The following is a 249,987-nucleotide window of genomic DNA, read 5'->3' as shown; positions in this document are numbered from 1 at the left end:
CAGTGTCATGAGATGGCCACAGAAAACAGCAGCAGCTGTTCTGGAGTGGAGCTACCTACAGCCTAGAAGACAAGCTGTGTGTGAAGCAGAGAGTGAGGCCAGAGGACTCATCCAAGGCCCTTGGAGGAACCCAGAAGATCATGAGTGGATCCCAGACATTGGACACTGCATTACTTACACTGTTGGGTTTTAGTTTTGCTTTTATCTGATTGTGACTGTGCCCTGGTCTTCCTCTTGAAGTAAGAAAGCATTTAACTTAATTTTGAATTTCCACAGGAGCCTACAGTTGAGTGATTCTAAACTTTTAAAAAAACGTTTTGGATTTTTAAAGAGACTTGATATTTTTAAAGGACTGAAGTTTAATGTGTTTGGATTTGTAAATACTGTTGGGCTTTTAAAGTAAAATTTGTTTTTAATGTGATCTTGGGGATGAACAAGAAAGGAATGGTTGTGGTTTAACAGTGATCTGTTTGTGTGTCAAGTTGACAAAGGGTCAATTGTGATGGTTAGTTGTATGTCAGCCTGACACAAGCTACAGTCATCTGAGAGGAGGAACCATCAATTAAGAAAATGCCTCCAGGGCTGGAAAGATGGCTCGGAGGTTAACAGCAGTGTCTGCTCTTCCAGAAGTCCTAAGTTCAATTCCCAGCAACCACATGATGGCTCATAAGCATCTATAATGAGGTTTGGTGCCCTCTTCTGGCCTGCAGGCTTACATGCAGGAAGAATACTGTATACATAATAAATAAATAAATAAATAAATAAATAAATAAATAAAATCTTTTTAAAGAAAGGAAAGAAAGAAAGAAGAAAGGAAGGAAAGAAAGGGAAGAAAGAAAATAAAGGCCTCCAAAAGATCTGGCTGTACACAGACCATAGAGAGTTTTCTTAATTGGTGATTGATGGAGAAGGGCCCAGCCCACTGTGGGTGGAGCCATCCCTGGACTGGTCCTGGGTTCTATAAGAAGGCAGGTTGAGCAAGGCAGTAAGCAGCACTCCTCCATGGCCTCTGCATCAGCTCCTGCCTCCAGGCTCCTGCCATGCTTCAGGTCCTGTCCTGACTTCCTTCAATGACGAACAGCAATATGGAAGTGTAAGCCAAATGAACTTACGCAACGTGTGTGTGTGTGTGTGTGTGTGTGTGTGTGTGTGTGTACAGATACAATTCTTTATAAAAAAAAAAATTTCTTGCAGTTCTTGTTTGAATTTGTTGATACAAAAACTACAGGTATGGGATGGTAACATAAAGCTCACGCTCCAGCTGAAGAAGAAACAGGGGAAATGAGCTCATGGGAGACTTGTCTCTTTTTTTCACATTGAGCCATTGGGAACCAAGAGCAGGTGGTACACTTAGGTGAGGCAGGAGTTGTGGAGAGGGATTATGGGTAGGTAATCTATGGCCATCCATAAGCAACGACTGAGTTAGCCATTGCCCTTGTGGATATTACTGAAGGACTGCTGTAGCTTCAAGAGAGCCTCCAGTCTCCGAGAAGACAGAACGTGGAGCCATGTCATGTTGGAAAGAAAGGCTGAGTGCCCACCTAATCCAGAAGGCCCTGCATAGCATATGTTCTTCTACTTACAAGACCGACTGAGGTTTTGATTCAGAGAAAGGAAGATTTTATTATTTTCATGTTGTTTCATTTCTTTGTTGTTGGGGGCCGACTTTTAGCAGAAAGCGGCTATCAGCTTTGCAGCCATCTTGAGCCATATACCCTGATATGAGACTTGGATTACAATAGCCTACAACAGCTGAGCACATTCCGATAATCTTGGTTTAGATACCTTGAGATTAAAGGTGTGTGAGATTAAAGGTGTGTGACTTAAGAGTATAACTTAGAAGTATAGAGATCAGAGTTAGAGACAAGACCTAAGGGCATGATTAAAGGTGTAACTTAGAGGCGTGGCTTAGAAGTAAGACATATAAAAGGCAGAGGTAGATAGTAGACACAGCAGACATTAGGGAGACACAGAAGAGAGAAGAAGACACTTCAGAGAGTACAACTTGGAGTACAACTTGGAGTAGGAATTAGGCATTAGGTAGCAGGCACTTGGGAGAGAACTCGGAAGAACTAGGTAGTAGGCATTAGGCACTTAGCACTTGGAACTTGGAGGCACTAGGGACTAGGAACTAGGGACTTGGAGAGAAGAAGCAAGACTGAAGAATAAACGGGATTGAAATGCACTCTGTCTGGTCTCCATTCTTCACATTTGTCCTCACTCTCTCTCTCTCTCTCTCTCTCTTGCTGAACCCCGACCTGAGGACCGGAGCGGCAGCTCGGGCCACGACATTTTAGGCCACCCAAAGTGGGGCAGCCTAGGCCCCAACACTTTGTGGGGGTGGGGGCTGATGTGAACCATAGCATGCCTGTGGAGGTCAAAGGACAGCAATGGCAGTTGTTTCTCTCCTTCCACCATGTGGGTCCTGTGGATCCAACTCAGGACGTCAGGCTTGTCTGTAAGCACTGTTACCCACAGAGCCATCTCAGCAGGTCCTGTTTTATTTTGGGACAAGGTTTTATTATATATCTCAGCCAGCCTGGAACTCATTATGGAGTCCAGGTTGACCTCAAGTTTTTAGCAAGCCTCCCACCTCAGCCTCCCAAATGCTACAGTTCCACACCTGACTGAACTAGAACCCATTGTTTTAGAGGGTCAGACTGTCCATTTCACCTTCAAGATGCACAGTGATGGTGGCACGGCTGGAAGGTGGAAAGCTGACAGGAAGCAACTTTCCTTTGTAAATAGCAAAGATGTATGTAAATGACATACATGGAAGAGATCATGGGGCATCAAGTGTCCCGTGGGTTGGCCACTTGGGCCTCTACCCTCTGTGGGCCCCAGGAGGCTGTCCTGGAGGCAAGATACATGTCAGGCTTGCTCAGATGTTTGAACATTTGGTCTCCAGCTAGTGATGCTGTTTTGAGAATTTGTGGGACTTTCAGAAAATCTCATGTCTATGCTCTTTGTTTCCTGGTTGTCTGGTAGATATAACCAGGTGTCAATGCTCTTATGCCACACACTACTCAGAAGCTACATGGCTGCCATTTTTTCCCCACCACAGTGAACTGGAAATTGAACTCAGCATCAAAGCACCTGCCCAGAATCCTCCAGTGAGGGACTGGGGGTGTGGCTAAGGGTTAGAGCCCCTGCCTAGAATCCCCCAGTGAGGGGCTGGGGGCGTGGCTCAGTGGTAGAGCCCCTGCCTAGAATCCCCCAGTGAGGGGCTGGGGGCGTGGCTCAGTGACAGAGCATTCATCCAGTATGTTCAAGGCTCAAGATTTAGTCTCCAATACTGAATAATAAAAGAAGACCCTGCCTCAACCCTGAGGATACCTTGAACTTGGACTTTGGCCTTCAGGAGATGAGTTAGTACTTCTGTTACTGACTCCACCCAATCAGTGAGAGTTTGCTGCAGTAGTTTTGACAGAGCTATTATAGGATCAACCCAGAGATCACTCAGAGTTCACATACATCTCTTCACTATTCCACGAGCACTTATATCCATCTTTTGCCTTGTAGGGGTGCAGGCTTACATTTTTCAAGGCTTATTTTAATAAGGGCTCTTTAATGCTATCCCACCACCCTCCAGAGGTGGTGGAGAAGAAAGGTTAATAGAAAACGGGGGTTGTGGGCCTGTTTAGAAATAGTTCTTTGGGGCTATTCCAGTCTTCGTTTTCAGCAGTCTAGTCTTCTGGCAAAATACCAACATGAACCAGCATCGGCAGTTCAATCCAGAAGAACTGTGAGGTTCCACCAATCGGCCTAAGTCAACAGAAGTAGCAAGAAGCCACCTGAATATCATGCAAGTTACTTTGCAAAGCCATGACACGTGAAGATCAGCAACTCGATGCAAAGTGAAACAATGGCAGAGCCTCCTCCCACTCTCCATGGGGTCATATTTTTATTCTTTCTAAACATTACACCTTCTCTCACATGTTTACCCCAGCAAAACATCATATGACATAACCAAGTTTCCAAAGAAACCAGAAATTTCCACTTCAGGGGGCTCTTATATTTTACTAAAACATGTAGACAAATACATAGGAAAAATCATGAAATCCAGGAGTGGCAAAGCACACTTTTTATTCCAACACTTGAGAGGTAGAGGCAGGTGGATCCCCATAAACTCCAAGACCAACCTGGACTACACAACAAGTTTCACACCAGGGTTACACAGTGAGACCCTGTCTCAAAAAGAGAAGAAAAAGTTGTGAGAGGAAACAGCGAAGGCAGCAACCTGCAAGGACAGAGGCTGCAGAGGAAACTAAACCTGCCCACACCTTGACCTTGACCTTGACCTTGACCTTGACCTAGGACCTTACCTCTAGAACTATGAGAAGAAATATTGCTAGTTTCTGAGCCATCATGCGTGTTGGCATTTGGTTATGGTGGCATGAGTAGACACTATCCCTTGGCACGTATCTCATTCTGCTACTGGAAATAGCATCAGTGGCTCCCACTTACTGTGAGCAAACCCCAAACTCTTTCTCTTTTGGTTTGGTTTGGTTTGGTTTCTGTGTTTTGAGACAGGATCCCTCCAACTTGCTGTGTAGCCAAGGATAACCCAGAGCTCCTGAGCTTTCCATCTCCACCCCCATAGCGCTGGACTCAGGCATGAGCCACCATGCCCAACGTAGAGGTCTAATTTTCTTACCATACCACTGACTATCTCTAACCCCAATACTCAAAGTATCCCCCAAACTGAAGCTTTTTAAGTTCCAACAGAAAGCCTCTAGTGAGCAATTCCACATCTGACTACATATTATCTGTCATGTTAAAAAATGGATGTAAGTAAAATACTGCATAGGGTCCTCATGCTATCTATAGATACATAAGGAGCATACGAAGTTTGGTAGTTAGAGTTGAGTCTCGTCTCCCAAACACCTCAACATATATGTGCAAATTTTCTGAAATCCAGATAAACAGTTGCCTGTATGTTGTTACTTCAGGTAAAATTAAGTGCTATGAGAGCAAGAGAGCCAAGGAAGAGGGCAAAGAGGAGGTCTGGGTTTCAGCCAGGCATGGAGCTGACATTCGAACAATAGCCAGATGCACCAAAGTTATAAGATGAAATAAAAGGGGCCTGGATACCATAGGTGACCCATCAGTGTTTCCTGCCATCAGCTAAACTCTTATCCCGGAAATCAAAGGTGGAGACACAGTGGGACCTAGTTTTTGCTTTTATGGTGGTTTGTTTTGTTTTCTTATTGATGTCATTTTATTTTTCTACCTGTTTTTATTCTTCTCTCATATATTACATTCTAACTGCAGTCTCCTCTTTCCCGTCTCCCTCCTCTACCTCCCTCTCCCTTAGATCCATCCCCTCCTCTGCCTCCCTCCTCAGAAAAGGCTTGTTAAGCTTCCCAGAGATATCAACCAAACACAACTTCAATAAGATCAGACACATACCAACCCTGAACAAGCAGTAGGAGGAATAAGGTCCCACAAGTAGACAAAAGGGTCTAAGACACCCCCACCCCCACTACTAGACTCTCCCACAAGAACATCAAGCTACTCAGCCATGACATATATGCAGAGGACCTAGGTCAGACCCTACAGGCTCCCTGATCTCTTTGAGTCCCCATAGGTTTCAATCAATTGAATCTGTGGTCCAGCTTCTCAGAGGTTTCTGACTCCTCTAAGACAGAGCTTTGGGAACCACAGAGATGGCTCAGCAGTTGAGACTGGTATTGCTCTTACAGTGGATCCAAGTTTGGATCCCAGCATCCACATCAGGCAGGTTTCAGCTCCAGCCTCTGGGGAATATGGTGTTTCTAGCCTCTGTGGGCACTTGTACATGAGCATGTACACACACACACACACTTAAAGATAATAAAAACATAGATTATATAACAATAATTTTTTTTAAATTGGAAGGAGGAGAGACATGGGAAGAGCTTGAGGGGGAGAGAATGGCAGGTGATGTAGATGCAATACTCACATATGAAATGCTAAGACATTTTTTAATAGTCTGAAGCCAGGTATGGTGGGGCACTCAGGAGGCATAGACAGAGGCAGACAGATCTATATGGGTTTGAGGCCAGACTATTCTACAAAGTGAGTTCCAAGCCAGCCAAGGCTACAAAGCAAGACCTTGTCTCAATAAACAAAAGTTAACCAATAGGGGATAGATAAATAGCTCAGAGGTTAACTGCACTTAACTATTCACGCATAGGAGCCAGGTTTGATCCCTAACTGCAACACCCAAACCACCTGCCATTCTGGTTCCAGGGGATCTGATGCCCTCTTCTGGCCTCCACAGGCACTGCATGAATAAGTAATGATTTTTTTTTTTCTTTCTTTTTTCCTTTCCTTTTCTTTCTTTCTTTCTTTCTTTCTTTTTTTTTTTTTTTTAAGGCAGGCCTTCACAATGTAGCTTACTTAGGCCAGCTCTCAACTCAGTTGTCCTATCTTAGCCTTCTGAGTACTGGAATTAAAGCCTTATGTCACCACCATGCCAAGCGCTGTGGTGTTTGTGGCAGTCAGGCTGTAGAAACAAAGTCTTGAAAATGGGGTAGCTTCAACAACAAAAGTCATTGTCTCTTGATTCAGGAGAACAGAGGCCCTGAGGTCAAAATATTGACAGGAAGGTCTGAGGAGACATCTCAGTCAGCAGCATTCTTATATATCTTGATATATAAGCATGGAGATCTGAGTTTGATCCCCAGCACCCATGCAACAAACCAAGTGTGGTAGGACCCACTTGTAATTCTGGCACAGAGAAGACAGAGATGGGCAGATCCTTTGGGCTTACCAACTCAGGCTAGCCTAACTGCTGAGCCTCGAGTGCCAGCGACAGACTGTCTCAAAAGCCAAGAGGGTAGCTCCTAAGGATCCATGACCAAAATTGTCCTCTGGTTTTTTCATGTGTGCACACACACACACATACACAGAGGCACACACACACAGGTGCACACAGAGAGGTACACACATACAAAGAGGCACATACACACAGAGAGGCACACACACAGGTGCTTACACGAGTACATGCTCACAGAGGGGCACACACACATGCATACACCCACATACACACAGAAGGCTGACTGACAGGTGTTGCACTCTTGTCAGCTGTGCCTGGAGAATACACTAAGACTCAGAGCAGTCCCATCACAGACTTGAGTCTTGCAAGCTTCCAGAAGATTGTCTTGTTATCGTGTTTTGTGTTTCCGAACAAGGTCTTACTCTGTAGCTTAGGCTAGCCTTTAACTCACTGTTTAACCCAGAAAATTCTCCTGCCTCAGCCTTCTGAGTACAGGGATTATACAGGTGTGTGCCATCATGTTCATTTTTAAAATTTAGGACTGTGATGACTAATTTTAATTATCAACCTGGCAGGATGTGGAATCACACAGTAGTTCTCAACATGTGGGTGAGACCTCCACAGGGATCACATATCAAATATCTTTTATATCATATATATGATGGTTTGTATATGCTTGGCCCAGGGAATAGCACTATTAGGTGTGGAGTAGGTATATCTCTGTGGGTGTGGGTTAGAAGACCCTCATCCTAGCTGCCTGGAAGTCAGTATTCTGCAAGCAACCTCCAGATGAAGATGTAGAACTCTCAGCTCCTCCTGCACCATGCCGTCCTGAATGAATGCCATGTTCCTGCCTTAATGATAATGGACTGAACCTCTGAACCTGTAAGCCAGCCCCAATTAAATGTTGTTCTGATAAGAGTTGCCTTGGTCATGGAGTCTGTTCACAGCAGTAAAACCCTAACTAAGACAATATATTCATAACAGTAGCAAAATTACAGTAATGAAATATCAACAAAATACTTATGGTTGGGGCTCACCACAACATGAGGAACTATATTGAAGGGTTGCAGCACTAGGAAAGTTGAGAAGCACTGACAGAGAAGACATGACACGGAAACATAGGAGACATGTTCGTGGGCATTCCTGTGAGGGATTTTGCAGATTATGTTAATTAGGTTAGAAGTCCTCCCCCTTAAATATAAGCATCACCATCCCATGAGCTGAAGTCCTACACTACATTAAAAGAGAAGTGTTAGGGTCCATGATTCCCTAAAGAAAGACACCCCAGATTCAAATAGTATGTAAATGCAAAGAGTGGTTTATTCTGCAGAAGTGCAGCATAGTGGGGTCTTCCATTACAAAAATAGACCCCCGAAGTAAACTTGCAGGCCCAATTTAAAGCACATTAGGGGAGTTCCGGAGTAGGTGGGCTTTGTCTTACTCTGGCTCTAGTCATTTTGGAACCATTACCAGGGAGTGGGGGCTGGAAACTTGCTAAGGAATCCCAGGGTAGGTGTGCTTTGTGTTACCCTGTCTCTAATCAAGTGCAGTAGTGACAAAGAGGGAACTCGTAGAACAGGAGTTCCATCTGTAACTGACTGAATAATCAATTGAGAGAACTCACTACTTTTGGACCAGCCGTCTCATCCCTCTCAGGAGAAAATTGGGGCTATAGAGATGGCATAGCAATTAAAGCATTTACCAGTGGTGGTGGTTTGAATGAGAAATGTCCCCCACAGGTTCACATATTTGAACACTTGGTTCCAGGCTGTTTGGATCTTTAGAAGGTGGAGCCTTGCTGAGGAAGTACATCACTGGGGGTGGGCTTTGAGGGTTTGTATCCTTCCCAGCATTCCCCCTTTCACCCTCTCCCTTTCCCCTCTCCCTCCTCCTCCCCCTCTTCTCTGCCTGTGGTTGAAGATGTAGTCTCAGCTTTACCACTCCAGATACCTACTGCCAGCCCTCTGCTGCCACCATAAACTCTCCCTCTAGAACCTTACAACAAAATAAACTCTTTCTTTTCTACATCACTACCAGCCATGATGTTTTATCACAGCCACAGAAAAGTAGTTCATACTTTGAGCACATGTTAAAAGCACACAGTTCAGATCCTCAGCACCTACATAAAATACCAGGTAGGAGGTGGGCTGGTCCACTTGTAACCCAGCCTCAGAAAGCAAAGCTAGAAGATCCCTGAACAAGCAGACTAAAAAAGTTGTTTATATCAGCAAGCTCTGGGTTTGATTGAGAGACTCTGCCTCAATGTTTCCTGTCTTGGAATAACCAGTGACCTCAAGCTCCAGCTGCCGTCTCCACCCTGACTCTGTGGTGGACTATGCCATTGAACTGTGAACCAAAATAAACCTTCAGTTGTTTGTATTGAGTAATTTTTTATCCCAGCAATGAGACAAGTAACTAAAACACCACCCAATTCTAAAGTGCTAATTTTTGTTTTGTTTTGTTTTGAGAGCAGGTTCTCATGTAGCCCGGGCTTGCCTTGAACACAGTATGTACCCAAGAATGACTTTGAACACCTGATTCCCCTCCTTCTATATCCCAGGAGCTGTAATTACAGGCGTGAGCCATGACACCAATTCTATGCAGTGTTTCGGCCCGAACCCAGAACTTCTTGCATGCTAAACAAACACTCTATCATGTCATCTACATTCACAATCTCAGTTTTTTCTTTGATAGAGTCCTGCAACTTTACCCAGGATATCTCTGTACTCCTGAACTCAAGAAATCCTCATGCCTCCATCTCCCAGTCAACTGGGAATGCAGGTACGCTCCACCGTGCACACAGCTCAGTAAGGACACCCCAACCCACTTTGGGGGGTTTGAAACAGAGTCTCACTATGTAGCTCTGGCTTGCCTGGAACTCATTATGTAGACCAAGCTAATCTCAAATCTATGGCCTCCAAAATGCTGAGATTTCAAGGATAAACCACAGCACACCTGTCACAAGCTTTGAAATTTTTAACCACAGTCATACCAAAAATGGCCTCGCTAAGGCATAATGAGTCGTTGTTGCCTAGAGGTTTGCCAAGGCATTGTGTAAACCAACTCTCATTTCATGAAGAAATGCTAGGGCAATTGTAAAAGGTCCCAGCAAGCGAAGGTCAGAAGTGAAGCTGTTTCAAGTCCACACAGGAATGGTAGACAGGACACCGCCCTTACTCTGATACTCTAGGGAACTCTTAGGAACCACAGGAAGAGAAGGACCTTGCTCCTGTAAGACCCCTAGGCAAGCTGTCACTGACTGAAACACGACAGCAATGCAGAGAAGAGAGCAGTCCTGGCTTGCAGCCGGTTAGCATTCTGCTCTGCTTTGCTTTCGAAGCCTCCTTTGGCTGAAAGTGCCTAAGGAATTCTGAAACTGTGAAAATATCTACCTCCTCCAGCCGATGTGCTTCAGGATCAGGAGGCTGCAGCTGATAGGCCACAGATTACCACCCCCACCCATCCACCCCATTCCATCCCATCCTCTCATTCCCTCTCAGGACCTTGCCTCTGTATCTAACTCCTGTCCCACAGGCCAATAACCCCCCATCCATCCTCACACAGTAACCCTTATTAAATGCAGTGGGTCACACATAAAACAAAAAGATAAGAAAGGTGGGCAGACTTGGGAGGAAGAAGGAATTCAGTGGGACAGAGATAAAGCTAAGAAATAAAGAAAATTATATTGTATATTATATACATACATATGAAACTTTTTAAATAATGAAATAAATAACTTTTGCAACTTGATAGTGTTGCCTTGGAGTGTGAACCTTGCACAGAACAGCATTATTTTGCAGTATCAGAGGGCTGGACTTGAGACTGGAAAAATGGCTCAGTGGGTGCTTGCTGCCAACCTGACGACCTGAGTTTGATCCCCAAGGCCTATATAGTAAAAAAAGAGAACTGATTCCCACAAATTATCCTCTAAGTTCAACACATGCTCCCCAATTAATAAGTAAAATGTAATTTTAAAGTTGTGTTTATTCTTTTTATTTTATGTGTATGAGTTTTTGCCTACATGTATGTATACCACAGGAGTGTCTGGTGACCTCAGAGAACAGAAAGGGTTACCAGATCCCTGGAAATTGCAATTAAAGACAATTGTGAGCCACCACATGGGTACTGAGACCTAAACCTGGATCCTCTGAAGCAGCGGTTCTCAACCTTCCGAATGTTGCAACCCTTTAACACAGTTCCTCATGTTGTAGTGGACCCCCCCCCAACTGCAAAATTATTTCATTGCTACTTCATAACTATAATTTTGCTACTGTTATGAATCATAATGTAAATATGTCTGCATTTTGATGGTCTTAGGGGAGCCCTGTGAAAAGGGCTCCATTTCAAACCCAGGACAAGCAGCTGAGGTGCCTATTTAACACATCAAAGCAGACTTGATCTCCATGTTCTCCCAGCATTCTTCAGTCCCTACCTGTAACAAGGTGTGGCTAGCATATCTCAGCCTCTGCCCTGAACTTTCCAGCCCAGCGGCTGGGCGTCCTTTCCTCACAAGGCTCTTCCCTAGATAATCCAGGCATTTTTGTGTCATCATCACCTCCCAGCCCCTGCATTTCTCTCTTCCCCAAGGAACAGCCTGGGGATAACCACAAAAACGGGAAAATATCTATTTCAGAATGGGTCATCTGTGCTGGGCAGCCCTATCTCATCCTATGGTTAAACATTCATGGCATAAGAATGCAGACCACTAGGTAGGAGCACATTCTCATAGAAGTGAGAGGAGGGGGGCTAGGATAGGACGTTCCTGGGTGGGGGGCGGGGAATGGGATAAGGGGATAACATCTGAAATGTAAATAAAATATCCAATAAAAAATAAAATTAAAAAAAAAGAATGCAGACCACTGACCACCTGTGACCCCCCTAGCACCCACCAATGAAATTTTAGATTAGCTAATCCTTCTAGAACATTTGCCCAATTCCCTATAAGAAGGCTTTCGTGCCTTTGTCTGGGGTCACCATTTTGGAGAATGGTTGACCCTCACATGTTGGATGTTTCTGCAGAATAAGCACTCTTTGTCTTTGCATACTATCTGAGTCTGGGGTCTTCCTTCAGTGATTTTCGGATCCTTACACTGTGACTCCCCCAACACCATCTGCATGTCAATTTTTATGGCATCATTCCTTGGGACTGGTAACCCCACCCAATAACTGCCCTCCAAAAAAAAAAAAACAATTTTTTTACTTGTTTTATGTGCATTGTTGTTTTGCCTGCATGTATGTCTGGGTAAGGATATCAGATCTTAGAGTTACAGGCAGTTGTGAGCTGCCATATGGGTGCTGGGAATTGAGCCCAGGTCTTCTAGAATAGCATTCAGTGCTCTTAACCACTGAGCCATCTCTCCAACCTCATGAGCCATCTTTCCAGCACCCTCTTTTTTACTTTTAATTGAGCTTGAATTGGTTTATTTAATTGGTTTGACCCCACCCCAAAGGGGCCTCAACCTACAGGCTAGACCACCTGTTGATGACTTGTGTGAGCTTGGACAAGCATCCTAAACTCTCTGCTCCTGTTTCCTTGTGTATAACTTAGGAGTGATAACAGCACTCTGTTCCTCAAGGATTTTTGTTGTCTGTTGTTTTATAGTGAGGGACTTTCCATGCTTTCCTCTGTCTCTGGCTCTAAATGGAAAGATGGAGGCTGGGCTAGAGATGGCTCAGTGGCTAAGAGAACCTGTTCCATGGACCTGGGTTGGGCTCCCAGCCCCCCACACAGAGCTTAGAACCAGTTGTAACTTCAATCTTGGGGGACCTAACACCCTCTTCTGACCTTTGCAGGCACAGGTATGCAGGTGGTGCACATAGATTCAGGCAAATACACTGATTCAAACAGATACAACAAAAACAAATGAATATTTAAAGAGCAGAATGAAATACAGGGAGTCCTGGTGAGACGCGGCTCAAGGAAGGCACCAGGTGGGACCAAGAGCCTCAAGATAGCCTCTTCTTGGCACAGTCATTTACCTTGAGAGTTCAGGAACTGCAATGTGGGAATGGGCTGGTGGCACATATCTCTGATCCCATCACTTAGAAGGCAGAAGCAAACAGATCGCAAACTCTGTGAGTTCCAGGTCAGCCTAACTCCCAGGCTAGTCAAGGCTCCATAATGAGACCCTGTTTAAAAAAAAAAAAAAAAAAAAAAAAAAGGCTCATCGGGGAAATTTTGGGAATTTAACCCAAAGAAGTTCCTAGAAAAAATCTCTGAGGACTAGGAATGCACTTAACCAATAGAGCCTTTGTCTAGAATCCCTCAGCGAGGGGCTGGGGGCGTGGCTCAATGGTAGAGCCCCTGCCTAGAAGGACTGTGGTGCAGTCCAGATTTAGACCACTTGCTTAGAATATGTAATATCAGAGGTTTCATCTCCATCTTTGCACAAAAGATCCCAAGACCACGTGTTGTTGCTGTACCGAAATAACTCTACTCAAATTGTCCTGATGGTGGCAGCAGCAGTGCTCTTTGCTACCTGCCTCAATGTTCTGGGTTCCCAACACACACACACACAGACACACACACACAGCCTTTATATTTCAATGTGCTTTAACAGCTCAATGGCTGGGCTACTTCCAAACCTTCGAATGGCTAACATTCTCTCCTCTGATATTTCTGACTTATTACTCACTAAAATAATTTTTAAATAAAATTAATAATAATAAAATAATAATAACTCAGTTTATAAAAAGGTATCAAATATAAAGTGATGTCTTAGGGGTTACTATTGTTATGGTGAGACATCAGGACCAAAGCAACTTGGGAAGGAAAAGGTTTATTTGGTTTAGACTTCCACATCACTCTTCATCATCAAAGGAAGTCAGGACAGGAACTCACATAGAGCAGGAACTGGAGGCAGGAGCTGATGCAGAGGCCATGGAAAAATGTTGCTTACTGGCTTGCTCCCCATGGCTTGCTCGGCCTGCTTTGTTTTTTGTTGTTGTTGTTGTTGTTTGTTTTGTTTTGTTTTTTTTGGGGGGGGGTTGTTTTGTTTTTATTTTTGTTTTTTGAGGTTGTTTTTTTGTTTGTTTGTTTTTGTTTTGGTTGGTTGGTTGGTTGGTTGGTTGGTTTTTCGAGACAGGGTTTCTCTGTGTAGCCCTGGCTGTCCTGGAACTCACTCTGTAGACCAGGCTGGCCTCGAACTCAGAAATCTGCCTGCCTCTGCCTCCCAAGTGCTGATCGGCCTGCTTTCTTATAGAATCCAGGACCACCAGGCTAGAGATGGCCTCACCCACAATAGGCTGGGCCCTCCCCATCAGTCACTAATTTAGGAAGTACCCCACATCTGGATCTTATGAGAGCATTTTCCCAATTGAGGTCCCCTTCCTCCGGATGACTCTTGCCTGTGTCAAGTTGACAGAACTATCCAGCACAAATGGTGTAGCCACTTAGCCAGAGTCCTACAAATTGTACTTGCTGGAATTGGCTTCTTGTATTCTCCAAGCTCCCGGGGTGACTACGCCCTCTAGTGGCTGGTCTGGGAATGGCAGGGCCAGGCTAGAGCGGCCACCACACACAAACACACCCCCGTCACCGGAAGTACTGTGGGGGCGGAAGTGATGTTCTAACGGCTCTGCCGCCATTACGCCGGGGCTCCGTGAGGTGAATCAAGTCACGGTTAGAGCACCGGAGGAGGAGGAAGAGAGGTTTTTGGCCCCGAGTGGCGAGCAGCAGAGGTAAGTACCAAACAAGTATTGATTTCCTTCCACTGTTAGTGGGCTTTGCAGTGGTCCTAGCGGCTTTTCTGTTTTGTCCTTTCTAGGACTTGGCAGCCATCTTACGAGCCCGGAGCCGTAAACGCTCGGGAGACCATCGGGACAGTTCCTACTCTTCCTTAGTTTGGGGAGAGGAAAAAAAAAAAAATGGCCGAACCAAACCGCCCAGAAAAGCTCATCATTGGTGAGCTTAATAAAGAACTCAAACAGAAAACCCTTACAGCCATATTTATGAAGTACGGGCAAATAATGGATCTCATTTTGAAGAACAATCGTGAGACCCACAAATTGCGAAAAAGATGCAATAATGGTGCGGCCTTTGAAGCCTCCTCAGGTGTTAAGGGTGCGGCGGGAGGCGTGCATGAAAAGCTCTCTGACGGAAAAGTCACAGTGGAGCAAGGGAAGGCCAGCAGAGTGGAACATGTCACCAGTGCAGCATTCGGGGGTGGTAGACTTGGACCACCTCCTCCTCCCAGATGCACTGGCCCTCCCAGAGGTGGAAGAAGAGGAAGAGATGGTAATAGAGGAAGTAGGAGGCTTCCCACACACATGGCTGATGGCAGTTCCTCCATAAAATACTAAGATTTCTTCCAGGGGGCAGTTTCCAGTAAAAAGAGCCACCACCCTGAGGTTGTGGTCGTCCTTCTAAGAGATCAGTGCCCTCTGTATCACATTGGAAGAGATAGTTATGGAAGCACAACACCAAGTAACCCACTGTCTTACAGACACTTTTGTTTGTTGCCAGTTGACTGTAGTCTACCAAAGACTTCTAGTCAGTGATCATCCAAGTTCTAGTGATACAAGCGATTATACATTACCGCCATAAGATTATACTGTCATTCTTCATCATCTGCCCATCAAGAGGTTATAGTGATAGATATGGACATGTTTGCAGCGGTGACTATTTAGGTCATCTCGGGTTGAGTTTACTACAGAAGTTCTATGAGACCAGTGCTCCACTTGCACAAAGGGCCCCACTCTCAAGTTCCAATGGAAGCAGTCACTGTGGTAATAATTGCATTTCGTGTGATAGATAGGAAGCACAAGCATCTTAAGTTGTCACAATTGCCTTGGAATGCAAGAACTCGAGCTCCCCCTTGTTCGGAAAGGAGATGCTCTCCATGTGATCCCTGCAACAGTGCAAACCACAGAGCACAGAGATGGAGGAGTCTAATCTGATAGATGGGGAGGCAGAAGCACATCCTAGAATTCCATAAAACTTTGGACCAAAATCACCAAATGTACAAGATAGAAATGATTCATAACTACCTAAGGATTAGGGGGAGAAGTTCCATTGACTTTTTGAGTTTTCCGGTTAGGATCTCTGTAGCTTTTATGTTTTGTGAGGGGGGAAAGTAAGCCATTTTAATTTTGGTAGTAGAATTGTTTTAGCAGGAAATGTTAAGTGTGTTTAGTGCTGACTTGGACCAATATAAGTTTCCAAATAAAAGCATTCCTAAAAACTGTTTCCTGTCTGACTTTTTTTCCCAGTAAAGAAGTCAATTCTACTATCTTCCATGTGCATCCCTCCCTCCATCTAGAAGCCCATTGGTCTCTATTGAGAAATGAATTGTCCTGCTCTTCAAACAAGCTAGCTATTAGAGGATAGCTAGAATAGACCACATTTAGGACTTAAGGTTTCAGAAAGCAAAACTCTGTTCTTGGGTTCCAATAAATAGGAAATTGCCATTTGCCCAGTAAACCCATATTCCCCACTCCTCTTGTCATTTCCTTGAAAATCTGAAGAAAAAAAAAAAAAAAAAAAAAAAATCCCTTACCCTTTTCACCATAAGACCATTAAAAAATTAAAAATATTTTAAAACAACAGAATGCTAATTAAAGTATTTTGTCAAAGCAAACAAGCAAAAAAAAAAAAAAGTAGTCCACTTGCACCACAATATACAATGCAAAATCTTGGTCTGAGTTAATGGCTCAGTGGCCACCCTTCCAGAGAACCAGGGTTTGATTCCAGAACACACATGGCCATTCAAAATAGTCTGTAATTCCAGTTCTAAGAGATACAGTGCCCTTTTCTGGCCTCCAAAGTAGTCAGGTACATTAAGTGCTACATAAATTTACATGCAGGCAAAGTGTTAGTACATATAAAATAATTAAATACAAAAGACAAGTTGGTGCTTAAAATAATGTACACTCCTGTAACACATAATAATTATTCTGAATTTCACAATCTTCTGAGAAGGTAAGACTCTCCATGGGAAAGACAGTGAACACAGACCAGATCCATCACTGGAAACAGGTTTTTACAAAGGTATTTTAGTTCAATAACACATTAAGGGCTCTAGACTGTCCTGATACTAAGAAGCTGATGCTATAATAGGCCTTACCCCTTTCTAGGCCTCCCTCACTGCAGGCCCTCTTGTTTTTATTGTTCTAGTTTGGTTTGATTTGGCTTTTAGATAGGATCTTGCAGTGTAGGCCAGGCAGGGCTCATACTCACTGAAGCTGTGCCTCGGGCTCCCAAGTGCTGGGATTGCAGATAGTGCCAGCACACTGCGTTCACTGATGCTGGGATCTAAGTCAGCATTTGTGCATGTCAGCCAAGCACTACCAGCTGAGCAACATCCCAAGCTCCTCTTGCCCATTTTTGGTTTATGTCATTAATGGAATCGGGTTTAGCTGGTACCCCAAGAGACAGTGGTGACAGTGAAGTGGCCTACAGACTGATGGATGAAGAGACAGCAGAGCCACAAAGCAACTAGCAGCGTTGACAGCTGCAGAAGAGTAGAAGCCATGGTACTGGCAACAGAACAAGGGCAGCAGAGGGGTGGTGGACAGAGAGCAGAGACAGTGGCAAAAGAAACAGCAAAGGCAGAGTTGTTCAGCTGAGCAGCTAAACAGCTGAGGGGAGAGCAGGACAGTAACAAGAAGCATGAGAAGGCAGCTCAGTGGGTAAAGACATGCCACCAAGCCTGATGACCTCAGTCTGTCCCCAGGACCTAGTACATGGTAGGTGAGAACTGATTCCTGCAAGGTATCTTCTGACCCCCACTTCTGTGTGTGGCATACACAGACTCTCTAACCTGTCCCCCAACACACACACACACACACACACACACACACACACACACACACACACGTAAAGTGAGGCCAGAAAGCTGAGGCTTAAAGGATAGAATACTGTAAAGAATTGGACAAGAGAAATTGAAGGTCCTGGTTGCAAACTTCCAGCAAAATATCAAGACTTAAGGGCCAAGAGTCTCAGGCACCCTAGGCCTGAGTACTTCCTGAGCCTGAGTGAAAGCCAGATACTAGAGGGCTGCTGCTAGCTGTTGTCCACCCAAGATAGATACAGTTAGAACCAGGTTCAGTATTGGAAGGGTATCTCCACTTATCTGTGATTTACATTGTAGAACAAAGGGACCCTGGTTAGCTGTTTGATGATGGTAACTTCACTGTTATTCCAGATAATAGCCCATCTTTTCTCCTCCCCCTCCTCTTCCTCCTCCTCCTCCTCTTCCTCCTCCTCCTCCTCTTCTCTCTCCCCCCTCCCTCCCTCTCCCTCCCTCTCTCTCAGCTTTTCCCCCTACATTTATATGAGAGAACTGGCGATCCTGGTGTACCCATGTGTGTTGTGTTTTTGTAGTGTACTCAGTACGTGTCCTTACCTACTCTACTGTTCAAAGTCAGTTTACCACCACCACTACCCCCCCCCTTTTTTTTTTTCTTTTTTTTTTCTTTTTGGTTTTTCTAGACAAGGTCTTTCTGTGAGGACCTGGCTAGCCTGGAACTCACTCTGTAGACCAGGCTGGCCTGGAACTCACAGCAATCCGCCTTCCCCTGCCTCCGGAGTACTCGAACTAAAGGCGTGTGCCACCAGCACCTAGTCAGTTTCTTGAATCAATCTGCCAATTGGTCCACATTGTACTGTACCTGAGCTTCGCGTTAATTTACGCAGCTGCATTGGCTGCCTGGGCCTCGGTTTACCTGGAAAGGGAGATTCTCAAGCACATTCTCCTTGGGACTTCTTTTAAAAGATACATTTTATTTTTAATTATTTGTATGCGTGGGGGATTGTGCAAGCGAGTGTGGGTGCCCGCGGAGCCAGGAAGGCAGCGGGTCCCTTGGAGGGGAAGTTACACACGGTTGTGAGTACCCTGGTGTGGGTGATTGGAACCAAACTCAGTCCTCTGCAAAAGCAGTATGCATTCTTAACGCCTGATCCATCGCTCCGGCCCCTCCTTGGGACTTTTGAGAACCGTGTGGGAACTATGGTTCTCTCAATCGTCCGAATTTTAGTCTCTCCCAGTGATCTACGAGCTGACAGCGCCACCTGGTGGTGTGGAGGTTAGCTCTCATCTTTGGCAGGGAAAACAAAACTAGAGGAAAGGCACAAACTTTTGAGAAGTTTGAGAAGGTTCACTGGAAGAAAGAGACCTGAGGAATATTTAGTCTTGTCTGTGGGCGTCATGGATAAAAAAACGTGGTTCTGTCTGAGCACGCTATATGTGCAAAGCCAGGGAAGGTCTGGAGTTACTAGACTCTAGCCTGAAGTCATAAAGAATACTAAGATTCTCTCCAACAGTATCAAGGATTGGTCTGGCCCCCACTTGGGTACCTGTGTATTTGGGATGATGCCTATGAATGTGAATGGGTGGAAATATTAGGCTTGACTGCTTTACAGACAAGAGCCTAAAGTAGTCTAGGTTTTTTTTGTTTGGTTGGCTTGGTTTGGGGTTGTTTGTTTGTTTTGTTTTTTATTTTTTGTTTTGGTTTGGGGGAGTTGTTTTCTTTTTGTTTTGTGGTTTTGTTTTTGTTTTTGTTTTTGTTTTTGTTTTTTGAGACATGGTCTTTCTGTGTAGCCATGCCTGTTTTGGAACTTGCTCTGTAGATCAGGGTGGCCTCAAACTCACAGATCCACCTACCTCTGCCTCTCACGCACTGGTATTAAGGGCATAAGCCACCTCTACCCAGCTTTTGAGTCTAGCTTTTTTTTTTAAAAAGTTCTCAGTAAATATATAGTAATAACATTAATGTTATTCTGAATACTATATATAAGTGTAAGATGAGCACCTATTAGCATAGATACAGATAGTTACAAATACAAGCAAATTATATAGATGATATCTGTAACATAAGGATACTGAGTATTCTCATTAGGTATATATGAGAGATAAGAGATTGTAAAGACATAAATGGCATATAGATTATTCTGATAGACAGATAGCAGGCTGGCAGAGTGGCCAAGTGCTCACCTAGCATACACTAACTGGGTTTAATTCCCAGCACCACACAACTGAACATTGACTGAGCATGGTGGCACACACCAGACTTGGCTTCTTTTTACTTATGAATATTCAAAACAACATTCATATCCTGTCCTGATTAAGTTTCTGTTACTGTGTTAAACATGATAACCAAAAGCAACCTGGGAAGAAGGGTTTATTTCCGCTTCTAGTTTACAGCCTATCACTGAAGAAAGCCAGAGCAGGAACTCAAGGCAGGAACTGGAGGCAAGTCCTGAAGAAGAATCAGGGAACACTTCTTACTGACCCACTTTCCAAGGCCTCTCAGCTTGCTTTCGGTACAACCCTACACCATTTGCCTAAGGGTGGCTACACCCACAGTGGGCTGCTCAATCCCAGGTGAATATTAATCAAGAAAATGACCCCACAGACTTACCTATAGTCCAGTTAAGGTCCCTCTTCCCAAATGACTCTTTTGTGTCAAGCCAACAAGAACTAACCACTACATGCTATGTAATGCCAACACTTGGGAGGTGGAGGCTGGAGGATCAGGAGTTCAAGGTCATCCCCAGATTCATAGCAAGTTGAAGGTTTGCTTGTTCCAGGAGACGGTGACACTGAGGAGGCAGAGGTGAGTGGGCGTGACTTAGAAGCCATTGTAATTTATGTAGTTTCAGTACAGCCAGGACAACATCTCAAAAAAAAAAAAAAAAAAAAAAAAAAAAAAAAAAAAAAAAAAAAAAAAAAAGTAGGCTCCTTAACACCTAATAAAAAGGATTCGTTGAGTTCTTTTGAGTGTCATTGACAGGCTTGGCCACAGAGTTTTACCACTGTCAGAATCTAAGAATGAGACATTAACAAGTGCTTCAAATGTTAAACAAATGAAAACCACAGAAGTTGTCAACGTAAAGAAAAATATGCCTTGGAAGAAATGAAATGTAATCGCTGGTAACCATGGCCCAGGCGAGGACTCTCTTAAATAAACGTAATATGTAAACACTCAATATTGGTTTCGTTAGAAACAGAGATAAGCCAAGCTGAGGGACTGTGGGTAGGGAATAGAGGAGGACTCTCTTCCAGGCCTGGCAGGGTTTGGTTTCTGAAGGAATCCCATGGGAGGCTGAGACTCTAAGCCCCCTGTCCTGGTAAGTGAGACTGTAAGCCTGCTCCCTGTACCCATTGCCTTTCACATTGCTGGGACAGAAACAGCCAGCAAAAGCAATGTGAGGAAAAAAGGCCTCTTGCTCGCACGCAGTTCAGAGTACATACAGTTTATCCGCAGTTCAGGGTACAGGCCATTGTGATGGACAAGCTGTGGTGCCAGGAGTATAAGGTGGCTGGTCACTCTGTGTCCACAGTTAGAAGTATAAGGTGGCTGGTCACTCTGTGTCCACAGTTAGAAGTATAAGGTGGCTGATCACACTGTGTCCACAGTTAGGAAGCACAAAGGAAGCTAGATGCTGGTGTTTGACTCATTTCCTTGTTTTAGTTAGTCCAGGACCTCAGCCCATGGGGAAATGCTTCTTACATTCAGTCATGCCTCCTACTTCTCTGAAAACGCCCTCACATACACGCAGGAACTTGTCTCTGGTTAGTCCTAAATCCAGTAAAGTTGATAAGATTAACCCAAAGAACCACCACCCTCACTGCTGCCTGGAATTTGAGCATTTACAGAGGTGAGATGGGGCGGTTCTCCTAGAGCAGTGGTTCTCAACCTTCCAAACACTGCAACCCTTTAATTCAGTGTCTCATGTTGTGGTGACCTTCAACCACAAAATTACTTTCATTGCTACTTCATAATTTGCTACTGTTATGAATTGTGATGTAAATATGTTTTCTCAGGCAATCCCTGTGAAAGAGTCATTGAACAACATATGCGCATGCGCACAGACACACTCGTACATGCACACGCACACACAAGGACTGAGGGGGTCTCTCCCCAACAGATTGAGAACCACTGTCGTAGACTTTTCCTGGTACCCAAATCTGATCACCAGGTTCTAATACCAGGGAGGCAACAAACAGAAACTGATGTGATTTTTATCCAGGAGCCAACAGCAGGAAATCAGCATCCTTCAGAAGTCTGTAGCGGCAAGGAGACCAGCCACTCCAGTCTCCAGGAGAAATCAACCCTGCTGAGACACCATTCAGCCTTCTGTGATTCAGATCATCCTAGCCTCCAGATCCATAAGAGAACAAACTAGTGTTGACATATGCTTCAGAAGTAGGAGCCATTAGTTATAGTGGCGAGAGGGGGGACATACACTGGCACAGAGCCTCCAAAGTGGAAGGAGAGGCATGCTGTATGAATTTCCCTGAGGTGGGGAGGTCACAAAAGAAACAGCTGCCTCTGACAGCAAGGACAGCTCAATAGACTATTCATGAAAGTCTGGCTATTCAGGCCTGGTGAGATAGCTCAGTGATTAAAAGCACTCACTGGCTGATATTCCAGAGGACCTGGTTCCATTATGAGGGCCCATATTGCAGTTCACATCAACTCCGGTCCCAGGGGATCAGATGCTCTCTTCTGGCATCCTTGGGACCAGGCACTCATGTATACAGACTTACATGCAAGCAAAGCACCCATACACTCAGTTTTTGTATATATTTTTAATTTTGTTATTTATTTACTTATCCCAATGGAAGCTTCCCCTCCCTCCTCCTAATACCTCCCTCCCACTTCTCCTTCTCCCTCCATCCTCCCTTCCTCCCTTTCTCCTCAGAAAAGGAGAGGCCTCTCCTGGATATCAACCCACCTCGCCATATCAAGTTGCTGAAGGATGAGGTATATCTTCTATTGTGGCTAGGCAAGGCAGCCCAGTTAGGAGAAAGGGAGCCAGAGGCAGGCAACAGAGTCAGAGATAGCCCGATACTGCTGTTAGGATTTCCACAGGAAGACGGAGCTACATACCTATTATATATGTGCAGAGGACCTACGTCCATCCCATGCATGCTCTGTTTCTGTGGGCCCCAATGGGCCCATGTCAGTTGATTCTGTAGGTTTTCTTGTGGCTTCTACAATCCTTCCTCCCCCTCTTTCATAGGCTCCCCCAAGCTCTGCCTAATGTATGGCTGTGGGTCTCTACACCTGTTTCGATCAGTTGCTGGGTAAAACCTCTTGGATGACTGCCAAGGTCCAGCCTAGGTTTGGAGAAGGGTTCTGAGGAAGGGGAGTCTGGGGAGCGGAGAAACAAACAACTTGAAGTCAAATTGTGGGTCGAAGCTGACAACCTATGTTCTGTTCAAGACAGCTTTCCAGATTGCTTTCTCTCTCTGATCTGCTTTCTTTGGAGATCTCCAGAAGGCTCACTCTCTGTTTCTCTGTCTCTGTTTCTCTGTCTCTGTGTCTCTGTGTCTCTGTGTCTCTGTCTCTGTCTCTGTCTCTGTCTGTCTCTCTCTCTCTCTCTCTCTCTCTCTCTCTCTCTCTGTGTGTGTGTGTGTGTGTGTGTGTGTGTATTCTCCTCAAGACAGTTCTCCAAGCAGGTCTTTCATTATTCCAGTCATTTACTCCAGGTTTCCTTTTGATTATCCTGAGTCAGCATCCCGTGACCCCAGCCCCTTAATTCTTAGGAGACAACAAGCACACATTTTCTTTTAACATTGTAAAAGAATTCAAGCCAATCTTGAACTCAGGTCTGCCTTTGTAAGAGAAAAAAAAAAAAAAAACCACTTAGCTGGGTGGGATGTCCTTCAGTCACCACTCCCTAAATCCCTTTATCTGCTTCCGATAAGTTGGTTTATAGTGCAGCTGCCTCTGTTCCTTTAGATTCATGAAGCCCCTTATACAATTCATATTGCATCCTTATATTTTTGCATAGTAGAGAAATGATATATTTTTAAACCCGTGTTTTTAGAGTTCTTTTTTACAACCTTAAGGGCTGTTCTGAGGATCCCAGTGTTTACCATTTGGCTGAGACATTAGCCACACCTTTGCCTCCTACACTCCTACAGTCTCTGATTATCATGGAGTCATTAATATTAACAGGGAGGACATTCTTTAGAGGAGAAACATAGAATATGTACAGTATTATACAAACAAACCCTACGCCCACAGCTGCCGACAGCAGCCCACAGCAGCCCTGACACTCATGGAGGCCCACGCCAGTTGGCCCTGTTCCAGGGGCAGGAACTATATCATTCTGCCCCCATCAAGGCCATGCCAGGCCAGCAGATGACAGCTATGTGAGGCTCCTGTCTGCAAGTACAGCAGAATATCATTAATAGTGTCAGGGTGGGCTCTCTCTCATGGCAGGGGTCTCAAGCTGGGCCAGTTACTGGCTGGCCATTCCCCCTGTTTCTGCTCCATTTTTACCCCTGAATATCTTACAGGCAGGACAAATTGTGGGTCTAATGGTTTTGTGTCTGGGTTGGTGTTCCAGTCCCTTCATTGAAAATTTTTTCTGGTTATAGGAGATGGATGGTTCAGGCTCTATACCCCTCATTGCTGGGAGTCTTATCTAGGGCCACCCTCATAGATTCGTAGGTGTTTCCATTGTCCTGGGTTTCTAACTCATCCCAGGGATTGTCCCCCCCCCTCAGATTTCAATTTTCTCTCCCATACACACAAAATTTTTAATTTTCTTAAAATTTTATCTTTAAAAAAAAAAGCTTGCCAAGTAATTAAATTTTATTGGAATCAATTACAGAATCGAGCATAACTCTCAGGCAGCTGCTCCAAAACTGTGTGATAGTTTGAATAGGAATCACCCCATAGGCTCATAGATTTGAATGCTTGGTCATTAGAGAGTTGCACTACTTGACAGGGATCAGGAGGCGTGGCCTTGGAGGAAGTATGTCACTGGGTGGGCTTTGAGGTTTCCAATGCTCAAGTCAGGCCCAGTGTCTCTCTCTCTCTCCCTGCTGTCTGCCGATCCAGACATGGAGCTCTCTGCTACCTCTTCAGCACCATGGCTGCCTACATGCTACCATGCTTCCCGCCATGACGATAATGCACTAAGCCTCTGAACTGTAAGCCAGTCACAATTAAATGTTTTCCTTTAAGAGGGTGGTTATGTCATGGTCTTTCTTCACAGCAGTAGATTGCCAACTAAGAAAATCCTCCATTCTTTGACTATGTTTGCATTTGTTGCTTTTTGTTTGAGACAGATTTTTGACATGTAGCCCAGGCTGACTTCAAAGCCAACATCCTCAGAATCTTAGTTTGCCTTATAATGCTGAGATGAAATACAAACCAAGCCAACTCGGGGGAGAAAAGGGTTTATTGGGTTACAGGTTATTGAAGTGGGAGTTTCTGGTTTCGTCATGTGATTCAGAGTCACGTGATGTTTTGCTGAGGCAAGACCTATGGGAGGACACGTGGTGTTTAGAGAGAGGATAATTGGCTCAGTGATGGGACGCTGGCATAGCTAGCTGTGCAACTCTTTGTTGGTCTCATGTCTTGGTTGATCTTCGCTTTGTTGAACAAGGCATGGCAGAGAACTCCTAGCACTCTGGCTGGTCCTGGTCACTCCCACTGACTCATGCCAATTTGGTGGAGGCCTGGCCGTTTCTGCTGGATCGTGCCAACACTGCTGACTCATGTTTGGTACCCTGACACTACTGAACTGGACTGCTGGCATCCTGACCATGGGGATTGGAATTGCCCCACGGCACTACTTCTAAACAGGTGCATATCACCTTGTGCTATTCACCATTTTTTCTCCCCTTCCTTTGTTTGATGGTGGACTAGAAAGGGGTGGGGGCCAAAGCATTTGAGAACCATTATTAAAGTAGGTTTTGAAAAATCTAAGCCTACAGGTTACAGTCTATTATCAAAGGAAATCGGGGCAGAAAGTAAAATAGAAACCACAGTGGAAGCACAGTGCTGCTCACTGGCTTGCTCTCCATGGCTAGCTCATCTTGCTTTCTTCTACACCCAGGAACACCAGCCCCGCCTACATGTAGGCCAGTATGATGGAGGAGTTTTCTGTGACTCTAGCTTGTATCAAGTTGACAAAACACTAACCAGCACAGACCACTGGGGATGTAGCCCAGTTGATAGAATCCTGAAGTGCCATGCAGGAAGCCCTGGGTTCTGTCCCTAGCTCAGCATAAACCAGGCGACATGACGAGGCCTGTCTATAATCACAGCACTTGGGTAGTGGAGGCAGGAAATCAATAGTTTTAAACTATATAGCAGGTTCAAGGCTTTCTTGGGCCACATGCACCCCTACCCCCTCAAAACATAGATCCTCCTGCCTCTGTTCCTTGAATGCTAGGGCATGGCTCTGACTTCCTATGTTGGTGTCCTGAGCAGGGGAGAGGTAGTAAGAAAGCAGAGAAGAAAAATGATGAGCAGTCACTTCTCTTGACAAAGGCAGTTTATAGTGACCGTGCCTCTGTTCCCAGGGGATGTGAACAGCCTCAGTATTTAGTATCCCACTGCAGTCACTATCCCACTGCAGTCACTATCCCACTGCAGTCTCTATCCCACTGCAGTCTCTATCCCACTGCAGTCTCTATCCCAATGCAGTCACTACCCCACTGCAGTCTCTATCCCACTGCAGTCACTACCCCACTGCAGTCTCTATCCCACTGCAGTCACTATCCCACTGCAGTCACTATCCCACTGCAGTCTCTATCCCACTGCAGTCTCTATCCCACTGCAGTCTCTATCCCACTGCAGTCTCTATCCCACTGCAGTCTCTATCCCACTGCAGTCACTATCCCACTGCAGTCTCTATCCCACTGCAGTCTCTATCCCACTGCAGTCTCTATCCCACTGCAGTCACTACCCCACTGCAGTCTCTATCCCACTGCAGTCTCTATCCCACTGCAGTCACTATCCCACTGCAGTCACTATCCCACTGCAGTCTCTATCCCACTGCAGTCTCTATCCCACTGCAGTCACTATCCCACTGCAGTCTCTATCCCACTGCAGTCTCTATCCCACTGCAGTCTCTATCCCACTGCAGTCTCTATCCCACTGCAGTCTCTATCCCACTGCAGTCTCTATCCCACTGCAGTCTCTATCCCACTGCAGTCTCTATCCCACTGCAGTCTCTACCCCACTGCAGTCACTATCCCACTGCAGTCTCTATCCCACTGCAGTCTCTATCCCACTGCAGTCACTACCCCACTGCAGTCTCTATCCCACTGCAGTCTCTATCCCACTGCAGTCACTATCCCACTGCAGTCACTATCCCACTGCAGTCTCTATCCCACTGCAGTCTCTATCCCACTGCAGTCACTATCCCACTGCAGTCACTATCCCACTGCAGTCTCTATCCCACTGCAGTCTCTATCCCACTGCAGTCTCTATCCCACTGCAGTCTCTATCCCACTGCAGTCACTATCCCACTGCAGTCTCTATCCCACTGCAGTCTCTATCCCACTGCAGTCTCTATCCCACTGCAGTCTCTATCCCACTGCAGTCTCTATCCCACTGCAGTCTCTATCCCACTGCAGTCTCTATCCCACTGCAGTCTCTATCCCACTGCAGTCTCTATCCCACTGCAGTCTCTATCCCACTGCAGTCTCTACCCCACTGCAGTCTCTATCCCACTGCAGTCTCTATCCCACTGCAGTCTCTATCCCACTGCAGTCTCTATCCCACTGCAGTCACTATCCCACTGCAGTCTCTATCCCACTGCAGTCTCTATCCCACTGCAGTCTCTATCCCACTGCAGTCACTATCCCACTGCAGTCACTATCCCACTGCAGTCTCTATCCCACTGCAGTCTCTATCCCACTGCAGTCTCTATCCCACTGCAGTCTCTACCCCACTGCAGTCTCTATCCCACTGCAGTCTCTATCCCACTGCAGTCTCTATCCCACTGCAGTCTCTATCCCACTGCAGTCACTATCCCACTGCAGTCTCTATCCCACTGCAGTCTCTATCCCACTGCAGTCTCTATCCCACTGCAGTCACTATCCCACTGCAGTCACTATCCCACTGCAGTCTCTATCCCACTGCAGTCTCTATCCCACTGCAGTCACTACCCCACTGCAGTCTCTATCCCACTGCAGTCTCTACCCCACTGCAGTCACTATCCCACTGCAGTCTCTATCCCACTGCAGTCTCTATCCCACTGCAGTCACTACCCCACTGCAGTCTCTATCCCACTGCAGTCTCTATCCCACTGCAGTCACTATCCCACTGCAGTCACTATCCCACTGCAGTCTCTATCCCACTGCAGTCTCTATCCCACTGCAGTCTCTATCCCACTGCAGTCTCTATCCCACTGCAGTCACTATCCCACTGCAGTCTCTATCCCACTGCAGTCTCTACCCCACTGCAGTCACTATCCCACTGCAGTCTCTATCCCACTGCAGTCTCTATCCCACTGCAGTCACTACCCCACTGCAGTCTCTATCCCACTGCAGTCTCTATCCCACTGCAGTCACTATCCCACTGCAGTCACTATCCCACTGCAGTCTCTATCCCACTGCAGTCTCTATCCCACTGCAGTCACTATCCCACTGCAGTCTCTATCCCACTGCAGTCACTATCCCACTGCAGTCTCTATCCCACTGCAGTCTCTATCCCACTGCAGTCTCTATCCCACTGCAGTCTCTATCCCACTGCAGTCACTATCCCACTGCAGTCTCTATCCCACTGCAGTCTCTATCCCACTGCAGTCTCTATCCCACTGCAGTCTCTATCCCACTGCAGTCTCTATCCCACTGCAGTCTCTATCCCACTGCAGTCTCTATCCCACTGCAGTCACTATCCCACTGCAGTCTCTATCCCACTGCAGTCTCTATCCCACTGCAGTCTCTATCCCACTGCAGTCTCTATCCCACTGCAGTCACTACCCCACTGCAGTCTCTATCCCACTGCAGTCTCTACCCCACTGCAGTCTCTATCCCACTGCAGTCTCTATCCCACTGCAGTCTCTATCCCACTGCAGTCACTATCCCACTGCAGTCTCTATCCCACTGCAGTCTCTATCCCACTGCAGTCACTATCCCACTGCAGTCTCTATCCCACTGCAGTCTCTATCCCACTGCAGTCTCTATCCCACTGCAGTCACTACCCCACTGCAGTCTCTATCCCACTGCAGTCACTATCCCACTGCACTCTCTATCCCACTGCAGTCTCTATCCCACTGCAGTCACTATCCCACTGCAGTCTCTATCCCACTGCAGTCTCTATCCCACTGCAGTCTCTATCCCACTGCAGTCTCTATCCCACTGCAGTCACTATCCCACTGCAGTCTCTATCCCACTGCAGTCTCTATCCCACTGCAGTCTCTATCCCACTGCAGTCACTATCCCACTGCACTCTCTATCCCACTGCAGTCTCTATCCCACTGCAGTCTCTATCCCACTGCACTCTCTATCCCACTGCAGTCTCTATCCCACTGCAGTCTCTATCCCACTGCAGTCTCTATCCCACTGCAGTCTCTATCCCACTGCAGTCTCTATCCCACTGCAGTCTCTATCCCACTGCAGTCACTATCCCACTGCAGTCTCTACCCCACTGCAGTCTCTACCCCAATGCAGTCACTATCCCACTGCAGTCACTATCCCACTGCAGTCTCTATCCCATTGCAGTCTCTATCCCACTGCAGTCTCTATCCCACTGCAGTCACTATCCCACTGCAGTCTCTACCCCACTGCAGTCTCTATCCCACTGCAGTCTCTATCCCACTGCAGTCACTATCCCACTGCAGTCTCTATCCCACTGCAGTCTCTATCCCACTGCAGTCTCTATCCCACTGCAGTCTCTATCCCACTGCAGTCACTATCCCACTGCAGTCTCTATCCCACTGCAGTCACTATCCCACTGCAGTCTCTATCCCACTGCAGTCACTATCCCACTGCAGTCTCTATCCCACTGCAGTCACTATCCCACTGCAGTCACTATCCCACTGCAGTCTCTATCCCATTGCAGTTGTTATCCAAATAGTGTGGAATTGCTTTCTCTATCTTCTTGCCTGGGCTATGGATATGAGGTCTCCATTAATTTTCCTCAAAATAAAGATGGTTGTGTCAAATCCAGAGGACCAATGCTCCCACAAGACCCAATGCTTGAATGTCCCCCTCCTCCTGTCTTTACACCCCTTTGGTGCTTTTTCTCCTAGTGACAAAAAGCTGGGAAGTATCTGTAGCTAAAACTCCCAGCCCTCGCATCTCAACACCTATTCTCTCCTCCTTGGTCACTGCAGGAGCTTGCGCCTCTCTCCTGTGGCTGGCTGTAGAGCTTGGTACGGTCAAAAGTTAGGACTGAGCTGTCAAGATGAATCAGCAGATATGGGCCTGGGTGAGCAGTCAATCTGTACCCAGGAGCAAGATTTTTTTTTTAACCTGGTTCTTATTTCCCCACCCCCTGCTTGTTTCTCCCCTGCAAGATCTGACTTTCTAGCCCAGGTTTGCCTCAAATTCATGACCCCTAGCTTCAGCCACCCGATTCCTGTGGTTATAAGCAGGAGCTGCCATGCTAATTTTTACCCTTTTGGATTATCTACCAGTGTTGTAAGATTGCCCAACCTGACTCAACAAAGCCATGGCAGAGGATTCATGTGCTTCCCCAAGGTAACCTCAGTGAGTCTCTGTCTTCTAGGAAAATCTTCAGTGGACGTGAATGGGTGGGGGAGAGGGGATGGTAGATTATGACTCTCATCCTAGCTACTTGGGAGGCTGAGGCAGGAAGAGGTAAAGTTCAGGGCCAGCATAAGCTACAAAGTTGAAGGCCACCCTGCTCAGCTTAGTGCGGCACTCTCTCCAGATAAGAACTTGTAACCAGCGAGAGGGTTCAGTAAGTAAAGGTGATTGCTGCCAAACCTGAATTTGATCTCCAGATGGTGGAAAGAGGGGGCTGATTCCCCCAGGCAGTCTCCTGACTTACACACATGCAACACGGTATATGCACACCAACATGTATATGGTATATGCACACATACATGTAGACAAAATTAGTAATAATAATTTAAAATGTAAAATATTTACTAAGTAAAAAAATCAAAAATAAAGAAGAAAGGCTAGAAGCCGAGCTCAGTGGTGGAGTGCTTTGCCAGGCACACGTGAAGCCAAAGGGAGTCATGGGGGAGCTCAGAAACACATTCAGCTTGTTGCCCTGAGTATTTATTTACTTCAAACAAACTTGTGACCAACTCCCATGTATCAGAGTTCTCACCCACAATTCCAGCCTCTCCTGTACACATTATACCTATTATAACTGAAGTAGATGATCTTACACAAGTCACTTCCTGACTCAGGCCAAACATTTTTTTTTTTTTTTTTCAAAAACATGATAAGTGGATAGAGTCTCTGGATTATGATTCTGCAGTTTTGTGGGGGTAGTAGTGGAGCACTCCTTTAGTTCCAAGACTGGGGAGGCAGAGGCAGGTAGATCTCTGTGAATTTGAGGCCAGCCTGGTCTACAGAGTGAGTTCCAGACAACCAAGGCTACACAGAGAAGCCTTGACTCAAAACAAACAAACAAGATTCTGCTGCAGTTCTGAGAGTCTCTAGTCTCCAAGTAGTGTGGTATGTGTCTGTATTTGAATGAACCTGGATTCAAGCTCTAACTTGAGAGTTATTCATTGAAAAACCTCCATTTCCTAATCTGTAAAGTAGGAACAATGTTTCTCATGTGCTCAGCACAGTGTCTGGTGACACAAGCCATTGCTGTTGAATCATAATGGTTATGAATCATTAAGTAAGTCTGTGCTGACAATGAACATTAGAATTAAGCATCTGATAGGACATAAACCTACACACACACACACACACAAGGAAGTGCGATAATTACTATGAATATGTAACTGGATTGTTACAGAACAGAGAGTGAAAATAAGAAACCATGACCCCTCAAGGTCATGACTAGACATTAGTCTGACATACATTTACCAGAGATCTGTGAAGACTTTCCTGGAGATAGACAGATACAGAAATAAACTAAGGGGATAAAAACCCAGAATCTCATTTGCAAATAGACAATTCCAAATGAGGTGTTACGGTGCCCCTACTATTCCGGAGACTGAGGCAGAGGACCATAAATTCATGGCTAGACCACCCTCTCAATAATTATAATGATTATAACAGTAACAATACACAACAACATGAACTGAGAATTTTCTGGAAAAAACTAATTGAGAGTAGCTTGCTCATTCTCTGCAGGGTGTGTGTGTGTGTGTGTGTGTGTGTGTGTGTGTGTGTGTGTGTGATTAAATCCAGAGCTCTGAAAATGCTATATCCTATCTGTTTATGATTTACTTTGGGGGGAAATAAAGCTAGAGATATATCAAATTCTAGCCTTACTTCCCTGCTATCCTCAATGTATGCTATCATTGAAGAATACTGGTAAACAAAGAAATGGTTAGAACATCAATATTGCCCACAGCTGGTCAAGGGGTTGAGGGCCTTGCTACCAAACCTGATGACCTGAGTTTGATTCCCCAGACCCATATAGTAGAAGTAGAGACCTTACTCCTACAAGGTGTCCTCTAGCTTTCACAAATAGCTGCACATGGGTACACAAAATAAATAATGGATGTCTGAAGTGGCAAGTGTCTTCAGCATACTAAATTAATGGCTGGTGGCTGATGCCTCTAGATAGCTTTGAGATGAGGCTTGCCGCCAATTCTCTGGCCAGTCGTGTGGACAGAGAGGTGAAGGCCCATGATGTAATTTATTCAAGCAGGCTTAAATGAACAAGGCTCCATCAAAATGAAAGAAGACAAGGCTGAGGACACAGTTCTATTGGTAGAGAGCTTGCCTAGCACACACAAGGTCCTGGCTCCATCCTCAGCAGCCATTTAAACCAAACATAGCAGTGCATGCCTGTAACCCCAGCAGGAAACAGGAGGATCAGCTCAAGATTTTCCTTGGCTATATAGTGGTTTCCAGAACAGCCTGGGCCACATGAGAAAGCAGAAAGTAAAATAACATGATCAAAGAACTTTTAGATAGCCGGATACAATACCAAATATGTTGGGAGTGGTAGGTAAATCATTCCTGTGGTCCCACCACACCCTCTAGGTCAATGATGCCTGTGTGCTCCCTGCACTTGGTACACACAGCTCGAAGCGAAGAGCCTTTCCTCCCACCCTTTAACACATCTCTTCCAGCTGGCCTTTATAACAAATCAGGAAACATAAATACTGCTTCCTTAAATTCTACTCTGGCAAATTAGTTGAGCCCCAGGAGGGGGGGTCATGAGAACCTGACTCATAACCAATAGATCAGAAGCACAGAGTAGACAATCAGAGGCTTGTAGCTATATGTTCTGCCTGGACAGGAATTTGGGGAGGGGGAGCGGGAGCGGGTAGCCTTATGGGAGAGAGGTTCAACTTGTGTGATCTGGCATGTCTCCAAGTAGATGTTGGGACTACATGGACTTGGAGGAGACCAAGCTGCTGCCTGATGCAGAATGGCTCTGAGTGTGGATAAAATAATCTGTGTTAGATTCTCCCAAAGTCACCTGTGTGTGAGAACACAAAATAAGGGGCCCCACAATATGGCTAAGCTAGTCAAGGCACTTGTGGCCAAGCACGGCAACCTGAGTTCAATTCTCAGGACCCACACAGTGCTAGGAGAGATCTGCATCCTGAAAGTTGCCCTCTGACCAGCACACACTCCCACTCATACACAGTACATAAAAATATAACTTTTTTAAAAAGAATACAAGATATGCTGCTGGATGTGTCTTATCTCAAAAATAATTAATTACTAATTTAAAAGACAGGAAAAACATATTTTAGGTTTTCCTGTGTCTCACATGATTTTCTTGCCAATCTTTGCTTTTTAATTTTTTTCTTAAAAAAAAAAAAAAACAGAAATGGTGTTGCAAGCCTTTAATCGGCAGAGGAAAGTAGAGGCAGGCAGATCTCTGTAAGTTTGAGCCCAGCCTACTCTATACATACACCAAGCTACCCAGAGCTACATAGTAAAATCTCTAGAAATAAATTCATAAAACAATTTTTGGAGGGGGCAGTGGTTATAGAACATAGTGGGTTCAAGACAAGCCTGAGCTATATAGAGACTTACCTAAAGAACATCCCCCCAAAAAAGGTGTGAAGGGACATTACTATATCAATATGCTTTGTCTCCCTGTTATGTGAATGCTATTTCTCCGTGCTTGCAGCAGCAGAAATAAAAGGATTAAAAATCTTAAATTTTGGTATGTTTGTGTATATGTGTGTGCCTGCATGAATTTATGTGCACAAGTCTGTGTGGGTATCCTCAGAGACCAGAAGAGATCAGATTCCCTGGAACTGGATTACTGGTTGTTGTGAGCCACCCAGCATGGATGCTGAGAACTGAGCCTAGTTCCTCTAAAAGAGACAATAAGTGGTTTGGTTTGGTTTGGTTTGGTTTGGTTTGGTTTGGTTTGGTTTGGTTTGAGACAGGGTCTCTCTGTGTAGCCCTGGCCATCCTGGAACTTGCTCTGTAGACCAGGCTGGCTTCGAACTCAAAGAGATCTCCCTGCCTCTGCCTCCCGAGTGCTGGGACTAAAGGTGTGTGCTACCACCACCTGGCATATAATTGTTCTTAACTATTGAACCATCTCTCCAGCCCCAGGGATGAAAATTGTTCAAACTTGGGGCTAGAGCGACAGCTCCGTGATTAAGGAACATACTGCTCTTCCACAGAATCCAAGTTCAGCTTCCAGTGACCAGTCAGGTGGCTCACAGCTTCTGTAACTCCAGCACAAGGGGATCCAATGCCCTTTGCCTCCTTGGACATGCGCACACACACGCTCAGAGAGAGGGGGGCTGGAGAGATGGTTCAGTGGTTAATCATGTCCTTGCAGAGGACCAGGATTCAATTCCCAGCATCCACAAGGTGACTCACAGCCATGCACAACTCCGGTTCAGCACTCAAAACGAGGAGGCAAGAGACTCAGAAGTCCAAAGTCCTCCTCAGTTGCAATGTGAGTTTGAAACCAATCTGAGCTTCATGAGACCCTGTCAGAACAAGAGAAACAGAGAAGCATGAAGACATGAGCTCTGAAAAGAAAAGCCAAGGATTGCTGGGCTCACTGGCCAGACAGCCTAGGTTAACTGGTAAGCCCTGTATCAGTGAGAGATCCTGCCAATAAATAAACAAATTTTATATATATATATATATATATATATATATATATATATATATATATATATGATGTCAACTGAGGAAAAGCACCTAAAATTGTCCTCTGACCTCTACATGCACCTTCCTGCACACACACACACACACACACACACACACACACACACACACAGAGGCACTTGCCCACCATCCAAAACTGAAGTCTGTAACTATTAAATGTCTTCCCCTAACATTTCTGGCAACTCTGTAATGGAGAAAAATAATGTTACCATTATACAAATTCTCATGGGATGAGGAAGTCACAATACTGTTTTTCTTTGATACATTTCAAATTGGTTACCTAGAGAAACTATGCACTGATCTGTGTCCCCTGGCTATGCTAGACTGTGAAGGCTTGAGTCAGGACTGTCTGTTTCCAAGTCCCCAGAACCCCCAGAGTGTGGCCTGGGCATGGAGCTGACTCCCAAGACTGAGGTGGGGCTTCTTTAGATCTTGGTTACCAGGCACCTCTGGAGGCATCTGCTACATCTTGACTTCTGGATCTGTTCCAGCCATTCCTTATTCTGGAAGCCCAGGAATTTTTTTTTTTTTTTTTTTTTTTTTTGAGAGAGAGAGAGATGAGATTTACTTTCTCTTTGGAGACGTGAGTGTGTTAGGAGAACCATGACTCCCAGAAAGGAAATCTCAGGACCTGTAACCTTCTCCTACTCTGTAAGGGTGATATTTCCTTCTGGAAGGGCAGAACACTCAAGCCCAGGCTGGATCAGGCAAAGAAAGTTAAATATTAGTAACTGCAAGAGTTGCCTGACTGAAAATGGGGTGTGGCTGCGACAGCCAGTAGCCTAGGAGGGAGTATGCAGAGAAAAAAAAATTCTTTTCACATGGTCTTTTGAAATTAGTAACAAACCTGTTTACACAAGTTACTACTGTTAGAGGAATAGAACTTCTGTGAAAAGTTATAATGGAGAATATAATGATAGCTACTCTTGGGTAATTGTAAGACTTGAGGTCCACCCCAGGCACAAAACAAGCACCCTGAGCTTTTGTTGCCACACATTGACTGATTGAACCAGAATTTGCCAAAATGCAATACAGGCATTAATCCTAGAACTTTATAATCCTCGGGGAGAGGTACTGATGCATTGCCTGGACTTGCTTGGTGAGATCACTGGGGAAAGGCTCCTACCTTCAGCCACGCACAAGGCTAGTGTGGGGTTTGAACCTAGCAAAGGAGCAAGAAGGGAGGAAGGGAAAGATTATAGTGTCCCTCTCTGACTCCCTCCTACCTACTCTTCCTTCCCAGCGTTTTTTGGTCCCTCTAGGTATTCCACCTGGCCAGGTTTAGCCCTCCAACTGCAAAGCGATCTAAAAACAGTAGCTCAATGGCTGGAGCATGCTCTGGTAGACACTGTGTGAGTGAGATAGCAAGAAGCAGGTCCGCTCATGAGGAAGAGTGCATCTGGGCAGAGGGTACCAGAAGGATGCAAATAGAGGGGAAGTCAGAGTAGAACACAGTTACTTGCTTCATCTCTGGCCAAGGGGACCACTGGAGAAGGGTGTACTGGACCATGGGAAGCAGATCAAAAGAGTCAAAGTGGGATCCTTGAAACCCAGACACTGGGAAAATAATCTACTGTCCTTCAGCCCCCAAGTTCCTCAATACAAGACAGAAAGGACAATAGTACCTAATTTAAAGACAATAATACCTAATTTAAAGAACCTAATGGGAAGGGCAGGAAAGATGGCTCAGTGGTTAAGAGTACTGGCTGCTCTTCCAGAGGACCCAGGTTCAATCCCCAGCACCTACATGGTGTAACTTCCGTTCCAGGGCATATGATGCCCTCTTCTGTCCTCTGTGGAGACTTCACATGTGACACACAGACATACATGCAGGCAAACTACTCATGCACATAAAAATAAATCTCAAAAAAAAAAAACCTATAAAAAACAGTTCATGGAAAATAGTTGCAGATATGAGTAGTGGTTACAGAGAAGGAAAACTGAGAGTTGAACAGCCTAGTCAAAGCCACACAAAAAGGCTGTGGCTGTGGCTGTGGCTGTGGCTGTGGCTGTGGCTGTGGCTGTGGCTGTGGCTGTGGCTGTGGCTGTGGCTGTGGCTGTGGCTGTGGCTGTGGCTGTGGCTGTGGCTGTGGCTGTGGCTGTGGCTGTGGCTGTGGCTGTGGCTGTGGCTGTGGCTGTGGCTGTGGCTGTGGCTGTGGCAGGGCAAACTAAATTCAGGGATCACCCCTTGCTAAAAATTTCCTTTAAAAACAAAAAAGCAAAGTCCCACACAACCTTCATCATCCCTCTCATCCGCTAGGCCTCGTCTGATCCTTTCGGAAGAAAATTCATTCCCCTCCTGGCTCCTTCCACTTAACGCCAAGATAGCTCTCCCTTCTGAGAATTGCCACTATTGTTTTGTTTATGGTTTTGGGGGGGTGCCCTTTGATAAGTTTGTTGTTGGTATTATTTTGGGGTTTAGAGACAGGGTCTCACCATGTATCCCACGCTGGTCTGAAACTTGCAATCCTACTCTGCCAGCCTCCCAAAGATAGGTGATTGCTGATGTGAGCCACAAAGGCCCAGAAACCAGTTGTTGAGACTTGTAGGGTACCCAAGGGTGACACAGATGGGACCTGTGTCTCCTTTCTGGTCTAAGCAGAGAAATCAGAGCTCAACAAATAACCCAGCACATCTGGCTGGGAATAGAGGGGCTTCAGGAGAGGCCTGGAAGCCAACTCAGGAGGGAACTGGACCCATGGAGAAGAGCTCAGAGGGCAGATCAAAGAGAGGAGGATGCAGAAGGAAACAGACTTCCTTTGACTCGGGCATCTGAAATTCAATTCTCAACCCAGAAAAAGATGCAGAACCGATTTTAAAAGGAAAGGCCTGGAAACAATCAGAGCTCAGCTATGTCTCTGGGGGCAACAGAGGGAGACATATGTCAAAGTCATTTTGTGAAACACCTCCCAGAAGTTAAAAACAAGTGAGGCAGAACCACCCTCGTGGATAAAGACAAATGCAAAAACCAAAGTTGCAAAAGAATTAGGTGTGGGAGCTGGGGGAGACACTTCATGTGGTAAAACCCTTGCCTTGCAAGTGTAAGGTCAGGGGTCAAAACCACAGAACCCACATAGAGCTGTGAAGTGCATCCCAATCTGGCACTAGGACAAGACAGGGGGAGACAGAAAGGACATCTGGAAGCAGGACAAGATCAACAGAGACCCAGTCTTAAATGCTGTGGAAGGCAAGGACCAATATCTGAGCTTGATCCTACACACATTTCACCATGACAGGCATATCACACACACACACACACACACACACACACACACGACATATACATACACATGCACATACAGATATAGACACACACAAACACACAGAGACATACACATGCACACACAGATACACACACACATGGATACATACATGCACATGCATGCACACTTATACCTGCACACACACACACTTGAGCGTGTGCATGCACACACACACACACACACATGCACACACACACACATGCACACAAGAATAGGTTCCAAATGTGTGCCGAGCTACTGAGCCTGCAAAGGAAGATTTCTGTAAATGTTGTAGCCTAGGCTGTCCTGTGTAGGCGTGTTTCTGTGAACTATGTAAAGGTTATTTTGGTGTTATTCAAATGTTGAATTCTCTGCCCTCATATCTTGTTTCAATCCAGACATGACATTGTAATGTTTAGGTCAAGAATCTCCTGTCTCAAGTTTGTATAAACTTAAAAAAAATAACAAAATTTAAATAAGAAAATAAAGTCTGTATAAAAAGACTTAGACAAAAAAGAAATTCCAGTTAAGACAGGAAACACTATAAAAGAGGGCATTTTGACCCCATTTGTTTTGACTGTCAGCATACAAATAATATGTTCAGTAATAACTGTAGTTCTATATATCCTTTTTAAGAAGGATCAACCTATAACAGGCTTAGAGAAAAGAGACAGAGAAATTAGATACTAGGTGAGAGGTCAGAAAGCAAGATCAGAGGACTCTTTAGTCCTTTTGTCAGCTTCCCAGATGCCTAGACCAGCACCCCAGGGTTGTTTTGTTTGTTTGGTTTGGTTTTTTGAGACAGGGTTTCTCTGTGTGGTTCTGGTGGTCCTGGAACTCACTCTGTAGACCAGGCTGGCCTCGAACACAGAAATCCGCCTGCTTCTGCCTCCCAAGTGCTGGGATTAAAGGGTGTGCCACCACCGCCCAGCCAAAGTAAATTTTTTAAAAAAGAAAAGAAAAAACCCTAGGGTGCTGGGCAGTGGTGGCACACGCCTTTAATCCCAGCACTTGAAAGGCAGAGGCAGGCGGATTTCTGAGGCCAGCCTGGTCTACAGAGAGTTCCAGGACAGCCAGGGCTACACAGAGAAACCCTGTCTCGAAAAACCAAAAAAAAAAAAAAAAAAAAAAAAAAAAAAAAAAAAAGGCTGAAAAATAAACAGACAGACAAACAGACCATTGTGAGCTTCCATGTAGGTACAGGGACTTGAACTTGTTTCCTCTCCAAGAGCAGCAAGTGCTCTTCACCAGTGAGCCACTTCTCCAGCCTCCCTGGCTGTTTTCTTTCCCTTTCCCTTGCAGTATTTATAAGAAATACAACCCAAGGATTTTATCTGTTCAGCAAGCACTTTATCACTGACATACACTTTCAGCCTCACATCTAAAAATCTTAATTAAAAGCCAGACACATTGGCTTACACCTTTAATATCAGCATTTGGGGGACAGAAGCAGGCAGAAGACCTCTGTGAGTTTGAGGTCAGCCTGGGTCTACATAGCAAATTTAAGGCCAGCCAGGGCTCTCCAGTGAGAGATCCTGTCTCAATAAATAAATAAATACATACATACATACATACATACATACATACACACACACATACAAATAAATAAATACACAAATAAATAAACATGCACATATATATGCATGATTATTTATTATTTATAGATATATATATATATGAAACCTTTATAGGTAACTCTAGAAATACACACCATTTCATTAAACCAAAACAGTCTATGTGTACCAGTGAACTAACTCTGAGTTCTTGCTGTCTGTCATCCTGGGAACTGAGCTCAGGTCCTTGAACATGTTAGGCAAGCTCTCTTCTGCCACACTACATCCCAGCCTTCTTTTTACTGTTACACTGAGACATGTTCTCGTTAACTTGTTCAGCCTGACCATGAACTCACTGTGTAGCCCAGGCTGGCCTTAACATAAGATCTCCCCACCTCAGGCTTACCCCACAATTAGCATTGCACCGAGCCCTGCTCAAAACCCCTTTCTCTCTAAGATGGGAATTGGGAGATAGAATAGGAAAGTAACTAGCTAACATCAGAATACCTATTCGTGTTAGAATTAAGGCCGAAGGGCTGGAGAGGCAGCTCAGAGGTTAGGAGAACAGACTGCTCTTTGCAGAGGACCCTGCTTTAATTCCTAACACTCACAAGGAGGCTCACAACTCTCGGTTAATACAGTCCCAGTGGATCCAACCTCTACTGGGTTCCTTGGGCATCGGGTATGCATACAATAAAGACATACGTGCAGACAAAACACCCAAACATATAAAATAAATAAAAATTAAAAATAAATAAATGAATAAGAGCTGAATGATATTCCATTATCCACCTGTGTCCCCTGATGGGCATTTGGGGCAGTTGAAAACAAAAACCAAAAAAGCAGGAAAAAGCATGACTGCAGCACCTGACACTGGTTATCTAAGGTTGGCTTGGTACCTGGAAGGTCACATGACGGCTCAAGTTTCAATTTGGCTACTCGGAACTTAGCAGGAGTGACTCCGTTTTGATTTGCAGTTTGGTCTGTCAGGATACAGCACAGGAAGCTAGTACAAAGTAATATCCGCTGTAGTTTTTATTTAATGTGTGTTCTTGTCTCTAAGTTTCCTTTTACTGTGTGTGTCTGCCTGCGTGTATGTGTGTAAATGTGTGTGAAGAGCACAGCATCACATGTCTTCCTCCATCACCCACCTGATCTTTTGAGACAGAGTCTCCCATTAACACTGGAGCCCTGAGTTTCAGCTACCCTGGCCATGAAACTCCATGATCCACTGGTCTCTGCTCCCAGACTCCCCCACCCAGCTCTGGGGTTACAAAAGCACCACCAAGCTCTCACACGCTGGCAGGTCCCAGGCTTTCACCTCAAGCACTTTACCCACTGAGCCATCTCTCGGACTGTTATCATATTTAAGGTAACATTTTAAAAAATAATTATTACTTAGGCTAGCCTGTAACAGGTAGGGAGTGAGGAATGCTGGGAGAACCTGGAGGTCAGGTCTACTTTGATATGTTAAGTAGGCACCTCAGTGGCTTGTCCCGGGTTTGAAATTTTTTAATTTATTTATTTATTTTATGTATGTGAGTACACTGTTGCTCTCTTCATGCATATCAGAAGAGGGCATCAGATCCATTACAGATGGTTGTGAGCCACCAACCATCTGTAATGGATGGGAATTGAACTCAGGAAGAGCAGTCAGTGTTCTTAACCACTGAGCCATCTCTTTAGTCCCCCGGGTTTGAAATTTAACTTGATGTAAATCCTACCAGGTGAGACTAAGACCACAACCACAACTCTGAGCTCAAATTTGAACAAGCTTTATTAAATATTGACCAGAACGATGAATACTGGACAGCTCCGTACCTGAATTCCCAGAATATGGTAGCAAATTACATTAGTCAAAGGCTCTTAAAGGCAAAACCCACAAGACTATGTATTTCCTGCTTTTGTTCGATGAGGGAAAGCATACATCCTGATATACTTCCTGCCTATGTACCTACTTCCTCCCTACATGTGATCAAGCACATCCTGTGCAATTAGGGCAACCAAACTTGGTTACAGAGGTGAAAACACATGGTTTACTATTGTGCATGAACAGCAGCCTCCAGCATTCCAGGAAGTCATTTGCCTTTGGGGCTCATATGTTAGAGGCATTTTTTTATATATAAATCACTTAATCACAGTGATTTATACTTAAAACATAACTTTAGCTATCACCATGGGAAGAGGGATGGATGAAGCTGTATATTGGACTCAGCACCACACCCTACATTTTGGCATACTGACTGGGAACAACCAGGGAATGTCAAATGCAAGCAGAGGTTTTCCCCAAGGCCCACTTATCTCTGTAAAGATGGGTCTGGTCTTAGCACTTTGACACCTACGCCTCTAATCTGAGCATTCCAGAGGCTGAGACAGGAAGAGCTCATGGTCAGTCTCTGTCACATAGTAAGTTCCAAGCCAGCCTGGGCCACATAAGGAATCCCATTCTCAAGAAGCAAGGAAAGGGGGCTGGAGAGATGGGTCAGCAGTTAAGAACATTGACTGCTTTTCCGAAGTCCTGAGTTCAATTCCCAGCAACCACACGGTGGTTCACAACCATCTATAGTGGGATCTGATGCCCTCTTCTGATGTGTCTGAAGACAGTGACAGTGAGCTCATATACATAAAATAAATAAGTAAATCAAGAAGGAGGAGGAGGAAGAGGAGGAAGAGGAAGGGGGGAAGAAGGGGAAGAAAAAAAAGCAGCAAGGAAGGGAGGTGAGGGAGGGAGATGAAGCCAGAGAGAAAGAGAAAGAGGGAGGGGAGAGAGGGAGTGCTAGATTTGCTGGAACAGGACTAGAAATCAAGCTACTCCCGAGGTTGGGGCAGGAGGATCATAGCCTGGGCTACAGAGTTCAAGCCAGCCTGACAAATTTGGTGAATCTCTGTGTCAAAGTAAAAGGAGGGTTATGAGTAGAGCCAATGGAAGAATACTCACCTCACGTGTGCAGTCCCCATCACAGCTGCACACAGACAGAATTAACAAGAGAAATCCACTTTCACTATATGTATGTGCATATAGAGACACACAAAATAACACACACACACACTCCTGGAGATTATTTTACCATCCAGCTGTCACAGGAAGAAATAGAAGCTTTGGGGAGGGACAGAGGAAGAAGTGAGGAGGAGGGGCAGAGGGAAAGAGAGTGAGGGAAGGGAGAAAAACAGGGACTCTAGACTAGAACTGACTCACAGAGAAACATGGACTTTGTCTGGGCCCGCCCACTACTCTTTTTAACTTGCAACCTTTGTTCCCCGGGTGGCTCATTTCCTCCCTCACCTTTTGCTAACTTGTGTTTTCTCTTCCCACTCCACCCCAACCCCCCCCCCAAATACAGAAAGTTCATCTGGCCCTCTCTGCTTACATACTAATACATATGGGTGTTTTGTCTACTGGTATACACACCAGAAGAGGGCGCTGGATCCCGTAGGACTACAATTATAGATGGTTGCCAGCCTCATGTTGGTGCTGGGAATTGAACTCAGGACCTCTGGAAAAGCATCCAATGTTCTTAACCACTGACCCATCTCTCCAGCCCCATCAGCATCTTCTTAGGGTCTTTTATTTTGTGTGGCTCAAATGCCTATGTACAGCTCAAGCTGGCCTTGAACTCACAACCCTGTGTCTCTCCCAGGCCCTGCCTCAAGCTCTGTCTTATTTTAAATTTCACTTTTATTTAATAGGGAGGATGGGGCACATGCCATAGCATCCATGTGGGGGTCAGAGGACAATTTGTAAGAGTTACTTCTCTTCTTCTACCATGTGGGTTCCAGGGTTCAACCTCAGGTCCTTGAGCTTGGCAGCAAGCCCCTTTTATGCTCTGTTGTGGTTTGAATGAGATGTTCAGCCCATAAGTCTTGGGTATTTGAATTCTTGGAGTCCAGGTAGTAGCACTGTCGGGCCAGACTTAGGAAGTGTGATCTTGCTGGAGAGAGTGTGTCACTGGGGGGTCTTCGAGGTATCAAAATCCATGCATATTTCTACTCTGCTCTCCCTGTTTCATGTATCCAATTCCAGATGTGAGTGTTCAGCTGCTGCTCCAGCCTCCATGTCTGCCACTCTGACCACCACAATGGTCACCAACTCTTACTTCTGGAACACAAGCCCAAAATAAACCCCTCCTTCCATGTTACCGTGGTCATAGTACTTTGCCACCAAAATAGAAAAGTGACTGGCACACCCACTGAGTCATCTCACTGTCCCCTCTCTGGCTCTTTGAGACAAGGTCTCATATAGCCCAGGCTAGCCTGGAACCTAATCATGTGACCCTGAACTCATAATGTGCCTGCCTTCACCCCCCACGTGCCGGGATTTCAAATGTGTACTATCAGGCCCAACACATCTATGAAGACCTCAAGGTGCTTTTTCTCTTTAGCAAGCAAAAGCATCCCTCTCCCTAGCTTCCTGAAGCCAATAATTAATTCATATAATTAATATGATTAATTGATATGTCAGAAAACTCTGGTTCATAGGTCAATAACATGACCTGGAATTCTTTAGCAAATCCCAAAGGTTCCTTGAATGGATCAGGAAATCCTATAATCAAAGTCATTTTTAAAAAATTTTATTTGTGTTATTTGTGTGTGTGTTTATGAGTGTGGTGTGTGTATGTGTGTGAATGTGTATGTGTGTGTGGTGTATTGTGTGTATGTGAGTATGCAGGAAATCCCACAATCAAAGTTTCCAGGTCATTCTTTAAAAAATTGTTTTATTTGTGTTATTTGTGTGTGTGTATGTACGCGTGTGTATGAATGTGTATTGTGTGTTTCTGCAGGAAATGCATAAATTTTCCAGGTCATTTAAAAAATGTTTTAATTTGTATTATTCTTGTGTGTGTATGTGTGTATGTGTATATGTGTATATGTGTGTATATGTGTGTGTACATGTGTGTATGTGTGTATGATATATTGTGTCTATGTGTGCATTGTGTGTGTATGTGTATGTGTATATGTGTGCATGTGTGTGTATGTGTGTATGATATATTGTGTCTATGTGTGCGTTGTGTGTGTATGTGTATATGTGTGCATGTGCGTGTGTATCTGTGTATGTGTGTATATGTGTATGGCATGGATATGTATGTGCATGCATATGGAGTGTGTATGTGTATAAGGAGTATGTGGGGTATGTGTGTATATGTGTATGTGTGTGTTTATGTGTGTATCTGTGTGCTGGGGGAGACTTTGGGGACCAGGTTCACTACATTCACCCTGAGTTAAAAGGATCAAACCCAGGTGCCCAGGCCTATGTGACAAGGGCTTTTTCACCTGCTCAGCCATCCCACCAGTTTCCAGCTAAATCTTTGGCCCAGGGAGTATAGGTAGAGGTCATAACAAGGTCTTCTTTTGATACAGAATATTGTTCCTGGGTGTGATGGTATGTACCTTTAATCCCAGCACTTGGGAGACAGAGAGAGGATCTCTCATGAGTTCAAGAGCTCCATATTGAGCTCCACAGAGAGATCCTGTCTCAAAAAAATTAAAAAAAAAAAAAAAAAAAAAAAAAACCAAAAAAAAACAAAAAAAAAAAAAAACATAGGAGGAGGAAAAGGAAGGAGAAGAGAAAGAGGAGAAGAAAGAAGCAGAGCATGATAGAGGAGGAGCCTGACAGAGAAGGGTGGGTGGGAATGGAGACATGGCCATTAGCTTCCTCAGAATTCAGCTTTAGGTCTGATATAAACTCTGAAGTTTTTGCCTTTTTAAAGATTTTTATCATTTCTAATTATAAAATCAGTGTGTGTATCTGCATATAGACACGTACATATGAGGGTAGGTGCCCTTGGAGGCCATAGAGGTGGAATCTCTCAGAGCTACAGTTATAAATGGTGGGAGCCACCTGATATGAGTGTTGGGAATTGAACCCAGGTCCTCTGGCAGAGCAGCAAGTGCTCTTAACTACTGAGCCAATCTCTCCAAGCACTGAAATTTTCTTACCAATTTCATGTCCTTCAATATCTTTCATGTCTCATGATGTTGGAATATCAGGGTATCTTAGAGAGTGATGGAGCCCTTCTCTTCTTAGGGAGCCAGAATCCAGGAAACTCAACAGCCAGACACTAAGGTGCCCTTGAGCCAGGCTTTATGGTTCTCATCTCTCAGATTCAGAGATTGAAATTCATGGACCAAAGAACGTGGGTTTTAGAAGTTTGTTATAGATTTGTAGGTGGAAGCTTAAGAGGGAGAGATGGAGAGAGGGAGGCAGAGAAGGAGGGAGGGAGAGAGGGAGGGAACTAGAGCTGAGCTCCTGTAAGCACTCATAATCCCAAGAAATAGAGTGACATCCAAACTCTTTCTCTGGGCCTTTTTAAAGGACTTATGCAGGAAGACATGGTGGCACACACCGTTAATCATGAAATTTCTTCTCTCTCCACCTAGCCATTGGCAGTTGGTTCTTGATTGATTGATCAAAACCCAGTTGGGGTCAAGGATCTTCAGCCTTTGGACTCGCAGATTCCTGATTAATTCAAGTGAGACAAAGGTAGGAAGATCTCTGAGTTCAAGGTCTGCCTGATCTTTACATAGTGAGTTCTAGGACAGCAAGGACTACATAGACAGACTCTGTCTCAATAGATAGATAGATAGATAGATAGATAGATAGATAGATAGATAGATAGATACATACATACATACATACATACATAGGATAAAGTACTTATGCCAGAAACAGGTGTGTAGTGTGGGGAGAGGAATGAGTTGGTCAATCCAGTTCTCCCAAGCCTTCAGCCCTGGGTGCTCATTTGGGAAATAACAAAGAGGGGCTAGGGTTATCATCAGTTTTTCCTGTCATCAGGGGCAGTGATGAATGGCTGCCTTGGGGATCCCAAGCCTGTCTGACCAGTTTCTTCTGCCTGGTCGAACCATTTCCCACTTCTGAAGAAGTAATCCTAAAATCTTTAGGAACCATATCAGGGACCAGAGCATCAAACACTTTTAGCCAGGACAGGACCAAGGGCAATTCTGGCTGATGGATGAGGATATGAATGGCAGGAGACCCCTGCCCTATCTGACTAGCTTCTATCTCCTGAACTCCTTCATTAATTTCCTGTACATTGGCAATTTTACCATTTCTCTTCTTAGCTGCTCCCAAATTCCAAATGAAGTAGACCCCCAATGCACCATCTCTCTTTTTACTCTGGCTTAGCCACAGGGATATCAACTATTCCCCCATCAAGGAAAAACACAAAGCCCCATTATCGTTAGTTCAGTCTCCACATTTTCCCAAATATTTGCAAGTTATCCTACCTGTCAAACAAAGCGATCTGGTAGATCAGATGGCAGTTTTTCTTGAATGCTTTCTCCTTCCTAACAATTCTTGTTTTGTTCAGTTTGGGCTTTTGAAACAGGGTCTCAAGTAGCCACCCAGACTGGCCCTCCACACTCTATTCAGGAACATCCTTGAACTCTGGTCTTCTTGCCTCCCAAGTACTGCATTGCAGACAGACATGTCATCCTGGAACGTATGTGTTTCGTCGTAATGGCCTTTGCTCCTGAAAATCTCTGTGTACTGAAGGCTTATGCTTCGGACTTGGGGACTCATGGGAGTTGTTCACTCAGGTTTCACCCAGGGTCAGTTCCTCCCACTGGGTCTAATGTTCACACTACATATTTATAGGAATGTGAAGGCACTTCAGGCACTGAGTAGTCATCCCTTATATGTGCCTTTCTAAGTGAACCAAGAAAGGAATTCCTGACCCAAGAACAAGGTATTTTGGTTCAGGTGGTTTTTGTTTGTTTGTTTGCTTGCTTGCTTGCTTTTTACATTTATTTGTATTGGGGGATGGGACATACACATGCCACACCATTTGTGTGGAGGTCAGAGCATAAATTGCAGGAGTCAGTTTTCTCTTCCACCTTGTGCATCCCCAGGATTGAACTCAGGTCAGGCTTGGCAGCAAGCACCTTTACCTACTGAGCTGTTTTGCCAGCCCAAAGTTTCAGTAGGAGGTCATCATCACATGTCAGAGTTCCTTCTGATACCCCTACCTGCTGGGTTAGAAGGAACTCAGGGCCTCTTATCTCCAGCACCTTTGCAACCAGCCCTCTGAATTTCTAAACCAAACAGCGCCAAGTCTTGATGAAGATGAGCAAGAGACAGGAAAGTAAAGTTAGATGTTGAAGGAGTGGCAAGAGAAGAAAAGTTGAGTGCTAGCAACAGATTTTTAGAAAGAATGTATTGAAACAGTAATAGGATGTCCGACATAACAACCGGCTTAGAATAAGCCAACAAGCCATCAACCAAAACAGAAGGCGGGAGGTTCAGGCTCTTAGAAGGACCCACCATTATCCACTCTGAGATGTAACACGGATAGAGATGCCTGGTGCTGGCACCTGGTGCCAATCCCGATGACTCCTCAGGTGATCATCTCTGAGGTCCTGCATCACAGTCCAAAGGGAATGAAAGCCACTTCTTCTGGGCCAACTCAGAGTACCCATGGCTGGGAGCAGGGATTTGGGCTGTCCCTAATGTCATATTCCACTATGGAGGGGATGACTTGAACAGTTTCTAGTCACAAAACAAAAGAAGCCATGAATCACTACATTTACCAAATATATCAGTGGGGGCAGGACGAAGGCAGAGCTTTGGGGTCAGTTGGCGATAGTGGTCTAGCAAGTTCAGCAATGCGTTCCAAAAGTTGTACCTAAGACTCACAGAGATATGAACACAGACAGAACTAGTAGACAACTGCTAAAGGGAACTAAAGATAGCCCCATGTAACTCTGACTCACGGAGTGCAACACTCAGATGTCTCTTCACAAACTAAAGCTGCAGTTCAGCCATCAGCAACCCAGATATGGCTTCTTTGAGGAACATGGGTTCATACTGCTTCCCTAGAATGGAAAAAAAAAAAACAGTATTTTTTTTTCTGAAATGTGAAGAGTCCTGTCCTACAAGAGCCACCCCCATGTCCCTAGAGTACTCTCACATGTCCTACCTTCAACTCAATCATTGATGCGACAGATCAAGATGGCAGGGCATCTTGATAGGGATACTGCAATGAGCCAAACCATCGCCTCCGTCTATCTTCTGAAGCTGCCTTATCCCTCTCAGGCCTTTGTATTTCTGATTCCCTGACCCCACCCTTATTTGCATGTGGCTATGAAGAACCCAGAACTCCTCTAGATTGCTCACAGCCGCATCCTCAGAAAAAAGAAAAAAAAAAGAAAAAAGAAAGAAGTCTTATTTATAGTATTTATACTGAGCGCTCTCTAACAGAGAAGGGCTGGGGTGATTAGCTCAGAGATAGAGCTTGCACATAGCTGTAACAAATCAAATGATCCCTAACACTGCAAAAACTTGGTACCTGTTAAATACTCTGTTTCAGATTGTATGCAGATATATAGCTGCTAACTCCTGGCGGAGGCCTTACTGTGGGTAAAACAAAGGGCTCTGAATTCAAGGAGTCTGGTGGCCACTGATAAGCATGCAAGACACCTCTACATATGGGTCACAACCCCCCTGGGGTCTCATATCAGTTGTTTACATTACAATTCGTAAAGTATCAAAGTTACAGTTATGAAGCAGCACCGAAATAACTTTATGGTTAGGGAGAGGGTATCACCACAGCATGAGGAACTGTATTAAAGGGTCGCATCGTTAGGAAGGTTGAGAATCGATCAAAGAATGGAGCTGGGTTGTTGCGATAGCTTAGAAGAGCACTGGCTGCTCTTCCAGAGGTCCTGAGTTCAATTCCCAGCAACCACATGGTGGCTCACAGCCATCTGTAATGGGATCTGGTGTCCTCTTCTGCATAATAAATAAATCTTTTTAAAGACGGAGCTAGGAAAGAAGGGGTTCATCAGGCCCCCAAGTCTGAGAGAGAGAGAGAGAGAGAGAGATTCTTTTCAGTGGTGTGGCCTCAGAATAAGGAGTTCGTGCTCCCGTGAACAGTCTCTCAACTGAGACTCTGTAAGCGACCCTAATGAAGCTCATCTGGTCATCAAAATTCATTAATTCACTAATTAAGCAGAAAGATTGAAGGCCTCAGAGATAGGAAAACGAAACTGGTCGAATATGTTATGAATATGAATATGAAAAATACATTGTGTGTGCATGAAAATGCCAGAATGAAACTCATTATATGTATAATTAACATATCCTAATAAAAAATAAATTAGGGCTGGGAGACGGCCCAATGGATAAGCATGTCCCTATGATGATTGAAATTTATAGCCCCAGAATTCTTGTAAGGAAGACAGGAGGCCCCTGAGGCAAACCCATCAGCTAGAGGAGGGATTCCAAATAGAACCTGCCTAGATAAATACGGAGGAATGCAGGACGTCAACTCTACCTGCCTGCCCACGCACAGGTAGGAGCACCCGCATACACATGTGAACCCACGCGCAGAGTAACATGAATGTACAGATATACACTCAAAACCTTTTTGATTTTACTTTAAAGAACAAGTTCTTTAATCCCACCAGTGAGCAGTGGACGCAGGAGGATTAAGAAATTCAAGGTCATCCTTAAGATACCCAGAGAGTTCCAGGCCAGCCCAGGCTACCTGCGACCCCGTTTCAAAACAAAACAAAAGAATGATTCAACCACTACTGACTGACCTAAGTCGGATAGCAATGTCACGGAGCCTTGTAATCTAGGGACAACAGAATGTCATCCCCCTCCTAGTTGGTGGAGGTAGGATGCGGGAGGAAAGTGCCTCCAAGACGCCGCACATGCACGCGCACACGCACACCAAGATAAGCAGAGGGAGGCAAGAGCTGGGGAGAGCCAGGCAGGGTCACCGCCCCGCGAGGTGTGGCTGCCAGCCAAGGTCTCCCGCTCCCAGGCTTCTCTTGTTTGCTTACTATGCCCCACCTGGGGCCCAAGGTACTGTCTCCGCCCTCTGAACCCTAGGAAAACCTAGGTGACCTGGGAGATCCATTCGTGCGGTGGTGTGGGACTTCTGGCGACTGCGGGCAGGAGACGGAGAAATTGGGGTGCGGGGAGCTACGCCTTGTAGGAGGCTGCCCCGCCCCACTCCTCTTGATTTCCTTGAGGAGGGAGCCGCCCCGTTCCCGCCCCTAACTAGTCCGACTGCAAGGAGCTTCTAGGAGGTGCCGACCCAGCCGACCTGCAGAGATGGAGGCAGCCAGCACCTGGGCGCTGCTGCTGGCTCTGCTGCTGCTGCTGCTGCTGGCTCTGACGTTGCCCAGGACCCCAGCCCGAGGCCACCTCCCCCCGGGGCCCACGCCGCTGCCGTTGCTGGGGAACCTCCTGCAGCTGCGTCCTGGGGCGCTGTACTCGGGACTCTTGCGGGTGAGGGGACGCAAGGACATCCTAACCAGGGGATCTGCGCGGGGGTGAGGAGTGCTAGAGCAGTTGAGTCTTGGGCTATCTTAGAAAGGAGGCAGAAGCAGGGATTCTGAGGGCAGAGACTATGAATTCTAGGGACGCGAACAAGTTGACCTGGCTAGGGAAGAGAAAGAGGGTATCCAGGTTGGGATGGGCAGAGCTCAGCCAGTCTTGGAAGTGGGATCCAGGGCTAAGAAAGAAAGGGAGTGCCCTGAAAAGGGGACTAGAGCTGGGAGGGACACAGCTCACAGAGGTCTAGGAAGAAATGAGAACAAGTCTCAGAGAGGTAGGGGTCCCAGGTCGCAGGGACCCACACAATGCTGAAAGTTAGTGGGCTGGTACCAAAGCTGCAAAGCAAACATTCTCTAAACAAGAGGGGGGGCGAACTTGCCGTCCCCACCCCACCGTTGGAAGGGAAGCATCTGGAAGCTGGAGGGGGCTGAGCAGAGAGCATCCTGGGCTGAAGGAATCTGCCTCAGAGACTCCCAGAGTGGGAGGATGGGTGTAGCTCTGCTAAGGAGGGAGCTAGGAGTTCCTGCCACCGGGTGGGAGGATGGGGAAGCAGTCCCAACTTGCTGGGGGTAGTGGGGAATGAAGTTCTCCATTCAAAAATATTCTGAGGGACTTTTAAGGACAGAAAAGAGGAGTGGGCGTCTAAGGGAGAGACGGGACACATGCTTCGTGGTACTTGCTGTGGAATTTAAGTGTTTAGTAGAGGTTGAAATGGGTAGCCAGATATTGGGAAGAGGGGAATTAGGGGAAACCAAAGCGGGTTGTAGATGGTCCCAAGATTAGAGGTTAGAGCCTAGAAAGAAGTGAGAGGGAAGGCAAAGGGATGTGTTTAAGAAGCCCCCACTTAGCAGGGCGGTGGTGGTGCACACCTTTAATCCCAGCACTCCAAAGGCAGAGGATCTCTGTGAGTTCGAGGCCAGCCTGGTCTACATATTTCCAGGACAGCCAGAGCTACACACCTTGTCTCAAGGAAAAAAGGGTGGGGGCGGGGGTGGGGGCGGGTAGGCTGGGGCTCCACGCTCCCGTGCAAAAAGAGAGCAGCTTCCCAAAGGGACACTTTTGCTTGGGGTGGGGATAGGACCAATTCCTGATATGGGAGCAAAAGCTACACCACATGGTTTGGAACTAATCCAGACTACCTGACAGAGGCAGCTCCCTGGGACCCTCTTCTCCCTCTCTGCCTCCAGCTAAGTAAGAAGTATGGGCCTGTGTTCACGGTATATCTGGGCCCCTGGCGCCGCGTGGTGGTCCTGGTTGGACATGATGCTGTACGAGAAGCCTTGGGAGGTCAGGCTGAGGAATTCAGCGGGCGTGGAACGTTGGCAACGCTGGACAAGACCTTTGATGGTCACGGTGAGTCAGGAGTCATGAGGGCAAACGGAGGCTCCTGGGTCCTGCCTCTACTTCAGGTCTGGAGGATTTTGTACAGGTGCCTATCTTTCTAGGAAATGGGATGACAACAGTGCCTGTCACTTAAGGTTGTACTAAGGATTAAAGTAGAAATTGGGCTTGTGTCAAGTAGGTGCTTACTCACTAACTGCCGACCACACTGATCATAATTACTACTCCCTGATCTAGATATTGATAGACAAGTGCTCACAGCACAGAAGCTTGACATATGTAGTTCATCCCCAACAGTTGGTAGGCTCAGGCTGGAGGAACTTAACATGCACTATACAGTGAGTTCAAGGTCAGCTTGGGCTACATATGACAAGGCAGTGTGACCCTGTCTTGAAAAATGACAGAAGTAGGATTAGTGGTAGGGCATGCGAAGAATTCACCAGTGATGGTTGCAGGCCTTGTTCAGTGGAAAGTGCTTACCTAGAATCCCCCAGTGAGGGGCTGGGGGCGTGGCTCAGTGGTAGAGCCCCTGCCTAGAATCCCCAGTGAGGGGCTGGGGGCGTGGCTCAGTGGTAGAGCCCCTGCCTAGAATCCCCCAGTGAGGAGCTGGGGGCGTGGCTCAATAGAGTATTTTTTTAGAATTCACCAATGATGGACCAAGGGGCATGTCCTCTACCTAGCTTATGTAATGCCATGGATTCCATGCCCCAGTCAGAAGAGAGAGAAAAGGGTCCCAAAACACAGAAATAATTCTATATGTTAAGATGGAAAGCATGCCTAGCCATGTGTAGAGTCCTGGCTTCAATCTCCAGTACCACAGAAAAGTCTGGCAGCGTAGTGGTGACTAAGATAGCGCTGCCTACTTCCCCTAGAGAACCCAGACAGTCCTGTCATCGGACAGTAACCGCTCAGAGGAATGGCTCAGGATGGGAGGGGCAAGCTAGCATGGGGGCGGGGGGGGGGGGAAATCCAGGATTCTAAGAATCCACAGGCAATGCCAGACATAGCCTATGCTCTGAGAGATATACTCAGGAAGCCGTCAGGAAAAAAAAAAAAAAAAAGAGGATGTCCAGGCTGCGATTCTTGGGCTAGAAGGGAAGTTGTATCCAGGCAGAAAGACTAGCATGTGCACATGTATAGAGAAGGGAGAAGAATGAATTCCTTCAGTCCATGGGTTCTCTGTGCCTGGCCCTGTCCTAGGTACTGAGGACACACAGATTTCCAAGGCACATGCAGTGTCTTCTCGCTGTGAGAGACTATGTCGAAACTACAGAGCGAGAAGATAGAATTCTAAACAGAGGAGCACAGCTCTGAGAGTGGGAACACAGAGTTGGGGGAGAGGTGCTGAACTGGAGTAGGGTGGGCAGGGACACAGGCTTCTCAGAGGAGGTGACTCTGGGCTGCCACACAACAGGTGAATGGAGTTCATTGAGGCTGGGGAAGGAGGTAAGAGTGGTGGCTCAGGCCTTTGGCCAAGTACTTGACAGACTGAGTCAGGAGAGTTGCTAGGAGTTCAAGCCAGCCTGAGAACGTCTGCTGTTCTTACAGAACCTGTGCCTTGTCCCAGCACTCACATCGGGCAGCTCACAATAGCTTGTACTCCAGCCTCAGGGGATCTGACATCCTATTCTGGCCTCTCCAGGCACTTGTACACGTGTGAGCATACACAAGCACACATAGAAATTAAAAAATAAAGTAAGTCTGTTAAAATACGTAAAGCAATGGGCTGCATCTAGGGATGTACTTAAGTGGTAGAGTCCTCACAGAATCCCCCAGTGAGGGGCTGTGGGTGTGGCTCAGTGGTAGAGCCCCTGCTTAGGATCCTCCAGTGAGGGGCTGGGGGTGTGGCTCAGTGGTAGAGCCCCTGCTTAGGATCCCCCAGTGAGGGGCTGGGGGCGTGGCTCAGTGGTAGAGCCCCTGCCTAGAATCCCCCAGTGAGGGGCTGGGGGCGTGGCTCAGTGGTAGAGCCCCTGCTTAGGATCCTCCAGTGAGGGGCTGGGGGCGTGGCTCAGTGGTAGAGCCCCTGCCTAGAATCCCCAGTGAGGGGCTGGGGCTAGGGAAAGGCATGACTCATTGGTAGAGAGCTTAACATGGGCAAAGCCCTATGTTCATGTCCATCAACCCCTAAAAGAATGGAGATGTGCAAGCATGATAAAACAACAAGGGTCCTTGTAGGGACGGGGGATCGTGAAGCCTTTGAGGAAACAAGAGAAGTTGTAGTAAAGGATTAATAAAGCTAGAAGTCACCATGGCTCTGGTCACCTAGCAGGCCTGTGAGTCACAGCAGAGCAGCTGAGCTCTGGTTTCCTGAGATCTATGCATTTCCACAGGGAAAGGCTGTGGAGTGAGTAGAACTGATGGCTAAAAGCCCAGAGAAGGGACGAGCTGGACCATGACAAGGGCTAAGGATAGAGAGAAATGGTGTTGGTCAGAGAGAAGAGCCTGAGAGGGCCAGGGTTCTGATGAATAGCCAAGGGGTGGATGGTGGGACTGAAGTAGGGAGAGGAAAGAGCTAGAAGCTAGTTTCAGACATGAGAGGAGCCAAGGACAGCTTCCAGCTGCCACTACAAGCCAGTCTTCACCCCATAGCACTGAGCTCAGAAGAGAAGGTCTGTGCAGAGGCACGTGTCTTGGATAACAGAAAAGGTGATATGATTTTAACATTCTTGCTTTCTGTTCATATTCTCATCTTGGCTCATCAGGGCCCATGGCGCTCCTTCACACATGCTGGGATGGGCAGATGAAACAACAAGGGATAAGAAGGTGATGGAGGGTTAGTCACACATTCAGGAGACTATCTCCGCTGACTTTAGCTCAAAGGATAAAGAGTTAATTCAACAATGTACTCATAGAGTGCCCACTGAGTCATTATTATACACACACACACTCACACACACGCACACATGCTCACACTCACATATGCACACACCATCTGCCAGGCTGATTCAGATTCAGGACAGGGCCCTGGGGCATCTCACTGAGGGGAAGGGACCAGTCCCCTTCTTGAATCTGGCTTTCTACGCAGGAGTTTTCTTTGCCAATGGGGAGCGGTGGAAACAGCTGAGAAAATTCACCTTACTTGCTCTACGGGACCTGGGCATGGGCAAGCGAGAAGGCGAGGAGCTGATCCAGGCAGAGGTGCAGAATCTGGTGGAGGCGTTCCAGAAGACAGAAGGTCAGCAGGGTGGAGCCAACAAATGCTTCCAGCCAAGAGGAAGAGAAACTGCTCTCTTTGTTCCAGGGTGGTGGTGAATCTGCTAAGGGGGTGAGGGGTGCTCAGGGGTGGATGCCGTTGCTCACCTCCTCATGGACTCTGTCCATCATCCCTGGAGGTACCACAACAGCTGTCTCTGTCCCTGGGACATTGGTACCCTTGAGCAGGCTCTCTTTCTCCCTCTCTCCCTTCCTTCCTCTTTAACCCCTACCTACTTTGTCTTGTTTTGTCTGAGGCAGAATTTTACTAGTTAGGCCAGTCTGGCCTGGAACTGGTAATTAATCCTCCTGCCTCAGTCTCCAAGTGATTACAGATGTGAGCTACCACGCCCCCTCCCTGTGTGTGTGTGTGTGTGTGTGTGTGTGTGTGCGCGTGCGCGCGCATGTGTGCATGTGCCTGTGTATGTTAAATACTGTTTATCTGATATCATAAATAAACCACAGTAAGTGCCTTTCAATGGTAGAAAAAAAACCCAGCATCCTTGGCATAGGGAATTCTAATTAAATCAGCATCGTCAAAAACAGACAGTTGTTTCCTGAGGTTTAGCCACTGCCCGTAACAGGCCAGTGAACACAAACTGAAACACAGGTGGTGTTTTGACTTCTGAAACAGTGATAGAATGTTTCCCGTGTTCAAGCCTGTTCATACGCCCAGCTATATAAACCCAAGAACAAAACCATTCAGTAGGTTTGAGGTGATACCGCATCTTTGTGGAACATAGAACATCACTAATTAAGTCCAATCTTAAGAAAAGGGGAGAGAGCAGCATTAGCATGCAGCTGGAACTGTTATTTTAAAAAGATCACTTCCGCTTTACTACAAGACAGTTTTATTTAAATCAGGACTGTCCAACAAAAACATTGCTCTCTATTCGTGTTCTGAATTAAATCACGGTACACATTAAAAGCCATGAGACATTTGTTTTGTATAAATAAAGCAGTATCCTTGTTTTGTAACTCAGTGTTTCTCTGTGTCACCCTGGCTGTCCTGGAACTCACTCTGTAGACCAGGCTAGCCTCAAACTCAGAGATCTACCTGCCTCTGCCTCCCAAGTGCTGACACTAAAGGCATGTGCCACCACTGCCCAGTTTCTCTCATAGCCTTTTTAAGATAAGCTGTTCAGTCTGGCCTTTCTCCTTTCTTAATGCAGCAAACATTATTTTTGTCCCAGATATGTATTTTTTGAACTCTCCAAATACTCCATCAGAATGTGTCTCCCAGGTGAGACTTTGTTCCTGTTGGCATCTGTGTAAGACAATCCACTGCAGGCTTGTCGGCACCTGTGTAAGAGAACCCACTGCCTGGCCTGTCTTCTGCCCAAACAGACCCTAGAGATGTGGTCCAGTCTTATGCTTGCCTCCCTTTTCCACAGTGTGGCAGTGGGCACACCTCTGAACAAAAGTCTTCTGGCCTTTCTCAACATCATCCATTCTTAATTTCAACACCACAAATGCTACAGCCCAAAACCAGATGCCCCATTCTCTCTTTGTCATTTGTTGCATGTGTGTGTGTGTGTGTGTACATGTGTGTATGTATGTGTTGTTTTGTTTTTGTTTTTTGAGACATGGTCTCACTCTGTAACCCTGGCTGTCCTTGAACTCCCAGCAATCCTTCTGTCTCAGCTTCTCAAGGGCCAGGAATACAGGTATGAGCTACCACACCTAGCTCTAATTCTCTTTCTGCCTCTTTTTATCTAATTCTGTTCTCTCTCTCTCTCTCTCTCTCTCTCTCTCTCTCTCTCTCTCTCTCCCTTGCCTTCTTCTATGCCTCCCAGGACATCCATTCAACCCTTCCATGCTGCTGGCCCAGGCCACCTCTAATGTCGTCTGTTCCCTCATCTTTGGCATCCGTTTGCCTTATGAAGATAAAGAGTTCCAGGCTGTGGTCCAGGCAGCAAGTGGTACCTTGTTGGGGATCAGCTCTCCGTGGGGCCAGGTAAGTGATGGAAGCCTTCTCCAGCCTTGAAGCTTCCTGTCAAATGCCCTGGAAACGAGCTGTCTTCCTGCACCCACAGGCCTACGAGATGTTCTCCTGGCTACTGCAGCCCCTGCCAGGTCCACACACACAGCTCCAGCATCATTTGAGAACCCTGGCTGCCTTCACTATCCAGCAGGTACAGAAACACCAGGGACGCTTCCACACCTCAGGTCCTGCATGTGACATCGTTGACGCCTTCCTACTAAAGATGGCACAGGTGTGGAAACCTGGGAGAGGAAATGTCCCTCTTGAAATGACTGACTACTAGCCTGGCTGACAGTCCACTTACTTAGCATATGCTGAGTCCTCATCCCTGAGATGAACTCGGCATGGGACTCTGGGGAAGAGGACATCCCTTCTTGATCCTAGTCTGCTCTGCAGAGCTTTCTTCGGGGACTGGATAGCAGACTCTCTTTCCTTTTCTTTACTTTTAGTGAGATATGGTCTTATTCTGTAACCTAGGCTGTCCTGGAACTCACCCTGAGGCCTAAGCTGGCCTGAAACTCACCCTGAGGCCTAGCCTGGCCTGGAACTTGCAGATATTCCCCTGTTCCTGTCTCCTAAGGACTAAACCAAACCCCCAGGCCTGGCTTCAGGTCTCTTTCTCTGTTTCCATGTCTCTGTGTACAAGTTGGTAGAGCAGTCTAGCAAGCAGGAAACCCTGGGTACCACCGCTAGTACCGCATGAACTGGGAATGGTAGCTCACACTTGTCATCCCAGCACCTAGGAGGTAGAGGCAGGAGGTCATCTTCATCTATATAGCAAATTTAAAGCCAGCCTGGGCTACATGAGACCCTGTTTCAAAAACAGAAATAATGACCAATGACTTGTCTCAGTGGGTAAAGGGATTTGGCATCAAGTCTGACTATCTGTGTTTGATTACCCGGGACCAACACAGTAGACAGGTCGAGCCAGCTTCTGCAAGTTGTCCTCTGACCTCCACATGCATGCCAGGGCACACACATGCCCACACATACAGTTTAAAAAGATCTTTTTTAAAATCTTGAATCTCACCTGGCATGCCTTTAATCCCAGCACTCAGGAAGCAGAGTCAGGTAAATCTCTGTGACTTCAAGGCCAGCCTGGTCTACAGAGTGAGTTCTAAGACAGCCAGGGCTACACAGAGAAACCCTGTCTGGAAAATAATAATAATGGTAATAATAATAAATAAATAAACTTGAATCTAAATCTCATTTAAATAACAGTCCCTCATTTCTCAACTTGTCCCAAACATTTATTTCAATCCTCAGGAGAAACAAGACCCAGGTACAGAATTCACTGAGAAGAACTTGCTGATGACGGTCACATACCTGCTGTTTGCTGGGACGATGACCATCGGTGCCACCATCCGCTATGCCCTCCTGCTCCTACTGAGATACCCTCAAGTCCAACGTAAGAAACTGTTCCTGCCAGGCAGGCCCCAGGAACCAGAGCAATGGTTCCAGAGGACAGAATGTGCAAGGAGATGAAAGGAACATGGTTTAGGGTTCCCTGAGCGGTGAGGGCTTTTTCTAACTCAGCGTCCTGCTCGGCTTCCCAAGTGCTGAGTGTACTAAATTACCACACCTAGTTTACAGCTGCATTTTAGAAAATCTTTGAGCTTCCATGACGAAATGAACTGCAGGAGACTGGAACTCTGTGGCAGAGCTCTTGACTGGAGTCTTCAGGACAGTGAGCGGGGAGCTCGAGAGCCCTTGCTTGGGATCCACTGGTGAGAGGTGGGGACATGGCTCAATGGTGGAGTGATTGCCTAGCAAGCATGAGGCTCTGGGTAATATTCCCAGTTAGCACCCCACAACACACGCACATACACATATGCATGCACGCACATGCACACCTGCACACACATGAACACATGTACACAAATGCACACACAGGTACATGCATACACGCACGCGCGCGCGCACACACACACACATACACACACCTGTGCACAGTGGGTTGTAAATGATGACAGGATACCCAAGAGCTCAGGAAGGTGGGCAGAAACCTGAGAAATAAGACAGGGCTAGGCCAGGCTATAGGGACATGAGGGATAGAAGCAGAATAGACAGGTTGTGGAGAACAAGGAAGGAAGGACTTGTCCAGGGCCAGACTTGAGTTTCTAGCTGGGAAACTTTGGACGGTGGAGTCACCCTGAGCTAGAGACAGGAAGGATGAGGGGCGGTGTTGCTTTTAAAGGGGAAAAGGGATGCTGAACAAGGACTGTGGGTCTTGCCTGTAATCCCAGCCCTCAGGAGGCCTGAAGCAAAATGATCATGATCGCCACAAGTTCAAGGCCAGCCTTTTCTACATAGTGAATGACAGCCTTGGCTACATACCAAGGGCCTGTCATAAGAAAAAAGGGGAAAAATGTGGGTGGGGAATATATTAAAGTCACCTTGGGCCTAGGCCTACAAAAGGAGAAGAATCCAAACTTCACAAGACATTGGATCAGCCCTGGAATTTAAAAATTATAATCAGCTCTAGGGGTAAGAGCACTTGTTGCCTAAGCATGGGGACCTGAGTTCAAATCTCCACCATCCATGTAAAAAGCTTGGCATGTCTGCACCTGTAACTCCAGCACTAAGGGAGGAGGGGCTGGGACTGGAAAATCACTGCTAGCTGCCAGCCTAGCTCCAGGTTCAGTGATGGGTACTGGAAGTAAGGTAGCAGTAATGAAGCAGGACACGGATACCCTCCTCTGGCGAGTGTGCACATGTGCGCATGCCCCCACCCCACACACTGGAGTTACCATCCAGGTAGTGTACTCCTGTAATTCCAGCATTTAGTAAGCTGGGAGTTTGAGGCCTAGCCTGGGTTATAAGCAAAATAGAAAACAGTGAAAGAGAGGTGACAGTCATGATCAGAGCTGAGGCTAGCCCTGAACCTGCAGTAGTATAGGAAGGCAGATGGATAAAGACCAGGCTGGAAATGAACCATCCCCCTCCCCCAACCCCACTCCTACCTCCAGGGAACTCAGTGTTTCCAACTAAATGCCTGAAGGCTAGTGGAATAGCCTGACCTGATAGACAGCACTTAGAGGCCCAGGGTCATTACTAGTCTCAGCTATGACTTTGAATGATTGAGGCTCAGTCTAAACAATGGTGATCAATAACAGTGTCCACCATGCCCATACCTTTTATGCCAGCACTCTGTGAGTTCAAGACCAGGCTGGTCTACACAGTGATTTCCAGGACAGCCAGTCTCAACACCATTTTTTGTTAGGAGAGTTAAGACAAAATAGATATAATAGCCAACACAGGCTGACAAGACCCCAGGCCTACGCTGCTCCTCACGTGCTGCTAGCTTTACCCCAAACCACTGCTGCACAAGATGAGGCTTCTGGGAGAAAGATCCCAGGGTCCATCCCACCCTTGACCTGCAACCCTCCTCTTGCATTCAGAGCGTGTTCGGGAGGAGCTGATCCAGGAGCTGGGTCCAGGCAGGGCTCCGAGTCTCAGTGATCGAGTTCGCCTGCCTTACACAGATGCTGTTTTACATGAAGCACAGCGGCTCTTGGCACTGGTACCCATGGGAATGCCCCACACCATCACGAGGACCACTTGCTTCCGAGGATATACTCTGCCCAAGGTAGGTTATGGCACGGCCAGAGCAGTTATCTCTGCCCTGAGATTTACATTTTGATACCTCTGCCTCTGTCTGGATCCTCACTCCAACCACCATCCACCTCTTTCTCTCCCACTTCTATTGAAAAACAGTTCAGAATAGAACCACCAGGGGGCGATATATTCCCAATCCTGCGATAACAGCAGCAGTGGCTCCTGGAATCAAATCCTTATGTTAGCCCTGTTTTCTTAACTGGAACTTGAACAAATTGCTTCATTCACTGAGTCTCAATATGTCTCCCTCTTCTAAATTATATATAATAATAGTCATTCGGACTTGTAAGATAATGCTTGTAAAACATCTACCCAACTCTTGATGGTGGGTGGGTGCCCTATGTACCTACAGAGGACAGCCACAACGTCATAATGAACACCTCACATTGTGTCAGCTATTGTTCTGGATACTTTCTGTTAGCATTATTTTCTTTCATCTCCAAAACAATCCTATGTAATTATCACACCCATTTTACAGATGGAAGAACTAAGAGGTATGTACCCAGCCAGAGAGTAGGAAGACAAGATTTGAACCCAGAACCTAAGCTTTAATCACTTGAACCTGCCTTTCTATTCCTTGATAACAGTCCCATGATGTTTTTCCAGGAGCTCACACCCCATGAGCCAGACTCCCTAGCAAGTCGTGTTTGCGCCTCTGCTCTGGTTCCTCCGCCTGCCTTCACCCTCTACCATAACAGCCCCAAGAATACACAAGCTCTATCTGGTCTGACAGACTGCAACCCTCCCTGCCTGTCCCTTCTTGGACATCCCTCCCACACACGCTCTTGTCTTTTGCCTCCCTGGGACATTCCCCAGAGAGGTGGCTTCACACAGCCACAACTTAATCTCGGGATCACAACAGACTCCCAGAATCTCAAAACAGTATAAAAATAACACACTTTGCCAGCCTCCCCCAGGGGTTTCTTTGGCTACTGCTTAAGTTCTCTGGGCTTCAGTTTCTCCATCTTTTTTATATCAACCATCACCTCCATAAGGAACTAGGGGTGGAACCCAGGGCCTCTTACACATTAAGCAAGTGTTCTATCACTGACTTACATCCCTAGACACACACTCTTGTGGGGGTGGGTGGGTTGGTTGGTTGGTTGGTTGGTTGGTTGGTTGGTTGGTTTAGTTTGTTTTCTTTTGATATAAGACCTTGTTAAGTAGCATGGGCTGGAACTTGCAATCTTGCCTCCTTCCTGCCTCAGCCTCCTGGCTCGTGCCACTACACCCAGACTCTCCGTCTTTAAGTTGGGCAAACTATTATCTTCTTCCTGAGCTTTATTCCAGAGATTCAAGGTGTGAGGACAGGACTGAGGCCACTGTGTGAACCTGTTTTATACGAGGCAGTGAGTGTGAATACTGAAAGAAAACACTTGGCTATCCCAGCACGGTGGTAGACCCCTGCTATGCCAGCACTGGGAAACTGAGGCAGGAGAATTGCTGCAAGTTCAAGGCTAGCCTGGGCTACATAATGAGATCTGGTCTAGAAAGAAAATAGGAGCGAATGGGAAAAGAGAGAGAGTGAGAGGCACAGATGTGTTTACTTAAAGAGTCCATAGTGCTGTTAGCTGCAGACCCAAGTTTCCTTCTCAGCATCCATGTTGGGCGGCTCACAGCTGCCTGTAACTCCAGCTCCAGGGGGACCTGATGCTTCTGCATCCACAAGAATCTATCTGCACACACACACACACCGAGACATATACATATACATAATTTAAAATACTAAAATAAAAATCTAAATACAAATAAATCTTTTTTAAAAAAAAGCCTTAATTTCTAATCAAGTTATCTTAAAAGTATCAATGTAGAACACCCATCTGTGTGAGCTTTTACCTGTCTCCTCAGGGCACTGAGGTCTTTCCTCTGATTGGCTCCGTACTGCATGACCCTGCGGTTTTCCAGAACCCAGGAGAGTTCCATCCAGACCGCTTCCTGGACGTCGATGGTCGGTTGAGAAAACATGAAGCCTTCCTGCCCTACTCCTTAGGTATCTACCGGGCTTTAGGGTTGATCAGAGGGTGCTGACTGGCCAGTGGTGTCAGCTCCAGCTGGGGGGGCATTTTCCTGCACCCCAGGGTCTCTGTGGGCTCCCTGTGTTTGTAGGCCCAGATGTGACCACAGCTGACTCAGTCCTTCCCTGCCAGGTAAGCGAGTCTGCCTGGGAGAAGGCCTGGCTCGGGCGGAACTGTGGCTCTTCTTCACTGCCATTGTGCAAGCCTTCTCCCTGGACACCCCCTGCCCACCGGGTGACCTGAGTCTGAAGCCAACCATCAGTGGACTTTTCAACATCCCCCCAGACTTCCAGCTGCAAGTCAGGCCCACTGGCGACCAGTCCAGATGAAGGAAGGAATTTGGAAGGTGGGAGCCATCTGGGACGAAACAGCCTCAAGGGTGTGTGTGAAGCAGGTGTCTCAGAAGCTAGGACACACCACACACCACGTGGAGACCAGGGACCACACCCCTACTACACAACTGCACAGCATCTGATGCATATGCTTTTTTTTTTTTTTTTTTTTTTTTTTTTTTGAGAGGGCTATCTGTAACAGGATCTTGCCATGGGGTGACACAAGCTGATCTCAAACTTGTGATCCTCCTGCCTCAGCATCCTGTGCGCTGGAATTACAGATATGTACCACCATGAGGTGCATAGGCTTTCAGCTTTCATAAATGTAATATAGGCCATTTGGAATTCCAAGCATATAGCTAGATACCCCACTGTCCACCACACAACTCTGTATGCTCACAACCCTCATCCAGCTACTGCCTACACAGACAACCCAACCGCGTTCAGGACTCTTACTCTCCGTATCTAACCACTGTTGCTGGGTCCCCGCCATAGAAAACAGCATGCCCCAGCTGGGGTCATGTCACAGCCAGAAAGATGTTCCTGTCTACTCCCATGGATGACCTCACCACCATCCAGGCACATGAGTGGCTCCATCTATGGCCACCAGCCAGTAATCCACATAGCCAAACCATACATGACAATATCTTGGCCCTTCCAAACTTCTGCCCACTGAGACACACCGTGACAGCAAACTGTTACTCCCCAGACACCTCCACACCCTTGCCTCTCAAACATGTTCCTCCCAACTAATTTTCCCAAATATACATGTTTCCTGGCCTGGAATTGTGCACGTAGACCTTGTACAAATGAGGACCACCGACCCAAGGAAAAAACTTTCCCAGTCATGTCTTATATAATCATGTTATCAGGGGCCTGCTCTCAAATACACTCTGATCTCAGGCTGCCTATAAGGCCTCCCTCATCAGAGTGCTGGAAATGTATCCTTCCCCTGGAAGGACTAACTGGCCAAACAGAGATGGTGCAGGGGAGTGCTCCTGGCTGTTTCCAGTCCTCCTTATCAGGACAGAAGCCATAGCTGACCTCTTTGTGACTTGAAGGTCCCCACTTTGAAATAAAAGTTTGTTTCTGGCCTGTGAACTGGACTCCCTCTGCTTGTGTGAGTAAGGGGTGGGGAGGAGGGAGTCCGCCCCTCTCCTGAGGCTGGGAGGGAGCAGAAAAACATGGTTACCGCCCACCTCGCTGCTGTTGACGTCAGTGCCAGATGTGAAGCTGAGGGGGAGGGAAGGGAACGGACTAACCCGGCTGGGGCTGTCTGCTGTCCCGCTTCGGGATCACTGGAAAGACTGAGCCAAGAACAGATTTGGCCTCTGGAAGGGCTCCAAATCTGAAAGCCGATACAGACACACAGGCTCTAAGGACGCAGGCCAGCACAGCTTCCACTACCATGCTTTCCCTCCTCTTTTTTTCCCATCGCTCCATTTTTGTAAACAACCATCAACTCAATCAACTCTGCCTGGCAGTGTAGCTCAATGGTAGCTGCCTGCTTAACATGTATAGGGCCCAGAGTTCCATCTGCATTACTGACAGAAATAAAAAAATAAAGTGACCACTAACTTTCTGCTGGGTCTATTTCACTTATCACTCTTTGTTAAGGTTACCTTAAGAAAAATATTAGAAAATATTTGAACATGGGTGTCTTTTAATTTCTTTTGAGGCAAGGCTTTAGACACGTGGTGGTGCAGACCTTTAATCCTAGCACTTGGGAGGCAGAAGCAGGTGGATCTGTGTGAGTTTGAGGCCAGCCTGGTCTACAGATCAAGTTCTAGGACAGCCAGGGCTACACAGAGAAACCACGTCGTTTGAAAAATCTTCTTTTAAAAAATGAGGAGGAAGAAGAGGAGGGGGTTCTTATAAGGCCCAGGCTGACTTTTCTGTAAAGTCAAGGCTAGCCTTGAACTTCTGATCCTCCTGCCTCTATGTTCCAAGTGCTAGGATCACAGGTGTATTCCACCATATCTGTTTAGTTTTCTTTTTTGAGACAGGGTTTTTCTGTGTAGCCCTGACCATCCTGGAAGTTGCTCTTTAGACCAGGCTGGCCTTGAACTCAGAGATCCACCTGCTTCTGCTTCTCAAGTGCTGAGATTAAAGGTGTGAGCCACCGACTTGGCTCACCATGTCTGGTTTTATATGGTGCTGGTGATGGAATTCGAGGCCTCTTCACGTGGTAGGTGAGCACTACCGACTGAGCGACCTATAGACCTATACCTAGCTCAGACCTAAATCATCTTCTTAAAAGCTTTCCAAGGGGATGGAGAGATGGCTCAGCAGTTAAAAGCCCCGACTGTTCTTCCAGAGGTTTCAAATCCAATCCCAAGCACCCATATGGCAACTCAAAACTCTCTTATTACTCCAACTCCAGGAGATCTGACATCCTCTGAGGACACCACACACATATGTGGCACACAGATACACATGCAGACAAAACGCCTGTGCCCATAAAATTATACGTATACATATATAATTTACCAAAAAGTCTTCTAGCCGGGGAGATGGCTCATACATCAAGTGCTTGTCACACAGCGTGAGGACCTGAGCTGGGAGCCCCAGGACCTACATAGAACAAGAGGCAATAAGATGCCTCTATAGTCTCAGGGCTTCTGAAGTGAGATGGGAGACAAAGATCGGAGAAACCATGAGGCTCACACATCAGCTAATTTCACACATTCAATGGTGAATCACAGACTCATCTCAAACTAGGTAGAAGGTGAGGACCTATGCCCAACATTGTCTTCTGACACAGCCATGGTACTTAGATCCATCCAACGAGAACATGTGCATGTGTACGCACAAAGTTTTATTTTATTTTTTTTATTTTTTCCATGAGATCACCTTATTGGTTTAAATTCTATAGAAGGGCATAAGAATGGAATTAGATCCCACAGGCATTTCCTACTGGTTACACCTTGCCTGAGGGAGGATTTACTATTTTAGACAGTTAATAAGTTTCAAATAAATAAATGTATAGGCTGATACATAATTCAGTGGTAGAGCCCCTGCCTAGAATCCCCCAGTGAGGGGCTGGGGGTGTGGCTCAGTGGTAGAGCCCCTGCCTAGAATCCTCCAGTGAGGGGTTGGGGGTGTGGCTCAGTGGTAGAGCCCCTGCCTAGAATCCCTCAGTGAGGGGCTGGGGGTGTGGCTCAGTGGTAGAGCCCCTGCCTAGAATCCCCCAGTGAGGGGCTGGGGGCGTGGCTCAGTGGTAGAGCCCCTGCCTAGAATCCCCCAGTGAGAGGCTGGGGCGTGGCTCAGTGGTAGAGCCCCTGCCTAGGATCCCCCAGTGAGGGGCTGGGGGTGTGGCTCAGTGGTAGAGCCCCTGCCTAGGATCCCCCAGTGAGGGGCTGGGGGTGTGGCTCAGTGGTAGAGCCCCTGCCTAGAATCCCCCAGTGAGGGGCTGGGGGTGTGGCTCAGTGGTAGACTACTTGCTTAGCATGCAAGAAGCCTTGAATCTCATACAAAACAAAAGAAATGAAAAATTCTGGAATTCAGAATTAAATGAGTATAAATTATTGAGTTTCATATTGTTTTTATTGTTGTTGTTGCTGTTGCTATTGTTTGAGACAGGTCATCTCAATTATATAGCCCTGAATGTCCTGGAATTCAGTATGTGACCAGACTGGCTTAAAACTGAGAGCTCCACCTGCCTCTGACTCCCAAGTGCTAAGATAATAAGCATGTGCCACCACCACCTGGCTACCCTTTAAAAAAAAAACAAAACATTGGGCTGGAGAGATGGCTCAGTGGTTAAGAGCACTGACTACTCTTCCAGAGGTCCTGAGTTCAATTCCCAGCAACCACATGGTGGCTCACAACCATGTATAATAGGATCCAATCCCTCTTCTAGTGTGTCTGAAGACAGTGACAGTGTACTCATATACATAAAATAAATACTTTTTTATTTAATATGTCAATGACTTGTGCTTGCTTTGCACTCAAAATTTACATTCAAGAAAATTTATTTAAGGAGTCATGGAACTAAATGTGGTAGTGCATGCCTCTAATTCAAGCACCCAAGAAGCTCAGGCAGGTCAATTACCAAGAGTTTGAGGCTAGCATGGAGTACACAGTGAGTCTGAAGTGGCCTAAGCTATATCTAAAGGCTGTTTCAAAGATAAGTAGGTAAATAATAACCCTGGACCTTGTACTGTCAACATTAAAGTTGACATTATGATGATTTCAGTAGGGAAAAAAAGACAAACACATTCATGGCTTCATCCACAGACAAGAGTTATTGGACATCCAGGTGAAACCTATGCAATTAGTGACTGTGATCAGGGAGCAGTGACTTGGAGACGCAGTTTCTGGGTAGAATGTTTGCCTCATAAACACGATAGAAATGCCAATACAGGGCTGGAGAGATGGCTCAGCGGTTAAGAGCACTGACTGTTCTTCCAGAGGCCCTGAGTTCAATTCCCAGCAACCACATGGTGGCTCACAACCATCTGTAATGGGATCCGATACCTTTTTCTGGTGTGTCTGAAGAAAGCAATGGTGTACTCACATACATAAAGTAAATAAATAAATAAATATTTTTTTTTAAAATGCCAATACAGCTCAGTTGGTCTAGCCTTTGCCTTGCAAGCGTGAGGTCCTGAGGTCACAGCCCAGCATGCACACTCATATACACACACTCACTCATACATACACATACACACTCAGGCACACACTCACACTATACAGTCTCTTCTTTTATCATGTGAGTTTCAGATATCAAGACCTATCAATTTGGGGGCTGGAGAAATGGCTCAGTGGTTAAGAACACTGACTGCTCTTCCAGAGGTCCTGAGTTCAATTCCCAGCAACCACGTGGTGGCTCACAACCATCTGTAATTGGGTCTGATGCCCTCTTCTGGTGTGTCTGAAGGCAGTGAGTGTACTCCCATATATAAAATGAATAAATCTTTTTTTTTAAACCCTATCAACGCTTTAGTCCAAGTATATAACTTGATGGGATTAAATAGATTCATATCCACTGTTATTACTACTGTTATTGTATGTGTGTCTGTGTATGTGTGCATGTGTGCAGGTACCTGCAGCAGCCAGAAGAGGGCATCAGATCCCTTGGGGCTGGTGTTACTGGGGCTTGTGAGTCTTCCAACTTGGGTTCATGGAACTGAACTTCAGTGTTCTGCAAGAGCAGCAAGCGCTGTTAACCCCTGAGCTATCTCTCCAGCCCCTCATTTTTGTTTGTTCTGAGACAGGTCTCAGTCTACAGCCCAGGCTAACCTGGAACTCACTATGTAGTCCAGAGTCCTACATCAGACTCCTGAATGTCGAATTACAAGCATAAGCCACCACGCCCAACTAAGGTTTACTTTTGAAAAGTCAAAAACTGCATGACTCACTTTAACATGCGTCACGACAAACAGATCGGTGTTTACATTTCCCTGGTGGCCTCATAAAAGGCTTTTGTTGTCACTCTTACGTTTATTTGTTTAACTATTTATCTATCTACTTATTTTGTGTTGGAAGGAGGTGTGGGTATGTATGTGCCATGGTACCAGCGTGGAGGTCAGGGGACAACTTGCAAAAGTATGTTCTCTCTTTCCACAGTGTGGGCTGCAAGGATCAAACCCAAGCTGTCGGTCCTAGAAGGAGCACCTTTACCCAGTGAGCCATCACTGGCCTTACAAGTGTATTTTATACTATATTTATTTTTATGATTGTTTGCTTGTTGTCCTGTGTGTGTGGTAAAGATTTAAAAGTTTTTATGTGTATGTATCTACCTACGTGTACGTGTGCCATATGTGTGTGTGGTGCTTGTGGAGTCCAAACGAGGGTACTAGATCCCCTGAAACTAGAGATAAAAGTGGTGGGAGCTGGGAAGTCAATCTGAGTCTTCTGCAAGAGCAGCAAGTGCTCTTAACCACCAAGGGATCTCTTGAGCCCAGCCTGCACATCAGAACTCATTGAGGGGTAGAATGACCCTTTCACACGGGGTCCCATATCAAATATCCTTCATATCAAATATTTTCATTATGATGCATAATAGTGGCAAAATAGCAGTCATGGAGTAGCAATGAAATAATTTTATAGTTGAGGATCATAAGATGAGTCTCTGTATTAAACGGTTGCAGCATTAGAAAGGTTGAGAACCACTGGTCTACCTCTACTCCGTGTTGAGACAAAACCTCAGGTAGCTCAGACTGGCCTCAAACTTACCATGTAACTGGAGCTGGCCTTGAACTCCTGATCTTCCCGCTTCCACATCCCAAGTGCTGAGATTATAGGCAAGTGCGACCAGGCTTCACTTAGACTTGTTGAAATTAAAACCCGGTGGCTGGAGAGACAGCTCAGCAGTTATGTGCACTGGCTGCTCTTCCAGAGGACTCAGGTTCAATTCCCAGCACCCAGCTCACAACCTCTATAGTAGTCTCTTCTGGCTTCTGTATGCACTGCATAGACATGGTACACAGACATATGTGCAGGCAAAACACCCATACACATAAATATAGAAGTAAATTTTTTTAAAAATAAAATCTTGATTTCACTAGATATGTGTCTTAGGTTTTTGAAATCTGTTCTCCATTCTTTTGCTTATTTTATCTCACTTCATTTAGTTTATTCTTTATTTTTATTACATTTATTTATTTTCATATGTGGGGGTAGGAGTTGGTACTCTCCTTCCATCCACCTAGGGTTTGGACTCAGGCTTCCAGGCATAGAGTGGTCTTTACACCCTGACCCATCTCCCTGGCCCTAGTTTTTCCATTTTATATTTGACAGAGTATTGCTCTGAATTCCAAACTCCACATCTTCACCTCAGCTGCCTGAGTGTTGGGACAGTAGGCAGTGCCACCACATGTCGTGTGTCATTTATATTTTAAATAATCTGGGCCATTTGTCTTGTGTAAGTGTTTATATTCTGGTTCTGGCAGACAGCTTCTTCGTGGTGTCATTCAATGTCCTTTTCTTCCCAGAATCTCCTATGAACTGGAAGCTGGAGTGGATGCAGGCTCATTCTGGCCAAGGGCTCCTGGGTGGAGCTGCCTGTGGCAGCCCCCTAGACCTTAGACAGCTCACTCCACTATGGAAGTACCATCCGGCCATAAAATTCAACACATAGTCTGCACCACCTGCCCAAAGGAAAGCATAGACCTAATCCATGAAGGCCATGGCTCTGGGAAAGTCTCTAAATCTACTAACCTTTCCTTTTGGCTTCTGTAGTTCTGCTTCTGACTAACTGTTCTTGTTAACTGAAGTATGTCAACCCAGGACATGGGTTTTGTGCTTAAAAGCTCATCCTGAAAGCCGGGCGGTGGTGGCGCACGCCTTTAATCCCAGCACTTGGGATGCAGAGGCAGTCTGATTTCTAAGTTCGAAGCCAGCCTGGTCTACAGAGTGAGTTCCAGGACAGCCAGAGCTATACAGAGAAACCCTGTCTCAAAAAACAAACAAACAAACAAACAAAAAACAAAAACAAACAAACAAACAAAAAACCCTCAGCCTAAGAAAGCAGTGGTGGCACATGTCTTTAATCCCAACACTCAAGAGGCAGAGGCAGGCGGATCTCGCTGAGAGTTCAAGATCAACCTGGTCTACAAAGGTAGTTCTAGAAGGGGGGGGGGAGTTCGGGGAGGGAGGAAGAAAGAGGCAGGGAGGAGGAGGAGTGGAGGAAGAAGAGGAAGAAGAGGAGGGAGAGAAGAAGGGATGGAGAGAGGGAGGGAGGGAGGGAGACTGACTGACTCAGGGAATCCTGAGTGCCCAGTTTTGTATTGGCTTAAGCTGTGTTTGAGTGGTTTTCTCTGGTAGGTACCCAACATTCCCTCTCTTGTTGCATCATGTCACAAAAACACACCTATGTGTCCCAACAGTTAAGACTGGTGTGTCTGGGTCCTGTTGTCTACTAGGAAATCTCACACCAACTTTTCACTTAACAGCCTTAGCTGATGGATCCTTTAGAACGCAGTGGAGGATCAGAGAGACAGATCACTGGGTAAAAGGGCCTATCGACCAAGCCTAAAAACCTGAGTTTTTCAATCTCAGGGATCCACGGAAGGAGAGAAATGACTCCTACAAATTGTTTCTGACTTCTACACATAAGTGCAGTGATGTGCCCCAGACACATCTAATAAATAAATAAAAATAAATCACAAAAAAACTAAAAATAATCTAAATAAAACCCAGTGGAGGTCACTGATAGGGCACTTGTGTGGGATGTGTGAGGCCCTTCGTTCTAGTTCTTTATTAATAAATTCTTTATTGATAAATGTATCAGCTAGGCATGGCGTTCCACCCCTGTGATCTCATCACCCCTGAACAGAAAGAGCTATAAAATGAAATACTGTCTCAGAAAACCCAGGGTTTAGAATGTAGCTCAGTGATAGAACACCTTCATAGAATCCCCCAGTGAGGGGCTGTGGGCGTGGCTCAGTGGTAGAGCCCCTGCCTAGAATCCCCCAGTGAGGGGCTGTGGGCGTGGCTCAGTGGTAGAGCCCCTGCCTAGAATTTACTAGTGAGAGCCTAGGGCTGTGACTCATTTACCCTGTTCTTGCCTAATACAAACTCACTAGCATGATCTCATAAGGCCCCAGGTTCTGTTCCCCACACCAAAGAAATAATCAATAAACAAAACCAGATCAAATCCTATCTTTCCAGCTCAAAGCCCACTATGGCCTTCAGAATAACGATCAATGCCTTCCACTGGGCAGAAACTACTCCTGATCCTGCCTGGGCCTGCCCAGGTCTACACTCATTCCAGTCACAAATGTGTCCCCAAAGTTACCCGTGCCTGCCTCTGAGTCCCTGTGCTGGCTGCTTCCCCTGCCTGGAACGCTGTCGACACGTGGCGCACTGCCTACTTCCTTAGCTCTCTAGATTAACCCCAGAGAGACCTTCCTCAACACAGGTTCTGAATGCAACACTTCCATGCCTTTCCATGCCTTCCATGTTTCCTCAAGATCCAGCCTACTCCCTCATAAGTACTTTCATCATTGTTTTTATGTCTCTTACAAATGGTAGATCCAGAGTTGGAGAGGTAGCTCCATGCTAAGGGCATGCACGTGCTGATCTTGCAGAGGACCTGGGTTTGATTCTCAGCACTTACTTAGGAGCTCACACCATCTGTAACTCCAGTTCCAGGGGACCTGATGCCCTCTTCCAAACTCTGCAGGCTCCTGCACTCACATGTGACACAGAAATACTGAAGTCGGGCATACACACACACACACACACAATTAAATGAATACATATTTTTAATAAAAGTAAGAATGGGGCCCTGAGTGCTAGTGGCACATGCCTTTAATCTCAGCACTGGAGCCTGAAGCAGGAGGATCTCTGTGAGTTTGAGGCCAGCCTGGTCTATGAAGGGAGATCCAGGACAGCCAGAGCTACACAGAGAAACCCTGTAGCAAAAAAACAAAAAACAAACAAACAAAAAACAAACAAACAAAAAAACCCAAAACAAACAAACAAACAAACTGTGTTCTCAATTTCCAGTGTGAAGGGCATTATTTCTGTCTTCAATTTTTAAAGTTTTTAAAAATAAATTTATTTTGTTATTTCATGTATATGAATGTTTTACTTGCATATCTGTAAGTATATGGCTGGTGCCCTTTGGGGGTCAAAAGAAAATATCAGATCCCTGGGACTAGGGTTATAGACAGTTGTGAGCTACCATGTAGGTGCTGGGAACTGGATCTGAGTCCTCTATCAGAGCAATAAGTGATCTTAATCGCTGGACCAACTCTCCAGCGTTGTCTTCGTTTTCTGAAATGCAATTCAAGGTAACTCAAAGTAGATTAAAGACGCACAGTACGTGCAAACATTTTTCTGTTGCTTATTGTTAAAATAGATTCGAACAAAGCCCAGGCTGGCTCCAAACTTGCTATGTATCTGAGGATAACCTTGAACTCATGACCCTGCCTCTACCTCCCAGCTGTTGGAACTGTAGGTATACATACGTGGCCAGTGGTCTTGGGTTTCGTTTGCTTTTGTGAGGTGGTCTCACAAAAGCCCAGGCTAGCCTAGAATTTGCTAGCTTCTTTTCCTGCCATAACCCCTCAGCTATTTGACTGATGGCTTCACAGGTTTAAATTTGACATGAATCCCCTTGAGTTCACTGTAGTGAATCCATACAAGGGTGCGATATTTTTTAAAAATGTGTGAGGTGTATATGTGATATGTACGTATGCATGTATATGTGTGCGTGCCTCCACATACACAGATGTATGTCCCCCTGCATGTGTGTGAGGAGGCCAAAGGAGGAAGTCAAATGTCTTCCTCTGTCTGCTTTTTTTTCCCCCTAAGGGCTGTTTTTTTTTTTTTATGTGTCTAGGTGTTTTGTCTGCTTGTATGTTTGTTTGCACACTTGTGCATGCCTGGTACCTGCAGAGGCCAGACGAGGGCATCAAATCCTCTGGAACAGAGCTAGTTGTGATCTGCCAAGTGTGTGTTGGGATTGAAGCCACAAGTCCCCCTGCCTGGAACAGCAGCTAGTGTTCTTACGCAGAGCCACCTCCTAAGCCCCTCCACTTATTCTTTGAGACAGGGTCTCTCACTGAACCTGAGGCTCACAGTTTTGGTTAGACTAGCTCACCAGTAAGCCCCAGGGATCCACTCATATCCACCTCCTCTAGAGTTACAGGCGCTGACAGCCACACCTGGCTTTAACTTGGGTAAAGCGCTTGATACACCCAAGTCAGATCCCAGTCCTGGGATGGACCTCTGTACCCCTGTATAACTTTTTTTTTTTTTTCAAATCCTATTTTTTGTTTGTTTGTTTGTTTTTTTGTTTTGTTTTTGTTTTTTTTTGGTTTTTCGAGACAGGGTTTCTCTGTGTAGTCCTGGCTGTCCTGGAACTCACTCTGTAGACCAGGCTGGCCTCGAACTCAGAAATCCGCCTGCCTCTGCCTCCCAAGTGCTGGGATTAAAGGCGTGCGCCACCACCGCCCGGCTTAAATCCTATTTTTAATGATGATTCTTAAATGCTTTAACCTCCACCTTCCAGAGGTAGTAAAAAAGAAAGGATGGGGAAGTGGACCTGTTTAGAAAGGTTCTTTGGAGCAACTTCCATCTGTGTTGTCTGGAAATCAACAGTTCAGTTTACAGGTTAGCAGGCAGCAGCGGCAGCTCGATCCACTCAGAAACACCTCGTGGATAACCAGCAGTTCAGTTTGGTAGAGTCAGGCTAGCAAACACAAATCAGCAGTGGTGACACAACCTAACAGAGACAGCCAGGCCTCAGCCTCAGAAGGAGGGACCAGGGCCAATAGGAACACTAGGAGAAGTTCTCTGCTGTGTCTCTCTCAGGTAACCAAAGATCAGCGAAGACGTGAGACCCACAGGCGCTGCACAGCTAGCTGTACCAGCAAGCCACACTCTGTCTCTGTCACTTTGTGGAATCCCTATTTATACCATGAGGTTGAGCTTGAGCTACACCTTTGAGCTTCCAGCCACTCGCCCAGGGAATCTTTGGATCTGCAAATCAAAGACATACTCATTTGTTTATTTTTGAAATGCCTTGGCTACCTCAAAGGCTAGGCACTCCTAAACCTTCTCCTGCTAACCTTTCCCTCCTGTACTCTTGGTTCAATACCTTCTAAGTCTACTTTTAACTTTGTTGCCCTGTTACCTTTTGTGGGGCCCATTGGTCTTTGATGCTCAAAACTCTTCTGGCCAGCTCTTCCCGGGATGCTTTCCCTTTACTCTTACATTCAGATGATCTTCCCTCTGCAGTGCTAAGTCTGATCTGTGTGTCTCTCTCCCCTAAACTCCCAAAGTCATGGTGATTCTGTGTCTCCTCCTCTCTCCTGTGTCTCCTCCTCTCTTCTGTGTCTCCTCCTCTCTCCTGTGTTTCCTCCTCTCTCCTGTGTCTCCTCCTCTCTCCTGTGTCCTAGCCCACTAACTCGAAGATCCTACCCTGTCTTCCTTTGCCAGCCATTAGCCGCTGGTATCTTTATTGATCAATCGAAAACTAATTGGGGACAAGAACCTTTAGGGTTTGGAAACCCAAATTCCCTGTTGAATCGAAGCATTAGAACCAATCTCCAACACCCTCCAAATATCACGTGTCCTCCACGTGCCTCCACTTAGCCCAAGTCTGTGGAGTCCTGACAAAAGCAGCTCAACTATGCATAAGGCAGATCGATACCTGTGCGTCGTTAACAAAGAGTCCTTCATCACATGACCTTTCCCATGCTTGCTTTAGCAGAACATCCTCTCTCCTGTGTCTGCTTCAGCGAAATGTTTCTTCATGAGCCTGCCTTAGCCTTTCACACCTATGTCCACTTTAATGAAATGTTCCTTCACGTGTTTACGTCAACAAAATACTACCCAACTGACTTTCCAAAGAACCCTTAAGTTTCCACCCCAGAGATGCCATTTTTTTTAATCAACAGTCTACCGTGTGGCAAGCCTTTTCTATGGGTTGCAGCAATATCTGAGATATCCCCAGGCTGTCCTCCCAGAGCCCACCCACCAGAGAGGAGAGACGGGCAGGAAACAGAATTGTGCAATGACTCCATAATGACAATAAATGGGGCTTGCCGCCAACAAAATGTACTGGGTAAACTGGGTGTGGTGGTGCTTGCTTGTCACCCAGTGCTCTGGAGGGTGAAGCAAGTAGAACTGGGAGTTCAAGACCAGCCTTGGTGATATAGTGAGACCATCTCAGAAAAGGAAAGGGAGGTGCTGAGAGGGAGTAGAGCTACGTTAGGCTGGAAGGGGCTAGAATCGATGCAAAAGAGAAGGGAGGAAAGAGATGGGGCTGAAGAAGGTGTAGGAGCTTGGGACAAAGTGGTACAGGAGGATGCTCTAAGGCCTGTGAGGGAGGTTTTTTTTGGGGGGGGGTGAGAAAAGGAGAGCTGCCCAGTGAGGTGAGGACACGGTCAGGTGGCTATGGTGGGGGGGGGGGTACTTCTTTTGTAAGAAGCCTGTGCCTTTATCTTAAGGTTAAGGCAGAAGATGGGGATACAGCTGATGGCAGGGGGAAAGGGAAGGAGAGAGCGGGGAAGGAAGGGGTCAGAAGAGATGTGGGATTAAGAAACACCCTGAGGCTGCTAAAAGGGAAACATGTTGGAAGAACCAATAAACTCAGGCCACTGAAGGAGCAAATTACAGCTGAGGTCCAGGTGGCAAAGGGTAAGGCTAGACCAGGGTAAGATTGTAGAGAGGCAGCTAAGTAGGAGAGAAGTTTGTAAGACTGAGCTCTCCCGGGCATTCCATGTAACTAATCTGCATTGAGTGTTCAGGAGGACCCCAGGGCTCAGACTAGGTGTCGGGTAGATGCCCAGGCTGCCACATCACTGAAGTGGGGTACAAACAGGATGCTGATACGGTTAGGACCGTGAGCAAGCAGCTGAAGGGCTTCGAGTTCGTCGTCAGAGAAGTGGGGCATCTAGAGGACAGACAGGATTAAACTGATGGGGGGGGCTCTCTCTCAGAAACATTGTCCTAGATCCCAACCAAGAGATGGATTGGAGGCAGGGGGATGGAAATTGAAGTAGTGGATATGGAGAAGGGCAAAGGGAGAGAGACGTGCCACGAATTGAAACGGGATTCTGGGGCGATCAAAAGCAGTTCAGTGATTTGATCAAGAAGCAGCTGACTACTGGAGAAGAGAGCTGGGTGCTCGGAGGTCATCTGAGCATGCCCTCGATGGCAAACACCCAGAGGCATAGAAGCAGACATGCAGCAGAGCAGGGTCCTGGCTCAGGGTCTGCCAGGGCTGGATACAAGAATCCCTGAGGCAGAGAAGCAAAGAGCATGGATGGCAAAAATCCCAGGAACCTTGTCGTCTGGGCCACCAAGCACACAAGGAACTGCATGCACTTTGACCTAGATCATTCTTGCACTAGCCAGTTGCACTAGCAGGGGCAGTCCTCATCCCTGTCTTACAGCAAGACACACTGAGGCACAGGAAGACGAACATTTGCCCATTGCCCAGAGTCACATGGTTGGGCTAGATCTGGGATTCTCACTTCAGTCTGCTGCTACCTCTGGATTCCTGTTTCTGTGTTCAAGTGGGCTTTGGTGGGTTTGAATGTCGATGAGTCCTCAAATGAGTACCCAGACCCCCCGAAATGCCCGTCCCCCAGTGACCTTCCATTTGTAAGACTTCTCCAGCAGGCAAGCTCCTGACCCAGCTCATTTGAGGGTATCTGTGGACAGGCAGCATGCCATTGCATGTCTCTACCTGTCCCAGCTTCTGTGTCAATGCCATGAGAGAGAGAGAGAGAGAGAGAGAGAGAGAGAGAGAGAGAGAGGAGAAGAGAAGAGAGAATGTGTCCTTGTTCAAGCTGCTGTGAATGTGAGGGAATCGGAGGAGGCCTGGGAGGCTGGGCTGAGGGTGGAGACCCAGAAAGGGGGGCTGGGGGGCGTCTTGGGCTAAGAGGAGTGGAAATTCTACAGGAATGTTTACCAGACCCTGAGAGAGTCCAGGGGGACAGCGCCCATCCTCCTAACTCACCAGCCCAGGGTCGGCCTCAGCCACCATGAGCCATTAAGGTCTTCTTCCTCCTTCCCAGCCTCTCTCCAAGAGGCCCAGGCTCCTTTAAGACAAGGCAGATCCTGTACTCTTCACTCCTGGTTAACCCCTCCAAGTCCCAGTGGCCCCAAGGCTGGGGCCCTAGTGGGCGGAGGCAGAGGGGGAGCCAGGGGCGGGGAAAGAAGTCTGGGAGTGAGAGAATGAGGCAGGGTAGCCGGGAAGGCGGCTAGCTGCGGAGGAGTAGAGCCAGCCGAGGGGCTCCCGCTGTGCCAGGCGGGCAGTGCCAAATCCCAGGAGCCCAGAGGTGGGGGGAGGGCCGGGGACAACCCGGCCCTGCCCCCTTCCCTAGCGAGGTGCCCATCAACTTCGGAAGAAAGTTTGGCATCAATCTCAGCCGTTGGTGTCTTGAGGATGGGCAGGGTCCCGCTGGCCTGGTGCTTGGCGCTGTGCTGCTGGGGTTGTGCAGCTCCTAAGGGTGAGTGATGGGGTCTCACTGAGGCAGAGACACCGGCTAATGGGACCCAGGGCAGGGGGGCAGTGAGGAGGTGGGGGCTGGCTGGCAGGTGTTGGGGGTGCTGGGCTGGTTTAGAAAGTTTTCTTGAGAGTGCTGGCTTGGGATGGTGAGGGGGGGTGGGAGGGGGGGACAGAAGGACACAGACTCAAGAGCCTGGGGTTAGGGAAAGCAACTCAGAGAGAAACATCGGGACAAGAAACAGAAACGGGGAGGGGCAAAAGATGGACTGGGCAGAAAGACAGACTGAAGGAGCTGAGGGAGGGTTGAAGGCTGATGAATCTGGGTCCTGAAAAGAGGGACAGAACTAGAGGGTCCAGATGACAGGAAGGGATCTTTCCCCTAACAAACACAGAGGAAGACTGGAGAAAGAGGGCTTGGGAGTCCTGGACCCCCCTTGTCACTGCTGTCCCCCTCCACTTGTTCTTGCCCTGCTGGAGTGTTCTCTCTCTCTCTCTCTCTCTCTCTCTCTCTCTCTCTCTCTCTCTCTTCCCCATTCCTTCCCTTCTCTTTCCTTCTCTGCTCTGTTTTCTTTTCCTCTATCTCCCAGTCCAGACTGTGAAGTCCCTAGAGACCAGAATGGCAAGGACCGGCCCTGCCAGGCAATCCAGGGCGTGGGAGGCTGCCAGATCCCAGGCCTTCTTCCCAACGGACTGCACATGGGATGGAAGCCGGACCTCAATCCCCTGGGAAGACTCCCATCCTCCCCCATGCCTCCACCCCACCCCCCTCTGAGATCATTCTACAACTATGTGGGGTCCTGGCAACAGTGGGCAGATGTAGAAGGTGGGCTAGAGGAGCAGCGAGCTGTGGGGTTCCTGAGCATGCTCTTCACCATCTCCCCTGACAGACACACAGACCGAGGTTGGCAGCCCATTTGTGGGGAACCCAGGGAATATCACGGGTGCCAGAGGACTCACAGGGACCCTTCGGTGTGAGCTCCAGGTCCAGGGGGAACCTCCTGAGGTGGCGTGGCTTCGAGATGGACAGATCCTAGAACTGGCTGATAACACCCAGACCCAGGTGCCTCTGGGCGAAGACTGGCAAGATGAATGGAAAGTTGTCAGTCAGCTCAGGTGTGGCACCTGTCGCTGACCAGTGATCTCCATACGCACAGCCCTTCCACACCAAGCCACTGGGCAGCCGCTCCACCTGGGTTGGGAATCTCCACCTGACCACTTACTGGGCACGTGGCTCTGAGCTTGTGATACTACGTCTGGGTTTCGCTTTCCTCTTCTGTAAAAATGAGTTAAAAATAGGACCTACTTCAGCCTCCTATAAGTTTCCTGCCCAGACCCCCTCCCTCTTTCAGTTCTGCTGACCCTCCCTGTGTTCAGCCCTGACCCCCAGCCTCTCTGTCTCACCTCTCCCCTTCTAGAATCTCAGCCCTGCAACTTTCAGATGCAGGAGAGTACCAGTGTATGGTGCACCTGGAAGGACGGACCTTTGTGTCTCAGCCTGGCTTCGTAGGGCTGGAAGGTAAGTTCTCGGGTCAGAGCTTCTGTGGAGAAGACAAGTGAAAAAATACAGGGGTTTTTCCATTGGGATATAAAGTCCAGAGACATAGGGAATCTTAGGAGCTGGGGAGGCATGGGAGGCCATAAATTATGGGGGACAGACAGATCTAAGGCAGATTCTATGTCCCAGAGGAGAGAGATTTGGGAAGCTTTTGGATGTCCTGGGGAATTAGATATGCTTGGAGTAGGACCTTCTAGTCTAGGAGTCAGGTGCACATGAGTTAATTCTCCTATCCTTCCAAGTACCTCACATCTTCTTTAGGAAAGGGATACAGGAAAGCCAGGCATAGTGATGCACACACATAACTGCCACATTCAGGAGGCCGAGGCAGGTGATCTGTAGTTTGAGGCTAATCTGGGATCCATAGCAAGACCCTCAAAAAGAGAAGATCTGAGCATGGAAACCTTTAATCCCAGCACTGGGGAGACAGAGGCAGGAGGATTTTTCTTTCTTTCTTTTTTTTTTTTGGTTTTTTGAGACAGGGTTTCTCTGTGTAGCCCTGGCTGTCCTGGAACTCACTCTGTAGACCAGGCTAGCCTCGAACTCAGAAATCCGCCTGCCTCTGCCTCCCGAGTGCTGGGATTAAAGGCGTGGGCCACCACCGCCCAGCTAGGAGGATTTCTGTGAGTTCAAGGCCAGCCTGGTCTACATAGTAAGTTGCAGGACAGCCAAGGCTCTGTAGAAAGACCGAATCTCAGAGAGAGAGAGAGAGAGAGAGAGAGAGAGAGAGAGAGAGAGAGAGAGAGAGAGAGGAAGAAGGAGGAGGAAGAGGAGGAGGAGGAGGAAGAAGAGGAGGAGGAAGAGGAGAAGGTGGTGGAAGGAGAACAGGAAAAAAGGAAAGGGGCAGGAAGAGGGAGAAAAGGGGGAAGAGAAAAAGAAAAGCAAGAGACAAGTCGAGACTTTTACATGCCCTGAAAAATGTCCAAGATGGTCAGGCATAGGCTAAACCAGATGTTGGAAGCTCAGTCCCAGGCATAGAATCATAAAGGATCAAATATCTGAAGGTGAAGCAGGTGTCCTGGGGGACCAGGTATAAGGGACAAGTCAAAAACCCTGCAGAGTGGTTCTAGTGCACCTCCAACATCCTAATGATAATCTGGGGGACCTCAAAGGTTCAGAGGTAACCAAGCTCTGTCACTGACTGACCAGGTCTACCGTACTTCCTGGAGGAGCCTGAAGACAAAGCTGTTCCTGCCAACACTCCCTTTAACCTAAGCTGCCAGGCCCAGGGACCCCCAGAACCCGTGACCCTACTCTGGCTTCAAGATGCTGTCCCCCTAGCCCCAGTCGCAGGATACAGCTCTCAGCACAGTCTGCAAGCTCCAGGTGAGTCTGAGTGTGGGCCAAAGCAGGGCAGCCAGGGCCCTTCATGCGACGTGTCTGTCCACTTGTCTCTCTGTCTTCTGTCTCTGTCATATTTCCCTCCCTGTGATATTTGTCATGTCTGTTCTCCATCTCTCTGTCTCTCCCTCACTGTTTCGCTACTTCTGTGTGTGCCTCTGTTCACCCCAACCTCTCCCTTCCCCCCCCTCCCGTCACCCCAGCCTCTCTCTGATCACCCTTACTTTTCTCTCTCTGCTCACTCCAGCCTCTCTCTGTGTTCACCCCAGCTCCTCTGCTCAATAGCATTCTTTGTCCTAAATCTCCTCTAAAGCTGTTCAGTGGCCCAAGTGTGTAGGCCTGGTGCTCCTTTGTCAGCCCTGACCCAAGCAGGGCATCAGAACGAACCAATACCCTCCTCTGTCCACTTCTTCCTTTGACCTGCCCACCTCCTGCTCTGAAGTGTCCCCTAGGCCTCAGTCTCTGCTCAGCTGAGGTTTCCTGGGAAAGCAGAGCCCAGAGTAGAATGAGGGAGGGAAAGTAAGCAACAGAGAAAGTCAATTAGAGAAGACAAGGGTGGAGGCTCTTACCGGCAATCCCAGAATTTGGGAAGCTGAGACAGAAGGATTGTCACCAGTTTGAGGTGTGTCTAGCTGACATGGTGAGTTCTAGGCCAGCCTGGGGTTGCAGAGTGAGACCCCACTTATTGCAGAGTGTCAATAAAGAAAAAAAGCAAAGGGCTGCGGCTGGTAATCAGTAGAACGATTGCCTTAGCAAGCTCGCAGCCCTGTTCAAAGCACCGTGTAAGCCAGGCTCGGTGGTGAAGAACGCCTGCAATCACAGCGCTGGTGGAGGCAGCACTGCCAGAAGTTCAAGATTGTCCTTGATTATCAAGCTCAAAGCTAGCTCTGGCTACTTAGTGAGTTAGAGGCTAGCCTTGGGCAGGGTGAGGAAGGAAAATTAAAAGAGAACAGGCCCCTGAAGTGACCCAGCATGGAGAGACACATGATAATGTGGTCTGAATGACAGGACGCCTATTTCAGAGTGACCCTCCCTTTCTGTACTGTACAGATTGGGCATTTTGCTTAGGGTCACATGGTAGTCAGAGACAGGGCTGGGGGGACCTTGAGTGTCCCTTATGAAAGAAGAAGAAGAGATGGAGGCACACGTAGCAACACCCAGAAGAGTAATGACGTCCTATTATTAAAAACCTCACCTGCTGCCTCTCAGGGGAGGTGAAGAAGGGTCTCTTAGTGTGGAGGGAACTGCTCACATTCCCAGCATTCTGAGAGCCCTGAATGTGCAAGGAAGTGTGATGAGCATGCTGGCCCCCAGAGGGGTGACTCAGGCCTGTGGCTCGAGTGGCCTGGTAGGGATAGGAATGGGGCTGAGTCAGCGTGGCTGGGAAGAAGGGAGGAGGGGAGAGATGGGGCCCGCAGGTGTTAGAGGGTCTTCTGTGTCTCTCAGTGTGTTGTGACAGAACAGAAGCACCTGCAAAGAGGTGACGAGTTCCACATGTGTAGCCCTGTCCTCCCGGATTGGCTGATCCATCAGTATTAACTGCTCTGTAGGAGAGAATGCCTTAGTGAGGTCCAGCCTCTGTAGCTGTCACTAAAGGTCAACTTTGTCTTGTATCTGTTTTCCTTCTGTGTTCTGTGTTCATGGCTGTTGATATTGTATGAGACCAGAGCTCTTGGCACCATGCAGCTAGCTTGAACAACTCTGTATATTAAGGCGACAACATCAGTTCACAGGAGTGCACCTGGGGTTGTATGTACTGTTGCGAGGTTCCAGTCTCTCGCAGGATCAAGATGTCATATGGACATGGCAGCTTGTGCCTGTAATCCCAACACTCACGGTGGCCAGCCTGGGCTACACAAGACCCTGTCTCCAAAGGGAGAGGGAAGATGCCTGTGTGACTAAGTTGGTATGTTTCTTATTGCTCATCAAAGGAAAAGCATGAGCCAGTCAGTGGTAATGTGCATCTTTAACCACAGCACTTGGGAGGCAGGGGCAGGCAGATCTCTGAGAGTTTGAGGCCAGCCTGGTCTACAGAGTGAGTTCCAGGACAGACAGGGCTGTTACATAGAAAAACCCTTCTCAACCCTCACCCCCAAAAAACGGAAAGAAAGAAAGAAAAGTATGACTGTCATCATGAAATTCTGTGTCTTAGTATGTACCAAAGAGAGAGACAGAGAGAGGTAGAGACTCATAGCAGAGTGCTTGTACATGTCTGCTCTCTCTGGGGGTCTGCTACTGACTCCTACTGATTCTTAGTGACTGAACCCCAAGTGTTCACCTGTTACCCACGTATCTGTGCCAACCCATGCGTATGTGGCAGTGTCCCCATCTTGCAGTCTCTACAGAGAGCCTTCATGGCTGTGCAGTAACTGGTTTCCCATCTGTCTGTGTCTCTGTTTGACACAGATAAAGCGTTCTCTCTCTCTCTCTCTCTCTCTCTCTCTCTCTCTCTCTCTCTCTCTATCTCTCTGGGTCTCTCTCTCTCTCTCTCTCTCTCTCTCTCTCTCTCTCTCTCTCTCTCTCTCTCTCCCTCCTTCCCACCCCCGTAGGGGCAGTGAGGAGTCAACATTAACTTTTATTGCTACCTAGTTTGTATCTACTTGTCTGTCCCTTTCAACACTGACATGTGTTGTTTGGAGCAAAGAAGTATGTTTAGTTTGTGTTTCTCAGCATTGACATCTGTGTATACTATTTGGCCAGGTATTTGCTATTTGCAGTGGACGTGTGCAGGTTGTGTGTTTATGTGCTCCTTCCCACACTGACTCGTGTGTGTGTGTGTGTGTGTGTGTGTGTGTGTGTGTCTGTCTGTCTGTCTGTCTGTCTGTCTGTCTGTCTATGGGGCTATGCCTCATTGTCAGTTTCCATGTGTTTACCAGTAAATCTCGGGGCATTTATGTCACTGTGTTTGGGACAGCATCCGCCCTGTGAATAGTGTATAGCTTAGCCAGTGCTGCGTTTCTGTGTGTTTATATTTGTGCTAATAACGGCCCCTGTGTATTTAAGCGTGATTCACTGTCGGGGGAGGGAAGGGTGCTTTGTAAAAGAATTTTGTCAGTTTGTGCGTGTGAGTGCCTCTCTGTCCCTCTCCATCTGAGTCAGGGCGTGTCCTCTTCTCCCTCCATCTCTCTCATTCCCTCAGAAAAGCCAAGGGTGGGAGTGAGCGGATGGGGTGGGGGTGGGGCAGTACATCTGGAAAACACATCTGGAGTCCACAGGCTTTTGTGTGGTGGAGTACAAGAGGAGAGAGGGGTCCCAGACCCCTCGGATCATCCCAATGTCCTCATTTGAGATGCAGCCCCTGGGGCATGAAAATGGGAAATCCCAGGTTATGCCCACCATGACAGGCCGGAAGTGGAGGGTGGGGGGCGCCCCAGTGACTCAGGCGGGGGCAGGAATGCTGCGGTCGGAACAGAACTGAGCTCCAGAACCAATGCCCCCCCCCATGCCCCGGGGCTGCTACGGCTGGCCCTTAGCGCCAGCTCCCTCGCGGTGGCCCCCACGTGCCAGGTGGCTGGCGGTGATCCAGCGCTCGCCCCCTCAGGCTGCTCTCCCAGGGCCACGCATCCCTTCCCGGGCCGCGGGGGCTGCGGCGCGGGCACCTGACCTTGGCTGGGAACCGCAGCCAGCCCGGGCAGCCGAGGCTAGGGCGCTTCCCTATCCACCCCCTTCCGGCCTTCGAGACGGATTTTCCCCTGTTCCACTCCCTCTGCTGACTGAGAAAAGGAAACTTTGTGTCTGCCGAGCGAGGCCGCTCTCCAACATACCAGGTGGAGGGGACACCGCGCTCCCTCGCACAAACGCAGATGCCACAGTGACAGAAGTTCATGATGTCCTCAGAGTTACACAAGCCATGAAACACAGATGGGAAACGCACGCACATCCACATCCACCAGGCTCAGAATTGCAGCCCCAATACTAGGGGACTCTGGCAAATGGGTATTGCATATCTGTGTGTTTGCCTGCTTGTTTATGTCTAGGATATTTGTTTTGTGCACACTGTGTGTGCACGGTGGTGACATAGTTGCACATACAGAAAGAGTTGGTGCACAAACAAGACAAAACAAGAGTCTCAAGACAAACACCTTGGCCCACAAACCTTTCCCAGACACACCAAGACATTTATTCAAAAACACATTAACTGGGTTGCTCCCCTGTTACATAATCAGGCTCCCTTTTCTTCCAAAAACACCCAAACACAGACGCACACACGTGCGTGCATTGGCTTCTAAGGCTTGGTTTTGCTGGCCTGCCATTCCAACTACTCCAGAGACCGAGACAAGAGGATTACATGTTCAAAGCCCTTCTGAGCTACAGAGTCTCTTCAAGGCCAGTCTGGGCAACTTAGTGAGATCCTATCTCCAAAGAAAGGTTAAAAGGAAGGCTGGGAATGCAGCTTAGCAATGAGACATCCTCCTAGAATCCATCTGGGAGGAGCTGGGGTGTGGTTCATCTGTAGAGCATTGGATTAGCATTCGTTCCTGGGCTTGATCAGGAAGACCCATTGGGGCTGGAGAGACTGTTTAGCAGATAGGAGCACTTGCTCCTCTTACAGAGGACCTACAAGGGCCAACTCACATCCTCCTGTATGTGTCTAGCTCCTGGGACCCTCGTTCCCTCTTCTGGCCTCTAAGGGCACCTGAATATATGTGGTACACACACACATACACACACATACACACACTAAATCTTTTTTAAAAATTCACTCACAGCTAGGTGGCACACACCTTTGATCCCAGCACTCAGGAGGCAGAGGCAGGTAGATCTCTGTGAGTTTGAGGCCAGCCTGGTCTACAAGAGTGAATTCCAGGACAGCCAAGATTACACAGAGAAACCCTGTCTTGGAAAAAAGAATTCACCCACTCATTCAACAAACATTTGTAGAGCACCTACCACCGTGTGCCATCATAAGGTTAAACAGATATTCCCTGCTCTCCTAGAATGGAGATTCTGAGAGAAAGCCCTAAGAAACGTGATTCTTGGGTGACATGTGAGCATGCCGGCACTTAGGAGAGAAAGCGAAGCCAAATTCCAATTCTACAGAGATTAGTCAGGGGCAGAATAACTTAGGTGTGTCATCTGAAGAGCCAGGATGAAGGAAGGAGGGTGAAGTCACATAGACATCTTTCGGGAAGACACTGTGTGTGTGTGTGTGTGTGTGTGTGTGTGTGTGAGAGAGAGAGAGAGAGAGAGAGAGAGAGAGAGAGAGAGAGAGAGAGACCAGAAGCAGAGTGAGCCAAGAGAGCAGTTGTAGGAGACAGATTTATCAATGAGCAAAGACGTTTACATTACCATACAGTTCTGTCCTGAAGTGTGTGCTCATTGTCTGTGTCTGTGTGGATCTATGTAGGCCTGTGTGAGTATATGTTGGTATAGGGCCCCTTGATCCCTTTCCCTGCAGGGATGGGAATGATCCTTCCACACTGCAGGAAAGAACTCTACCACTGAGCTACGTCCACACTCTTGTTTATTTTATATGTGTATATGCCTGACTGCATGCGTGCGGACCAGATGTGTGCGTGCTGTGATAGCGGAGGTCAGAAAGAACATTGGATCCCCTGAAACTGGATTCATAGGCAGTTGTGAGCTGCTATGCAGGTGCTGCGAACCAAACCCAGGTCCTCTGCAAGAGCAGTCAGTGCTCTTAACTGCTGAGCCGTCTCCCCAGCCCCTTCCAGTATCCTTTTTGTTACATTTCAAGCCTGGGACAAATGGCTGAGAAGCCTACTTAACATACCAAGGTGGACCCCACCTCCAGGTTCTCCCAACATCCCTCAGTCCATATACAAGGCCCTCCTAGCCGGCATACTCCACCCCCTACCCTAAACTTCTCCAGCCCAAGGGGCTGGGCTGCTTCTTCCTATATGACACAACCATTTTAGTTACCTGGTCTTTTGTACCTTTGGGCCTCCTGGCTGCTGTACCTCATTTCCCCTCTCTCCTCTCCCTGTCCCTTCCCCTCTGCCCACAGGGCCCAGCTCAGTCTGATCATGTCCACTCTGGACTCTCCCAGATGCCCCTGCCTCAGGCTATGCTCTCCCACATGTCTATGATAAACTTTCTCCTCCCCCATACCTAGGAGCACTCATCTTTCTTTTCCTTTTTATTTCTTTTACGCATTCACTTTTTACCTTTTAAGTTTGAGACAAGAATCTTGAACTCACTCTGCCAGGCAGGCTTGAACTTGAGATCCTCCTGCCTCAGCCTGCCCATTATCTGGTATGACAGGTGTGTACCGTCTGGCTTTGAAGATATGAACACTTCATGAGTCTGAGTCTAGGTGTCTGTGTCTGTGTGCATATGTATGTGAGCATGTGTGTTTCTGTGTGCATCTGTATGTATGTGTGTGTGTGTGACTATGTGACAAGGTATGGTAGTTCTGCCCCTTGTGACACAAGGCTTTCTCATATTCCTCCCTAGGCCTGAACAAGACATCTTCTTTCTCATGTGAAGCCCACAATGCCAAGGGAGTCACCACTTCCCGCACAGCCACCATCACAGGTGACAGCAAGAGGGTTCAGGGATCCTGGTGACAGGGGTGCGGGAGGCTGGACCAGAGGTCAGGGGAGAAGGCTGAGGGAAGATGGAGGGCTCTGGGGAAAGGTTCTTAAGACTTAGCCTTCCCTCATCTGTCCACAGTGCTCCCCCAGAGGCCTCACCATCTCCACGTGGTTTCCAGACATCCCACGGAGCTAGAGGTAGCTTGGACCCCTGGCCTGAGCGGCATCTATCCACTCACCCATTGTAACCTACAGGTGAGACCCTCTGACTTTGATCACTTCTGTCTCAGCCCTCCTTCAATCCACACCCACAAGCCGACACCATCTTCCCTATGGAAAACAAGCCTTTCCGTACCAGTTAATCCAAGAGTCACCCACTTCACCTGTTGGCTGTGTGAATTTGAGTAAACCCCAAAGACCATTCTGGGCCTCAGTTTTCCCATCTATAAGATGGGCATGATGTTCATATTTATGAGTTAGGAATGAGAATTCAGTAAACAAAGGAAAGTAACTAACTTAAAACTGTGCCTGGGGACGTATTATGGACTGTTAGATGGTTTTATTGTTTTTAGTATTAGTAATATTGACTGTAGCTGGATTGGGAACTCTAAGTCGTCAGGACTTGTAGCTGTTCCTGACACAACTCTATACTTACTACTGTCTTCACCCTGACCGCTCTGGATAGTTCCTGTCTAGATTAGGTCTTTCCCACTCTGGCATTTGGGCTCTCTAAGGACAGTGCTTTTAGTCACATAGTCACCTCAATGTTATATAGCATAGGTCAGGCAGATAAGGCTATTTGATGGAACATATAACAGCACAGTTACAATGGTACAGGCTTGTAATGCCAGCATTTGGGAGCAAGAGGATGGAGAGTTCAAAGTTACCCTGGGAAAAATAGCAAGACTGTCTCAAAACAAAAGACTTAAAAAGCTGAAAGTATGGCTCAGTGGTAAAGCCCCTGCTTAGAATCCCCCAGTGAGGGGCTGGGGGCGTGGCTCAGTGGTAGAGCCCCTGCCTAGAATCCCCCAGTGAGGGGCTGGGGGCGTGGCTCAGTGGTAGAGCCCCTGCCTAGAATCCCCCAGTGAGGGGCTGGGGGCGTGGCTCAGTGGTAGAGCCCCTGCCTAGAATCCCCCAGTGAGGGGCTGGGGGCGTGGCTCAGTGGTAGAGCCCCTGCCTAGAATCCCCTAGTGAGGGTCTGGGCGTGTGGCTTGAGGTAGAGCCCATGAATAGAATTGACCAGGGAGGGGCTTTTCCCTTTCAAGGTATGAACCTGAGAGATCCTGAAAGGAAAGTGGCCTGCACCCCTACCCTCACTGCCCCCAGCCAGAAGAACAAACTGAGGTTCAATCCTGGCATCTCACCAACTTGAAAGATCTCAAATGTCGGGTCAAGCCACAGCTGCCCTCCTACCCACATCCATGCAGTGTCCAGAGAAAAGCAGAAGTGTGGGTTCTTCCTTCTCCAGGTCTCACTTCCTGCTGCCCACAGGCTCTGGCTGGACAGTTCCTGAGGGAGGGTCACGGCCGTCCCAGGGAAAAGAGAAGTGGGAGTAAGTGTGAGCCCACTGTCTGCACCCATCTCCCCTTTGTACTGGCAGAGGTTCCTCTTCCTGTATGTCACTGTAGGTCAGAGAGCAGACTTGTCCCCTCCTGCTATTCATCACTGACCTGCCTCCTCCTCGGAGCTTGTAGGGCCAGTGTCACCCTCTCTGGGGACCATGTTACTTTGGGAAAGCTATTGAATGTCTGGGCCTTGGCCTCCCCATCTGTAAAACTGGAATGAGAAAAAGAATTGAGACTTTTAAGTGGACAGGGGAGATCTATGTGTTTATTGGGGTACAGGCTTAACAAGGGACTTAGCATACAGTAAGTGCTTGAAAAATACTGACTTTTAGGGCTGAAGTATAGTTTAGTGGCAGAATATGTGGTCGGCATTGGTGAGATCTTTGGGTTCATCCCCAGTCGTGCCAAAAAGGGGGCTTAGGGATATGTCTCAGTTGGTACAGAGTTTACCATGCAAGCATGAGAACCTGAGTTTGAACCCCAGAAGCCACACAAAAGAGCTGAGCATAGTAGATAGTAGAGCACATGGAACCCCAGTGCTGGGGCAGACAGAGATGATGGATCCCTGGAATTCACTGGCTGGCCAGTCTAGCAGATCAGAGAGTCCCAGGTCTTATTGAGAGACCCTGTCTCAAAAACCAAGGTGGGGGCAAGCAAGGTAGCTCACCAGGTAAAAGTGCTCGCTGCTAAACTTGATGATCTGAATTCAATTCCCAGGACCCAAATAGTAGGGGAAAACGGACTCACATAAGTTATCCTATAACACACACATACAACAACAACAATAATAACAACAACCAGACATAGTAGAACATGCCTTTAATCTCAGCATTGGGGAGGCAGGGGCAGGTGTATATCTGGAGTTGAAGGCCAGATTGGTCTATGTAACAAGTCTAAGTCAGTCAGGGATACATAGTAATACTGTCTCAGAAAGAAAGAAGTCAGGGAGGGAACAAGTTGATATTATTGTAAACACACTAACCTACATATCATTAAACTTTGACACGGCAAGTAGAGTCCTCTTGTCACTCAATGGTGGGCAAGATATTGGCTTTTTCTCTTTTTAATTTTTTTTTTCAAGACAGGATCTTAGTATGTTGCCGAGTCTGTCCTTGAACTGGTGATCCTCCTGCCTCACAGAGAGCTGGATCATAGTTGTTTCACCACACCAGCTGCACAACTGCATTTAATGATTTTGGTTGGCTGGTTGGTTGGTTGGTTGGTTGGTTGATTGGTTGGTTGGTTCGGTCCTTGAGTTGTTGCTTTGAGGGTTTTGCTTATGTGTGTTTGTGTGAAACTGGGGATCCAGAGTGTGTTCTGTACCACTGAACCACTTTGTACATTTAATCATTCAACAACCTTTCAAGGCATCTCTGGTCCTCTAAATGAGGAAACTGAGGATCAGAAAGGGGGCGGCGTGGGGGAAATCTTGCCAAAAGTGGCTTAGTCTTGCCAGAGGTGGCTTTTGCAAGTGTGGCTATATGGTTTTGCTTTGCAAATCTGGATGCCCATTGTTGTCCTGTTGTGGAACTACAACACACAGAGTTACACACACACACACACACACACACACACGCACACTCAGAGACCCTTACATCCTTGCAAAGTTGTATAGTCACATTGGGATCATTATCAAGAATAGTGTAACCACCCTCTGGTCCTCTTATCTTTCCCCACCTTCAGGCTGTGCTGTCAGACGATGGGGTGGGCGTCTGGCTAGGAGAGGCAGATCCTCCAGAAGAGCCCCTCACATTGCAAGTATCAGTGCCCCCCCACCAGCTTCGGCTGGAAAAGCTCCTTCCTCACACCCCATATCACATCCGGGTATCCTGCACCAGCAGCCAGGGCCCCTCACCTTGGACCCACTGGCTTCCTGTGGAGACCACAGAGGGAGGTAAGAAAGTCTTGGGGTGAAGATAGTATTTGGGCTTTGCTTTCATTGTTCCCACCCTGAACTCTCCTCTCACCCCTTTACCCCACAATGGCCTTAGTCTCCTTGTCCAGTCCCTGACCCTTGAGCTCTGCCCACTGGCCTCTCTCCAGATCTCTCCCTGTGCTTCCGCTCATGGAAGGCCTGCACGAATTGCCCACGCGTGTGTTCTTTCCAACCTGCCCCACTTCCTGGGAACAGGGGAGGGGGTCAGGAAGAGGTGGGGGTACCAGCTTCCCTCTTCCATGTCCTCCAGTGCCCTTGGGTCCCCCTGAGAACGTTAGCGCCATGCGGAATGGGAGCCAGGCCCTCGTGCGTTGGCAGGAGCCAAAGTTGCCCCTGCAGGGCACCCTGTTAGGGTACCGGCTGGCATATCGAGGCCAGGACACCCCCGAGGTGGGTGCTGCTGGCTGGGTTAGGGTGGAATTGTTGTGGGAAGCGGGAGATGGGGAAGAGATGACAAAGTAGACACAGGCAGTTACAGAAATCGGGTACTATTATACCATGCCCGCTAAGGTGCACCAGAAATTCTAAATGGGTCCACAAAGAAGGGGCTAAGGAATGTCTGTCTGTGAGCATTGTAAAAGCACCTCATTGGGCTTGGGTATTGTAACTTTTACAGCATCTTGGAGACGAGGCACTTCCTAACTTATACAGATATTTTATCTGGGCTAGCTGTACCCCGAGGTGAAGAGAGGGAAGGGAAGTTAGAAGGGATTGGATGAGAGCGAAAAAATGAGAATTCAGTTCTTCAACAAATGCTGAGCTGTGCCTGGTGCCAAGTACTCTTCCGAGAAGCTGAGGGTGTAGCCAGAGATGAGACAGAGTCCCTGCCCTGTACAGCTGATGTTCCAGAGTGCAGGGGGCTAGAGATGTGGCGATGTGGGGAGAGGATGAACAAGGGTTGAGTCTTAGGAGTTCTGGATGTAGGTGTCCCTCCTGATGTCACCTCTGGACTTCCTAGGTACTTATGGATATAGGGCTAACTCAAGAGGTGACCTTGGAACTGCGGGGGGACAGGCCTGTGGCTAACCTGACTGTGTCTGTGGCAGCCTATACCTCGGCTGGGGATGGGCCCTGGAGCCTTCCTGTGCCCCTAGAGCCCTGGCGCCCAGGTAACTCTAAAGCCATACCCAGCCCCCTTCAAGCTGCCCCGAGAATGGTCTCTTCCTGGCACCCTTGACTTGTTCCTCATGCCTCTGAGTGCTCCCCCAGCTTAGATTCTGTTGCTACCCTGAGCCTGACACAGAGCCTCCCTCAGTCTGCTCACTTGCGTCATGTCAGTCTTGTCCTCTCTGAGCATGTCTCTCCTCTGTCCTTTCTCCTCACAGGGCAAGGACAGCCACTCCACCATCTGGGTAAGGGCTTTTGTGCCCCCTTTCTCTGCCCTCCCTCAACATGCAGCGAGGGCCTCATCACCACACATGTACCTTCTACACATCCCTGTCACGCATCCCAAACATATCACTCTGACCCTGCACTTCCTCAGTTTGCGTGGTCCTTGAGAGAAGTGCCTAGAATGGCCCAGTGAATGGTATGGGAGAGTGGATAGGTTCGCAGACAGATGGTTATGTAAGGAGTGAATTAATATATACTGGGTGGATGGTGGATGGAAAGATTGAAGGATAGATGCATGAATGGATAACCATATGGAGACTGGGTTGACAGACAATTGGATGGATAGATGGGGGGGAAAAGACTGAAGGACAGATAGCCAGGCATGGTGGTATGTGTGTTTGATCCCAGCACTTAGGAGACAGGAGCAGATGGATCTCTCTAAGTTTGAGGCCAGCTTGGGCTATGTAGTGAGTTCCAGGGAGGGGGAAGGAGGAGGGAAGGATGGAAGAAAGGAGGGAATGGGGGAAGAGGCAAGGAGAGAGGTTCTCAAATCTCAAAGGATTCCTTCAGCAATCCTCAAACTTTCTTCCTACTTCCATGGCACCCTCCCAGCACTGTAGAACCACCACTCAGAACCCAGCTCACCTCTTTAGATGCTCTTTTCATACCTCCTTCTGCATCCTCATCAGCCCTCCTCTCGCACCCCATGACAGCCCTTCTTTTCTCACACATGCCTGGTGCACACTCAGCTTCTTGGTTTTTGACAGTGGGAATCACTATGTAGGCCCTGGCTGGCCTGGAACTCTATATATTGTCCAGGCTGGCCTGTAACTCACAGAGATCTACCAGCCTCTGCCTCCTGAATACGGGGCTTAAAGGCGTGTGCCACCATGCGCAGCTATACCTAATATTTATATGCCTGCTCTGTGTGTGCCTTATATCCACCCCATGTGATCCAATTGTAACTACCAAAAAATGTCCAGTCCACAATTGTATAACCTATATCTGCTTGTCTGGGAATCAGGAATTTTACTCTCCTTACCCTAAATGACCTTACCCTACAGTCTTGCTATCTTTCTTTCTCTATGTCTCTCTATGTCTCCCTCTGTCCTCCTCCTCCTCCTTCTCTTCTTCTTCTTCTGAGAGAGAGAGAGACATACATAGAGACACACAGAGAGACAAAGACACACACACAGACACATACACACATACACATGCCTAGACAGATACACACAAAGACAGACAGACACACAGATACACACAGAGAGACACACACACACATACAGACACACACACATGGACTCATGCCTAGACAGATACACGCACACAGACACACACAGAGAGAGACACACATAGACACACAGAGAGAGACAGAGACACACAGAGAAAGACATACACAGATACATACAGAGACACACACAGAGACACACGGAGACATACACACACACACACACACACACACATACCTGGTGTGTGTACTTCTGGTACTCTTAGCTCAGCACATGACCAACCATGCTCCAGTCCCTCCCTGCTCTGCACCTGTCCCTTTCCTATACTTCCCGTGCCCTTCCTGTGATCTTCACTTGCCAGCTCATGTTTAGTTCACGTAGTTTGCATGTTCACTGCACACTCTTCTCATGCTCAATCACATCTCTAGAGATCACTGCTTACAGCCCGCCATGGTTGGCGCAAACTTGCAACCCCAGCACATGGGAAGCTGCCCTGACCCTGAGCTACAACAAATCTTGATGAGAGCGAGGAGAGAGAGAGAGAGAGAGAGAGAGAGAGAGAGAGAGAGAGAGAGAGAGAGTCTGGAGATGTAGCCCAGCTGGTAGAGTGCTTGCCCGGCATGCACGAGGCCCTGGTCCCATCTCCAGCTCTCCATAAGCTAGTCGTGATGATGCATCCCTGTAATCTGAGCACTCAGGAGGTGGATGCAGGAGGATCAGAAGTTCAAAAATCAACTTGTCTGCACACGAAGCCTGAGTCTAGCCTGAAGTTTATTTGACCCTTCTTAAAACAAAACAAAAACTGGACATTTCTCCTTTGTCTTGTGCCACAAGCCCCTCCAATGGCCACCCTGTTCTTTACACACACACACACACACACACACACACACACACACACACACACATCCCTTCTGCATGTGTATTTGTCTTTCACTCCTCACCTCACAGAGCACGCCCTAAGATAGTCCTTAGTTAAGATAGTCCTTAGTCCCCAGCCTTGTGCTATGTGCATCTTCTACACTGTGGGGATTCTCCCCCTTACTCACTGGTCTTTCCACACCCAGGTCACTTCTTTGCACAATCATCCTGCCACTGTCTCCCTTAAACTATTTCAGACTCTCTCCCACACTCGTCTATCCCTTCCCTGCATGCTCATGCCCCCTGTATACACATCTCACCTTCCCTTTCCACCCAGGACACATTCCTGCCTCCCTCCCATGTCACTCCCACTTGGGCCCCAGGGAACTGGATCCAGGGGCCTTAGCTGTGATCTGTCCCCCATACCCTCTGACAGTGAGTGAACCCCCACCTCTCGCCTTCTCGTGGCCTTGGTGGTATGTACTGCTGGGAGCACTTGTGGCCGTTGCCTGTGTCCTCATCTTGGCCCTGTTCCTTGTCCATCGGAGGAAGAAGGAGACTCGATATGGGTGAGTTAGAACTCCTTCGGGGAGACTGAAGTCATGGAAGACTAATGTGGAGACCGTGGGGGAGGTCTGAATGGGGATGAGGAGACCTGAAGAGAAGATGGAAGGCAGGGAATGGTGATTCCAAGATGTGCTCAGCACACACAAAGGGAGAGCAGCACAGGTTGGGAATGCACTGGTGCTTTGCTTTAGCGTCCACTAGAAGGACAGGGTTCCACGTGGTTCTGTTCATCCCTCACCTTCTCCCTTCTCTCCCTAGGGAGGTGTTCGAGCCAACTGTGGAAAGAGGCGAACTGGTAGTCAGGTACCGTGTCCGAAAGTCCTACAGTCGCCGGACCACCGAAGCCACCTGTAAGTGAGCTCCACCCAGAGAACTGGGCCCCTATAGACAGTCCGAGCATCTGTAGAAGCATGAGACAAAAGTTTACGAAGGTCTTCAGAACACAAGGATGTTGGAGCCTCGGGCCCTAGGCACTGTGAGGCTTGGACCACACACACAGCTTTAGAACAGTAGAAGATAGGGTGCTGTGTATTCTCAGCGCTGGGACCAAAAACAGCTTCAAGAAAAAGGGTTAATTTTGCTTCAGCGTTTGAGGGCTGGACTGATGTCCAGCCTGATGAAGAAAAGCTCTGTTAGGTGGCTGGTCAATTCCTGCCTGCAGTCAGGAAGCCCAGGAAGACAAATGCTTGGCTCAGCTTGATTTCTCCTTTCTGTTCAGTCCAGAACCCTAGACCATGGAATGGTGCAGACCACAGTAAATGTGGGTCTTCCCACCTCAGTTCCTAATTCAGAAACTCCCACCAAGACATGCACAGGGGCTTGTTGCCTATGCAATTCTAGATACTGTCAGGTTGACATTAACCACACCCAGTAAGGATTTGGGGCTTTGTTTATTTTGAGACCATGCCCAGGCTGGACTGAGCATCTCTTGTCTCCACCTTCCAAGTGCAGGTACTGTAGACAGAAAGCTCCACACCTGGCTCTGCTTCTCTTGATCTACCCCTCCCTTGCCTTGCTCTCAAGTATAACCTTACTCTGTAACCAAAGCTAGCTACAAACTTGCAACCTTTCTGTCTCCACTTTCTGGGTGCTGGCTAGGATAATTTGCATCCCAGACACACTAAGTCTTAGGAACACCAAATCTAAGAGCCAGAAGATCTTGGGATAATGTTTAATGATGATAATGGTGAAAATGATGATGATACGGACAATAACAACAGTGTGAAAGTCCCCGCATCCCCCACACACACACACACACACACAAGCTGAGCGTTCTATACACATCAACTCATTTGATCCTCACAGCCCCACGACATGAGCTCCGTTATAACCCTGCATTCAAAGACGAGGGAGCCTTAGCAGAGAGCAACTAGGCAACCTGCTTAATGCCACACAGCTTGTAAGATGGATAGATAAGTGAGATTTAAACCCAGCCAATTTTCCTCGGAACTCATTTTTGTCTGGTTTCAGGCCTCAAGTTACCCTTAGACTTTCTATGTAACCGAGGTTCTCTTAAAGGCGTGATCCTACTGCCTCCAGCAACTTGCTCTGAAGCTTTCTCTTCCCTCTTCTCTGTCTGAAACTGTCTTTCCCTCACTCCATCTTTTCCTCCCTCCCTCGCCTTGCTATGCTGGGCAAGCAGGGTACCAGTGAGTCATATACTCAACCGTTGATTTCTTAAGGCATTGCCTCATTAGGTACTGGCCTTGAACTCACTCTCCTCCTGCCTCAAGTTCCTGTGTTCTGGGATTACTTGAGTGTGCCACCATATACAACCTGAAGTCAATACTCAAAAGGCCACACTCAGAATTATAGAACGTCAGAAACAACCGAATTCTAGATTCAATCTTGGTCTGAAAAATAATATGGTCAGCGCTCTCGGTTCTCATAGTTTTGAAAATCATAGTGTCTTAGAACTGTAGACCCATAAGACAATAGAGTCACACAAGGTCCCAGCTGAGGTCATCCTCAGAGGCCCTGCAAGCTCCTCAGTTTCCATCTGGGGAAACTGAAATCCAGAGAGCAAAAGAACAGATCTAAGTCCAGATCTAGCACACAGCACAGACTCCCAGTGTCCCAGGGGATGCTGGGAAGGTCCGGGAAAGACATTTATTTAAGAAGAGAAGGAAAAAGTGGGATGGCCACAGTGTTTTGATGAAATAATACACAGGCACGGTTCTTGCAGCATGAGCCTGGTCCCAAGAGGTTCTGGAGAGCTGGGCTGGACATCCATGAGGTCAAAATGATTTTCACAGTGGTACCAAGATGCTGCTTGCTCTTTCACACCCCACTCTTCACAGATTTTCAAGGGACTCTCCCTCAAGCTCCCTGATATGTGATGTCATCAACAATCTGTGGTTAAACATAAGCTTGTGTGTTACTGTGTTTTTATAAGCTATTGTCAGGAGCTCGAGAGATAGATAGCTCAGTGGTTAAGAGCATTTGCTGTCTTACCAGAGGACCTGTGTTTAATTCCCAGCACCCACATGGTGACTCACAACCATCAATAACGCCTGTGCCAGGATATCTGATGTCATCTTCTGGCCTTCATGGGTACTGCATGCACATGGTACACAGCTATATATGCAGGCAAAAACTCATACATACATATATACATATAAACACATTTTAAAAATAAAAGAAGATGTTATTTTAAACTGGATGGGGTGACAGATCATGGGGACTAAAGCAGAAAGACTGAAAGTTTAAGATCTGCCTGGGTTAGATTGAGTTCAGGCCAGCCTGTGTAACTTAGTGAGACTGTCTCAAAAGAAAAGGTAAAAGAGGTCTGGGGATATAGCCCAATGCTCAGTGGTAGAATACTTGTCAGGAATACTTCCCCAGTGAGGGGCTAGGAGTGTTGCTCAGTGGTAGAGCCCCTGCCTAGAATCCCCCAGTGAGGGGCTGGGAATATGGCTAGGTTAGGCTGCATATTAAGACTGTGTTAAAAAAAAAAAAAAACTGAATTGAATACAGTGACTTCTGAGGTACCTAATAATATTCTTATAGGAAGATTATGGATTTGTTTTGGTGGTAGTACTAGCTTTTGTGTGATATAAGACTTCAGTATGTAGCCCCCCCAATTGATTATGTAGACCAGGTTTGTCTTAAACTCACAGAGATATGCCTGCCTCTGCTTTCCGAATGCTAAAGATATATATTTTTAAGATCAGTCCCCTTGACGTAGCCCAGAGTGGCTTCAAGCTTGCAGCAATCTGCCTGTTTTTCCTTCCTAGGGAAGGGTTAGAGGAATGTGATACCATGCCCAACCTTACTTATTTTGTAATCACATAATTATGATATTTATGGGGTACAGTGTCTGAAATACAGGGGGTTAATTAGATACTTATATATAGTGTGCAATTATCAAGTCTGGGTGATTAGCTAATTAGGCTTTCCGTCTCTTTTAAACACTTATAGTTTCTTTGTGCTGGTAAACTTCAGACTCTGAAGAACTATGTTTAACAACTGGTACAGAGGGCACTGACCAATTAGGGTACCCACTACAGCAAGACTGGGGCCCGGTTCTAACCTCGCAGTTGTTCCTATGCAGCAGATTGAGGAGCTAGTGTGGGTTGAGTGCTATGGACACAATTCAGTGATTCAACAGTGGACATGTCCTTCTTGGTACACATTACCTGAACATCAACCCTGCCACACGGCTCTGCCTCATTTCAGTGAACAGTCTGGGCATCAGCGAAGAGCTGAAGGAGAAACTACGAGACGTCATGGTAGATCGGCATAAGGTGGCCTTGGGGAAGACCCTAGGAGAAGGTGAGTCTCTCCACCACACATACACACACGTGCACAGGTGTACATACACACACACAAACACACAGGCACATCCACACACAAGCACACACACATACACACTCGAGAGAACATGCGCACAAGCACATGACCCATCAAAATACCAAGATTCCTCTCTCCCCAGTTCTCAGCCAAGTGCAGAAAATACTTCCCCCATAGGGGCAATATTTGATCTGATATCGATGTCTTTCTTTTTCCTGCCACAGGAGAATTTGGTGCTGTGATGGAGGGCCAACTTAACCAGGATGACTCCATCCTCAAGGTCGCTGTGAAGACCATGAAAAGTAAGTATGTGGAAGTGTGCAAGCACACGTGCAGCAGCCCCAGTCCCTAACCCAAGCATCTTCCCTGTCCTCTGGAAAGTACCAGTGTTCCCAGTGAAAAACTGGAGCCCGTGCCAGACAGATGAATAGAAGGAATTGAATTCAGGGACGTTGCTATCATATTGAATGAAGTTTGGGGTAGCATCATAATAACCAAGACATCAAAACAAACAGATTAGCAACAACAGGAAGTCACTTCCACCTCTAGGCTGAAGGGCAAAGGGGGGAAGCTGTAGCCAGAACCCATAGCTAGCAAGGAGTTGAGAACACAGAATCAAGGGTTTTCCAAGGGGGAGCTAGAAACATGATTTACATGCAATAGCTCCAAGGCAACCGGAAGTGGAAAGGGTGAGGTGCCCTGGCTTTGTTTTCACCTACCAGCCTCCCACCAGTGTCTGCCATTGACAGACTCTAGCAGGAAAGGAAACTTGGAAATGATTTTTTAAGGAGGGCAGGACAGAATGAGGCCCAGTCGGCCACTCCATTTGTCAGCTCTGACTCTACCTCTCCAAGTCTTCCTTTCTTCCTTGGAAAAATCATTCATGATGTCACTATTTCTTAGGGCTGTTAGGAAACAAAGCACTAAATGCCAGTGGTGGCATATAATACATACTGTTAATGTATGTGACTATCTCATCAGAGAGGGTAAAGGCCAGTCAATAGTCAAACAGCACAAGCAATCAAGGGGAAGTTCTTCTCATACAAAGAAGAAAAGCCTAGAGTGGTCAGGCTAGGGCAGGAGGCCAGAGAGAAATGTTTTATGAATTTAGAGTTTTAGGGCCTGAGCTCTGGAGCATCAATGCATTTGCATTACTAAGTATCTCCTGTGTACTAGATTAAGCTGGTGTGTGTGTGTGAGTGCATGTGTGTGCATGTGTGCATGTGGGGTGGAGGTGGGGATGGGGTGTCAAAGGTTGGTACTAGAGACTCCAGAGCCTTGCACATGTCAGACAAATACCCTACCTCTGAGCTACTTTCTACTGCTTTTTTTTTTTTTTTTCATTTTAAGACAACATCTCATGATTTGTCTAAGACTGGCTTCCAACTCATGATCTTCCTTCCTCTGCTGACTTGACAAGTATTCATCACCATGCCTACATCCTTTTCTCTAAATTTGGCTAATAAGGTGACATAAGATTACAACCTCAACATTTGAGAGGTGTAAGCAGAAGCATCATGAATTCCAAACCAGGCTGGGCTACAGACTGAGACTTTGTTTTAAAAACAAACAAACAAGTAGTTCAGTGGAGCCCCTGCCTAGAATCCCCCAGTGAGGGGCTGGGGGCGTGGCTCAGGGGTAGAGCCCCTGCCTAGAATCCCCCAGTGAGGGGCTGGGGGCGTGGCTCAGTGGTAGAATGTTTGGCTAGATTTTGCCATGGAGCCATTGAGAACATGGCTCACCAATAGAGCTCTTGCCTAAACTCTCCCAGTGAGGGGACTGCATCGCATTTGCAAGACTTTGGGCTCAATCTAGCACCATGTACACTATACCTATTGAGGATAAAATAACAATGTAAGTAAAACAGTGAGTACACCATCTTAAGATCCAGTAATAACATTTTATGAGTGATGATGATGATGATGATAGGCTGGAAGAGGAGGAAAGAAGAAATCCTCTCCTTCCTCCATCCTCCCTCCCTCTCCCGCCCTTGTCAACCACCTCCCTTTCTCCCCTAAGTTGCCATCTGCACAAGATCAGAGCTGGAGGATTTCCTGAGTGAAGCTGTCTGCATGAAAGAATTTGACCACCCCAACGTCATGAGGCTCATTGGTGAGGGAAGGGCATGTTCTCCCAGGCCCAGGCTAGAGCTTGGAAAGATCAAACTTCCTGGATCCCTACCCCCTTCTCCTTCAGGATCAGCAAGCTCCCCTTCTTTTGCTCCCTCAACTTGGAATGTGACCTCTGACCTGTTCCCAGAAATAGCTGAGGGTCCCCAGGAGGGCTCCAGAAACATCCCTGGGAAATGGCCTCTCGGAAGTCTTATCCTTACCATCCACCTCCCAAACAATGTGGAGACTAGATTTGAGGGGGTGGGAAAGAGGGAGGCTGAGTCTGTCTGGGAGTAGAGTTGGGTTCCCCTCTTCTGCCTAGCCAGAATGACTGATTTTCCTGGGGATGGGGGGGCTCAGGCGTCTGTTTCCAGGGTTCTGACCGAGAGGGTTTCCCAGAACCTGTGGTCATCTTGCCTTTCATGAAACACGGAGACCTACACAGTTTCCTCCTGTACTCCCGGCTCGGGGACCAGCCAGTGGTGAGGGGCATTTCCTCTTCCGGTCCATGAATATTCACTGAACAGCCAGGCAGGCACTGAGAAGGAAGGCTACTGCTGACCTCAAGCTTACCCTCGTGGGCCTTGTATTTGCAGGGGTGGACGAGGCAATAAATAAGTTAACAGAAATAAGCAAGAGCATTAAGTGCTATGAAGGAAATGCAGATGGAGGGAAGGATGATAAGGCCGCCTCGGAATTGATTTGGGTGGAGGGAGGGTCTGACTGAGGGGGACCTTGAAGGAGACACTGACTGAGGAGATGCAAGCAGGAAACAATTTCTAACAGAGGCTTAGCATGGACCAGGGTCTGAAACCCAGGAAGGGGGTCCCCGGCTCAGGTGGGTATGTAAGGCTGGAGTAATAGCCCAAAGCAGAGAAGAGTAGGTTTTCTAGGACCCTGTAGCTAGAGAAAAAGGTTGATGTCCTCAAAGCCATGGAAAACCAGAGTAGATCCAGACACACACAGGGAGGGAAGGAGACCCTTTTTTGACTCTGACCACTTCTTCCGGCCTTGGCCCTCCAGTTCCTGCCCACTCAGATGCTCGTGAAGTTCATGGCCGACATTGCCAGTGGTATGGAGTATCTGAGTACCAAGAGATTCATACACCGGGACCTGGCTGCCAGGAACTGCATGTGAGTGGCAAGCCCGTTGGAAGTCCATCCTTCCTCAAAGAGCTTCCTCCCTTCCCCACCCCCACCCCCACCCCCAGGATGAAGGGGAAATGGGAGCCTTCAGGGAGGGTTGGACCTCCAGACAAGGTTAGAAAGGTGTGGCAGTCACCTTTTTGTGACTGACAAAATACCTGAGGAAACAAGTGGAAGAAGAAAGATTGGCTTGGGCTCAGGGTTTCAGAGATTCCAGACCACGGTCACCTGGCCCCATCACTGTGGGCTCCTGGGAAGGTATGGCATCGTGACCTACAGAGCGGAGTGGGGTATCACTGCTTACCTCATGGGAGCTGGAAATCAGAAAGAGACATAACCCATCAGAGGAGCCTCCCCAGCGCCCCACTTCCTTGGGCTGGCCCCAGTCTCCCACAAACCGTATCTCATTGGGCATCACCTCCTAAGGATTAAGCCTTCAGGGGACTGTCACCCTTTGTGGAGTGACACTTCATATCTGAATCACAAGAGAAGGGCAGCAAGGCACTGCTTGAGAAGGCTATCTGGAGAAGCCCTACGGGGGGGGGGGGGGGGCAGGGAGGTGTCTTTATTGTTGTTTGTTTGGGTGTAGCCTAGGCTGTCCTGAAACTGGCAATGTAGACCAAGCTGGCCTTGTACTCACAGAGATCCTCCTGCCTCTGTCTCCCGAGTGCTGGGGTAAAAGGTGTGCATCACCATGCCTGGCCTTTCTTGGACTTTTTAAAAGATATAGGTGCTGTCTATATAGATGTGCTTGTGTAATTATTATCTATGCCTGTCCTGGTCTACACACACACACACACATGCACACACACACACACACACACGCACACGCACACGCACACACGCGCGCGCACACACACACACTGTGTGGGGTTTTGTTTGGCTTCTTTGTTGGGTTTTTTTTTTCTCCTTTGTTTTCTTTGTCTGGTTTGGCTTGATTTTTTTTTAAAGATTTGTTTATTTTTATTTTATATGTAAGGGTGCCTTAACTACATGTATGCATTATGTATGAGCAGTGCCAAGAAGGCCAAAAGAGAGCACCAGGGTTAAAGACAGCTGTGTGCTGCTGTGTGAGTGCTGGGAATCAAACCCGGTTCTCTCAAGAACAAGTGCTCTTAGCTACTGAGCCATCTCTGTGGCCTCCAAAGTTTACTTTTTTGAGACAGGGTCTCATATAGCCCAGGCTGGCATTGAACTTACTATGTAGTGAAAGATGACCTTCAACTCTGACCCTTCTTTCTCTGCCTCCCAAGTGCTGATATTACAGGTACACACCATCATTCCTGGCTGTTTGTTTGTTTGTTTGTTTTCATGTTCATGTCCCAGAACCCACAGCATCAGTTCACAATGGCCTCCTGTTACTCTAGCCCCAAGGAGATCCTACACTTCAGACCCCCCATGGGTACTCACACTCGCATGCATGTACCCACAGGCAGGCACACAGGTACACATCATTGAAATAATAAACATATTTTAGAGCTGGAGAGGTGGCTCAGTGGTTAAGAGCACTGATTGCTCTTCCAAAGGTCCTGAGTTCAAGTCCCAGCAACCACATGATGGCTCACAACCATCTGTAATGGGATCTGATGCCCTCTTTTGATGTCTCTGAAAGCTACAGTGTACTCATCATATACATAAAATAAATAAGTAAAATCCTTAAAAAATAAACATTTTTAAAATCCAAAACAGAACAGGGGCTCTGGAGTTTCAAAAGAATCTTAAGACCAATAAAAAAGCCAAAGCTAAGAAAGCTTCTAGAAGCCCTTTTGTCCAGACTTGTTTTAGCAGGAACGAGAAGTAAAGCATTTCCCTCTGGGACTGGGGTAAGGGTTTAGGGGTCAGATCCCCACCCTTAGCAGGACTATGTGGTCAGTCAAGAAGTGGAGGTGCATCTAAGACCCAGCAGGCTTCCTGGTAGAGATGAACCATGTCCTGATCTTCCTGCTTTCCCCAATCTGGGCAGGCTGAATGAGAACATGTCCGTGTGTGTGGCAGACTTCGGGCTCTCCAAGAAGATCTATAACGGGGATTACTACCGCCAAGGACGCATTGCCAAGATGCCAGTTAAGTGGATTGCTATCGAGAGTTTGGCAGATCGAGTCTACACCAGCAAGAGTGATGTGGTATGTGTGCCCTGGCCAGGAGTGGGTAATCATTGCCAGCATGGGGGTGGGTGACAAGACCTGAGAAGCTTCAGGGATAACAGGGACCTGTGGGTGTCTTTGCAAAGGTGTCTGTGAGGCCAGGACATGTTTGGAGAATGAATGAATATGTGCACACAGCTAGGACATAAATAGGGTCACTGCCACATGGGGGCAGTGTGGGTACTTTAGGTCAGGAAACAGTGGTGACCAAGTGTGCCATAGGATGTGTACAACAATGTGGGCATCATGCAAATGTGTACATGGGGGTGTGCATGCCTTTGCATCCTCCATAGTTGGTCACCGTGTGTGTGTGTGTGTGTGTGTGTGTGTGTGTGTGTGTGTGTGTGTGTGTGTGTATATACCTATGCCAATCTTTCTGTGTATACTGTGATATACCCATAGGTGCTGCTGTCAACAAGTGTTAACGTAAGTGTTGAGTGCTTGCCTTAACTCAGGTTGGAAGTGTCTTTGTGTACGGGAGATCCTCTCACCCAGCTTCCTCTACCCTGACAGTGGTCCTTCGGTGTGACAATGTGGGAGATCGCCACCCGAGGCCAAACTCCCTATCCAGGGGTGGAGAACAGTGAGATTTACGACTACCTGCGTCAAGGAAATCGCCTGAAACAGCCTGTGGACTGTCTGGATGGCCTGTGAGGACCTTTAGGACATTCAGAATTTAATCCAACCCTCGATTACCCACACAGAGCTCCCAACAACATCTCTAGTATTGGCCAAATGTGCATGGAACCCCTCAGAATATTAAGAAACCCATTTGCCCCTCATCAGTGCTCTGAGCATGCCAGTGGGGTGGGAGTTTGTTAAAGGTACCCTTTTCAGCTCTGTTGGTTGTGTGGAAGGCAAGGTGGGTCAACCCCTTCCCAGCTCAGCCAGGTATTCTTAAGCAATGAACAACTGCTTACAACCTTCCTGGGTAGCCCTGCCCCTCACCTCCCATGTGCCTCAAAGGACCCAGGGTCCTTTGCAGAACCCTCCACTCTGCTTTATTGACCTTCTCCAGACTCTCAGAACTCTGAGCTACTAGCAGGAAACTTCAGGATATGCTTACAACCTTTGCAGCATCCCAGCATGCAGAGAAAGGCGTGACATTTAGCCCATACTTTGAGGTTAAGGAGAGGATGTTGCTTGGGTCAGGTGGGGATTCAGATTCCCCACGCTTCCTTTGGGCACTCCTAGAGCCGAAGAGAATGAGATTAATAGCTAATCTTTTACAGAACTTTCTGGAAGGCAGAGATATAAGTGCGTTGCTTGTTATTGACTCATTTGATCTCCACCACAGTCACGGGGAGTAGATAGGTGCCATCATTATCCCCATTTTTGCTGATGAGAAAATTGAAGCCTTCAGGGAGGGCGTATTATTTGCTGCTGTATGAGCTGCTACATTCCAAAATCTAATAGTTTAAACCCAACATTTGTTTCATGGTGTCCGAAGATCAGCCTGAGAGCAGCTTAGTAGAGTGGTTCTGCTGCAGGTCTGTAACAAGATTATCAAGGTAGCAGCTGCTGCCAGAAGACTGGTTTCAATATGGCAGCTCATTCTGGGGATGGTGGCACACGCCTCTATTCCCAGCACTCGGGAGCAGAGGCAGGCAGATCTCTGAGTTCAAGATCAAGCTCACCTACAGAGCAAGTTCCAGGACAGCCAGGGCTATATGAAGAAGCAAACAACAAACAAACAAAAGGGACCTCTTCATAGGACAACTTGAGCTTCCTTACAAGATGACCCGAGAGAATGTGCAAGGGGAAGCTGCACTGCCTTTTATGACCTAGTCTTAGAAGTTACATGTGTGCCATCTCTTCTGCTAAGCCAGAAACAAATCCCTACACCTAAGGGGAGCGGCCTTAGTCTCAGCTTTTGAATGGTGGAGTGTCAAAAAATGTAAGGACATATGAAAATCACTCAACTTCTAGTTCATTCTGAACTCCCATAGGTCTTCCCCTGCCCACCCTCCCATGATGTGCTTAGTAAGTGGCAGCAAGGCCAGGCCTTGGTACAAGAGTCTGTTCTGTGCAGCCACACTGGGAAGCTCTGCCCTAACAAACTCTCATTTAAAACCACCCGAGACCCAGAGAGGTTTCCTAAGACCCTTCCCAGTTCCTGAGTCTCCTGACCCACCTCAGAAACTTTGGCATTGTCAAATCTCTGTAGACATCCCTAAATTTCTGATGCTGTCTCTAGTTCCCACGTTCTCTCACCTGAATGTCCTAAATCCTCCCCTTCTAGTATGCTCCCCTCTGAGTCCCTGCTCATTCTGCCCCGCTTTGCTTTCCCTCATTAGGTATGCCCTGATGTCTCGGTGCTGGGAGCTGAACCCTCGAGACCGGCCAAGTTTTGCAGAGCTCCGGGAAGACTTGGAGAACACATTGAAGGCTCTTCCCCCTGCTCAGGAGCCCGATGAAATCCTCTATGTCAACATGGATGAGGGCGGAAGCCACCTTGAACCCCGTGGTGCTGCTGGAGGAGCTGACCCCCCAACCCAACCTGATCCTAAGGATTCCTGTAGCTGTCTCACTGCAGCTGATGTCCACTCGGCTGGACGCTATGTCCTTTGTCCTTCTACAGCCCCAGGACCCACTCTGTCTGCTGACAGAGGCTGCCCCGCACCTCCAGGGCAGGAAGACGGAGCCTGAGACAATCTTCCACCTGGGACACCCTCTCAGGACCCAAGCTAGGCACTGCCAATGGGGGAAAGCTCACCCCCACTCTGCCACTCCAGGCCTTCTCCCCAGCTGCAGAATGGCCTTCCCTCCCTTCTCAGATTCAGTCCAGAAAGCTGTGTCCTGCTTTCTGTGCCCTAAACACCCTATCCATAACAAGAAGGGTTGGGTTGCAGTCTCAAAGCATCGTCTCAGATCTTCCATCCCAGCATTCTAGATTTTAGAGTTCAAAGTTCTCAAAGATGAAAGTCTTTGATTCTATGAAACCAAGATGCTTGTTTCTAGGTCTGAAGTGCTATTGCTATAGACAAGGCCCACTGTTTGAAGGCGCTGAGATTCTGTGCCTCTAGATTTTTCTGGTTCTATAATTCTTGGCAATGCCCCCATGGTTTTAGGTTGCATGCTCTGAGATTCCAGGAACTAAGGCTTAGTGGTTCTAGACTTTACTTTACTGGAGCCCAGAGTCCTGTCTGTGGAAGACTATAGCTTTTTAAATTCTAAAACTTCTAGGCATGAAGGTTCTAAGGTATACTGTTCTCCAATTTAACAACTTAAGGCTCATGTTGGAATACTCCAAATCATAATGTCTCAACTTTTTTTTTAATTTCTAAGATTCCAGTGATGGTCAACCACAGTTTCTGAGGCCTTATGATCATAGATTCTTTTATATAAAATCCTGCATCTTAAGGAAATGTGATTCTAGACTCTGAAATTCAAAAGCTTTAAGAGTCTCCAGACGGAGTTTCTAAGCTATGATGTGATGATAATCTAAAATTTGGTCCAAGGTTCTTAAGCTTCCACATCACATGCTCCCAGACTCTAGATCATTGAACTCTAAAACTCTGAAGTTGGCCTGATCTTCATCTCAGGCATTGTCTGATGCTATAGGCCCAAGACAATGGGTCCTCAGGATCTAAGTCATAAGAGGCTCACAGTTAATTATGACTAACGAAACACCAAAGTTCTAACCATTCTAATGCTGGACACCTCTAGGTTCTATGCTGCTTCTGCCTTTCTAGCACGTAATTAAATGTCCAAGAATACATATGTCTAAAAATCTTAAATCTCTAAGCACTCTAACTTAAGAATGCAATGTTCTGAGTGTCTAAGATTCTAAAGGTCCACACATCTAGTAGGAGTCCAGGGATGAAAGCTGGTAGCCATCCTAAGCCCTTTCCCTCCTTAGGCACCTATGCTTCCTCCTCTCCGAGTGTGGGATGTACCCCACCTTAAGCCTGTGCAATGCATTGGGAATGCCTCCTTTTCTCCAAGGGATGGGTCATCTCCCCTCCTTTTGGGCCATGTTGCCCCTTGAGCCAGTCCCTTGTCCCTGTTCTGAAGTATGGTCTCTGGTGCCTCCAGAGAGGCTCAGATCACATAAAACTTTTGTCAATCACTATTCTGTCTCTTGTCTCCATTCAACTGTGATACAGCCCTACCCCTGGAGATTCAGTTTCCCTACTGTGAAAAGAAAGGCTCCTGTGTGTACCTGTAATCCCAACACCTGAGTAGCAAGAGGATGGAAAGTTAGTTGCAGGCCATCATGGCTTACATAGAGGGACCCTAACCTCAATAAAAAGAATAAGAAGGGTTTGAGGGACACCTGGGAATGTTTTCATTAGTGATGGTAGACATGAACCATGCATATAGACAAATATATACAACTGGGCAAAGTCAAAATCTCAGAAAGCCCTGAGGAATACTCTCTCTCCTCAGAGAGAGAGAGAGAGAGAGAGAGAGAGAGAGAGAGAGAGATATTTTACACAAACACTCCAAAGTAACAAAGTAACAGACACACTCAAGCAAACCTAGCCACAAATACAAAGGCCTAATTAGTCACACACAGTAACAGAAACATAGAAACCCACACTTGTAAATCTGCAAACATCAGCAGGCAGGTACTCACCAGCAATAGGAAGAACCTTTAGTAACAGACACAGAACAGCATTACTCACACTCAAGAATCAAACGCGGTGCCCATAATCTCAGCCTGAGAGGTGTAAGCAGAAAGATGAAGAATTTAAGGTTATCCCTGATTACATAGAGATGCAGGCCAGCCTGGTCTACATGAGACTGTCTTAATGAAGAAAACAAATAAACAAACATGCCCAGACTATCATAACAGATTCTCACACAAACATTTAGATTGTTGAGGGAAAATGAACCAGAACACCTCGATCCACAGATGCACAAAAGATTTGAGTCCTCACTTTTTCCTAGGTTGTGATTACTACGGAAGTAAGAATCCTATGCGGCGTCCGGTCGCCCCCCGGTGGTGGCTCCTGAGAACGGGGTACAGTTCAATCCGGGCCACAAAGTTGTGTTGGTTTTTTATTTTTTTTTATTTTTTATTTTTTTTAAATCATTGTGGGCAGCTGGGAGGAGAGAGGAAGTCCAACGTGGGCGAGGGGCGGGGTGTCTGGACTGGAACCTCGGGCCCACGTGAGTGTCTGTCCCACTGCTGAGAGGGTGCTGTGTGTCTAGGCTGCTGTGGTGTAAACTTGTAGCGTGAACTGTTCTAGCGGAGCTTTGTCGCATGATGCTGCATGCTTGTGCCACACCTACACTGCCGTTTGAAGTCTTATCCTGAATTGATGCTTTTGGTCGGCCATGCCTATTCATTTATTGTGGGATGGCTTGCCTATATAGCAGAGTGTGTTTGTGGCTTTTGTTGAGCGTTAAGGCTATAGATTGGTTGTCAGTGTACGTTTGCATTGTGCGTCTCGGTGTTATTTCACTAAATGTTTGTCTTCTGAGCAAAGTGCGGCAGGTGAATAGATTGACATTACCCGTCGCAATTACGGATTCTCGTGTGCGCATTGGTCAGTGTAAACACAGCAAGATTAAGTGAACGGTTTAGAGGATTCGAGATGGAAAGCCGCGAACTTCTGCAGCAATGTCCAGAGAGGAAAGGCTCTATGGTCGCGTGCAGAGTGGCTTGTCTAGCAACCATAGAGAAAGCGCCTCGGGAGGATGTGCTATCAAAGGGAGGGGTGCGATTTACCAAACAACTTTTCTCTGGTTGATAGCCTAGCCCCTACTTTCAACCCTTCAGCCCTCTCCAGAAGCACTTCTTTTGTTGTTGTTTCTCGTAAAGGCAACTGTGTTTCTAACAAACGATAAGTAACATAGTCACTTAATTTTCATTCCGTATGATACCTTGCCGTACGGAGAACTTTGCGAGGCAAGCCGCTCGAGAATGGCCAATCCAGTTAGGTTTTCCTAAAGCGCTCAAGCTATGGCGGTGGTGAAATATAACAGTAACTGCGATTGGCGAACAGATTGTTTTGAAACCGCCCTAACGGCAAGGGGCGGGCCCTGGGTGAATTAATCTCCTTCCGGTTTCCGAAAGGCAACAGGAAAGACGAGGGTTGGCCGACCTCTTCCCGCCGCGTTTGATTGGTTGTAGTGATTTTACCCGCTTGGCCTCCGCGAGGGGCGTGAGATGAAGACCAGTTAGAATGTGCTTTACAGAGGGTCCGAGGGGAGGACGGCTCGGAGAGGCTGGGCGGTCATTCTGAGATCTCATTACTAATTGCTCCAAGTCGTTACTCCCTTTTCTTCATTTGACTGTACCGCTGCGGGCGCGCGGACGCTACCCAATCAGTGCTAGCTCCGCCTCTTGCCTTTTCCCGCCCTCCACTCGGGCCGCGACTTCAACGTAGGCTAACGCTTCCTCTTAGGCAGCTCCTGAGCCCTCTTACTACCGTTCTTTTGAAAGCCACACTGTGATTGGCTTGGTTCTTGGGCCCGCGCCCGTTGCCCCATGCGCTGACCAATTGAAACTCGTTTTACATCGTACGGTACGGGCAAGGGGGAGGAGGCGGCGGCGGCCATTTTGAGCCGCCGCCATTGGACTGCCCCCCCCTTTTTCCCCCTTCGCCTCCTGACAGGCAAGGTTTAGGGGGGATAGAGCCCTGGGAGGCCGGGCCGGGCTCGGGGGCCGCCCCGGGGGCCCGGGCCATGGATGTGCGTCGCCTGAAGGTGAACGAACTTCGCGAGGAGCTGCAGCGCCGCGGCCTGGACACTCGCGGCCTGAAGGCCGAGCTTGCTGAGCGGCTGCTGGCGGCGCTAGAGGCCGAGGAGCCCGAAGACGAACGGGAACTCGAGGCCGACGACGAACCGGGTTTACCTGGGCACAACAACGAGGAGGTCGAGACCGAGGGGGGCTCCGAGCTGGAGGGGACCGCGCAGCCACCGCCGCCCGGGCTGCAGCCGCACCCGGAGCCCGGCGGCTACTCGGGGCCGGACGGACATTGTGAGAGTGCGCGGGGCGGGGGACTGGGGAGCCTGGAGTCCGGGCTGAGGACGGGCTGTGGGACGCGGGAGCTCGACTCCGCAGGGATCCAGGAGAAGGGCTGCGGATCCAGGGATCCCGCCACCTGCCGCTGTAAAGGATTCGCGGCCAGGGCCTCGGGGCAACCTGAGGGCGGATCCGATCCTGGCCTTCGGTGCAAGGAAAATCGTGTGGAGGGGGGTGGATTTTGTTTTAAGGCGACTAGGGTACGAGCGGGCGGGCCGGGAGGACTTTCTATCCTAGGATTCGGAGACCGGAAACTGTTTTGGGGTTCTGTGTTGTGTGTTTGAGTTGGGAAAAGTCGGAAGAACTAGACGCTGTAGGGAAAGGGGTGTCGGGGGTGTCCACGTCTTGGAAAACGGGAGATTCTAGCTGAGCTTTGAGCTGACAGCTTGGGTAGCCGAGCTAGTCCACCGTTTGGGCTGGGTCTCAAAAGCTGGATTTCCAGGTAGGGGGAAGAATGGCCAGGGGTGCAGGACTGGGAGAATTTTAAGGAAGATCTTTGATTTTTCCTCACGGATGGGATACTGGGAAATCAGCTTAGTGCTGGGGGGTGGTTTGGCGCTTTGGACCTACGTGTGTCCGAGGCTGGAAAGAGTTTCCCAAAACATGGACTGAACGCTCCAATGTTTGGCAGGTGAGCTTTTAGGAGATAATGAAAGACCAGCAGATTTGGAAATCCCGACTCCTACATTTCAGTTACAGGGTCAACCTCGAGGGCAGGTACAACTTGTATATTTGGTACCGGGAGATCTAGGCTGTCTAGTTGGCTTCTAGAGGAGATTTGGGATCTAAATGCTGACAAGAAAGGACAGAATCTTTTAATAGACAAAGAAGCTAGAGGGTATAGAATTGGGAAGACAATATTCTGTCTCTGAATATTGTCTCTCAGGACAATATTCCGTGGTTTCTGCTGAATGGCCTTGCATTGTTAACTATGGATAGTTTTCAAAACAGGAGTAGCTGGAGATGTGAGGAATGAGTTGGTAGCAAGTGCATGAACTGTGTGGTGGGCAGAGGGCCCTTGTGTCTGCCAGGGATCATGTAGCTGGTCTAGCAGATGTGGGGGAGGGAAGTGTAGAGGATATGAAAAAGAAGAAAGGAAACCTGTTGCTTTGGCTGGGGGCCTCATGCTGAAGCAGAGGGAGTATTCCTTTCCCAAGAGTGGGCTCCCGAGTCTCCAGAAACAGTTACTTAGGTGCCCAGGGAGATGGGGTGCTCAGGGGATATGGGGGAACTTGATCAGCCCAAAGTGTCTCTAAGAGTTAGGATTGACATAAAAGAACAGTCCCTTGAGTAAAGGAGCTAGATCCTCGTCTGAGAGGGAACCTAGAACTAGACATTGTGGCGTCCAAGACTTAAGAGTGTACTTCTGAGAAGAAGGCACTGTGGGATTTGGGACTGACTAAACAGTAAAAAGAAGGGAAAAAAATGAGTCTTCAAAAGAAACTTGGGATTGGCATCTGGTACTCACTTGTTCATAAGAAGTGGGATCCTGTGAGGGGTCACCGTAGATGTAGATGGTTGTAGAGTGTTAGGGGTTACCCATGTGCTGACAAGTCTTCCACGGACAGTTTCCTGTGAAGAAGGGAGGAGTGGCCTGTGAATGTATACAGAGCTGAGGAACCCTGGCTAGAAAGCCTTGTGAAAGAGCTGAGAGGGTGCTACCCTTAACCTTGCTTCTGTTCTCACAGAAGGGTCTTGGGAAAGTGAGTTGGATGCTTCAGAACAAACTGTAGGCTCGGAATACCTTTGTGAATTAAGCAAATCATTCCCACTCTAAGCCTGGTCTCCTTGTAAAATGGGAATGGGAAGATTGTCCGCCTAGAGTTGATAGTCATAAGATTGTGTGTCTAAAGGGCTTCATAGCGAGGTTGCCTGTCTTTAGGGGAATGTTATAGAGAGTAGACAAGGACTCTAGCATCATGTCCTCTCTAAGCCAGCCTATCCCCTGTTAGGGGAAAGAACACAGGCTTTCTGGGGAAGACATTGTCCTGAGACTGAAGGAAGAAGGATAGTCTGAAGAGGCCTTGTGTTCCAGTTAAGGAAATACTCTGTCCCTTGACATCATCATCATCCCCTACACCCCAACAAAATCATCTACGTCCCCCTTCAGGTTCCCTCTCTAGTACTTCATTCTTGGTAAACAGATACTGTATACAGCAAGCCACATGACTTCTTGCTTTCCTCCCTTTGGGCTGCACCTGGTTTATGCCCAGATGTATTTGTCCTCTGAGAAAGAATCCAGTTAACAAGTGGCAGAATAGTCTCCTTCCCTGTGGTTCTGCCTCGATGCTCCTGGCACAGCTTCTAGCAGGACTCTGGAGACACCCATCAGTACTCTACCCCAGGGGCAGAGCTGCATGCTGTCCATCCTAAGTTCATAACGTTCTCTCTTTGTTTCCGCTGTAGTTCTGCTTCTGAGCTTTTCACATGAGACATTATTCTTCCCCAGGAGTGTTCTCTGATCTCATCACTGAGCCTTTGACTATGGATCCTTTGAGTTGAGGCTTATTTGTTCTTTACTGGATCTTTCTTAGCTCTTGGTGCTTCATATAAAGTCAATATATAATTTTGTAGTGTAAGTGTCTATCCCCCTAAACTGGATGCTTTAGTGGGGCAAGCTTATGCTCACCTGTACCCCAGGGTCTGAGGTGTGTATGGCAGCATTCCGTAAGTCGTTGCCATTGCTGTTCCTCCTCTTTACCTCCTGCTCCGACACAACACTTCCTAACCATTTCTAGCTCCGTCTATTTGAGAATCTACTCCTAGTGATCCTGGAGGCTATTATGATTCCGAGGTTTGTACACTGCATTGCCTGTGTTGGTGATACATGCATGAGGCCCTAGATTTAATCGTAAGTACATCAAAAGACAGGGGCAGGCAGGAGTGTTTTAAGTCACAGATGAATGGGACTGTTTAGAGAGCTGGTTTGTGCTCCAAGTTTTGAAGACTGGGCCCTGAAGTCAGCTCTAAGCAATACACTTTAAAGAAGAGACTAGTGTTAAACAGCTCCATGAAGTGCCTGGTGCATCCTTAGAGCAGCTCCCATTTCTCTAAGTTTAGGCTCCAGAGCAGATGCTACTCTAAGGATGTACTGCTTAGAGAAATCAAGCTGGACTTACTTCTTTGACTCTGCCATCTCATTTTAACAGTAGAACTTCTTCCTCAGTCAGTTTAATGTGTTCAGTTTCTATAGAGCCCAGTTGTGGATCTGTTTGCAGACTTTTGAGACACAGAGGACATAGCCTTAGGAAGCTAGGGACACCTACTGCCTAAATAGGTTTCCATTTGAAGGTGGACTTCTGACAGTCTGTTTACCTGAGTGAAGATGATGTCTTGGTTACAAGAGTACTTTTAAATGCATTTATCTAACTGATTTTTTTTTTTAATCTTAAGATGTCATGGACAATATTACCAGACAGAACCAGTTCTATGAGACACCGGTCATCAAACAAGAAAATGAGACAAGCTACGATAGGAGACCACTAGACATGGAACCACAGCAGCAAGCATATCGCCCAGGTAGGAAGGCTCCCTGCCTTCTTTCTTGACGGAAACAGAATCCAAGACCTTCCATCTTTGTCTTGGGCAATTCTTCTGGCCTTTGTCCTTCTGGCAAGGTTGGTTTGTTTGTTTAGGTTGAGATTTAGGTTTTATTCTGTTTGGAGTTCAGGGTTTTATTTTTATTTTGGTTTATTTTTGAGATAGCATCCTTACTAGGTTGTTCAAGTTAGTCTTAAACTCACAAAGGAGCTGGGACTGGGTTTGTACTCCTGGTCCTTCTGCCTCCATATCCCTCCCAGTTGTGTTTGGTTTTGAAGACAGTAACACAGCCTTGATTTTGGTTATCTTTCTGGGTATTAGTGCTAGCGCCCTGGAGAGTTTAGACCTGGGTGCTAATGCTTTAGCCTTAGAGTCTTATAGTGTGGGAACCAAAAAGAGCTTTCTGAATCCAGTGCAGTGCTCCTCCCTCTGTTCTGAAGAATGATGTTCCAGTGGACTACTCATTAGGAAGGGCTTCCTTAGCCTTTTAGGGCTCAGAGGAGTGTGAGACTGAAATAAACCTCACACTGTATGTTTAAGCTCAGGCTCTAAAACGTGCCTATATTACCGCAGAACAGCATCTTCTCTAACAGGGAGACATACAGGTTCGCCGCCGCGGATGTGAGGAGGTGGCTTGTCTGGTGGCAAAACTGAAGCTAAACCCAAGTGTTCCTGATACATGAGCATCATTTCTTGCATGTAAATCTGACTGTTTGGGGGGAAGACCTACTATTTAAAATGGCTGAACCATAACTGTTAATTCCTGGTAAGACACTTATAAAAAAGAAGTTGATTCCTTTTGAAGCACGATCTCACTATAGAGCCGGGCTGTTCTAGATTTTGGGATACTCCTGCTTGAGTCTCCCAGTGCCTAGATTATTCATGTGCATCACCATTCCCAGAGCTAATGCCTTTGCTTGTGAATCTAATTGATCCTATCTAGTTCCATTCTGTTTCATCCAAAAGTAAAAATCCCCTGCTGGGGTGTGTGTGTGTGTGTGTGTGTGTGTGTGTGTGTGTGTGTGTGTAGAGAGAGGGGAGGCTAGAGAAACCAGATTTGTGTCAGGCTCTGTCTTGTGAGGTCATTTACCTGGTCATTGTTGTGGTTTTCTGTGCTGTTACCCAGCACTACTGGCTGGTGTCCTCTGAGTCTGGCCTGTGTTTAAGCCGTGAAGGCAGCCATCAAAATAACTGATCCCAATCTCTGCCCAGGAAAACCAGGAAAATTGACTTGGGGATTGGGTCCATGTGCCAAAGCTAGGGAGTGACTTGGAGCAAGTGCCGGGATGAGCAGATACAATCGAGTTGCATTAGCAGTAGGTGGAGATGGTGCCCTTTAGCATCCTCTCAGAAAGTAGGGCAGCATGAGTCCATAGCTTGTTCTTTTTTGGTCATCCATTCACTGATCTGTCCTACTGGGGCTTTCTCGGGTCCCACATGATACCCACCATATAACATCTTGTTCGATGTGGTGTAGTGAAGCAGGCTGCAGGAATAACTGACCCCTCCCACTTACCCAATTGGGCTTTGTAGAAAGTGACTGAAGCCAGAAGAGTTTGCTGTACTCAGTACTCTGCTGACTTCACTTCTTCCCCCCCTTTGTCAGAGAGAAGCTCAGTAAGAATGAGGTGTACAGGTTCTCTGGGGATGGAGGTGAGGGTGGGGGGCAGTTTAACTCATGCTTCTCAGAGTTTAGAGGATCTTTACAGTCTCTTAGGGCTCACTCCCTCTCGGTGTAGGCCAAGGCTACTGTCAGTATTCATGAACCTTCAGAAAAAACTGTGTTGTACCTTTGGGTCATTTGAGGGATCTTGACTGTATTTAGTGTTGAAGGGCCCCGTCTCAAGGAAGAGTGTTACCTGGCCAGCAGTCTGTCACCACACAGACAGCCTCATATTCTTCTGGCCTCCTTGGCTCACTCATAGGCCTCTTAGAGCTCACCCCCCTTCACTGTAGTCACCAGCCTGCCAGCATCATTAGGGGTAGGAGAAGTAATAATCCAAGGGGTTTCCTGCTGTCTTGACCATCCTGATTCTTGTGACAACAGAATTGAAGACAGAAATGAAGCAAGAAGCCCCACCCAGCTTCCTTCCCCCTGAAGCCTCACAGCTCAAGACAGACAGACCACAATTCCAGAATCGAAAAAGGCCTTTTGAAGAGAATCGAGGCCGTGGGTACTTCGAGCACCGAGAGGACCGAAGGTGGGTACATGAGAGACAGCAGTCATTTGTTCTCATTGAGTGAGAGCTCAGTGAGTGGGGCGGAGTAGTGTTCTCTCCCCGGTATCCCTTCCTTACTGGCTGCCAGACTGAACTTTCTTAAGCTTTGATTCTTCCTCCCCTTCCTCCCTGCTTATTACCTGCAGAGCAAATGCCAGACCTTAGACTTTACTTTTAAGATGCCAGTCTGCATCTTCAGCCCTTTCCTTACTGCTTCTGGGCTATGCAGTATCTGTTTTGGTGGGATTTTTTTTTTTTTCTTTAAGACAAGGTCTCAATATGTAATTCTAACTGGCCAGAAACTTGCTATGTCTTCCAGGCTAGCCTTAAACTCATAAAAATACTCTTGCTTCAGCCTCTATTCCTGGCTAGTGCCTGATTCTTATTGGCCACTCTATACTCCTTAATCTGAACACTATTTCCTGAACTTCTTCCCCAGCACAACCCCTCCTGCCCACTCACACCGTATCCAGTCAGCATTCATGAGATGCCTTCCCTGGTACTAAATACTGAGGATATAGAAACACATTGGACAGTGGGCTTGCCTTCTACTTTCCCAATATAGGGCTGGGGGTGGACTCATACCACAAGTAAATCACTAGTTCATAGAGTGAGCAAGATGGAAGGTTTGGGGGCTTACATGGAATGGCCGTTTCTCTGGCCATTTTCCTTAGGACAAGCCCTCCCCTTCTTTTCCCTCTAGGCCCTGCCCTACCCCTTCCTACTTCCCTTCTTTGGCTCCTGTCTACAACCTTTTCCAGTCATGGAGTCTAGGGATAAGTTGTCCTTTGGTTCATTCACCTAGCATATTTAATCTCCTACCTGGTGAAGCCTATAACTAGCTTATAACTAAGAAAAGGCCTAGAGGCCTGGATATAACTCAGTGGTGGACCCGGCTCTCATGGACAGTAACTGAAATTAGGACAAAGAACCTACATCAGATGGACTTATTCTTCCTCCCACAAAGCAAAGGCCAGGAGCTACTTGCTGATGATGAGCAGAGGGAGGACATCAGCTCCAACTTGGAGCTGCCAGGGAAAGTTTGCTAGGATACACTTAAGATGACACCTTTAATTCCAGCATCCAGGAGGCAGATCTCTGTGACTTCTAAGCCAGCCAAGATTATGTTGAGAGGCCCTGTCCTTAAAAAAAAAAAAAAAAAATTAATCCTGGACCAGTAGGGCTATAAGGGGACTTCCCTCAAGGGGCTCGTGCTGTAAGGAGTGTCAGCAACCTCCAAGCTGAGTGCCAGGTGTTGGGCTCAACCTTTGTTACTGATGTACAGCAGAAATCAATGAGTTAACAAAATGCTTTTTTTTTTTTTTTTTTTTTTTTTTTTTTTTTTTTTTTTTTTTTTTAAGTGTAGAAAGATACCTTGTTCATAATTAAGGACACTTTAAAGAGAGCAAGAGGCTGAAAAAGTGGGTCATTTTATATCCTTTCAGATACAGGATTTTAAGAAGCCTGTTTGTCCAGGCCTTTGCCCTTAATGTTCCAACTTGAGTTCTGTGGCCTCCCCTGAGCAGTCACTCGGTGAGGGTAGCAGTTGACCGCGTGTAGAGTATGGGTCGGGGTCTTAGGGAGTGAGAGGAAGATCTGGAAAGGCTCCTTGAATGGTTTCTACTGCCCTTCTTTAGCAGAGCAGTCCACTTGTCCTTTTTATATGCTGAGACCTAATCCCCACTGCCCTCAGCAAGTATTTGGTAACCCCTGGGATGATCCGGAAAGCAGCTGGGGCCGCTTGTCAGTCTCAGCAGGAACTGTACTCATTGACACTCCTCCATCTGTTACATGACTGACCCCTCCTTCCAATACAGGGGCCGTTCTCCTCAGCCTCCTGCTGAAGAGGATGAAGATGACTTTGATGACACCCTTGTTGCCATTGACACATGTGAGTGCTGAGAGTGCCCATCTGATTCTGCCTTCTTCTGACTTCCGTCATCCCTTTCTAGCACCACCCAGAGCGAGCCCAGCAAAGCTCCAGAGCCAGGGCACTGGTATGGAGACAGGCCTACCCCTGCGTTAGCTGTGGAGCCCTAGGCAAGCTTTCTTCTCCTCCTTGCTTCTTTACAAAGGGAAGTAATGCTGCCTCCCTGCCTCCAGATCTTCAGCAAGACTCCCAAGAAGACAAGGTTGCAAAGGAATATGAAAAGCCTGTGCCACCCTGTATGTACAGGGGCTTGTCTCTAGTCAGGGGAATCTGAGTGCTGCTGGAGAAACTTAACTCTTTGACAACCAGCCGGCCAGTTTCCATTAGCTGCTCATGTTCCTAGTGAAACCAATGCCACTTTGTCCTTTGAGACATTGGCCTGTTATCTGTCCTCCAGTGCATGGGTGACTTCGCCTTGACTGTACATCTAACCACTCAGGAATTATCATGGAGGACTTTGACTACTGAAGTCAGTCTATGTGGTAGAGCTGTTGAGTCTGTTTTCACACATACCCAGAAGCCTACTTTGGCTCTTAAGAACAGTATATTTTATTAACACATCAAACGTTTATGTAGCTCATGTTTATAGATCACTATCTATGTGTTTTGGTGAGACAAAAAGACAGACAATTCTCTTCTATCGTAAACTACTAAAGACAGCTAACCATTTCTGAAAATGTTGGGTAGCAGTGGTCCACAAGCCAGCACTAAATGCTGATGTATTGACAGTGATTTTCAGCCTGCCAAGAAATGAGAACACCTTGTAGGCAAGATGGTCAAGAAAGGGTATGACTGGCTCTTTCTGGATGCCAGGTGTATTTCAGGTCAGATATTCATACCAGAGCTAGGAACAGAAATCTGCTTTTAAGCAATCAGCACTGAGAGGTAGTTAAAGTGTATGGTACTAGGGTACTCAGTATCCTGAAATCTCAGTTTGAACTTACTTATAAGGCTGTTAAACCTCTAGGTTGTGATAGATTACCTTCAAAGGTATTACTACAGTTTCTGAGGGACTTCTGAAACCTATCCTTGAACCCCACATATCAGCCAATTGTCTGGGGTTTTTTTTCTTCACAGATAACTGTGACCTGCATTTCAAAGTAGCCCGAGACCGAAGTAGTGGCTATCCATTGACGATCGAGGGCTTTGCATACCTGTGGTCGGGAGCCCGTGCCAGCTATGGGGTCAGAAGGGGTCGTGTGTGTTTTGAAATGAAGGTGAGTGGGAGAGAGAGACAAAAAAGACAGAAATTAAGTCTATCCTTTGGAGTAGCTTGTCACCAGCCAGCCACCTTGATCAACTGTGACTGCCACTGTGACTGCAAGCGATTGGTTTGAACTTAGACAATGTCCAAGCAGACAAAAGTATGATGAAGTGCCATGGCCTGTCTCAGAAAAGTAGGACAATTGTATTCTTTTCTGTGGTGAGATTTGTGGCAGGTAGTACAGAGCCTAACAGTGACGTTTGTAAAATGGGCAAAGAGGTTGTCTCAAAGAAAGAATGGGCTCCAGGGAAATGGCTTAGCAAGTCAAGGCACTTGCAGCCACACCTGACAGCCTGTATTCAGTCTTGTTATCCACATGGTGGAAGGAGAGGATCAATTCCTGAAAGTTGTTCTCTTGACAACAAGCATACACCCATGCATAATTGTGTAAGTATAGTTCAAAAAAAGAGAGGGCTCAGATACTACTGCTTTAATGGGAAGCTACAAGGGAGCTGAGCGAAGAGCTGCCCATGATGCCCATTACCAGAGTCTGTGTCAGGGTATGAGAACAGTGCTTGTTCCTGTGGAGCAAGAAGTCAGATTGCAGGGTGTAGAATTAAAAGGCAGAAGTTATTAGTATGTTCTTTCTGTGAGCCCCTCCTCCCCAAGGTCTCATGTTTGTTAACAGTTTTGGGCAAGGGGGTATAATGCTTGGGGGAAATGCTTGTTTAAGGAAGTAAGTTCCATCCCCAGCATTGGGGATAAAGACTCTTATGTGTTATGGCAGTTCAGACTTACTTATGGTGGCATCTGTAGAGTCTTTGACACAGTCAGTGCTGAGCTCTTCGTGTGGATTATCTCCAGTAATCCTCACCGTGTTAACATGAAGTAAATATTCTCAAACCCCAGCCTAGAGGTGCAGTGGACAGGTTTGTTTTACTGACTGACACCATCAATTGAAGACACAGTATTTAATGTACCAGTTAAAGAAATGCTGTCAAACTGTATGGCTTTTTCTGTGGATTGTTAGATGAACTGTTATTTCACAGGTATATGAAAAATGTCTGAAAGTCAGTAGAATGTGGTATCTTTCTAAGGCTACAAACCAGTTCCAGTAGATAGGGATATCAGGTAGCCATCATAATGTAATTAGATGCCACAGAGTATGGGATTAAAAAGCAGATAGTGTCCTGTGCTCCATCTGTATCCTTTTCACTTAAAGGAAGTTTGAAGGGAGAGTAGAGCAGCACAGGTGTTAAGGATGTTTTCGTACCCCAATTCTGTTACTTACTACTGTGGCTTGAACATTTTTCCATACTCTTAGTCCTGCCTCATCTTTTTAATTTGTTTTATGGCCTGATTGTACCATAATGTATTTGGTTCCTTAGTGATGGTTTTCTGCCTGGCTTTTATAAAAAGAATACTACGCTCAGTGTCCTTGTAAGCTCACATTTACATACTTGAACCCCTAGAGTGATCTAGAGGTACTTAGTTACAAAGCATGTGCACTTAAACTCTCTTGTTTTTATGATGCTGTGAACCCAGCCTCAATGCCTGCTGTGTAAGTGCTTTCTTCAGCGAAAGTTTATTTCCCCTGCAACCAGTATGAAAACTGCAAAGGGGAGCTATATTTGGGAGGCCCTGCCATCACAAAAGGCTCTTGGGAGCTACTTGAGCTCCTGTTCTAGCAACCAAGTCATCTTTATATCCATTTCTCCATCTGTCTATCTATCCATCCATCTATCCATCCATCCTATCTAGGTAGGATCTCACTGGCCTAGGCTTGCCTCAGCCTCACTGTGTATCTCAAGCTGGCCTCAAATTGTGGCAGTCTTCCTGTTTCTGCCTCCTCAGTACTGAGATTACAGGCATGAACCCCCATTCCAGCACCATCACTGTTAATTGCCTGATACACTTATTTCCTACATTGCCTCGTAACCCACCAGCTTTAAGAGAGTCGATCCTGAGCCTTCTTGTGTTCTGTCCTCAGATCAATGAGGAAATCTCCGTGAAGCACCTTCCATCTACAGAGCCTGACCCCCACGTTGTCCGTATTGGCTGGTCCTTGGACTCTTGCAGCACTCAGCTAGGTAAGAAGAGGTCAGCCAGGCAGTTCTCAGTAGAGAGTGATAGCCCTTGCCCCTAGATTCTCAGGACTTCTAAGCTGCTCTTCTCAGTATCGGACTCAACACACACCTATGGGGTGGGGGGGTGGGGTGCCAGAAACAGGTACAGCGGTTAATTTCATGTCACAGCCTGGCTTCAGGCAGACTAGATTCAGCTGAAACCTGTTGGAAGCAACTCTTTTTCAGAGTTAATTCTTTCACTTTGTCTTTTACCAGACGGTCCAAAGTTCTCTTTGAGAACTGTTTCCTTTATTTGAAACCATTTCTACCCTCACACCATACTGAAATAAATTTGTAAGCCCTGTTCTTTATGATTTTCTGTCCAGATTAGAACCTAGAGTGAAAGTGGAAGCAGCAGGGCTGCCAGGCCCAGTGACCATCTTCTCCCATTCATTGCTTTTGGTTTTTATGCATACTCAAACTGGATCATGCTGTGAACTTTTATGTAGTCTGGTTTCTTTTAATCTATAATGGGCCAGATTTTGGAAATGATGATTTCTTGGCCAACGCATAATTTTCTATTCTGTAGCAATTTCCATTTTTTGTTCTGTGGTGGGTGCTGGGAGTCGAGCCCGGGGCCTCACAAAAGCTAGGTAGTCAGTTGTTCTGCCACTGACCTACATCCCACCCCTATTGTGTTTATTTAACATTTTCTTTGTAGCTTGTTTAATTTCATGGTTTTGCTTGAGTTACTGTTCTTGCAATCACTGCACAACCTTAGCTAAATCCTTAGAGTTGGGTATGTGAGGCTGATCCTCAGCACCACACACGGAATGTACAGCAGGTAAAGGCTGCTGAGGGCTGCTGGGAGAGCCCAACCAGTAAGCAGGCCTGAGGAAGACCTGTGTCAGTAAGCATGGAAGAAGAGAACCGCCTCTGCAAGCTTGTCCTCTGACTTTTCTCTGTACATGCCCACTCACACAAAATAATAACTGCTACTTTTTATTTTTATATGTAGTAGCATTCTTTATTTAAGAATCATGGGTCCAAGGCCTGGAGAGCTAGCTTAGCAGTTAAGAGCACTGGCTGTTTTCCCAGAGGACCAGGATTCAATTCCCAACACCCACGTGTCAGCTTACAACTGTAATTCTAGTTTCAGGGGATCTGGCACCTTATAGTCAGTCATACATGCAGGAAAACCCTAACATACATTAAAAAAAAAATTTTTTTTTAAAGAATCATTTGCATCCTTAAAACAAACAAAAAAGGTGCTTGCTGTTCTCGCAGGGGACCCAGGTTTGATTCCCAGCCTCTGCACCAGGCAGCTCACAAACACCTGTGACCTAGAGTTTGAGAGGATCCGGTGCCCTCCAGCTTCCAGGCACCTGTAACCAGAGGGTACACATAAATTCAGACAGGCACACATACACATAGGTAAAAATGTTTAAATGTCTTCTTTAAAAGAAGAGTTCAGGAGTGGTGGCACACACGTGGAATCCCAGCTCCTGGGTTGTGGAGGCAGAAAGATGGGAGTTTGAAGACAGACCTGGCTCTTCAGTGAGTTTGAGTGAGTTGAGACCCAATCTCAACAAAACATAAAGAAAAAAAAGAGTCATAGATCAGAGCCAGGTGCAATTATAAATTCCTCAGTCCTGGCTGTATCCAGGAGGATTGAGAATGTGAGGCCAGCCTGGGCATTCTGCATGACCCAGTCTAAAAGAAACATAGGTCATCTCATTTTATCTTTTTCTTAGTGTTGAAATACAGGTGGTGGTGAGGTACAGTGTCATATACCTTTAATCCCAGTACTTGGAAGGCAGAGGCAGGAGGACGTCTGTGAGTTTGAGGCTTGCCTGGTCTACAGAGTGAGTTCTAGGCCAACAAGGGCTACACAGTGAGACTTGTCTCAAAACAAAACAGTGAAGAAAATGACTTCGTCTTCAGATTAAAAGTATGTGGCAGCTTGAAGGTGTTAAGTCAGTCCATCAAAGATTTAACCTGCCTGTGCCTTCCTTCAGGTGAAGAGCCTTTTTCCTATGGTTATGGTGGCACAGGGAAGAAGTCTACCAATAGCCGCTTTGAAAACTACGGAGACAAATTTGCAGAGAACGATGTGATTGGCTGCTTTGCGGTGAGTGCTGGCAGCCTGTGGGAACTGGCAGTGCCAGGTGCCTGACTGTAGACTTTTTTAGGATACCTGTATCCTTTGTCTACGTTTATTCAGCCACTATCTCCATGTATTATTGTCTGTTTTATAGGTTGATAGTGTCTCCTCCAGAGTAGAATTACTGATTTGTGTGTGAGATTCTGCTATCTTCATCGTTAAGCAGAACTGATTGATGGTATCGTGAAGATTTGGGGACTTTGGTTATCTACACAACTCCCTCTGTCTGTGGTTAGTTACCACAATGACATTTTCTAATCGAACTTGGGAATTTCTTCCTTTGTTAGGAAACAGCCAGTGTGCTTTTGGCTCCCATTGGCATCACCTTATCTTCCAACCTATTTTTTTACCTGACCGTAGTTGAGCTGACATCCCATCTGCACTGCCTTCTAGACAAGAAGCATAAGGTGGAGGGTGCCTGTGTTGCTGCATTAGTTCTGGAGAAGAGTGAGCAGTAATCACTGGCTCTAGGGCCAGACCTGCTGAGCTCAGTTCTTGCTCTGAGACTCAAAGAAATCAATTAAGAAAAAAATTAAGATTTATTTATTTTATGTATGATTACACTGTTGCTGTCTTCAGACACACCACAAGAGGGCATCAGATCTCACTATAGATGGTTGTGAGCCACCATGTGGTTGATGGGACTTGAACTCAGGACCTCTGGAAGAACAGTCAGTGCTCTTAACCACTGAGCCATCTCTCTAGCCCCCAAAGAACTTTTTAAAAAGAAAGTAACAACACAGACAAAGGACCTCACCAACCCCCCCCCAAAAAAAACAAAAAAACAAAACAACAAAACAAAAAAAAAAAACTTTAGAAAAATAAGAATAAAGAATCTTCAGTACTGCAGGGCAGTGGTAGCGCACGCCTTTAATCCCAGCACTTGGGAGACAGAGGCAGGCAGATTTCTGACAAGGCCAGCCTGGTCTACAGAGTGAGTTCCAGGACAGCCAGGGCTATATAGAGAAACCCTGTCTTGAAAAAAAAAACAAACCAAAAACCAGAATCTTCAGTGATAACCTTTGCTTTAACTGTGTGTGTGTGCGCGCACGCACGCACGCACGCACGCACATGCATTTCTTTTTTGTATTTGACCCATTTAAGAGAACACTGTATTATCTCCTATCCCTGAAAATTCATGTATATATAAGCCTACCATCTTAGAGTATGTTTATTATATGAGATTGATATACCATTGCCATATGTGTAACTACCATCAGCTTGCATTTAAGTATGTCAGTTGTCCATTGACTTACTTCAGTAATTGAGTTTTGGTTCTGGAGCTGGTTAGGAATATGTTTTGTGTTGTCCTGTCTTGGTTCTTTTAGTCTGAAACAGTTTCCTGGCCTTCCTGTGTATTTTATGACCTTTGTATGTGTGGATAAATGGGGCACTTGCTGGGAACTCATGAGAGAGAGAGAGAGAGAGAGAGAGAGAGAGAGAGAGAGAGAGAGAGAGAGAGAGAGAGAGTGAGTGTTAGAGTTAGTTGTATCTCTTTGTTTCTAAATTGCTTTGCTTATATTCTGTAGTCTTGAAATCTTTTGGAAGAGGGTTGAGACAGGGTTTCCCTGGCTGTCCTGGCACATACTTTGTAGACAAGGCAGGCTTTTCTTTTTTTTTTTTTTTTTTTTTTTTTTTTTTTTTTTTTGTTTTTCGAGACAGGGTTTCTCTGTGTAGCTCTGGCTGTCCTGGAGCTCACTTTGTAGACCAGGCTGGCCTTGAACTCAGAAATCCGCCTGCCTCTGCCTCCCAAGTGCTGGGATTAAAGGCGTGCACCACCACTGCCTGGCTTAAATTTTTTTTTTTTTTTTTTTTTTTTTCTTTTTTTGGCAAGGCAGGCTTTGAACTCAAAAGATCTACCTGCCTCTGCCTTCCAAGAGCTGGGATTAAAGGCATTTGTCTTAGTGCAAGAAAGTGGACATTAAACTATGTATCTTATGATCTTATTATGATCTTATTTGCCGGACTATAAAAGCCTAAAGATGCATTTGGGCCTCTCTCTTTCTCTCTCTCTCTCTCTCTCTCTCTGTGTGTGTGTGTGTGTGTGTGTGTGTGTCATTATTTTTCACCACCATTCAGTGAATTCTGTGCCTTAAGGTTTTATCAGCTGTAACGTAGATGCCAGAATACCCTCCTTTGGAAGCTGGTCTTCCTGTTACTCCCTGACAGTTGTTTGCTGGTAGAGATAGAGATAATACCAAGGAAATACTGGCCATTTTACTTGCCAAGGTTACTCAGATGATTTTGTGGCCCTGCCTGTGGATGCTGTTCCCCACAGGAACAGCTTTTGCTGTGCTTACGGGAGCCCTTTCACATACATCTGCATTCTCATGGACTATATATGTAGTATTTCTTCTTAAGTTAACTTCTGGTTATAAATAGGTGTGGTAGAGGGTAAGCATATGCATGTATATATTTTTCTGTGTGTATATGTGTAGAGGCCAGAGATTGATGGTAGGTGGTTTTATGGTGGGGGGAGAAGGAGGGTTGATTTTTTGAGACAGGGTTTCTCTGTGTAGCCCTGGCTGTGCTGGAACTCACTCTGTAGATCAGGCTAGCCTTGAAGTCAGAAATCCATCTGCCTCTGCCTCCCAAGTGCTGGGATTAAAGGCGTGCGCCACCAATGCCAGGCAGGTGTCTTCCCCAGTTCCTTTCCACTTTTTTTTTTTTTTTTTAAAGACAGGAGTTTGTAGTCTAGGTTGGCCTTAAACTAAGAGATTCCCCTGCTTCTGTCTCCCAAATACTGGAATTAAAAGCATATGCCAACAAACCTGGCAATCCTTTGTACTTTTTTTGAGACAGGTCAGTCTGTCATTGAACCTGGAGCTCATCACTCTGGCAAAGCTAGCAGGTCACAAGTTCTAGAGATCTTGCTGTGTCCTCACACCTGCTGCCCACCTGGGCCTGGGTATGCAAACTTGGGTCCTTGAGCTTCATGGGTAGCACTTTCCTTGCTAACACATCAGCTTTGTATTTTCAGATGCTGATGACTAGCTAAGCCTAGGAGTGTACTTCCAAGAAGTTGAAGTTGACAATATAAAATTGGTTTTTATCCTGTGTCAACTAGATCATTTCCATTTAGTTTAAAGATTTCAAGGGAGTTTTTGTTGATTTTAGCTTTTTTAAAGGTTTTTTTTTTTATTTTTTTTTTAAGATTTGTCTTTTATGTGTATGAGTGGTCTGAAATGAATATATATGTGTACTGTGTATGTGCTTGGCATCCCCTGGAGGCCAGAAGAGAGTCACCTGGGACTGGAGTCACAGGAATTTGTAAGATGCTGTGTGGTTGCTGGGAACTGAACCTGTGTTCTGAGTCATCTTTCTGGGCCCAGATTTATTTTATTTCATGTATATGGATGTTTGGCTTTGTGTATGTCTGTACATCCTGTGCATACATGTGGTACCTGAGGAGGCCAGAAGAGGGCATTGGATTCTATGGGACTGGAGTTTGTAGCTGCCATGTAAGTACAGGGAGCTGAATCCAGGTCAGTACAGATCACCCAGGTCCTCTTGTTTTGTTTGTTTGTTTGTTTTTGTTTTCTTTGTTTTTGTTTTTTTCCTTGAGACAGATTCTCACTACATAGCCCTGGCTAACTTGGAGCTTAGTATGTAGACCACTAGGTCTCAAACTCACAGAAATTCATCAGCCTCTGCCTTCCAAGTCCTGGCATTAAAAGCATACACACCACATCCAGTCTGGTTTTTGAGTCATGATCTCAGACTCACTTTGTAAGTGAAGATGACCTTGCTTTCCTGTTTTGTTTTTTTGTTGTTGTTGTTTTGTGTTTTGTTTGTTTGGGTTTTTTTAGATTTATTTATTTCCTTTATATGAGTACACTGTAGCTGTCTTCAAACACACCAGAAGAGGGCGTCAGATCCCATTACAGATGGTTGTGAGCCACCATGTGGTTGCTGGGAGTTGAACTCAGGACCTCTGGAAGAGTAGTCAGTGCTCTTAACCACTGAGCCATCTCTCCAGCCGGACCTTGTTTTCCTGATCCTCACTCTCCTTCTCAAGTACTGGGATTGCAGGTGTGAGCCACTGTACCAGCAAGGAGCTTTCTCTTGAAAAGTTTACACATGGTTATGAACATGTCTTTTCCTGTGCCTCTGACTCCCTCCCCCCCTTGGTCAGATGGCTGCGTGGATACACTTGTTAGTTGTCGGTGCTACTTTCTTTATACTGTGGTGGTTCTTCTAATAAGGCTGGTGCTCGGGGCAGGTGACCCCCGAAGTATTCATTTCCATGCCCGACCAAAAGTGGCTGGAACCACTTATCCCTACGTGGGAAGAAAATGGCAGATACTGTGCTATGTGCAGAATTCTGCTGGGTTTGTGTTGACATGTCTGCTGAGCATGGTCATTCATTACCATATTACGGTGTTAACTGGCAGAACGGATGCTGATAGAGGACTAGGGAGCTCCTCAGAAAAAGATGCCTCCAGCACCCCTTGAAGGGCAAACTTGGGTGATCTCCCAGTCTCAGAAAGGATTCTACGTCCTGTGCCTTTTTGTACTCTGCTGAGGCTGATACCTCATCCTGAGTTTTGAAGCTTACCTGTATTGCCCTCTTTACCACACCTACAATGTCGCTTTGGCCAGGCTCTGCTCCTGACTTAAAACAAGTCAGTGCTCTGCTTCATAACTATCTGTAGACCAGGCTGGCCTCAAACTTACAGAGATCCTCCTACCTCTGCCTCCCAAGTGCTGAGATTAAAGGTGTACATCACTACCATCTGACTTTTTTTTTTTTTTTTCCCCCACAGAGAAACAAGATAAAATAATTTGATTTAGGTCATAAAATAGGATCCACTATAACTTCAGAAACTCAGTAAACGAATGAATCCTTGCATGCATGTCTTAAAAAGTAATGCATGCGATTACTTTTCTCTTGCCTTTTGTGTGTCAAGGCATCTGACCTGTGTTCTCTTACCACAATGTTTGTGCACACGGCTCATTCCCATTTAGTTGGGCAGGACCTAACTTACAAATTACCTTTAAGAAACCCAGGGGTATTATTACTGAATTCCAATATTGAGACTCCTTGTTTGATTCTCCATTGACCCCTGAATTCCATGGGATCCACATCAACAGTCATGTACCAGGAGGAGTGTGAGCACTTTGGGAACGTGTGTTGAATAAACAGGGGATACACTGGTTTGTATCCTCTTGTAGAGCTACACTAGGCTGTTACAAGTGCCTGCCCTGGCTTTTATCTATATCTGTTCCCTGTCAGTTTGGGGGACAAGGCAAGATTACTTCATATTTATTTCTGCCTAAGCACAAAAGACTCGAACATGTTACCAGCTTCCAGATCTTGAGTAAGAAGGGATTTGGGTAAAATGTCTCTGAGCTTTTCCTGATGCTGCCTAACTTATGTGTATACCAAGAGAGAATGCCCTGGGGTCCAGAAAAATGGCCAGTTGACTCTCACACTTGTGGCTCTTGGTGCCTCTAGCTAAGAGTGTACAGTTGATGTTTCTTAAGACAAGATTTCATGTAACCTGGACTGGTCTGAAATTCATGTTCCTTCTGCCTCAGCCTTCCAGATTCTGCAGTTATGGAAATCTGCTGTCACACCAGCTTACCCGTGGCTTTCTCTCCTAGGACTTTGAATGTGGAAATGATGTGGAGCTTTCTTTTACCAAGAATGGCAAGTGGATGGGCATTGCCTTCCGAATCCAGAAAGAAGCCTTAGGGGGTCAGGCCCTCTACCCTCATGTCCTGGTGAAGAATTGTGCTGTGGAATTTAACTTTGGGCAGAGAGCAGAGCCCTACTGTTCTGTTCTCCCAGGGTTCACATTCATCCAGCACCTTCCCCTCAGTGAGCGGATACGAGGCACCATTGGACCAAAGAGCAAAGCAGAGTGTGAGGTAAGTGGGACCAGAGGACTAAGTTGGTGGCCACTCCTCCAGAACCACCCAAGGCAGAGTAGGAACACTAAGTAGTTTGTACATGGTGAAAAGAACAGAAACTTGAGTAAACTTGGGTGTGTGGCTTCTTTTTTCCCCGCTCCTTGGTTGAGATTGGAGTTGAAAAGCTGCTTTGAATATGAAGTTCCAAAGGAAAGTGACCACACTATTCCTGGTCAAGGCCTGACTGTAGGGGACAGGCTTCCTCGTAGCAGTGCAGGACAGTAGCATACTCTTCTGCCCAGTGTTCTTGGAGAAGGCTAAGAAATCCTACCCTCCCAGTTAGGGCTACGAGTGTGACAAGTGGCCTTTGGTAGCCATATGGATGACTTTTGTTTCTTTTTGTTTGTTTTTAATGAACCGTGGTCTCTGTAGCCCAGGCTGGCCTTGAATTCATGGCAGCCCTACCCTGACCTTCCAGATGATGTAATTGTGACTTTTTTCTTAAGATATATATTTCTCATAATCAATTTGTATTTGTTTCAGGAATTTAAGAAATATATAGAAATCTTAAGTTGCCAATAATTCTCTGGGAATTTATGGCAAAATATTTATCTGAAGATTTTGGAATTTATCCGGTTTCTGACTTTACTTGTAATTGAGATCTTATGACAAGCAATTTGCTATCCTGTCCTTTTACAGTTAACATTACTTTATAGTCTGTCCTATTGCATGAAAACCTCCCTTTATACCTTTTCTGAGACAGTCTTCCTATGTTACTCAGGTGGGCCTCAGACTCCCTAAACTCCAGTTTTCTGAGTGCTTAACTCTCAGGTCATTGGGACTATAGGTGTGCTCCTTTACATCTGACTTGTAACATTTCAGTGGCTTTAAAAAGAGTCATCCCCTTTATTGTGCATGTAGGTTACACATAGTGTTTGTTGAATTCTAAATATGATGATTAAATGAAATTCATGATCTTGTGGGCGTACTTCAGTTCCCATTTTCAGGCTCTTAAGACTGTACCATTTCTTATACCTGTCCATGGTTTAATCCCAGGCCACAGGTTTCCATTGCCAGTGGCTGCTTCATCCTTTTGTAACTGCTATTGGTGGGACTTGACCTGGTGCTTGCCTATGCCAGACTATAGACTCAGAATCTGACAAGCCTTATGTCTTTGACTCCCAGCAGCAACACTGAGATAGATGCTGTTACTTCCGTTTTCCAGAGGCAACCAGGAGGTTCAGAGTCATCATCATGGGCACCATCAAGCCAGGGTGGCACTATGCCACCATGCCACATGCTGCTGCTGGTTCACAGCACTCCTTCCCTATCCTATTCTTGTAGATCCTGATGATGGTAGGCCTGCCTGCTGCCGGCAAGACCACGTGGGCCATCAAACACGCAGCCTCCAACCCTTCCAAGAAGTACAACATTCTGGGTACCAATGCCATCATGGATAAGATGCGGGTAAGAATGACCTGTAAGATTACCTACTCAACTCCCAGCCTCTGGGTCCTATCCTGTACCTAAGGCTCCACTTACCTTTCATTACCTCTTACCCACAGGTGATGGGCCTGCGTCGGCAGCGGAACTATGCTGGCCGCTGGGATGTCCTGATCCAGCAGGCCACTCAGTGCCTCAACCGTCTTATTCAGATCGCTGCCCGCAAGAAACGAAACTATATCCTAGATCAGGTACTTGCAACCAGTGGTCCTTGGCAGAGGGGCAGAGACCTAGTCACTGCCTGGGGATTCCCCTCCAGCCCTTTTCTCATTTCTCCATAATGCTTGTAGCAGCTGTGCTGGTCAGGCGTACACCATACATGAGGATAGCAATAGACCCTTCATACCACTATCTAAGCCCTATCTTTGGTGGGATTTTGGGTCATGGACCCAGCTCATTCATTTTTAGGCAAGAGTCACATAGCCAAATGAAAGGCATAGATTTCTTTATGTGTGTAGGTGTCTTGCCTACATATCAGTTTGCTACATGTGTGCCTGGTTCACAGAAGGCAGAAGAGGGAGGGCATCGGATCTTTGGTCCTGGAGTTACAGTTTTGTAAGCTGCCATGTGGGTTCTGGGAATGGTCCTCTGGAAAAGCAGCCAGTACTCTTAACCACTGAGCTAGTTCTACAGCCTCAAGAGCCAAAGATTTCTAAGCCTCACAGGCTTGAACCCCCAACTCTGCTACTTGCTAGTTAAGCGTTTGTGGGCAGCCAACTTTATTGCGTGAGTTTCAGCATCCTAGTTTGCAAAATGGAGAGCCTAAGGCCCCTCACACCTCCATAGAACATAGTTCAGGACAGCTAGTGTGGATATCATCACATACTTGCAGAATAAAGGTGCTCTAGCTTCTCTGGGCACATTCTTATGAGTGGGGAACACATGTTTACATTTCAGTGAAGGGTGGGGTTTGGTCAGTTTTGAATCAGTAAAAACACTGTATGGTTTTCAACATGGTCAAAAGAGTGAGTGGCCCAAATAGAGCTTAGAATCTCTGTCACTGATGAGTTCCACATGCTTGTTGCCTACACAGCATTGTATTTGCATTTGTTGTGCAGGCTTCATTGAGTAGCAGCAGAGCCTGTTTACTTGTCTCAGGTTCTGTGGTTCAGCCTTACATGCATGCTTTCTTAGGAACCTGTAAACAAACAAATAGACCCTGTAAAGCCCCATTGTGTAACCTGGCTGAAGTGCTTTCCTTGTGTGGCACTACTTGGTACCATGACTTAAAGCCTGATAAAAAGGCAGCTGGTAGCTAACATGGGTGGCTGGCATAGTGGGAAGGAAATCCCCAGGAGCCATGTTGTCCTCACATAAATTGAAGATCCTACACAGACCAGTTGGCGACAGTGTGTAAGTGATTTGTGGTTTTCCTTTAGCTCAGCCCTAACAGTAAGGAGTCTACTACTCTTTTCTCTGGAGATGCTTAGCTTGGCTTCTTGTACTGGGAATCGAGTCTAGGATCTTACTTGTGCTAGACAAGCATTCTCCCAATCAAGCTGTATCTTCACTGCTCCCCCAAGTCACTCTGCCCTATTCTCCTTGTTAGACCATTTTGGAATTTTAGTCTGTTTGTGCCCCATTGGACTTACTGTTCTAAAAGGCTGAGCAACAAGGTTAATACCCTGAGTTAGTTTGTTTTTTGTTTTGTTTTTTTTTTAAGATTGGTTTATTTATTTATTATGTATACAGCATTCTGCCTGCATGTATGTCTGCAGGCCAGAAGAGGGCACCAGATCTCATTATAGATGGTTATGAACCACCATGTGTTTGCTGGGAATTGAACTCAGGACCCCTGGAAGACCAGCCAGTGCTCTTAACCTCTGAGCCATCTCTCCAGCCCAATACCCTGAGCTTTGTCTTTTGAACTCCCCAGAAAGAATTCCCTGCCTGTTCTTTACTCATATAACTGGCCAAATTAAAGCTAGCCCAACAGTGGAAGTTATGGTGAGAGCATGCCATATGCCGACCTCGCAGAAGGCATGCACATCAGGTCATGATCCAAGCCAACCATAATGGAAAGGCTCTTGCCCTCCAAAGTAAAGAACACAGTTCTCTAGTTAACCCAAGGCTAGAGCCAGGAGCTGAAGCTCTAGAACAGTGAGGCCAAGAAAGAGGTTTTAAGCCAGTGGCTTTTTTTGTTTATTTTAAACAAGAAAAGGTTTTAAGCCAGTGGCTTTTCTTGTTTTCTTGTTTAGCCTAAACTCCAAAAAATGTTCCAGAAAATTTAAATTATGAGGAATTTTTTTGTATGAATGAATATAGGCAAAGGTTTAGAGTGGATTTTGGCACTACCACACCTAGGCCAGGCAGTCGGCTGCATACAACTTTGCTTACTTGGCCTCCTCACAGTCAAAGCTTTGGTTCTAGCTGAGCATGATGGTGCATACCATGATGACAGCACTCAGGAAACAGAAGCAGGCTGATCTCTGAGTTGAGTTCCAGGCCAGCCAGAGCTATGTGAGACCCTGATTCAAAATAAAACAAAAAAACTTTGGATTCTAGTTCCATTCTCATTCCTACTGGCAGGTGCCACATCATCATCATCATTATTATTTTATTCCTAAAACAAACCTAGGGCCAGAGTCAGGCCCCAAAGTAAACTGCCTCTTACTAGCAGGCACTGGAGGAAATTTTTTTCCTCCACCCCCCACTGTCCGCAGAGCCTTAAGCCTGCCTCATTCTTGGCACTCAGAACAGTTCTCTTCCTTCCACTGGGATTCACCTCACTCAACCCAAAGCAAGCTTTCCTTGCCAGATGTGCTCCTCCAGGACCCAGCCAAGTTTCTCCTGCTGCCAGACTGACCCTGACAAGAAAGAGCGGGCAGATCAGGCAGTAGGCCTTTTGAAAGAACTCAGAATGTCAGCAGAGGGCAGAGGTGCCCATCTATGTCTGCTGTGTTCTCGTACCTCAGTCTGTCCCATATGACACTTAGCAAGACCATGTCTAAGAACCCCAGCCCTACCACCACCCTTCTGCTCACTTTGTGGGGTTGGAAGTAGTCTGAAACCTGAGAACACAGGCCGCAGCCACTCTTAGAGCTGACATCCTCAAACAGTATGGAACTGAGGAGCAGGAGCTGGGTATTCAAATGTGTCTGGAAAAGCTGACTTCCCTGTTGTTCTTGTTTCCTAGCAACAGCCACAGGACCCCCCCCCCCACCTCCCTCAGAGACCACAGAGTGCAGGGCTCAGCCGAGGGCTCTGACCTCATTGTATTTGCTGTGGTAACAGTCACCAGCAGTTCATTCCCTTTCCTCCAGGAAAGCTAAGCATTTGCGTGGCTCTTCTTTCCTTCCCTTAGCCCTTGGAAGCTGCAGGGGTTATACTCCAGACCTGGCATCTCAGAGTCACACATCATCCCAGACAAAAGTCAGCCACTTGTGAGTCCAATTTACTCTGCCCTCATGCCATCTTGTAAAGCTGCAGAGATTGGTCCTTTTGCCAAGGTTGCTTCTCTGTTCTTCATTGGAACTTCAACAGGGCAAATGTACCATAGCAGATGACCAGAATGTGTTTCTCAGTGCCCTCACAGGTTAGAGGAGTAAGAACAGAATCACTTGTGGGCACCAGTGATTGGACCAACTTACCAGCAAATAGGGCTACAGTCACCCCAGTGCCAACCATTCAATCTGGCTTTTGTGTCAGGAGGAAACTTCACAGTTTTGCTGAAGGAAGCCAAATGTTTGACTTTAAGGGAAGGTGAGGAAAGGTGCTGAGGAGGACTACAATAGCAAGAGCCTACCTCTGCCCAGTAACTATAACCTGTTTCTTGAAATCCTTTGTTACTCAAGTCCACATACAGTATGTAGGTATATGCCTTTCACCCCTTCTGCTGTACTTCCTTTAGGAAATTCTGGGAGTAGGGAAAAATGTTTAGCCTGACATGTAGGCTGAGCCAGGGAGCTAGTTTAGAATCAGAACAGTCACACCCACAGCTTGGATCTTCCACTGGTCTGTTATGGCGCCCCAGCCTCTGCCATTCTGGAAAGGATCCATTGTGTCATATCTTCCTTGGGCTGAGTCTACCCTGGTGTTTGCATTGAGACGCCTCTCTTAGAACACTGTTGGGCCTGCTGACCATATGTTGAGATCCGCCCTGTGTGCTGGCTTCTTTCCTCACCACATGCCACAAAATCTCCCATCTGCAAATCCTTAGCAGAGCCAGCGGGAGAGTGACGTGATCCTCATCTCTCAGATGAAACTTGAGGAGGCTCAGACTAATGAGGGGGCTTGTCTACAGACTCAGAGATTCTAAGTAGCACGACTGAGCTTTCATCAGGAAGCTTCTCCCCAGAGCCTGTGCTCTGTCTGTTCTGCCTCTCTTGGTTTTCAGTTTGGAAGATCTCTACATCTTAACTTTTCACTTTGGTCTGGGTTGCTTCAAGTTGAGCACCATGGAATAAGTATCTACAGCACCCCATGGTCGATAGCGGCTCTTACCTGTTTGGTGCAGGAAGTGAGCTTTAGTTCACTTAAACTTACTCAGTCTAAATATGGTGACCATGAGTCTTTAATACTGTTTGCCCGACAGGGCCTGAGATGCAGTAAATCCACAGTGAGTTGTTTATAAGTAACAACAGGCTGAAGTGCTGACACAGAGCCCTGATCTGCCAAGCGTACTCTTGTCAAGGTCTTCCCTGCCTCACAGCTGCCACTCAAACTCTGTCTTCCTTTGTGTTCATCCTCCCATCTCATCCTACCCAGTCTGGCAAAGGACTTGATGGCACATGGGGTGTTGGTCACTGGATGTTATTGCTCTTCTCAGTCATCACATGCATTCTGCCAGCAACTGCCCGGGAGGCAGCTGCCTACTGCTGCAAAAAAGAAAAACAAAGCAGTAGCCAGCTGCACTTTGGAAAAGCACAGACTGTCTGTCACCTTGTCAGTCTCCCTGGGTAGACTTGTGGGTAAGACCAGTGTTTCAGAGGACTAGGAAAGAAGATTTAACATTATTAATGGAAGCAGCTTGCACAATTGTCAGGAATGTTGGGTGATGTTCTTTCCATTGATTATTTAGAAGAAAAACAAGGGCAGAGCATGGGGGCACACATCTTTAATCTCAGCAACTCCGGAGGCAGAGGCAGGTGATTGTCTGTGAGTCAAGGCTAGCCCAGTCTATGTAGTTCCAGGACGGCCAGAGCTACATGTCTCAAAAAATTTTTAAAATAAAAAAAATTTAGAGCTATAATCTTGGAGCTCAGGCTAAAGCAGAAGGATCATGAGTTCAGAAGATAGTATGAATACTATGACGGTATAATTCTGTTCATATTAAGCAAAACATAAGTACTTCTAGACGTGCCTATGTGAAATACAGTATATTATCTCAGAAGCATGGCGGATGCTAGGTGGTTGAAGAGGCTCTCTCCTTAAGCTTTATACCATGTACAGTGTGTATTTTACTACGTACACATAATCCTTTGAGAATAGGAGAGAGGATTTTTAAACTACAATGCCAATAATGAATAGGATTAACAAGGAAAGCCCAGCTATTGGGAGCCAACCTCTGTGTTTCCTAAGTCTTCATTTGCTGAGATGGACATGAGTTTAAAAAGTGAAAAAGAGCTATTTCCTGAGTCTCTGCTGGGAGGATTTCTATTTTACCTTTCTGATCGTTTCCCTGCAAAATGCCCTACAAGAGACAGCTCTGAATATCCAATCTCTCGCCTCTTACCTACCTTAGACAAATGTTTATGGGTCAGCCCAGAGACGGAAAATGAGACCATTTGAAGGCTTCCAGCGGAAAGCTATTGTAATCTGTCCAACTGATGAGGACCTCAAAGACCGCACAATAAAGCGGACTGACGAAGAAGGGAAAGATGTCCCAGATCATGCAGTCCTAGAAATGAAAGGTAGGAAATGAGTGGTTGGGGGCCATCTCAACAGTATCCTCAAGACAAAAGATCTCTTCATTTTGGCCCCTCTCAGCGCCTTGTGATTCCTTTGTAGTCTGTTCTTTATTTTGTGTCTCTCATTACCCACATATGAAGGAATAGGCTTCCAGTCTCAGTCTGGGGAAGGACTTTGAGGCTGGATGGGAATGAGTGTCATGAGAGAAAGAGTGTGTATATAAGCCCAGGCTGAAAGGCCTACACCATCTCCTGCCTCTGGCACCCAGCACTCGGGCAAGCCTCGGTTTGCTCCACCATGGGAAGAAAAGGGATGTAGCTTCACTTGCCTCTGAAGCACCTTGAGGTGATGCTGGAGAGACCCCAATTCCTCTTTGAGGAAGAGTCTCTCTTAGCCCCTTGCCAGTGTTTACACCAAGCAGTTGGGGTCCTGTCTTAACCTCATTCCTTCAACCTTCCTACTCTGGTGAACCAGTATTTTGAGGTGAAGAGAAGCAGGCGTCAGAAGGTGCTGACCTTCTCTCCCTTTTACTTCCTCCTAGCCAACTTCACTCTGCCTGATGTTGGGGACTTCCTGGATGAGGTTCTGTTCATCGAGCTCCAGCGAGAGGAAGCTGACAAGCTGGTGAGGCAGTACAACGAGGAAGGCCGGAAAGCTGGCCCACCCCCTGAAAAGCGCTTTGACAACAGAGGTGGTGGCTTCCGAGGCCGTGGGGGTGGTGGCAGTTTCCAGCGTTATGACAACCGTGGCCCTCCTGGAGGCAACCGAGGAGGCTTCCAGAACCGGGGAGGTGGTGGTGGCAGCGGTGGTGGAGGAGGCAACTACCGAGGAGGTGAGATATTTACCTTCTCCAGCCTTACATTTCAAGGCCAGGCCGTGGGAACCGTTGATTGGAGTCACTGCTCTACAGCCTCAGGGACCTTCCCACTGCCTGGTCTCCAGCCTCACTGCTTCAAGGCCCTGTGCCCATTTGCACATGACAGTGCTCTCTTTTTGTTGTTCTTTCTCTATCTGACCATACACTCTTTAAGGAATCTTGGGATCCATCTGTAGATCTCACAAGGGCACCTATTTAGACTGCTTTTTGTTCAAAAACAAATGAAGAAACAAGCCTAGAGCAACTAATTTGCCCATGATCACAGAGCTAAATTGAGCTGGGAGTCCAGTGAGCTAAAATCCAGATTCTTACTAAGTGGTATAGTGTCTTAGGTAAAGTGTGATCATAAATTAACAAGCGTAGGACCAGAGACATCTCCCAGCAGTTAAAAACACTAGTTGCTCCTCCAGAGGGTTTGGTTCTCAGCAACCACACTGAGCTGCTTACAACTGCCTAAAACTAGCTCTAGGGTATCCAGACCCCTCATACACAGGCCAAATAAAAATATGTCTTTCAGACAAATCTTTAAAACTATATATCAGACATGTTCTAGATCCTTCTTCAGTGACCAAGGATGTTGTGACCTCATAACACCAACTTAACCTTCATGTAGACAAGCAGCTCAGGAGAAGCCACTTGGCCCAACCTGTTGGACTATATCTGACTAGCATGTAGCTGTTTACTGGTGCTTAGCATTGTTCCTGAACACCTTTCTAATTTATTGAACAGTTACATATTGCTGGACACATCTAAGACATCTGTGCCTTGCCTGCTCACAGTCCACTGGAAGACACAGACCTGTCTGCAAACAGTGACTCTAGGTGTTGTGTCAGGACAGGAACAAGGAAGTGTGCCAAGGGCCTGGGGGAAGCACAAGTGGAGCACCTGGGTTTGCTTGCTTTATTGAACTCAGTCTTGGGTGTAGCCAGCCATGCTGAGTCCTCTTATACATATGGATTTTCCAATGTAGGTTTCAACCGCAGCGGAGGTGGTGGCTACAACCAAAACCGCTGGGGTAACAACAACCGGGATAACAACAACTCCAACAACCGAGGCAGCTATAACCGGGCTCCTCAGCAGCAGCCACCACCACAACAGCCACCACCACCACAACCACCACCACAGCAACCACCGCCACCACCAAGCTATAGCCCTGCTCGGAACCCTCCGGGAGCCAGCAGCTACAACAAAAACAGCAACATCCCTGGCTCCAGCGCCAATACCAGCACGCCTACAGTGAGCAGCTACAGCCCTCCACAGGTGAGCCATGTGTATATGTTTGTACACATATGCACTTGTGTAGAGGAAAGGGGCAGGTCTAAGGTATCAGCACATTGTGGCCACAGGTCTACAGCCTGTCATTTTTTCTCTTGCAGCTATTCAGCTATGTCAAACACTAAACACGGTTAGATTCTCCTTCCCCCCAAAGCTATAGGTAACTGCAAGCATTGGCTCCCATCAGCAAGATCCTATCTTTTAGCTGTCACTCACTGGCCTCATTGGGTCTATAAGAAAGTACTCCACTGAGTGACCTTTTGCTCATCATGGAGGCCAGGGCCCAAAGGTAGATAAGGACCCTGTTCCATTTCTTAGGAAGCCAGTGCTTGGGCTCTGGTAAACTGAGGCCATCTCTTTTATTTCACAGTCATCTGAGTTCCTGTTACATACCAGGGACAGCTGGGAACAGCTGCCAAGAGACAGATGGGAGGGAGCTCCTAGTGCCACCTTGCCAGCACATTTCCTAGACTAGGAGTTTGGCAAGACTTAAGTCAGAGCCTAACCCCAACAGAACCTGACTTTGTGACCTGGGACAGTCAGCTTGACCCCACTCTGGTTCTTGTTCCCACATAAAGGACAGAAACATTCCTAGGAATCACTTAGGAAGTTGCCATGAGGTGATGAGTGCTGTAGCTTAATGAAGCCTCTGGGACTGGGCAGACCTGGGTTAGTCATTCTAATAGTGTGGCCTTGGCCCAACAACCTCACTTAGATTTTCTTTTTAGAGTTCATTATTTTTTTAAATTTACTTTATGTATGTGTTTATGTGTTTGTATGTGCCCTACCTGTGTGCAGTGCCTGCAGAGGTCAAAGAGGATATTGGGTCCCCTGAAACTAGAGTTACAGACAGTTGTGAGTCACTGTGTGGGTGCTGGCAACTGAAACTGGGTTCTCTGCAAGAGCAACCAGTACTCTTAACTGCTGAGCCATCTCTCCAGCCGCAGCCTCAGCTTCCATCTCTGTAAGATAGAGCTGGTGGAGATGTCGGTCTTGCTGATGAGCTGGAATGGGTTACTGATCCACCCTGTGCATGAGAAACTCTTGGCAACTTGTCACCACTGGTTTTCTCAGCAGCTCTCACAGTGGCCACTGCTCCCGACTGTAGACTGTAGACTGAAGCAGGTCTTTGCAGTGCTATATGTGGAGCGAGCACAGACCTCGAGTCCGCTGCTTTCCAGACCTGTCCTTGCACTTTAGAACAGACCTGCCTCCATCCAGGGGCCTGTGTCCAGACCTACGTGTGCTGCTGTCTCATGGAATTTGTATCTTTCTCTACTCAGCCGAGTTACAGCCAGCCGCCCTACAACCAAGGAGGCTACACCCAGGGCTACACAGCCCCACCACCTCCACCTCCGCCACCACCTGCCTACAACTATGGGAGCTACGGCCCCTACAATCCTGCTCCCTATACCCCACCGCCACCCCCCACTGCCCAGACCTACCCTCAGCCCAGCTACAACCAGTATCAGCAGGTGAGTGCAAGATGGGCTTCCGGTGAGGCTTCTGGGAGCATTCTTGGGTGTGCATTCAGACTTGGGTTCCTGCCTATTCCTGAAACATGGGAAGCTACTTGTCTCAAGCTTTTGGTAAGCTGGTCTTTAATGGCTGATGAATAAACCACTGTGTAGCCCTAGCCCCCAAGTGCAGCAAGCCTACCTAGCTGAGCTAGGCCTCCAATTTGGCCAAGGGGTGCCAAGTTCTAGTTCAAGTTGGAGCTAGGGCTACCACACCTTAAGAGGACAGCCAACAAGCCACAAGACCAGGACTACATTTCCTGCTTTCCCAATTATGTGACATCAAGTCACCACTATCTTTCCAAAGCACTATGATGTCTGTCAACGGGCCCATGTGTTGAGGGTGGACCACAGAAGGAGGGAAGGCACAGTCTGGTGTGCAAAGATATAACCCAATAATCTTGTTCTCTCCCCAGTATGCCCAGCAGTGGAGCCAGTACTATCAGAACCAGAGCCAGTGGCCGCCATACTATGGGAACTACGACTATGGAAGCTATTCGGGCAGCACGCAGGGGGGCGCAAGCACACAGTAGCGGGTGCTGGAGCCTCCAGAGGCCCGTGCCGGCTGCATCTACTAGCACCTGCCTTGGCCTCCTTTTCCCCTCTGAGTCCTGTGGTGCTGGGGACAGGGTTATCCCAGGGCTGCCTCTCTAGCCCACTTTTTCCAGAGGGCTTCTCCCTTCATACAGGCCAGGCATTTTTCTCTCTGGATTCAAAACAGGCAACAGTGACCTTTTCTTTTATCTTTGTCCCCTCCACTTCCTCTCCCTGCCTTTTTAACTGAAGAATCCTCTTCATTGGTCACCCAGTGACTGGGGAGGACCCTTGCCTGTCTGCCCCTCCCCACTCTGCTTTTTAGCCCCTTGGCTTCCCAGACTCTCATGCAGTTGGTTGTAAATTCTTCCAGGAGCTGTTTTACTGTCTACTTTTCAGGATTTAAAAAAAAAAAAATTTCAAAAACTTTAAAAAAAAAAAAAGTTTAAGAAGCAAAATGCAGAGGGAGGAAGCAGTGACTTTTTTTGGTAATTATGCTTTTTTTTTTAATTTTTAGAATTTGTCTGTTTTTACTGTGGGTCAGCCGTTGATACTTCATCAAATAACCATTTCTTTGCTGAGTTCAGGTAACCGAGGAAGAGCCACACCCTCGAAACAAACAACATAATCACCTTTAACCTAACTTTTTATATGATGTCTCAGTTCCCCGTAACTTTGCACACACGCGTCTGTTGAGTTGGATTGTAACTGCTTTTGTACTTGGAGAGAGTGTGACTATTGAACTTGAAACCTTTTACTCCAGGAGTCTTGGTAGTTTCTGGTGGGCTTAAGCGGGTGAGAGGGTGAAGGGAAGGTGGGGTTGGGGCCAACTTCCCTTTAGACCCTGAAGCTCTTCCTCCACTGCCACCTCCATTGCTCTTCCAGGTGCCAGACTCCCAGAGTTTACAGTGGTCCTTTTGATTACTCTCACTTCCCTCCAACCGAATGTTCTAACCGGACTTTAGCAAACTGCACTTATTAAGAGATGTTTTACCCTGTTTTGTTTTGTTTTCTTTTCTTTCAATAAATGACATGGCACCTCTTATCAGGAAGGAAGCAGGGCTGAAACCCTGAAGTGTTGCTGCAGTTGGCCTTTAATTGGGATGGGAGGCCTTCAAAGGGAAAATGCCTCATTCATTTAAACAAAATGGTTCTGTACTTCACATAACCCAGATGCTCCTTGTGCAGGGGACAGACAGGTGAGACCTGTAATAATGAGACCGTACTGGTTCAGGCCCATCTCCAGGTGTATTGCCCAACCACACCCTAAGGTCTATCCTGGATGCTGCTCTCAGGGTAGCCCTGTAGTGGCTGCTCTGATCCCCATCATCCTGATCAGTTCTAGGGATCTGAGCACTGCAGAAATGACCCTAGCCCCTCTTCTCAGAGTTCCTCCTGCAGGGAATACAAATTTGTAACCAGTTTCAGCACCAAGTGTTAAGAGAGACCCTGAAGTAACAAGAAGAAGGCTTTCTGGAGAAGAGGGAAATGCAGGGTGAGCCGTGGGGTGCCGCTAGCTTTATTTCTCCTGTGCAGGCTGTGTTCTTCACATCTGATCCAGTGTGGACAGCTCACCCCAGCTCCCTTGTAAGAACTGGGGAGCCTTTGAAGAGCCACAACATATCAATAGAAGCTAGGGGTGGTGACACGGGCCTGTATCCAAAAGGTATGCATACCACCAGGATCTAGGTGCAACGTGGCCAGACACCAGGAGAGAGGTCAGGTAGATTCAAGGCTAAGAAGGGACCATATCAGTGCCTAAAAGACACTTGTAAACTAGCTCTAGGAGAAGGTGAGGTGTCCTTATTGATCCTAGGAATCAATCCTGGGAAATCCTGCTCTTGCCCTGTGTGTTGGGCAGCCGCGCCCTCTACTGGCCATTCCTAGTGAGGCAGCTGAGTTTTCACCAGGCCGTTCCCCAAATGTCGGGAATGCCAACCGAGTTCTAACTCTTTAAAGCCTGTTTCTAGATTAATGTACCACCTTCCTCATTGTGATTTCCAGTTCCTTTCCTTGGTTTCCTACCCCAAACCCTAAAGTCTCCAACCACCTCATAGGGCTAGGAAGCCCTGTATGATCTGACACTGACAAGTGGCCTCCAATAGTCTTAATTTTTGCTTTCTTGAGACAAGACTTGCCATGTGACCCTTGGCCTTGTTAAAGACCAGACTTGATCAAACCCTCAGTGATCTCCCTGCCTCTGCCTTTTGAGTGCTGTATACCCTGGCCATAGTAAACAGTTACAGCACCCAGAACTACCTTTGCCAGCTAAACTCCCAGAAATACTAACTCCTGCCCATCCCTTCCAGGTCTCATCTGGGACCCTTATCCCTGCCCTTTCCACAGCTAATCCCCACAGCTTGTCCCTCATATCTGCAGGTTTCCTTGTTTGGAAACACAGAGGTTCTCTCCCTGACTTCATCTCACGCAGCCCTACAGGCTGAATATGATAGAAGGAAGTCAAATCTACAAAGAGCACAAAGTTGGATGAGATGGCACGGCGGTTAAAGATGCTGCCAATCTGGACTGAATTTTATCCACACTCCCATAAGTTGTCCTCTGACCACATAAACATTTTTAAATTAAAAAGGACTCGAGAGTCTATGCGATAGCGCCAATACAATCATTCCAAATATTAACCACACGAAGACCTGGAGTTGGGGTAGCGATTAAACGGCACGATTCCCGCTGACTTTCCAGTTTGATAGGTTGAAGATCCATCCATCTGCTCAACCTAGCGCCTTTTTTTGGCTCTGGCTGCTCGGGGCGGGGCTAGGCATGCGCATAAATAAGGCCCACCTTTGACCCGGAACTTTGGTGCTTGCGTGCCGCTTAAAGACACTTGCGTAGCCGGAAGTACCTGCGGGTACCTAGGGTCCAGCCTGGCTCCCGGAGCTCGCTGCGGCTGTTACTGTGTCGGAGAGACCGATTATGGAGGCCGTGGCAGCTGCGGCGGTGGCAGAGAGCAAGCCCGATAATGGTGAGGCATTGGCCACGCTGAGGTGACGGGAGGGTGCTCTTGCTGTGACCTGGAAATGGTTCCGGCAAGCGCTGAGGACTCTAGAAGTCTGACCGCCGCCCACTGCCACTTTCAACATTTGGTCCACTTTGGGGGTCTGGTTATTCGGCTTTGTGGCAGGTTGACGTTTCCCTTTGTTTTCTTTGGAACGAGCCCCTTTCCGTGTCCTAGGCTAACCATTTTTTTTTTTTACTATGCCAACGCCGCAAGCAAATAAAAATTCCCCTGCAAATTCTTCGTCTCAGACCAACCTTTCTCAAGTTACATCTTTCATGTGCCAACCTGAGTTTCTCTGTATCCCAAGCTAGCTCTCCTTTTGTCCCATGCAAGCTCACATATATCAAACCAACAGCTCCCGTTGCATTCTCTTTTCTTCCCCCAGTGTCTGCTGTCCATTCTGCCTGCTTAGGTCCTTTCTCCCTCGAACCTTCAATGCCTTTTACTTTCCTACGGACTTCCTACCATTATTGCCTGGTGGGTTGTTTGGATTTTGGTGGTGTTTTGTTTTGGGGTTTTGTTTTTCAGTCAGTCTTTGCTTTGTTTTGTTTTTGTTGTTGTTGGGTTTTTTTTTTGTTGTTGTTGTTATTTCTTTTTCTTTCTTTCTTTCTTTTTTTTTTTTTTTTTTTTTTTTTTTGAGACAGGGTTTCTCTGTGTAGCCCTGGCTGTCCTGGAACTCACTCTGTAGACCAGGCTGGCCTCGAACTCAGAAATCCGCCTGCCTCTGCCTCCCAAGTGCTTCAGTCAGTCTTTTATTATCTTCAAGGTTAGCCTCCAAATTGTCTTCCTCCTATTTCGGCTCCCAAGGTACTGAATTTCCAGCCCTGTGCCACCACACCTGTCTATGATGTTTCATAGTAGTCTGATGTTTAGTCGAAGCTGTTTGACCACTCAGAGCTGGGAGTTACTGAGGCTGAGTAGCAGGTGTGTGAATGTAGAGACAGGTGTCTGTATGTGCTACTATATGTTTCAATCTTTGATAATCTCCAGTTATGGTGGTTTACATCTGTAATCCCAGCACTTGGGAGACTGAGGCAAGAGGTTAGCCTTAAGTTTGAAGACATCCTAAACTACATAGTTCCAGACTACAGAGTGAGACCCTGGACTGTGAGGCCCTGCCTCAAAATATATATGTCAACATTTTCCGTAACAAAATTGTATATATCTTTTAAACTTTCTGGTGCTGGGGCTCAAGCCTTACGAATACCAATTATACTCACTACCATGAAGCTGTACCTCCAGACATAAAAGAGAATCTGGGACAAGACATGGTGAGATGAGCCTCTACTCATAAGCCTGGAAGGTTCAAGCCAGGGATTAAGGGCATAGTTTGTTAGTGGAATGCTTGCATAGCATGCCTGAAGCCCTAGGTTCAATCCCCAGCACTACATAAGCAGGCCTGTATGTACTCCCAGCACTCCCAAGAACATTTACTAAAGAAAAAAAAAAAAAAAACAAGTGCCCCTTGGCCCTTTCCACGCTTTCCAAACATCTGGCTTCTCCAGAGACTCATACACACTGCTCATTATTTTCTTACCCATCACCCACTGCAGCCTGCTGTCTACCTGGAACTTGTTCCAGTCAGATAGGCTCTCCAGTAACATCCACTGTGGCTACTTGATTAGGTTTTTGGTGTTTTGTTACATTTTTGTCATTATCCATTTATTTGTTTGATTGCATGTTTATTTATTTATTTGAGGTGGGCTTTCACCCTGAAGCCCAGGCTGACCTAGAACTCACTATGTAGTCCAGCCTGGTCTAAAACCCACGAATCATTCTACCTCAGCCTCCTTACCCTGTCCAGCACCCAGACTATTTTCTTACTCTATTGCTTCTAGGAGTCAGTGCCGGCCACCCCCTCATCCTGGCACATCTGCCTTAGGAGATAAATACTGCGCTCTGCTTCCTTCCTGTGTCATCTTAGGCTGCTCTTTCTTAGCCCTCGTGTTATTTCTTATGACTGCTATAACACCAGAAACTGGGTGTTTGGTTTCTTGTTGTTTCCTTTTTGGTTTCTTGAGACAGGGTTTCTCTGTGTAGCCCAGACTGTCCTGGACTTGATTTGTAGACCAGGCAGGACTCAAACTCACAGAGATCCTCCCAAGTTCTAGGATTTGTGAGCTACTTACGTGGGTGCTGGGGATTGAACCTGAACTCTGGAAGAGCAGCGGAGCCATCTGTGCAGCTACAAGAGGTCACTTTCCTGGCAAGCCTGGTACCCTGCAGTTTAAAACTGAGCCATCCCAACATTTGCCTCTTCTGTGTTTTTTTGGCTTTTCATTGGATACTTATTTTTATTATTATTATTATCATTATTGTCATTATTGCCATTGGTGTTTTGGATTTTGTTGTTGGTTTGTTTTTTGAGATTTTGCTTTTGAGATTCAATATTACTGTGTAGTCCTGGCTGGCCTTGAACTCATAGAGAACCACTTGCCTCTGCTTCCTCCGTGCTGAAACTAAGGTGTGTACCACTGTACCAGGCTTGTCTGTTTTCCTACATAGACAGGGAAACACCTAACATATTACATGTTTTTGTTAATTAATTAGGTTATTGACTGTGCAGCATCACAGTGGGACCACCTGTTCCCCATGATCTGTCTAGGGCCTAGAACATTACCCAGAATGCAGTAGGTGCTCAGTAAATGTGAGCTGTGTGAGTGTGTCTATTCCCAGCCTCCTCTTGCCTAAGCCTCCTTCCCCTGATGCCTTTAACTAAAGACTCCTCTTGACTCTCAGATGTGGAGCCCAGATGTGTGCACTGGGGGGAGCTGAGCCAGACTTCGATTCCATCTGGACCCCAGGAGAAGGAGACAGCAGAGAGTACACCAGGCATCCCCAATGGTGACAGCTCCGAGGCAGAGAGTCCGGCTGTGAGTGCCATGTTGCATGCCATCGCTGCCAGCCACCTGCCTGTGTGCAGCCAGCAGCAGGGCGAACCTGATCTGACAGAGCCTGAGAAAGTGGCCATCCTGGGCCAGCTGTATCACAAAAAGCCACTGGTGTTCCTGGAGCGCTTCCGCACAGGCCTCCGGGAAGAGCACCTGGCCTGCTTTGGCCATCTTCGTGGAGACCACCGTGTTGATTTCTACTGTGCTGAGGTGGCCCGGCAAGGCGCCGCCCGGCCTCGGACCCTGCGCACCCGCCTGCGTAACCGGCGTTATGCTGCCCTGCGTGAGCTCATCCAAGGTGTGGGGGATGGTGTGTGAGAGGGACAGGTGGGGAGGACAGGTGGACTAAAACAGAGCAGGAGCCCAGAGACATCCTTGGAGATAGGCTTTGAGACAGAGACCAGAGACACAGAGCCTAGTAAAGTAAGGGGGAAAAGTTAAGCAGACAGGGTCAGACTTCAGCAGAAGCCAGAGTGGCATCTGTGAGACACACACACTCATTATCTAGTGCCCAGGCTCTCCTTGAACCCAAATTCTGCCACCTCAGCCTTTCAGGCACTGGTGGAAGTGGCATTGTAGATGGTCCCTGTACTCTGATAGACGACAGCACACACAGCATCGAGGTAATCAGTTGCCACCTAAGGAACAGCGTTACCATCTTCACACCATGCACACATTGTGGGAAACCAAGGGAGCATGCATGTCCCCCAAGGCCACCCTGAACAAAACAAGAGGAGCCTGGTGTGGCGGTTTACACCACAACACTTGGGAAGCAGAGGCAGGAGGATCTCTCTGAGTTTGATGCTAGCCTGGTCTACATAGTGGCTCAGGCCTGGGTATATGAACATGCTCAGCCCGGGGCTGTATACTCAATGCCCACAGACCCTCAGGCACCTGGGAGTGGGTTTATCATGTACCTGAATTGCATACAAATTATATACGTCTTACAAGCAGGGTATGCACATACATGCCTAGACAAATGTGCTCACACACATCTACCTTGCCTCTTCTGCACAGGAGGTGAATACTTTAGCGACGAGCAGATGCGGTTCCGGGCCCCACTGCTGTACGAGCAGTACATAGGACAATATCTCACCCAGGAAGAGCTCAGTGCCCGCACACCAGCCCCGCAGGCCCCCAGATCCGGCTCTCCCGGCACACCTGCCTATCCACTCTCCGACCTGTTGTTTCAGTCCTACCAGGAACGGGAGCTGCAGCAAAAGCTGCTCCGGCAGCAAGAGGAGGAGGAGGCCTGCTTTGAGGAGGAAGAGGACAGTGATGAGGAAGGTGAGGGCCAGACCTGTTCCCCCATGTTGTGTCACCTGGCTGGGCCCCAGCCTGTGAGGACAGGCATGATGTCTGTCCTTGCCCCCATCCCTGCCATCTCCTCCTGAGCGCTGTGGTACAGTCTCCATAGCACAGCATCACCATTGTGTCCAGTGTTGTGTGCCAGGAGGGCAGGGACTGGTCTGTTAGCAACACGTGCTGGACATAGGGTGGTAACCTCTCAGACTCCTTCAGGCCACCCACCTAGGTATCTCCACAGACCAGAGGTCCGATAAAGACTCAGAAGCCTGGGTGCCTGACTCAGAGGAGAGGCTGATCCTTCGAGAGGAGTTCACCAGCCGCATGCACCAGCGATTCCTGGACGGCAAAGATGGGGGCTTTGACTACAGGTGCCTGCCATTCCCAGCCCAACACCCATGGCCCCCAGCGGGTCCCTGCCTTTCCTCAAAGGGCCTTCCTTAGTGCTAGAGCACCCGGGGAAGTTCCCCACTGAGGAGCCTGATATTAGTCACTCTGGAAGTTTCAGAGCAGTGAGGGGAGGTTGCTGGGGTCTTGGCCTAACCTTGTCCCTCTCAGAGCCTTAGTCCCTTCATCTGTAATGAAAGGGATAAACTGAGCCAGCATTTAGCACAGTGTTGACAAAGCATTGAGTGAAGCCCAATGGGGTACACCTCATCCCAGCACTTGGGAGACATGATGAGACCCTGTCTCAAGGAAAGAGAAAACGCTCACATCCAGGCCCAATGACATGGGACCTATGTCCACAAACAGCTTCAGGGGAACAGAGGTCCTGATTATCGCTGATACACCGTCCATGCTGGGATCCCACGGGTCTGACATCAGTGATGTTCATCCACTGCTACCTGGGGCCACCAGGCTGTGTAGACTGTTGGCTGTGGCTCCTATGAGCCAGCCCATCTACTACCCTAGGTAACCTGAGGTCACCAGAAGAGGGGCCATGCCTGTTCCTTCAGGAGGGCAGCAGGTACCCAAATGTGTCCCACAATCAATGCTTTTGTCCATCTGCTGTGTCCAGACTCTAGGGTTAAAGCGCTGAAGAGCGTGAGTGGCCAGGGCCTCCATGGAGAGCGTGCGGGGGAGCAGAACAGTGGCCAGGGCCTCCGTGGAGAGTGTGCGGGGGAGCAGAACAGTTGCCAGGGCCTCCATGGAGTGCTTTCTGAGCAGCTCTGCAGAGAGCGAGGGTGAGGACAGGTACAGGCACCCTGAGGTGCAGAGCAACCAGTGCTGAGGTAAAACTGAAGGCTCATCCCATAGGAGTGGGGCCTTAGTGACTCAGCGTCACATAGTGGGACAGGGGAGATGCCACATAAGAGACAAAGCCTGAGAAGCCTGTGGGCTGTGGTGGTGTCACACCTTCTGATCTGTCAGAGAAGCCGGCATTTTTTGTAGGCTGATTGGGGAAACACCTCTTTAGGATTCCAAAAGGTGCAAGCAAGCATACCCAGGAGGTGGGCTCCCCTGACGGGGCCTCCTGTGAGCCTGACAACTCTCTTCCCCAGCACGGTGGATGACAACCCTGACTTTGACAACCTGGACATCGTGGCACGTGACGAAGAAGATCGATACTTTGATGAAGAGGAGCCTGAGGACGCGGCCAGTGCAGAGCTAGATGGAGACTGACCGTGACCGTGACCGTCCTGCTCGCCCCACAGGCAGCTCATTACAAGCTGGCTTAGTGACCAGGCCTTCAAGACAGGCCCTTGGACTTGGCCCACCTCAGACAATGCCTCCACTTCTGTTTGAGGGTTCCTCCTCCTCTCTGGGGACGTCACTGCCCCTCTTGCCCCCCCCCCTCCCCGCCCCCCCCCCCCCCCCCCAGTCTTTCCTCTTTGAGGTAGGATCTTGCTGTGTAGCACTAACTTACCTGTTAGTGCTTTGTAGCCAAGGCTGGCCTGAAACTCAGTCCTCCACCTTGGCCTCCCACATGCTGTGTGTGCAGACGAATCCCTGTGCCCTGTCTGCCCATCCTGTCTCCTCCCTTCATGCCACTGCCCCACCTCTCACTTCCTAGGTCTCTTAACTTCTGTGTATCCACCTTCTGCCCATCTCTGTGTCTTGGGTGCTATGCCCACAGCTGGACCCTGACAATTGTCTGGTGGCTGCAGCTGTCCATGGATACGAGCATCAAGCTCCACCTGATGCCCAGCCCAGCTCTGAGTTTCCCCACCTCTCTCTGCCAGTGTCCTACGCTGGGCACCTCTTGCTTCCCCCAAGCTCTCACCTCACCCTTCACGCTTCCTGTCCTTGTTCATTTCCATGTATCTCCAGGCCTTGATGTCTGCTCCTCTGTCTCAGCCTTTGCGGCTCTCATTCTATGGGTCCCCTCCCCCAAGCCTGGCAGCCAAGGGCAGCAGACGCCTACCCTGTGGGTGGAGAGGTTAGGGGAACCCAGGTGGTGCCAGCCTCTGCTGCTCCTTTTGGACACTTGCAGGGGCAGAGCTTGGTACCCCAGGGCCAGCTTGAGTGTAGGAGGACCATGAAGAGGGACTCCCCCCCCCCCCCAGCCACAACTTTCCTTTTCCTCACTTCTCCACCTCCCTCTCCCTCTCTCCTGTTTACACTCCCCAAATACGCACAGGCTGTTATCATGGGTCTTGAGTCATCACAGGCAGACACACAGCCTGCCGGTGTCCCTGCCCCCAGCCAGCCACAGGGCCCATCCCACGGAGCCCCCTGCTGCCCTGGGCTAATGAAAGCCAGATGGCTGCCTGTGACTCAGCCATGGCCTGTGGGAACCTAGCCGTCCTACCTTCCCATGCCCCATACCCAGCCTCTGCATCCCCAGCAGACAGAGGCAACCTGCTCCCATGGGGATGGAGGCTAGCATGTCTGGGCTTGAGGATCCAAACTGCTCTGGCCATACCTGAAGGACCGACCCTCAAAACTGTTGTAAAGCCAAGGTCCTGACCCTGGGTCTTGACTCTGCCCTCCACATCAAATAAACTCACCCAGGGGGTAAAGGGTGCCCACTTAAACTGTTGAAAGATCCTCAGCAGCTCAGCCTGGGCCAGGCCTGAGTGACACCTAACAGTCCTGGACACAAGACTGGCAGTTGCCACTTGTCACATAAGATGGACGTGCCAAGAAGTAGCCGTATGCATCTGAGACCACCTGGCCTCCCAGGCAGAGCCCAGACTGGAACACACACCGTACACAGCACTTGGCCAGCGGCAATGTGAAAACAGACTTCCTCACATCTATAGTGGGAGGCTGCAGAAGGTGCAGGTGTGGTAACCCTACCCTCACCTCCCCAGAGGATGCAGTGAATCCCCAACTGGGGTCCCAACACACTGGACGGGAGCCAGGAGTGTTCTTTTGGGAAGTTGTGGCTTAAGTATTTTCACAGTTGTCCAGTGTTCTGTCTGATCATTAAACTTATTTAAGATAGAAGCTGCCACCCATCAATCTCTTATGTAACTTTCTAAAAGCTGAGCTGCACAGCCATTGAGTCAGGATCTGGGGTTAGTCAAATGGCTCAGACCAGTCTGCAAATGAGAGACAGAGGTGGGGCCAGCCACAGGACAGGGATTAGATGAGGAGACAGGAAGAAAGGTGGAGACAGAGGAGGGGGCAGAGACAGCAAAAGCACACCCGCTTGAGCAGCCCCCATGGTGGCTGGCGCCACTGCCTCTGATCTGGGTCCTGGGGATAGGGTGGGCGGAGAGGCTGAGTCGGGGAGGGAGAGCCCCTCTGTGGGCATCCGGCCCCCACTTCCATGTCTCCTGTTTGTTCTGCCCTGGACAGGTCTCTGCTGGCTGCTGCCCTGCACCCATGCCTACCCCCCACCTCTCCGGCCACCTTCCCCCCCCCAGCCTCAGTTCCTTTCTGGGGAGGTCCCTGCCTGCCCCACACTGTCCTCATTTCCTGCCTATCCCATCTGTACCCGCCCCCGCCCCATGACCCTCATCCTCTCTCTTTTCTCCCTGGCTTCTGCCCTCAATCCCCAAACACACCTCTCTCTTTCTCTTGTTGTTCACCAGGCTCTGAGAGCTCTTGCCACCATTGTCAGTAGCCTGCCCCCACCCCTACCCGAGCACACACCCCCTCCAGCCTACACCCTCATTTTTTCCTGTCCCTCTCCCTGCTGTCTACTGGTCCATCCCCTTCCCTGTCTGTCTCTCAGACCCTGGGAAATCCAGGTCAGAGCTCTACTGGTGGCCCCTAAGAACCTAAAACAAGGGGTCACCACCTTGTCCCCACCCACAAGAGGAGCAAGGCTGCTGACCTGTCTGAGCAGAAGGAAATGTCTGTGCTGTGGCCTGGTCATCCCCCACCCCACCCCCCAGGACCTGCTGGGCTGCTGCCGCCCCCAGGGCTGGGGCCGAGTAAACAGCCCAGGATATTTATACCAAGGCTGGGCGTAAGGCCAGTGCCCACCACAACCCCTGCCCTGCCCTACCCGCTGCCACAGCCAGCCCTGAGCCAGCGTGGCACCCGCCAGCAAAGGGACACCGCAGACAGGCTCCACTCAGCACAAAGGCCAGCCAACCAGTGCTGGTCATACAACAGCTGAAGGCTTCACATAATAGTAACTTCCCTCCTCTGGGAACATCAGCACACAGTGGAGGGTCCGTTCCCCCCACCGTAATGCAGACACCTCCAAAACCCATCAAAGATGACCCATACAAGACCCATATAGCTCACACGCCGAAGTCTCCAGCCCACAGGTGGGCACACCAATGCTGGTTCCATCTGCTCCCAGTTCCCCACCCTAGCTGAAACCAGTCTACAAAGACATGCAGCCCTCTGAGCCCTGTGAGGCCTCTCACACAGACACCAGGTGTGTTGGAAACACAAACAGATACAAACTGAAATGTGTGTTAGACTATGAACAAAACATAACAATCACAGAATGTAGCCCTCGGGGCTGAGGTTGTGGCTAAATTGGTACAGCGCTTGCCTGGGGCTTCATCCTCAATATTGCATAAAGCCTGTAATCCTAGCACTAGAGAGCAGTGGTTCTCAACCTTCCTAATTCTTTGACCCTTTAATACAACTCCTCATGTTATGGCGACACCCCCCACCGTAAAATTCTTTATGTTGCTATTTCATAACTAATTTTTCTACTGTTACAAATTGTAACATAGATTGTGTTTTCTGGTGGTCTTAGGTGACCCCTGTGAAAGGGCCATTGGACACCTCCCCCAAAAGGGTCTTGACCCACAGATTGAGAACCATTGCACTAGAGAGAGAACCAGGATAATTAAAAGAGTTCAAGTTCAAAGCCAGCCTGGAATACATTTGACCCTGGGGCTAAAGAAGTGACTGTTGAAAGTGACTATTCACTAGCATACTTGAGGCCCTGGTTCCAATTTCAGCCCAGCAGGAGAGATGTTAAGAGGGATTAAGAGTTAAGAGGGATTACAGCTCTTCCAGAGGTCCTGAGTTTGGTTCTTAGTGTCCATGTCACTTCAGCTCTGGGGGAATCTGCCTGTCTTGACCTCCACTGGAACCAGCACTCACATACATCATTAAAAATATTAAACTAAATATTTTAACACACACACACACACAATCATAGCTCACAAATCACCCACACACACACACACACTGGTAACTACCATACACGTGCACCTAAAACAACTCAGGTAAGAAACAAAACACATAACACCTTTCAAAAAAAAACCTCACAGACCCACAAACATTTATAAAATACCCCAGTTTCAGGGAGAACCAACACTAACTGCAAAAATTTACACCCAGGGGAGCGTGGGGTGGGGAGGGAGGAGACTCAAAACTCATCCCAGATATGCAACCCGCTGGTATAGCATACTCTCTTACCAGCAAACAGGGCCAGCGGGAACCCACAGAAGGAGCTCCAGCTTGCCCAGCCGAAATGTGAAGCAGCAGACACTCAGCAGAAATGTGGCATTCGCTAGCCACAAACACAGAGCTGAACACACACCCCAAACTGACAATGCTATGCAGGCCAAAAGCCCTCAGGCACCAGAGAAAGTGGGGGTGAGTTGAGGGGAAGAAGGGGCTTCTCTGAACACCTATAAGATCACACTGGAAACAAACACACTTGTGAATGCCTGGGGATTAGGCTTCAAGGGAAATCTTGTCTTTCCCACCGTACCCCACCCTCGCTCACCCGGCAGGTCCAGAACGGGGCAGGAAGGCCTGTGCAGGCCTCCTTGGCTGCTTCCTGCCCTGGAAGCTGGACGGGAAGCTGGGGCTCCAGCCGGAACCCAGGCTCCCTCCCACATGTTCCCCCATGCCTCAGCTGCCTAACCCTGTATCCTGTCTGTTCTGCCTGAGGTAGATGCTGGTGGGTAAGAGGGATGTGTCCTGTGCTGGGTCAGGCCACCCATTGAGCCCAGAGCAGCAGGACAGCTCGAGGGCCCCCCGCAGAGATGCTGAGCCTGCAATTTACCCTACACACACACACACACACACACACACACACACACACACACACACACACACACCCTGCCTGCCAGCAGCCAGGCCTGACTAGAAGCAACAGGCAGGTGGGCGGGCTAAGTCACCAGTGGGCAGGACATGGGGCACAGCCAGCACTTGTCACATCCACAGACTCCGGGGTGAAGGCCTGGTGTAAGGGCTCGGCAATCCTGGGGGTGTGTCTGGGTGCGTGGGAGCTGCTAGTCTGGGATCCTGGGTGTGACTGTGTCTGAGTCTGTGGGGCCACTTGGGACTCCCCAGGCAAGTGGGTGTGTGTGAAGAGCGTCAGACAGTAGCTGTGACCTACTGGTAGTCTGGCTCGGACTGTGACGTGCATGAAACCTCAGTGTGTGTGGTATGAGTGGGTTTGCAACGGGTCACGAAATGACCATGACCCCGAGGAGGATGTTTGTGTAACTGCTGGGGGGAGTAGTCTGTTTCCTAACTGGGCTCTGATGCTATGATGTGTGTCTGGTGTGTTTGACATTGTGAATCTGTCTGGCATGTGGTACAGCCATGGCCCTATAATATATTTGTGTGAATGCCTTTTCTATCGAACTTTCTACTTGTGTCATGTCCTATGAGGGCCCGGGGCTGGGCTGTTTATGGTCTGTGTGTGTGTCGGCTGTGACTACTGCCAGGTGTCAGAGTCCACATGGCACTAGTCCTGAGAGGTGAATGTGTTGGTGTGGTTGTGGGACCTTGTCCATATTTTGGCTTCTGCTGGGGGCAATGGGACTATTCGGCAGTCCTTGAGTGACTACACTCCTGATTGTGTTCTTGCTTGTGTGTGTGTATGTGTATGTCTGCCAAGCCTCAGTGTCGTGAGCTAGCGGCAGTGACAAGTGTCCTTGCAGAGAGAGCTTGTCCTGCCCCCAACCGCAGCCTGCTCCTCACAGGCTTTCAGACAGGGATGAGAAGAGGCTAGGAGGTCTAGAACCCACTCAACCAGTCTCAGTGCTGTCAGCCTCAAACCAAAGGAACTCTGCCCTCAGTCACCCTGCCTGCCTGCCTCCCTCCTGGACACTCCCTGAGTGAAAAGCAAGTTCAGGAGCCCTGGGAGCCTGAGAAAGGCAGAGGGTAGGGGAAGTGAAACACTGGAGAAAGGAGGAAACAGGCTGGAGAAAAGAGGAAGCAGGAGAGAATTCACAAGCTCACCCCAACAGATGGGAAGAGATGAAACACAGGAACAGCTGGGCTCAGGCAGCCAGTATTTCTTGCCTGGGTAACTTATTTTCCTGAGAATACATGCACATACACACACTTTTGTGCACACACGTGCACATATACATGCATGCATGCACACAGCCTTGAAACCACCCACACTCGCCTTACTCTCAGTGATTTACCAGAAATGGAGGCTTCGAATTCAGTTTTTTTAGCTCATCTGGTAAGGCTATGTGTCCCCCAAGTTCTTTTGGGGTCCCACAGTCTTGATGTGATCAAGAAAGCAGTCTTCGGTACATGTGCAGATGCTGGGTTCAAATCCAGCTCTGCCACTCACTAAGTTCTGTGGATTTAAGAAACAGCCAACTTCCATGTGTAGTTTGTAAGTACTTCCTCTAAAGATCACAAGATTCCCCAAAGGATAAGCAAGCTTCTGGAGAGAGTGAGGAGGACTGAGTGAGGCTCTCCATACACTTAGGTTGGCTTTGAACTTAAGATCCTCCTGCCTCTGCCTCCTGTTCAAATTACAAGCAGTCTGCTCAGACCACACCCATCTTTTTTGTTGTTGTTGTTGGTTTTTGTTTTTTTGTTTTTTTGAGACAGGGTTTCTCTGTGTAGCCCTGGCTGTCCTGGAGCTCACTCTGTAGACCAGGCTGGCCTCAAACTCAGAAATCCGCCTGCCTCTGCCTCCCGAGTGCTGGGATTAAAGGCGTGCGCCACCACCGCCCGGTGACCACACCCATCTTAGCAGGCTTTTTCTGAAGGACCAGGAGGTATTGCTGGCCCTGCATCCTGTGCTGCAGAAACAGCACATAGCTACATAACAGTACTCGGAGGAAGGAGCACGTGTGGCTATGAGCCAGCAGAACTTATTTACAGAAACAGGCTGTAGGCTGCAGGAGGCTTTGGGCCAACGTTTGCCAACCTCTGCTCTGTTAGGCTGTGGGAAGAAAGCTGTGATCAAAAACAGCCACACACCTGACATGTAGGAGAGCTGTCATCCCTGGCTTGTGCTGGCCTGGATCTGACTCAGCGCCCAACACCCTTCCCTTATTCTCTTCCAGTCATGCAGGTCTCTTTCTTCACTTGGTGGCACACCCCAAGATGGCTGTCACTTGTCACTTCCGGTCTTCCAAGAATCACACACACACACACACACACACACACACACACACCCCTAATGCCACTTCCTTCTTGTAGCTCTCCCTTCCCCTAGGCTCTTTTTCACCCTGTAACATAGCACCAACACCAACCACTGAAGTGTTTTTATGGTATTTTGGAGAGACAGTTCCTGTGTGTAGTCCTGACTATCTGGAACTTGCTATGTAGACCAGGCTGGCCTCAAACTCAAGAGACCAGTCTGCTACTGCCTCCTGAGTGCTGGTCTTAAAGGCCTATGCCACCACAACCTGTGAATTGTTTTGTTTTGAGACAGGATCAGATGTAGCCCGGAAGCCTCAGTGTTCCTTATCCCCTGCCCTTCCAGTGCAGACATTTCAGTACCACACATGCCACTCTAGGCCGGTATTTTGTTTGTTGAAACAGGGTCTCACCATACAGCCCTGGCTAGCCTGGGCTGTATCTGCCTGCCTTAGACTCCCTCGGGAGTGCTGGGACTCATCACAGGGAGCATCACAACCCGCTGAATCAGCATTTTTTGCTCTTCCACATACTCGTCGAAGACAACAGCAGGAATTCAGGCTGTCCCGGATTGGCTCAGTGGATGCTCAGATGTATAAGGCACTGTAAACAGCGCCTAAAGAGGTGATACCGGAGTCTAATTGGGTTTTTCCCTGGGCCCCTGGCCCACTGGAATCCTGGGATCAAAGCAGGCATTCCTTAGGGAGTGCTGGAGGCGGCGGCACAGAATGGGATAAGGTGCGGTGGGAGTTTCAGCTAAGAGGGAGACGCAATCCGGCGCCCAAAGACACGGAGACCACCAGTCCTCTGTCACCTTTAATGGGCCCCCCAGATGGGCTTGGGGGTGCAGGTGTCCTTAAATACAGCCCCGGGCGCTGCGGGCGGGGCGGGGGGCGGGGCCGGGCCTGCCGGGCGGGGCGGGGCGGGGGCGGGGCCTCAGCTGCACTTGCAGGAGCGCACAATCATGTTAGACAACTGCTCCACCTTGGGCTTGCGACCCACGTAGTAGACGATGGGCAGTGGCTCCAAAGCCTGCGGCACGCAACACGGTGACGCCGAAGCGCCCGGGTTGTGTTGGTTGTAGAGGGCAAGGACCTGCGGGTGGGCCAGGGTCACTGCCAGTGTCCAGGGACTCCTCCCATCTCTCTCCCCACCAGGATCTCTACATTTCTGTCTCTTATCTCTGAGTCTCCTCAACTTCCATCACTGTCTCCCTATCTCTCCCAGTCTATTTCTATTTATGTCTCTTCCTACACTTCCGTCTCTGTCTCTCTCATCTGTCCCCATCTCTGTCCCTTCCCCTCCATCTCTCTCTCATCCTATCTCCTCTTCTTGTCTGTCTCGGTCACTCTGTTTCCCATCTCCAATCCTCCCACCTCTATTTCGGTATCTGTCCACATCACTAGCTTTCCTGCCTTCCTCACCCAATCTGTTTCTTTCCATCTTTCCAACTCTGGTCTGTCCTTCCATATTTCCATCTCCTCTGTTTTCCTGTCACCCTATCCCCCTGACTCCCCACTGCTCTCGCCTCTCGTTCTCTCCCTACCACCCCAGCCTCTGCTCCAGCCTGTCCTATGGGCCAGACCCACCTTGCTGTACTGTGTGTCCAGGCTCCAAATGTAGGGGCAGGGCCCCAGACAGAAGTTGGCATGGTAGCCTTTGGGCTCGTGGATCCACTTCCAACCCAGGTCCTTCCTAAAGTCAATGTACAGCTGCCGCACGCAGCAGTTCTTCTCTGTGGAGCTGCAGGCAGGAGGAACGAAGGTCAGAAGCAGGGACAAGCCTGCTGCCCTCTCCAGCCCAGGCTCCCCAGGACCCCTGCAGTAACTAACACTATAACCATCCAGAATGCCAGGGAAGCACCTCCCACTGAGCAGGCACGTGCCTGAGCGCAGAGATCGCAACTTGCACTGAGAAGGCCCACGAGAACTCACAGGGAGGACGTAATAAATCATGTCACATCCACACACAGAACACACTGGAGCAATTCACGGCCCCATGTGTGCCCCAAGTGTGCTGACACGTCTTATTTGTAGGGCAAGTGTTTACGGAACCTCTACTGCCTGTGGGGCTAAGGCCTGTACACTGATGGCACAAACGGGACAGACTGCAGCCTTTGGAGGCCATAGCTGGTCAGTCCTCTGTCCTGTTTACTGCAAATGCCTAAATTATCACCATGAGTCACAGATGTACCAGATCAGCGTCCTCCCTCACCCACCCTGACTACCACATAGGCTTCCTCTCTAGTCCTCAGACCCAGTCACAGTCAGGCATGGGGGCACACACTTGTAATCCTGTGCCTTGGGAGGCACAGACAGGGTGATCAGAAGTTCCAGGTTCTCCTTGGAGACACAGTGCAATTGATGTTAGCTTGGGCTATGTGAGACTGTGTCTTAGTCAGTCCTACCTCAGGGCCTTTATACATGCTGTTTGTTTGTTTGCCTGACTTGTTCTTCCCAGAGATGCCCACTCTGGCTTCTTCCTTTACTACATTTATGTTTGGCTCAGGAGTTGACAGGACGGCTTAGCAGATAAAGGAGCCTGCCTTGAAAACCTGATGAGTTGAGTGTGATTCCCCAAACCCACATAAGCAAGGGAGGAGAGCAGAGGCTCCATGAAACTGTCCTCTGCCCTGCTCATGTGCACCACAGCATGTGTGTGCACCCACATAAAATAATAACAAAATAGAAAAATGAATCCATGCATGGTGGTCCGTGTCTTTACTAGCAGCACAGAGGCAGGAAGGTTTGGATCTCTGTGAGTTCTAGGCTAGCTGTAGCTACATGGTGAGACCAGGGAGCCTTAACCCTTAAAAATACTGCCTGGCTTAAAGCAGATATTTAGTATCTGTTACATAAATGAACAGGGCCTTCTCTAGCCAGCCCTGCTCACTTACCATCCAAAGTGTCCCTCCAAACAATTGTTAAATTCCACCCTGGGAATTCAATGCTACAATGACTACACGAAACTGAATCTCTATATAGCTTTTGGTGTTGTTTATTTGTTTGTTTGCTTCCTTGAGATAGGCTGTCCCAGAATTCACTCTGTGGACCAGGCTGGCCTCAAACTTAGAAATGGACCTGACTCTGCCTCCTGAGTGACGGGACTAAAGGAGTGCGCCACCACCACCTGGCTTGTTCTATGTTTTAAACATTTACTTATTCATTTTTTAATTTGTGTGCATGTGTGTCTATGTATGTTTTTTATGTGCACCATGTTTGTGCAATGCCCAAGGAGGCCAGAAGAGGGCATCGGTCCCCAGGAACTGGAGTTGTTGATGGTTGTCCTTATAAGTGACCATATGGGTGCTGGGAACTGAACCCAGGTCCTCTGGAAGAACAGCCAGTGCTTTTAACTGTTGGGCCAAGTCTCCAGCCCCAAACTGTCCAACATATCTGAATTAGGTTGTCAACATCCTGATAGTGCCGGAAGCTGAGAGAGGGTTATAGCACTTCTGCTTTTCCTGTCTACATTTGAAATTTCTACCATAAAACAATTTTAATCAGAACAGAAAAATTAATTAGTCCCCAAGATTTCTTTTGTCTGTTCATTTGTCTTTTTTGAGACAGGCTTTCATGTAGCCAAGGCTGGACTCCAAGTCCCTTTGCAGCCAAGGCCAACCCTAAGCTTCTGGTCCTTCTGCGTCTGCCTCTCAAGTGCTGGGATCACAAGTGTGTACCACCACATTTGGCTTTTCATATTCATTTTCCCCGGACTGGCTTCTATCCCGGCATCATCATCAGCTTTATTTTCCTTCTCGGAATGTTTCAGCTTGTTTGTACTAAATATTATCTGTTTTCATCTCACCATGGGGAAGTGGCTCTTAATGTTCATGTTCAGAAAATGCTGGGTACAGGAGCTAACTGATAAACATTACTACTACTTGCTGCTACTTTTTTTTTTAAGACAGAGAGACTCTCTTTATGTCTTATGGCTGTTCTAGCATTCACTATGAAGCTATGAAGATCAGGCTGCCCTCAAATTCCCGAGACCCTCCTGTTTCTGCTTCCTGAGTACTGGTCAGTCCTTTGTTTCAAGACCGGGTTTTGCTATGTATCCCAGGCTGGCCTTGAACTCCTGATAATTCTTGCCTTAGCCTCCCAAGTGCTGGGATTACCAGCAATTGCCACCTCACCCTGCATGATCCCCTCAAGAGGGAGGAGAGTTAAGACCAGGTCTCACCATGTTGACCCAGAATTCACTATGTAGCCCAGGCTAACCAGCAAAAGCACTTAAGCATCTGTGTTCATTCATGTACCAGAATCATGGCGTAAAGATGCAGGTATAGTATAATTCAAATTCTGTTACTAACAAAGAGGCTGGCGGGATGTATATTAAAATGCCGACAGTGGAGTTCTTACACTCACTAGTGTGGTGGCTTTCTGGATTTTCTACATTCTCAGCAGTGGCTGGGGGTTATTTTTAGAATCAGAACAAAGTAACTCAAGGCAGGAAAATGTAGGTTCCTCCTCACAACACCTCAAAAATAACTCAAAAATGTGGGCAAGGGACTGAGAGATGGCTCAGTGGTGCGTGCAATGGCTCCTCCCGCAGAGGACCCAGGTTCGATTCACAGCAGTAGCATGGAGGCCCAAACCATCTTGGGGATCCAAGGCCCTCTTTTGTCCTCTGTGGACACCACGTATGCACACAGCACACATACATCCACGCAGACAAATCATACATGTAAAATAATAAAAAAATAAAATTTGACATATGTGAACCAGGCAGGCATGACTACGCACACCTACAGTCAGGAAGCAGAAATGGGAGGGGCGTTGTAAGTTTGAAGCCAGTCTGGTCCATGCAGGATGTTTTAAGCCAGGCAGGGCTACACAGGGAGACCCTGTTTCAAGTCATGAAAAATAAAGCATCCAAGGTTATGCCACAGAGAGAAACTCTGGAAGGAGATGCAACAGAATAGAATGGCTGCAAGGGAGGTGATCGTGAGCAGCTCCCGGGACAGGGTGACAGCTCCTTTTCAGAGCACAGAACCCCACGCTCAGGATACTGAGGCTCCTGTGGGCCTGTGGGGTCTACCTTCTCATTTCTGCTGAAACAGAGACACTGGGCCCATATTGAACAAGCAAGCACTCTAGGTAACTCTGACACCCCGTGCTTGCTTGCTTGCTTTGTTTTTTTGTTTGTTTGTTTTTTGTTTTTTTGAGACAGGGTTCTTCTGTGTAGCTCTGGCTGTCCTGAAACTCAATCTATAGACCAGGCTGGGCTTACACTCACAGAGATCTACCTGCCTCTGCCTCCTGAGTGCTAGAATTAAAGGTGTGCACCACCACAGCCTGCCACATGGTGCTTTCCTTCTGGGACACAGTCTTAGGATTTTCCCAGATACTGATTTTTCAAGCCTCCCTTGCCAATCTACTGAGACCCAGCAGAGCCTAATCTGTGCCGGGCCCTATCGGAGGACATGGGGGAGGTGGCTTTTGAGCTGAGACAGCATAAAAACAGCTTTGCCATGGAAAGTTACAAACAGACACAGCAGCAGAGTGTTACAATACAAACTGAAACCCCCTTTCAGAAAATGCTGGGGACGAAAAGCATTTTAGACTGTACAGCATTTTGGGATAAGGAGATATTTACACAGACTTTATAAAATGTTAAGTGCCCTCCTGCTCCACATTTATTCTTATTATTATTCATATTTCTTAAGACAGGATCTCTCTATGCATGTCCTGGAATTTGCTATGTAAACCCACTGGCCTCAAACTCAGAGATCTACCTGCCTCTGCTTCCTGAATGCTGGGATTAGAAACATGTGCCGCCACACCTGGCAATTAAAAACAAAGGTTTCCGTGTATGAGTATTTTTCTGACATATGTATGTTACACACCCCATACGCGTGCAGTGCCCACAGAGGCCAGAAGGAGGACTGTAACTGAACTTATGGATTGTTGAGAACAGCCATGTGGGTGCTGGGAAATGAATCTGGGTCCTTTGAAAGAGCAGCTGTGCTCTTAACTGCTGGGCCATCCCTCCAGATGCCCCAACCCGAAAAGGAGCAGGGTCTAATGCAGAGGCTGCCACAAACACAGTACATACAGACCAATGACTCTGACCTCCTGGCACTCCTCCTGGTATTCCTGTTCCTACTCCAGTGCTGGGACTACAGCTGTGCTCTGCACGATCAGCAAGATTTTGGACTTCTGAATTATAGATTCTTATTTATTTGTTTGTTTGTTTGTTTGTTTGTTTGTTTGTTTTTCGAGACAGGGTTTCTCTGTGTAGCCCTGGCTGTCCTGAAACTCACTCTGTAGACCAGGCTGGCCTCAAACTCAGAAATCCGCCTGCCTCTGCCTCCCAAGTGTTGGGATTAAAGGCGTGCGCCACCACTGCCAGGCCTGAATTATGGATTCTTAACTAATTCACATCCCCACAACTTTAAGCGCCAACAGCTAATTCCATTCCACCTACTTCCTTTCCGCCACTGTTTTTTTTTTTTCATTTGTTTAATGAACTTTTATAGAAAAGTTCACTTTCTCTTAGAAAGTGAAGAATATTTTACAATTTATACATGAAACAAAAGTATAAATCAATATATATTCTAGGCAGTGGTAGAGCCCCTGCCTAGAATCCCCCAGTGAGGGGCTGGGGGCGTGGCTCAGTGGTAGAGCCCCTGCCTAGAATCCCCCAGGGAGGGGCTGGGGGCGTGTCTCAGTGGTAGAGTCCCTGCCTAGAATCCCCCAGTGAGGGGCCAGGGGCGTGGCTCAGTGGTACAGTGATTCTCTACTATGTACAAGGTACTGGATTCCCTCCTCAGTATCTCAAAGGCAGCAGCATCAGCAATAACAACAAAATCCTAGGTAAGATTTTTTTTTTTATGTACATTGGTGTTTTGCCTGCACTTATGCCTGTGTGAGGGCATCAGATCCTCTGGAACTAGAGTTATAGACAGGTATGATCCTCCTTGTGGGTGCTGGGAATTGAACCCAAGTCCTCTGGAAGAGCAGCCAGTGCTCTTAAGGATGGAGCCATGTCTCTGCAGCCCCCTTCCCCAGGCAAGAATTTAACACTAACTTACTAAAATGAAATTCTACTCAAGGTTCATGTTTCCCACCATGTCCCAAAACCTTTTGCTTTCCTGTTCTTTCCTCCTCTTCCTACCTCTCAGCCCTGCCCGCCCTCTCTGTTCTAGTGGCATGGATTATATGTCCTCCCCTTCCTTCTTTCACTGTGTTTGCTGAAGGAACGACCAGGTTCCCACCATCTGCTCTTTGCCGGGGCATCCCCGTGGCGCTGGTTAATGTTGTTAGTCTGTCCCTCTGTTGCAGGAAAACATGGGCGTTGGAGCTACAACCCCCATCAGATCATGGTTAATGTATCTGACAGGCCTTCCTCAATGGCACCGTGTTCTTCCACGCAAAATTTTGCTTGTCACAGGCAGGGACTTGGCTCAGTGAGTCAAGTGCTTGCTATGCGAGCAGGAATACCTGGCTTTGGGTTCCCAGAGCCCACATATACATCAGGCATAGGCAAAACAATGTAAGAGAGAGACAGGCAGACAGACACAGGCAGGTGACAGACAGACCAAGAGATTTTCATGACTCCCTAGGTTCATTTCCCAGTGAGGAACAGAGCTTGAATAGCTCTTAGTAACCTGCAGTGCGAAGATTCTCCATCTGATCCTATGTGAAGGCTGACAGCAAAAGGTGGTGAAGACACTGAAGGGGAAAAGGAGGAAGAGGAGGAGGAAGAGGAGGAGGTAGTAGAGGAAGAAGAGGAGGTGGAGGAGAAGGAAGAGGAGAAGGAGGAGGAGGAGAAGGAGGAGAAGGAGGAGCAGCAGCAGTAGCCACCTCCCCAGCCAAGGACCAACATATAACACAGCACTTCCTAAAGTCTGAAGCAGGGAAGGGACAGGTCAGCTCACTGCTCTCATCTCTCCGCACTCCTGCATTTCACACGTTCTAGGATCTAAGCGTTTCAACTTCTTTCTCATGTCTGAAGTACCGAGGCTTAGTATGAGTCTACCATTCTGGAACTGGGTGGTTGTGTAACACCTGTAAGCCCAGGACAGAGAATTCAAGCCAGCCTTGGGGAAACGGAGTGAATGTGAGGCCAGCCTGGATTACACAGCAATGTCCTGTCTCGGACAAAACCAAACAAAGCAGGACTAACAAGACAGCTCAGCAGATAAAGGTGCTCAAGGCCAAACCTGATAACCTGAATCATCTCTGGGACTCACATGGTGGAAGGAGAATGGTCTCCCAACAGTTGTCCTCTGATCTACACACAAGTGTCATGGCATGGATGCCCCTACACATGTGCACACGTATACACACACACAGATATAACTTAAAACAATGACCATAAACATTTGCCCTTGGGACAGCCATTCTGGACACTCCAGGATGCCCACTCTCCGACTCTCAGGGATCTTGGCTCCTCAGACTCAGAGTTCCTTATTTCAAAATAGGACTATATTCCAACACTCCACACTTCTAAGCCTACACACATCTCACTCAGGAAGTTCCGCCTCCCAACTTCCTCTGAGTGCACCACTGCCAGATGAAGCACTAACCCTCAGGCGACTCATGTTCCGGCTTTCTCCATCTCACCCTGGATGCTAACATCTCCATGCCAGACCCTGCCATTCTGAGCGCCGTTATTTGCCACTCTCATCTACCGGCATTGAAGACCACCATCTGCCAAGAGTGTGGGAACCCAATGCAGACCACCTTGTGATTCTGAACCCAAATGCTTGGATCTCAACATTCCAGTGTTCCTGGGGTCAACACTCTCAATTGCTCACAGTAAATTCTCTTATTAGCATCCCAAAGTGGCGGAAGCCTAGCAAGAATTTTAAAACCCAACAAGACAACCCTCCACCAGACTTCTAACTCTTGTGCCGACCTTCCTGAATTCCCTGTTCCCAACACTCCAGCAAGAAAACACCCCACATTCTAGGATGCTCAGCTGCCCACAGAACCAGGAACTTGTCCTCAAGCCCTCCAGACATAAATGGTGGCACACCAGTCCACAGATGCAGTCAAGCCCCCGGCCTGTGCAACCTCAGGGAGAGACAGAGTTTACCTGAAGCAATAGTTGGTATCCAGGGCTCTCCGGTGCCTTGAGCTGTGCAGGTGCTGGGCCCTTTCCAGGGGGGTAGCCATGAGGAGCAGGAAGGGTCGGTTCATGTCATGGATGGTGCCCAGGTCACCTCGACGTTTGGGACTGATCCCTGTTTGAGTTTGGATGTTGTGGTGAAGGATACACACACACTTAGAGGGACGGACAGGTGAGCAAGGGGCAAGTGAGATTTCACACACATGCACATACACACAGACCATGCGGGGTCCGTGTCAGGCCGAACCCGGGAAGTTATCTCACCGTTGATTTCCACGTGCAGTATGTTATCTTTGCTGTCACAAGAGCAGTGAGCACTGAAGCGAAAGCCCTGGATTCCGTCTGTGAGAGAGGAAAGGAGTCTGAGGATATGACTCATGCGGCTTGAGGGGGGAAGAGGGGGGAGGAAGCTGCCAGCCCCAGGGGCTTCTTGCTGGTCACCACACACTTCACTCTGCTGGTTTCTTCTCCCCCTTATTCAGGGCTCAGCTCAAACACCAACCCCTCGGCAAAGACTCTGAAAGAGACACATCCTCTCCAAATGTGGCACCTCTTCCCTTTCTCCATAGCAGGCAGGGCTGGGACACTGCTGCATATGAATATTTACTTCTTTGCTTGTTCTCAGTAGAACAACATGCACAGGGGAGGGATCCTGCTCCTGCCTTATTTTCGTTCATTTTGTATTTTTGAAATTGTATGTATGTATATGTGTGTGTATATATATATATATATATATATATATATATATATATATCATATTTTTTTAAAGATTTACTTATTTTATATATATGAGTATACACTGTAGCTGTCTTCAGACACACCAGAAGAGGGCATCAGATCCCATTACAGATGGTTGTGAGCCACCATGTGGTTGCTAGAACTGAACTTAGGACCTCTGGAAGAGCAGACAGTGCTCTTAACCACTGAGCCATCTCTCCAGCCCTAAAGCATATTTTATGTATATAAGAGAATACCTATGTGTGGTGTGGTGTGGTGTGGTGTGGTGTGGTGTGGTGTGGTGTGGTGTGGTGTGGTGTTGTGTGGTGTGGTGTGTGGTACATGAGGAGGCTTACAGCTGGGTGGCAGGTGTCTTCCTCTATTCCTTTCTCCTTTATTGCCTGAGACAGATCTCTGAACTTGAGGCCACTCCTTTGGCCTGGTCAGCAGGTCACAGAGCTGTGTGTCAGCCTGTCTACATACATACATACATACATACATACATACATACATACATACATACACACACTTAACTCCCAACAAGGTGGGGTTACAGGCACACACTACGCCAATGCCTGACTTTTCACATGAGTGCCAGGGATAAAAACTCAGGTCTTTGGGCTTGCCCGCTGACCCCCCTCCACAGCCCTCTTTTTCTTTTGACAGGATCTCATGTAGCCTAAGCTGGCCTCAAATCCTTGAACTCACTATGGAACTCAGAATGACCTTGAACTCACGATCCTCTTGCCTCCTTCTCCCAAGCACAGGGTTTAGCAGGCTTGGGTTCCATCATGTGTGTTGCCCTGGATCCTTGTTTTCTTTGTGCTCTGTAAAGCCTGGTCCGCAGTCATAACAAAAACATCTACTGTGATCTAGGTGCCAAGGGCCAGAAGCAGTGTTGGTATCACAGGATGTTTAGAGCTGACAGAGGTGCCAGTCCCTGATCTAAACTCTGTGTTAACTCCATTGATCTTCAGACTCCTTCAACTCTAAATCACCCCAAGAGGAAGCGACCTGGCCAGGACCACACCGGGAGCCATAAGCAAAGGCCCCATGCAAACCTAAGCTAACCTCTTATCCTCACTATTCAGGGGGGTGCGCATGTACCAGGGTGTGCGGGGAGGTCAGAAGTCAATTTGTAGGAGTTGGTTTCCTCCTTCTACCATATGGGTCCTGGGGATTGAACTCAGGCTGTTAAGCTCAGCAGCAGGTGCCTTTACCTGCTGAGCCATCCCACTGGCTCAAGGGACACATTCCTTGAGTGGACACATAAATGATACTGTCTAAGCACCCACTATATATGAACAAAATCTTTCTCAACCTCGGTTCAGTGGTCTTCTACATTCCTCCTGGTGACCGCCCACTCAGACTCACCCTCCGTATGGCTGAACTACACTTCCCATGAGTCTTTTCACACTCAGACTCATCCAGGATGCCTTCCTGGATCCTAACCTTGCCTGGGTTTCCACAACACCTTCAGCACCTTCGGCTTCCCTCATCGAAGCCCTGCCCCCTCTACGTAGGTCTCCCCTTCTGGCCTTCATCGTTATAGGGCCATAACTGCCTGCTAGGGCTCTGACAAGACCTTAGCAGTGTCTGGAAAGACCTTGTGGGCCTTGTCAGAGAAGGACTCACAAGAGACAAAGAAGAGTGTTCATCCCTGGACAGATGCACATGTCAGGTTCTTCCTGGCTGTGGAGCCTTGGTACAGGGTACTCTTGTATCTCCTTTTCTTGCTTGCTTTTATTCATCTCAGAGACATTACCTCAGATGCCCTCTCCTCCAGGAAGCCCTCCTTGAATCCAGACAGCCAGGCACCTCCTGAGTGCTCAACCCCATTCCTCTCTACAATGAGTCACAAAGCACCTAGCTAGAAGTCAGCTCCTCCTTCAACTAGCAAAAGGACTATGAGGTCTATGGAGGGCAAAGATGGGGACTGTTTGGGTCACTCCCTGTCCCTAGCCTCACTCGGCAGATTGATCCATTGGTAAGAATTGTGGAGTACTACTTCTTGACTTAAGTATCAGGTGTGTGTGTATGGCTGGGGTGGTGTGGGAGTCGCAGTGCTAGGCCCAGTGATGCCAGGACAAATGGGGTAGCCCCACTAGAGGATGGCACAAGATAAGCAATCTCACCTCCTTGGTTCAACCACTGCCGTACAACTCCAGTGACGTCAAAAGACAGCCACTCAGGCGTATCAGTGGGGGTCAGCAGCCGGTTACCAAGGTAACGCCAGGAATTGTTGCTATATTTCTAAATGGAAACAAAAAAAAAGCAAAGAGGAGTGTGGTAGCTGCCATCTTGACCCCAGATAATCTGGCTGTAAATTCATGCTGCCTGTCCCACAAACTAGCTTCCTGGCCATCCCCGGACACTGGCTTATAACACATATGGACCCTGTAGGCCACACTCTCACATATAGACCCCAAGAGCAGAAAGCAGCCAGGGGTGGGGTGGAGGGGTGGACACAGACTGGAACACTACATGGTATAGGGACGACAAGCCAGGCTGTGGTCAGGCCCCGCGAGGCTCCTCAGCTGTGTAGGAGATTCTGTGCAAGCTATGGGCACTTGCTAGCCTTGCAGGGCTCAGTTTCTTCTATTTCATGGTGGAATGCCGCGGAGCCGCTGGGAGGGCCCACAAAGCAAGTCATTGCTCATACTATTGAGCACAGTTCAGCAGTTTTATTGAGTGGTAATTTCCATATTTATTTATTTACAGTTTGTTATCTTACTTATAACTATTATTATGAGTACATGCACAGAACTGTCTTCTCTCTCTCTCTCTCTCTCTCTCTCTTTTTGGTTTTTCGAGACAGGGTTTCTCTGAGTAGCCCTGGGTGTCCTGGAGCTCACTCTGTAGACCAGGCTGGCCTCGAACTCAGAAATCCGCCTGCCTCTGCCTCCCAAGTGCTGGGACTAAAGGCGTGCACCACCACTGCCCGGCTTCTCAATTTTTTTATTATTGTTTTGAGACAGGGTCTCTCTATGTAGCCCTGACTGTTATGGAGCTAACTATGTAGAGCAGGCTGGTCTTGAACTCGGAGACCCTCCTACCTCTGCCTCCTGGTTTAAAAATGTTATTTTTTGGATAGGCATTGGTGGCACGTGTCTTTAACCCCAACACTCAGAAGGCAGAGATGAGTGGATCTCTGAGTTCCAAGACAGCCAAGAGCTACACAGAGAACCCTTATCTTTAAAAAAAAATTTTTTTTTAATGCTTAACGTCTCTGTCTGAGACAAGATCTCACTATTCTGACTATGCTGGACTTGAAAGCCTGGGTTCAAGAGATCTTTATTGCCTCAGCCTCGAGACAGGGTCTCATGTAGCCCAGGTTGGTCCCACACTCCTGATCTCCTACCTCTATCTCCTAAGTGTTGGGACTGCAAATGTCTGCTCCTAAAGACTCCAACTTCCTTCTCTCTCTCACTGTTACGTGTGTGTGTGTGTGTGTGTGTGTGTGTGTCCCCCCCCCCCGGTGTCAAGCATACAAACCCAGATATCCATCCCCTGGGTCTTTCTGCATTTTTACGGTTCAGCCTCCCAAATTCAAGTAATAGGATGCAATATAAGCGTTTGCGTATTTTTTGTTTTTCAAGACAGGGTTTCTCTGTGTAGTCCTGGCTGTCCTGGAACTCACTCTGTAGACCAGGCTGGCCTCGAACTCAGAAATCCTCCTGCCTCTGCCTCCCAAGTGCTGGGATTAAAAGCATTCGTCACCACTGCCCGGCACGTTTTTTAAAAACAAACAAACAAACAAACAAACAAACAAAAACAACTCAGGATTCTCGGGGCAATGGTGGCATACACCTTTAATTCCAGCACTGGAGAGGCAAAGGCAGGCAGATCTCTGTGAATTTGAGGCCAGCCTGGTCTACAGAGTGAGTTCCAGGACAGCCAGGGCCCTGTCTCAAAACACCAAAACAACCAATAACCAAAAACCCCAACACTTCAGCACTCTGTCCTCTATCCTCAGGGACTGGCCGTGTGCCCTGTAGCCTTCAAACTGAGCCGCCTGGCCACGCCTCAGCAGGGGTGGCCTGTGCCCCACCTCTCAGGCCCCAAGCCTCACCTGGTAGAGTTCCACATGTTGCTCCACACTGGACTTGAATCTCTGTAGGCGCAGCTCTGCACGGGACAGCAAGGGGGGTTCTGGCACTGCTTCCCGAATGTCTGACGTGTTGAAGAACATATATATACTGTGTGGGATGTCTTTGGTTTTGTCATAGATTGCTGGGTGGGAAGAGCAGAAGGAAGAAGACATCAGGTCTGTGACAAGGACAGGAGAAAACAGGCACCCTGCTTCTGAGCCCATGGGCTCTCCTCACGCAGGCTGGCTTTCCAATTGGACATTTTTACTTTCTTAACTTTTAATTCGTTTGTGTCATAGGGGTGTTTTGGCTGTGTCTGTGTACAGAGTGCATGCCTGGTGCCTGTGGAGGCCAGAAGAGGGTGTCAGATCCTCTAGAACTGGAGTTACAGATGGCTGTGAGCTGCCATGTGGGCCCTGGCAACCCTCTGGAAGAACAGCTAGTTCTCTTAACTGCTGAGCCCCCCCCCCCCCTCTGTAATGTTAACTGGCTGACCTCACCTGGGCTCCACGTAACCACACCTCAAACAAAAACCAAACAGAAGTTGTAGAGTAAATGGCACAACGTAATTTGGGGGATCAGAAAGTGTCCCCGCTGCTACTCAGGTTGGCTGCTCTGGCACTGAGAGACTCCCAAAGCAGGGTCCAGGCAGGAGCTCAGCAGCTGAACCACACCTGCAGCCTCTCTGAGGTGGATTCAAGGAAAGTGCTCTACGGGGCCGATCTCCTTTTAGCCTTGGTACTAACAGGTAAGTTCTGACTCCAAGCCTAGGCAGCTACAACTGCAACACCGTGTGACCTGTGGTAAGCAAATTCTTCTTTTTAACTGTAAGGCACCATCCAATTCGAGGATTCATGGAGTTGATGTGACAAAAGCTGAACATGTGACACACACATCAATAATGTGTGGTTGAGGCAGTGCCAGCCTGCAGCCAGCACCTGAGTCTGTGTGTGTGTGTGTGTGTGTGTGTGTGTGTGTGTGTGTAGGGGTGAGGGGAATACAAAGACTTCACAACGCTAATTTTTTGTTTATTTTCTTTTGTTTCTGGAGACAGGATCTGAAAAGCTTAGGCTATTCTCAAATTCACTGTGTATCCAAGGATGGATGGTCTTGAAGCAGTTCTTTTGCCTCCATTTCCCTAGTACTTGGGTTACAGTCATGGACCACTCTGCTTGGCAGACTGTGCTTTGGTTGTGCTCCCGCCCCCACCTTGTTTGTTTACTTATTTATTTCACTTTACATCCACCCAGTAGCTTCCCCTCTTTCCAGTCCCCCCTCACACCGCCCCTTCCCTCACCTCGTCCTCTCCTGAGAAGGGGAAGGCCCCCCCTCCCCCACCAATCCACCCTTGCACATCGAGTCATCAGAGGTGGATGGAGGGAGAGAACTGAGCAGGAGAGGGGATGGGATCAGGTGTAGCGACAACCAGACTAGGGTCACAATCCCGAAACTCTGCTACTTCCTGGCCAGTGTGCGTATGTGTGTGTGTGTGGGGGGGGTGGTATTATCATTTGCCTATCATCTGTGTCATTAGTTACTTCCTCCGGATTTCTAGGTAAGAATGACTGCATGTTTGAGAGCCCATTCACTAAAGGGCTTCCTAGGCTAAAGGATGTCTGCGCTGGGGGACGAAGGGGCAAAATCCTGAAATCCTTCGTCAACTGGGGTTTTTGGCTTCCTGTAGTGGGGATGAGATGGTGACCCTGACATCGATGAAGGACAGAGGGACCCTATTCTTGGTCCAGTTGTTACTCAGCAAACCACAATGAAAGGGTGGGATCTCAGCTGGGGGTAGCAGATAGGGGAGAGATAGGAGAGCAGGAAGGGCTGTGGGTGTCGCAGAGGGAAGTGGGGTGACACAGAGATGAATAGGTATGTGGGAGAGGAGACGGAAATGGGGAGGCACATGCCGGAAGAGATATATGCGTAAGAAATACAGACAGTCTCAGGGGAGACGAAAGGACTTCTCCAACGGAAGAGGTCACATTAAGTAGTGGCTAGGGAGGGGTGTCATTAGGCCTGGGCCACAATTAGGTCCAGCAATGAGCAAAGAATCTTTAAGTCCACCTCTGGAGTTAGAAAGGTGAAACCTGGAGAAGCTACTGACACCTGAAGTTCCCCGGTCGCACAGGACCCCTGGTTCCCGCGTGGGCGCCTACAGGGCGGGGCCCTGAGTCCCCGCCCACTGCTGGGGTGAGGAGGGCGGGAGACTAACAGCCTTGGGAGGGCGGGATCCGGACCTGCCTCGTCTCGCCCCAGGCTCCGCGCGCGATCTCTGTCTCCCCTCCTCCCGGGCATGGGAAGGAAAGGGAAGGGAGGAGGGCGAGGCGACCGGACGCTGGGTTTTCCCCAGCCTCCCGTAGGAGGAACTGGGACTTTGGGGGTACAGGCTGCCAGCGTTCAGCTCCGTGGGGTCATCTTACCCCCTCAGGAAGCGCAAACTCCTCCCCACGCGCGTGGCACCCACGTGGGGCTTCCTGACCCTTACCGATTCGGTTTTTTCATTTGGGTTTTGAAGACTGCCTCTCCCCTAACTCTAGCCGCTCCCCTAGGACTCGACTCCCGAGGCTCTGCCACTCCCTTCCACGCCCAGGCGAGGGGCGCTTACCACTCACGCCTGGATGGCATGGTATCCCTGCTCCGCCTGCCCACCCGCTTCGCGGGCCACCAGTCTCCCCTCTTTTATAACTCCTTTCCAATGACCCAGTATTCTAGATTTCTTGAGAACTCGCTCGATTCCTCCACTGGGCTCCGCCTGTCCGCTTGCACGCTCTTTTACGCCCCCAAGCAAAACACTCGTGACACCTCCGGGCTCATTTTCCGCACCCTCTCCGCTCCTCTCTCTCTCTCTCTAACCTCCCGACAACTTCGCTTTCCTTTATCACTTGTAACCCCATAGGGACTCCACAGGTCACACTCTCCAGCGTGCGCCTGTCGCCTTCTCGGAGTAATGCCACTAGAGATTTTACTTGGCAGTTCTAGGGTACCCATCCCCTAGGTTTTCTCTCCTTGAATCTCTTCTCTCCATCTCACGACCCGGTCTGGGGTCGGCTGAACACTCTCTCCTTTCCCAAATGCTGGGTGCCTTCCATTCTATTAAGCCGGGCTCTACCTTTCTGAAAAGGGACCCGATGAGCCCGGCATTTTTAGTAACCATAAGGGGAACTTAAAACCTGCCAAATGCTCCTCTTCTAGAGTGGACTCTCCCCCAAGATCTTGCTTTTCTAGAAAAAGTTCACTTTTGCAGGCGCTTTCTCTCCAAGCCCAGACACCTGGGGTAGGGGTAACGCCAGCCTCTTTGGGACACCCACACAGTCGTCCCGGCGACCCCAGGGGTCCCCTTCCTCCAGCCAGTTTCCTCTGAGGGTAATTTCCTCTCAGTGACCCCTGCACTCCGGCGCCCCCTGGGGGCTCCTTCCTGGCTCCCCGACCCCTCGGTGCTCACCGTTGTTGCGGTCCACCATTAGCACGCGGGTGACCTCTTTGGCGTAGTAGTCGGCCTCCGGCTCCGGCTCCGGGTCGGCGCTCTCGCCTGCCACCCGGTCGCGGGTGCTGTTGTACAAAGCGAGCACCGCCTCGGGCAGCGGGCCGGGCGGTACCTCCCCCTGGCTCGGGGGACTGGCGAGCCTTAGTTTGGACAGGATCTGGCCACGGATGGCTTCGATGCGCTTCCGTTTCACCAGCTCCATGTCGATGGTCTTGCAGGTGGAGAGTCCCGCGGCTGGTCTCCCGGGCGTCAGCACTAGAAGCCACGGGAGTGGGAGCAGAAGCGGCAGCAGCCGCAGCCCCGAGGGCGGCATGGGGGAGGCGGCGCCCCACGGCACTTCGGAGAGCGCGAACCCCGGGCAAAGGTGGGATGCGGAGGCCCCGCCCCTGCAAGGCTTATGGGGTGGGGTCTCCCAAGTAAGGTAGTTGATAGTCCTGAATAATTTGAGGTTGAGGGAGAAAGCAGCAGGAGTCGCGGTGAGGATCTGACACCAGGGTGTCTCAGTATGCCACCCGGGTAAAAATCGAGATGAGCGCTCTCTGGGACCCAAAAGTGGATGTTCTTAAATAGGGGAGCTATTGCCAGCAGGTCTAAGGGAGATCTGCCTCTCAGGGGAGAGAGGGTCCTGGGATGCGGGGGACTCAAGAGGAAGGCTGGGGGGAGGGCGGCGTGCAAGGGGTGCGCCCCAGCTTTGGGGTGAAGTCTTCGCGGGAGGCGGGGCTTGTGGCTCCCGAGGGCTGGTCCGGAATGGGGGCGTCTGAGGAACGCCGGGTGTCCACGACGGTGAGCAGGGCTGTCTGGAGTCCTCAGGTCCTGCCTCCTTGCAAGACAGCGCAGCGCCAAGCAGTCCCCGCGTCTCTGACTTGCAGTAGCAGCGGAAAAGTCTCAAAACTTTTTTCCTCTTCTCCCAACCAGCCCGTCCCTCCTCCCACTCCTCCTCCCCCTCCTCCCTGCGGCGGCGGCGGCGGCTGGTCTCAGACTCTGGGGCCTCCGACGACTCCTTGGCTGCTCCTTTGCCGGCTCCCAGCGGAGGCCGGTTCCGTGGGCGGCTCAGAGCCGGGGGTGCCCCGAAGGGGCGTCCCCCTGCCCCGGCCGGGGGCCTAGCTGTCTGGAGGATCCGCGGCGGGAGGAGGAGGGGGACGGCCTGGGGCGCGAAGGGCGGCGGCGGCGGGACCGGCTGGGGCGGCGGGGGTTTTGAAGCCGCCCCGGCCCCACCCAGGAAGCGCGCGCGGGGCGGGGGCAGCCCCAGGGGGAGGGCATGGGGGGGCACTGTCTTCATCTAGTGTGGGCGGGCTCCGAGGGGGGTCCCTTCGGCCCTGCGGGGAGGGGGCGGGCACCCCGGCCCCGCCCTACCTCCAGGGTGCTGCCTCCTGGCGGTGGTGCACTACTGAAGCCGGTGGCTACTGAATCGCCCCCGTGGATTTGGGAGTTGTTGAAGGGTCAAAGGAAAATTGGGACTTCATGAGAAAACAGGGTTCTATATTAGAAGTGGGGACCTAGGAGACAGAGAGCGAAAGGCAGGGGCAGACTTTGGGTTTGCTAATGAAAGTGTCAAGGAGGATGAAATGAGACGGACGTCTGAGATCTGCAGCGCATTCCAGGAAGCACATTACCCTTGAGAAATGCGCGCTTTTATTAAGTGGCCCCGACAGTCCAGACAGAGGCTCTCCCTCAAGTCCCTCTAACCCACAGACGTTTACTACCCGGTGTAGTTCAGTGGAGCATGGGCCACGGGGAGTTCCTGGCCTTGCAGTCCATGGCATAGGGGCCATGACTTGGGGCGAGGTCAGAACTGACAGTCTCCAGAGTCCGCGTGCCGGCTTCACTGCTGTGCCATCGTGTGCTCAGTGGATGATTGGTGGCAGTGAAGTCCCTCAACACTCCACACCATAGCGATCGAAGTGCCGCAGCACCAGGCCGATACCAAGGTGCACTGTGCCACCCGCGGCCGTGTGCAGGCGGTAGCGGTCAGCCCCGCTGTAGATGGTGTCTGCATGTAGCAGCTGTGGTCCACCACCCACAAAAGCCCGTGCTAGCTGCTCCCTCCAGCTGCCCAGGGGCCTCCATGTAGGGCAGTCCAGCTGGTGAGTGCCTGGGCTGCTAGGCACATGGCAAAAGCCATAGCCAGCAAGTTGGCAGCGGCCAAAGCTGTCCTGGGACCACACCTGGAGATGGAGTCGAGGCCAACCTGCAGGACAAGAGGGGTTAGAGAAAAGAACAAGGGAGGCAGACACCTTCTCCTGGGTTCCCATCTCCTTGAAACCACTGGAGACCTCGCACAGTCCTTTTACCTTGGCTTACTGCCTGTATTTCCTCTCTGGGTTCTCACTTCCCATCACTCCACATAGTAGTCACAGGGATCAATAGAAATCCACATTACCCTCTTGCTCAAAACCCACCCATGGCTCCCCTGTGCCACAGTACAAAGTCCAACCTCTCCAGTGTGAAACGTGTCAAGTCTGGCCTCCTCTGATCTCCCTTTGTAATCTCTTCTCTCTCCCAGGCGCCCAGATCAGCACCTCAGCTTAGACCCCTTCCACCCTCTCTCCTCATAGACCCGCTTTGCTATCGCCCACCCCAGGCTTCCTTTATTCCCCAGTGCAATCATCTCTCCCCTTTGTTAGTTTTCTAGTGGCCTCAAAGCACAGCTGACTGTCACAGCCTGACTGTCCAATGCTTGGAGATGCAGCCCAGCTCCTCTGCCACCCTGAGCCCTCTCTGACAGGCCCTGTTCTCCAGGCTGGGGACATAGCAATGAACACAGCAGACAAAAATTCCTGCCCCATGCAGCTGACATCCTAGACAACCAACATAGTAAATAAGTAAATTATAGGGTATGTCAGATGGTGATAACCGCTCTGGGGAAAAACAACAGCCAGAAAGGGAGGGGTGGAGATGTAGTTTGGAAAAGTGGGGAGCAGCTAAAGGAAGCTTTACTAAAGAAAGTGACATTTGGGGCTGGGCATTGCAGTGTACAGCTAGAATGCCAACACTTGGAAGGTAGAGGAAAGAGGATCCCCAAAAGTTCAAGGCTAGCCTGGGCTACACAATGACTTCTAGGACAACCAGGGCTATACAGGAAGATCTCATCTGGAAGGGTGACATTTTGATGCACACTTGGGCTGCTGAGGTTCCAGGCTAGCCTGGACTATGTTCTGAGACTTTATCTCAAAAGAAAACAAACCAACCAGGAAGGCAACAGGTACATAAATGCTTAAAGGGGTAGGCTATCTAGGCACCTAGGGGAATGACAGATTCAGTCAGTGCAAAAGTTTCAAAGTAGGAGCTAGCCTGGTGGGGCCAATGAGGCTAGAACGAGGCATCGTGGGGGAACAGAGGAGAGAGGTGATGGCCAGATTACATAGGGCCATCTGATGCCCTATGTATCACAGAGAAGACTCCAGCTTTTATCCTGAGTGATGGGAGACCTGCAGGAAGGTTCTGTACAGAGAAAGAACATGGTTGTATTTAGGTTTTCCCAGGGTCCAGTCCAGTATCCAACCCTGAGACCTGGGTCTGGGAGCACAGTGAAAACAGAAAGAAAGAATGGTCCAGGTAAGAGAAGATGTAAGAGTAGGCACCGTGGGATGGAGGGAGAAACAGAAGTGGTTTTCAGAGCCGCCTGGGTTTGTTGGTAAGCTGAGGAAGACTAAGAAGAAAGCAAGCAGGGAGGAAGACACCTAACTAAGCCCAGGACTGAGGAAACAGGCTCATGTCTCTCCTCACCTTCCAACACAGTGCCTACACAGAAACTAGTACAATTGTTCAAAATGAAAATCTAATCCATAAATTTCTTCCTGGGCTCCCCAGAGCGTTCAAGAGACAGTCTCAGTGCCTTTGCAGTCGAGGCCCGACCACCTCATCTTCCACCTCATCCTCTCCCACAGACATCAAATTCCCAGGTCACTCCTCATTCCTTCTACCCAGCTCCAGCTCTGCCTCCACCCTCTGTATTTGTCCTTAGGCCTAGTCAGCTTCACCTGGCTCTTTACAGCAGAGCTCTAACCACTCTGCCCTATAAGGCCATTGGACCAACCAGAGAGGACTTATGCGTTTCCACGGCCTCTGTGCTGGCCACATCTGGAAACAGGTCCATCTCCTACCTAGAGTGGAACCCCTGAAGACGGGGCTTGGAGGGTCCTGTCTTAGTTGGGAGTGTCTCTCTGCTCAAGCTGGACAAGCATAGGCTCAGTCAACAGTACTGATTGCTGAAATGCCGTTTCCCAGAATCTGCTGTTTTAACCAGAAAAGCAGCACTGATGATCCCCTCCTCCCTCGTACACTCACTTCCCCTTGAGCAGGACCTCTGCCTGTGTGAGCTGCGGCAACCGGCCTATTTCCTGCCCCTCTTCTCCCCATCTAGCTCTTTACCCGACCCAGCCTCCTCCCTGGCCTTTAGTCAAAGGCCCCTCCCACTTGACCCCCACTTCCTGATATCTCCTCTGCACCAGCCTCTGGCATATTCCACAGGCCTGGGGTTTTGTATAGCTCGGGTGAGGCCTCAAATTCACGTCTCTAGGGGAGGCTGTACCAGAAATGGGACCCACAAAGTACGAGGAACAGAGACAGCCATGGCGTTCCAAGCCCAGCTCCTCCTACTTTGGCTGCCCCTCCCCCTCCTGTCATCCTGTACCCACCTTGAAGACCTTTGGTAGCGAAGTGCAGGTCAATGGGGTGGGACCAGTAAGCCATGTCCCCTATCTGGGGTGTGTCTACCTGTGTCTGGCCTTCCCGTACACCTGACAGGAGCTTCCATGCGGCCCCTGTAATGAGAGCCAGGGCATGCAGGGTTGGAGGTGAGTAGCAACCTTCAGGAAGGGGATCTGCTGTGGCAACAAGTTGGTTTTCCCCTGGTATTTGTGAGTGGGAGTTACACAGTGTAGACTCTGGAGCCAAATATCTGGATTCAGATCTTGGCACTAGCAGTGTATGCCTGAAATCTCAGCACTTGGGAGTTTGTTTGGGCTTTCCTAGGCTGCCTGATGAGTGTCAAGTCAGCACAGACTACAGTGTGGGTCTCAATCTCTAAAGGAAAATTGGAGGGAGATGAAAAACACATGAGAGAGAATAAAGTCGGGCAATGGTGGTGCACACATTTAGTTTTAGCCCTCCGGAGGCAGAGGCAGGCAGATCTTTGTGAGTTCAAAGCCAGTTTGGTCTACAGAAGGAGTTCCTAGGGCTGCCAGGGTTACACAGAGAATCCTGTGTAGAAATCCTGGCACTATGCATATATGCACTCTGTATTTTGCAGTGTCAGGGGCGGGACCTAGAGCACCACATACACAGCAGCAGTCTACAGTCCCCAGCCTCAAGTCTTACCTTCTTCTGTCTCTGCAACCCTAGGGGAGTTACTTCTCTCTGTTTCCCTGTCCATAAAACGAGTGACAAAAATGCAAGTCTCACAATTTATGAGAAGACTCATAGCAAGTATGGACCATTAATTCTTAAAATAGTGTTCATTTGTTAATCCTTATATATGCTGCTGGGGCTCGCAGCCAGAGCCGTGTGCATTACAGCGCACATGCTCTATGCTCTACGCTCTACGCTCTACGCTCTACTGAAGAGCTTCAGTCTTAGCACCAGTGTCTTCCTTTTTTGAGACAAGGTCTCACACTGCCAAGGCTAGCCTCAAACCTCTTCCGTAGCTGAGAATGACCTTGAACTTCTGAGCCTCCTGCCTTCTGTCCGTCTGTCCCCTGACTGCCTACGCAATGAGATGCCCAGCATCCTTTCCTTACCATTTGCACCCCACATTCAGAGGCCTTGTTCAAAGACCAAGAAGAGATTAGGCACCATGTGAGAGCCCATCACGACCCCAGTGAGGAGTGAGGAGAAAGAGTGTCCACATACTGAGCACTGAACCCCAGATGCTCTGCTAACTGCTCCAGGGAATGCCTTCATCTTATCTGCTCTCTGGGATTCTAACCACCCCCTCCTGACACATACACTAAGCTTTCAGACTCCTCACTGTCACCACGAAAGAAGCCCCACATGTGCCCCGGATCCAGTCACTCATATGCCACTACCCTTCCCGACCCTCTAGCCTCACTGGTCCTACCCTGCTCCCTTGCCTCAGGGCCTTGGCAGCGGCTGCTCCTTTTGCCTGGAAAGGTCTGCTACTGGGTGTCCTATTTCTGGCCTTTTCCCTCCTGCTCCCAATTCAAGTGCCACGTGCACAGAAAGGCTTTCTCTAACTCAGACCTCCCTATCCCAATCAGTCCTTAGTACATCACTCTGCTTCTTCTTTTTTTTTTTTTTTCTAGCACATACAATAATCGTGTAAGTATTTTGTGCTCTTTTCTTTGAGACAGGGTCTCCTGCCATGTAGCCCAGGCCGCCCCCAAACTTGTAATGGAAAGCTTCCTAGGTGCTGGAATTACAGACATGCATAACCACCCTAGCTTGTCCACTGGCCTGAGGACAGGAAGTATATATGTGTGCACGTGTGTGTGCGTCTCTGTGTGTGTGTGTGTGTGTTTCTATGTCGCAGACCCATATGCTTAGGGGCTATGTTTTCAGATGGTGGTATAACCTGAAAGAAAAGGATAAAAAAAAAAAAGACAGTATGGTCTGAGTTCATTGGAGAGTGGAGGAAAGAACATGGAGGCTTAGGCTAGTGGAGGGGACTGGGTATTGGTCGGGAGATGAACAAGGTGTGGGAAGGATACCTGTGTGGATACCCCACTTGCAGAAGAGGCTGCTTTCCGAGAAACCTGTGGCCCCTATGATCTGCCCGATCACGTGCACTTCAGCCATGGCTCTAGGAAGGAAAAAATTCAATCACAACCCTGTGAGGTAAGTTTATTATTTCCATCCGACAGCTGGGAAAACTGAAGCCTATAGCATAAAGAAAAGTACTATGTTTCTAAGCTAATTCCACCAACCCACTGACAATGTAGTCTTCATCACAGATACAAGCCACCTTCCCAGAAAAGCCCAAGAAAAATGGGGAAGACACCCAGAGGTGCGGGAACTTCCACCAATAACCAAGGCTCAGACCCCTAGAAAGCCCCGCCCCAGGACTGTGCCCCCGCCCACACGCGCAAAGGCTCCGCCCCTTCGCGGCAGATCAGTCAAGCTTCAAAAGGCGCATGCGTTAGGGTGTAGGGCTGCTTTAGCCCTACCCCTAGGCGTAGCGCATGCGTTATTCCTACCTCCGCGTACTTGACCGTTAGAAGCGAAAGCTGCCTCGGGGATGGTAGTTCATGGGCCTGGCCTCCTCCTCTTTGCGGGCGCCGTCGAGACTAGTCTCGCGCCCCGCCCGGGCCCTTCCAGGCGGAGGGAGATCTGAGGTAGATAGGTCCGCAGCCTCGCTCTCCTGGGGTGCCCGGGTTGTTGCTGGGGCAACAGGCTCCTCCCCTTCGCCCGCCCTGCAGGTTGATGATTGGTGCTATATGTGCCCTCTGGGGGCGGGGCGTAGTTGTGATGGACGCGGTCATTACTTTTTTGGGAGAATTGCGTAGGTCTTGCTCCCGCGACGCCTTACGCTTCAGAGGCCTGGCGGGTTATCTCCATCAGCAGTTGAGGAAGTTAGAGCGCCAACTGTTTCCTCTCCGTATCTTCTTCACGCAATAAGCAAATCTATTGATACTCTTTGCTTCCTTAAACAAAACAAAACACCTTTCCTGTTCAGGATCACAGAATGGAGACAGTCGACACTAAACGGGCACCTAAAGGAAATCCCATCGTGGTCATCTCTGTGTTATAGCTGGAGGAAAAGAAGGATCTCCATATTCTGACACTAGAGAAATTGGGAAGTAGGTTTTCTCTTCAGTTTTCAGAGCTTCCTCGGGTTTCTCAAGGACTGAGAATTCCAACTTCTTTCTCAGAGTCTCTGCAAAGTTCATTCTAAAGCTGATTTTGAACAAAGGATGGGGTAAGGATAAATGAGGAAGATGGTGCTTGGAGAGATGGCTCAGCAAGAGCGCTTGCTGCTCTTCCAGAGAACTGGAGTTTGGTTCCCAGCTTTCTGTAACTCCAGCTCCAACTCTGCCCTTTTCTGGCTTCCCAGAGGACCCCCCCCCCCAGCCCCACTGGGCACGTGGCATACACAAATAATAAAAATAAATCCTACAAAAGGAAGGAAGGAGCCCTTTGGCGGGAGGTCGGGGGAGAAAGCCTCTTTCCTTTTTTCTTTCAGTCGGATTTTTTTTTTTTTTTCAGTCGGAAACAAATTTTAAAATTTAAAACATTTTCTGATGAGTATTGTGGCTCGTGAGAGACTGAGGCAGCAGGATTGCTGCAAATTTAAAGCCAGCCTGGGCTATCGAGTGAGTTCCAGGCCAATCCCCCTTACAAAAAACAAAACAGGTCTAAAAAAAAGAAAGAAAGAAAGAAAAAGAAAACCACTAAAGAACGTGTGTGTGTGTGTGTGTGTGTGTGTGTGTGTGTGTGTGTTCGGGTATTCGGGTGTATGTTGCATATGTAAAGGCCAGAAGCTAGCTCACCAACCTCCAACCTCCACTTTTTTTTTTTTTTTTTAACTCCAATTTTCAGGGTATGTGTTACCAACACTGATGCCACTGTTTTTGTTTATTTGCTTTTTAAAATCTTTTATTTGTACGGGTGTTTTACACGTATATCTGAGCACCAGGTTCGTGTAGTGCCTGCCAAGGCTAGAAGTGGACAACTGGTGTCCCGGAGATGTAGTTACAGGCAGTAGTGACCACCCAGGATGCATGCTGAGAACGGAACTTGAGACCTATGCAAGAGCAGAATATGCTTTCGGCAACCGAGCCATCTCTCCAGGCCAGTCATACAGTATTTATTGTATTGACTTATTTAGTAACACTGTCATGCAGGCTCATCTACATTGTAAGCATGTGTCAGAATTTCCCTCCTTTGGAATGCCACAGTGCATTCAGTGTAACTATACCCCACACTTTATTCAGGTAGACACTGCTGTTGCCCCAGTATGTTGGCTGTTGGAGATGCTTCTGCTATGACATGCAACTTCTCTGAGACCCCTCCTTTTAAGTTCTTCTGGGCACTTCACTGGAAGTGGGATTCTGGAATCACGTGCTTGCCATATTCCCCATGGCAGCTGGAATAGGGCTTCACACCTTGTTTTCTTCTCTCACTGACTCATCTTAGGAACAGAAGGATCTAAATCACCCTCTTCAAAAATACCATTTTCTAAGTATTATGTGCAGAAAAGTGCACAAACAATAAGCCAATGTCTCGATGAATTTCATAAACTGAATATACCCGATGCCCAAAGAAAAGAAGGCGGCACAGGTTTTGGATAGGTTGTATAACTGTTTATTCAGCATGGAAACATTCTGGGGGGGTGGGGGGACAAAGAACCCATAGGAATCTAGAAGTAGGTTGGAAAGAGAGCTTGGTTGGTTTTTTTGTTGTTGTTTTTGTTTGTTTGTTTGTTTCTTTTTTCCTGAGACAGGGTTTCTCTGTGTAGTCCTGGCTGTCCTGGACTCACTCTGTAGACCAGGGTGGCTTCGAACTCAGAAATCCGCCTGCCTCTGCCTCCCAAGTGCTGGGATTAAAGGCGTGCGCCACCACTGCCCGGCAGAGAGCTTAGTTGTTAACATGTTTGCTGCTCTTCCAGAGGACCTGAGATCAGTTTCCAGTGCCCATGTCCAGTGGCTCACAACTAACTGTAACTCCAGACCCAGGAGAGCTAGCACTACACCATCTTCTAGCCTCTGTGAAATACACTCAGACACATACACATGAAATAAAACTAAAACGTAGTCTTTTTTAAAATTGGGTTAGAGACAGTCACTTTATGAAGCCCTAGCTGTCCTGAAATTCACTATGTACACCAGGCTGGCTTCAAATTCAAAGATCTGCTTGCTTCTGCCTCCAGAGTGCTGGGATTAAAAGCAAGCAACACCACACCTAGCTAAAAATCTTTAAATCAAGAAGTAAAGAAAATATGTGTTGTGGTTTCTCTCAAGTATTTAAATGCTTAGTCCCCAGTTGGTAGCTGTTTGGGAAGGATTGGGAAACATGGCCTTGATGGAGGAAACATGTCATTGGAGGCTTTAAAATTTCAAAAGAGGCCGGCAGTGGTGGCGCACGCCTTTAATCCCAGCACTTGGGAGGCAGAGGCAGGCGGATTTCTGAGTTCGAGGCCAGCCTGGTCTACAGAGTGAGTTCCAGGACAGCCAGGGATATACAGAGAAACCCTGTCTTGAAAAACAAACAAACAAAAATTTCAAGAGTATGACATTTTGAGTTTGTGTTCTCTGACTCCTGCCTGTAATTCTTTTATTTTTCTTATTTATTTATTTTGGTCTTTTTGTTATTTTTTTTTTTTTTTCAGAGCGGAGGACCGAACCCAGGGCTTTGCGCTTGCTAGGCAAGCACTCTACCACTGAGCTAAATCCCCAACCCTCCTGCCTGTAATTCAAGATGTAGGTTCTAGCAGGTGCTCCAGGCACCTGCTGCCAGGCCTTCACTGTGCCATCATAGTATCCTTCTGGAATTAAAAGCCCAATTAAACTCTTCTTTTTATTACTTACTTACCTTGGTCATGGTGTTTTATCACAGCATTAAAAAGGTAATTAATACAACATGCAAGGCTTAATAATCTAAAGGAGGCTTACAAGGCTCAGGAAAGTCCTGAAAATTACAGGACTCACGAGGCCCTTCTCCAAAGTTATGAAAGGCATAAACAATTGCTAGGAAGAAGAGAGCCTGCAGCTCAGCTGTTTTAGGTCCAGAGATGCAGTTCCAGTGAGCCACCCATACCGAGATTTTATTTATTGTTGTTGAAAGTGGCTTGCTTTTTCCCCCTATTTTCTTTTCTTTTTTCTTCTAGTGCTAGGGATTGAACCCAGGATCTTGTACATCCTGGGGCAGTGTTCTATTATTTAGATATAGCTATATCCCCAGATCTGGCCTTATATTCCAGGCTGGCCTCCGACTTGTTATATAGCAGAGGATAACCTTGACCTGATCCTCCTGCTTCCACCTCCTGAAGGTTGTTGAATTTACAAGTGTGTACTACCATACCTGTTTTTATGCAGTGCTTGGAATTGAACCCAGTTCCTGCTAGGTAAAAACTCAACCAACTGAGCTACATCTCTAACCCTGTCTCATGATTTTTATGATTGGATCTGAATGATGTATCAGGAAAAGCATAGATGTGATACTGCATTTTGGGGCATCATGTTATGGGACATAGGATACATAGTGAGGGGCTGTGGGCGTGGCTCAGTGGTAGAGCCCCTGCCTGGAATTCTCCAGTGAAGGATTAGGGGCGTGGCTCAGTTTTCCACCTGCCTAGAATCTCCCAGTGAGGGGCTGGGGGACATGGCTCAATGGTAGAGCCTCTGCCTAGAATGTCCCAGTGAGTGACAAGAGGTGTGGCTCAGTGGTAGAGCCCCTGCCTAAAATCCCCCAGTGAGGGGCTGGGGGCGTGGCTCAGTGGTAGAGCCCCTGCCTAGAATCCCCCAGTGAGGGGCTGGGGGCGTGGCTCAGTGGTAGAGCCCCTGCCTAGAATCCCCCAGTGAGGGGTTGGGGGCGTGGCTCAGTGGTACAGCCCCTGCCTAGAGTCCCCCAGTGAGGGACTGGGGGCGTGGCTCAGTGGTAGAGCCCCTGCCTAGAATCCCCCAGTGAGGGGCTGGGGGCGTGGCTCAGTGGTAGAGCCCCTGCCTAGAATCCCCCAGTGAGGGGCTGGGGGCATGGCTCAGTGGTAGAGCCCCTGCCTAGAATCCCCCAGGGAGGGGCTGGGGGCGTGGCTCAGTGGTAGAGCCCCTGCCTAGAATCCCCCAGGGAGGGGCTGGGGGCGTGGCTCAGTGGTAGAGCCCCTGCCTAGAATCCCCCAGTGAGGGGCTGGGGGCGTGGCTCAGTGGTAGAGCCCCTGCCTAGAATCCCCCAGTGAGGGGCTGGGGGCGTGGCTCAGTGGTAGAGCCCCTGCCTAGAATCCCCCAGTGAGGGGCTGGGGGCGTGGCTCAGTGGTAGAGCCCCTGCCTAGAATCCCCCAGGGAGGGGCTGGGGGCGTGGCTCAGTGGTAGAGCCCCTGCCTAGAATCCCCCAGTGAGGGATTGAGGAAGTGATTAAGGTACAGTTGCCTATTAGCATGCAGGAGGTCCTGGATTCTCTAGCAAGCTCTCTCTCTCTCTCTCTCTCTCTCTCTCTCTCTCTCTCTCTCTCCCTCCCTCCCTCCCTCCCTCCCTCCCTCCCTGTCTCTCTGCTCCGCCCCCCGCTCCTCCACATTCTAGGCCTGTCACAAAAAAAAAAAAAAAAAACAAAAAAAAACAAAAAAAAACAAAAAAAAACCCAGGCCTTCCCTGGCCTCCTAAAGCGGAAGACTGGGGAGACTCTTCAAGGCTAATAATGGAGGCCATGGTTCTAACTTGATGGGAATTCACTAGGAGGGCAAGAAGGCAAGAAGGGTGTCACTGAGCTCAGTGGTCTGATGGAAAAATGAGGCGGGTAGGAGTTCATACCCTCATCCCGTGAGTTTGAAAGGAGGGCCTACTTTGTGTCAGGCCGGAGACATATCCCTGAACAAAAGAGAATAAATCCCAGTGCCGTTGGAGCTGATGCTGATGGGAGCATGAAAACAGAAGAGGTTAGCAGTTTTTTACATGGTGTAAAAGACAACTAGAGCAAGAGGAAGGAGCTAGTAAATACCTTCTGGTGAAAACCATCCTGGCCCTTGCCCCTGGCATTATCCCTCCCGTGGGTCTCCGTGCCAGAAACTCAGACTGAGCCAAGCGTGCTCCCAGACGCCATCTGCTCTCTCTGGGAGTGGGGCCCGTGCCAGCTTGAGTGTTTGGACTCTTGGCAAAGTTCCCTGGCACCCTAGAGCTAGGGAACTCCACGGCCCCACATCAGGCCGGGGGAATCCTCCTGTCTAGCCAGATGGAGGACTGCAGGAAAGGGAGGCAGTGCAAGCTGGGTGGGCTTCCTGAAGGAGGGGATGTCTTGGAGGGCCAGAAGAGTTCTTCAGTTGAACGGACATGAATTATGAATAATAAAATTGGTAAACACATTACACTTGTTCACCGTGCTTACTTTGCCAGGCTTTGGGTAAATGTGTGGGCATTTGTTGTCACATCTAAGTTGAATCCATATGTTGGGCTGTTGAAATGACTCAGGGGGAAGGGGGGCTTGCTGCTAAGCCTGATAACCTGTGTTGGATCCCAAGAACATATGTGGAAGAAAAGAATCAAGTCCTACAAGTCGCCCTCTGACTTCTACACATGCTTGCTTTATATAGCATGTGTGTACCACACAAAATAAATGTAATGAAAAAAATTTAATTGTACTTCATCACATCTAGGAGGCTGGGCATATGTCCTGAGTTTTCAGATGAAGGAATTCAGATTTAGAGAGATGAGGCTATTTATGGTCCAAAGCTCACACATGCAGAGAGCACAACCCTGAATTATGGACACCACGTCACTTGAAGGATGCTTATCCCACCCTAGACTAATCCTCGGCCTCTGTTCTCGGAAGCTTCACTCAACCTTCCTACCTCAGCTTCTTCCTTCCCCTGGGGCCAGCAAGGAATTCTACCGCGGGCTACACTCTGTTGGCACTGGTTCCATTTATGTCAGCACAGGAGCCAGTGTCCTGGTCTCAGGTTCCTCATCTGCAAATTGAAGGAAATACAACCAGCACTGGGCCAGGGCTAGCGCCTGCATTCACTGAACAAGCTGTGTTCCCAGACCAGTTACTTCACCTCTCTGTGGCTCTCTGCTGCCTTATTTTTAAAAAGACCATACACCGTGCTTCTTAGAATTGTTCTGTGCCTGTGTATATTTAAAGCACCTCTTAGAACAAGGCACAAAGCTGTAGTTTTATGTTGTTGTTGGGCCATCTTTTCGGGTGAGGAAAGTGGAGTCCAGCCATGTTCCAACCAACAGGTTTCAGCCTCCTTAAGGGAGAAGCTGCTGGTTCTGGGACCCCTAGAGTCGGAGGAGCCTTCAAGGCCCCCTCCCGGGATGCCGCGAAGGGGAGGAGTCTGGAGCTTTTGCCCTGCCTCTCTCCTCCCCAGCGCGCTGCGGGGCTGGGGCGCAGAGAACCAGCACAGCTCAGCAGCTCTCAGATCCTGAGCAGGGTGCCCCGGACTTCCGATCTCTGGGTTCAGGTTTGCCCATCTCTGGGCGGCAGGGCAAGGTGGGTGCCCTGCGAGACCCAAGGAGGTCGGGCGTCTGGCCGTGGGCGGTGAGAATAGATGGGGACATTGCTCCTCCCCTAGCGTCCTGGCGTTGCGGGGGACTAGGAAAGGATGGGGGCGAACCTTTGGCGGAGACCTGCGTTAGATTTGGAATGACCTGGGACAGGGGATTCATAAAACGAGAAAGATCTTTCTGGTTGAGTATGAACAGTACATATGCTGAAGAGCTAAGGCGACAGGGCAGTGGAGAGATGTGTGGGTCAAGGTGCGACACCGGTTGAGCTGGACAGGTGTGCAATGGATGAGAGGAAAGGATGAGAGCTGAGAAGCGTGGCGGTGGGGCTTTTTGCGTGGTGAGGGTGTTTGCGGTTTCAGATGCAGCAACGGTAAGGACTGGATTGTGCAAGGAGGCTCAGGGATACATGAGGATACGTAAGAACGTTGCCGGCCTCAGACATGTTTTTGAGGGGAGCCGCTTTTATCTTGCAGCATGTGCTCAAGGAGACCTTTGCTAGGGTGTGGGTGGGTTTACCTTGAGAGGGGATGGGTAACAGTGGCCCTGGGAACTGAGTGTGAAGGCTAGGGGTGTGTGGACTAGGGTGGAGTTCCTAGGTCACTGGGGGGTGAGGGATGGATGTGTGCATTATAGGAGGAAGGCTGTGAACCTGTGAGCCAGGGGATGGGAGGAAGCGAGGGAGGGAAAGAGGAAGGGAGGGATGAAAGGAGGGAGGGAGAAGGGAGAGAGGGAGGAGACAGTTCATGCGACAAACATATAAGACATGGTTTACAATGATCATGCAACAGGTATATAATTTTTATTTAGTTTTTTTTGTTTTCGGAGAAAGGATTACTCTGTATGTCCTTGAACTTACAGAAATCCACCTGCCTTTGCCTCCCAAGTGCTAGGATTAAAGGTGCATGCTACCACTGCCCAGTGGTATATACTTTTTTAAATGATTTATTTTTATCTTATGTGCATTGGTGTTTTGCCTGCATGTATGTCTGTGTGAGAGTGTTGGATCCCTGGAACTGGACAGTTGTGAGCTATCATGTGGGTGTTGGGAATTGAACCTGAGCCCTCTGGAAGAGCAGCCAGTGTACCTAAATGCCATTTCTCAGCCCTAAAGGCACACACACATACGTATATGTATACATACATACATATATATGTGTATGCACATATATACACACATATATGTATATATACACATATGTATATATACATACACACACATATATATATATATATATAGAGAGAGACAGAGACATGGAGGAGGAGGAGGAGGAGGAGGAGGAGGAGGAGGAGGAGGAGGACGATGACGATGACGAGGGGGGAGGAAGAATTCCAGAATTGATCATCTGGGGCCCTGAATAGTTTGTGTGAACTAGGTAACCACCTTTCTAGTCTCAAAGTCTGCTTTTCTATTTGTAAAACGTATAGAAGATGCTTTGAGCTTGCTCATCTCTCCAAAGCTGACAGGCAGACGGATGGGTGATGAAGGCAAGACTTTTGAAATTTGCATTTGTTTCCTCCTGTCTCCAGGTCCCTCTACCACAGCCTCCACAACCATGGACAACTCCAGCATACAGGAGCTCCAGCAGCCCTTACTGCCAAGCATAACCTGTGAGCTCCTGGCTCCCAAGTCTGAGAAACCAGAGCTGGGAACGCCCTTCCCAGAACCTGCCTTTGCAGAGTCCTCCAGAGGCTGGCAGCTCCTTCTCCCACCTCTTCCTTCAGTGAGCGCTGGCCTGGGGGAGCCTGAGACCCCTGACCTTGAGGTAGGAGCATCAGGTTGATGGTAGAAGTATCTCCCTAGGTCTGGAGTCTCTAGACTGTTAAAAGACTGGCTGGGAGTCTCATAAGTCTCTGTGAAGCCATGGCTAACTTGGAGCTCTCTATGTAGACCAGGCCAGCCTTGAACTCAGAGAGATCCACGTGGTCCTGTCTCCCAAGTGCAGAATTTTTTTCTTCTTCAGACTTCAACATTGTTCCTTAATCTTTGTGTGCTGTCTTCTTTCCAACCTGACTATTTCTCTTTGCAGAACCCATAAACACCTGGCTTCTGTGAGTTTTTCAAGTTAAAGTCTTTAATTTTTTTTTTTTAAACCTAACATTTCTTTGTGTGTGCATGCTCCGTATGGAGTGTGGCCAGGGTACACAGGTACAGGTCAGAGGGCAGCATTCTGGAGTACTCAGCAGCCAGTGGTTCTACTTGCTGACCTATCTCCCCGCTTCCCCTCCCACTGCTTTAGAATATTTTAATTTCAGATTTTTATTTTATTAGTTTAAAACATTTTATGTGTGTAGGTGTTTTGCCTGCACATTTGTGCACATCTGTATTAATGCAATGTCTGGTGAGTAACACATTTCCCACTATTCAGATCCCCTGGAGCTGGAGTTATGAAGCAGTGACCACTCAGCCATCTCCCCAGCCCCCTCCCCCCTTCCTGAGACAGAGTCTGTATATCTCTCAGGCTGGCATTAAATTCTTCATCCTTCTACCGCAGCCTCCAAGAATGCTTGAGTTACACATCTGTGCCAACATGGTCATCATAAAGTTACTTTTTAGTTTTTTTTTTTTTTTTTTTTTTTTTGAGACAGGATTTTTCTGTGTAGACCTGGCTGTCCTGGAACTCAAGAGATCCCCCTGCCTCTTCCTCCTGAGTGCTGTGATTAAAAGTAGTAAAGTCGTTTTTTATAATGTCATATTCCTTCTTCATATTATGAAACATGTCATATTTACATTTTAACATTTATCTTCTCTGAGACAAGGCCTGATATTCATGCCAGCCTGAACTTCTCAGCTCACACTTTTTTGCCTCAGCCCGAGTGACTGAAAATACAGGCCTATGCCACTCCACCTGGTTTGTGAGACCATTCATGTAGCCCAGGCTAGCTTCAAACTCATCATGTAATTAAAGATGACCTTGAACTTCTGTTCCTCCTACTTCTACCTCCTGAGAGCTGGGGTTAGAAGTAGGTGTCAGCATCTTGGTTTTCCCATTGTACTTGAGGTGGGGTCTTGTTAAGTTGCCCAGGCTGACTTTGAACTCACTTATAGTCCTGACAGACTTGAAATTTCAGTCCTCTGAACCAGACTTGATTTTTGTCACTTTTTCTTAAAACAAACAAACAAACAAACAAACAACCTCATTGAGTGACTTTATGTCATATTCTGTCAAGTGAGTTGCAAACCTGCCCAGACTGAAGGGAGAACATCAGAGTCCCATCAAAAGATTATTTGGAGCAAAGGGTTTTGGTGCAGGCCTCTAATACCAGAACCCTGGAGGCAGAGGCAGGTAGATGTTAAGGCCAGCCTGGTCTACATGGTGAGTTCTAGGACAGCCAGGACTACACAGTAGAGACCTTGTCTTAAAAAGGGGGTAAAAGCCGGAGGCTGGAGAGATGGCTCGGCCATTAAGGGCACTGACTGCTCTGCCAGAGTTCAATTCCGATGCCCTCTTCTGGTGTGTCTGAAGACAGCTACAGCGTACTCACATACATAAAAATAAATAAATAAATAAATAAAGCACTTGGAACCAGGTTTAGTATGTGCCCATAACTCTGACACTGGGGAAGGGGAAGCTGAAGCAGGAGAACGGTTTCAAACAGCTGGACTACACATCACTTTAAAGAACAGCCTGGGACTACAGAGAATCAAAGACCATGTCTAAAATCAGAACAAGTACATGGGGCTGAAAACAGCCCGCCACACACTGTAGTGAACATTGTTTTACTGGTTGTTCCTGGCATCAAAGACTCTGACAACTGTATTGCACCTCTGACTGAGTTCCTGTCTGACATTTGTGTATGGTGGATTTGACTGTGTGTCTGGTCATTTTGTTTGAAAAAAAAAAAAAATACTTTTAAGATCAATTATTTGGAAGCCTAGAATGAAGGTGCTTTTTTTCCGGAGAGGACTTGGTTTGCTCCTGATGCGCTGCCTGGAGCTATCGGCGAGAGATTCTGTTTGTTCTGTGCTTAGCTTTTCCAGACAGGTCTCATGTAGGCCTCCAGGCAGGCCTCCTGATATTCCTGCCTCTACATCTAGAATGCTGGGATTCTAAGCACACTTGGTTTTAGAACCATTTCTGGCAGGCAGGTATGTGCTAACAATTGAGAGCACTGGAGTATTTTTAACTCTTTGCATGTTCTCAGACCCAAGGTAAAGTCTGCTCTCACTTCAGCTGTTTTCATTCAGGGATTATAAGAATCTCTCCATAGTTGGATCCTTGAGAATGAACTCAGCACCATGGGGGTGGGTCTCTCTGGAGACCCTCAGAGTCCATTGTCTTCCCTCCAAGGGACCCAGGGGACAGAGAAGTCTCTGGGAAGGCCCCAGGGAAGCACTGGTCTATGGGGGTGATGGGGAGAAGATGGGTAAGAATCACCACGTATGCTCTCTCCTGTTCACAGGACACATCATCCAGTGACAGTGACTCAGATTATGATGGGGGCGACCGGCTCTCTCCACTTCTTCCCCATGACCACCTTGGCCTGGCGGTGTTCTCTGTGCTGTGTTGTTTTTGGCCTGTGGGCATCGCTGCCTTCTGTCTGGCCCACAAGGTTAGTCTGTGTTTGGGACTGGGAGGGTGCTGGCTCAAGGAAAAAAAAAACCAGGCATGTGAGGAGCCATGTTATGCTTGAGGCAGTGGGGGTGGGCTGGAGAGAAGCCTCCACATAAAAACACATAGGTGTGACCAGATGTGGTGGTGGTGACTGCCTGTAATCCCAGTATTCGGAGTGCTGAGGAATTTCAAGGCCAACCTGGCTACAAACTAGGATCTTGTCTCCAAAGAACCCAAATCACAAAAGAACAGGGCCGAGGATGCAGCTCGGGTGGCAGAGTGCTCACCTGACAGGCTTGAAGTGCTGGGTTTGATGACGAACACATAAGAGACGAAGGAGGGGTGATCTAAACTCAAGGTTATCTTTGGCTACAAAGGGGCCCCAGGCCAGCCTGCCTTACCTGAGACTTTGTGTCAAAACAACCAAACAGAAAAATAAAAACAAAGGAAGGAAGGAAACTGGAGGAAAACCAAGACACATTTCATGAATGCAGAGTGGTGGTGAAGGACTTGGCATCATCCTCATTTTATCCTTTATAAGACTACAGAAGCTATCGAATGCCCCATAGGTTTCCCTTTCTTGGGTTTATCATGTAAAACAACGGAGTTAAAATACTGGCATACAATAGTGGCATCTGGAAATCCCCCAGACAGGGTTTGTGTAGCCTTGGCTATCCTGGAACTCACCCTGTAGACCAGGCTGGCCTTAAACAACGTAAGAGATCTGCTTGCCTCTGCCTCCCAGTGCTGGGATTAAAGGTGTGCTCCACCTACCTGTGTAATACATTCTTTCATTAAATACCCAGCAACTATGTTGCCCCAACCCTGGTTTGGGAACAAATTGATTGGTCATACTGGGTGGGGGGAAGGGGGTGCCAGCCACAGGAAGCAGAATGGAGGGTGAGGGGCCACTTTGGTTACCACTGCCCACTGCCTCTACAGACCAACAAGGCTTGGGCCAAGGGGGACGTCCAAGGGGCAGGGGCTGCCTCCCGCCGAGCTCTCCTGCTGGGGGTCCTTGCCGTGGGGCTGGGCCTGTGCACATATGCGGCTGCCCTGGTGACCTTGGCTGCCTACCTTGCCTCCCGAGACCCGCCCTAGTTGCCCTTCGGCCCCCACTGTGAATGCAGAGGCCAGAGGACCATCAGACCCGTGAGCAGAATGAATGATCTTGGTGCACACAGTGGTGACAGCGAGGACCACATCACCCAGAAACGAGTCAGCTGGAAGCCCTCCCTCTTTCCTGGCTACCCGTACCCAGAAGGAAGCAATGTGAGAGATTAAAGATAATCTGAAGCCAAACCAGAGTCTGTGTCTGGGTGTGTCCAGGGTGGACAGGGAGGAATATCTGAGAGCAGGAGGGATAGCCAGATTAGCTGGCCGTGGCTGGCCTCAGACCTCAGAGCTTGAGGTGGGATGTTATAGCATTTTCTTCTCTACAGCCATCAGAGCAGAATTAGAGACTTGGCTTGGTAGCTGTGTGACCCTAGACCAAATGACTTCATGAACTAGTCTCTTCTGCAAAACAGGACAAGGTTTACCTCGGAGTGTGTGTGTGTGTCTGTGTGTCTGCTTAGCCTGCCTCTGAGCTCCTCCTCCAGCAGATGGAGGAACTACTCAGTAGTCCATAATCAACAGAAAGGAAAACTTGTGGCAGAGAAGGACCCAGGAGCCATGTTTGTTCTGGCTCAGGAGGCCGAGAGAAGAAGATACAAGTTCAAGCTGGCCTGGGGTAACAGGAATGAACTTAGTGGTAGAACATGTAGGTAGAACAGGTAGGACCTAGCATATTCTAGGTCTTTGGTTTAATCCCTAGTACTGTGGGGTAGAGAACCTGCCTTAACAATTTAAAGAGACTGACCCAACCTAAAAATGTGAAGTTGGCACTCCCAGTACTTGGGAGGCAGAGACAGGTGTACCTCTGAGTTTGAGGCCAGCCTGGTCTACAGAGGAATTTCAGGACAGCCAGGGCTACACAGGGACCCAGTCCGGGGCTGGCTGTGGTGGTGAAGAGGGCCAGGGGCATGGCTCAACAGTAAAGGGCTTGCTCAGAATTTACAAGACCCTGTGTTCACATCCCAAAGCCAGCTGCTGCTGCTGGTGGCATATGCCTTACTGCCTAGACTTGGGAGGCAGAGGCAGAAGATCTTTGTGAGTTCAAGGGCAGCCTGGTCTACATATGAGAGTTCCTGGTCAGTTAAGAGCTACACAGTTGGGACTGTCTTGAAAAACCAAATAAGTAAGTCCAAGAGCCACCAAAACAAACAAGAAAGTGGATCAATAAACTATACCTTGGTTTCCACAATGTGAACATTGTTCCCTCTGGAAACTTGACTTCTTTTCCTTTTCTTAGAGAAAAGAATCTGGATAGGTCAAACCATTTAGAGATCATAAATCTACCTTCCCAAGTAACTCCCCAAACTCACTTCAATCAAGTCCCTGGGTTCCCTGCAGAATGGGCCTCAAAACCAGAGATTTGCCTGCCTCTGCCTCCTGGGCACTGAAGGTGTGTGTACACCACTGCCCAGCTGTGCAAGGGGAGAGTCCTAAAGGACCAAGCAAGTGAACCGTCTGCCCAGGGCCTAATAACATCAGGCAACAAGGAAGAAGGTTTTGGTCGTTACACACCACGGATGGATCTTGCAGGAAGAAGACACCTTTCTACTTCAGCTTCCCTCCAGCATGAGAGTGAAACTCCAAGCTGAAGACTCCCGCACATTTCCTTCTGCACATTTCCTTCTTGGTTATCAGGAGTGAAAACACCTATCCGTGGGGGTAATGGTGTGTGCACTAGGTCTAGCGTGTGAAGTACAGGGCAGGAGAGGCCCATCCTGGAAACAGACCAGACTACTGATTTGGCCTCATGTTGATGGGCTGTGGGAGGTAATCCTCACAGAAATTCCTAAATGCTTGCCTCCAGCCCCCTCGGTGCCCAAGAGTGTGTGGGCACACCAGCACACTGGGCCCCAGTAGCTTGTTTACATACAGGGTGCTCCCAGAATGCTGCTGTTGCCCTGAATAGCCAGGGCGGTGGAAGCAGAGTCTTATGGCTCTGTGGTCTCCTGTAGGCTGGCTGCTAACCTCACAGCTACCCGGCTCGTTTGTGTCCTTTTTAGATGAGGACTATACCATTTCATGGAGGTGCCTGGACCGATGGTGTTCTCTCCCACGTCACACAAGGGCTCAAACACTTTCCTACTTCAGGGCTATCCTCAGCTCTTCTACTCTGTGAGGGCATCTTGATGCAGAATGAGCTCCCCCGTACCCCCTCCCTTAGATTTAATTTTGTCTGTGTGTGCAGGAGTGCCCAGAGGCCAGAAGAGGTCTGATCCCATGGCAGCTGAGTTAAAGGTGGTTATGAGTTGCCTGATGTAGGAACTGAACCTGGGTCCTCTGTAAGCACAGTAAGTGCTCTTAATGGCTGAGCTCTCTCCAGATCATCTTCTTTTTAAAAGTGAGATGGTCTCATGTAGCTCAGGATGGTCTCAGACTCACTATGCAGTGGGAAATGACCTCTAACTACCAAGCGCCAAGGACTACTGGCTCATACCACCACACCCATCTCTTATCCTGGGACATGGGACCTGGGTCTCTTGTTCACTGCAACTTCTTGGCACCAAGCAGGCTCGCTGAATGAGTACTTTCCAGACGCCAGAATCAGTGGCTATTGACTCACTCGCTCAATACGGGTGAGCCCTTTTTAATGGTATCCTGAGGAAGGGAGGATTGTGTCCAGGCCTAGAATGTCCCTAAGCCCCCTCCCCAGCCAGGCATAGGAGCCCTTGCTGCGGCAGGCAGGACCGAAGATACAAGTAGGTGGTGGGCGTGGTGGCGGGCGCCCCACCCCAGCTTGTCTCAGCTCTTGGAGTAGCGCCTCTGCAGTGATTCCCGGTAGAATCGGAAGATGTGCTGGGAGGCGGCCTGGGCAGCAGCCAGACACTGCTGGAGCTGGGAGGGAGAGCAGAGTCAGCCCCAAGGAACCCCAAGCCTACCACCTCCCCTCCCTATTACTCCTCGCCACCACGCTGGCCATTCCCTTCCTCACCACCTAACTCCCACCCCACAATGAGACATATACATCATGGCCGCAACAATCATCCTGCCCAGTCTCCTTAGCACATCACTACACCTGGCTTTATTGGTGTTGGGGATGGTGCCCAGGGTCTCATGCACGTGAGACAAACCCTCTACCAATAAAGCCACACTCTCAAGCCCAAGCTTGCTCCCTCTTTTTAGTATCTAAACCACAGTGCACGAGCATGCCCTGTGGAGGTCAATGAAGACGGTGAACGAGGTGGTTCTCTCCTTCTGCCATGTTGGTCCTGGGGACTGAAGTCAGGTGCTCAGGTTTGGCAGTAAGAGTTGTTAATTTAGAACCATCTTCATAGCCCCTAAGTTTTTTTCTTAATGAAAAGAGAATAAAGGCATTGGGGACCAAACTCTGAAACCAACAGGACCTCAAATCCCTGAGACTGGAGATCCTGAGAAATAGAAGCATAATCCTTTAACCTTCAAATCTTTTTTTGCTGCTGTTTGTTTGAGACAGGATCTTGCTATGTAGCCCAGGCTGGCCTGCAATTACATATAAATAGCCCAAGATGATCTTGAACTTAACAACTCTCCTGCCTCATGGTCTGTTGAGAGTGACTAGACAGATCTATCTAGAGCCGCCGCTCCCTTTTTGAGACAACTTTTTATTCCATAGTCCAGGCTGGCCTGAAACTCACAGCAGCTGTCTGCCCCAGCTTCTGAAGTGCTTTGATCACAGCTGGGAGCCTCTGAGCCCAACGCAAATGACCTCAAGAGCCATGAAATACATGAGAGATCTAAATCAGAAGAAATACAGGAATAGACCATTTGACCTGAGTCTCCAAACTGCCCCTTAGGAGCACAGAATTCTAGATGGCACTGTTCTGTGCTGACAACTGGGGACCACGTCATTCAAGCTGAACCCTGTTTTCTGAGCTCATCTTTCAGGCTTTCTTTTAAAATGCTACAAAGAAGCTCCCTCTTTTTAAAGACAGGATCTCAGTGTTGCCTTCGCTGGCCTTGAATTCAGAACTATGCCTGCCTGTCTCCCAAGTGTTGAGATTAAACTTGTGGCTCAGAACCCTGCACATGCCATGCAGTAACTTCACGAATGAAGCCCTGAAAATGTGCCCTTCCCCCTATCCCACAGCAGGGATGTAAAGAGTGGCTTGCTCTGAGCTGGGAAAAAATGTTATGCTGACAGGAGAAAAGTTTCTGGGTTGTGCCCTGCCCCCACACTCGTACCTCGGCATCAGAATAGAGCCCCTTGGTGGTGGACATGAGCAGCTTCTGCTCTGAGCTATCCAGAGCAAAGGTCAGGACGGCCCGGGCCTCCTAGGTGCAAGACATAGAAGGCTGTTAAGTATCCAGGGACCCTCCTTTCTAAGATCTCAGCCAGTCCCAAAAGAAGAGTAACCGGACCCTTAGCCTGTTGGTCAACTGCGGCTGTCTGTCTACACACCACCCCATTCCTAGGTATCTGTTTACTTCTTTGCTCCTATGTCTTTATTATTCTGACCAGTTTCCTGGTCCCACAGAGGGAACTCAGTGCTGGTCATTTCCTGGCTGCCTCTCCAGCATCCTTCCTTGCTCTGTCTTACACAGGCATGTCCTACACCACGGCTCTCTTGACACTACGTTTTCCTGGTTATCTGATGGGAACCCGGGAAGCCTCCAGATGAGCATCCCGGTTCCCACTGATAGCAGCAGCTGCAGCAAAAAACCAGAGGTGAGGTAACAGCTAGGACAGGACATGGCACTTTTTTCGGTGCCTGCATCTGTAACAGACCTTGACCCTGCTGAGGCCCAGCCCACACCGCTAGGGTTTCTGTCTCTTCTCCCCATTATCCCCCTGCTCCTCTGGCTCCTTGGGCTGCCAGTGTCAAACCCTTCACGTGAAGTGCAGAGAACAGGCCTCCCTATTATCCCCGACACCCCAGCACAGGGCATAAGAACCAGGGCTCTGCTTTACGATCTGGGAGTAAATGCAGGTTTCTTTTCTGGCTTGTGCAAGTCTGAGTGGTGTTTCTAGCACTTAAAGCTGAATGACCCTTGACGAATAGGGCAGAGCCTGACAAATGTGTCAGGGTGCACAAGCCGACTGACTCTTTAGGGTGCATGCCAAGCTGCAGCCCTTCGCCAACATCAGCTTTCCGCGCTTACCTTTTCTTGCTTGGTCGTGGGGTCCAGCATGAGATTTCCATCAGAGTCCAGGGCACAGGTGACCCCACAGAAGAGGGCTCGCATGGGCACGCCTGCATCCACCAATGCCATGCAGGCAGCATTCAGGCAACAAGCCAAGAGCTGAGTGTCCCAGACTGGTTAAGGAGAGTGTCTTCTGTGGGGCTGGACACACGCATACTTCCCTTTACCTGCTGCTGCCTATGGCAGACATCACTGGCTGATCACAGAGCTGCAGTGTGGCAAGGTGGTTAAGTGGTTCTGGCTCCAAGTGGCTGCCGCCGCCGCTGCTCCACACTGGGCCTTACCACCTCTCTCCTCCCAGCTATGCGATCAACTGGTTTTCTTTAAGTCTCAGTATCCCCATGTTAGATGGGATGATGCCAGGGAACAGATGTACCATGTATTGTCAGTGCAACAGGATCAAAGAGAGAGAGAGATCTCCCAAAGTCACATATGGAAGACATTGGCAAAGCCAGGCCCACCCCTGGGAATCTAGCAGGCAGCTACCGTGCCAGATCATGAAGCTAATGACCACTCTGCCTGCTTGCTGCCCGCCCAGCAGAGAGCCAGAAACTCATGCACAAGTGCAGAGAAGAGGTCACTGGCTTAGGCTCTGAGGTGGGCTTGAGTCCCTCCCTTGTTACCATCTTGCTCCCATGGACAAAACACTGTGCCCCTCTCCTCACCTGAAATAAGGCCATGTGAGAAACACACGCCGGAGCTCTCGAATCAGAGAGCCCGAGCCCGAGCCTTGGAATTTACACAGGAATTACAGTGCTACCCAATTCAGGCCGTGTGAGAACTGAATGACTTAACACTGTGAGGTGCTCAGAGCTGGGCCCAGCAGCATACTGTAACCTGTTTGCTAATTTAAAAAAAATTACATTTATTTATTTGTGTGTGTTCATGGGCAAGTGTGTGCCACTGTGCTCACGTGAGAGTCAGAGGACAGCTTATGGGAGTTGGTTTTTTTCTCCTTCCACCATATGAGCCTTGGGGATTGAACTCTGGCCACCAAGCTTGACAGCACCTTTATCCACTGGACCATCTTGTAGCCATGACCTTGTTTTGTGTTCTTTATGAGCTACTGTCTGGCACAGGTCCTGGGTGGCTGAGGGTACATTACAATGTCACCAGAACGGAAGCCACAGGGGAGGTTCTGGGAACTTCCTTGAGGGAAAAGGATACAGAGCCAGCATCACTCACCACCTGCAGTACCACGGTGATTGAGGTACGAGGGTGCAGGGCCCCTAGAACCACTGCTTCACATGTATTCCTGATCAGTCGCTCCCGGCTCTTCTCAGCCACGCCTGGGGAGATGGGAAGCTGTCAGGCTCTTCCCTTCCACCCCGTCATCTTGCTCTGCTCGATCCAGCCTCTGGAGGGAGACTTCAGGAAGGGGCCGTCAGCCTCAGCTCAGAATGGTATACACATTCCCAGGAGAAAGTGGGTGAGTCTGAAAGTTTCTGAGTAATTCCTGCTATGGCCAACCTTGGCTAGGAGTCCACCAGCCAGCACCCAAGGAAGAATACCCAGAAGTGTTCATGTCCCGTCCTACTGATGGTATCTACTCCATCAGAGCAGGCCCATCCCACAACAGATGGGGAGATGTGGTAAGAGGACAGAAAAATAAGTTAATGGGAGAGGAAGGCAGAGACGAGAAGAAAAGGAGACAAAGAACTGGCTTAAGAGAGGGTGGCTCTGGTGGTACAGATCTGTAATCTTGGGACTTGAGAAGCTCAGGCAGCGGGATCAGGAATTTGAGGGCAGCCTAGGTTACAAAGAGAGCTCACTAACAGCTCAGAGGACTTGAGACCCTGTCTCAAAACGTTAACAGGGCTGGCTACATGGCCTAGCCACACAGCTTTAAATGTACTAGGGAAAGGTTAATGGTGTGGCTCGGGGCTAGAATGCCTGCCTGGAGCCCACCAGTGAGGCTTGACTGGGATCCACCCCGGAGAGCCTGGGACTGGCTTCCTGGAGAGCATCTGCCTAGAAGGCATGATGCCTCGATTCCATTCCAGTGCAGCAGAATCAAAAGCTGGGCAAAGAGGGAGAAGAGCAGGGCAGTGGAGACTGGAACCAGCAAGCAGTGAGGAGTCAGATGAGATCCAGACAGACCAGATATTTGGGGGTTTCAGTGGAGTCAGTTACCAGGCAGCCCGATCTTCGGCCTCAGGATCACTTCAAGGGTGGCCTTGTTGAAGATTTCTTTGCTGACCTTCACCTCAGCCGGCCCATAGACTCCAGCCAGGACAGAGGTGTCACCTGGGAGAAAGAAGGCCTTGGCTGCTCTGTGCTGCCCTTAGCACTTCTGTCCTCTGCTCTCATCTTCAAGCAGGGATCACCACTTAAGCAGGGAAGTACCTTCCTCATGGCATTTTTGTGAAGATCAGGTGACTGTGGCTCAGAAGCAGGAGGCCCTGAGTCTCCCAGCATCACACAATCAGATGAAAGAAATACCAACGCTAAAGAGATACAGTTTACTTGAAACATACAGGATGCTGGCCAGAAGGTGCAGAGCTTACCACACACTTCAGTCAATGGTGAATTTTTAGAGGTAGTTGGGGCTGCAGAGATGGCTGGTGTGTGTCTTGAGTGTGTAAATTCCAGAGGACTAGAATTCAGTTCCCAGCACCCACATCAGGCTGCTCACAACTACCATGTAACTCAGCTCCAAGGGATCGACCCCCTCTTCTGTCCTTTATGTGTGTGTGTGTGGGGGGGGGCGCACATATACACACACACACACACACACACACACACACACACACAGCTCTCACACATGCAGGTACATACATATCCCAGTGTTTGGGAGACAGACAGGGGATCAAAAATCAATTCTTTGTTCCATTTTAAGTTTGAGGCTACCCTGAGCTACATGGCACCATCTCATAAGCCAATCAAATAGAAATCCTTTATTAGATATAATTAAAATATATTCCTAAAAACATTTTAAAAGGACAAATAAAAAACAATTGTGATGTATAAGGGGTCTTAGTTTCTGCTTATTTTCCCAGAGTGGTTATGAATGGGTCTGGAGACCTTGTGTGACTTTGCTAATGTCTGCAGGCTTCAGAGGGAACATCTACGATGTGAAGGTGCTGCACTCAACAGCAGTTTCCGTGTTTCTGACCACAACTCCCAGTGACCACTTCACAGCACGGCTCCAGTCTGATAAAATGTGTGTGTATAAATAGATCACAGGTTGGGGATAGAGAGATGGCTCACAGCCATTTGTAACTACAGCTTTTGGGAAGATCACATTCTTCTGTCCTCCTCAGGCACCAGTAACACCCATTTAAAAAAAAAAAAAAAAAGCAATAATTTAAAAAACAAGTGCTTAGGAATGTCACTTTGTGGTGGGGCATCTATGCAAAGTCCAAAGCAAAAACCAGGATGGCAAGCCTACACAGACAGCTTCCTGGGCTCTGTAGGCTCTCATTGCTGGACTTTCTGAAATCAGGTGCTGGCCCTCACAGTGCTATGTAGCTGAGTGAGCCTGGCAGGAACTGTTCATCTTGCCTCTGCCTCCCCAGTGCTGGGATTAGGGGTTTTGTACCATCAGGTTTTGTGTGTGTGTGTAGTTTTTTGTTTTTTAAGTAATGTTGCTTTTAAGGTAAGATACTGTGCTGGCTAGTTACTTCTCTTACTTTGCATTTTGTCAACTCAGCAAAAGTTAGCCATATCTGCAAAGGGGAAACTCAACTGAGGAACTGCCTCCATCAGACTGGCCTATAGGTAAGTCTGTAGGGCATTTTCTTTTTTTTCCTTGAGACAGGGTCTTGCTGCATGGCCCTGTAGGGCATTTTATTGATTAACAACTGATATGGAAGGCCCCCTTCACTATGGGCACTGCCCCCACTGGGCAGGTGGTCCTAGGTTATGTATGAAAGCTGGCTGAACAAGCCATGAGAAGCAAGGGCTCCTCCATGGTTTAGTTCCTGCCTCAGTGGACTTGGGATACGTAAGCCAGACAAACCCTTTCCTTCCTAAGTTGCTTTTTGTCATGGTCCTTATCACACCAAGAGAATCCTAACAAGGACAGATACGAAGTATCCGAGGGCCAGCCTGGGATGAGAACACTATACATTTGCGGGTGCTTTTCCCAGGAAACCCAATGGGACATGCTCTTAACTTCAACATCTGCCCTGAAACCAGAGGTGAGCCAATTAGACTCAGGTGCTTACTAGAGCCACATTCCTGTTCTGCTATCTGGACTGTGCTCTCGGCGGGCAAGGGGGTCTCTTCCTTCTCACCGTCTCTACGACATGGCTACAGAAATTCTCTCCTTTTTTTTACCATAGAATTTATCTCATTTTTAATTATGTGTATGTGTGCATGGATGCGTCTGTCTGTCTGTGTGTGTGTGTCCCTGCAGAGGCCATAATAGGGCTTCCGATCCCCTGGCTCCCAAGTTACAAGAGCTTGAGAGCTGTCTGAATGGGTGTTGAGAACTGAACTTGGTTCTCTGCAAGAGCCATAACTCTTCTTAACCACCAAACCATTTCTCCAGCCCTGAGGTGTCTCCTTTTTTTTTTCTTTCCAAGACAAGGTTTCCTGGCTGTCTCGGAACTCCTTCTATAGACCACGCTGGCCATGAACTCATAGAGACCCTTCCTCTGCTTCCCAAGTGCTGTGACTAAAGGCGTCACCACTGACCTGCCAGTTATCTCCTTTTTAAAGCTCCCATCAGTCTTCAACTCTTGCCCCATCTACCTGACTCGTTCACAGGAAAATGCCTGAGTTGTCTGTCTTTTCTCTCTCTGACCCACCACTACACCACACTAGAAGCAACCGTCTCCAGCTTATTAGCCATAAGGTGATCAATCACCCCTTAACTTCTCAAACACAACGTGCCATTGTCAACTCCATCTCTGCCCTCTTCATCTGTCTACTCTGGTAGTTTCTCACCCTCCCATGACCTCTCAAAGTTGGCTGGCCCGACTAGGATATAGGGTTGTGTAGGTATCAGCCATGAGACCTCTCTTTTCTCTCTATTCATTTACTCTGATGAGACGTGTATACCAAGGAAAGGCGCGTTTTCTCAAATGATGGGACCAGAGAAAAGGAGATACTTCTCGGCCCAGGATGGGAAGATCACGCTCAATTTACTTGGGTATATCATCTGCCACAGTGATTATATTTAAATCACTGGTGGTGATGTGTCTCTCTCAAAGGGTACTTATGCAAATAAACACCTTAGCCTCAACCGGTGATGTACGGATCCAGAAGTGTTTTTTAAGAAATCTAGTCAAGGGTAACATTTGTTTGGGTGAAATAACTATTCCAGAATATTCACTCTTATGAGAGTGATCTTGCTCTCAATTTCTTCCAAGAGGTATTTACCAGGCTGGCCAAATCATTTCTTCTCAAGTCAGGAGGTGGGTATACTTAATGTCTAGAAATAAGTTCCTCAAGGAGGTGGGGTACTTGGTTGCACACTACACAGTAACCGCTCTTCAAAAACCCTTCTTCGGTGAGGGTGGCGCGCGCTGAGTTAAACCTGGTTAGGGTCGTACCTTGTAGAAAAGAAGCAGATCCATCCGGCCGAGACAGCAGATTTTGCTCACAAGCGAAGTGCCGGAGGCTGCAGACTGGACTTCGAGGGCTGGATTCTGTTCCGGTGTCAGTGAGTATCTTGGCGTCTGCACGCTTTGCTCCCTCCATAGCCGCTGACCACGCGCGCTGCCGTTCCTACCGTAGTTTCCGCTCTGCCGCGCGCGCAGTTCTACCCGCCGCGTACCTACCGCGCATGCGCTAGTCTTGGGCACTCCGGAATTGGCCGTAGCACGTGGCTTAGCGTTTACTAACAATCTGGTTCCGCCCACCTCCACCTCCCAATTCTGGCAAAGCCATTGGGCAACAGGGAATAGAGGGCGGGACTTGGAGTGGGTCCATTTTGCCCAAGGTCCCGGGCCCTGAACCCTGGAGGTTCAAGTCAAGTTGTTCTTTTTATTGCCTGATATTGGAGCAACTGCAAGCAGACGACTGGAGCAATTTTAGAGAATAAAAATTGCCACCTTACTTATTTATGTGTCTTTGTTGCAAGGTGATTGGAAGCAGATAGTGTGTTGGCTTAATGGTGCTGCTATTTGAATAAGGCATCGAATAGGACAGCCTCAGTCTATTCCGTGAGAAAGGAGGAGGGGTTGTTAGCCAAGATGGCGGTAGCGATGTCTTCGGCCAAGATCTGGAGGCCGTGCCGTGGTCTGGGCCAGGCTGCCCTCCTGCTGTTGGGGCGATCTGGGGCTCGGGGTTTGGCTAGATCCGTGAGTATCTGGGCCCCACGGGGTCTTTCTTAGGGAAAAATAGAGACGTAAAGGTTATTTTTACATTGTGTGTGGGACACCGCCGGCTGCGAAGGAAGAGCAGACTCAGAAAGAAAAGGACCGGGAAACTTCTTGAAGAGAAATTCAAGGAAAGAATCCCTTTAAAGGAAAGCAAGGCAGCTACTTGTGGACCTCGATGGAGACGAGTCGGAGATGAGTCGGGGATTGAAAGGACAGATCAGGTTTTCATAAGGTCCTACATTCTAACCGTATGGGGAATTGAGCTTCTAGAAACTGGTTTGATTCCTATGCCCCCTGATCAAAAGTCAAGACAAGGGACTTTGCCATGACTGTCATTTACAGAAGATGATTATGAAGGGAGACAAAGAGAGCTAGAAGTTCAAACAGGACCCTTTGCCCATGTTATTTTTTGAGACAGGATCTCACCCACAAGTCTGGAATGACCTTTAGCTCACCCAGATGCTTAGCCAGTCATCGAGCTGGAGATAGTCGTGTCCCAGCCTCCCAAGTCCTGGTATTACAGATGCAAGCTATGGTGCTTGGCTGCCCACTGTTCTTGAAAACACTGGAGAAAATTAGGAATCCTTTTTGATCATTGTTGATAAGGGTAGGATAACACTTCCAAATGCTGTTGCAGTCTGGCGATGTACCACAGTGCAGAATGCTTGCCTAGCCGGTGCCACATCCAGAATTTGGCTCCTAGCCCCGAGTGTTTGTTTATCTGGATATGGCGACACATTTCTGTAATTTCAGCGCTTGGGAGGTAGAAGACAAGGAATTTGAGGCCAGTTTGAGCCACATGAGATCCTATCTCAAAAAACCAAAAAGTTTTTTTTTTAAAAAAATGATTTACTTATTTCTGTTTCATGTGCATTGTTGTTTGGTCTGCATGAAGATGTTGGACAGTTTTGAGCTGCCATGTGGTGCTGAGAATTGAACCTAGTTCCTCTGGAAGAGTAGCCAGTGCTCTTAGTCACTGCATCTCCTCATCCCCCCAAAAAGATGTTTTTTTAAAAAAGTATAGGACCTGGTGTGGTGATGTATGCTTTTGATTCCAGCGCTTAGGAAGGCAGAGGCAGGCAGATCCCCTGTGAGTTCCAGGCCAGCCAGAGAGCTACATTGTGAGACTGTGTCTTTTTTTTTTTTTTCATTTATTTATTTATTCACATCCGGATATCAGCATCTCTCCTCCCAATCCCTCCCCCCACAGCTCCTCCTCCTGTTCCCTTTACCCTCTCCTTTGAAAAAGGGGAGCTCCTATCACTTCCCCAGCACATCAAGTCGTTGTAGTACCATTCACCAAGGCCAGACAAGGTGGTCTAGCCAGGGGAAAGGAATCCACAGGCAGGCAACAGGTTCAGAGACAGCCCCCATTCAAGTTATTGGGGGACCCACATGAAGACCAAGCCACATAAGTATGTGTGTGTGGGTCCAGGTCCAGCCCATGCTCATTCTTTAGTTAGTGGTTCAGTCTCTGAGACTCCCCCAAGGGTCCAGGTTAGTTGATTCTGTGATCTTCCTGTGGAGCACCCATCTGGGGCCCCAAACTCCTCCACAAGACTTCCCAGGTTCTGTCTAATGCTTGGCTGGGGGTCTCTGAATCTGTTTCCATCTGCTGCTGGGTTGAGTTTCTCAGAGGACAGTTATGATAGGCTCCTGCCTAAAAGTATGACAGAGTATCATTAACAGCATCGGGAATTGGTTCCTGCCCATAGGATGGGTCCCAGCCTGGGCCAGTTGTTGGTCAGTCACTCCACTCCCTCCATCTCTGCTACATCCATGTCCCTGCACATCTTGCAGGCAGGACACGTCCTGCATCAAAGGTTTTGTGGGTGAGTCCCTCCACTGGGAGTCCTGCTGGCCACAGGCAGTGGCCACTTCAGGTGCCACATTCCCCACTGCTACAGCTAGAGTTGTCCCCATAGACTCCCTGGGGCCTCCCTCACCCCAACCCCAGGACTCCGGCACATTATAGAAACAACTCAACCCCCCACCCTACCTCCGCTGCTGATTTCCGTTCACTCCCCTGCTCTCCCTGCACCTGATCCCCCTATCCTGTTCCCCTCTGTGAATTATAGGCCAGCCTGGTCTATGTAGAGTTTCAGGATAGCTGGAGCTATAGTGAGACCATCACTTACAAAAGAAAAATTTTGTTGGTAATGCCTGACTAGAGGGTTTTGAAGTAAGTTTCCAGTGGAAATAGGTCTGGTTAAGTGGCTGGGGTCTAGAGTTGGACCACATGACTTTCTCTCTGCTGACACTTTCCAGTTGTGTAGCCTTGGGCAAGGAACTGCACCTTGTGCCTCTCCATACACTGCCAACAGTGGGCACTTCATAAGGTTGCTGTGGAAATACCGGCCATTCAGCAGTACAAATTGACCCAGCACAAAGGGACAGTGGGAATGTCTGCCTTATATTAGTGTTGAGGACCGAGACCACAGAGATTGGGAGAGAAAAAGGGGCGACCTGGGCGGTGGGAGCTGCATCGCAATGCGGGCATTTCAATCTTTTATGAGGCTGCGTTTGCTCTTCTGTGTATTTCATAGGCAGAGACGATGGGGTCTGTAGGCAAAAGCTCTGGGTAGGAAGAGAGGGGGACAAAAAGAGGTGAGCAGGATGAGGAAGGTTGTCAGTGGAAGCAAGCAAATACAGAAAGGTTGCTGGAGCCGGTGGAGGTAGGGGTGAGGGTGGGGTGGGGTGGGGCAGGCTCCTGCCTATGTGCTGTTCTCTTTGTTTCCCCCCCCCCCCTTTGGCAATTAAATCCTTCACAGCTGATTTCAGCTCGGAACTCATTGGCTGGGCAGGTAGGCTGAGCTTGGAGCAGAAGTGAAGTACCCTAGGGAAAGGTCATTGCAGCTGATTAAATCTGCTTTCCTGCTGGCCCAGTCTTCTGTAGTTGTCCCCGTATTTCTTTACTTATTTGAGAGGACATTTGGAAGAACGGCAGAAGTTTGTAGTTTTCATTAGTTTGTATATTTAAAATTTTCCATTCTCCCCTTTTTGGCACTGTCTTACATAGCCCAGGCTGGCCTTTATTTATGTATCCACTTTGAATCCCAATATCTGCCTCCCCCTCCTCCCGGTGCCCCCTCCCACAGCTCCTCCTCCCATTCCCCAACCATGCCTGTTTCTATGTGGTGCTGGGGATTGAACTCAGGACTTACACATGCCAGACAAGCACTCTACCTACTGAGCTACATCCTCGGCCTCTTCTGTCTTCTCTCCCTCCTCTTTTCACCCTCCCTCTCTTCTTCCTCCCTTCCTTTTTGCTGAGGGTGGGTCTAGAACCAATTCTTCTGCTTCTTCGTCTTAGATGCTGGGACTTCAGGCATTTGTTATCATGCCTGGCTTTATATTCTCTGTTTTGATTTTATTCTTTTTGTTTTGGGTCTTTTTGAGACAGGGTTTCTCTATGTAACCCTGACTGTCCTGACCTGGAACTTGCTTTGTAGACCACACTAGCCTCAGACTCACAGAGATCTGCCTGCCTCTGTCTCCCAAGGTTGGGACTAAAGGCTTATGCCAACACACCCAGTTCTGGCTTTTAAAAAATGTTTTTATCACCAGTGGTGGCGCACGCCTTTAATCCCAGCACTTGGGAGGCAGAGGCAGGCGGATTTCTGAGTTCGAGGCCAGCCTGGTCTACAGAGTGAGTTCCAGGACAGCCAGGCTTACACAGAGAAACCCTGTCTCGAAAAACCAAAAAAAAAAAAAGTTTTTATCAATCTTCTTTTTATACAGTATACTTTGATCACATTTCACTGTGCTTCCTGTACCTGGTTTTCTTTTCTTTCACTAGGTCTGTTAATAAATGCTGGGTTTTGTTGTTGTTGTTTTTGACCAATGCTTGAGGTGTAGTCTGGCTCGCCTAGAATTTTCTAGCCTAGGCTCATACTCAGGATCCTCCTGCCTCAACTCTTCCTGCCTCAGCCTCCAGAGTACTCAGATTGCAGGCATGTGCTGCTGTGCCCACCCTTTACCTTCTGAGTAGTAGCAGCAGGCTTGGGGAGCAGCAAAAGGAGAGTTTTAGACCCATGGTTATCCAGCAGAGCTTTCCCAGACAGTGTAGAAGTCTTGAATTTGTGCTGGCCAGTACAGTAGCGCCAGCCATATGTTGCTACCCAGCTTTAAATGTGGCTAGTACAGCTTTAGAACTGTGGAGTTTGTTCTTTTTGAGACATGGTTTTCCTATTTGTAATACAATTCAGGCGGACCTCAGACTGGTGGTCCTCCTGGCTGAGCTTTTAAATGCTGGAATTATAGGTGTGTGCCACTGTGCTCAATTCGAAGGTTTACTGTTGTTGTTTTATTTTTTATTTATTTTTTGAAAATTTTATACATGTATACAGTATATTTTGATGAAATCCTCTCCACATTCCCCACTTCCAGTTCTGTCTAGGTTCCTCCCATCCCTCATGACTCTGTGCCTTCTTAGACTTGTTTGTTTGTTTGTTTGTTTGTTTATTGAGACAGGGTCTGTCTATAGAACCGTAGCTGTCTGGGAACTCACAGGACGAGGCAGGCCTTGCACTCACAGAGATCCACCTGCCTCTGCCTTCTGAGTACTGGTGAGTCCAGTTAATGTTGCCCATACACGAGTGGGTGTAGATTCATCCACTGGGGCATGGGGAACCTAACAGTGGCTTAAAGAAAAATGGCTCTTCTTTCTCTTGCAGCTGGTAACTGCTAATAGACCTTTAGCCAGGAATGGGGTCTTAAGAACACCTCCCCAAACCTTGCTAGAACTGGCTTCATCTTGTGTAGATCGTTTATAAGTGAACATGGCTGCTATGAATTATATTTGCAATAGCTGTGTCACAAGGACACAGATGCTGCAGCAGCTCCTCCCATCCTACAGCAGCTCCTCCCACCCTGGACTTCTTATGTTCTTTCTGACTGCTTTTTCACAGTGCTCCCTTAGCTTTGGATATTAATGTCTGGTGGTGATATTAATGTCTCATTTACAGCTGAGCACTTACCGTCACTTATTCTGAGCACAGAGCAGTAATGTGTCTGCATTAACCACTATCCACTTCAATAAGAAGCTTCTCTGGTCAAGGTTGGGAGAATCACATCTCTATGGTATAAACGTTAATATTTAGAAGACAGTTTGACAACATGATTATTTAGGAAAATAGCATCAGTAGGTTCTCCTGTGCTTCCTGTGGCTTCCCTAGCCGTATGTTTTGACCTGGGTTATAGTACCAGGTATGGATTCTGTCCTGTGGAGCAGGACTTCTATTCAATCAAGAGAGCAGTTGGTTGCCTCGTAAACAGTCTTGCCACACAGATGTGCACCAGTGGGCACATCTCGCCCAGCAGGTTTGTACTGTAGCGTGTGGAGGTCTAAGACTAGATAAATTGATGTCTTTTCTCCCCCAGCTGCCTGCACAGCATCTAGCATAATGAAAGACCCCTCAACCTCTGCTTGTGGGGATGTAAACTGGTGCAGCCACTCTAATGAGTCAGGAGTGTTCTTAAAACTATAAGCAGATCTACCACATGACCTGGCTGTACTGCTTCTTAGCATATATCCAACAGATCTGTGTCTTACTGTAGAGACACTTGTACATCCTGTTCATTGCTGCTCTATTCACAGTAGCTAAGAAATAGGATCAACTTAGATCTTCACTAACTGACAGATACTGAAAAGCTGATATGTATATATATGTATGTGCATATATATATGTGTGTATGTACATATATATGCACACACATGATGGAGTGTTACTCAAGTGTGAAGAGAACTGAAACCATGAAATTTGCAGGTAAATGATGGAACTGGGAAAAGTATACCAAGTAAGGTCACCCAGGCCACAAAAGACGAACGTTGTACATTCCCATGGGGGTTCTAGCTTCAGATCTTTTATGTTCTTAACATGAAGTGCATATGGAAGCTAGGAAGGTAAAGAGACCAGTAGCAGGGAGTAAGGAGCAGATGCATTTAGGGAAAAAGAACCCTGGGGCCGAAGGGCTCAAGCAGATAGTTCCGGGCACATGCGTGGGGATGGGCAACTGAGAGGGCCCAGCAAAGGTCAACAAAGTGAAGTGTGCATGGAGAAGCTACTTCAGAACCTGTGATCTGGTAAGCCACTTGAAAATACTATAGTAAGAGAGAACGGTAGAACCTACATGCTATGAAAGAACAGGGAGAGGATACTGGAAGCTAAAGGCTTAAGTTCAAATGGGGACAGTGAGGTAGGGGGGAGAGGAGAGGTAGGAGTGGGCTAACCAAAACTAAGAATGAATGAAGAAGCCTTATGAAGCCCCATTAGGGGGCTGGAGAGATGGCTCAGTAGTTAAGAGCACTTCTGAAGGACCTGGGTTCAATTCCCAGCATCCACGAGACAGCTCACAATTGTCTATAACTCCAGTTTCAGGGGATCTGACACCCTCACACCAGTGTTCATAAAATTAAATAAATAAATGAAGTCCATTAGTTTAGCAAGCTAATTAAAATTTTTTTTTTCTTAAAAAGAAAGTTCAAACATAAGTACTCCACATTAGTAAACACTCTTGCTCCCAGGAGACCAGTATTGAGTGATAGTCTCAGTGCCAGGCAAAGCTGTTATTGGTCAGGCACGCCCTGGAGGCGCCCAGACAGTCCAGGCTCCTGCTTTGCTTTTGGTTGCCTGCAAACCACAGTTTGATTTGGGAACAAAGAGAAAACTTTTTTCTTCTCTAGTGCAGGCTGGTCTCAAACTGTGTAGCCTGTGATGGCTTCAAAACTGGTAGCCTTCCTCCCGCCTCAGCTTCCCGAGTGGCGGGATTGCAGGCATGAGCCGCCATCCGTGGCTGCAAGGTGCAGTTTTATGGGGATGGAGATGAGGAGCTAAGGCCTTGGGACAAGGGTGGGGAGATGTACAGCTGAGGCTTAGATAGAGTGGATGCTAGGGCCAGAGGGGCGAGGGGCGAGGGACGAGGGATGAGGGAGGAGGGAGGAGGGGCGAGGGACGAGGGCCAGAGGGACAAGGGCCAGAGGGACGAGGGGCGAGGGACAAGGCAGCCCCTCTTGGCACTCCTCACTGAGCACTGTGGCCCTGGGTGTTTGCTGGGTCTGCATTTGTCTCCTTCCCCTGCTGCTACAGCAGATGTCTTTGCTGCTTAGGGCTAAAAAGAGGAAGGAAGCTTAAACTGTGGGAGCCTGGCCCGGGGTAGTGACGATAAATCTTATAGGCACGCAAGCAGGCCTCTCCCCCTCCCCAGCCACCCCCCCCCAAAAAAAAAAAAAAAAAAAAAAGAACGAAACGAAACTCTCTAACTACTCTCTCGGGCTCTGTTGGTAGAACACACAGCACTGCATCAGCTGAGTACAGCAGTGCATACCTATAGTTCCAGCAGAGAATCAACTCCCACAAGTTATCTCACTCTCTTATGCACATGCACACACAATAAATAAAAGTATAGTTTAAAAAATTAAAGACTTGGGGCTGGAAAGATGGCTCAGTGGTTAGGAGCATGATCTGCTTTTCCAGAGGTCCTGAGTTCATTTCTCAGCAACCACATGGCAGCTCACAACTCTCCAGAACACCAGCTCCAGGGGAATCAGTATCCTCACACAGACATACATGCAGACAGAACACCAGTACCTAAAATAAAAATAAATAAATCAGAAAAAAAAATTAAAGACTTAAAACACCAAATCCACTCTCTGTAGCATTCTGACCCTCGTCTGGGAGAGCAGAGGTGCTAGGGCGCTGGAGTACAGGTAGAGCCAGGTTCTGCTCTTCGTCCTGCACTCTGAAGGCTCTCCAAGTGACGCGCCAGGAGGAGATGGTTCTACTGATTTCTCTTCGGTTCTGTTTAACCTTTGGCCTGGAGGCTAAATGTAGCCAAAGACGGTATCAACATAGCCTAACATGGAATTATAGACGTAGCTAAAACATGAGATTTTTTTTTTTTTTTCTTTTTTTGGTTTTTCGAGACAGGGTTTCTCTGTGTAGTCCTGGCTGTCCTGGAACTCACTCTGTAGACCAGGCTGGCCTCGAACTCAGAAATCCGCCTGCCTCTGCCTCCCAAGTGTTGGGATTAAAGGCATGGGCCACCACTGCCCGGCATGAGATTATTTTTTTTCCATTTGTGTGTGTGTATGTATGTTTTGCTAACTGTGGTGAAGTTCTAGCTAAGTGTAAAGTTTGTAGATAACAGTGTTGTGTTGCAATGTTCAACAGTTGGACGCCCCTGAGGGTGTTGGCTGATGTCTTAAGGAATCTGATGTGGGCTTTGCACATTATGAAACACTTTGTGACTGACAATTTCAACATACAAAGTGCTAGTACCCTGCTGCTAAACATGGAGAAACTGAGGTTCAGTGAGAGTGAGTCTGAGCTCAGAGCCCGCCTCCAAAGCCTGATTCCCTTTCAGCTGCCAAGAAGAGAGATGCTCAGGCACTGAGCCCCACCCAACTTCTGCCTCTGCCTCCCAAGAGCTGATATTAAAGGTGTGTACCACCACACTCAACATATTTTGTTTTTAAATGTAGTATTGTTGACCTAACAAGAAACTTCTTTTTTGAGGAGGAGGTGGCACATGCATGCCACTGTGAAGAACAGCTTTGGGGTCCTCAGGCTTGGTGGCAAGTGTCTTTACCAGATGAAACATCTCTCTGGTTCTTTTTTTTTTTTTTTTTTTTTTTTTAAGGCAGGGTTTGTAGTAGCCTAGGTTGGCCTTGAACTGAGTCTGGCCTTGAACTTTTTATGTTGCTGTCTCCACTTCCCTTGTGTGCCAGCATGCTTTGGTTTTGTTTCATTTCTGCTTCAGTGCCATGGACCTCGAGGGTGCTAGACAAGTGTGCTACAGCTGAGCTCTGCCTTCTCACTAACCCTAGTGTGTATCTTACCTGGGTGCCATTTTGATTCTAGGAGAGAGAAGACTTTGTACCATGGAGCAAAAGTGTTCTAAGTCCCCTGAGCAGCTTTGTTTGACAGTACAAGGAACAAAGGGTCTGTTCATACTAGTTTTTCTTGTAGAAGATGGGGCAGGATCAGTGGAGGAGTAGCTGACTGGTGGGCACCACCAGGCCCTGCAGCTTGTTTTGGCTAGCTGACCTGCTAGTACCTCAGAGCAGTTTGGGATTGTACACTTCAAGTTTCCTTGGACAAAACCAGAGAAATACTTCCCTTAGATAGTGCTGGCAAGAGTTAAAGAGAGATTGTTTTGTTTGGGTTTCGAGACTCAAACAAGATCTCATGTGGTCCTGGGCAACCCTGAAAACTCTGTAGCTGGGGCTGGATATGAACTCCTGATCCTTGTCCGTACCTTCCCCTCCAAGTGCTGGGGTTCCCAGTGTGTGTGGGCTATCACATCCACCTAGAGTGTAGATTGTGTTACTTCCCCAGGGTCTTGCTATGTAGTCCAGACTGGCCTGGAACTTGATGCAGTCCTCCTGCCCTAGCTTCCGGAGTGTGGGCTAACCGTGTGCTCCACAATATGTGTGTGTCTCTGTGTGTGTCTGTGTGTGTGTGAGTCCTCAACTGCAGGTGTGTGCTTGCTATGGCCCGAGGTGTCCGCTCCCCCTGGAGCTAGAGTTCCAGGTGGTTTGCAGGCCGTCTGAGCTTGCAGGGAGCTGCTAGAGCAGCAGGAGCGCTTCTCTTCTCCCCTGGGCTCTCTCCAGCCCAAGAGAGGGTTCTTGGGGCACTCACTCTGTATTCTGAGCACTGACTAAGTCAGGATTTTAGAAATGGCAGCCACAGCTTTTCTCCAGGGACACTAACTAGCTTCGTGTTGACTGTTTCAGGGAAAGAGTCAAGTGCTCTCTTGGGCTTCACACCTGCAGCACCCAGAGCCTGTGGAGTTGAAAGCCACTGGGTCTCTGAGGCCCTGGGAGCTAGATTGCTTTCCAGCCTGAGTGGCAGTGCTCAAGGGAGCTAAGCTCCCTGCTGCATCAGCAGGCCCAGTGCCTCAGGCTCCAGGCTCAGCGGTGTGGATGGTTTTGTTTTGGCTTTCTTCTACAGAGAGAAGTAGAGTTAGCAGGCCCATCCCCAATGACAGATGAATTCTGAACCCTACCTTCTTTGCTCAGGCAGCCCCTGCACATGTCAACATCACCACTTGTGCGCTGTGTGGCTTTGGACAAGTTGTTTAGCCCTTCTGAGCCTCAAGTACCACCTGTGTTTGATGGAGGTACCTTTCAAGGAGGCTGGGGGATGGGGGGGCTTCAGTGAGCTCAGAGATAGAGCTTCGTGTGGCACCTGTGCTCACAGTCAGTTGTTTTTTGTTTTTGTCTCTTAAGGTTTATTTCCATATGTGTATGTGCAGTTGTGAGTCAACTGATGTGGTGCCAGGAATCAACTTCTGAGCCATTGGCGCTCCAGCTGTGGTTAGCTCTTATGGGCCTACTTCAGTCATCTTGGTTCCCAGTGTCCCCAAGTGCCAGGCCTAGAGCCTGTTTCTGTTGGTTTGGTTTGGTTTTTATTTTGTTCTGTTTTGAGAGGGTCTTGTCTTACACCCCATGCTAGCCTTGTACTTGCGATCCTCCTGCCTCAGTCTCCTGACGCTGGCCTGACATGCCTGTGTAACTCCACTGAGCTCTTCCTCATGCCCAAAGTACTTTGTCACCCTTGCCTCTCCTGGCCTGTCCAGAAGTTTTGCTCAACTCCCCTCTTTGAGAGAACTTTTTTGTCACTCCATGTGGAGTGGCTGGTGACACTTCCTACAAGGCATGAGTGGTGTATTGTCCCCCAGCCCAAAAAGCAGCTCTCTTGTCTTTATGGGGCATGGGCTCAGGGCAGTAGGTTCCTGTCCAGTGTCCTGTGGTTGGACAGAGGCAGATCTGGGATTCGAGCCAGGCAGGTTATATGTAGCTGTGTGGACACCCTGCTCCTGGGCAAGCTCTCATTCAGGCTTCTCGGTGAAAGTGCTTTGTATCTGCCTGGTTGACAGGAACAGTCATCCCACATACCTGTTAGTTGTTCATGCTTGCTGTATGTTCCTTACGTGTCAGGCACTGGGCTGAATCACATGTACATGTTAGCTCATGCCGTGCTCACCAAAGGAGAAAACTAAGGTTCAGGGAGTCGTCGTCCTACAGCTTCTACCTGTGCTGTTAATTGAGGTAGCCACGGGAATGGCCGTGCAGATACCTCTGCAGGCTAATCAGGCTGCCCAGCTCCTGTTGGGGTTCTTGGGCTTCAGGGCTTTGTCCCAGGCTGGGCAATTTTGCCATCCTACATCACTGGCTGTCAGGCAACTCTCCACCTCCAAGAAGAGGCAGAGGAGGAATGTGGTCATGCACCTTCTCTGTAGGGTTGGATGGGGGAGGGTCTCTCTGTGTAGCCCTGGCTGTCCTGGAACTACTTTGTAGACCAGGCTGGCCTCAAACTCACAGAGATCCAACTGCCTCTGCCTCCCAAGCACTGGAATTAAAGTTGTGCACCACCACTGCCCAGCCTCTGTAGGTATTTTACTGCCCATCCCATAATCCAGCATCCAGTGTCATTGTTGTCCAGTTTTGGAACTCACTGAATTAGCACAGTGACTTCATGGAGGGCAAAGACAGCCCTCCTATCCACAAGTTTGGAAAGAGGGGATTGGAGAATATGGTCTGGGCCTGCTCCAGTATGTGAGGTCCACCTGGGTGTCTGAATGGTTGCATCAGGTCCCCTGACAGTATGTCCCACATGGACACCCTAGCTCATTCTTAGCCTGCAGGCTCTGCCTGGTACTCATCACTCCCAGGCTATCCCTTTAGCTTTCCTCCTCTGTCTCCTCCCAACTCTCTCTCTAAAGTTTGCTAGGGCAAAGTCTGGAATCAGTTTCTAATTTAAGGGGTACCAGTTCTTCTCTCCCCATCTTCCCAAGGTGCCCATCATTTCTGATTCTCCTGCTTTCTTACCTTTGTGTCTTTTGGTGGGGTTGATCAGGGTTTGAGATTATGTCTTTCTCAGTAAGTGGGTCAGGCTGGCCTTGAACTCATTATTCTCTTGCTTCAGTCTCCTGAGTGGGTGTCTCAGGAATCCTGTTGCTGTGAAGAGACACCATGAAGGTGGCATTAGGGGCACCACCATGCCCTTTTTACCATTTCTCAAGCACATATTATGCCCAGGCTGACGTGAACCCTGTGTAAATCACCCTAGGAACTTGGTGCACAGCCCTCTGCAGTTTTAAACACATGAGAAAATTTGAAGTGTTTGCAGAGAGCCACGTTGTGAGCTCAGAAAGTGGAGTTCAAGTCCATTTGACTCCAGAGTCACTGAACTCAACCAACTGCTCATTCTCTGTGTGCAAGGTAATTACCTATGGGGAGCTTCTTGTGTAAGCCGGCTCAACACTTCCCCTGCCTTGTGGTCCATGTGGGAGACAGACATGAAACAAAGGTCCCTTCCAGGTCTGTATCAAAGTCCTGCTGTGCCTGGAGCTCAGGTCGAGGAGAGGTTGCTTGCTTCCTTCTTTCATGATCAGGATGAGTCTGCCAGAGCGGTGCCAGCCTGAACCTGCCCTGCCGTGGGGAGCAATCATTTCCTCACAGCCACAAATGCCAATAATCATGCACTGGAAACTTGCTGCCCGCTGGAACCTCGGCGCCTTGTCCGATGCAGTTAAAAGAAGGGAGGGGACATGTGAGATCTAGTTTGTAGGAAACCCACTGTTTGTGTGGATGCCCTAGAAGTCAAGCCACAGCTGCTGACCTGAGAGGAGCCTGGCTGTGGAGGGGGAAAGATGCACGTGTGTGGGAGCTGGGCACTCTGTGGCCATGGGGTGGGGCCGGGGTCTGAGTCAGCTTGGCCTGGCGCAAGCTGGTTTACCTCCCTGAGCCTCTTCACTGATGCCCCAAGGAAGCACAGCCTAGCCTGGCACCCAACCATTCAGTCCCCTCCTGAGTGTGTAGGCTTCTCTGGCTTTGCCAGCCATGTCTTCTCTGATGCTAGCCTTACAAGGTTCTCTTACCTTCTGACTGATGACATCAAGGAGTGGAATGGTGGAATGACCCAGAAAGATTTAATTAGCAAAAAGGATTGTTGGAAGATGGCAACCTGTCTCTCCCTTCAGCCATCCTTCCCCATGCCCCGAGGTCAATTTGTCTCTGTGGGTTTTCATTAAGGGAAGAGTGTGGGAAGTCCAGTGGGTCTGGACAGGTGGGCACCTGTTTCTCAGAGCACCCTTCCCCCACCTCCCCGTGTCTCCTCTGGAATGTGGCTGCTCACGCCCTGCCTCCTTTATGAATGAACATGGGGGTGAGGGAAAGCCCTCCAGGAAGTCTGAAGACACATTCAAAGCTTCTGTGTTGATTAGAGAAGTCTGAGTCTGGTTTTTGTTGTGGTCAGCTTTTTCTGGCAAGTGGCCTTTTCCTGGAACTTAGCACTAGGTACAGCAGGCTTAGGAAGGCTGGAAGATTTGTTTGTTCCTAGATAACTTCAGTGTGCAGTCCAACTATTTCATTTTTGTTGTTGTTAGGAACTCTCAATTCTCCTCTGCTTCCCAGGTGCTCAGATTAGAAGTTGAACTGCCAAGCCCCTCTTCATTAATTTTTTTAAAAAATGATTTCACATTGAGGCTTCAGCTGGCCTTGAACTTGTGGTATCTTCTTCCCCCAGGCTCCTCACCCGCTCCAATACAGGGATTATGAGTACCCCTCATACCTAGGTTTTTGTTTTGTGTCTGTGGTAGGGTTTTCTGTGTCTCAGGGCTGTCCCAGAATTCCACATCTTTCTGCCTCCACTTTCTGCATGCTGTGTGCTGTTGTGCACAGCTCTGTGTTCAGTTCATGTATAAAAGATAGAACATGCAGGGGCAAAGAGAAACTTCTGGAAACCACGTCTTCATGGAGAGGAGCATGTGCAGGTTTTGACCTGCGAGGTTCAGTGTCCCTGCAGAATGCCTGGCTCCTTGGAGCACACCGCAGCATGTGTGCCTGGCCTGCTTTCTGGGCTTGGCGTGCTCTGTCCACCGCCTGCCGCACTCCATCCTTGGCTGCTCATTACTCTACGGGACTCAGTTTTTATGTCACCTCCTCAGAGGAGCCCCGATCTTCTTCTCAGGGCTGCGGGAGGACAGAAATTGCCCTCTTCCTGTTTGCATATCGTTTCCCTCTCGGCTACAAGGACAGATGCCTGCAGTTGCTAGATCCCTGCCCAGAGCGGGGGTTGAGCGGGTGCTCAGGCATTTGTTGAGTGGGTCATTCTGGCTTTAGCACAGGAGCGGCCCTGCAGGGAGAGGGCCACTGATTCGTGTAATACACTTTGCCGGGTGAGAGAAGGGAAGGACCAGGTGTGTAGAATTTATCACATGTAGCACCTATAACCCCAGTCCCCCAGATGTTACGGCAGGAGAGGCTTGCACCAAAATGACTTCCAGATGCCCTGTGAGGCATTGTAAGCGTGCCTTTCTATTTTACATGTATTTATTTTACTTTAGTATTTTTAGTTTCTGGGACAGGTTTCTCTTTGTAGCTCTGGCTGTCTTAGAACTCTCTCTGTAGACTAGGCTGGCCTTGGACTCACAGATATCCTCCTGCCTCTGCCTCCCAGATGCTGGGATCAAAGGCATGCTCTACCACTGCCAGGTAAGCATGTCTTTCTTTAAAGCTCACTTCAAATGGATTTTTTTCTTTTTAAGGTAGGCTCTCTCTGTGTATAGCTGAGGATGACCTTGAACTCCTGCTGCCCTGCCTCTGCCTCCCAGAGGACACAATTGTAGGCTTGTACTGTTGTGCCCAGTCCACTTTCACATTTCTATGAACTAGTTTTTGTTCTTAGGGCAGGGGATACACGAAGGGAAAAAAAATCCCTTTGCTATGTCACCCATTAAGAGATTGGTCCCTGGGCAGTGGTGGCGCACACCTTTAATCCCAACATTTAGGAGGCAGAGGCAGGCGGATTTCTGAGTTCTAGGACAGCCTAGTCTATAGAGTGAGTTCTAGGACAGCCAGGGCTACACAGAGAAACCCTGTCTATAAAACAAAACTAAGTGTGGAGGAGATTAGTACTTGAAGGCTAGCCTCAGCTAAGAAGCAAGTTTGAAGCTAACCTGGGCTCATGAGCTCCTTACCCACCATAATGTCAGCTACCAAGGTTGAGCCAGCTGAAGCTTCACATGCTCCTGATAGAGTGCTTTTGCCTCTCTTCTCCAGTACCCCAACAGGCAGCAGCAACAGCAGTTCCCATCCCTGGACGACAAGCCCCAGTTCCCAGGGGCCTCTGCAGAATTTGTAGACAAGCTTGACTTCATCCAGCCCAACGTCATCTCCGGCATCCCCATCTACCGAGTCATGGACCGCCAGGGCCAGATCATCAACCCCAGTGAAGATCCCCACGTGAGGCTGCTTCCCCCTCCCAGGCCCCCTATGCCCAGGTTCCTTGCCTGACTCCTCCTGTCCCAACTTTCCATCTGTCTGCCCCCACCTGCAGCTGCCCCAGGAAGAGGTACTGAAGTTATACAGGAGCATGACGCTGCTCAACACTATGGACCGCATTCTCTATGAGTCCCAGCGGCAGGTATGTGGGGACAGGTGGGAGCAGGGTGGGGTCACCCCAGGTCCCTACCTGTGATTGCATACAAGGAATGCACCAAGGAGGGGGTTGGTAGGGGGGATCCTTTTGGTGGTGTCATGAGAGTTTGTGGGGTTCTGGTGGGACACTGGAAGAATGTGGGAAAGGTTTCACCCAAGAACACTAAAAATACCTGCCATGCTCACCGCAGAGGAAAGTTCCAGAAGTACCAATCACAGTCATGACTTTGGGTAGGACATTTTTCTTGTCTTTGTCTTGGTTTCCACAGTATTTGACAGCTGGATACACAACTCAGTGGTAGAGTGCTTGCCTTGTCCTGGCTTCTGTCACTAGCTGTATAAATAAATCAACAAATAAATCCCTTCAAAAGCCAGGCATGATGATTCATGCCTGTAATTCCAGTGCTTGGGAGACTGAGGCAGTAGTTCTGAGGCCTTGAGTTCTAGGCCAGCCTAAAGTACAAAGTGAGACACTGTCTCAAAGCTACCCCTCCACCCCAACCCAGTACATCAATGAAGTGAGAGCTGTTTGTAGTGTTTGGATGGGAACCATGCTCTCCAGAGCAGAAGGACTTTACCTACAGAGCAGCCTGTGTGCATGAGGACTTTGCTTGGGTGAGTGACAAACTACCCACACCAAAGGAAAGCTCAAGAAACAAAGTCAAAAGCAATACTCGCCCGTGACTAGTCTGCCCTCTTGGATAAAAGAAGCTAGGGGAATAGGGAGCCTGGAGTTCATCCAGTGGCCGCTGAGTGTCTCCTGCTGCCATTCATTGTGTTGTGGCAGATTAATCTGCTCTAAACTCCCCCAGTGGCACCTGAGGAGGCAGTGGCATGCTTCCTTGCTACCCGCTCCAATGCTCTGGATTCTCAAATGAAACACACACACACACACACACAGCCTTATATTTAATATGCCTTAAACAGCTCAATGGTTGGGCCACCCCCAAACTTCCATGTTGCTAGCACACTCTCCCCTCTGATACTCCTGAATTATTGCTTACTAAAACCTGAGTTCCATCCTGGCCACCCTGGACCCAGGCCTGCAGCCCTTCTGGGCCATGATCCCCAACTCTTATATGTCCTACACTTCTCAGGCCCGGACCCTCTTCTTTCCCAGAATGGCACCTTTTTCTTCTGCATCCTTGTTCAGGAATTCTAGAAGTCCTGCCTCTGTCTCTATGTTCAGGCATTGGCTGCCGGCAACTTTATTTACCAATCCAAGCCAGCTGGGGACAGGGAACCTCAACGTTTTGCATGCCAATGTGTGGATTCCCATGTGATTTTGGAAACCCAAATAACATAATGCAAGTGTTAAACAAAACCTACAACGCCATTGCTGTTCAGTGCAGTGTGGTGCGGTGCTGTGTGGTGTGGTGCAGTGCGGTGTGGTGCGGTGCTGTGTGGTACTGTGCAGTGTGGTGCAGTTCAGGCCTTTCTTCATGGTCTGTTTAGGGTTCTCATTATCCAGATGGCTGCTAGAGTCTCATTCCAGGCATCACGCAGACGGCAGGTGGGAGGCCGAGCACAGGTTGTCTAGGCTCTTCCTCGACTCGTGCCTTCATAGAGCTTTCTTGGGCAGTCTCCTGAATGCCATCTGTGAGTGTTCATCAGCCCTTCCTAGTTGCCAGAGAGACTGGCACTGTCCTTTCTTCTGGGTAGCTCTTGCATATGGCTCTGGTAACAGGAGGCAGGGAGGACAGACTCTGCCACTAGACCAAGATTGGTGCGTCTCAAGCTCATCCACATACTCACTGAACTTGACAGCCCTGAAGGCCCTCCATACCCAGTACCCGCCCACCCACTTGGCACCAGAAAGTCAATTAAGTTTTAATTGGCTCCCCACTTAAAGAAAAGCCCTTCCTCATCATTTTCCCAGGCCGCTGGAAAGGCAGGTTCCAGGAGCATTGCTGAGGTCCACAGAGGTGGGCGGTCCTGAGGGGCAGTTTAGGGAGAGCTCTTCCATATGATCTTGGGTGATCTGGATTTCATCATACACCAGGGGTTCCCCAACTCTCCAGCCAGACTTCCATCTTGGTGTTCTAGACTAGTTGGCATCGACTCTGCTCATACCCCACAGCAGACAGCCTGCCCAGACTTGACCTGCGTGCCCTCCTCCTCTAACTGTTTCTCCGTGCTGAGCACTGGCAGCCACCCTTCTCACCTACCCTGGCACCCCAGGTCTCACTTGCTGTCTGCCGTCTCCCTGCCTGCCTTCTGTTTCTTGATGTTCCCTTAGGGATTGGTTGGCAGCTACAGCACTGTTGGACACCCACCCCATCCCTCTGCTTCATCTTTTATGGCAGATTGGCTCTTGTTCTGTGCCTTTTGCCTCATGCTCACAGGATGGGTGCCACTGGTCCAGGCATCGAAGGAGATGGGGGTAGGGGTAGGGCCAGCAAGAGTCTTATCCAGAAAAGCAAATTCCATTAAAACCTGGGGCTAAAACTGTCTCTGACCAACCACCCCTGGCTGGCAAGGGAGGCTGGGAAGCCCAATGATTTTTCAGGCCCAGGGATAGAGAGGCTAAGCGGGCCTGGGTGGTCACTCTCTGAGGCATTAACTCAGTTTTTGAGGATGTATCCATCTGTTCCTTTCTCTGTGTCCTTAGCTCCCAGACCAGGCCACCAGTCCCTCTCTCCTGGCTTCCCTGCAGAGCCACCTGAGATTCCAAGACCCAGGCGCGGCTGCAGCACCCCTACAGGGTAGTCTGGAGCACAGTCCACATACACCTCTCTCCCCTCCCCTCACTTGACCTTGGAGTCCTTTGGCCTCATGTCTTTCCTTGTCCTTTTGTCTAGGCCTTTGCCCAGTGCAGCGGGTTGTCTCCACATATGCCTGTGCCTGGCTTCCTGTAGGCTCTTGACACTCAGCTCTCACTGACCACCACTTCCCTTTGGAGACAGGAGCTCCTTGAGCCCAGCCCAGCACAGTGATGGCCACAGTAGTGACGGATCATTTCAGGACAGGCAGGAGCTGGGTGTGGCAGCACACCCCTTTAACTGACACCCAGGAATTCACATCTTAAGTCTGAGGCCAGCTGGGTCTACTTTGTGAGTTCAGGATATCCAGGGCTACAGAGAGACCCTGTCTCTAAAAATAAAACAAGCAAAGGAGTAAGGCAGGTCCTCTGTCAAGGACTGGCGTAACCAAGCCTCTGCCTCTGGACCCTTCACCCCTAGGGCCGGATCTCCTTCTACATGACCAACTATGGCGAGGAGGGAACACATGTGGGGAGTGCCGCCGCCCTGGAGCGCACGGACCTGGTGTTTGGCCAGTACCGGGAGGCAGGTATGTCTGTTGGTAGTTTGCTCTGGGGTCTCCATTGAGCCCCACAGCATGGTGCTGTGAAGGCCTCAGGAGCCCAAGAAGCAGCACTGGAAGCAGGGCAGGAGAGGCTCCCAGAGCTAAGAAGTGTAGTGTGGAACCTCTTGCAAAGAAGGTTGGCTCACAGCCCTCTCTGAGCCACTGTCTTCTCATCCCCAAGGTGGCAATGAGGAGGCACCTGACTTGAACCTGAATGAGAAGGACCCTGGGGATAAGGCCTGGCTGAGGGCATAGCATACTCTGTGGACACCTGTCTACCCAGGGAAGGGCACTTCTGGACTCTTCCGAGGTGCTGTGTTCCCCAGGAAACAGAAGCTGTAGGAAGATCCTGAGCACAGTGGGCGCTCTCTCTCTCTCTCTCTCTCTCTCTCTCTCTCTCTCTCTCTCTCTCCTTTTTTCCTTTGGCAAGGGAGATAGATACAGAAGAAAGCAGGGAGCAGAGAATAAGGCAAGAACCCCTCTGAGAGCTGGGGACATGGCCTGGCAGCATAGCACCTAACTAGAATCTGTCTGTGAGGAGGCCTACTGAGATATGTTTATTTGGGGTCCAGAAAGGAAGGTGCCCCTGGCAGTAGCAGCCAGGTAGATCCTGCCACCACTTAGGCAGGTGGTAGCCCCAGCTGGCTGCTGAAAAGTCACGGGCAATTGGCATAGAGCTAGCACAGGGCTGAGCACGTAGAATTAGAGGCCCTTGTCATTGGAGTCTTTCCCAGGGACAGCTTTTCAGAAGTGGGATTGGCCAGGATGACTGTCCAGAGGCCTCCTTGGATACGCTGGGCATCCAGTCTACAGCTGGACCAGCCCCTTGTACAAGATCCCTCTTGTACTGTGTTGAGACAGAGTCTGTGACAGTTGAGGCCTGGCATTGTCAGCAAGGAAAGCCAGGTTTCCTAGGCACTGGGGACCCATAAGCTCTTGCCTGTGTGGAAGCAACCCATCTCCTACTTCATGCTGGGAGGCGGAGAAGCCTGGCTCTGGGGTCCAGATAGCATGTGCTTGTAATCCCATTTCTCAGGGAGCCAAGGCAGGAAGACTGCAAGTTTGAGGACAGCCTGAGCTACATAGCAAGAATCTGTCCTTAAAAATGGCAACCCCCCCCCCCCAAACAAAGCCACTGTGACATGAGGAGATGAGAGGTCTCCATAGCAGCAGGTGGCCCCTACTAGTTTCTGGAAGGCCAAGTCTCCGACTGCATCAGAGCCCTCTGTCTTGTCCCCTTGCTACAGAATATGGGCATTTTGGAGCCAGGGCTGGCCTGGTTGGGGTGGTTTGTAGAGGTCCCTATCCCAGCCAGTGAGGCAGCTGTCCTTGTTAATTGGGAAAGGCAGGTAATCAGCAGGGAGAGTGAGGTCCTGGGATCTAGACCATCTGCCTCCCAAGGAGCAGGGCCTAATGAGTCCTCTTCACTGAAGTCTGACCCAGTAACAGCTCTCTCTGTCACTCTGGCTGCCCTCCCATGACCATATTGGCCATTCCCAACTGGGGTGGTGACAGGGAGTGGGTTTGTTCAGGACTGTGAAGCAGCAGCAGGTGCTGAGGCACAGCAGTGATTCCCGTGGAGCCTGCAGCTTCCGGGTGCAGGTTAGATCCCCCTGAGTGCTGTGCACAGCTAAGAATGTCAGATTTATTTGTTTGGTGGTGGTGGAGATTGAACCCAGGGCCTCACACATACGAGGCAGGCACTTTACCACAGAGACCCACCCCAGCCTGGAATTGCGTGTGTGAGCACCTTCTTCCTGGCCCTTTGAGGTGACTGTCATGTAGAAGCCCCTGTGTCTAGGCCTTGTGAGTTCCTGGGAAGTCTCAAGAAGGCAGGCACACCCCCTCCGTCACCAGAGTTCCTCCTCCATCGTTGCCATGCAGTGTAGCAAGGCCATTTTGAATTTATTGTACTCATCCAAAGACATCTGACAGATGACCGAAGGCCAAGGCATGGTGGCACATGTAGAAGCAGAGGCAGGAGGATTGCCACAAATTCAAGGCCAGCTTGGCCTATGTATATAGAATGTCCAGGCCTGCTGGATATGGTGGTGCATACCTTTAATCTCAGCAGTTAGGAGGCAGAGGCAGCAGATCTCTTTGAAGCCAGCCTGATCTACATAGTGAGTTCCAGGACATCCAGGGCTACCGAGTGGGACCTGTCTTAAGAAGCAAACAAGCTGGGGCTGGAGAGGTGGCTCAGCGGTTAGAGCACTGACTGCTCTGCCAGAGGTCCTGAGTTCAATTCCCAGCAACCACATGGTGGCTCACAACCATCAGAAAAGGGATCTGATGCCCTCTTCTGGTGTGTCGGAAGACAGCAATAGTGTACTCATATAAATAAAATAAATAAATCTTAAAAAAAGAAACAAGCAAGTTGCTTATCATGTGACCCTATTGTCTTGTTTGTTGTGATTGTTTTGAGACAAGGTCTTACTGTGTAGCTATGGCTGGTCTGGAACTAGCTCTGTAGACTAGGCTGGCCTTGAACTCACAGAGATCTACCTGGCTGCCTCTCAAGTGGTGGTAAGCCATCCCAGCCTCATTAACTTTTCATGTGAAGAACAGCTCTGCAGTAAAGGGTTGGGAACAGTCAGTGCCAGACAGCTACTTCCGAGTGAGCTCATGCTCTGGGAGACCACAGGGGCCATGAAAATGCTTCTGTGTGAGCTCAGGCTCTGCTGGATTATAAAATATCATAGCCCACAGCCTTCCCTTAAGGCTGTGTGTTGTGACCCCTTTCAGTGATGTTGAAAGAGTGAGTCCTAGCTTGTCCTGAAAGAATCACAGACCCATCCAGTCCTCTGATTTGCACATAGATGCAAGTCGCCTTCGATGGCTATCTGGCATCCATCCAGCAGGGCTTTTCCCCAATTAATTAATTTATTCATGTTATATCCCAATATCATCCTCCTCCTCTCCTCCCATTCCCCCTCACAGTCTCCTCCCTCCGCCTTCATCTCTGAGAAGGGGGTGGTCGCTCCAGGGTACCACCCCACCCTGGCACGTCAAGTCACTGCAGGACTAGATAGATCCTCTCCCACTGAAGCCAGACAAGGCTTCCTAGTTAGGGAAACAGGCTTCACAGACAGACAACAGATTGAGGGTCAGCCCCGACTCCCGTTGTTGGGGGGCCTACATATGCAACATGTCCTGCACATATGTCCAGGTGAGTTGTTCCTGCTGGTCTTCCTGTGGAGTCCCTGTCCTCTTCGGATCCCTCAGTCTTTCTCCCAACCCTTCACAAGACTCTCCGAGCTCCATTAAGTGTTTGCCTGTGCATGTCTTCCTCTCTTTCAGCCAGCCGGAGGGTAGAGCCGCTCAGATGACAGCCATGCTGTGCTGCTGCAGACAGCACAGCACCATTAACAGTTTCAGGGGTTGGCTCTTGCCCAAGGGATGCATCTCAGTTTGGGCCAGGCATTTGTTGGCCATACCCTCCATCTCTGCTTCCTCTCTGTCCCTGCATATCGTGTAGGCATGACACAATTGGGTCAGGTTTTTTGGGTGGGTTTGTGTCCTTCTCCCTCTCCTAGGAGTCCACTTCAGTATCCATATCCCCTACGGCTAGGAGACTCAGCTAGAGTCACCCTCATAGACTCTCTGGGGCCTCCTCCCTTCTGGCACAGGTTTCTGGCATGTCCTAGAGACCTCCCCCAGGGCTTTTATTTGAAGAAAGGGTTTTATTTCTATGAATAGATATGGCCTTTCCTGTCAGTACAGGTGGAGGTAGATTAGTTCAAGATACAAATCTCACAATTTCTTATTGGGGAAAAAAAGCCTTGGGCTGGGCCTGTATCAGTGGTAGACTATTTGCTGGCATGCCTGCCTGAGGTTCTGGGTTCTATGTGGTAAAGGTAGGTGTTGACAGCCCCAAGGGAAGGAGAGCCACATTCCCTCAGTGTTGTGGCCCACAGGCCCTTGGAGGGCTCCCTTATCGGTGAGCACAGGGGCAGGCACATAGAGACTTAGACATCGGCTCACCGTGCAGACCAGGCTGGCCTTAAACTCTCTGAGATCTGCTTGTCTCTGATTCCCAAGTGCTGGGATTAAAGGCTTGAGCTGCCATGCCTGGCCAGTGAGTTATTAAGGAAAAAGAAAACACTATGAAGTCTGGAGAAGAATGGAGGGTGTTCCCAAAAGAGTTAGAGGTGGGGATCGGGGATCAGGGGTGGGGGCGTGGGGATGACCTAAACATCTCATGTTCATGGATGAAATTACCAAGTAATTTCTGAAAAGCCACAGATGGAGTGATGGTCTGATGGGTCTTTTCCCACTGACCATGTGCCCTGAAGGCTGAAACCAGATTTTTATAAAGACTTTGCCTGACATCTTCTGTGCAGGACAGCTCTGTCATATGCAAAGTTCAGTAATACCCCTTCAGAAACAAGTGTCGGATGGTGCTAACATAAAGACTGTTCACCCGTTGCTGAGAGCACCAGGATAATCTGGGCCAAACATAAAAGTCTCTCCTGATAGGTCGTATCTATGGAACCTGCCTATCTTTATGACCCCCTGAGTTTGCCTACCTTCTACAGTCTGGCTCTTAGTTATCTTTTAATTCAAGACATCATCTTGCTATGTATTCCTGACTTACCTCCAGCTTGCAATCCTTCTGCCTTAGCCTCCAGAGTGCTGGGCTCAAAGGCCTGCACTACCACACTGACCTGGCTACTGTGTTCTAGGTAGGAAGCTCTGGGGAGGAAGGGGAGGGTTCTAGGTTGCCCACAGGGTTGGCCTGCCGCTCCTCCCCACCAGACTGCTGATCGGCTCACAGCTGCCTCCTCCTTCCAGGTGTGCTCATGTACCGGGACTACCCACTGGAGCTGTTCATGGCCCAGTGCTACGGCAATGTGAATGACCCAGGCAAGGGACGCCAGATGCCAGTTCACTATGGCTGCAAGGAGCGCCACTTTGTCACCATTTCCTCCCCACTGGCCACGCAGATTCCTCAGGGTAAGGACATGTACTCTGAACCTCATGCATGCAATACCTGTGGCATAGCTCTCTGTGGACCCAGGCCTGCAGTCTGCTAGTTGAGTAATGCTGTTAGAGCCTGGCCTGTGTACAGGGACCTCAGAGGAGGGATCTGTGGTGTCCTCATCAAGCAGCCTTGGGTCATCATGACCATACTGAACTTCCCAGACTCGTCCTGCCCAAGCCAGCATGGCCAGGCATTGTGTTGTTGCTGCACTCAAGATTGTCTAATGACACTGTTGGTGGTTGCGGGGTAAACCTAGCATGTATTATTATCCCTGTTACAAAGAACAGGAAATTGAAGCTGAAAAAGGAAGTGACTTACTAGGGACTTGTGGTAGGGAGGAGGGCAGGAACTCACTCATGGGCACTTGTGACTGCAGAGACCACAATCTACCCTGCCTTGGCTAGCCTTGGTCCTCAGAGCCAAGTGGACTTCCCAGAGCTTGGGTGCCTTGAGGCTCCTGCATACTACACATTGCCAGGATACTGGGCCTGTGTCCATACAGCACACAGACTAAGGATTGGTTCTCTTGTGGCCTCCTGGGCCTACAATCTGATGGGAGGCATCCGTCTCGGTGTGGCCTGGCTGTTGAATCAGTCCAGGTGTGTGGCTTGTGTGTCTGCAGACCTCCTGGGAGAATGGTGGGAAGCAGAGCCCTGTTTATTATGGTACACCAGAGTCCCTTTGTCAGCAGATGTATACAGTGGTCACCATATGCCAGGTGTCCTCCTAGGCTTTCTGAACAAGAGAGACAAATGTCAGCCATATTGATACTGATGTTGGCTTGGGGGAGAGCATCGGGGAAGAGTGTGAAGAGACAGTAACTGGAGTGCTTCGTACAGGTGACAGGAAAGGCAGCACAGAGCCATGTCTGGGGGGCAGTGGCAGAGGCATCACAGGTGATTAGAAGACAGACTAAAAGTAGTGTGGAAGGGAGCTGTGTGGGCACCGTGAAGCAATCATGTGTTTAGTTATGACTAGATCAAGGGACTAAGGGTGGGGGATACTGAGCAGGTAGGGGCTAGTGGCCTTTCTTATTGCAGGGACTTTGGCCCACAGTGGCCTGAGAGCCCAGAATTAGGAAGGAGTCTGCCAGACTCACACTGTAAGAGTCCCCTGGCTCCTTGGATGACAGATTAAGGGTCAGTGGGCTACTCAGTAACTAGGATATAAGGTGCTGGTGGCTCGGCCCTGGTGTCGAAGGTCCAGATCTGGCTGTCCTTTGAAGGTGGTATAAATGCAAGCATGACAGACTAGAGTCAGGGATCATGCACCCTGGGTCCTGAGACAACTTTCCAAGCCTGCGGCCCTGTGTGGGGGTGGGGGGGTGGGGGGTGGGGCAGGGCTCGTCCTACTCACACTCTCTCATCCATGTTCCCATGCAGCGGTAGGGGCAGCCTATGCTGCCAAGCGGGCCAATGCCAACCGGATTGTGATCTGTTATTTTGGCGAGGGGGCAGCCAGTGAAGGGGATGCCCATGCCGGTTTCAATTTTGCTGCCACCCTGGAGTGTCCTATCATCTTCTTCTGCCGGAACAATGGCTATGCCATCTCCACACCAACCTCTGAGCAGTACCGTGGGGATGGCATAGGTAAGGACCCCTCTCTCGCTGCCCTCCTTCCTGTTCTCTCCCCATTGGTATGTGACAGTGAGGGCACAGGAGGCAGTGGGCAGAGCACACCCTTCACTCTTCTCTTCCCCTTTCTTCTTCTCCCTGAGGCCTAACTGGCACCCTCTCTGTCCTGCAGCGGCTCGGGGCCCTGGGTATGGCATCATGTCAATCCGTGTGGACGGCAACGATGTGTTTGCGGTGTACAATGCCACTAAGGAGGCCCGACGACGGGCTGTGGCCGAGAACCAACCCTTCCTCATTGAGGCCATGACCTACAGGTGCCTGTCTCCCTTCTGTCCTGCAGCTCACAGCTCTGACAAGCTCTGTCAGTGCCCCCAGACGTAGCCTCCCTTCCCTGTGCCACATCACTCCTGTGTCCTTTTCTGACATGTCCCTCCCTACCCCCCAGCTGATCCATGACTCTTCCCATGAGCAGGATTGGGCACCACAGCACCAGTGACGACAGCTCAGCATACCGTTCAGTGGACGAGGTCAATTACTGGGACAAGCAGGACCACCCAATCTCGAGGCTGAGGCAGTACCTGCTGAACCAGGGTTGGTGGGATGAGGAACAGGAGAAGGCCTGGCGGAAGCAGTCAAGGAAGAAGGTGAGGGCCCATTGGAGCCCCAGGGTGTGCTCTGCTGGCTTCTGCACAGCAAGAACTCCAGGAGAACAGGAACACAAGACCTGAGTGTTCACACTGACTCGGGCAAGCCTTGTCCCCATGTGTGGCCCCTGGACCACATGGCCTTAATGCCACCAGCCAAGCTGCCTGGACCATATGGCTTTAGTGACTCTTCACAGTGGAACCCAGGGCAAGTTCTCTCTAAGTTTCTGGGGTACCCACTTCATAACTCAGTCCATGTGAAGTGGTGTGCCCCACCTCAGCTGTGGCTGGATAGAATTTTATCCTCTGTGCGCTTAGGACAGGCCTGGTCTGGCCTCAGGCTGCACCGTGGCCACTGGCTCAGCTCTGACTCCATCGCCCTGAGGAGTCCTTTCCCTTCTCTGCATCCCACCCCTCCACACCTGTCCCCTCCATTGTAGAGATACTCAGTGCAGTGCCAGCTCCCAGCAGGCCAGAGCTGGGCATCTGGAATGTTCGCTAACACCAGGTTGAGGCCTCAAAAGGGCAGGGCTGGACCATGAGTTGTAGTTGGGAGAGGGCAGGGTGAAGGGGACAGCCACTTCTTACTCCCTCGTGTCTCTCAGGTGATGGAGGCCTTTGAGCAGGCCGAGCGGAAGCTAAAGCCGAACCCAAGCCTCCTCTTCTCCGATGTGTACCAGGAGATGCCCACCCAGCTCCGCAGGCAGCAGGAGTCACTGGCACGGCACCTGCAGACTTACGGGGAGCACTATCCCCTGGACCACTTTGACAAGTGAGGCCCTAGCTGCCATGAGGTGGTCCTGTTCTGAGTGGAGCAGGAGTGTCGGCAGGATGCTGTCTCCTCGGCTAGTCAGTGCTGCTAACATGCTGAGTGGCCAGGGTGGCACTCCAGCCTGTCATGGGGTGACTCCTACTCCCATTCCTGCTCCCCCAGGCTACTTCACTGGGGCACCATGTTTGTAGCCACTGCTGTGGCTCCATCACTCCCTTCACCTGTTACAGTGCCTTTTAGGGGTGGGAAGGGACCAGGGTCAGGGAAGGCCCTCTGGGCAGGGTGGCCCTGGATTTGCCCAGAGAAAGAGCTGATTGGCAGAGTAAGTAAACCATAGCTCTGCCTTTGAGTCTGCTTCCTCTGGTGTCTGTTTCCTCAAGTTTGGGGACTGGGGTGTGTGTGTGGAGAACAGGAGAGAGCCCAGCATGGCTGATTTGGTTTGGGGGCTATTGTTTGTGTAACTCCACAGTAACTTACTGGAACTTGTGATCCTGCTTTAGCCTCTAGTTCTGGGATTATAGGAGTATATAGTACCACACCAGCCTTTGGGGACATCCTGACTTCTTTAGGCAAAAAGGCTACCTACTTCTATAAATGTTCCCAAGCTGGAGGGCAGCCTTGGCACATGGCCCCTCCAGAGAGAGCCCTCCCATGGGCTGGTGGTAGATGCATGATGTCCAATGAAGTGTCCAGGATGCCTCCTGGAACCTGCCAGGCTAGGCTGGGAAGTGTCATGTGTGAGGGTAGAGGGGCAGCAGTGTCTGCCTTCCCTATAGAGGTCCCATTGAAGAAGAAATAGCTCCTGGCCTCAGAGTAGAAAGGACACATTTTTCAAAATTAGAAAGTAGATAAACACAGTACCACCTTGTCTGGCCCATTCTTGGCTAGGAAGGGTTTAGGAGGGAGTCAGGCCAGGCCAGCACTCCCACGCCCACCCCAGCTTGTCTCTGAGGATCAGCACTGGAGCTCAGGGACCCACAGATGTCTCCAGAGCCAGATGGTGTCCTGTGGGCTGACTGGATGCACCAGGAGCAGGCCTCGTACCGCACAGGGGTCCCTGGTACGTTCTGCTGGCCAGGCTGTGAGGAAGCCTGGATGGGCACGGGGCACTAAGCCCAGGGCACGGAAGCAGAAGCCAGTGTAGACATCATCAAAGGGGAAGGGTGCTACACGAGCTGCTGCCTGTAGCAGCCAGGGAGCCAGGCGTCCTGAGATGACGTAGCCACCTCCACTTGCATAGGCTGGGTAGTCACCTTCAAAGAAGGTCTTCGGCACATAGAAGGGTCCTCCAGGCTTGCGAAGCGGTTTGGCCTGGGTGAAGACCTCACCCAGGTAGAGGCTGCGGGCCCAGGTTGGTGGCAGAGTCTGCAGGTGCTCTAGCAGGGCTGGGATGTGCACAAAGGCATCATCCTGAACCTGCAGGACAAAATTGACATTGGGGCAGTGGTGGTTCAGCCAGGTCAGCAACAGCAGGTCTTTGAGTGTCCGGTTGTAGGGGACGTCCAGAAAGTCCCAGAGCAGTAGGTCACCATAGCGCTGGCTCTCCCATGTCACCAGTGATCTTAGGTCAGGCCCCCCCATTCCTAGTGGGGACCCCAGCAGGAAGAGCAACCTGGTCCCAGCGACTGGGCTGCCCCAGGTCTCCCTCACAGCCTGTCTCGCTGCAAAGTGTCCTGGTTCTGATTTGACAGCCAGTAGCAAGTAGGGTACATCCTTATCAGAGCAGCTGGCCACTGGGCTGCCTTCTCCTGCAGGTAGCCATAGTGGGAAGCTCCTGCAGGCTGCTGACAGCAAGAAGTGCTGAAGTTCCTGGGGGTACAGGATGAAGTCCAAGATCTCTGAGGCAGCAGCAGTCCCCCAAGTCTGACAGTCCGTACTGGGCAGGACTCCCAGTTGCCGCTGCTGCTGGTTCCAGTAAGCAGAGGACAGTGAGCCAGCCTGACCCAGGCGTGCTGAGAGGTTGGTGGGTAGGGTGGGCTCAGCGCTGGATGGTGTGGGACTAGGCCGAGTGCCCCGGGGTTCAGCCTTTTTAAGCCAGGACTCAGATGTCCACTCGATGTATACTTTGAGGCCCAGGAGTGTGAGCAGTGCTGACAGGCAGAGTTGGCACTTGCGGCAACGCATGACCCGGCCCAGGGAAAGGGCCACCAGTGGGGCTGCAAGAGTCACAAGGAGCCACAGAAGTCTTTAAGGTGCAGGATGGATTTCCAAAGAAGGCCCAGCAAAGCCCAGGCAAGCAGCCTAGGTCTTACCCAGTTCCAGTAATGGCTTTTGAGACCCTGACCCTAGGCAGATTGACCCACAGTACCCGTTAATGTTATCCTAGACTGAACACCGCCTCCCCCCAAGCCCTAATTCTTTCCCTTTCCTGTAGTCAAGGTGTTATATCTATTTGCAGTATCGCTCCAACGCTGTTCCTACCCCCTTTCCCTCATTCCTCTGTCTCTTCAGGAGTCCCAGCTCCCCGGGGAAACTCCTTTTTACCTTCTTGGAAACCTACGTACCTCCTCCAGTAACCCCACCCCAGGGCCTGGGGCCCCAGGTACCTCTGGGTCCAGTTTCCGCCAGCTCTTGGGGTCCTCAGGTCAAGCCCTGCCTGGACTCCCTCCTGGCAGCTGTGCGTCCTCGGACTGGCGGCCCAGCCCGCGCTGCGAGTCTGGAGGGGCGGGCGGTAGGGGAGGCGGCGGGAGGGCCCCTGGGGCCGGGAGGAGCCGGGGCGGGGCCGGGAAGGGGAGGCAGACAGGCAGACGCGCCCTGGCGAGTTAGGGCTGGTTTTCTGGTGAGACAGAGGGTAAGGTTTAGGGGTGGCCAAAGCCGCGGACCTACGAGGGCGGTCCCAACGAGCAGAGAGAAGGGAGGCCAAGGGGCTAGTTCGAGGCCACCGCCTGAAAGCGTCATGACTGTGCTGCGAGCAGGATGAGGTGGGAGGGTGTGGTGTTTGCCGGGGCTGGGAGTGGGTGGAGGGATGTCGAGGAGAAAAAAAAAAAAAAACCTGGAAGACCTTGGCAGGCAACTAGAAGAGCAGAGAAAGAGGGAAGCAGGAGAAAGACGCACAGGTAGAAGAGTTCAGAACAGAGCCTGACCAGGGAACGGTCGGAGGAGGGCCAGAGAGAGCGGGGAGGCAAGGGAGGCCACGCGAGCGCAATAGAAGGCAATGCAAGTGAGGTGCACTGAGAGCCCCCGAGTTAGGGGCCTGCACCTCCTCCAACTTGTGCATGAGCCACTAGCCTTTCCTACCACCTCCATCCAGCTGAGAGCCCCTGACTCTCGCCCTATGATGCTCTGGGCTTTATGCCCCACCCCTGGGGCAGGAGGGTGACTGTGTTTACATCCCGGCCCTAGAGCCTCTGCTGTTGAGTCTTTGCCAGTAGTCTGCAGAGGCCAGCAGGTAGGGCCTTCCCATATCTCCAGGGACCTAGGTTGGGAGGAAGCCCGCTCCCCACCCCCGAAGCCCCGGTTGACCCTTTGCAGCCTACCTGGTTTGGAGGACTGTCCAGATATAGAAGGAACTCAGTGTACCAGCGCCCAGAGTCTGTTATCTTTCCAGCCCTGATTTCCTCCCTCCAAGTTTGAATAATGGAGCCCGTGGGAACAGATGGAGGAAGAGAGTGGGGAGGAAATGGTGAACGTTAATGGAATAAGTACGAGTAGGGTGAGGAAGATAGCCAAGGTCCAGGCAGGGCCAAGTCCAGCCTCGCCTAAAGCCTTGGGAGAGTCTCCCTCAGGACACTGAAAGCTCTGTGACTGATACCGCCTCCTGGGGCCTTACTGTCTCCCAGGAAGCGGGGCTGGTGTGCAGCCTGTGTCCAACCAGAAGCCGCCACACAGCTGCTGAAACCAGGAGGGCGCAATAGGAAGCTGTGATGTACGAGAACATGGGACGGAGTAATGAAGGGTCAGGGGTTGAAGAGTACTTTGGGGAGACCATAGTTTGGGGCATTTTCATTATCTGGTCCCATGTCAGACCAGGTCATTTCTAGTTTCTTGGCTTTATTAACTGCAGGGTGCTGTCGGTCCATCTTCCAATTAGTTAACCAACTAACCAGAGAGAAAGTACTGATTAGTACCGGTAGCCTTATGTATGCTACCGCTGGGCTATACTACCCCTGTCTTGTTCTTGTCAGCTGGAGCCCAGCAGGCCCCTCTCTCCAAGCTCTGGAGCAAGTGGGTTTGATGCTAGGTTTTATGGATTTGTTAGCAACAGAGAACACTCTTGTTTATGTATGTATACATTCATGTATGCATGCATATATGTATAGAGAACACTCTTGTTTACGTATGTATACATTCATGTATGCATGCATATATGTATAGAGCACACTCTTGTTTACGTATGTGTACATTCATGTATGCATGCATATATGTATAGAGGACACTCTTGTTTACGTATGTATACATTCATGTATGCATGCATATATGTATAGAGCACACTCTTGTTTATGTATGTATACATTCATGTATGCATGCATATATGTATTTGAGATGGAATTTCACACTATGTAGCTCTGGCTGTTCTGGAATTTGCTATATAGACAGATCTGAGTGCTTTCTGGAGTCTTAGGAATAATGGACATATGGGGCTGGAGAGAGAACTCAGTGGTTAAGAGCAATTTTTGCTCTTGCAGAGGACCTGGGGTTGACTCCCAGAACCCACAGCTTATAACCACCTGTAACTCCAATTCCAAGGGATCCAATCCGTTCTTCTGACTACTGTGGGCACTGTACCCAACGTGATGCACTTACATAAAAATAAATAAAATAAATATTTAATAATAGGCATTCCTTTTAAAGCAAGGGCCCAGGTGAGGTCATCACCAGATGGTTCTGGTGGTTCCTTGGTATTGGCAAAAGAGCCTTGAAGTGGGTGGGGACAGAGTCAAGGCCTGATTTATGAGTCCAACTCTACTCCATGAATGAGCTTCTGTTGCTGTCATGGGAGTTCTGACACATGTACACACACGCATGCACCCCTCTGAGCACTCAAGGGTGCGTCCCAAATCCCAGCACCCTCACCATCTCTGCAGCCACAGCTGTCAGCACAGCAGCTATGGGCACATGTTGCAGCTGGCATCCACTATAGGTCGTCTGTGATACCCTGCATGACAGGATTTATGGTACTCTGTTCTTATTTTTTCAGCAAGGAACTTACTGTTATATTCATGTGCGAAGACCTAACCCTCCCAAATCCATCTTGAATCTTTATCCCCAGAACTTTGCATTTGGTGCCATCTGGATCCAGTTGGGAGGAAAAGCCACAGAGTAATGTGAAGAGCAAACGTTTAATAGAAAGAATCACACATTTCTGCAGTGTATTGAGTCATGACACGACCACTGGTAACATGGTGCCAGGGGAAGCTGCTGGCCATCCAGCAATCTGGGTGCTAGGGGAACTGAGCTCTGTAGCACCTGGATACCCTGCTACATTGTACACTTTAAGTCCCTGCAGTTCTCAGCACTTTGGATTCTCTCCAGCGCCCTCTACTGTCAAAGTCTGGTGTGCTAGATGAATGAATTTTCTCCACTCACTCACTCACTCATCTCCATTTGGGGGTGGTATGGGCAGACACACTCAGACCCCCACATTTGAAGGTGCAAGTCAGTAAGTCAGTAGGTAATGCCATGAGGCTTGGGGTGCCGCTGGTCTTTAGTCAGTGTAGGCACAGGGAAGAACTATCGCTGTAAAGGGCCAGCAGTGTTTCATGTCAGCCACAGTCCCTGTCAACACATATGAGGAGAGTCTGGGGGAAGTCTCCTTGACAAACAGGGGTAATGGGGAACTATGGAGCTCATGCAGTTGTGCATGGAGGGCTATCTGACCAGGCAGCACTGAGTCAGTCCTGACCCAGTCTTCTTACCTGCCTGTGCTCCTATGTGCTGAATGAATTACACCAGCAGCTAGACTGTGAGAAGACTTCAGATACTCCACAAAGACCCTTCAAGAGTGGGGCCACAGGCTAGGAAGAGAGGGGACTAGATGTGTCCAGAGGCTGCTTGTCTGGCCCCGGCTTCAGACTCGGAGCCCAGTCAGCTCCAAGGACCTCACAATGAGGCAACATCTCTTCCACCAGGATCTGAGTGAGACGTGGGTGGGACACGGCAGGGAGGTCTGAGATGTCCAGCCTGCGGAGGTTCCTGAAGGGGCAAGAAAGAAAGACGTGAGTGGCATTTGTGTGTATGTGAAGGGTGGGTTCCGACAGTAATTACAACTGGTAGTTTTTTTTTTTATTCTGTGTGTCTGTCTGCATGTGCACTGGCTAAGGAAGGAACCCAGGAATTAGTATATTCTACTGTTGACCCACACCCCTAACCCCTTACTGGTACATTCTAAGCCAACACCGTAGCTCTGTCGAGTTCCCAGCCTTCACTGGGGGATCCTAGGTAACTGGTATGCCACTGAGCCACTCCCCTGGCTCTCCGGTGAAACTCTGTAGCTAGCTAAGTAGGAGCAATTCACTGCTAACTATAAATATGGTTCTTTGACATCTACTCTCCCGCGACAATGTAACTAACATCCATTTATAAAGGAAGCAAAGCCAGGAGTCACTGAGTCCTTCTCAAGACAGAATGCTCAGCTGTGCTCACGTATCCCGGGTACTAGATCAGGGTACAGGCAAATGGCTGGAAACACCAAGGATCTCCTCCCAACTCTTCCCTGTGCCAGCCTGAGCAGAGATCTTACTGGAGGTGGTGGAGGCAGGCAAGGCCCCGTTCTGAGATTCTGGGGCACCCAGCCAGCGAGAGCTCCTGCAGTGAGCCAGCCAGTAGGTAGAGGCGGCCAAGGCACCAGTCGTCCAAGTTGGGGCAGCGCTGCAGGGACAGGGACCGCAGCTCCTTCAGAGGCACTGGTGAGTAAGAAGGTAGGTGGCACCATGAGTCTTTCTGGAGCCCGACCTCAAAGGGAAAGCCACCCATTCTGGCCCACTCACAGAGGCTACTCAGGCCCTGGTAGTTGATGGCACAGCCACTGGCATCCACGGCCTCTACAGGCACCTTCTGGAACTGACGGAACTCAGCAAGAAAATGGCCACGGTCATTTTGCCGGATCCACTCCTTGTCCTGAAACCTAGAATGAGGAGGTCACTGCCCGCTTCCCATGGGTGGCCATCTGGCAATAGTGGTAAGATAGCATTCTTCATACTCCACACAGAATACCAGAAGCCCCAGATATTGCTCAACAAAGCCCAATGTTTGGGAAGCTGAGGCAGGAGCATTGGTAATTCAGGCCCAGCTTGGGCTTCAGAGTAAGACCGTCCCAACACTGGCCGGCCCAACACACACTAGTGGAAGGCACATGCAGGGGTTCATGAATACTGACAGGAGTTTTCAGACACATCTCATCCCAAGGATGTTGGCACAGGTGCTCAAACCAGGTAGGAATAGGAGATAAGGCCTACAGAAACTTTGTATTTTCTCAGAAAGAAGAAAATAACCAGGGGGCTGACAGATGGCTTAGTGGGTGAAGCTGCCTGGTGGCAAGACTGACAGCCAGTGAACCTCAAGGCCCCAATAGCGGATGGAGAGAACAGTCTCCTTCAAGTGGTCCTCTGACCTCCACACAGTGGCAGAAGGACACCCCCGTACACTGAATGCATGTTTATATGTATATGTAATAAGAAAGGAAGGAGAAGGTGCATAAAGACTTTCTCTTTTGTGACAGGGTCTTGGATCTTGTTATGTAGGCTCAGAATTTATAATTCTGCTTCAGCCTCCAAAGCAGCCAGGCTCACAGACGCCACCATGTTCAGCTAGGAGACATACTGATGCACCTACTGCTGCTTCCCAGTCCTGAGATTACAGGCACACACCACCTCCCAGCAGAAAAACACTTCTTTTTGCTTTTTCGAGACAGGGTTTCTCTGTGTAGCCCTGGCTGTCCTGGAACTCGCTTTGTAGACCAGGCTGGCCTCGAACTCACAGAGATCCAACTGCCTCTGCTTCCTGAGATTAAAAGCATGTGACACCATGTCTGGCTGTATATAATTTTTAATTATTTTTTTAAAGGAAGTTTTAAGATGTAGCCATGGCTGGCCTAGAACTCACAGGGAGCCAGCTGCCTCTGCCCCCATGCACTGGGATTAAAAGGGTGGCTGTTAATTGAAAATGTGTTGTGCATATGTATTTGCATGCCTTTGTGCATGTGTCCAAGTGCATGCAGGTAAGCCAGTGGTCGGTTGGGCATCTCCATCAGCTGTTTTTCCACTGTGATTTGAAAGAGGATTGCTCACTGAACCCAGAGCTTACCAGTCTGGCTAGGCTGACTGGCTAGCAAGAGAGCCTCAGGGATTGTCCTGTCTTTACCTCCTCAACTCTGGGTACCAGCTAGCTCCTTCTAAAGGATAAGCTGAAGTCTAGGAGCAAGGCCCCCAGCACACAGCCATTAGACAGCAGAGGTGCTCTACCCCACTCCCACACCCTGTCCCCATGGCTACCGTACTTTACTGCGCCTCCCTGCTTCAGGATGAAGAGAGCGCCTGTGACATACGGGCCGTATTTCTCCTGGATCTTAGTGAAGGGTCTGCAGAGAAAATGAGAGCAGAGGTGAAACCTGGGACCTCTCGCCGTGTACAGTTTTGTCGAGGGCCAGACCGAAGGGCACCAAGCAAACAAAGATTAGCCTTGCTGCCAGTCATTGTGCCATTAAGTGCCATGTACTGCGATCATAGTGGAGACCAAAGCCAACAACTGTCTCCACCTCTGTTCAAGTACAAAACAGGAAGTATCAGGAGCAAACCGCAGAGAACCAGTTCTGAGATGAGGATAAATAAGGGGCAGCCTGACTGTGGAAACTCATTTAGAGTGGATGTTAAAAGTCACTTCTTGGCCAGGTGTGGCGCACATAGGAGGGTAAGAAGCTTGAGGCCAGCCGGCCCAAGCTATGTGACAGCCTCTCTCAAAAACAAAACAACGATGAGGCTAGAGCTGGCTCCACTCAGCAGTAAGGGGGCTCTTGCAGCAAATCCACGTTGATTCCCAGCTGACGTCATAACTGAGTGCACTGGCAGGAGTCAGAGAGGCTCCCATCTTTGAGTGCTTGGCTCCCCACTTGGTAGAACTGTTTGGAAAGGATTAACAGGTGTGGCCTTGTTGGAGGAAGTGTGTCACTGGGGTTGAGCTTCAAGATTTCAAAGGACCATGCTTGGCCCAGTCTCACACTCTCCTCTCTAAGCTTGCAATGTGTGTGGATCTCAGCTACTGCTCTAGTACCATGCCAGCTTGTGGCCATGCTCCCACCATGATGGTCATGGACTGACCTTCTGAAATGGTAGGCAAGCCACCATTTACATGATTTCTTTTAAAAGCTGCCTTGGCCATGGTGTCTTCTCACCACAGTGGCTAAGACTCTAACCTTAAAATAAAAGGTATCAGAGCAGACCACACAGTGAAGTGAGGGGACCCTGGGAACTGACAGACTAGATGTGAAGGCAGAGAGAAGCCAAAGAAAACACCTTAAGATTCACCATTCAACTGGGTGGTCACTGACACCTACTCTTTGGCTGGGGACAGCTTGAGAGTAAGATTTCTTTTAAATGGGAGACATGAGAGATGTGAGTTGTAGCCAAGAACGTCTGAGAAGGCAGCTTGACCCCCAAGCACAGCTGGTGGTGGAAGTGTCTATATAATGAGTCTTAGAGAAGGATGGGCCAGCGATAAAGATGTGAACTTGTAATGCTGGCAGTGGGAACCACAGCCTGGCCTGGGACTGACCAGATCAGGAGCTGGGGCTCTGGCTGGGAGGTCTGGCCAGCAGGTCTCCCTGGGGTCTTGTCAGCCACAGGTTCTCACCGATTCTGCCAGTTGACTCTAGAGATCTGTTTCTGGAGCAAGTACTCTCGCAGAGCCTGCATGTCCTGGAAGTGCTCTGAGAGGAACTGCAACAGTGTCCTTTTCTTCTCCCGACTGCTGTCTGGGGTCCCCAACTCACTCATGCTATGGATGACCCTGGCTCGCCCATTCAATTCTCGGGCGCCCAGGTGCAGGAACTGGAGAAGGGGAGAGGGAAAGGATTGAGGTTGAGCCTGGAGCTGGATTCCACCCCTAACTCTTACATCATGACCTTTAATCTCAGCCTGTGCTTCCTGAGCCTTGTAAAATCCTTCTGGTAACACCCCCACCCTAATTTGAGGGTGTAGTTCAGGACTAGAGTCTCTGTTTAATAGTCACAAGGCACCATGGTCAATCCCAGCATGCCCACTCCCCCAACCCTTAACCTTTGGGATTCAAAACATTTCTTTACGCAGCCAGTCTTGGTTTTCTCAAGCTCTTCTAATTTGCCACCAAATCCTTACTGTTTTCCTCAAACCCCCATTATACCTTAATTTCTCACCAGTTCACTCTGGGGGCTGGATGGGGATTCGTGCATAGTGTGCATTCATGTGTGTGCATATTAATGTATGGATGTTCTTGCACGAATGTGTGGAGGCCACTTCCTCAATTGCCCTTTACTTTGTATATCGAGGCAGGGTCTCTCGATTGTTCCTGTAGCACCCCACTTCCGGCAGTCTAGCCAGTCAGAGTGCTGGGATTGCAGGTGAGCTGCTATGCCCGTCTTTACCAACCCTGGTTTTCATGCCTCAAGGCCATGTCCTTTAATAATGAACCACTTCCCCAGCCCAAATTTTACCCAGTTCTCCCTAGGGTTTTGCCGAATGGCTAATTTCTTTGTCATCCATCCCATCCACGTAATCTTTACCTTTCCAGGTAGTGCTGGAGATGGAACCCAAAGCAATGAGTATCAAAAAAATACTCTACTGCTGGGCAGTGGTGGCGCACGCCTCTAATCCCAGCACTTGGGAAGCAGAGGCAGGCGGATTTCTGAGTTTGAGGCCAGCCTGGTCTACAGAGTGAGTTCCAGGACAGCCAGGGCTACACAGAGAAACCCTGTCTCGAAAAACCAAAAAACAAAACAACACAAAACAAAACAAAACTCTACTACTAAATACAACCTCTAGTGTAACCAAGTTCTATGAATTTCCCACTGGTTCTTCCTCGGACCGCCAAATTAATTTCTTGGCTCTTGATTCTCACACCCTGTTCTTTGATTTTTTTTTTTTTCTATTTAGGTTTAGTTATTTATTTACAGACGGGATTTTATGTTGCCCTGCCTGGCCTCCTCCACCTCCCAAACATTGGGATTACAAGATCCTTAAATTCACCAGGAATTTCGCGCAAAAGCATCCTTAGCTCTACATCCCCCAAAACTCTTGTCCCTTCCCTTCTCCCAGGAAGAGCTGTCCTACTCCTCTGATTAGCTAGTCCACCCTCATCCCATTGGTTTCTCCATCAAGCGACCCGAGACCCTGTGTGGCCCTGGGCAGCCCCAGACGGCGTCTCCCGGACAAGGTCAGACAGGAGACGCTGTTCCCGCAGGCTTTTGTTTCCCAGGAGGCTGAAAAAGGTTTCTAGAGCCGAGCTGCAAAGTGAACTATAGTTCCGGGGCTCCGGGCTCCGGGCTCCGCGGTCACCTACCGCTCTGGGCGCCGCCATCTTGCCAGGTAACGTAAACAGAAGAGGCGGGACTTTACCACCTAACACGTGGTTTGGACAGTATGGACCTCGCTTGTGGCCACGCCCCTCCGTTTGTTTTAGCCCGCCTTTTAAAGACGCGCGGGTGTATATACACACACACACACACACACACACACGCACACGCGCACGCGCACGCGCACGCGCACACGCACACGCACGCGCACACGCTTTTGTCCAATTGAATTTAGAGCGTCTTTCTTTAAAACAGAATCCTCATATGCTCTAAAAGCGAGGAGGCGGTCTTTCCTGTTTGGATTGTACTTTTCCTGAGTGCGTTCGCAATTCTCTTGCGTTCATTGATTTTTCAGTTTCTGCCCGGTATCTCTTTAAAGCAGAATCAGTTCAGCTGATTAATATTTTTTGTTTATTATTATTGTTTGTATACACGCGTGCATACCGCGGCGCAGGTGTAGAGATGAGCAGAATCTGGGCCCAGGATGCGAACTCAGGTCCCCTGGCTTGCACAGCAAGCACCTTTACCCACGGAACTATTTTGCTGGCTCTATTATTAGGTTTAAACTTTTTATTTTGTATGTGTGTGTTTGTGTATATGTAGTTCTGCACCACGTGCGTTCAATTCCTTGGAGACCAGAAGAGAACATTGGATCCCTGGAATTGGAGTTGCCAGCCCCCATGTGTGTGTGCTGGGGATTGAACCCAGGTCTTCTGAAAGAGTTGTCAGTGTTCTTAACTGCCACGGAGGCTTCCCTCCTCAGAGACGAGGTAGTGGCCAGGTTAGACTTGAGTATAGGAGACTGTCTTTAGTTTGGAGTTGACGTCTAGACTTATTAAGAGAGTTATTACTTTTACATGGGGTCGCTCATATATGTTATACTTGCCTTGAACTTTTTTCAATTGAAAACTTCATTTATTATTAATGTGTGTATGTATTTTATGTATATGAGTTCAGGCACATGTTTGCTGTGGTCAGATGTTTATGAGGTGCTGGGGACTAAACCTAGGGCCCCTTGCTGCTAGACACGCTCTTTATCAACTGAGCACGTGCTGAGCCCTCACTGTGAAGTCTTGGTGGATTCTCTCATTCATTCATCCATTCATTCAGTGTTTACTGAGCTCTCACAGTGGGTACTGGGTCACACTGACAGCCCTTTTCTTAGGTAGTCGTCATTCTTGGCAGAAAGACAATACGTAAGAAATTAATACAGAATTAAAGCTAGTGTTTGATAAAAAGTAGGTTAAAAAACGGGCAATATATTAGGGTGTGGCGGAACATAGCGGTGAAGGTCTGTAGAGCAGGTGCACTTAACTGCAGTGAGTGACAGGAGAGAGACACCTGCCCGAAGGCTTGGAGTAAAGCTGCTCAGGCAGAGGTAACAGCCAGTACAAAAGGCTTGAGATAGTTACCAGCTTGCAGAGAGGTGGAGCCATGACCAGAGTTGGGCAGTGGGGCTGGCTGCCTGTGCAGCAGGTTTCAGTCTAGTCACAGAGGAAGAGAGGAGTTTCAAAATCTGATTTACATGTTGCAAAGACCTTGAGACCAGCAAAGAGGCTATGGCATAATACAGGCGAGTGATGAGTGAGGGGTGGGCGGCCGAGGTGAGGCCTGCTAGCGACAAAAGCCTGAGAAACCAAAGGGTGCCACTCATGGACACGGAGGAGCAGGGAGCAGCGGGTATGGAGGTGTGGTGTTGTAGACTGAACAGCCCCCAGCCACAGATGGCCTTGTCCTGTATCCTTAGAGACTGTATGTAGTGTGTTACTTTTCTGTTGCTGTGATAAAATGTGGTGACTCAAAGCAACTTACAGAAAGAAGATAATTTTGGCTTGCAGTTCCCGGGGGCCAAGAGTTCATCATAGTGGGGACATACGGTAGCAGACAGCAGGGATGGCATCAGGAACAAGAAGCTGAGAGCTTACATCTTCAGATGAAGCAGGGGCAGAGAAAGTAAATGGAAATGGTTAAGCCTGAAACTCTCTAAGCTCACCTCCAGTGAGGTTCTCCCTCCACCAAGGTTCCCCATAAACCTCCCCAACCCACCACCGACCACTCAACTGTCTGAGCCTATGGGGGACATTTTCCTTCAAGCCACCACATTCTAACTATTACTTTAAAAAGACTCTACCTTCTCCTCTCCTCTGAGTGCCCCGCCCCTTTCTTAACAGTGTACTGCTTTATAGTTCAGACAGGCTTGGAGCTTGTAATCCTCCTGCTTCAGCCTCCTAAGGGCTGGGATCATAGACATGGTCCTCAAGGCCCAGTTTAAGGCTCCCTTTTTTGCAGGAGGGGTTCAAGACAGGGCATTTCTGTGTAGCCTGGGCTGTCCTGAAATTCATTCTGTAGACCAGGCTGGTCTTGAACTCAGAGATCCACCTGCCTCTGCCTCCTCAGGGCTGGATTAAAGTCGTATGACAATACTGGCTGGCCAGTTTGAGGATCTTGAGATGGGGATATGATTTATCATAGGTGGCTGGGTGATGAATCAGGAGGTCTTAGCAGAAGGATGGCCGACCAGTGGTGTCAACAGGAGTCAGGATGCCTGGTGCAAAAGACTGGAGTGACACAAGGAAAGCTTCCAGAAGCTCAGAAGAGTAGACTGTGGATTCTTTCCTAGAGTTTCTAGAAGCAGCCAAGTCTAGTGTATCTAATTTATGCTTCAGAATAGCAAGAGAATTATCTTTTTTCTTTCAGTGCTAGGGACTCAAATGTGTGTGTGTGTGTGTGTGTGTGTGTGTGTGTGTGTGTGTGAGAGAGAGAGAGAGAGAGAGAGAGAGAGAGAGAGAGAGAGAGAGAGAGAGAACACTTGCAAGATTAAGTTCTCTTCTTTAATCCTGTTGGTCCTGGTTGAACTCAGATTATTAGTCTTGGGGGCAAGCACCTTTACCCTCTGATGGATCTATGCAACCCCCTTTCATTGTTTTAAGCTACACAGATTATGGTGACTTGTTTCCATATCGACAGGAAATGGATCCAAGTGGGGTTGGTCCAAAGTGGGAGTTCTTTGCTGACCACACTGATGTCAAGATGTGAGACTTGCAGAATTGGAGTCTGGGCTCAGGGTGGGGAGGGTAGTTGAGGTCTAAGCCTAGGCCCTGAGACACCGGCATACCTAGGAAGACCTGAGAACTTCCCAGTTCTACCACACTCTACAAGGATACAATTGTGGCAAGTCCGTGGCCAGCAGAACTAGCTTCTGTATGGTAGCCTGTAGCCTCCATATGGAGGTTCTTCAGGCACAGCAGGGGACAGACAAGGACCAAGTTGGGGGCTGACCAAAGTCATTCAGCTAAAGAGGCTGAGGAAGACTGGCAACAGGGAGGACCTAGGAAGGAAGACAGCTCAGCCCCTTCAGGTATTGAGCACCAAGAACCATGTACCCTAAGCGGGGGTGGAGGTGTGCGGAGGGGTGGGAGGGTGTCAGCCAGAGAGGCAACAGGGTAAAGCTGGACCTCTGCTCAGGGTTATCTTTGGACCCTATGAGATCATGGAGGTTAGACTCCAGGAAAAAAAAAAAAAAAAAAGAAAGAAAAATGTGGCCAGCTGATTCACAGTGAAGAATGGACTTTGGGATGTCTCTGTCAGCCCCTCCCTGCCTTCCCTGCATCCCACAGCTTCCCAGGGGACTGGGTCACTTGGACCTTGCTACTTCCTGCTCTTCAGTCCATGGTTTGGACTATGGAGCTGTGGGTGCAGCTGAAGCAGGCGGGACTGGAGCCCAGTGGATTGGGTCCACTCCCCAAGGTCCTAAGGATACCCCCACCAGAGGGGAACCCTGGTCAGGCCCTTATGTCTTCAGGGGCAGAACTTGGGGGTGCCGGGGAGCTGCTGCTGTGGATCTGGGAGGAGTTGGTGAGTAAAGGGGCCTTAGAGAGATAAGAGAGGGAAGACTATGCGTGGATATTTATAAAGGCAGACACAGTCAGGGATCAGGCAGGCCTGGGGCTCATTATGTAATGTGGAGCCCAGGAGCCTGAGGCAGGAGAACTGCGAGCTTAAGTTCAGCCCGGGCTGTAAATTGAGATCACGTGTGAAAATAAAAATAAATAAATAAATAAAAAGGTGCAGAGCATGAGAGACAGGATTGGAGTCAGTCCCAGAGAACAGAGGTAGAAATCAGAGACCGAGAGCAGGAACAGACAGGACCTCAGATGGAATGGGGACTGGGAGAGACCAAAGGCAAGGGTGAGAAAACAGAGCCAGAGATGTGGAGACAGAGACTAAGAGATACGGGTAGAAAAGAGCCCCGGAATCAGGAAGGGCCCTGGCCAGGCAGGGCAGGACTTGAGCTGAAACCTGTCCCCGTGAAGCTCTGGCAAGCTTTCTTGCTCCCTGTGTGGTATCTCCATTGTGGTCCTTTATTCCTGCAGGGGAACCTGCGCCGAGTGGATGTCCAGCTGTTGGGACAACTGTGTGACCTGGGACTGGAGATGGGGACCCTGCGTGAGGAGCTGGTCACCATCCTGGAAGAGGAGGAGGAAGAAGAGGAGGAGGAGGAACAGAAGGTGGAGGAGGAAAAAGATGAAGAGGAAGAGGAGAAGAGCGACAAAGGACACTCTTGTGTTGAAAAGAACAAAGAGCCCCAGGGAAAGCAGAAGGAAGGCCATTCAGGGAGAGCCTATCCAGCCCAGCGCCTCCCTGACTTCGAGATGACCATCTGAGATGATTTGGGTTGACATGCAAATGAGATGAAAATTTATGCAAAGGAAAGCGGAGATCAAGAATCAATAGTGCCCTACCCAAAGATGTGCAGTTGGAGATCCTGACATTGGCCTGGGTGCTGTGGCAGGTTTGACTGTAGATTTGGGAGGGTCACAGAAGCCACAGGTGTGTCTGTAGAGATGTTTGCAGTGTGGCCTGGAGACCAGGTGCTTGGCAAATGTGATAAAATCTTGACAGACAGGTTTGAAGACCAATTCTTTGTAGTATGGTAGGCACCATGACCACTAAGCAATTGAAATGTGGTGGGTTCAGACTGAGATTTGGAACACAACAAAGGTCAAACACCTCTATGGTAAAACCTTTCAACAATTTAAACAACTCAACAACTACATATTGAAGTGATATTTTGAATATAAGGGATAAAATGTTGATTTTATATGCTTTTATTGTGGTCATATAACATAAAATTGATTATTTTAACCATTTTTCATGTGTGGTATGTAATAAATGTGCACTTATGTGTACAGGTGTGTGGGTTGTCTTCGTCTATGACTCTCCACTGTAAACCCTTGAGACAAGGTCTCCTCTCTGAACTGGAAGCATCCTGTTGTGGCCAGTCTGGCATCTGCCTGCTCCCACCCCCTAGGCCCCAATGCTGGGATTACAGGCCCGACTGGTTGAGCCTGGCCTTTTCACTTAGGAGATGGCAGTCTGGCTTGGGCCTTTAGGTCTGCATAGCAAATGCTTTTTGCCCGTGAGCCATGTCCTAGACTCCTTCCTTCCTTCCTTCCTTCCTTCCTTCCTTCCTTCCTTCCTTCCTTTTCCTCCTCTTCCTCTT

General features: G+C 48.6%; 12 protein-coding genes and 2 long non-coding RNA genes across 29 annotated transcripts; 8 read left to right on the top strand and 6 right to left on the bottom strand.

Annotated features, from left to right (window-relative positions):
* The first annotated feature begins 14,324 nt into the window (after positions 1 to 14,324).
* On the top strand, positions 14,325 to 15,951 carry LOC143441501 (uncharacterized). Its single transcript, XR_013108984.1, has 2 exons — positions 14,325 to 14,446; positions 14,533 to 15,951. It is a non-coding gene; the product is annotated as an uncharacterized LOC143441501 (long non-coding RNA).
* Positions 15,952 to 29,523: 13,572 nt separating this feature from the next.
* On the bottom strand, positions 29,524 to 50,495 carry LOC143441495 (uncharacterized). Of its 3 annotated transcripts, XR_013108973.1 has the most exons (4): positions 50,391 to 50,495; positions 48,251 to 48,352; positions 46,766 to 48,026; positions 41,326 to 43,619 (listed from the first exon to the last, which is right to left on the bottom strand). It is a non-coding gene; the product is annotated as an uncharacterized LOC143441495 (long non-coding RNA). The 3 variants fall into 3 exon arrangements; XR_013108974.1 differs by lacking the exon at positions 41,326 to 43,619 and adding an exon at positions 29,524 to 34,544 and having other exon boundaries at positions 46,766 to 48,352; XR_013108972.1 differs by having other exon boundaries at positions 46,766 to 48,352.
* On the top strand, positions 50,427 to 64,408 carry LOC117710636 (cytochrome P450 2S1). Of its 3 annotated transcripts, none has more exons than XM_076930192.1 (9): positions 50,427 to 50,777; positions 52,013 to 52,178; positions 55,192 to 55,341; positions 57,155 to 57,315; positions 57,395 to 57,493; positions 58,609 to 58,750; positions 60,744 to 60,931; positions 62,809 to 62,950; positions 63,108 to 64,408. In XM_076930192.1, the coding sequence occupies exons 1-9, from the start codon at positions 50,601 to 50,603 to the stop codon at positions 63,302 to 63,304; spliced, it is 1,422 nt and encodes a 473-aa protein (XP_076786307.1). In that variant the 5' UTR covers positions 50,427 to 50,600; the 3' UTR covers positions 63,305 to 64,408. The 3 variants fall into 3 exon arrangements, with proteins under 3 accessions (XP_076786307.1, XP_076786309.1, XP_034361570.1); XM_076930194.1 differs by having other exon boundaries at positions 57,395 to 57,574; positions 60,828 to 60,931; XM_034505679.2 differs by having other exon boundaries at positions 57,395 to 57,574.
* A 13,530-nt stretch (positions 64,409 to 77,938) lies between these two features.
* Axl (AXL receptor tyrosine kinase) lies at positions 77,939 to 108,371 on the top strand. Of its 3 annotated transcripts, XM_034500627.1 has the most exons (20): positions 77,939 to 78,225; positions 79,112 to 79,337; positions 79,640 to 79,740; positions 80,929 to 81,105; positions 87,538 to 87,618; positions 87,757 to 87,872; positions 90,866 to 91,076; positions 91,369 to 91,508; positions 92,077 to 92,227; positions 92,444 to 92,470; positions 94,974 to 95,106; positions 95,363 to 95,454; positions 98,783 to 98,878; positions 99,121 to 99,198; positions 100,916 to 101,008; positions 101,368 to 101,489; positions 102,031 to 102,140; positions 104,116 to 104,275; positions 104,810 to 104,946; positions 106,594 to 108,371. In XM_034500627.1, the coding sequence occupies exons 1-20, from the start codon at positions 78,162 to 78,164 to the stop codon at positions 106,943 to 106,945; spliced, it is 2,667 nt and encodes an 888-aa protein (XP_034356518.1). In that variant the 5' UTR covers positions 77,939 to 78,161; the 3' UTR covers positions 106,946 to 108,371. The 3 variants fall into 3 exon arrangements, with proteins under 3 accessions (XP_034356518.1, XP_034356527.1, XP_034356533.1); XM_034500636.2 differs by lacking the exon at positions 92,444 to 92,470 and having other exon boundaries at positions 78,015 to 78,225; XM_034500642.2 differs by lacking the exons at positions 91,369 to 91,508; positions 92,077 to 92,227 and having other exon boundaries at positions 78,015 to 78,225.
* A 2,408-nt stretch (positions 108,372 to 110,779) lies between these two features.
* On the top strand, positions 110,780 to 142,862 carry Hnrnpul1 (heterogeneous nuclear ribonucleoprotein U like 1). 2 transcript variants are annotated; one of them, XM_034499643.2, is made up of 15 exons: positions 110,780 to 111,230; positions 114,669 to 114,794; positions 116,863 to 117,016; positions 118,852 to 118,925; positions 120,042 to 120,181; positions 122,159 to 122,258; positions 124,253 to 124,365; positions 130,006 to 130,272; positions 131,599 to 131,721; positions 131,820 to 131,948; positions 137,441 to 137,609; positions 138,149 to 138,439; positions 139,455 to 139,744; positions 141,043 to 141,234; positions 141,693 to 142,862. In XM_034499643.2, the coding sequence occupies exons 1-15, from the start codon at positions 110,936 to 110,938 to the stop codon at positions 141,807 to 141,809; spliced, it is 2,580 nt and encodes an 859-aa protein (XP_034355534.1). In that variant the 5' UTR covers positions 110,780 to 110,935; the 3' UTR covers positions 141,810 to 142,862. The 2 variants fall into 2 exon arrangements, with proteins under 2 accessions (XP_034355534.1, XP_034355545.1); XM_034499654.2 differs by having other exon boundaries at positions 110,981 to 111,124; positions 141,693 to 142,567.
* Positions 142,863 to 144,626: 1,764 nt separating this feature from the next.
* On the top strand, positions 144,627 to 152,415 carry Ccdc97 (coiled-coil domain containing 97). Its single transcript, XM_034518630.2, has 5 exons — positions 144,627 to 144,790; positions 147,566 to 148,015; positions 148,735 to 149,004; positions 149,264 to 149,393; positions 150,525 to 152,415. Exons 1-5 carry the CDS (start codon positions 144,742 to 144,744, stop codon positions 150,643 to 150,645), a joined length of 1,020 nt encoding a protein of 339 aa, XP_034374521.1. The 5' UTR covers positions 144,627 to 144,741; the 3' UTR covers positions 150,646 to 152,415.
* A 6,125-nt stretch (positions 152,416 to 158,540) lies between these two features.
* Tgfb1 (transforming growth factor beta 1) lies at positions 158,541 to 176,294 on the bottom strand. Its single transcript, XM_034509875.2, has 7 exons — positions 175,069 to 176,294; positions 171,605 to 171,765; positions 169,668 to 169,785; positions 167,080 to 167,157; positions 166,783 to 166,930; positions 159,327 to 159,480; positions 158,541 to 158,832 (listed from the first exon to the last, which is right to left on the bottom strand). Exons 1-7 carry the CDS (start codon positions 175,421 to 175,423, stop codon positions 158,674 to 158,676), a joined length of 1,173 nt encoding a protein of 390 aa, XP_034365766.1. The 5' UTR covers positions 175,424 to 176,294; the 3' UTR covers positions 158,541 to 158,673.
* A 393-nt stretch (positions 176,295 to 176,687) lies between these two features.
* Positions 176,688 to 182,478, bottom strand: B9d2 (B9 domain containing 2). Its single transcript, XM_034509889.2, has 4 exons — positions 182,265 to 182,478; positions 181,779 to 181,870; positions 179,748 to 179,873; positions 176,688 to 177,298 (listed from the first exon to the last, which is right to left on the bottom strand). The coding sequence occupies exons 2-4, from the start codon at positions 181,864 to 181,866 to the stop codon at positions 176,985 to 176,987; spliced, it is 528 nt and encodes a 175-aa protein (XP_034365780.1). The 5' UTR covers positions 181,867 to 181,870; positions 182,265 to 182,478; the 3' UTR covers positions 176,688 to 176,984.
* Positions 182,479 to 188,999: 6,521 nt separating this feature from the next.
* On the top strand, positions 189,000 to 195,076 carry Tmem91 (transmembrane protein 91). Of its 6 annotated transcripts, none has more exons than XM_034509903.2 (4): positions 189,000 to 189,204; positions 190,749 to 190,984; positions 193,623 to 193,772; positions 194,717 to 195,076. In XM_034509903.2, the coding sequence occupies exons 2-4, from the start codon at positions 190,775 to 190,777 to the stop codon at positions 194,873 to 194,875; spliced, it is 519 nt and encodes a 172-aa protein (XP_034365794.1). In that variant the 5' UTR covers positions 189,000 to 189,204; positions 190,749 to 190,774; the 3' UTR covers positions 194,876 to 195,076. The 6 variants fall into 6 exon arrangements, with proteins under 6 accessions (XP_034365794.1, XP_034365823.1, XP_034365814.1 ...); XM_034509932.2 differs by having other exon boundaries at positions 189,026 to 189,204; positions 194,905 to 195,076; XM_034509923.2 differs by having other exon boundaries at positions 189,042 to 189,204; positions 194,865 to 195,076.
* Positions 195,077 to 197,431: 2,355 nt separating this feature from the next.
* Exosc5 (exosome component 5) lies at positions 197,432 to 205,754 on the bottom strand. Its single transcript, XM_034486973.2, has 6 exons — positions 205,510 to 205,754; positions 202,142 to 202,255; positions 201,176 to 201,297; positions 199,967 to 200,107; positions 199,049 to 199,138; positions 197,432 to 197,722 (listed from the first exon to the last, which is right to left on the bottom strand). Exons 1-6 carry the CDS (start codon positions 205,655 to 205,657, stop codon positions 197,630 to 197,632), a joined length of 708 nt encoding a protein of 235 aa, XP_034342864.1. The 5' UTR covers positions 205,658 to 205,754; the 3' UTR covers positions 197,432 to 197,629.
* Positions 205,755 to 206,100: 346 nt separating this feature from the next.
* Positions 206,101 to 233,354, top strand: Bckdha (branched chain keto acid dehydrogenase E1 subunit alpha). The gene is made up of 9 exons (XM_034499422.2): positions 206,101 to 206,259; positions 221,348 to 221,530; positions 221,625 to 221,711; positions 224,908 to 225,016; positions 229,826 to 229,987; positions 231,398 to 231,604; positions 231,762 to 231,903; positions 232,062 to 232,233; positions 232,839 to 233,354. The coding sequence occupies exons 1-9, from the start codon at positions 206,152 to 206,154 to the stop codon at positions 233,007 to 233,009; spliced, it is 1,341 nt and encodes a 446-aa protein (XP_034355313.1). The 5' UTR covers positions 206,101 to 206,151; the 3' UTR covers positions 233,010 to 233,354.
* Positions 233,355 to 233,813: 459 nt separating this feature from the next.
* On the bottom strand, positions 233,814 to 237,449 carry B3gnt8 (UDP-GlcNAc:betaGal beta-1,3-N-acetylglucosaminyltransferase 8). 4 transcript variants are annotated; one of them, XM_034499440.2, is made up of 2 exons: positions 235,510 to 237,449; positions 233,814 to 235,161 (listed from the first exon to the last, which is right to left on the bottom strand). In XM_034499440.2, exon 2 carries the CDS (start codon positions 235,127 to 235,129, stop codon positions 233,960 to 233,962), a length of 1,170 nt encoding a protein of 389 aa, XP_034355331.1. In that variant the 5' UTR covers positions 235,130 to 235,161; positions 235,510 to 237,449; the 3' UTR covers positions 233,814 to 233,959. The 4 variants fall into 4 exon arrangements, with proteins under 4 accessions (XP_034355331.1, XP_034355323.1, XP_076786192.1 ...); XM_034499432.2 differs by having other exon boundaries at positions 235,552 to 237,449; XM_076930077.1 differs by having other exon boundaries at positions 233,814 to 235,781; positions 236,482 to 237,449.
* Positions 237,450 to 238,265: 816 nt separating this feature from the next.
* Positions 238,266 to 244,683, bottom strand: Dmac2 (distal membrane arm assembly component 2). The gene is made up of 6 exons (XM_034499451.1): positions 244,472 to 244,683; positions 242,789 to 242,985; positions 241,440 to 241,520; positions 239,932 to 240,068; positions 239,685 to 239,847; positions 238,266 to 239,137 (listed from the first exon to the last, which is right to left on the bottom strand). Exons 1-6 carry the CDS (start codon positions 244,487 to 244,489, stop codon positions 238,960 to 238,962), a joined length of 774 nt encoding a protein of 257 aa, XP_034355342.1. The 5' UTR covers positions 244,490 to 244,683; the 3' UTR covers positions 238,266 to 238,959.
* Positions 244,684 to 248,118: 3,435 nt separating this feature from the next.
* Positions 248,119 to 249,657, top strand: Erich4 (glutamate rich 4). The gene is made up of 2 exons (XM_034489124.2): positions 248,119 to 248,339; positions 248,858 to 249,657. The coding sequence occupies exons 1-2, from the start codon at positions 248,154 to 248,156 to the stop codon at positions 249,146 to 249,148; spliced, it is 477 nt and encodes a 158-aa protein (XP_034345015.1). The 5' UTR covers positions 248,119 to 248,153; the 3' UTR covers positions 249,149 to 249,657.
* The last annotated feature ends 330 nt before the right edge of the window (positions 249,658 to 249,987 follow it).

The sequence above is a fragment of the Arvicanthis niloticus genome, chromosome 1 (assembly GCF_011762505.2).
Source record: "Arvicanthis niloticus isolate mArvNil1 chromosome 1, mArvNil1.pat.X, whole genome shotgun sequence".
NCBI lineage: Eukaryota > Metazoa > Chordata > Mammalia > Rodentia > Muridae > Arvicanthis > Arvicanthis niloticus.
The sequence above is the reverse complement of the archived record's forward strand: the minus strand, read 5'-3'. Positions and strand labels throughout refer to the sequence as shown.

Excerpts from the sequence above, each read along its gene's own strand:
- Exosc5 (XM_034486973.2), bottom strand. The coding sequence starts at position 205,657 with ATGGAGGGAGCAAAGCGTGCAGACGCCAAGATACTCACTGACACCGGA. Across the intron at positions 201,298-202,141 it reads GCCGAAGATCGGGCTGCCTG|GCGTGGCTGAGAAGAGCCGG; the intron begins GTAACTGACTCC and ends CCATCTCCCCAG. Across the intron at positions 199,139-199,966 it reads CCACGACCAAGCAAGAAAAG|GAGGCCCGGGCCGTCCTGAC; the intron begins GTAAGCGCGGAA and ends TCTTGCACCTAG.
- Dmac2 (XM_034499451.1), bottom strand. Across the intron at positions 241,521-242,788 it reads AGAGTCAACTGGCAGAATCG|ACCCTTCACTAAGATCCAGG; the intron begins GTGAGAACCTGT and ends TTTTCTCTGCAG. Across the intron at positions 239,848-239,931 it reads CCAGGGCCTGAGTAGCCTCT|TGCCTCTGAAGGAGCTGCGG; the intron begins GTGAGTGGGCCA and ends CTTACTCACCAG.
- Erich4 (XM_034489124.2), top strand. The coding sequence starts at position 248,154 with ATGGTTTGGACTATGGAGCTGTGGGTGCAGCTGAAGCAGGCGGGACTG. Across the intron at positions 248,340-248,857 it reads TGTGGATCTGGGAGGAGTTG|GGGAACCTGCGCCGAGTGGA; the intron begins GTGAGTAAAGGG and ends TTATTCCTGCAG.
- Hnrnpul1 (XM_034499643.2), top strand. The coding sequence starts at position 110,936 with ATGGATGTGCGTCGCCTGAAGGTGAACGAACTTCGCGAGGAGCTGCAG. Across the intron at positions 120,182-122,158 it reads GTGTGTGTTTTGAAATGAAG|ATCAATGAGGAAATCTCCGT; the intron begins GTGAGTGGGAGA and ends TTCTGTCCTCAG. Across the intron at positions 138,440-139,454 it reads AGGAGGCAACTACCGAGGAG|GTTTCAACCGCAGCGGAGGT; the intron begins GTGAGATATTTA and ends TTTCCAATGTAG.
- LOC117710636 (XM_034505679.2), top strand. The coding sequence starts at position 50,601 with ATGGAGGCAGCCAGCACCTGGGCGCTGCTGCTGGCTCTGCTGCTGCTG. Across the intron at positions 50,778-52,012 it reads TGTACTCGGGACTCTTGCGG|CTAAGTAAGAAGTATGGGCC; the intron begins GTGAGGGGACGC and ends CTCTGCCTCCAG. Across the intron at positions 55,342-57,154 it reads GGCGTTCCAGAAGACAGAAG|GACATCCATTCAACCCTTCC; the intron begins GTCAGCAGGGTG and ends TATGCCTCCCAG.
- Tmem91 (XM_034509903.2), top strand. The coding sequence starts at position 190,775 with ATGGACAACTCCAGCATACAGGAGCTCCAGCAGCCCTTACTGCCAAGC. Across the intron at positions 190,985-193,622 it reads CTGAGACCCCTGACCTTGAG|GACACATCATCCAGTGACAG; the intron begins GTAGGAGCATCA and ends TCCTGTTCACAG. Across the intron at positions 193,773-194,716 it reads CCTTCTGTCTGGCCCACAAG|ACCAACAAGGCTTGGGCCAA; the intron begins GTTAGTCTGTGT and ends CTGCCTCTACAG.
- Ccdc97 (XM_034518630.2), top strand. The coding sequence starts at position 144,742 with ATGGAGGCCGTGGCAGCTGCGGCGGTGGCAGAGAGCAAGCCCGATAAT. Across the intron at positions 148,016-148,734 it reads CCTGCGTGAGCTCATCCAAG|GAGGTGAATACTTTAGCGAC; the intron begins GTGTGGGGGATG and ends TCTTCTGCACAG. Across the intron at positions 149,005-149,263 it reads AGAGGACAGTGATGAGGAAG|ACCAGAGGTCCGATAAAGAC; the intron begins GTGAGGGCCAGA and ends GTATCTCCACAG.
- B9d2 (XM_034509889.2), bottom strand. The coding sequence starts at position 181,866 with ATGGCTGAAGTGCACGTGATCGGGCAGATCATAGGGGCCACAGGTTTC. Across the intron at positions 179,874-181,778 it reads CAAGTGGGGTATCCACACAG|GGGCCGCATGGAAGCTCCTG; the intron begins GTATCCTTCCCA and ends CTCTCATTACAG. Across the intron at positions 177,299-179,747 it reads CGCTACCAAAGGTCTTCAAG|GTTGGCCTCGACTCCATCTC; the intron begins GTGGGTACAGGA and ends CTTGTCCTGCAG.
- B3gnt8 (XM_034499440.2), bottom strand. The coding sequence starts at position 235,129 with ATGCGTTGCCGCAAGTGCCAACTCTGCCTGTCAGCACTGCTCACACTC.
- Axl (XM_034500627.1), top strand. The coding sequence starts at position 78,162 with ATGGGCAGGGTCCCGCTGGCCTGGTGCTTGGCGCTGTGCTGCTGGGGT. Across the intron at positions 91,509-92,076 it reads GAGGCCAGGACACCCCCGAG|GTACTTATGGATATAGGGCT; the intron begins GTGGGTGCTGCT and ends TGGACTTCCTAG. Across the intron at positions 92,228-92,443 it reads CCTAGAGCCCTGGCGCCCAG|GGCAAGGACAGCCACTCCAC; the intron begins GTAACTCTAAAG and ends TTCTCCTCACAG.
- Bckdha (XM_034499422.2), top strand. The coding sequence starts at position 206,152 with ATGGCGGTAGCGATGTCTTCGGCCAAGATCTGGAGGCCGTGCCGTGGT. Across the intron at positions 229,988-231,397 it reads GGCCACGCAGATTCCTCAGG|CGGTAGGGGCAGCCTATGCT; the intron begins GTAAGGACATGT and ends GTTCCCATGCAG. Across the intron at positions 231,605-231,761 it reads GTACCGTGGGGATGGCATAG|CGGCTCGGGGCCCTGGGTAT; the intron begins GTAAGGACCCCT and ends TCTGTCCTGCAG.
- Tgfb1 (XM_034509875.2), bottom strand. The coding sequence starts at position 175,423 with ATGCCGCCCTCGGGGCTGCGGCTGCTGCCGCTTCTGCTCCCACTCCCG. Across the intron at positions 166,931-167,079 it reads ACTGCACGTGGAAATCAACG|GGATCAGTCCCAAACGTCGA; the intron begins GTGAGATAACTT and ends AAACTCAAACAG. Across the intron at positions 159,481-166,782 it reads GATACCAACTATTGCTTCAG|CTCCACAGAGAAGAACTGCT; the intron begins GTAAACTCTGTC and ends TCCTGCCTGCAG.